This window comes from Anabrus simplex, chromosome 4, assembly GCF_040414725.1.
Source record: "Anabrus simplex isolate iqAnaSimp1 chromosome 4, ASM4041472v1, whole genome shotgun sequence".
Taxonomy (NCBI): Eukaryota; Metazoa; Arthropoda; class Insecta; order Orthoptera; family Tettigoniidae; genus Anabrus; species Anabrus simplex.
In genome coordinates this window covers 3,771,503-4,059,860 of record NC_090268.1, presented here as the reverse complement: position 1 = coordinate 4,059,860, position 288,358 = coordinate 3,771,503, and the positions used below count along the sequence as shown (strand labels likewise).

General features: G+C 40.2%; 1 protein-coding gene across 3 annotated transcripts; it reads right to left on the bottom strand.

The window, feature by feature from the left end:
* Positions 1-49,824: 49,824 nt before the first annotated feature.
* LOC136872333 (nucleoside hydrolase) lies at positions 49,825-218,724 on the bottom strand. 3 transcript variants are annotated; one of them, XM_067146143.2, is made up of 7 exons: positions 218,666-218,724; positions 185,847-185,902; positions 180,399-180,600; positions 131,872-132,067; positions 91,392-91,508; positions 66,996-67,132; positions 49,825-50,254 (listed from the first exon to the last, which is right to left on the bottom strand). In XM_067146143.2, the coding sequence occupies exons 2-7, from the start codon at positions 185,897-185,899 to the stop codon at positions 49,895-49,897; spliced, it is 1,065 nt and encodes a 354-aa protein (XP_067002244.2). In that variant the 5' UTR covers positions 185,900-185,902; positions 218,666-218,724; the 3' UTR covers positions 49,825-49,894. The 3 variants fall into 3 exon arrangements, with proteins under 3 accessions (XP_067002244.2, XP_067002246.2, XP_067002245.2); XM_067146145.2 differs by having other exon boundaries at positions 131,872-131,995; XM_067146144.2 differs by lacking the exon at positions 218,666-218,724 and adding an exon at positions 218,336-218,412.
* Between the last annotated feature and the right edge of the window lie 69,634 nt (positions 218,725-288,358).

Genomic DNA, 288,358 nt, shown 5'->3' with positions numbered 1-288,358 from the left:
CTGATTTCTCCCAACTCGTATTTCTGTCAGCATTCTTCATATTTTGGAGCCTGGTATTAAGTACTGGTTGTAATGATATGTGCAGGAAGGAAGTACAAAATTAATGAATGTATGGTATTTACATGACACAAAATATTTCTCACTTTCTTAACGGTATGTCTTGAGTGTGTGGAAGCGTTCAAAGCAAATGCCTGGATGGAGCCCTGGTTGCTTCTCACAGGTTTTACAGAAGTGGACTGTTTCTCGCCTCCCTCCAGTAACTTTCCTGTCACTGCAAACCTTGCAATTCTTAGTTTTTCCTTCCGGATGGGGGTACAGCAGGTGCAGCTTGTCATTCAGCCTCACTTCTTGATCTGTTGAGGAAGGTCTTCCCCTTTTCCTGTTCTGTATGTTCCACACATTTCCTACAAGTTGTCTTACCAAGTCTTTCCTGAACTTCAGATGGGTCATTCTATTGTTACCTTCTTTGAAGACTAGGAAGACATTCACTATTGTGATTTCCAGAAGCCAGAAGAACATTTTTCTCCACCACTTCACTGACTTACGTGTGAATGGGTATGAGCTAGCATAGTGGTCAGAAAGATCAATGCCTCCTTTGTATTGATTATAAGCACATATGACAGTAGGTCTCTCTACAATTTCCTCGGCACCTTGACGTCTTATTCTTTGCACAGGCTGAGTGGAATTGTCATAGAAGGTGGACAGCATAGCTTGTCCTTCCAAACCTAGCATGACATGTTACTTGTTTGGAGAGCAATAATGTCATGTTGTTTCATTCTCTTCGTCACGGTTTTCCTCACTTGTAATTTACCATTGCAGTGCCTGTAATGTGGCCTTTAGTTTCAGTTGCTCAGCTGCAACCTGTCCATAAAGACATGAAACCCAGTTTCGTTGGTAGCTTGCAAAACTTTTGTAACCAAATGAATAACTATCCTGCAAGTAAATCAGGCCTAACGAGTGATTTTGTGGTTATTGAACCGCACATATGTATTCAGTACTCGAGTCTGACAGTACATAAATACGGAGTCCCCACTTTATTGTTTTCTGCTTACTGTAACACTTGAACACGACACGACCCTTGAAGCCTACAGTGCTTTCATCAACACTCAGATTATTTCCTGGAATGAAGTGTTCCCTGAATTTCGTGTTCAGGTACGACACTACATTTCTGACCTTTGAACCTCTAGAGTGTGGGCCTGCCTTATCAGCATCAGGGGAAGAAAGATGGAGATTCCAGAATATTTGTAGAAATCTGTCTCTAGAGAACACATCTTTGTAGAACACCTGCTTATCTAATCAGTCTTCACTGAAATAATCCTGCATTTCTGCCTTACTGTTCATCCCCATGTTGAAAATTACACCAATAAATGCCTTCAGCTCTTCTAAAGTCACAGCTTTCCAAGAGAACCAGGTGATCTCTTCTGAAGTGGAGTATTTCGCTGCATTTTCATTTCGGCAAATTTGTTTGTTCCATGGACAATAGAGGTTAGCAACTGATCAGTAAGAAAATAGCTGCCAGTACTCTAGTTCTATTTTAGATCTATTGCCACAACTTATGAATCCACTGGCTAACCTGTTAGGACATTTGGATAATCCTGCATCACCCGTTCTCCACAATCTCCAAGGTATGTTTGCAGTCAGCACTGTATGGCTGGGACCGAGACGAGTCATAATATTATCGCCTCCTCCATTGTTTCTTGCGACGCTGATATCAATATTGTCACTTGTATTACTAACGGATATATCACTGTCATCGCCACATTCAAAATTCTCATGACTTTCATGGTCACTATCATCAAAATCAGCCGAAATAGATGTAAGAATCTCAGCTTCGGTCAGACTGTGCGCTGCCACGTTGCTTCCCCACGACTGCTTTCCATTCTCAAGGAAATGGAGCAGTTTTGCTGAGCAAAGAGGAACTAAAACACTCTTATTTGGTTTCTTTTGGTTTCTGGGAGGGACCAACACTTACCAAACGAAGTACGAAAGCTCTGGCATGCCAGCTAACTTAGCAATGAGCGGCAAAACATTGCGTTGACTGAGGGTCGACACACGAGCTGTAACGCTAGGCGACGGCTGACACACGAGTGGAAAGGATTAAACTGATAAAGTGTTTTTCATTTCTCAACAAGTCGAAGACTTGCGGGTCTGTTGTGTAAATTATTGAAACCGTATGCGGTCAGATTTACTATAATTATTGTAATATTATGGTAAGCTCAAATTAAAATTCACTCATAGTTATCAAAATAGTTCTGTTCAGAAAACTCTTTGTGCTTAATTGAATACACTTCATAATTCTGCATATAGTGCCATCATAAACAGATTACAAGAAGTTATATAGTGTCCTTTCTTACAGTATTGTTCAGTGAAAACGAGCCTGATGAGGAGGAAATGTCCAAACACAGTCAACAAGAACTACTATTCCCAGTTCAAATGCAGAACCTCAAAACGTCATTGACTGAGTGAAGTGTATTAAAGCACTAGGAGTTGCTAAATTCACATTACTACTCCTTGCCATCGTGCATTTCTAGTTCTTGAGGAACAATTCCTGCAGTGGTTTCTTTATTTTTGAAACCTTACAGAAACGGTTTGCAATTGTTTGCTCACATTCCAAAGTTGACAACTTCTGGGTGGGGGAAGGGGAAGATGTCCGTTGGCCAAGTGCCCGTAGACAAGGCCGTGCGGATCCTACATTCATTGACAGTTACAGAGATAATGCTTAAGTCTGTTAACACTTAACCATAACTAAGAAGCTACAATAAAAATAGAGAATTGTTGGTAATCATTTGAAGGCTTCAGTTCATGGAACCATTGCAAACGTAACTTGCTATAAAATCCTAATTTCGAATTATTCAAATTTAAGCTTTGAAAATTTGAATGTGTTTGCAGGTTAGATTGGAAATTGAAGAGGGAATAAAATTGTATTTGAATTGTCCAATATTGAAATAACCAGAGTCCATTGCATTTGTCTGGTGCATATACAAAGTAGGTACAGATACAGAACAGTCCTTCAAAATTTTTCCAAAGTAAAATTTCAATAAATACAGGTAAATATAATTCTATTCTTTAAGTTTTGAAATTAAGTATTGTTTTCTACTGAACCAAAAACATGGCAATAGGAATTGTAAAAGAAAGAATGTCTATTATTTCAGGCTGTATGTTGATATTGATTTTAGAGAAAATATGCTTGTAAACACTTATATTTATTTGGTAGGTGGAATAAGGAAGCTTAGTAGTGAGAAAAAACGTCATTATATTCCATATTTTGACCATTGATTCCTGTATCTGAAACCTTGTAGAAAAATTCAGTATTATTTATTTTCTTAACAAAGAGCACTTACTAAGAATAACGTAATGTTTAGTTTGGCTTTCCTGCTTGCAATGTGACAGTCCAAAAATATCTTTAAAAGTAGGTACTTTATGTAGAAGTGCTACATTTCCTAAATATAAAGCAAAGCAAGCTTTGCTTCAGTTTGTGTTTTGAAAGCTTTGCTAGTAGACTGTCGTAATTTTGTACAGGGCTTTACTGTAGATTTTCTATTCTGTATTGTTCCCACAAATCAGTGCTTTTTCCTCTAAATGATAGATGAATTTAATTTGAAGAATATTTTGTGTGATGTCATGTCTAGTATTTTCTTTTTCCCTAAATATTTCAGATGCATACTGAAGTTTTGATGTGATTAAGCTCTGTACTTATAAGGCATAATTTGGATGAAGTATTTATTATTCTGTATATAATTGTAAATAAATTATTTTAAGTACATTATTTTATTGTGTTTTCTTCAGTTGCAACACCCCCCTCCCCTTGCTCCTCTCCTTCAAGGCATAATATCCTGCAAATTTTAAATAACAGTTTGACTACATTTTTACTACATCCTGCAATATAACAAACTCTGTGTGCTCGAAGCACTTCTCCAGGTGTATCATCTGTAAATCAAACCTTGTCAGCTAGTGATGGGTCTCGGGATTTCTCGACCAGCGCAGGCATGATTTCTCGCGAGAAATTTAGAGAAATCTCGAGAGCGTTGCCCATCACCCCTGTTACACGTTCCACTCATGTGTAATGGGGGTTGCGTATGTAGCAGAGCACATCTTCCCCATTTTAGGTTCAAATAATGCACACCTCTAGTATCCAAGTAGGTGTACATCCTATCTACAGTTATTCACCTAAGATGTCCACCCCAAATAATTCGTGAACAGTTTAAGATACTGGCATTCTGTTTCCACTTTAATTAATGGTATTAAGGGGTTCATAGTTGAACATGCAGTACTTTTCCAGGCATTTGACAAAGTTTATTGGCTCACACGTTTTCATAAGAGAACGTTATTTCACGCAATAACTGCCAAGTTTACAGTCGTAGTTACTGGTACGTCGCACAGCTTGCGCTACAGGAAGATCGGTCTCGGGATTCTCGCGAGAGGCGAGAGCGTTGCCCGTCACTATTGCCAACTCAACAGTTTATCTGCATGTGTACAATTTTGATAAAAGGCATCCTAAAATGCCTACCTGTTAGCAGTTGAGGGTCATGTTAGTTGAGTGACATTCTCGCTGGCAACTCCACACTTAACTAAGGCAGATCTAGTTTGAAAGCTGGTCAGTATACCAGAAATTTATTATTGCATCCCTGTGGTTTGGATTCCACATAAAACTGGAGGATCATGACAACCACAGCCATGCCTTCTCCAGATGAATGAAACAAATACAACTGCCAAATCCTCTTGTAGCATTATTTGACACCTACCGAAAATGTGGTGCTCCTGATATCCCTTCCGTTGTCTGAAACCATACTTGTTTTCATTCGACTTACTCTTCACCGCTGAGTGCACGCTCCTTTCCAAAATTCTTGCGAACATTGATCTTGATAGTTGCAATCTTTTCTGTTCCCTTGCTTAGAAATGGGTTCAATTACTGCTTTCGTCCAACCAGAAGGTACCATACATTCCATGCTAACCTTATTAATCTATGTCATTTCATCCCTGCCTTCCCTCTAATTTCATCTATTCCTGCTGCTTTATTAGAGAGTAGTTTATTTGCCATTCTTTTCACTGGCATGGTTGTCCTCTCCATGAACTTAATTGTTCAAGACTTCAATTGAAAGATTTCCTTTTACATTGGGAAGATTTTGAAATATTCCTTTCATCCCTCCAGCAATTTTCCTAGGATCTACGAGTTCAACTGATTTACCCAAAACACTATATTTTCTTCTTTTTCTGATGTTCTTCGTTATAGTCGAGAAAAGTTTCCCTGTTGCTTGACCTAGCCTTTCTAGGTTGTTCACAAAATCTTCCCACGATTTACTTTTGAACATGACTTGTTTTGCTGTATTTCTTGTGTCTACATAATTTTTTTAAGTAATTTTTGATACACTCTTTCGACATTTAAGACAATTTAGGTATTAAATAACTTACGAAATTACAACTCACTTGAATAAGAATATCTTAGTGATAATAGCATAATGAATTACTGTATTTACTTGCGTATTAGACTCCCTTTTTTTTTACTTTTACAGTTAAAAAAAGTAAAAGGGGTCCAATATGCGATAACCTCAAATTTTGTGCAGTGAACGTACGACTTTTAGGCTGTAATGAACTATAAATTGTACATGTAAACATTCTTTAACAATCTTACGAATATAATTGTTATACTGCCTATTTTTGTTGGAAGGCGGTATTTCTAAATGTAAAAAGACAATAAATGGTGAACACGACCCTTAGGCCCGCATATACATAAAGTAAATATAGTCTGTTTTACTCATACGACATCATTCGTTTCATCTCATTGATTCCTCTGATGAGGTCCAGTAGGAGAGTAAAAGAAAACTGACTACTCAGATGATCTAAGGGTAAATCTTGACAAATCTTGGCTTAACGCTGGGTCACAGAAAAGGTACGGTGCTCCACAACTGTGATCTAACAATATGGACGTCTCCACCCACGTACCATAGGCTACGATGTGAAAGATTTAAAAAAAATGCAATTCACTTAAATCTATATCCTTAACCTACAATATATATCAATAACTAACCTCGTCACATGGTAAATTTTAACTAAATGGTTTATTAAATAACTAGAATATCTTGGAAAGAGAAAATTACTGTGACATAAATCATTTCATTATACTTGATGTTCAAATAAATCTCATGGGAAATATTATTTACAATATAGTATTATTTTATCTTCTAAGTATGACCATCCCCGAAGATCAGCTAACCAACTTTCAATATCTGTTTTGTAATGATTAGCCTTACTTCCTTTCCACTGATATGTAGATCAAACAAATATGTTCTCAACATGACTATTTATCAATTTCCTAATTTGATTTTGCATACTAGACCCCTAATTTGTCTTTCTAACCTCATAACTATTCCTCATGACTACCTTCGAAATGACGTGCTAAGTTCCACTTCTTCCTTTAACAGCAAAATCTTGCATCTACTAACCCCATCTTAATTTACTGGGATATTTCAATCATATCACAATCTCTAAAATGAAAATTTCTAACTGACTTCTATGTCTATCAATTCTTATTTGATTACAGCTTTTATTTTTAAATCATGTGCTCCAACATCAATGTAGTATAATACTCCATTGCTTGTATACAGCTCTTTAAATTCAATGAACAGCTTGACTACGGCTATCACACAACAACATTAAATTATTTCAACCCATTTCTCAATACATTATCTGTAACCGGCACTTTAGCGGCTGCACCAAACACAGTTAAAGGGAGGAAAGTAAGTGCAATTACAGGGTACCTAAAACACTACACACACAATAAAACATCAGATGAACTACGGGGAACTCCCCCGATAACAACACTGGTAAATATCAGGAAAGTGGTAAGGAAACTGGGAAACCTTACCAAATACAGTAGGGATAATACGCGACACTTACGGATTTCGCCGTGCTAAAATGGGAGACAATTCGACGGTGGCGCTCCTAGTGACTTCAAAATCAAAAAATAAAAATCTCTTTATTTGCAAATGAGGTGTTTACCTCGGTGGCAAATGGTACACTAAAATACATTATTGTCAAGCACTAAATATTAAATTAACAAGAGAAGAAAATTTTCCTATAATACAATATTATACAATTTACGCTAAAATGTTTTCTATTAAACACACAGCTCATCCTTAATAAATTTATATTGTTTACAAAATTCTACTTATAATATCTCCTGTACTACTTGCAAATATAGTCAACTGATATACAGTATGTGGAATTACTTCAAATGATACTATACAACTGGTATAAGATTATTATTTACATTGCATTTATTTATTTACTTTTTTTTACCCGTTCTGGATCCTAAGTAGCATAACGACCTGCTGCGTCTTAACCAGAGCCCCTGAACAAATCACGCTAAATTCAAATATCAATTTAAATGTATATACGGAAATGGATAAATAAATTACGTCTAGAAAGAAAGTGTTATTGAGATATTAACTTCGAAGTTGTTAAAGCAATTCTGGATAAATGAATGAAGAATTATTTAAAAGGTTATTATTCAAAGACTAAAATTAGACATATAAACAAGAAGTGAAATGGACTGGTGTGAAATGGCTTGATCTTTCATTTATGCATTACTTTTTTAGCTTTAGCATTCCTGCCTGAACTCTTACGGTTGGATTTGTCTTTTTTCTCATTTAAAAAAATTGTATCATCACATTAAGACACTTGTCAATAAAAATATCGGCACATATCTTACACATATGATGCAACAATTGACATTTAATAGCTGGACAATTTTCCTCCTCACATGAAACCTACTAACAGAAAGATATTCCTTATACATATGATGCAATGAATTAACATTTAATAATAATAATATTTTTGTTTTACGTCCCACTAATTACTCGTTCACGGTTTTCGGAGACGCCGAGGTGCCGGAATTTAGTCCCGCAGGAGTTCTTTAACGTGCCAATAAATCTACCGACACGAGGCTGACGTATTTGAGCACCTTCAAATACCACCGGACTGAGCCAGGATCGAACTTGCCAAGTTGGGATCAGAAGGCCAGCGCCTTAACCGTCTGAGCCACTCAGCCCGGCGAATTAACATTTAAAAGCTGTACAATTTTCCTCCTAACATGAAGCCTACTAACAGAAAGATAATTTATAAAATCCCGGCTTTAATCTGAGAAGAGGGATAAAGAAAGAACAGTATGAGAATGTTGTCGATAGTGATGCTTTAAGGAATATTTACGTACAATTAGAGCAAAAATGTAACATACCCTTGGCTGTATTGTCGAGGATTTCTAAAGTCGCTGGCCTGGAAATGATCTGAACAGATCTTATAATACTCTACTTCGTAATTACTGCAGCCACACACTACTATTTATTTATGTCAACTCACTGAAAACGCATAAATAACACCAAAAACTTCACACATAAGTACACGCGCTCTTATGAGGGAATCAGTACTGTTCAGGTCTATCCGCTAGAGTGAGCTACAATAGCTGTCCCTCGATATCTGGCTGAATGTCGCGTATTATCTCTACTGTATTTGACCTTACCAAGGGCCATGAAGGTGCGAAGGTTGCGGTTTTCCTAAAAGCCAACAGTGATCTCTTGTTTTCAAAATATTATTTACAAAATCGGCAATACAAATCAACTTCCGAAACAAATTCGCCAGTACACCAAATCCAGACACACACTACACATGACATACACGTTCTTTGACAAATATAGTTTTAGACGTTCCTACACAAGAGCTTTACCTTAAGTTCAAAGAGTTAAGCAAATACATTTCAGTACAAAACAAATTCCACAAATACAATATTGAAGGTATGAGGAAGCACAAAATACTATTACGTTTTAGAGTGATATCAAAACTTGTTTTTCACATCTGATCAACAGAGCGGCGATATGGGCAAACTCCCGTGATACACCAACTAAACCTAAATGGAACTTAAAACCGGACAGAAAGCAACAGCGCTAACCCCAAGGCAGCCCATGCTTGCACAGAGGAGACGTTCACGACGTCAAAAACTTCGGCAGGCTCGGGAGGCCAAGACCAAGACGGCTTAGAGACTTAAGACCTCTCATGAGCCCCTTTTAAAGGGAACTCTGGCCTTGGAGTAGCCAAGCAGAACACAGGAGCTTGCCCGGATTGACCAATCACAACTCTTTCAACGGTCGCGATCTTTGAACCATTTTCTCGAACACAAACGACCGCGGTCCTTCCATTTCTAGAATAGTAAGAACATATTTCTCGAATGCGTAACTAACAAAGGCCAACGCAGTCTGTTCAAAAATTCGTGTCACAATTTGTTACAAATACAATATGTTACAAAAATATTTACACTGTACAGGTTAGGTAGTTACATGGAATACAAATAAAATATTCTATCACAACACACCAGATCATACAATCAGTAATACTTCAAAAGGTTTACAAATAAAATCCACTACAAACACTTTCCACTTCGAATATATTCTACACCTGTGTCATCTTCCTCCCACGCTCAACCATTAACATAATATTACTGGGAGGAAAGGCAACCACTTCTGGAAACGTTCTCACAATAGTATAGATTAGTAAAGATACCTGACAGACACTTCACAAACAATTTCCAACAATAAACAAACTCACTACACCAAAGGTCCTTTCAGTAGCCTGGAGTTTACAGTTTACCTATAAATTTCAAAAATAATAAAGGTGTACATTGATCCACCTATTCAATAAATACCACATAAATCTCCACATGGATAGTCATACTACACTTCAAAATGCCTTTTACAATTGCTTCGACTGTTTCTACTCTGTCCACCAAAGGATGTACACTCATTCCTTCTGCCCATTGTTAGTAATCCAGAACCTTCTCGCTTTCCTGTAAGACAACGTTCAAAATCTCCTTAGCCAAGTTATGGACTAAGTAACTTGCACCACTTTTTCACACCAGTCACAGGATTGAGGTTGCCCAGCTAGGCCAAAGGTTCTCGCTGTGGATGTGGCTGCCGACACGGCCGTTTGCCGCCAGCCTCCATTCAATTTCAGTCCAAACCAGCTAGCTTCTTAAGTTGCAGTCCAGTGGTATCTTGCACCAAATAAGCGGATGGGTGAGCCACCGTCCAGTCAAACTGCCTCCATTAGGCCATTCGTCACATGATGGTGGTGCCGGATGGTAGCGCCCAAGGCACACTGTGTGCCTCCCAACTTGGCACTTTAGGTTGCCATCGGAAGAAACCAAACCGCAGCAGACAGGGGAATACTTGAGGCAAAATTATGCTACTGGGCTCAAAGATCTTGCGTAAAGTTATCCAATGGGTGGCTTAATGAGTATGCAGTAGGGGTCGCCCTCGCACACCAGGGATATTAGGGCACTTAGCCCCGGGGTAAGCACTATCTATAATCCATTCATTTGACAAGATTACGGTGGGGCTGAAAGGAAACTAGAGGAGTTTACCCTAAGCCTGAAAGTTAGGGGAATAAATTCCAAGCAGTGACCCTAAACTAAAGCCTACCTAACTTATAATACTAAATCCATTACACAAGAGGATACCTAAGTATTTACCTACACAATTATTTACAACTACCTTACAACAAAACTTATTACCTTACAACTAAAATCTTACAAATAGCTTAAAAGAAATCATTACCTTACAACTAAAATCTTACAAATAGCTTACAACTAAATCTACATGGTCACTAACAATGGTATTTACCCCTCCCTACACGACTTAAGGTAACTTCACCTGGGAGAGGTGTACACTGCTGATCCTTTTCCTTTCGGGATCGCTCATCAAAAATGTCACCGGGGTAAGGAACTTTAAGATGGTGCAGGGACCTCGAAATCTGGGGGCCAATTTACTGATAACATGGTCCGCAGCATTACTGACGGGTAGTGTTTTAACAAGCACCTGGTCAACCAGGGACAGATCGTGCGGCCTTCGCTCGTAGTTATAATTACGCTGGACCTTAGCGTAATAAACCTTTTAAGTTCTTTTGTGCATGGTGCCAGTTAGTTCGCATCTTTTCTGGCTTGGCATCGTCGGGCAGAAGACCATTAATTGACCACCAGTCCACCTAGAGCCACCGGCGAGTGCAGACGTACGGAGTGGAGGGTCCCTGGAGTGGGAGAAGGTAGTGTAAGTGCGGAGTGTTGGAAGTCAGCGAGGTGCTTACAGGCAATGATTGGTGTAGAACAGTACAGGGCGAGCATAGGTGGTTGGGAGGGAAGAAAGAAGAAAGAAGAAGTGAAGACAAGAGGATGTAGAATAGAACTGGATAAAATAGGATACTTTATGCTTTCTGCAGCGGTGATTTTGATATTGCTTTGGATCGGGGGAGTAGAACTCAACCCAGGTCCGACTTCCAGGGGAAATATGAGCTGGGAGGACATGGAAACAATCAGAAAAATCGTAAAAGAGGTGGTAGCAGAGGCATGTCCCTTCGAACAAATTAAAAACATGATCAAGGAACAAACGAGGGAGTTTGAAAAAATGAAAGGGTGGTTTCAAGAAAAGGTAGAAGACACAGCTTCACAGGTGAGAAGAAATGGTGCAGAAGTTTCAGCATTAAGAGAGGAGATAGGGAGATTGGAAGAGGAGATGTCGAAACTGAAAGCCGACGTAGTTGCTAACACCCGAAGTCGCAGAAACAAATGCTTATTTATATATGGAGTGCAAGAGGGGAAGAAGGAAGATAAGACGAGTATAATTTATAAAGTAGTGGACATAATTCAGGGTAAAATGAAAATAAATTTCAGTGAAGTGGACATTGATGATGTGACAAGAGTGGGAAGATTTAGAGGTAATAGGCCTATCAAAGTGCAATTATTTTCTACATTGATGGCTGACACAGTGGTGCGCAATGCAGGTAACGTGCAAAGGGAAAAAATATGGATAAGGAAGGACATGGGAACTGAAGCGTGGAGGAATGAAAGAACCCTTAAAAAACACATGATACGAGCTAGGCAGCAGGGGTTGAATGCAGTCATCAGAGGGCAGGAATTAGTGGTGACAGGCAACAACTGGAGGAGAATATGGTCGGTGAATAGACTGATGGATCTAGAACGGAGGATGAAACAAGATGAGGAGGCTTAGAGAAGTGTAGTGAATAATGGAGAAGACAAACGAGTGGAAGACAATAGGCAAGTGAAAGATAACGAGGGTAGAAGTGTAATTATCGGAAGTAGTACTGAAAAGTGTCAAGAGAGGCAGAGCGAGGTGCTAAGTGGAAGTATGAATAACGGCAAGGAAAGAGCAGTGGACGGACAGTGCAGTGGAGAGGCTGAAGAACAAATGGGTGAGTGGGGCAAGGAGAGGGAGCAACAAGAAGCTGAGAGAGCGGAGTGTAGTGGTGTAGTAAGGCAAGATCAGGGTAAGAAAGTAAGGTTAGAGTTAACCCGTGAGAGCTTCGAGCAGAATCAGAGTCGGAGCGGAGGGAGAAATAGAAACTATACAGACATGTGGAGAGCTATGAAAAGTAATGAGGGTATTGCAACAAGAAGCAAAAAACAATAATATAGCGAGTAAGTAAGTAATTAAGGGTGTGGAGGCTGAAATGTTGTGATGGAGAAGTGGTATATAAGTTATGATATATTATAGGGTTGAAATGTGGGTTGGAGAGGTGGTGGTATAAGATGGTGGATGGCAGATGGTTGATATTTGGAGTTGGAGGAGTGGTGGTAAATGTGGTGTTGGATAAGTGTTATATCGTTGGAATGTGGTGTGGGAGAAGTGGTGATATAAGTAGAGGTGGTATATAATATGGAGCTGGTGTTGTATTGTTGAAATGTGGTGTTGGAAGTATTGAAGGCTTAGTATTTAGGATTAGGTGATGTATGGTTTGGTATTGAGATGGTTTATTTACGGCTAATTTCGTGGGAGTTGGGAGGTGGTATTATTGTATTTGTGTCTGGTATGAGTATTTAATTTTTGAAGTTGGAGAGAGGTGAGTTTATTATCATTTTGTAAATTTTGGTTTGTTTGTATGGAGAGGAGGAAGAAATATGAGGTTGGAGAGGTGTTGGTATATGCGTGATTGGTATTTGTGTTGTTTGCAGTATTGATTAGGTGTAGGTCAGTAACAATAAAGTGACGAAAGAACAGAACGAAATAAGGACACTTGATGAGCATGCTTGAATATTGAGTAAGAGACAGCTACAGCAAATGACTGTCACGAATAATACTCCTATACATAGATTATTATTATTACTATTATTATTACTTTCATTATTATTATTGCTATGATTCTCTTTTTTAGTTTTACTCTATTGATTCTGGGGTGTTAATTCTACGGAATGAGGGGCATGGCACGAGGCTCTGAGGATGACTGCTGTGGTGGCTCTACTTTAGGGGTTTCACGTTTCCGGAGTGTTCAAACGAGCCTTATGACATGCCCAGGGGATACGATAATTTTCTGTCCTTTTTCTTTTTTTGGTGATCTGAGTGGTTTATTATTATTATTATTATTATTATTGTATTTATTTGTGGAGGCTGAAATGTTGTGATGGAGAAGTGGCATATAAGTTATGATATGTTATAGGGTTGAAATGTGGTGTTGGAGAAGTGGTGGTATAAGATGGTGGATGGCAGATTGTTGATATTTGGAGTTGGAGGAGTGGTGGTAAATGTGGTGTTGGATAAGTGTTATATCGGGTATGTATTTGTGTCTGGTATGAGTATTTAATTTTTGGAGCTGGAAAGAGGTGAGTTTACTATCAATTTGTAAATTTTGGTTTGTTTGTATGGAGAGGAGGAAGAAATATGAGGTTGGAGAGGTATTGGTATATGCGTGATTGGTATTTGTTATTCATTGCCGGAACTGTTGGGAGATGGAGAGGTAAATTTTATTATGGAGTGTTATGGCGGAATGAAATGAAAGGAAGCAATGTTAACGCGGATTGGTAAAAGCTGTGGTATGATGGATTGGAATGCAATGACGGAATATGGCTGGTTTGGAATGCAATCTGGTAATGCTGCTGTTGTAGCTTATTCTGGAGTAGGTCAGGAAACAATAGAGGTGATGAAAATGCTGAAGCAAGAAAGTTGCGTACGTGTGAGTGATAACAAGCAGGAAGTTGTAACACCAGCAGTAGAATGTAAACATTGACCAGGCTGTTGTGAATTGATGTAGATGGAGTTGGTTCTGGTATAAAACCGGGGCGTTATTGTTCATTTCATTTTATGTTATTTTGTATATGGTGGAGAGGGGTGACTCATGTTGGACTACGTCTATTAATCTTATTAGTTATTTATTATTATTATTGTGAACATGTATTCGGGGCTGAACGCCTGTTTTGTTCATTAATAAATACAAATTAATTGACCACAGATTAGATAGTGGAGAATTTGGAGTAAAAGCCAACATTAACGCAGCAGAGGTTTGCTTGTGGCTTTCATGGACAGCAGTGTTAAATGCAAACGACAACCAATTTAGTGATGTATCCCACTTGGAGTGGTCAGCGGAGTGATAAGCGATGAAGGCAGATCGCAGGTTACGATTCACTCTCCCAACATAATTTGGCTTCGGGTAATACGGGGTAGTGGTTACATGAGCAATGGATAGATCAAAACAGAAATTGCGGAACTGGACAGAAGTAAAGGCTCTTGCGTTACCACTTACCAAAAATTGACAGGGTCCAAATGAAGCGAATATCTGTTTCAAGCACGAGATGGTAGTGTTGCGTTAGCCATACGAGTGGGGAACAGCCACGTAAAACGCGAAAAAGCGTCAACACACACAAGTATGAAACGATGACCATTCCGAGATCTCGGGAAGGGACCGATGTAGTCTATGAACAATCTCTCCATAGGGCGAGAAGCTTGCTCGGAAGACAAGAGACCTAGACGAGTATTCGAGGCAGGCGTACTTGTGTTACAAATCTTACAGTATTTGACAAGGGTACGGATCTCATTATCCATGGATTTCCAAATGAAGTGCTTACGAATTTTCTCTCTCGATTTGAAAACGCCCAGATGACCGCCCACTGGGGATTTATGAAAATATTTGAAGAGAGCCGGGACAAGGTTAGTTGGGACTACAATTTTGGGGTCTTTGCGACCGCGAGCCGGACAACATAAGACACCATTCTTAAGGATGTGAGGCTTAACATGATCACCGGATTTCATCCCGTCGATAATAGATTTTAACTCAGCGTCATCCTCCTGATATTTGGTTATATCCTTGAAGAGGAAGGGAGAGTCAGTCAGAACTACATTGACAAAGGCTGATACATGTTCAGGAAAGGGGTCTGCCTGCTCCGGTTGAGGGTCAGAGCTGCCTGGATAGAACACCCTACTGAGGCCATCAGCCACCATGTTTTCGGTGCCACGAATGTGGCGAGCTTCAAATTGAAAGGCTTTGATACGCACTGCCCAACGCGCTAGGCGACCGGTCCATCGCGGCTTGGCCAGTGCCCAACTCAATGCCTGATTATCAGTTTCCAGATCGAAAGGAAGATGTTCCAGATACATTCTGAAGCGTTCTAAAGAGAAGACAACAGCTAAGGCTTCCAACTCATAAATGGAATAATTTCGTTCTGCAGGATTCAGGGCACGATAAGCATAAGAAATAGGACGACGCCCTTCTTGAAATTCCTGAAGAAGAAGAAAAAGACCGGATATGCTTGAGGAAGGGGCGTCAACTGAAGAATGAAGCGTTTAGAAAAGTCTGGCATAGCCAGTACAAGAGCGTTACATAAGGCGGCTTATAAGTCCATGAAGGCTTCACGTTGGGCATCATCGCACACAAATTTAGCATCCTTTCTTCTCAAGGCATTTAAAGGGGCTGCCCGTTCAGCAAAATTGGGAATGAATTTACGATAAATTAACCATGCCAATGAATCTGGCTACAGCCTTGACGTCCTTTTGTGTGGAAACATTCTGGATGGCGGCAGTACGAGACTGACCGATTGAGACACCACTCCCCGACACAATATGGCATAAGAAGGACATCTTGGGCTGTGCGGAGGAAGCCTTGGTGGCCTTGAGGTGGTGGTGGTGGTCATTATTGTTTTAAGAGGAAGTACAACTAGGCAACCATCCTCTACATAACACTAATCAGAGGGAAAAGTGGAAGGGATCCGACACTTCGAAAAATGAAGATATCGGTCAAAAAAAGACAAGGGCCACGAAGGGCGTGAAAATGAAAGACTCCCTAGCCCTCGCAAACCTAACAGCGTCGGGGTCGGAAAAGAACAAGAGTTGACCAAGGGAGGTCAGATAGGATAGACGAAATTGAGGAGCCTGACACAAGTAAGTGGAAGCAATGCCAGGACTCAGCTGAGGGCCCCGTGGTCGCCAACCCACTCTCCAAAGTTCAGAGCCCATGAGGCCCCTTTTAGTCGCCTCTTACGACAGGCAGGGGATACCGTGGGTGTTATTCTACCGCCCCCACCCACAGGGGGGCCTTGAGGGTTAGTCCTGCTTTACGCAGTCTTTCAAGCACTTCGTTGAGATGGACAAGGTGTTCCTCGAAGGTTTCGCTAAAGTTAACCAAATCGGCAAGGTAATTATAGACGAACTTGAACTTAATGTCAGATAAAACATAATCCAGTAACCGAGTAAGGACAGCAGCTCCAGTCGCCAGCACAAATGGGACCCGCTCAAATTCATATAGGTTCCAATCGGTCGCAAAGGCTGTGAGATGCTTGGATTCTTCGGCAAGATGTATCTGGTAATAGGCCTGATTTAAATGGAAGGTGGTAAGATATTTTCATTAGCAAACCAAGTAAAACAAGGGTGCAAATCAGGAAAGGGAACAGATTGGAGGACCACCTTACGGTTCAACATCCGATAGTCAACTACAGGACGATAACCACCTTGCGGTTTAGGGACCAGAAACATGGAAGAAAAATAGGCTGACTTAGAAGAACGTATCACTCCGTCAGCGAGCATTTGATCAATAATAGTCTTAAGGGTTGTCATTTTGGGTGATGACAGCCGATACTGGGGAGAACGGACAGGTATGTTATCCGTGACTTCAATTTTGTATTCTAAGACATTGATAATACCTAACCTGTCGGTAAAGACATCAGGGAACTTATCGCAGAGTTTCCTAAATTGATTGTCCTGCTCCTCGGGTAAATGATTAAAATAAAAGCTTTGGGTTCGTCAGAATCTTCAGGAATACCGTTAACGTGACAAGGCAGAATAGGTGAGCGATCACACAGCTACAAGGTTCTCACACAAAATTTAAAATGGAATTTGTTGAACTGTAGGTCCAAAATCATGGCTGTTTTTACAATAAAATTGGCCCCCAACATGAACTGACAGGATAAATCTCTTCCCACTAGTACTGCCATTTTCCATGTTAAATTACGGACTCTAATCTTGACCTCTAGTGATACTACCATTTTTAAAGAGTTCGAATTAGCAGTATGGCAGGATAAGGACACGGGTTCTAATGTAGGTAGCTTGCAAACAGTTTTCATAGAATCGTACCAGGTCTCACTCATCAAGTTGACACTACTCCCAGAGTTTAGTAACACACAGACAGGTTCATTATTTACCTCTATGCATAAATACGGTAGTTTACAAGAAGATATGGCTGAAATCCTACAATATTGCAAGAAATGAGCACCAGATTCAAACTGGGAGCAATCATTAGCCTCAGAATTATGAAAATCATCCAAGGTACAGTCATGATTGACAAAACAAGAAGCCATGCTTTGGAGTTTTCAATCAGAACTGGCGGTTAGTCATCTAGAAGTAATATTGCCCGGGGATTCAGAGCCTGAATGTTACGTGGGCACTTCCTAGAGAAATGACTCTTTGACCCACAGTTACGACAAGAAGTATTGGTGGAAGAGCCTCTACCCGGGGCAGGGTTTGCATTGCCTAAGGCCCCAGCCTTGGGAAAATCCCGCTTGAGACGAGCCGTGGAGCTACAACTGAAACATGAACGAGGATTACGCGAGTTGGAAGCAGGTGAAGGGATGGTTTTAGAATCCTGAGGAGAGGGCATGCTCATAGGAGGTGAGGCTATCGCAAGGCGCAACTGGTCGGTATATCGAACGCCTTCTGCAGAAACCGTAACGGCTTCCAACTGGGCGAACGTTGCCGGTCGATTAGAAAGAGCCAGATATGATCTGTAGTTCTGGGCGAGACCTTCAATAATGTTGGGAACCATCAGGGACTCTGAATTGAGGATCCGGAAAATCCTAACCTGGAGTTTAAATTCTTGAACATATTCAGATAATGACTCGTTGAGATGTACTCTGAAATAGTGCTTCTGCACTTAAGCAGACAAGGCACGAGTAGGGGTGAAAAATTCAAGCACATGTGCATGAAAATGATCTACAGTCCATCTTTCGGAAGTGGCACTGACGATATGCTGAGCAGGAGCTCCAGATACATACGGGTATAGAATTTGAAATACGCGCTCGTTACTGAGATTATACAGTATTGCCGGATCCTTGAACTCAGTTAGGAACGGAAAGAAGGAAATAACCTCGGAGTTAGCTGAAAATTTGGAGACTCACTTAAACACAATAGACAACGGGTGAGGCAGGTTAAAGGAAATCTGGGGAAAAACAAGTGCAGGGGGTGCCTGGGTAGACTTAGAATGGTCCAGAGTCCCTTGTGAAATGGTAGGATTATAGAAGGTCAGGTTAGGGCTACCGTTAACCTGCAACGTTACAGGCGCCGACAATCTCATTTGCGAAAACTCGCCAATCTTAGAGATCATAGGGATATTAACCGCTTGTGTAGGGGTTATGCAACCTTAAAGGGCACTCGTTAACGGTGGCGCTAAAACAGGGGATGGTTTTGCACCCTTGCATCACAACGGGGCTGAGTAATAATAGAGGGCAGGCACTGAGCCACAACAGAATTACCAGTTACCACAGGCAAATTGGTACAGGTACCAACATGCAAAGAAGATAGATCATTTGAATGACTTACAGGTGTCCTAGCTCCGGACAATGAAAAAGAAGATCCCAGGACAGCATTAGTCTCCTGAGACTCCTGAATATCACCAGCACTAGATGTCAGAGTGCACATTTGTGCAGCAACAGTTGCAGCACCAGAGTTAACACTTTCACACATTTCAGATGGGATAGACACTTGAACTTCAGAATGTGTGTTATTCAACTTATTCCCTTCAAGCAAACCACAATTATGTCTAAAATTCTCGAAAACTGTACTAGTAAGGCTTCACATTCCTGCCGCTCAACTTCCGGTAATTCGAGAGACAACAAATCCCTAATTCTGACCAGGTAATGTAGTAACTGCGCTTTAACCCGCACTAATTGGCCATGCGATGGCTCAGAAGCACAAAAGGACACAAGAATGGCGTTAAATTCAGCTAACCTATTAACCACGGCCAAAGTCTTACGCAACTCATCCGTAGTTAACTCGGGTATGGTTATCGGCAAATTAAGAGACCGTTTCAACAGGCTAGTGTCATCTCTGACGTTGCCTGTAGAATTCATTTTGATTATTTTAAACTCGTAAATCAGTCCTGCCTTTCTCAAATGGAAAGGATTAGGAACAGCACGAGTCATCCTGACGGGAAGAAACAAATCTTAACGCGATATACGAATCACAACTTTTACGGTGTTTTAGGTTAGGTATGATCACAGTTCACTTTTCTTCGTCCGCAACCTAGCACTTGTTTCTGGTTTGCTACCAATATGTAACCGGCACTTCAGCGGCCGCACCAAACACAGTTAAAGGGAGGAAAGTAAGTGCAATTACAGGGTACCTAAAACACTACACACACACAATAAAACATCTGATGAACTACGCGGAACTCCACCGATGACAACACTGGTAAATATCAGTAGGGGAACTTGATGATACTAAACCAGGAAAGTGGAAAGGAAACTGGAAAACCTTACCAAGGGCCATGGAGGTGCGAAGTTTGCGATTTTCCTAAAAGCCAACAGTGATCTCTTGTTTTCAAAATATTATTTACAAAATCGGCAATACAAATTAACTTCCGAAACAAATTCGCCAGTACACCAAATCCAGACACACACTACACATGACATACACGTTCTTTGACAAATATAGTTTTAGACGTTCATAGACTTAAGAAATACATCGCAGTACAAAACAAATTCCACAAATACAATATTGAAGGTAAGAGGAAGCACAAAAGTCTATTACGTTTTAGAGTGATATCAAAACTTGTTTTTCACATCTGATCAACAGAGTAGCGATATGGGCAAACTCCCATGATACACCACGTAAAACTAAATGGAACTTAAAACCGGACAGAAAGCAACAGCGCTAACCCCAAGGCAGCCCATGCTTGCACAGAGGAGACGTTCACGACGTCAAAAACTTCGGCAGGCTCGGGAGGCCAAGACCAAGACGAAAACTTTCTTTTCCTTAAATGGTTTTCACTCCCCGCCCGAAGGACGGGGCGGGCCCCCTAGTTCGTGTCGCGATCTCTCGGGCCGGGAGATGTGGAGAGAACAGTGAGATGAATTAAATGAATAAGAGGGAAATACGGTGTGAAAATTTGAATGAATGGCTACGGGGCAGAGGTTATGAGGGTGTGCGGAGGAGTGAAATATTTAGAGGAGGGTACCAGGCTGTAAATTGAAGGTGAGGAGGTGCAGGGTTGCCGTGGTGTTACAGAGGGAGGAAGTTAGGAATCGCATGATGTCGAGTGTTGGAGGTGATGGGGGGAAGAAACCGATTGGTGGGAAGGGAGAGTAAGCGGGTGGAAGGGGTCGATATGGAGGGGTTGGCCAGGTGTGACGACGAGCATTGTTGGAGGTATGTAGAACAGGTTGGGATAGGGAAAGAGATGGCTCGACTTTGTAGCGATGGCCAAAGATGTAGACTCAATTGGCGATGAGATGGTGAACATCGGCAGCAGTAGGCAGGTGGATGCGGACCATGTACGTCAGACTGGAGGTGTTCTTGATCCTGAAGACTCGACGGACGGGTACGCCTTCTGCTCGAAGTTGTTGGAGGATGGCTTGTTCTGAGTGAGCAGGATCCACTCCACGGATCACACAGATATTCATGGTGTGACGCGACGGTGTTCACTGCGATGAGGGTTGTGCTTCTTCGACGGCGTTGAAAGACGTCGAAGACGACGGTGCTGCAGATGTTGCGGGAGGCATGTATGAGGCATGACGTTCTTCAGGTGTTGAAGGATGAGGGAGGGAAGAAATCATTATGAACGCAGTATGACTGGTTGTTACCGTAGTGATGGGAATAGGGGAGGGGTTGAAGGTTGATGTAGTGGATATGGTAGTGGTAGTTATTGGCGATGTAGAAACGGCGTGTGATTTTGGCTGGCTTGACGGCGTAGATTCCACTTGTTGCGAAGGCAGCTGGTTGGAAGTCTCCTGTGGTGGCGCGACCGTTGCAGGTGGAGTAAAATGAGTGGCTATGAGCTGACCCATGAGGGACGCAGGAGTAACTTCCACACTATGGAAGATGCGATGAATATAGACGCCGTTGTTCAGGAGGCGGCAGACGTCGTCCTCTGTGTGGAGTTATGGAAGGACATCTGGTGACAGTCCGGAACAGTTTAGTAGTCTTGTGGCCCAATGAACTGGAACGCCTGCCTTGCGGATTTGTTGGACGATGTCGTCATCTGAGATAGCGAGGTTGACTTTACGGAGTAGGCAGGTATGCATGGCGGGGAGGCCGACTACCAACTAGGTATCAGCCAATATGCTCTTTAGAGTCGGCGAGGTAGCCCGACCAAAAAAAAATTAATGAGTAAGGAGTAGCTTTGATGTTCCACACGGAGATGTCGCTCCTAGCGAGAAGTGCTGCCCGCTCTCACGAAATGCTGCCTACCTCCTTTTAAAGGGAACTTTGGCCTTGGAGTAGCCAATCAGAACACAGGAGCTTGCCCGGATTGACCAATCACACCTCTTTCAGCAGTCGCGATCATTGAACCATTTTCTCGAACACAAACTATCGCGATCTTTCCATTTCCAGAATACTAAGTGTACATACATATTTCTCGAATGTGTAACTAACAAAAGCCAACACACCCTGTTCAAAAATTCGTGTCACAATTTGTTACAAATACAATATGTTACAAAAATATTTACACTGTACAGGTTAGGTAGTTACATAGAACACAAATAAAATATTCTATCACAACACACCAGATCATACAGTCAGTACTACTTAAAAAGGTTTACAAATAAAATCCATTACAAACACTTTCCACTTCCAATATCTTCTAGACCTTTCTCATTATCATATTAGACACATGTGAGATGTTCGATATAGGTATTCTCACAACATAAGGTAAATGTCAAGAGTGTTAGCACGACCAGGGATAAAACAAGCAAATTAAATTAAACAGAATACCAACGAATTATCCCAAGAAAAGGCCGTCGCTTATTGAGGAAGCTCTGGACACAAGAGGCCTAGCGAATCAACTTAAATTAAGCTTAATTTACTAATTGGCTGAAATAATAACTCAAATTAAGTTTGATGAAACAAAATTTTAATTAGGTAAATAATTTAAGAACTAGCTGCCTCTGTGGATCCGTGGTAGAGTGTCGGCCTCCGGATCCCAAGATAGCGAGTTCAAACCCGGCAGAGGTAGTCGGATTTTTTAAGGGCGGAAAAAAGTCCATTCGACACTCCATGTCGTACGATGTCGGCATGTAAAAGATCTCTTGTGATACATTTGTTATTTACCCGACAAAATTAATTAAATCTCAGCCATAGACGCCCAAGAGAGATCCGGTTTACTCTGTCTGCCATCTAGCGGACCTAGAGTAAAACGGAACGTCGAAATTGACGAGCAGACAGCCAGATGGCGTCAAATTGAAATGTCTACACACGGTAGCTGAGGCCATACGATTATTATTATTATTTAAGAACTTTCGACCTCAAAATTAATTTTTAGGAATCAATTACCACTAAACAATGAACGTGAAAACCATTCAGAATAATTAATCAAGGATATCAATTGAAAATATTTTTTCTTTTTTTTACTCTTATTGCCAGGAGGCAGAAATTCTTTTAGAACAATTAACAAACGTAGATCAATAGAAGATTAAAGCTGAAATTTCCCTAATGAACTTCTCGGTTACTCCGGGGCTGCATAAAAATTTAATCAAACCCATGAAAATGCATAACTTCAGTTAACACGAAGAAATTATTTGTAACATTGACATAAATCCACAAGTTGGATAAATAACCCAAATATTCTCCAAGGTAAGGTAGCTTAAACCAAATGAGTTAGTCAAACTCAGCAGTAAAACCTTCCACATGCACGAAGATCCTCACCAAAAATCCAGCTGAAATTCAAGTTACCAATAATAAGTTGATACTCATATGTCACCGGTGTGTAACAGATGACGACCACCGAAATCAAACAGGCACTTGAAGTACCGAGGAAGTCATTAGAAGCCCTACATTAAAACCTCGTTGTTTCTCTTTTAGTAGCCCGACATGGCTTGAAAATATTATAATAATAAATATAATTATTATGGTTTTTAGAAAACAAAGGAATGAAGACCATCATCTGGGCCATACAGATACTACGTACATGATTAACAATCAAGGAGCTCCTTAAACATAATTTGTTTTCGTGCACGAAACCTTAACTAACTGAAATCAAGAAAGTAAACAAATGCCATAATGACCATTTCAACTTGAAGCCCGAAAATATTACCATATTACAAGATTATTATGAGGACCTGTTTTAGGAAGTCTATTTCCTTTAAAACCACAAGCAGAATTTCACATTGTAGGTTTAAGATCTCCGCGTATTAACACTATTAATTAATCCATTCCTTGGTAGCTTAGTTCAGTACAGACGATGGATGCAGCTTACTTACGAGGTCGAAGGAAACAAAATATATAAAATATTTCAGAGGATAACCAAATCTTCAGGCCTTTCGCCTAGATGGACAATCCATCACCCAGGGTTCAATTTCAGGACCATCTCCTCTTCTTGCATTATAATTTTCTTCTGTTCTTAAGCACAATCAGCAGAGAATGGGTTCCAGCGTCTTCAGGTTAACAAGCAATAATCAGAACAACTGCTATCTGCATTGTCGACCCGACTACGGCTGAGAAAGCTTCACTTCTTGCGCCCAGATAGCAGCACTACTTAGCTACCTCGCCGCTTAAATTCCAAGTCGACCGCTAGATACCACACCATCACCAATTAGAGAAAGTCCATGGAATCCTGAAGTTTTAATACACGGTGGACCAGACAAGAAAATGGACGCATAAACAAGATGCATCGTACCATCGCGAAGAATAATTTTAAATCCATTACAGGTATCACCTAACATGTTAATCTTTATTGCATGAAAATGCCCGCAATATAAGTTGGACCAGGCTAGGTCAGATATGTCCTCATATAATTCCATGTTCTCTCGATGAAATTCCGTTATATCTCAATGTAGTCTGTACATGACCCAGTCTTAAACTACACACATCTCGTATCCCATCAATTTCTTCTGTGCATTGCTAATGCTAATTCTCTCCGACGATTATACACTTTATTTAGTACAACTCGCAGCTTATATATTTCAACTGTAATCTTCTCTGTATATATTCATTTCTTCTTATGACTCTGTGATGTGAAAATGGGAACTAATATTTACTGGACATAACTGAATTATAACATCAAAGCATCTAAGAGTATTTATTTATTTATCTGTCATGTCGACTTGTGTATCCAGCCGTTATCTATATTATCGGCCATTGTTGGAACTGTTACCTAACTGTGGAGGTTACCGGACCAATTTAATTCAAAGTTTCTTATCCATTATGGTCACGCATTTGACTGGACTATGTGATGCGCTGAATTATCATTTGTAACTTATGCGCACCTTCGCGGTGCACGCGTTGAATTGTGGGACTGGCTACTCGCCCAGCTCAGAGTGTGAGATCAGTAGTCTGCAGTAGTCTGCTCGCCGCTACACTCCAAGATGGCTGTGTTGTGTGAAGCTCCCAAGTGGACGGCTTGGCAAGAAAGGAAAGCGATTACAATGGAGCCCGACTCCGGGGGTTAAATTATGATGTTAGATCTAAGCCCTGTTATTCTTTTGAAAGTTATCCAGTGTGCTCCAACCTTAATATTTTCTTAATGTAACATGTAAACTTGGTGCTATGAGTTAACCGTTATCGGTATGAAAAGTTTTAAGTGTCTTGTAAGTTGGATATCTTAACTCCAAGTAAGTACTGAAAATTATAATTTATTGAAGGGATCCCGTTCGTTCAGACACTAGTGTGAGTAATTTCATCGTGGACATGACCAACATTATAAACGCAACATTCGGTATAGTGTAACCTTGTAAGCAAAATTTGATATATATTTGAACTGAATCCGTTGGAAAAAGAAAATTAATGTAATGTAGGGAGCTCGGGATCGCTAGTTATGCATCTATGAGGTGGTATTTTGTGTAAGTGATTTTATCTTACGGTTTTGTGGGTGTGCATTATTGCCTGCTGTTTTTCTTGATGTTCATAATGATTATTATTATTATTATTATTATTATTATTATTATTATTATTATTATTATTATTATTACTTTTTTCCTTTTGTAATTCATTTCGGTGCGTGTTTTCTCCCTTAATTTTTACCTGGTCGGTGGTATTTGCTGTCTGATTTTTGTCCTATCGCCTTCGTTGCTGATTATTTGTACGTGATTTTTGTTGCATTGTTACGCCCGTTAATTAATGACACCTCATATTCGCATCGTAGCGCAATCCAGGGCCCCCTCTGTTCTAAAGTATGTAAAGCGCAGGTGAATTGGTTAACTAAAGCTAATGTAAACTGGTATTATCACCTCTTGGAAAAATAATAATAATTATTATTATTATTTTTAATAACTTAACATCTTAAAATTGAAATTTGCTGGTCGAAATTAAGTTTAATATGGGGGTTTTCTTTCGTTGTCTTATTACGTTTCTCCCATTGTTTGTGTTCCTTGCTTTTGTCTTTATTGCGTCATGTCATCCCTTCTTATCTAATCTGATGATACGCTATTTTTTTGGGTGGCTTTGATGATTATTATGGGATCTTGGCTTCGCGTAGGTAACGGGTAGCTTTTGTTGGGTGCTTCAGTGTTCTTTAATTATTATTATGTGCGCACCGTTAATTGTAAATTTCCTTTAATATACTTCATTTTGTTGGAGTTGCTGTGCGCTATTATTTTATTGTGTTTTCATCTAGCGCGTTTCTTTGGTGTAATGTTAATTCGCGGTTGGAGCCACTAATTTTTTTCTTTTTCGTGTGTCCTTGTGTGCGTCTTGTAATTTAGCATTTTTGTAGTGTAGCAAATTTCAATTTTGAAGAGATTTTATATCGCGGGCCCGCATATCGGTTGCAACCAATTTTTCAATAATTTTAACTTCCGTATGTAAGGTAATGAGTTAGTAATGAATTTTCAAACCTTAATTCTGGCGGAAGCCTATGTTAATGTGAGCTTCATTTCATCTTAATTTCAACTTTATTTTAAAATACTGTTTCTCTCATTTAGTTTAATTGCATTTTAATTTTTTGGAAAAGGATATATCTATATATATGTATATATTTATTGTTCTTATTTTATACCATTTTCAAATTACATTTACTTAGTAAATTTTCTTCATTTTAAATTTATCTCGTGTGTCATTTAGTAGCTAGCAATATTTACCTGGCAACCTGTCAAGGTTATGTAAGACCCTGGCCTTTTAATTCTCGCTTTTGCCCTCCACGCTTCATATTTTATGCTACTGCCCTTCGGTAAGTATTGTACTTGTTTTCTTCTTGATGTTTGTGCTTTTCATTTGGATGTTTTGTTTACTAATTGGTAAGGTTGCAGACTCAACCCCTTGTCATACACACATCTGGATGCGCTGTAAGAAGTCTGACTTGAATGAGCTAATGGTAGTACAAAATAGAGCTGTTAGAAATATACTTAATCTTTCCTACTTAACACCAATAAAATATCTACCGGTATACCTAAGTGCTAAAATACCACCCCTAAGCATGAGTGCAGAATTCAATACAGCTGTACTCGTGTATAAAATAAAACATAAATTTATACAACACAACACTACATATACTCTGAATTGTGACAACCATCCATATAGTACTAGGCATGCAAATGACTTTGCCTTATACAATGTTTGCTCTTATAAATATGGTATAAACAGCTTGAAGTTGTCTGCGATCCAGTTATTTAATAACATCCCTGTGGAGATAAAAACAGAACCAACTTTGGCAAAATTCAAACAAAGAGTCAAGCAGTATTTTTGGGAAATGTACAGTGCTGTTTAAATCAAAATATCAGTTGTCATTTAAGACATTCTCCCAAACAATCTTGCAAACTGTCAGGAACTATTCTTGTACCTCTACAACTTTTATGTTATGTAAATGTAAATACTCTGTATTCTGTTCTTGTACCTCTGCAACTCTGTGTTATGTATATATACTGTAAATACTCTGTTATCAATTCCTGTACGTCTGCAACTTTTATGTTATGTAATTGTAAATAATCTGAAATCTATTCTTGTATTTCAGCAACTCTTATGTTATGTAAATGTAAATACTCCGTAATCCATTCTTGTACCTCTGCAACTTTCATGTTATGTTAATGTAAATACAGTCAGAAATAATTCTCTGTAATCCTCATATTGATGATGTACATATTTTATATATTGTATGTGTTTATATGTTCAACCGTTTACTAATTATCTTATATACACAAACTATATTTTGATGTGTAAGTGCCCGCCAGTAGGTAATGTCCTGTATAATTCCTATGTATGAGCCTGCAGGCTCGTTGGAATTAATTGAAATAAATAAATGAATGAAATCTCTCTCGATGAGGCATACGTATATATAGCTATTTAAACTACTCTGGGTCATATATTATTTCATTCCGACGACATCTGACTCCCGAGTTTACCATAACATTGCTTCTTACTTTTAATGACTACGAAAACATATATCTGCCTGCATATCCCTACTCAACCCTACATATGCTTTCTACAATAAACATTAGGTTGCTTTCTACATTAGAATATCTAGTTCTCAAAAACTGCTGTTCTCTGACGTGGTAAACATTACCTAATCATTATTATCAAGGCGAAATGTGCCCAACTACAGCATTATATTCACTTTATAGACATTGAAAACTGCTCCATTCTTATGTATCGACTCTGATTTAGGTTAATACGCTTGAGCTTATTTTAAAATTTACTTTGCATTTAATATATCCATACTACAACTGCATATTCTCTGTTGTAGGTTACAAACATTTTTATTTATTTATTTCAAGTAGAAATTGTAACTTATGGGAACTTAGCTCAATCACTCTCCGGTTTGGGACGACTCAGCTGCTATCCATCCTTGGTCTGTTACTCTCTCGGCCACTCGGAAAATCAACGACCCGCTGTCTTCACATTCTACATCAGATTGACCGATTCCGCAGTGTCGAACACATCTCTAGGGCTGCCCACTGCACATTTAGCTGGAATTCATGATGATCCTTCTTGCTTGAGTACATGTAAAAAAATATACAGATGAAATATGGGAATTCATATCGATATCCTTATGAAGTAGATATATATTGCTTTTTTGACCTTGCTATTCTATATAAGACTGCTCTGAATTGTAACATTGGGGATCTTGGTATTGCACCCAATCTACAGTATATGTTATTTCCAAGATGATCAGGTTTTAACAATCTGCTTGTTTTTCCATGATAACTTCTATTTTTTCTTGAATATAGCTTTGTTTCCATTTGGCAATCTCAGTATTTCGCTGACTACTGCTATCTCGGCTAACGTATAACAACTTGGTCTGGTTGTCAATCTCTTCTCTTCTTCTCTTGCAAGAAATACTTCTTCTACGAGTGGGTATATTTCTTTCTGAAGTGCTTTTCGTTTTTACCTTTAAAAATTACTTATTATCTGTCATTAGATAGGATTTAAAACTTGTTGTCCATTTGCTTTTCATTTAATACCAATATAAATCGTCCGTTGTTGGACATTATACATTTTCCAGCTAACTCATTCCTGGTTGCCAGCGTTTCGCCCCCGTGTACTAAGTTGGGCTCATCAGTTGTTACACTCCCACCAAGACGCATTGCTAGTGCATACTGTGGAGGCCACTGCGTAGGTTACTTGGAGCCACCGGCTGTGCCAATGCACTATGAAAGACTTTGTCTCAATCCCATAGGGAACATCTATATCATCTGATGGCCAAGCAGGCATCAATTTTTGGTAATGAGACAGTCTCTCATAGTACATTGGCACTGCCGTTTGACTCCAAGTAGACTACGCAGTGGCCTCCACGGTACGCACTAACCATGCGTTTCGGTGGGTGTTCTATGTACCAACTGATGAGCGTAACTTAGCACACGGGGGCAAAACGCTTGTAACCAGAAATGAGTTAGCTGGAAAATTCATAACGTCCAATAACGGACCATATATATTGGTATTATAAATTTGTTCATTCGGGTCAAGTATTTCAGGTACCCTATGGAAATCAACATCTATATCATTTGCTTTCCTTAGCGATGTTGTAGTAGTTTAATAATCCTCTTTTTAACAATCTAGCTTGCTATTCTTTGTCTTCTTCCTCACTGCCATATTGATTACGCTCTTCTTGTCTAAGTTAGGCCCGTATTGAGTTTAAATCATACTCTTGTTCGCCTTCGCTCTGCATAATTCCATTTCGCGTAACTTTATTCATACATTTAGGCGGCTTTCTTACATGACGCAAGATGCATTGGCAAATTTTCTTCCTCCAGGTGGACTAAATATATTGCTCACAGTATATTCGTCTATTTAGCTCATTTAACTCAAGTGTGTCTGCATTTTTCTGACTTGTTTCGTTTATACTGCGTTGTCGGTCTTGAGTATGCAGCGATTTGTCTTTACGTCCCCTTTATCTATGTTACTCTAATCTCGTGCGGCTTACATTCTGATGTTAGCTTCTTTATTCAATTTCTCCTTCTTTTCGACTACGAACTGACTGCGGATTGACATCAGGACAAGCCTTTTTCTTAGCTATTTCTAGCTCACAATTCATTCTTCCTCTTCGTATAACTTTAAGTTTGTTGCGTTATGTTCGTTGCGGTAGGTACTGGCTTTATATTCAACTTCGTAAGCATTATTCCCGTATGCCTTTTTAATTATGTGTGGTCCGTCATACAGATGCCCGAACTTCTCATATATTCTTGCTGATACGTTTGAAATTGGTGCCTTTCTGATTTACACTAAATCCTTCTGCTTCAACGGCGGTTGGAATCTTCTATTCTTTACTCTTTTGAACCTTTTCTGGGATTGCATTCTCTTACCATTTCATTGATTCTTTGGGCATTCGGTTTAGCTTCCATTGTTTGACGTGACGATATCACATGGATATATGTTGTTATGGACGACGTTTGGGATTGCCCTGTTGATTCATGGACTGTATTATTTACACTTTCCTCGATTATCCCGATCACGTCTATCCATCTCTAATGACATTCCCCACAATATATTCGGCAGAACATGGCTATTTCTCATATAGATCTTTCAACTGGATTCCAGACATAGCACATGTTTGATGTTCAATTCTTTCATTCGGTCACGAAACTGAGTAGACGTGAATTGCGTTCCTCTGTCTGTTAGTATCTTGTCCGGCTTTCCCATCTTTGGTAATACGTTGCTTATCAGGCATCGCAAGACTTGTATTGTATTAGCCCGGTGTCTTGGCTGTAACGATATGTATTTAGAAAATACATCCATTATGGCCACTATATACTTGCGTCCTTTCTTCGCAGTCGGAAGTCTTCCGCAGATATTCATTGCGTAAATCTGTCCAGGCTTCGCTGGTAATATCGCGATAGGCTGATGGCTAGTGAGACAGGTATTATATTTTGTTCTCTGACAGATATCACGTCTTAATTGTCTTCCTGATTACTTTTCTCAGTCCTTTCCATGTGAATTTCTCCTGGATAGTGTGTACTATCTTATCAACGCATGCATGACCAGTAATTTTGTGTATGCCACATCAGAGTTCTCTGTAGTTCTTTTGATAGTACGATTCACTTGTTCTCCTTGCCGTTATCAATGTACACTGACTGACAGTGACAATGCAACACCAAGGAGGAGTCGTTCGAAAGGGATGAAAGTTGGGGAAAAAACAGAGACGGCACGGATGAATAACTGATGTTTATTTCAAATCGATATGCAGGTTACACAATGCGCACGGCATCGACTCAGTAGGATGTAGGACCACCGCGAGCGACGATGCACGCAGAAACACGTCGAGGTACAGAGTCAATAAGAGTGCGGATGGTGTCCTGAGGGATGGTTCTCCATTCTCTGTCAACCATTTGCCACAGTTGGTCGTCCGTACGAGGCTGGGGCAGAGTTTGCAAACGGCGTCCAATGAGATCCCACACGTGTTCGATTGGTGAGAGATCCGGAGAGTACGCTGGCCACGGAAGCATCTGTACACCTCGTAGAGCCTGTTGGGAGATGCGAGCAGTGTGTGGGCGGGCATTATCCTGCTGAAACAGAGCATTGGGCAGCCCCTGAAGGTACGGGAGTGCCACCGGCCGCAGCACATGCTGCACGTAGCGGTGGGCATTTAACGTGCCTTGAATACGCACCAGAGGTGACGTGGAATCATACGCAATAGCGCCCCAAACCATGATGCCGCATTGTCTAGCGGTAGGGCGCTCCACAGTTACTGCCGGATTTGACCTTTCTCCACGCCGACGCCACACTCGTCTGCGGTGACTATCACTGACAGAACAGAAGCGTGACTCATCGGAGAACACGACGTTCCGCCATTCCCTCATCCAAGTCGCTCTAGCCCGGCACCATGCCAGGCGTGCACGTCTATGCTGTGGAGTCAATGGTAGTCTTCTGAGCGGACGCCGGGAGTGCAGGCCTCCTTCAACCAATCGACGGGAAATTGTTCTGGTCGATATTGGAACAGCCAGGGTGTCTTGCACATGCTGAAGAATGGCGGTTGACGTGGCGTGCGGGGCTGCCACCGCTTGGCGGCGGATGCGCCGATCCTTGCGTGCTGACGTCACTTGGGCTGCGCCTGGACCCCTCGCACGTGCCACATGTCCCTGCGCCAACCATCTTCGCCACAGGCGCTGCACCGTGGACACATCCCTATGGGTATCGGCTGCGATTTGACGAAGCGACCAACCTGCCCTTCTCAGCCCGATCACCATACCCCTCGTAAAGTCGTCTGTCTGCTGGAAATGCCTCCGTTGACAGCGGCCTGGCATTCTTAGCTATACACGTGTCCTGTGGCACACGACAACACGTTCTACAATGACTGTCGGCTGAGAAATCACGGTACGAAGTGGGCCATTCGCCAACGCCGTGTCCCATTTATCGTTCGCTACGTGCGCAGCACAGCGGCGCACTTCACATCATGAGCATACCTCAGTGACGTCAATCTACCCTGCAATTGGCATAAAGTTCTGACCGCTCCTTCTTGGTGTTGCATTTGCTCTGTCAGTCAGTGTATTTGGTCAGTAATCCATCCTTCATTTCGTATCTCTGCGTCATCTTGGTTTCTGGTGCGCCTTCTTCAAGTTTCCCAATTATATGGCTCAGATTCTCATCCGACATTTGTAGTGCACCTAAATTCCGTAGCTCTTTTAACAACTCCTCATCTCGCTGATAAGTTTCTATGTGAAAAATGCCTTCTTCGTGATCTGTTGGGTTTTGACTCAATGCATCTGCTAGTATGTTTTCTTTGCCTTTACAGTGCTCAATTGTCAACTGAAACTGTTGAGTGAATAATATCCACCTAGTTATTCTTTCGCTTATCATTACTGCTTTTAATCCAAATGTCAGGGCTTTATGATCAGTTCAAATAATAATAGGATATCCACATATCACTTTTCTCCATTGTTGTACGGCATGAACTATTGCACGCAACTCGAGTTCTGTGGTAGTATAGTGTTGCTCATGCTTTCTTAGCTTTCTGCTCGTAAAGGCTAAGTACGTCCGTTTCCTATCACCGTGATCTTCATCCTGGTGTAAACATGCTCGTATACCGATGATGTTCGACGCATTAGATTCAGTGATAACTCCCTTTCATAATGCGGGTGTCCTAGCTTTATGCTATCTCGCTCTAGTTCTTTCATTCGTAGGAATGCTTGCTCCACTTCTTCATTCCATTTCCACTTATTGTTCGTCTTTAACAGCCCTTGTAATGGTGCGGCTAGTCTTGCATACCCTTCACAATGACCGGAGAAGAATTGCGTATGCCAAGGAATTGCCTTATTTGTTTCACTTTTTTCAGGCGTGGAAAATTACAGATAGCTTTTATTTCTACTGGATTAGGTCTTATTCCATCTCCATCTATCACATGGCCTACAAATAGTATCTGCGCTTGACGAAATTTGAATTTAGCTAGGTTGATTTTAAATCCTGTATTCTGTAGATTTTCCAAAAGTTTTGTGAGCTTTTCGCGATGTTCCTGAAATGTCTGGATTCTGAACACCAAATCAGCTACATAATTGTTTACGTATTCTTTCATTTTTGCGGTCAGGTTCCTATCTAAGGCGCTTATCAGCACTGCACAGCTGTTTTGCAGGTCAAACAGGAGGCGGCAGTACGTGTACGTCAGGTTATTGAACATAAATCCTGTTAATAGCCTTGATATTTCTTCTAGCCCGATATGATGAAAAGACAATGTAAAGTCCATGCTGGTGAAGTATCGCATGTTTCTGAACTTCTTCACAATATCATTTATTTTAGGGACCTGATCATATTCTGGGATCAGTTTCTCATTCAGTTTTCTTGCATCAAGATGTATCCTCAGGCTGCCATTGTTTTTCTTCACGATGACCAACGGGTTTAAATAAGGAATGGTGGTTTTAGTGATTATTCCATCAGCTAACATGTCATTCACGATTTTCTTGACCTCTTGAAAATGTTTTTCTGGTACGTCGTATATTTTTGTAATTTGTATTTAAAGTTAGGGATCTGCCCTGGTTTATCCTTAAATATTTCCTCATGTTCCTTCAGGATTTTGTATAGCTTCCTAATCTCTGTTGATGAAATTTCTGTTTCTGCAATGCTTTTCCCAATTTCCGTGTTTTCTTCTTTCTCTTCTTCTTCTTTAATGGCGATGACCCTTTCAATTTTATCAATCGATTCAATTTCAAAATTTCTGACATGGCTCTGTATTTCATACGATTCTAGGTTTTCCTTCGGAACGTTTCCTACCTCTTTTCCTTCAATTCTCATGTGTTCATTAGTATCCATGTTTTTATTCAGTTGGATCCTCTCAGCTGACACCTTGGCGTCAACCTGTACTACTGGAAATCTGATCTCTTGCCTCTCCATGTCTATGGTTATTCTTGTTGCTATCATGAAATCTATGGCCAGGATTATGTTGTATTTTATTTTATTCATTATAATGAATGGATGTTCGTAGATCTGTCTTCCAATTTTAATATTGAGGTAGGTTTGTATCTTGCATTTTACTGTTCTGTTGGGAACGATTCCTCTTATCTTCACTCCTGGTACTGATATTGTGGGTAGCTGGCCTTTTCTCTTTATATCTTGGAATAATGCATTGGACATTACGCTGATGCTTGTGCCAGAATCAATCAAGCAGTATACTTTTGTTCCTGTTATTCTTGCTATGATTATCAGCAAACTATATTGTTGTTTCCTTGGACTTACTGTATTGTCTTCTATTAAATCATCTGGTTGTATATCCCATGAATTTATTTGCACTATTATCCAAATGTGAATTTTGAATATTTTCTTTTTCCTATTTCCCTCTATCTCCTCACTCAGTCTGATGTTGGTGGTTTTTTTTTCTCTCAGGCGCCTATGAGTTTATGCTAAAATTCGGGGCATTTGGATTTAGCTTACGCTCTTCCATATCCCTTTGCTTATATCTCTGCATTTCTAGGCCTTCAGCCCCTTCGATGTCCCCATTGACATCTTTGTCATGGATTGCATTATCCCATTTTTGTTTATTCTGAGTTGTTTCCTGCAGATCCTGAATGTGCCTACTCTTGGCATATTCCTTCTCCTCAACTTGTTGTCCTTGCCTAGGTTCATATCTTGGTTTTCTCAACTACAATCGTGCATTTGTTTCCAATAGATTTTAGCAGGACCAACGGTTCTATTCTAATTCCACAAACACATGACACATTTTTTGAAACCAATCCAAGAACTTTTAGATGCCAAGTGGTTTGTCTTTGTACATTTAATGTATATATGTTTCATCTAGTTTAATCAGTTGGAGGCAAGACTGTCAAGCCCAGAAACATACTTGAAATGCCAATTGTTTCATATTGTTGTAAGTGTCCCATTTCATAAAAATCTTCTCAACCAGTGCAAGGAATTCCAGTATTCCATGTCTATGAACACACGACAGTCCAGACCAGAGCCATGTCTTTGTACATTTGTTTCAAGGTGTGTGTATTTTATCCAGTTTTTTAAGATAGAAACAGAACTGTCAAGTACATGTTCCATGAACACAGGACAGTCTAGGCCAGAACTAGGAACATATTAAATTCCAGTGCTGCTTGCCATGTATGCGTTGCACTTCAAAGTAATGTTTTGCAACCAACTGATGTTTTTCCAGGCTGTCACCTTAAAATTTTCTCATTATGATGATTGTTATCAGATTCCCCCAGAATTAATTTTCAACAGGAACTGATGATGACTCCAAGGGAGTCAAAACCAGTCTTCTTATAATTTAATATGTTTTACAATATGTTGAATGGTGGAACACCCCTCAAACTCTGTCTTATTAACACGAGATAACTGGGGACTGGTCCTCAACGCTCAGCCAGGCAAACACGAGTTTTCTCTTCTGTGCATTGCTAATTCTCTCTGACAATTATACACTTCATTTAGTACAACTCGCAGCTTATATACTTCAACTGTAATCCTTTGTGTATATATTCATTTCTTGTTAATTGTCTCAACCCCTTATTTCATTCCGACGACATCTGACTCCGAGTTTACTATAACATTGCTTCTTGCTTTTCAATGACAACGAAATCACATATCCCTACTTGACCCTACATATGCTTTCTACAATAAACATTAGGTTGCTTTATACATTATAATATCTAGTTCTCAAAAACTGCTGTTCTCTGATGTAGTAAACTTTACCTATTCACTATTATCAAGGCGACATGTGCCCAACTACAGCATTGTATTCATTTTATAGACATTGAAAACTGATCCATTATTATGTATCAACTCTGATTTAGGTTAATCCGCTTGTGCTTAATTTAACCTGTCAAGCGGTACATTTCTTTCGAGGAGCTACTAACACAGTGGCATATTTTCCATAAGGTACTGGGAAGAAACATATACTGGTAGTGCAATACTCTTGTGTAATATAGTATTTTTATCAGGTTCAAAAGTACAGAACATGTATCAAGCTGTCAAAAATGATCATAGTACGAAGGCCAAGGCATCTGGCTCACTGAGGAAAGCAACGGGAACTTACGGTGAGATACTTTTAATAGGGATGTATCAGGAGAAACTTGTCCGCTAGGCAGCGTAATGGTAGTACCCGGTATGCGCTTTCCACTGCTCGATTGTTTTACGGCGATCATGGAAACAAAACTTTTGCTTTAAATGCATTAAAATGGAGTTACCATGTTTTCAACAAGACGGGAAATGCAGCAACTCCTGCTTTTAGCGTTTTTGTTAAGATTGAATTCTTAAAGTACAAATAGCATTTTGAAAACATTCCCAATAAGGTATTTTTTCTTTTCTTTGCCGGTTATAGGCATACATAAGGCACGACATTGGTGTGACAGCAGTGCCTGGGGCTACATCCAGTATGTCTGAACTTCATTTCTGTGTAGCGCACGAGTTTCAGGATTTTGTTTCGGACCATAAGACAAATGCCGGTATAAAAATTTCAAATTTGGAAGTAATGTTGAGGAAGTCTGAAATTGATGGTGCTCCAGTGCCAATTTATAGGTCACTGTGTGATTCAGGGTACCGTACCACACACGGTGTTATGGCTGTTTTTCTACTATATCTTCTTGCTCTCAGAGTTATTTCCAAGGTACCAGTGCCATACCAGGATAATATCGAAGGTACAGCGTTCTCGTTAAGTCTTCGTTTTTCGCCTAAAGTTATTGAAATAGGTCATATTAACTTTTCAGAATGTACTACCTTATTACAAAAAGGTTTCTTAATTTGTACTAATTAGCTTACTTACCAGTTTCAGTAATGACATAATCTTCAACTGTAAAATGTTTCGAGCAGACTTTGATATTAGGAGTCATATTTTTATTTCCTAGGTCCTGCCTACGAATCGCATGCAACCACTTTTTACGAAAAACATCTTGCTTAGGAAATTGATGGTATGAATACGCTCGACCTTGATTTTGGGACATTGGGACACAGCAATAGTCAGGCATCACAATTTTCTTGTCATCTTTGTTGTTGTAACGATATATTAAATCTTTAACTTCAGCATTTAACTAGGTAACTTCCATTAAAAACACATAGAAACAAACGACGATCGACAAGCGCATACCGGGTACTACACATGAGACATTTATCGGTAGTGTTTCAGTACATCCCTATTGGTCAGGTTTTAAAAAACAGTGTCACTTTCAAGTTTTTAGCATGATTGCAGTGCCAAGGGCAAGGAAAGAGAATCTGGCTCAGTGAGAAAAGCAACAGGAAACCTAAAATAACATACTCTTGTATACAGGCGTAATAAACAATTGAAAATATTCTAGCGGATTATTTACATCTTCAATTTGTATATTTAGTCCAGGTTGCCCCTTAAATTTAAATCTTGGCCGTTCAGATCCTATCTTTGTCCATAAATCGAGCAGAATATCACCGCTAGTGCTGTCGTCATGTTCACTTGAGTCGCTTTCACCACTGCACTCGCTATCGCCTGACATTTCAACATTAGTGTCACTATCAGATGACACATCACTCTTCGAATTGTCACAGTGTAATAAATCAAACAATTCTTCTCATAGATGTTTCTGAGCTCTGCTTGCACCTGCCATATTGCACTATTACCACTCTCAGCAGCCTGGCGGCCGGTACTGGCTGGCCGCCAGCTGTGTATAGAATGAAAGCATTTCGCCCAGTCATGTGGTTTTAAGAGAGTGCTGCTGCTGTAGACAAAGCTCGAAACTAACATACACGCATAAAGGAAAGCGATCTCTGATCATACAACGGCCCATCGCCGAAAGACATTTACAATGTGATGATGAAATATTCCATCATAGCCACTTAGGAAGCCATGCGGCTAAGACGATTTATTCCGTCATTACCACTTGAAAGTTTAAAATTTACTTTGCATTGAATATATATCCATACTACAACTACATATTCCCTGTTGTAGGTTACAAACATTTTTTATTTATTTATTTCGAGTAAGAATTGTAATTTATGGGAACTTAGCTCAATCAATCTCCGGTTTGGGATGACTTAGCTGCCATCCAACCTTGGTCTGTTACTCTCTCGGCCACTCGGAAAACCAACGACCCGCTGCCTTCACATTCTACATCAGGTTGACCGATTCTGCAGTGTCGAACACATCTCTAGGGCTGCCCACTGCACATTTAGCTGGAATTCATGATGATCCTTCTTGCTTGAGCACATGTCTTAAAAAAATATACAGATGAAATATGGGAATTCATATCGATATCCTTATGAAGTAGATATATATTGCTTTTCTGACTTTGCTACCCTATATAAGACTGCTCTGAATTGTAACATGGGGGTCTTGGTATTGCACCCAATCTACAGTATATGTTATTTCCAAGATGATCAGGTTTTAACAATCTGCTTGTTTTTCCGTGATTTCTATTTTCTCTTCTTTGTTCTTGAATATAGCTTGGATTTAACTTGGCAATTTCAGTATTTTGCTGACTACTGCTATCTCGGCTAACATATAACAACTTGGTCTGGTTGTCAATCTCTTTTCTTTTTTCTTGCAAGAAATACTTCTTCTATGAATGGGTATATTTCTTTCTGAAGTGGCTTTTGTTTTCTTCCCTTTAAAAACATTACTTATTATCTGCCATTAGACATGATTTGTTGTCCTTTTGCTTTTCTTGGCGATATTGTAGTTGTTTAATCCTTTTTTTTTTTAAAATCTAGCTCGCTTTTCTTTGTCGTCTTCTCCACTGCCATATCGATTACGCTCTTCTTCTCTAAGTTAGGCCCGTATTGACTTCTAAATCATACCCTTGTTTGCCTTCACTCTGCATAATTCCATTTTGCGTAACTTCATTCATACAATCAGGCAACATACAGTCGTAAAAACTTGCTACTAAGATTCGTCTCACTTCATACTCTACCCTGTAGAGAAAGGGGGTAAGACATTATATGATGCAGTATTGATACAAAATGACTTGTCCAACCCCTTGGCTAAATGGTCAGCGTTGATGCCTTCAGTTCAGCAGGTCTCGGGTTCGATTCCCGGCTGGGCAAGGATTTTAATCGCTTCTGATTAATTCTTCTGGCTCGGGGACTGGATATTTATGTTTGTCCCAACGCTTTCCTCTTCATATTCAGACAACACACTACACTACCACCCACCCCAGAAACATGAAATAGTGATTACATCCCTACATATAGGGTTGGTGTCAGGAAGGGCATCCGGCCGTAAAACAGGGCCATATCCAGATGTGCAGCACAGTTCGCACCCGCGACCCCACAGCTGTGGGAAAAGTAATAGAAGAAGAGGGAAGACTCTTTCTATGTTTATTAGCTTCATTACAGATGTCAATATTCCACCAAGTACAGTGAAAAAAAATGAGTGCAAGGAAATTGAGATTATGTAGAAAAGTGAAGAAATGTTTGTTGATTAACATGATGTTTATGGTTTTCAGCAATAACAAATCCTGGCTAGTTGCAGAACAAATTTTATACGGTACTGTATATATAGCTACCTTCCATTCATTTTTTTAGAAATTATGATTAAAAAATGAATTGATCTTCCAGAATTAACAGTTAGGTTGGAATTCTAATATGAAAGTAAAATTCCATATCTTAAATTTCTTTTAGAAGAGAGTGCATGTCCTCCAGGAAAAATAGTATCATACATAAAGCAATAAGCATAAACAGGAATATATCATTGGTGTGTCACTTCAAACCAGTCATAATGGCCTTAGTCCTTAACGTGATTTGGTATTTATTTTAAAATTCATATCTACTGTACAATTCAATTTTCGCTATTGTCATGCAACCAACCTGTCAATAGGGTCCTGAAACTTCTGTTGTTGTTTGAGTCATCAGTCCATAGACTGGTTTGATGCAACTCTCCATGCACCCTATCCTGTGCTAACCTTTTCATTTCTACGTAACTATTGCATCCTACATCTGCTCTAATCTGCTTGTCATATTCATACCTTGGTCTACCCCTACCGTTCTTACCACCTACACTTCCTTCAAAAACCAACTGCATAAGTTCTGGGTGTCTTAAGATGTGTCCTATCATTCTATCTCTTCTTCTCGTCAAATTTAGCCAAATCGAACTTCTCTTGCCAATTCGATTCAGTATCTCTTCATTTGTGATTAGATCTATCCATCTCACCTTCAGCATTCTTCTGTAACACCACATTTCAAAAGCTTCTATTCTCTTTCTTTCTGAGCTAGTTATCATCCACGTTTCACTTCCATACAATGCCACGCTCCACACGAAAGTCTCCAGAAACATCTTTCTAATTCCGATATCAATGTTTGAAGTGAGCAAACTTCTTTTCTTAAGAAAGCTCTTCCTTGCTTGTGCTAGTCTGCATTTTATGTCCTCCTTACTTCTGCCATCGTTAGTTACTTTACTACCCAAGTAACAATATTCATCTACTTCCTTTAAGACTTCCCTTCCTAATCTAATATTTCCTACATCACCTGCCTTCGTTCACCTGCACTCCATTACTTTTGTTTTGGACTTATTTATTTTCATCTTGTACTCCTTACCCAAGACTTCACCCATACTATTCAGCAACTTCTCGAGATCTTCTGCAGTCTCAGATAAAATAACAATATCATCAGCAAATCTCAATGTGTTGATTTCCTCCCCTTCCAAATTCCTCTTTGACTTCTTACACTGCCTGTTCTATGTAAAAATTGAAAAGGAGGGGGGAGAGACTGCAGCCTTGCCTCACTCCTTTCTGGTTTGCTGCTTCTTTTTCAAAGCCCTTGATTCTTATCACTGCAGACTGATTTTTATACAGATTGTAGATAATTCTTCGTTCTTGGTATCTGATCCCAATCACCTTCAGAATCTTAAAAAGATTTGTCCAACCAACATTATCAAATAACTTTTCTAGATCTACGAATGCCATGTACGTGGGCTTGTCCTTGATTCAATCCTCTAAGATCAGACGTAAAGTCAGGCTTGTGGATTACTGTAGTCACGTCCTAGTTCGTGAACCATGGGCAACGGCTGAGTGGCCTAGAAAGTGGTCCTGAGAGTGGGGATACCAGTTGCTATGGAATAGGAGTGGGCACCTCGGACATATTCTAAGTCGTGGCCCTCCTTGTGCTCAGGCGGCTAGGACTATACAATTCACCGGTGGTCCATAACCCGTTAGAGGAGAGATCCTCACTTGGACTATGTGCAAGTAGGGTAGCATCCTGCTTCATGAATTTACCGAGCTCAGAACATTTTAAGCAAGCCTCGGACCTATGGGAGTATCGGAGTCCCACTCCCATTTGACAGGCGAGGGACTCCTTGGATACAACTTGGCGAACGAAATGGAATTCGATGGAGAGCTATCAATATTAATGGGGCTTATGGAAGAAAGAAAGTAGAAGTGGCTGAGTCAGCAAAGAGGATGCATTTGGATGTGCTAGGAGTAAGTGATATTCGGGTAAGGGGAGATAATGAGGAAGAGATAGGAGATTATAAAGTGTACTTGACGGGTGTTAGAAAGGGAAGGGCAGAGTCTGGGGTAGGGCTCTTTATCAGGAATACCATTGCATGCAACATAGTTTCCATTAGGCATGTAAATGAGCAAATGATGTGGGTAGATCTGTCAGTGGGAGGAATTAGGACAAGAATTGCGTCCGTGTATTCACCATGTGAGGGTACAGATGAGGATGAAGTTGACAAGTTTTATGAAGCATTGAGTGACATCGTGGTCAGGGTCAACAGCAAGGATAGAATAGTGCTAATAGTGCAATTTCAGTGCGAGAGTTGGGAATAGAACTGAAGGATACAAAAAGGTGATTGGTAAATGTGGGGAAGATATGGAAGCTAATGGGAATGGGAAGCGTTTGCTGGACTTCTGTGCTAGTATGGGTTTAGCTGTTACGAATACATTCTTCAAGCATAAGGCTATTCACCGCTACACATGGGAGGCTAGGGGTACCAGATCAATAATAGACTGTATCTTAACAGGCTTCGAATTCAGGAAATCTGTTAGGAATGTACGAGTTTTTCGCGGATTTTTCGGTGATACAGACCACTATCTGATCTGTAGCGAACTAAGTATCTCTAGGCCTAGGTTGGAGAAAGTGAAATCTGTCTGCAAACGAATAAGGGTAGAAAATCTCCAGGACGAGGAAATTAGACAGAAGTACATGGATATGATTAGTGAGAAGTTTCAAACAGTAGACAGTAAGCAGGTTCATGATATGAAAAGAGAATGGGTGGCATACAGGGATGCTGTAGTAGAAACAGCAAGGGAATGCCTAGGAACAACTGTGTGTAAAGATGGGAAAAGGCGAACATCTTGGTGGAATGATGAAGTGACAGCAGCTTGTAAACGTAAAAAGAAGGCTTATCAGAAATGGCTCCAAACAAGGGCCGAGGCAGACAGGGATTTGTACGTAGATGCAAGAAACAGAGTGAATCAAATAGTTGTTGAATCCAAAAAGAAGTCATGTGAAGATTTTGGTAACAACCTGGAAAGGCTAGGTCAAGCAGCAGGGAAACCTTTCTGGACAGTAATAAAGAATCTTAGGAAGGGAAGGAAAAAGGAAATGAACAGTGTTTTGAGTAATTCAGGTGAACTCATAATAGATCCCAGGGAATCACTGGAGAGGTGGAGGGAATATTTTGAACATCTTCTCAATGTAAAAGGGAATCATCCTTGTGGTGTTGTGAACAGCCAAGCTCATGAGGAGGAGGAAAATGATGTTGGTGAAATTATGCTAGAGGAAGTGGAAAGGATGGTAAATAAACTCCATTGTCATAAAACAGCAGGAATAGATGAAATTAGACCTGAAATGGTGAAGTATAGTGGGAAGGCAGGAATGAAATGACTTCACAGAGTAGTAAAATTAGCATGGAGTGTTGGTAAGGTACCTTCAGATTGGGCAAAAGCAGTAATTGCACCTATCTATAAGCAAGGGAACAGGATTGCAACAACTATCGAGGTATCTCATTGATTAGTATACCAGGCAAAGTATTCACTGGCATCCTGGAAGGGAGGGTGCGATCAGTCGTTGAGAGGAAGCTGGATGAAAACCAGTGTGGTTTTCAGTATGCGCCAGGTAACTGAAAAATGCTACGAGAGGAATAGGCAGTTGTGTTTATGTTTCATAGATCTAGAGAAAGCATACGACAGGGTACCGAGGGAGAAGATGTTCGCTATACTGGGGGACTATGGAATTAAAGGCAGATTATTAAAAGCAATCAAAGGTATTTATGTTGACAATTGGGCTTCAGTGAGAATTGATGGTAGAATGAGTTCTTGGTTCAGGGTACTTACAGGAGTTAGACAAGGCTGCAATCTTTCACCTTTGCTGTTCGTAGTTTACATGGACATTCTGCTGAAAGGTATAAAATGGCAGGGAGGGATTCAGTTAGGTGGAAATGTAGTAAGCAGTTTGGCCTATGCTGACGAGTTGGTCTTAATGGCAGATTGTGCCGAAAGCCTGCAGTCTAATATCTTGGAACTTGAAAATAGGTGCAATGAGTATGGTATGAAAATTAGCCTCTCGAAGACTAAATTGATGTCAGTAGGTAAGAAATTCAACAGAATTGAATGTCAGATTGGTGATACAAAACCTAGAACAGGTCGATAATTTCAAGTATTTAGGCTATGTGTTCTCCCAGGATGGTAATATAGTAAGTGAGATTGAATCAAGGTGTAGTAAAGCTAATGCAGTGAGCTCGCAGTTGCGATCAACAGTATTCTGTAAGAAGGAAGTCAGCTCCCAGATGAAACTATCTTTACATCGGTCTGTTTTCAGACCAACTTTGCTTTACGGGAGCGAAAGCTGGGTGGACTCAGGCTATCTTATTCATAAGTTAGACGTAACAGACATGAAGGTAGCAAGAATGATTGCTGGTACAAACAGGTGGGAACAATGGCAGGATGGTACTCGGAATGAGGAGATAGATTCTAATTTAGGAATGAACTCGATGGATGAAGCTGTACGCATAAACCGGCTTCGGTGGTGGGGTCATGTGAGGCGAATGGAGGAGGATAGGTTACCTAGGAGAATAATGGACTATGCTATGGAGGGTAAGAGAAGTAGAGGTAGACCAAGACGACGATGGTTAGACTCGGTTTCTAACGATTTAAAGATAAGAGGTATAGAACTAAATGAGGCCACAACACTAGTTGCAAATCGAGGATTGTGGCGACGTTTAGTAAATTCACAGAGGCTTGCAGACTGAATGCTGAAAGGCATAACAGTCTATAATGATAATGTATGTATGTATGCAATATTATTCTCTTCATTACTATCTCACTTGTCATAAGTGTCAAAAACAAGAAGTGCCCCTCACCCCTGTTTTCAGCAAAATTCAGAATGCACACTGGAAAGATGTGTGCTTGGAAATGTTTCTGGCTCCTTTTAAATTATAAGGGTAGGACTGGGGTTACTCCGGCTCCTGTTGAACAGCTTGCTCGCTGAACTGCTTCCTCCTCTTTAATAGATGGAAGATGCACACGGGGCCTTTAAAACTAGTAATGGGCAACGCTCTCACTCAGGACTGATGTCATAGATCTCGAGACCGATTCTCCTGCGCTGCGATCTGTGCGACGTTCCAGTAACTATGACTGTAAGCTTGATGTATTCTGTAAAATAACGTTCTCATATGGAAATGTGTGTGCTGTGTCAAAAGCCTGGAAAAGTACTGCATGTTCAACTATGAACCCCTTAATACCATAACACAATGTCAGTATCTTAAGCTGTGGACATCTTAGTTGAAGAACCCTGCATAATTTGTGAATAACTGTAAATAGGATGTATATCTACCCGGATAATAGAGGCGTGCATTAATAAAACGTGAGACGGGGCAAGATGCAACCACCTATATGCAACAGTGGAATATATAGTCTAAAATGCCTGAGTTTGCTCCAAATCTTTCGACAGGGTGGTGGTAATGAAGACCGATTCTCCTGTGCTGCGATCTGTGCGATGTCCCAGTAACTTCATAGTATACCGTTAGTGTTCTCGTATGTGTGCCGATATATTTTTTACTGCATGTTCAACTATAAGCCCCTTAACGAAAGTGAAAACACAATGTCAGTAACTTAAAATGTTCAAGAGTTATTTGAGGTAGATATCTTAGCTGAATAACCCTGTATAATTTGTGAATAAGTGTAAATAGGATGTACATCTAGCTGCATACCTTGCATTTGATGTCGACAGAATAGCTTCTTGTTATTCAGGCCTGGTCGGAGGCATTCTCTGTGATGATTCCCCTTCAGTGTGTTTTTAACTGCCGCATTATCCTAGAAGTATTTCTGGTGATGTATTTTACTTCTTTTGAATAAACAACACAGGGGGCTATGCTATGTGACATCTCAATAACCTACATCCATGACTTATGTTTTGTTTCGGACATCATCTTAAAGTTGTCGCATACAATTAGATACAATTACTCATTTAGGCGTAGGGATGTGGCGACCCCATCGCCCAGTGGGAAACCACTGCAGTCAGCCACCCGAGTATTGGCGGGAAAACCATAGCTATTCGGGGGGTATGGAGGAAATGCCTACTCCCAGCCCTGACCAACTAGGGTGAACATTATCCTGGCAGAAGGTATAAAATGCCCTCTGGGGCTCATTACCTCAGTTGTAACAACGCTACCGATATTGCCGTAGCCCAGCTTAATACTTCGGCTTGTGAAGTAACCATGGAGCACATGATAATCACTACTTTACCCCAGGGGGTTAATCCCCCGTCGACCTCAGTCGACGCAAGCTGGTTGTCGGATTCTGGGGAACCTGTATCGTGTGCGGAGGGAGAGTCGGAGCTCCCCAATACCTCAACATCCTCAATACGCCGGTCACAAAAGATCAGACCCAAGAGAACTTTTAAATTGGGAACCATCAACATACAGACCATGATCAGAGTGGGGAAATTGAAACAAGTCCTAGATGCAATGAGAGAACATGGAATCGGCATACTGGCTCTACAGGAAACGAGATTCAGAGATGAAGATACGGTGGAATCAGAAGGATACGTAATTTTGAAGGGAAAACTGGGTATCAAGATGAAGCAACAGCCGTTTATGTTTGGTACGGTGTTTATAGTAGACCGAAGCTTCTTGAGTAGTGTCATTGACTGGAAGGGTGTGAATGAGAGACTGTCATACTTGATGATGAAAATTGGCAATAAAACTTATACACTTGTCAATGCACATGCCCCCACAAATGATAAGAACAAAACAGACAAGGCAGGGACAGAGAACTTCTGGAACACACTGGATAAGGTAGTAACGGAAGCAAACAAGAGAGGTGTCACGATCTTGCTGGGGGATTTCAATGCTCAGCTAGGCACTGAAAGGAGATTCAAAGGCCCTGTAGGGGAATACCCTGCACACAAGAGAACAAATAAGAATGGAGAAAGGCTTGTGAACTTGTGCAAAAGACACAAGATGAGAATCATGACCACACACTACAAAGCCAAGGCGAGTAAAAAAGACAACCTGGGTAAGTCCGGGCAATAGAATTGGTGAAAGGCAGATAGACCACGTAGCGATCCGAGACAAAAACAATCCAGAGATCATGAACACCAAAGTCAGGAAAAACAGCAGGATGGAGTCTGACCACTATCTTACTGAAATCAAATGTAGATGGATACCAAACAGAACTAAGAGAAACACGAACACAAACTCACACCAGATCGACAGAGAACTGCTGAACAACAACCAAGATCAGTACATGAAGAACCTGACAGTGGAGAGTAAATGGGAAAACTTAAAGGATAAGGTTAGAGAAGAATCCAAACGATTGGCCACTAATAACAAGAGAAGGAAGCATGAGTGGTGGACAGAAGAATGTGAAGAGGCGGTAGAGTACAGGAGGAAGATGTGGGTAAGGTGGCAGACTACCAAGAAGGAAGAGGACCTGTCAACTTTCGAGACAGCGAGAAAGATGGCTGCCAAGACGATCAGGAATGCCAGAAGGAAAAGTGGAACGAGAGGCTGGAAGAAGCTGATTATGCGTTTAAGAAAAACAAATCACGATCCTTCTTTAAGGAGATGAAGAGCAGGATAAAGGGTTATGAGGCGAGAGAACCTTTTGTGAAAGGACAAGATGGCGAGTTGAAAATAGGAGAAAAAGATGTATGTGAGGAAATGGCAAGATATTTCAAAGATCTACTGAACACAGAAGCACCCACAGGGAGTATTACTCTACAGTATAGCAGAGATATCAACCAAGGACGAGCACCCACCAAAACAGAAGTTGTGAAGGCAATCAAGGATCTCAAGAACAACAAAGCGGCAGGTAATGATGGTATATGCGCCGAGGAGATCAAATGGGGTGGTCCTGCAATGGAAGAAAGCATGTACAGAATAATAATGGACATCTGGATAAATAAGAAGATACCTAGCGACTGGAAAGAAGCCATAATTATACCAGTACATAAGAAAGGAGACAAAAGAATACTGGATAACTACAGAGGTATGTCACTGCTAAATATTGGGTACAAGATACTCTCGAGATTATTGCTGAACAGAGTGGAAGCACAGCTTGAATCGACCATAGGAGAATACCAGGGTGGTTTCCGGAAAGGGAGAAACTGCGTAGAACAGATCTTTGGACTCAAGAGAATCATAGAACACAGACACAGGAAAGGAAAAGACACAATAGTTACATTTGTAGACTTCGCAAAAGCCTACGATTCAATAGACAGGAACACACTACTGAACATCCTAAGCGACAGAGGATTGGATTCTACGACACATGGATTGGTGGGGGAAACATTGAAGGATACAACTGCTAGAGTAAGATACCGGAGTATGTTGTCAGACAGCTTTGAAATTAAGACAGGAGTCCGACAATATTATTTAACCTAGTTTTGGATGAAGTGGTGAAGCAGTGGAGACAGTTGAATAGAACCATGGGAATTGAAGGTGTACAGATTGGATATAAGATCAAAAACAATGTCATAGTGGATTGCCTTGCCTTCGCAGATGATATGGTGTTGTTACATGGGAAGGAAGAAGAAGCAAAGTTGGCACTAGTAAATCTAGCAGAAACTGCAGCAAAGGTTGGTCTGAAAATAGCCTACAACAAGACGAAGGTACTGAATACGAAGACCGATTGGAATGTAAAAGGCCAAGTGGTAGAGAGAGTCGACAGCTTCCGGTACCTAGGTGAGAACATCACGGGTAAAGTACAAAGCAACAAAAGTACCACAGACAGAGCTAAACTGCTGCTGAAACTACGATATGCAGCCATGATTACATATGGAAAGAAGAACCTCTCGAGGAACGCCAAACTGCGACACTACATGATAACCATCAGGAATGCTGCATTATATGCAACTGAAACGCTGACATTGGGCAAGAGAGCTTGCATACAATTGGAGAAGGAGGAAAGAAGAATCTTGAGACATATATGGGGCACCAAAAAACAAGGTGAAATTTGGGTACACAGATCAAGGCAGGAACTATATGCGAGTATAGAACCAATCTCGAGTGTGATAAGAAAGAGAAGGTTAGGATTTGTTGGACATCTCATGAGGATGGATGACAGTAGGCTGACGAAGAAGATATGGAATGCAACCTGCTTAACTGGAAATAAGTGGATGAAGGAAGTCAGAGAAGATTGGGAGACTATTGGCATAAAGGAAAAATATCCACTGATGACAGTAAAGGATAGGTCCAAATACAAAAAGCTCGTGAAAGGTCACAGTTGGACAGACACCAGGATCCAGATTCAGATCACGGAAGCCGAGAGAAAGAGGAGGAGTGAGAGAATGAAGAGGTATTGGGAAGAAAGAAGACGTACCGAACAAGTCACTCGTGATCCTCAGGGGTCGTAACGAACCGAATAATAAAAAAATAATAATAACAATTACTCATTGCACCGCCATATACCGAAGAACCTAATTATGACCCAAATACTCTACAACATCCTAAGGAATTATTTCCTTCATCACGAAGGTATTGGTAAACACAAATACTGGTCATCTGATATTGAATGTGGGATGTACACCTGCCTGTCGAAAGAAGTGGAGCATTTTAGACTACACGTTCCACTTATGTGTAATGGTGGTTGCACATTATCCAGGAGGGTACTTCGTGTACTTGCTGCTATCCTTTATAATTATGTTGTACTGCATGAAATTAGACCTCGGTAGAAATGAAAGAAATGAATGCGCTAGTCGCCTGTTGACACATACTTACGGAATGGAGAAGGCTATTCCCATATTCGGCACAAACAACATTCAGCTCCTGTAGGACTACGACACGCTGTTCGTCACACAATGCGGGGACAAAGCTCTCGAGATCTCTCTAAATTTCTCGTGAGAAAAATTGCCTGCGCTAGTCTCGAGAAATCTCAAGACTCCATTTCAGATTGCTCAGCACTATTTAAAACTTTTACAGTGGGACCTTTAGGGTTGTAGCTATTGCCCATTTCCTTCAACAAACCTAATATGCTTTACTTTGATTGGAACTTTTTGAGTACAGGTTGCACATAATTATAGCCTCTATCCTTCAATGGATATGAGATCTCCATGCCAAAGAAGGTACAAAAAATAAAAACATAAATTTTAGAGAAATTAACATTTATTGTTGTCATGGATGTGACTGTAAAGCTACATTTCTTGAGAAAGATGAATATTCTTGCCTTGAACAAATAGTTTCATTGTTTGTTTTCAAGCTTTAAATCACTGCTTCTTTCTATACCATGCTCTATAGACCAAAGAAGTTGCTTCTGTAGAAGAATGCAATTTACTTGTTCAATAAGAGTAACATTATTTTTATTATTCTTCAAGTGATCCACAACCACTTGACCTCTAGTGCGAAAGCCATGCAGTTCCACAGACACGTGACAGTCACGCTTCTTGATTATGATCTCCGGCCAGAGAAATATCGCTGCTACAACAGCGTCGCATGGGTACCATACAGACAACTGGGCTGCAGTGTAGACCTTTTCCTCTACAGCATTTAGCAACTTGACTGCTTCATTGTTCATTTTCCCTAAAACATTGAATCTCCAGTCCTGGTAAAGTGACAGAGAAAATTAGATAAGTATGATGTTATTTGCTTGTGAAGAAAGTTATGTTTCTAATTATCTTACAGAGTGACCGAGTGAGTGGCTATGCGGTTTGAGTTGTGTAGCTGCCAGATAGTGGGTTTGAACCCCACTGTTGGCAGCCCTGAAGGTGGTTCTCCATAGTTTCCCATTTTTGCACCAAGCAAATGCTGAGACTGTACCTTATAATACCAATACAGTTGGTCCGTTAATGGAAATTATAAATTTTCCAGCTAACTCGTTCCTGGTTGCCAGCGTTTCACCCCAGTGTGCTAAGCTAGGCTCACCAGTTGGTAAATGGCACACCATGGAGGCCACTCTGTAGGCTACTTGGAGCCACCAGCAGTGCCAATGCACTATGAGAGACTTTGTCTCATTACCAAAAAATTTATGATAGAGGGAACCAACATCTATAGAGACTGTATCTTAATTAAGACCATGATTGTTTCCTTCCCATTTTTTACTTTTACAGTTTTATGTGTAACAATAAGATCAGTGTAAACTGGTAAACTGGGGTGCGATTGGGACAAATTGACTGTTGAAGAAAAATGGTTTAATATTTAGCAAAAACAATTATTTCAGCTATGCTTTGGCTGAATATTATGTATTCAATTCTCTCACCTTAGAAGTATTTGTGATTTCTTTACTTGCATAATTTCCCCTCAAAACTGGAGTGAAACTATGGCAAGGCAGCTCACGAATGGGAAACAGCAGAAAATTAACAGTCATAATAACATCCCGTAGTTCTCGTGAGCATTTCTAAGTGACAATTTCTTGGATGTTACTAGATCAATAGCTTCAAACAGCGTAGCCACTGTATCATCATTTATATCAGAAGCAAATACATTATAATACCGATTAAATGATTAAAAAGAAAAAATGATTAACAAAATATAAGAAAAATGGTATCTGCCCAGAATTTGGCCAAATCACTGGCATCAAGTGTAGTATAAGGCACATCTGAGTACTTTTTCATGTACAAACTTTACAAAACTATTTTTAATCCAGATTACGTTACACATGAGACCATCTTTCAAACACAATATGAAATAAGTTCCCCCGGTGTAAATAAATTCAATGTTATCACACACCATTCTGAAATGGAACGTATTCTACTATAAACAGTAGCAGGAAAATCTAAGCTGTACAACAATTCTCTGTATTCATCATGACTAAATTTTTCAAGTGGAATTTTAATTGCAGGTTGCCACTTCGTTGTTTGATGATACACAAAGACACAACACTGAATAGATCTTAAGTTTATTACGACATAAGAACATTTTAAATATGCCTGTATAACTTTTGTTCATCGTAAGACTGAAGATGTTCCTTTCACTTTATTTTAAACAGTAAACATTTTAAGTACTGAAAGGAAGAACGTTTTCTTGATAAAACAAAGTTGACAAAACAGGCTAAATATGACTTATATTACATACATTATAATTATAGACTGTTATGCCTCTCAGCGTTCAGTCTGCAAGCCTCTGTGAAATTACTAAACGTTGCCACAATCCTCGATTTGCAACTAGTGTTGTGGCCTCATTTAGTTCTATACCTTTCATCTTTAAATCGTTAGAAACCGAGTCTAACCATCGTCGTCTTGGTCTACCTCTACTTCTCTTACCCTCCGTAGCATAGTCCATTATTCTCCTAGGTAACCTATCCTCCTCCATTCGCCTCACATGACCCCACCACCAAAGCCGGTTTATGCGTACAGCTTCATCCATCGAGTTCATTCCTAAATTAGCCTTTATCTCCTCATTCTGAGCACTCTCCTCCCATTGTTCCCACCTGTTTGTACCAGAAATCATTCTTGCTACTTTCAAGTCTGTTACTTCTAACTTATGAATAAGATATCCTGAGTCCACCCAGCTTTCGCTCCTGTACAGCAAAGTTGGTCTGAAAACAGACCGATGTAAAGATAGTTTCGTCTGGGACCTGACTTCCTTCTTACAGAATACTGCTGATCGCAACTGCGAGCTCACTGCATTAGCTTTACCACACGTTGATTCAATCTCACTTGCTATATTACCATCCTGGGAGAACAGACAACCTAAATACTTGAAATTATTGACCTGTTCTAGCTTTGTATCACCAATCTGACATTCAATTTCTTAGCTACTGACATCAATTTAGTCTTCGAGAGGCTAATTTCCATACCATACTCATTGCACCTGTTTTCAAGATACAAGATATTAGATTGCAGGCTTTCGGCACAATCTGCCATTAAGACCAAGTCGTCGGCATAGGCCAGACTGCTTACTACATTTCCACCTAACTGAATCCCTCCCTGCCATTTTATACCTTTCAGCAGATGATCCATGTAAACTACAAACAGCAAAAATGAAAGATTACAGCCTTGCCTAACCCCTGTGAACAAAAGAACTCATTCTACCATCAATTCTCACTGAAGCCCAATTGTCAACATAAATGCCTTTGATTGATTTTAATAATCTACCTTTAATTCCATAATCCCCCAGTATAGCTAACATCTTTTTCCTTGGTACCCTGTCATATGCTTTCTCTAGATCTACAAAACAAAATCACAACTGCCTATTCCTCTCGTAGTATTTTTCAATTACCTGATGCATACTGAAAATCTGATCCCGACAGCCCCTCTGTGGTCTGAAACCACACTGGTTTTCATCCAACTTCCTCTCAACTAATGATCGCACCCTCCCTTCCAAGATGCCAGTGAATACTTTGCCTGGTATACTAATCAATGAGATACCTCGATGGTTGTTGCAATCCTTCCTGTTCCCTTGCTTATAGACAGGTGTAATTACTGCTTTTGTTCAATCTGAAGGTACCTTCCCAACACTCCACGCTAATTTTACTACTCCATGAAGCCATTATCATCCCTGCCTTCCCAATATACTTCACCATTTCAGGTCTAATTTCATCTATTCCTGCTGCCTTATGACAATGGAGTTTATTTACTATCCTTTCCACTTCCTCAAGCATAATTTCACCAACATAATTTTCCTCCATGAGCTTGGCTGTTCGTAACACCTCCAGGATGATTTCCTTTTACATTGGGAAGATATTCAAAATATTCTCTCCACCTCTCCAGAGATTCCCTGGGATCTATTATGAGTTCACCTGAATTACTCAAAACACTGTTCATTTCCTTTTTCCCTCCCTTCCTAAGATTCTTTATTACTGTCCAGAAAGGTTTCCCTGCTGCTTGACCTAGCCTTTCCAGGTTATTACCAAAATTGTATTGTATTGTATTGTATTGTATTTTATTTCGTCCAACTGATCATACAGTGATATGGGACACGTCAATAATCATATTTACAGTAACAAAGGATAAAACAGTAATCTTCCCACGACTTCTTTTTGGATTCAACAACTATTTGTTTCGCTCTGCTTCTTTCATCTACGTACAAGTCCCTGTCTGCCTTGGCCCTTGTTTTGAGTCATTTCTGATAAGCCTTCTTTTTACGTTTACAAGCTGCTCTCACTTCATCATTCCACCAAGATGTTTGCCTTTTCCTATCTTTACACACAGTTGTTCCTAGGCATTCACTTGCTGTTTCTACTACAGCATCCCTGTATGCCACCCATTCACTTTCTATATCCTGAACCTGCTTACTGTCTACTGCTCGAAACTTCTCACTAATCATATCCATGTACTTCTGTCTAATTTCCTCGTCCTGGAGATTTTCTACCCTTATTCGTTTGCAGACAGATTTCACTTTCTCTACCCTAGGCCTAGAGATACTTAGTTCACTACAGATCAGATAGTGGTCTGTATCATCGAAAAATCCTTGGAAAACTCGTATATTCCTAACAGATTTCCATAACTCGACGTCGGTTAAGATATAGTCTATTATGAATCCGGTACCCCTAGCCTCCAATGTGTAGCGGTGAATAACCTTAAGCTTGAAGAATGTATTCGTAACTGCTAAACCCATACTAGCACAGAAGTCCAGTAAACGCTTCCCATTCCCATTAGCTTCCATATCTTCCCAACATTACCAATCACCCTTTCGTATCCTTCAGTTCTATTTCCAACTCTCGCATTGAAATCGCCCTTTAGCACTATTCTATCCTTGCTGTTGACCCTGACCACGATGTCACTCAATGCTTCATAAAACTTGTCAACTTCATCCTCATCTCCACCCTCACATGGTGAATACACTGAGACAATTCTTGTTCTAATTCCTCCCACTGACAGATCTAACCACATCATTCGCTCATTTATGTGCCTAACAGAAACTATGTTGCATGCAATAGTATTCCTGATAAAGAGCCCTACCCCAGACTCTGCCCTTCTCTTTCTAACACCCGTCAAGTACACTTTATAATCTCCTATCTCTTCCTCGCTATCTCCCCTTACCCGAATATCACTTATTCCTAGCACATCCAGATGAATCCTCTTTGCTGACTCAGCCAGTTCTACCTTCTTTCTTCCATAAGCCCCATTAATATCGATAGCTCTCAATCGAATTCCATTTCGTTCGCCAAGTTGTATCCAAGGAGTCCCTCGCCTGTCAAATGGGACTGGGACTCCGATACTCCCATAGGTCTGAGGCTTGCTCAAAATGTTCTGAGCTCGATAAAAACATGAAGCAGCATGCTACCCTACTTGCACATAGTCCAAGTGAGGATCTCTCCTCTAATGGGTTATGGACCACCGGTGAACTGTATAGTCCTAGCCACCTGAGCACAAGGAGGGCCACGACTCAGAGTATGTCCGAGATGCCCACTCCCATTCCATAGCAACTGGTATCCCGACTCTCAGGACTACTTAACTAGGCCACTCAGCCGTTGCCCATGGTTCACGAACTAGGACGTGACTACAGTAACCCACGCTCTATATTACATGTAATAACAAAATGTAAATATTGGTCTCAAACAGCCAGTCATAAGTCAGCATGTTTCATTTCATCTGGCACGGCTGGATCTGTTCAGAACAGGGTAACGATACTCTAAAGTTTGGTTAGCTAGAGACACTTTACGAATACCTTCTGTTTGGTGATGAGGGCCATCACAAAACTTTCAGTGAATGTGCCGACATCTCTGTACAGGCTAGGGAGTCCCACTAGGCACTACGTGGGATCTTTGCTCCCCAGAAATTAGCCTCGTACTCATATAGGCCAAACAACCTCGGGGCCATATGTCACTCCCTTCCCTTAACACCTTGAGGTCTTGGTCACATTCACACTATTTAATCCAATGGACTGGACATTACGAAATTAGGATTTTTATATTAAATAATAGTTCTGAAGTTAGATAATTTTTCATTTCACTATATCTGAGTTCATACTTACTACTTTACACCTGTAAAACTGAAATACAATTGATAGATCCCTCAGCATGGAAATAGTGGATTGAAATTAGTAGGTGTTCGTTGTTCAGAATTGTTTGTATAAGAGATATTATGTGTGATCTCTTAGGTCTGTTCAATTGGCACGAATCACTGTTGTTCATGTTAAAAATTAAATAACTGGAAAGGAGGTTCAACCTATTCAACACTCAAAGGAAAGAAACGTAGCAATCACATTTCTATTTAAATGGGACCAGTTTCGACCTTAGTCTAGGTCATCATCAGCCATAAAAACATATAAAATGTTTATGAATGTTGGAGGTCAGTTCCACACTCTGTTAGGCACAAAGACATGACACCACATTCTGTCCTGCATAAAGTCACAACACTACTAATCAACATACGAAGATCAAAAAGGCTTGAATTCGCAGACGAACAGATCTGTAGTAGAAAGCCGCCAGCTCCCGGTGACCAGCGCGGCACACTCAAGGTCACACGCTGCGGCCAAACACCAAAGTAGAGTGGAGAACGTTTCGAAGGTCCAGAACCTGTCACGGCTGCGGGAAGCCAATTACGTATATAAAAATATACGACGCCAATTAGTATAACTGAATGAGCACCCGTACTCCAGAAACATTCTCCACTCTACTTTGGTGTTTGGCCGCAGCGCGTGACCTTGAGTGTGCCGCGCTGGTCACCGGGAGCTGGCGGCTTTCTACTACAGATCTGTTCGTCTGCGAATTCAAGCCTTTTTGATCTTCGTATGTTGATTAGTAGTGTTGTGACTTTATGCAGGACAGAATGTGGTGTCGTGTTTTTGTGCCTAACAGAGTGTGGAACTGACCTCCAACATTCATAAACATTTTATATGTTTTTATGGCTGATGATGACCTAGACTAAGGTCGAAACCGGTCCCATTTAAATAGAAATGTGATTGCTACGTTTCTTTCCTTTGAGTATTGAATAGGTTGAACCTCCTTTCCAGTTATTTAATTTTTAACATCAATAATTTCAATACGGAACAATGAAATTTTTATCTTTAAATCACTGTTGTTCAGTTTAACTTCTCTCGCGGCTGCCACTATGTGCACACCACTGTTGAGTTGACACAGATATGAAACGATCTGAAAGAAGGAATATCACATTTAAAGCTGCAGTTTCAAGAGCTATACTTATACTGCAGTGCCGATCAATACACAAAGTACATTTGTTCCGTAGTAACGATGAAAACCAAAGAATGTATGCCGTGCGGTTCTCGATCTCTGCAATAAATGACACAGCCTGTACGGCGTATGGCCTTCGACCTCAATGTGTTAAAATTTTTCTACTTCCAGATGGGGAATCAAACCCAGACAAACGAGGTATGTCATTAAAACCTCAGCTAGGCAAAAGACTATTATTTAGAAACTGTCAAATTTACTTATTTTATAAATTAGTATTTTCCTCATTCCTTCTGTTGATGAAGTGAATCATCAGTTCCCAAGTGTATGTAGAGCGGGAGCAATTTTATGAGGGAGAGGAGCCCACTCTGCTGATCCTTTTCCTTTCGGGATCGCTCACCAATAATGACACCGGGGTAAGGAACTTTAAGATGGTGCAGGGACCTCAAAATCTGGGGGCCAACTTACTGATTACAAGGTCCGCAGCATTAATGACGGGGTGCGTTTTAATAAACACCTGGTCACCCACAGACAGATTGTGCGGCCTTCACCCGTGGTTGTAATTACGCTGGACCTTAGCGTAATAAACCTTTAAATTCTTTCGTGCACGGTGCCAATTAGCTCGGATCTTTTCTGGGCTGGCATTGTCGGGCAGAAGATCATTAATTGACCACAGATTAGATACTGGAGAATTTGGAGTAAAGGCCAACATTAACAAAGCAGGGGTTTGCTTGTGGCATTCATGGATGGCAGTGTTAAATGCAAACGATAACCAATTTAGTGATGAATCCCATTAGAGTGGTCCGCAGAGTGATAAGCGACGAGAACAGATCGCAGGTTATGATTCACTCTCTCAGCATAATTTGGCCTCGGGTAATACGGGCTAGTGGATACATGAGCAATGGATAGATCAAAACAGAAATTCCGGAATTGAACAGAAGTAAAAGCTCTTGCATTATCACTCATCAGAAATTGACAGGGTCCAAAAGAAGCAAATATCTGTTTCAAGCACGAGACGGTGGTGTTGATGTTAGCCATACAAGTTGGGAACAGCCACGTAAAACGCAAAAAGGTGTCAACACACACAAGTATGAAACGATGGCCTTTCCGTGATCTCGGGAAAGGACCGATGTAGTCAATGAACAATCTCTCCATTGAACGAGAAGCTTGCTCGGAAATCAAGAGACCTAGACGAGTATTCGGGGCAGGTTTACTGATGTTACAAGTCTTACAGTATTTGACAAGGGTACGGATCTCACTATCCATGAATTTCTAAATGAAATGCTTACGAATTTTCTCTCTCGTTTTGAAAACGCACAGATGAACCCCCACCTGGGGATTCATGAAAATACTTGAAGAGAGCTGGAACCAGGTTAGTTGGGACTACAATTTTGAGGTCTCTGCAACCACAAGCAGGACAACACAAGACACCATTCTTAAGGATGTAAGGCTTAACATGCGTACCGTATTTCATCCTGTCGATAATAGCTTTTAACTCAGCATCGTCCTCCTGATGTTTGGTTATATCTTTGAAAAGGAAGGGAGAGTCAGTGAGAAATACATTCACAAAGGCTGATCCTTGTTCAGGAGAGGGGTCTGCAGGCTCTGATTAAGGGTTAGAGCTGCCTGGATAGAACATCCTACTGAGGCCATTAGCCACAACGTTTTCCGTGCCACGAATTTGGCGAGCTTCAAATTGGAAGGTTGAGATGCGCACTGCCCAACGTGCAAGATGACCGGTCCTTCACAGCTTGGCCAGTACCCAATTCAATGCCTGATTATCAGTCTCAAGATTGAAAGGGAGATGTTCAAGTACATTCTGAAGCATTCTAAAAAGAAGACAACAGCTAAGGCTTCCAACTCATAAATGGAATAATTTCATTCAGCAGGATTAAGGGCACAAGAAGCATAAGAAACAGGATGACCACCTCTTGAAATTCCTGAAGGAGAACACCGGATATGCCTGAGGAAGAGGTGTCAGTCTGAAGGGTGAAGCATTTAGAAAAGTCTCGCATAGCCAGTACAAGAGCGCTACATAAGGCGGATATCAAGTCCCTGAAGGCTTCACATTGGGCATCACCCCACACAAAACTGGCATCCTTTCATCTGAAGGCATTTAATGGGACTGCCCGTTCAACAAAATTGGGAATGAATTTACGAAAAAAATTAACCATGCCAATGAATCTGGCTACAGCCTTGACGTCCTTTGGCGTGGAGAAAATTCTGGATGGCGGCAGTACTAGACTGATCAATTGAGACACCCTTCCCCGACACAATATGGCCTAAGAAGGACATCTGGTGTTGTGCGAAAGAAACCTTGGTGGCCTTGAGGGTTAGTCCTGCTTTACGCAGTCTTTCAAGCACTTTGTTGAGATGGACAAGCTGTTCCTCGAAGGTATCGCTAAAGTTCACCAAATTGTCAAGGTAATTATAAACGAACTTGAACTTAATGTCAGATAAAACATAATCCAGTAACAAAGTAAGGACAGCAGCTCCAGTCGCCAGCCCAAATGGCACCCGCTCAAATTCACATAGGTTCCAATCGGTCGCAAAAGCTGTGAGGTGCTTTGATTCTTCGGCAAGAGGTATCTGGTAATAGGCCTGATTTAAATCGAAGGTGGTAAAAATTTTTGCATTACCAAACCAACAAAAACAAGAGTGCAAATCAGGAAGGGGTACCGATTGGAGAAACACCTTACGGTTCAACATCCGATAGTCCACTACAGGATGATAACCACCTTGCGGTTTAGGAACCAGAAACACGGGAGAAGAATAGGCTGACTTACAAGGGTGTATCACTCCATCAGTGAGCATTTAAGCTATTATTGCCTTTAGGGCTTTCATTCTGGGAGGTGACAGCCGATACGGAAGAGAGCAAACAGGTATATTATCCGTGACTTCAATTTTGTATTCTAAGACATTGGTGACACCTAACTTGTCGGTAAAGACATCAGGGAACTTATCGCAGAGTTTCCTAAGTTGATTGGCCTGCTCTTCGGGTAAATTATTAAAATCAAAAGCTTTAGGTTCATCAGAATCTTATTTTCTTTTTTTGCTGGGGGATTAACGTCGCACCGACACAGATAGGTCTTACATAAAATCAGCTTCATGGTCCATATCGCACTTCAATAGATTCACAATTAAGTATTTATTATTTTCCACCCAGTCGATACAATTAAGTATTAAGTATTTATTGTTTTCCACCTAGTCGATACAATGATTGCTTAAGGCAATTTAATGGTTAAAAGTGGTACATGTTTCGTATATTATCAACATCTTCAGCCACATAACACTGTTTAGATGAATAATATATAAATTGACAAAGTACGTACTTAATTGTGAATCAACAGATAGGTCTTACGGAGACGATTGGATCGGATAGGCCTAGGAGTTGGAAGGAAGCAGCCTTGGCTTTAATTAAGGTATAGCCCCGCATTTGCCTGGTGAGAAAATGGGAAACTACGGAAAAACCATCTTCAGGGCTGCCAAGAGTGGGATTCGAACCCACTATCTCCCGGATGCAAGCTCACAGCCACGTGCCTCTAAGCGCATGGCCAATTTGCCCGGTGTCAGAAGCTTCAGTAACAGCATTAACGTGACAAGGGTGAATAGGGGAGCGATCACACAGTTCAAAGGATCTTGCACAAAATTTAAATTGGAATCTATTGAGCTGCAGGTCCAAAATCATGCCCATTTAGGCAATAAAATTGGCACCCAATATGAACTGATAGGATAAATATTTTGCCACTAGTACTGGCATTTCCATGTGAAATCATGGACTCTAATCTTGACATCTAGGGATCCTACAATGTTCAATGAGTTGGAATTAGCAGTATGGCAGGTTAAGGACATGGGTTCCAATGTCGGTAGCTTGCAAACAGTTTTCAGCAAATCGTATCAGGTCTCACTCATCAAGTTGATACTACTCCCAGAGTCTAGTAACGCACAGACAGGTTCATTATTCACCTCTATGCATAAGTACGATAGTTTACAAGAAGGTATGGCAGAAATCCCACAAGACTGCAAAGAATGAGCACCAGAGTCAGACTGGGACCAATCATTAGCCTCAGAATTAAGTAAATTGTCCTCCAAGTTTGAGTTTTGACAGATCAAACAAGAAGCCACGCTTTGGGGTTTGCCATCAGAATGGGCAGTTAGTCATCTAGAACTACTATTGCCGGGAGGTCCAGAGCCTGAAGTATTACGTGGGCACTGCCTAGAGAAGTGCCGAGTTGACCCACACTTTCGGCAAGCGGTATTGGGGGAAGAGCCTCTACCCATGGCAGGTTTTGCATTGCCTAAGGCCCCAACCTTATGACAGTCCCGCTTGAGATGAGCAGAGGACCCACAATTGAAGCATGAACGAGGATTACGCAAGTTGGAAGCAGGTGAAGGGGTGGTTTTAGAATTCTGAGGAGAGGGCATGCTCATAGGAGGTGGGGCTAATGCAAGGCGTAACTGGTCGGCATATCGAACATCTTCTGCAGAAACTGTAACGGCTTCCAACTGGGCGAAAGTTGCTGGTCGCGGTGAAAGAGCCAGATATGATCTGTACTTCGGGGCGAGATCTTCAATAATGTTGGCAAACATTTGTGACTCTGAATAGTGGAGCCGGAAAATCCTAGCCTGGAGCTTAATATCTTGAACATATTCAGATAATGACTCGTTGAGGTGTTGCACTCTGAAATAGTGCTTCTGCACTTAAGCAGACAAGGCACGAGAAGGGATGAAAAATTCAAGCACATGTGCATGAAATTGATCTACAGTCCATCTTTCGGAAATGGCACTGACAATATGCTCAGCAAGAGCTCCAGATACATCCGGGTATAGAATTTGAAATACGTGGTTGTTACAGAGATTGTACACTATTTCCTGATCCTTGAACTCAATTAAGAACCGAAGGAAGGAAATAACCTCATCAAACATCAACCTCATCAGTTACAATTCAAAGACACAGTTAAAAACTTAGGAATGATAATGGATAAAAACCTTAGTTGGAACGATCATGTAACAGGCATATGTCAGCGAGTGTTTTATTCCTTACATTCCCTTAAAAAACTCAGAGATTTACTCCCCCAAAATGTAAGAAAACTGCTTATCCAAAGTATGGCAATGCCAATATTCGAGTACTGTGACGTAGTATACAGTAACCTGAACGCCTCACTTTCCATCAAGCTCCAAAAGGCATGCGTTCGATTTACTTCAGATATACCAAGGTTTAGCCATATTTCTCCCGCATTTGGTAGGCTTTCATGGCTACACTTAAGAGAGCGACCAAATGTACACACTCTTTCCCTGTTACATCGTATACTGAACCTTCACACACCTGAATACCTTGCCACACAATTCCATTACCTAGCATCACCTTCTAGTATTCCTACCAGATCATCATTCACTGCAGTACTAAGCATTCCCATTCACCGCTCAACTGGCTACAGTAGATCATTTATAGCCGCCGCCAGCCAAATTTGGAATTCCCTACCTGCTGAAATTAGGAGCGTGTCAAACCACCTCCGCTTTAAGAAACTGTCAAACCTGGTTAATGAATAATAATAATTTCTTATAACATAGTAGGATTAGATCATAGCTGAGTTATTAGGTTAATTAAAACATTTAATTGATACCTTAAGATATTAAACTGTAGATAATTTAGTGTATATTTAACTCTTCATGTAAGTGTATGTATGGTCGGACAGAATAGCAGGCTTCATACCCTGAGTCCCGATAAATAAATAAATAAATAAATAAATAAATAAATAAATAAATAAATAAATAAATAAATAAATAAATAAATAAATAAATAAATAAATAAATAAATACGCAGTCAGCCGAAAATTAGAGATTTCTTTAAACACAGTAGTCAATGGGTGAGGTAAGTTTGAGATAATCTGGGGGAAAACAGGTGTAGGAGGTGCCCGGGAAGGCTTAGAGTGGTCCAGAGGGGTTACTGAGGCATCGTACCTTTGATTCGGGTGCTCTTGAGAAAAGGATGGAGTACAGAAGGCTAGGTTAGAACTAGCGTTAGCCTGCAACATTACGGGCGCAGATAATCTCATTTGTGAAAAGTTCTCGCTAATCTGAGAGACCATCGGAGCATTAACCTCTTGTGTAGGGGTTATGCAACCTAGAAGAGCACTAGATACCAGTGGCGCTAAGAGGGGGTGATGGTTCTGCACCATTGCCTCCGAACCGGGTTGTGTAACAATAGAGGGCAGACACTGAGCCACAACACAGGAAAATCAGTAGAGGTACCAACATGCAAAGAAGATACATAATTTGAGTCACTTACAGGTGTCCTAGCTCCAGACAATGAAACAGAAGATCCCAGGTGAGCATTAGTCACATCAGACTCCTGAATGACACCAGCACTAGATGTCAGAGTACACACTTGAACAGCAACAGATGCAGAACCAGAGTCAACACTTTCACACGTTTCAGATGGGATAGGCACTTGAACTTGGAATCTGTGTTATTCAACTTATTCCCTTCAAGCAAACCACTTATTTTGTCGAATATTCTCGAAAACTGTACTACTAAGGCTTCACATTCCTGCCGCTCAACTTCCGGTAATTTGAGAGACAACAAATCCCTAATTCTGTCCAGGTAATGTAGTAAATGCGCCTTAACCCACGCTAATTGGCCATGCGATGGCTCAGAAGCACAAAATGACACAAGAATGGCGTTGAATTCTAACTTATCTTTAACCACAGCCAAAGACTCACGCAACTCATCTGTAGTTAACTCGGGTATGGTTATAAGCAAATTAAGAGACTGTTTCAACAGGCTAGTGACATCTCCGACATTAACTGCCTCTGTGGATCAGTGGTAGAGTGTCGGCCTCCGGATCCCAAGATAGCCGGTTCAAACCCGGCAGAGGTAGTCGGAATTTTTGAAGGGTGGAAAAAATGTCCATTCGACACTCCATGTCGTACGATGCCGGCATGTAAAAGATCTCTGGTGGCACATTTGGTGTTTATCCGACAAAATTCATTAAATCTCAGCCATAGTATCCCAAGAGAGTTTTGGTTACTCGGTCTGCCATCTAGTGGGCCTAGAGTAAAACGAAACGTCGAAACTGACGAACAGACAGCCAGATGGCGTCAAATTAAAAATGTCTGCATGCAGTAGCTGAGGGCATATGATGATGATGATGATTATTATTATTATTATCTCTAACATTGCCTGTTGAATTAATTTTGTGGATACGAAGTTCATAAATGAGTTCTGACTTTCGTAAATGGAAAGGATTAGGAACAGCACAAGCCATCCTGACAGGTAGAAACAACATTTTGAAGTGATATACGAATCACAAACCTTACTGTGTTTTAGGTTAGGTACGATCACCATTCACTTTTCTTCGCCCACAACCACGCTCTGCTACCAATATGTAACCGGTACTTCAGCGGTCACACAAACACAGTTAAAAGGGAGGAAAGTAAATTAAATTACAAGGTACCTAAACGCTATACACACCATAATCATGTAATGAACTGCGGCAAAAACAGCACAAGTAAATATCAGTGAGGGTAACTTGACGATAACAAACAAGGAACGTGGAACGGTGCTGGGAACCTACCAAGGGCATGGAGTACCTTAGGTTGTGGTTGTCGGAAAAATCAACGGTGAACTTTGACTTTCAAAAATATTATATACCAAATGGACTTTACAAAATAATTACGAACAAGTTCAGCAATGCGGAAAATATCGATACACAGTTTGTGAAATACAAATTACATGTTCCTTGAGACAAACAAATTACATGTTCCTTGACAAGAGCTTCCTATAAGTTCAAAGAGTCAAGCAAATACCGTACATCTAATTACAAACCAAGTTGCACAATACAATCTTGAAGGTAAGAAGAAACACAGTATGCTATTACAATTTAGATTTAAGTTAAACGTACCTTTCCCAAACATCAGTTTAATAGAGTGGCGATTAGGGCAATCTCCTGTGTGATACTTTAACGAAAATTAGATGCAAATTAAAACGGGACTGAAAACAACCGTGCTTACTGTTAGGCCGCCCAGCCTGAAAGCGAGGAGTCGCCGACGATGTCAAAACTCCGGCAGATGGCAGACCAAAGACAGACAGGCTAAAGACAGACCGACTTAAGACAGGCCACGAAATGCTGCCTAGCTCCTTTTAAAAAGGGAACCCTGGCCTTGGAGTAGCCAATCACAACTCTTTCTTTGGTCGTTGACGTTTAAACCACTTTCTCGAATGCATACGATCGCGAATCTTCCATTTCCAGAATAGTAAGAACATATTTCTAGAATGCATATCTAATAAGGGCCAACACACCCTGTTCTAAAAATTCCGCATCACAAACTTTCTGGACTGTTCCAGTAAATATAGAAATGTAATATACTACTTACAACCGACATATGTTAGGAAAATATTTTTTTTACATTGTTCAAGTTAGATAGCTGAATGGAATATAAATAAAATGCTCCAGATCATACAGTAAGTACTACTTAAAAAGATTTACAAATAAAATCTTCTACAAACACTTTCCACCTCCAAGAGATTCTACACCTGTGGCAGTATGCTTTCATATGATTTCCATTAACTTCTTTAGTATCATAACCTTCAATGGTTCCTTTATCTTCGATCCGGAATCCATTGAAAGGTTATAGTATGTGTAAAACGATCACAGCTGCGAATAACACTATCTTACATTTGAATAGGAAATGTATATAAGGACTATAACACCACGGCTTGTGGTAGTTAAGGTGGCTAAATCGCGCATCACTGCTGTCTGGTAGTAGGTTGAATTCACAGGCTGGTACACTTTTTTTTTATTAACACCATTTACAGTGACTGTAATATGGCTACATATCATCCTGTTTTTATTTGGTTCTGAAACGGACCAATGTTACCTAGCATGGTTGGACTACGACATGATGGTCTGTAGGCACCCAGCATTTGAAATGTTGATCACCTTGATTTCAGCACAACGTTGTAATATGTCAGGTGTTCTTCATGTTCCTGTGCATACACTACCCGCAGGCCAGTGAATGGGTTATCCCCTTCCTATCCATTTACTTGGATATGAATCATGAAGATGGTTCCGGACGACTACCAATCCGTGAGGTGTAACAGCTTGGCATGCCTCAGTGATCAGTTGTCGAAGGCGACTAGGATCTTCAGGTTCCTGTTCATACACTATCGTGATGACTAATCCGTCCTGGTGAAATCATATTTGTGATCACTTGAGCAGTGGCACATTCTCTAGCAAATGTGGAAGTTCATTTTGAAGAAAATGAAGGTAGTGTGCTCCTATTAGATATCCATCAAAGAAATACAGAGCGATGAGATTGTCACCCAAGATCCCACACCAGACATTTACTCTCCACTGCACTTGAAATGGGCCCTGTCTTCCCCACATTCCAATACTACATATTGTGGCGATTCACAATGCCATTTTTGTGAAATCGCTATTTGTCCTAAAGCATGACTCTTGACAAAAAGGCTGCGTTATTGGTCACATTGCATAATGGCCATTGACAAAATCATGTCCGTGGAGCTGCTGGTGTAACAGCAGATGGTATGGGTGAAATTAATGATTATGCAGTATACGCATGACTGATGTTAATATGTTGTGCATGTACTAATATGACGGTTATTCTGGACAGTGTCCACAACAGTCTCTTCATTTGGACCAGATGTTATAGGAGCATCTATAAGGGAAGATACCCTTCCAGTTGACCGCAATCTTTGTTCAAGGTTTGGGAATGTATTGGTAGTCAGTAGTCTTCTGTTAGGAAAACGCTTGTGATAGAGATGCTGCGACTGGTCTGTTTTCTGCCTTGTTTCCTCATAAATGAGCAACATATCAATGTACTTGTGAGGGAATGAATTCGTCTTTTTATGATGTGACTTAGTAAGTGTCCATAAACACTGTGTCTGTTAAAATGGGGCATGATCTGTTGGTCAAAAAATAAAATGAAAGGTTAGAATTGAACCACTACTCAGACACCGTGTCACCGGTCCTTAACCGACTCAGCCAAAAAGACAGCATACAAAATGCTCACCAAAGGATTACTATTTAAGTATGGCCGTTCCACATTGAAAGTTAATATCCGTGTCAAAGTCTTCAATGTTGGTTTTAACTTGTTTGTATTACAGAGCACATGGCATTATGGGTACCTGGTGACACACAGGTCGCGAGGTGTTCATAAAACTAAATTATACGCATTATTTGTGTTGCCTATCTCCAAAGTTAGAGAGCTTTGAACGTTTTTGGTTAATTTCCGCTGTCAAAAGTACTTACCATAGATATTTCTGCATGCAGACTTGTTTCCCAAGGCAGCAACGTGATCGGGCAGACGGCACTAGAAAGCACTATATGTGCAGCTTCAGGATCATTATAAAAGTTAAACTCTGCAGCTGAAGTTACATTTCCAATTCCTAAAAGTAAAACTGAGTATAAATGCAACACATTTTATTTCCTGGCCAATTTCAGTTTGGGACATCCTTGAATACTCCTGCTTTGGCCCGTAGAGTTTCATTAATTTATGATAGGTGGCAGTACTATAACTAGCCTTCAAAATGGTGTCTGTAATGGAGGTGCGTACCAAACCAAGACCAGTTATTGAGTTTCTTTTGGCGAAAAACCACGGCATCCTGGATATTCATAGGCACTTGCAGAATGTCTACGGAGACCTGGCAGTGGACAAAAGCACAGTGAATCCTTGGGTAAGGTGCGTTTCATCGTCACAACAAGGTCGAGCAAACCTGCCTCATCTCCTGCGTGCCAGCTGGCTGCACACAGCTGTGACGGCTGCAAAGTTGGAACGTGCGGACATTCTTATTCGAGGTGAACGATTGATCACAGTCAAACACCTTGCCATATTGAAACAACGCAAACCAAATGACTTACCTCAAAGCTACAGACCTATTGCACTACTCAGCACAGTGTATACGCTACTGAAAAGACATCTGTACAACAGGATAAGCTCTATAATTCTTGAACAAGTACCTATGGAACAAGCTGGACTTCGACCAAATCACAGTTATGTCGATCAAGTACTATCAATGACCACCCACACTGAAGCCAGATTCCTGAAAAGACTTAAGACATCAGTTGCATTCATTGACCTGACATCTGCTTACGAGGCATGGCATGATCTATAAACTCCTACGCACAATACCTTGTAGAAGAACAGCTAGACTAGTAAATAACATGTTAACGAATCGCATATTCCAAGTAATTTTGGGAAACACCGTCAGTAATAAGAAGAAACTTGAAAATGCGCTGCCTCAAGGCTCTGTCTTGGCCCCACTTCCCTTCAGCCTCTATATCTCTGACATGCCTGCAACCATTTCAAGAAACTTTGGCTATGTAGATGACTGGGCAATTGCTATTCAGGACAAACAGATCGAAAATACAGAACATACCCTAACTACTGATTCTGGCTATGTAGATGACTGGGCAATTGCTATTCAGGACAAACAGATCGAAAATACAGAACATACCCTAACTACTGATTTATGCATTCTTGAAGAATACTTCCGAAAATGGAGGCTGAAGCCAAACCCAAACAAAACTACAGTGACATGTTTCCACCTAAGCGATAAGCTAGCTAATCGTGAACTAGAAGTGTACCTGGGTAAAACTTGCTTAACCCACACCAATGAATTGAACTATCTGGGGATCACATTAGATAGAAGACTCTCCTTCAAGAAACACTTGAAGGAAATAGCTGTAAAACTGAAGTCTAGAAACAACATACTTCAGAAACTGCGTGGCACTACATGGGGTTCGGCAGCCAACACTTTACGCACCACTGCCCTCAGTTTGGTCTACTCAGCAGCTGAGTACTGTTCTCCAGTGTGGCTCAGCAGAAGCTATATCAAACTTGCTGATGCCCAATTGAATCAGTCAATGAGAATTGTATCTGGCACAGTAAAATCAACACCTACATTCTGGTCACCAGCATTGAGTCACATTCCACCAGCGGAACTCAAACTCAAACATGCCTTACTCTGGGAGTATAAGAAGATAAATGCAAACGATCAGCTACCAATACATCAGGACATCATTGCTGCTGAAGCCAGACATTTACGTTCGGGGAACCCCTCCATCCGGACAGCAAGACACCTGGCAAACAACAATTTCAACCTCTTGCAAACCTGGAAGGAAGAACTGGTAAAAAACATTCAATGTCAGCTGCAAGACATCACAAGCACCACAGCACCAGCAAGTGGCTTCCACGTACTCCAGAAAACATGGTCAACGCTGAACAGGATAAGAACAAACCATGGCAGATGTGCAGATCTTCTCTACATATACCTTCACCAGAATGCAGTTGTGGTGCTCCCAGACAGACCATACGGCACATAGTGAATGACTGCCCAACGCATTCCTATAGTGGCAACTTCAGTGACTTTGTGGAAGCAGGTCCAGCTGTAATAGACTTTATTAACAACTTGAAAGTCAAACTGTAAATAATGTAAATACGTATTTCATTTTTGACTAACGTTGATATGTACAGCCAAATGCTAAATAAATAATAACCTCGCTGCTGAACTTGACGTCTCTGTTGGTAGTGCTGACACACTTATCCACCAATTGGAGTGTTCAAAGCTTTGTTCCCACTAAATGGAAGACCATAAAGAGCAAAGAAGAAACATCTGTGCAGAACTGCTTGCTCATTATGTGGCTGAAGGTGACAATGTCTTCTCAAATATTGTCACAGGTGAAACATGGATTCATCACTTCGAACTAGCAAGAAAACGGCAATCCATGGAGTGGAGCCACATCAACTCTCCCACAAAGAAAAAGTTCCAAACTGTACCCTCAGCCCTCATGGCTATGGTCTTCTGGGACTCTGAAGTGTATCGTGTTAGTCTAAGGAAATTGAAGAAACGACTTCAGCATGTTCGTAGCCACAAAAATGCAAATGAACTTCCCCTTCTGCACGACAATGCAAGACTTCACACAAGTCTGCACAACCGACACAAGCTGACAAAATTGAACCCACAGCCTGGATGCATTATATACTGAACTCCCTTCTTATACAGTAACACAATTTATTCCTAGAAATTCCTAGAAATGGAATATTCACTAGTAAATTTATTTTAGCTTTTTGTAGAAACTCTACTAAAAGAAGATTGTACATTAACTAAGTTTTTATAAAATAAAACTTGAAGGTTTACAGTATTTATTAGGAACATGTTTCAATGTATCGTAATGTTGAGTATTCAGCCCAAAGCCATCATAAGGAAAAAAGCAACACAATGACAAGAGGGACAGGACGAGGTTTGTTAGTATGTGTTACTATCTTTCATCTTAGTTTCCTATGTTTGATCATTTATACCAATTACTTAGATTACTAATATAAATAACAACTGTTGTTTCAGTTCAGCTGGATTACCACAGCAATCTCTAAATGTGTTAGGCATTTTTTTTAACTACACCTGTTTTATGAAAAGAGGTCAGGGTTTATCTCTTTGTTACAGATGATGTGTGAGAAGAGGCAAATCCTATTTAAACTATTATTGTTCCCTGTATGTGAAATTTCATGAAAAAATGAGGGTAAGAAAAGTTGGAAAATTCAAACCCAGCAGAGGTAGTCAGATTTCTGAAGGGCGACACTCTGTATTGTATGATGTTGGCGTGTAAAATGTTTCTGGTGATACATTTAGTGCTTGCCCAATAAAATTAATTAAACTCAGCCATAGATTGCTCAAGAGATACCATCTGGTAGAGTAAAACAGAAAGTCAAAATTGATGTGCATGCTGCCTAAATGGCATCGAATAACAGTGTCTGCACACAGTAGCTATGTTCATACAATTAGCATTTGTTTTCATTGCTGGTGTTCTCCTAATCCACAAATGCTGTTTTCAGTCTGCTAGAAGAAAGTTGCCAGGGACCATCCTACAGCAATGCTCGGTTCTTTTACAAGATGAATTAAATCAGTCATTCCTTTGTCTTTGTTCATCCCTCCCTGAATTTTGTTGACCATTCACTTCTTTGCACTCTTCAGAGCCTCTATGTAATATTATCTGCATCCACTCATCACTGGGAGATTTAAAATAAACTTTTATTGAAACCAGATCTTCTAACAACTGTCTGATATACATACAAGAGAAGAAACACGTTAGAGTCTTAATGAGAAATGGAATGAAGTGATGTCGGCCCTAAGAACACTAAAGGGTAACAACTTATAAATTCCATGACAGTAAGGTAAAAGTACGCTGGAAACAGTCGACAGTATGGAGCGCACCAGACTCCACCGAGTGAACATAGTGAGTCTCTCTCATCGGCAGGCGCGCCCACAACAAGGACAGCACTTCGCTCACTTTATTCGTGCATCACATGTGATAACAATTAAAATTAAGAAAATACGAATTAACAAAATTACTAATAAAGAGTTAAGAAAATAAGCTCGTACCTTATGACAGGAGATGTTCTCCTACTGGCATCGTCTTAGGAAATTCCGATCACACGCATAAGCTCATTTTCCGTAATTCAGGCTGTTTCTTTCTGGATATGTTCTTTCAGTTCGTCCAACGACTGAGGGTTTCTTGTATACAGTTTTTTTTAAGCTCCCCCGTACATACATAAAAGTAACAAACAGTTAAATGTGGGGACCGTGATGGTCATAAGTGTATACTAATAACATGGTCTTCAAAAATTTCCTCAATTAAGATACATGTGGCATTAGCTGTACACGCAGCAGCAGTCTTGCTGAAAATATCCACTTCGACAGTCAGTGTCAGTTTGTCAAAATATGGTTTGAGTATATTTATCTTTGTGCATTAATTGTGCCCTTAAGAAAAGATAGGTCCTATAATTCTGCATCCATTCACTGTGCACCATAATCTGATTCATTCACCATGTAAAGAAATTTTGTATATGCGATGGGGGTTTTCTGTACTCCAATATCTGTTATTCTGCGTGGAACCATACCCAGGTAAATGGAACCATACTTCATCAGAGAAAAATATTAAGCATGGATCAATTATTTCATCATGAACGTTTTGCAACATCCAATTACAAAAACGTACCCGCTTATCGTGATCATGTGGATGCAGTTACCTCGTATGGTGTCAAATTTAACATTTTCGTAGCTCGCCATTCTGAGCTGTTCAAAACCCCGCCTTCTTGTCCAAGTCGTCTTAGCTCTTCATTTACGTTTTCCTCGTTAAGTACAACTGTTAACACGTCGCTTCTTATTGAGTCAAGAACCAGTTCCTCTCAATTTGTTTACGAGTTTCTCTATGTGGAGGCGTACAACTGGAAATTGTGTTACAAATTACCCATGACTTCCCTTCAAGACTCTGTTTTCACATAATTATTGTACATAAATAACCTTTCCTCTATCATGTACACATGTGGAGGCATTATGAGAATTATACCCCGAAGTAACACTTCACAACTCGAGAATAGTTGGAGCAACTAAACACAGATCTAAACTGCAAAGTGCGATTCCCGTGTTGTTGCTGCGCTGAGTCAACGAGACTCAGATAAGCTGGGTGCGACTGCTGTACTCTTCACATACTGACGATTCTCATGACATGTTTGATTTCTACAAGGAAGTTGGGTCATTGCAATATAAGGGCACAGTTAAGCAAAAAGTCAAAAGCAAAATGCAAAGTGGTTCATGTTTGTGGGTTACTGTAGTCACGTCCTAGTTCGTGAACCATGGGCAACGGCTGAGTGGCCTAGTAAGTGGTCCTGAGAGTCGGGATACCAGTTGCTATGGAATGGGAGTGGGCATCTCGGCCCTCCTTGTGCTCAGGCGGCTAGGACTATACAATTCACCGGTGGTCCATAACCCGTTAGAGGAGACATCCTCACTTGGACTATGTGCAAGTAGGGTAGCATCCTGCTTCATGAATTTACCGAGCTCAGAACACTTTAAGCAAGCCTCAGACCTATGGGAGTAATGGAGTCCCACTCCCATTTGACAGGCGAGGGACTCCTTGGAAACAACTTGGCAAACAAAATGGAATTCGATGGAGAGCTATCAATATTAATGGGGCTTATGGAAGAAAGAAGGCAGAACTAGCTGAGTCAGCAAAGAGGATGCATCTGGATGTGCTAGGAGTAAGTGATATTCGGGTAAGGGGAGATAATGAGGAAGAGATAGGAGATTATAAAGGGTACTTGACGGGTGTTAGAAAGGGAAGGGCAGAGTCTGGGGTATGGCTCTTTATAAGGAATACCATTGCACGCAACATAGTTTCTGTTAGGCACGTAAATGAGCGAATGATGTGGGTAGATCTGTCAGTGGGAGGAATTAGAACAAGAATTGTGTCCGTGTATTCACCATGTGAGGGTGCAGATGAGGATGAAGTGGACAACTTTTATGAAGCATTGAGTGACATCGTGGTCAGGGTCAACAGCAAGGATAGAATAGTGCTAATGGGCGATTTGAATGCGAGAGTTTGGAATAGAACTGAAGGGTACGAAAGGGTGATTGGTAAATGTGGGGAAGATATGGAAGCTAATGGGAATGGGAAGCGTTTGCTGGACTTCTGTGCTAGTATGGGTTTAGCTGTTACGAATACATTCTTCAAGCATAAGGCTATTCACCACTACACATGGGAGGCTAGGGGTACCAGATCCATAATGGACTATATCTTAACAGACTTTGAATTCAGGAAATCTGTTAGGAATGTACGAGTTTTTCGTGGATTTTTCGATGATACAGACCACTATCTGATCTGTAGTGAACTAAGTATCTCTAGGCCTAGGGTAGAGAAAGTGAAATCTGTCTGCAAACGAATAGGGATAGAAAATCTCCAGGACGAGGAAATTAGACAGAAGTACATGGATATGATTAGTGAGAAGTTTCGGACAGTAGACAGTAAGCAGGTTCAGGATATAGAAAGTGAATGGGTGGCATACAGGGATGCTGTAGTAGAAACATCAAGGGAATGCCTAGGAACAACTGTGTGTAAAGATGAGAAAAAGGCAAACATCTTGGTGGAATGATGAAGTGAGAGCAGCCTGTAAACATAAAAAGAAGGCTTATCAGAAATGGCTCCAAACAAGGGCCAAGGCAGACAGGGATTGGTACGTAGATGAAAGAAACAGAGCGAAACAAATAGTTGTTGAATCCAAAAAGAAGTCATGGGAAGATTTTGGTAATAACCTGGAAAGGCTAGGTCATGCAGCAGGGAAACCTTTCTGGACAGCAATAAAGAATCTTAGGAAGGGAGGGAAAAAGGAAATGAACAGTGTTTTGAGTAATTCAGGTGAACTCATAATGGATCCCAGGGAATCACTGGAGAGGTGGAGGGAATATTTTGAACATCTTCTCAAAGTAAAAGGAAATCATAATGGTGGTGTTACAAACAGCCAAGCTCATGGGGAAGAGGAAAATGATGTTGGTGAAATTATGCTTGAGGAAGTGGAAAGGATGGTAAATAAACTCCATTGTCATAAAACAGCAGGAATAGATGAAATTAGACCTGAAATGGTGAAGTATAGTGGGAAGGCAGGGATGAAATGGCTTCACAGAGTAGTAAAATTAGCATGGAGTGTTGGTAAGGTACCTTCAGATTGGGCAAAAGCAGTAATTGCACCTATCTATAAGCAAGGGGACAGGAAGGATTGCAACAACTATTGAGGTATCACACTGATTAGTATACCAGGCAAAGTATTCACTGGCATCTTGGAAGGGAGGGTGCGATCAGTCGTTGAGAGGAAGTTGGATGAAAACCAGTGTGGTTTCAGACCACAGTGAGGCTGTCAGGATCAGATTTTCAGTATGCACCAGATAATTGAAAAATGCTACGAGAGGAATAGGCAGTTGTGTTTATGTTTTGTAGATCTAGAGAAAGCATATGACAGGGTACCAAGGGAAAAGATGTTCGCCATACTGGGGGACTATGGAATTAAAGGTAGATTATTAAAATCAATCAAAGGCATTTATGTTGACAATTGGGCTTCAGTGAGAATTGATGGTAGAATGAGTTCTTGGTTCAGGGTACTTACAGGAGTTAGACAAGGCTGTAATCTTTCACCTTTGCTGTTCGTAGTTTACATGGATCATCTACTGAAAGGTATAAAATGGCAGGGAGGGATTCAGTTAGGTGGAAATGTAGTAAGCAGTTTGGCCTATGCTGACGACTTGGTCCTAATGGCAGACTGTGCCGAAAGCCTGCAGTCTAATATCTTGGAACTTGAAAATAGGTGCAATGAGTATGGTATGAAAATTAGCCTCTCGAAGACTAAATTGATGTCAGTAGGTAAGAAATTCAACATTATTGAATGTCAGATTGGTGATACAAAGCTAGAACAGGTCAATAATTTCAAGTATTTAGGTTGTGTGTTCTCCCAGGATGGGAATATAGTGAGATTGAATCAAGGTGTCGTAAAGCTAATGCAGTGAGCTCGCAGTTGCGATCAGCAGTATTCTGTAAGGAGGAAGTCAGCTCCCAGACGAAACTGTCTTTACATCGGTCTGTTTTCAGACCAACTTTGCTTTACGGGAGCGAAAGCTGGGTGGACTCAGGATATCTTATTCATAAGTTAGAAGTAACAGACATGAAAGTAGCAAGAATGATTGCTGGTACAAACAGGTGGGAACAGTGACAGGAGGGTACTCGGAATGAGGAGATAAAGGCTAATTTAGGAATGAACTCGATGGATGAAGCTGTATGCATAAACCGGCTTCGGTGGTGGGGTCATGTGAGGCGAATGGAGGAGGATAGGTTACCTAGGAGAATAATGGACTCTGTTATGGAGGGTAAGAGAAGCAGAGGGAGACCAAGACGACGATGGTTAGACTCGGTTTCTAACGATTTAAAGATAAGAGGTATAGAACTAAATGAGGCCACAACACTAGTTGCAAATCGAGGATTGTGGCAACGTTTAGTAAATTCTCAGAGGCTTGCAGACTGAACGCTGAAAGGCATAACAGTCTATAATGATAATGTATGTATGTATGAATCCTTGAAAGTTACTGAAATGCAAACAGTTGAACTAATAAAACACATTTCCCAAATAAGGATCAACTGGAGAAGAGAACTCAAATGACAAGTTTTCATTATTGACAAAGCTGATGGTTATGGGTCCTAAAGAGATAGCGAAAAGTGGGGAAATGACTATCCTCGGGACTTCGGTGATTCAACTGTGGAAGAACGGATTCACTTTTGTGGTTTGTTGACGAGTCCCCCTGAGCCTGCCAGAACAATTTTAGATATCAGTGATCTCATACATGAATAAATAGTGCAGGGTCGTACATCCTAACGTGGAGCGAGAATTCAACCAAGAAACAGTTACCCATCGAGTCGGAGATCTTCGCTAATCAATATTAACTGAAACATATGTTCAAGAATACGCACTTTGTCAATATTGCTAGCCCTTCAAAAGTACTAAATTACCTACACAATTCGTCCATTAAGCAGCCTTCAAACAGATATAAAAAGAAAACATATTAATTCCAAGAATTAAATATATTAATCTTAAATGAATAAATGCACAATATACACAATATGACAGTTATGAAGGGAAAAGTAATGTACAGTTTTTTTTTACACTAGTTGGAAGTGAATAGGCTTACATCCTTAACAAGCATTTTCAGAGCTAAAAATACTGTCATTAAGCTGCAAATAAAAACAAGTACGTGACTGTTGATATTGTGGAGAATGCCACAGAGTGTCCAGTTTTATGTGGAATTGAAACCCTAGCCTGTAAATAATTAGAGGATTTTAAAATATGTATACTGAAGGAACCGTCTGATATTTTAATGTTCTTCTTAAATTTGGAATTTTGTAAAAGATTTTTGGACTCTATGTATTCCATTGTTATCATATTTACCAAAATACATTGTTTATATCAATTTTTAATTTGGAACCTTCAATTGATGAGGTATTCAGTCAATTATTGAGAAACTTAACATTATTATAGTGTTGTAGAGAGAGCCTTGGGTACTCAAAATCCTGTAAATATTTAACAATTGTAGTGATTTATAAAATGTGTTATATGGGAACTTATCTTTCAAACATTCCAAAAAGATATATTAACATAACTGACCAATGAAAAGCTTACCACTGACTAATAAAGGAAAGCTTAGACTTGAGATTTCTTGCACTGTCAAATCTGGAAATCTGAAATGGCAATGCACTGTAGAGGAGGTGTTAAAGGTCTACCTCATTCTGTTTTAATGAAAGAACACATTATTTTCTTCTCTTGACCTTAAACAATATAAGAAAACTGTACACCACTGGTGCAGAAGAAAGGCAAAACACCACAAATGCTTATGAATTGCAGGAAAGGGATCACAAGCAACGCAATCATATGACAAAATATGTTCGGTCTCTCCCCTCGATATAACAGCAAAGTCCACAACATCTTAAGAAAAATCGAGAGGACTTCAAGCTCAATATCACAGTATGCAAAAATAAATTCAAAGATGATATTGATAATACCACTTTCTCAGACTTAGTATATAATTTTCGTAGATAATTGGCGAACCCAATACATTTCTTCCCCCTGAGCAAAGCATCCTGGCAGGAGATTCTACGAGCTAAGAAAAAAGAAAAAGAACTTTAATATCCAGCGAAAGTTCTCACAGTCTACAAATTCTGAACGGCATACAAAAAGGAAAGCAAATTATCAACTTCCTCAGTTATTTTACTATAACCAAAGGAGGAAAGCAAGTCACATTGTCTTAAGTAACAACCAACTGTAATGTAAAATTCCAATCCGAGACCTTGAAGAATATTTTTCTTACCAATACTCAACCAGTAATGAGTGCATATAACATCAGTATCCTACCATAATTACCGATCCCAAAAGAATTGCCCTAGATGACTCTTATCCAAGCAATGAAAGTTCAGCAATCAAAAAGATTGCAGTTGATATCCCCCGGTCCTGACCACATCTTAATGAGAGAGGGGACTCAGTCGCTGACATCCTAGCTTTAATTGCTACGAGAATATTGAAAGCATCCTTCGATCCCCGATGTCTCAAGAAAGCACGTACTGTCCTCATACACAAATCAGGAGATGAGAGGGCACCTCAAAACTGGTGACCTATCACCATTTGTTCAGTCATTAGAAGGATTATCGAACTAGTCCTTGATCGGAAATTGCGTGAATTTATCTCTTTCCAGGAACTTCTTACAAAAATGTACAAAAAACTGTTTTAAATCTCCTAGTCAATACTATATATTTTTTACGTCCAATTACGACGAAAGTTCACACATAAATAGACATGTTCCAACTTGGCATTGGGTCATCCTCAGTAAGACACGTATGATGTATTAAAAATATAGGAGACACACAAAATGAAATGTTATTTAAAAAAACATGATGATAGTTAAAAAATTGTGAAATGTCGATTATTACAGTCAGTCTTGAGCTGGAAGGTTCACGGCATTATTACGATCTATTTTAAAGAAAGCCAAACACACCAAGTCCGATGTACGTAGAGCAATCAAATTCAATTCCCAACCTCATTCGATATCACAAACATGTATCCAGATATAGTAACTTATGTAGGAGGATTCATCGACATATTAACATTTGTTTTAAACAACAATGATTTCACTTTTAACAATAAAATTTATCATCAAATGAGTTTAGCAATGAGAGACAATTTGAAATATAACAAAATAAAGACAAATGTATGTCGACGACACATTCGTTATAATAGACAATAAACAAAACAATAGAGAGAAAATTCTGGATTTTAAAACAACCTTGACCATAAGATACAATTTACAAAAGAGGAAGAAAATAATAACTCAATAAATTTTCTTGACGTCAGTGTAACACGCACAGGTAACAAATTTGATTTTCAAATCTACAGAAAACCATCATATGCTTCAGTAACAATAAAAACTGATTCACTCCAACCAAAATCTCACAAGTAAGCAGCCTTTTTCAGTTTGGTTTATAGACCGTTTAAAAATCCTCTTTCCTCTGGCAATCTAAGATCTAGCATTAATCAATGGTTATTTAAAAAAATGGTCAATCTTATCCTCAATAAAGTGAAACTTATGTTAGCAACAAATCTTACCCAGGATAAACCCAAAAACCTAAATACGCAACTTTTACCTTTACTACTCCTGCCATTCATCAAATCGCAAATCCCCTGAAAAAAAACAAGATATCAATATAGCTTTCAAAACTCATAACACCAATCAAAATATATATTTTAAATCACAACATCATAAACTCAAACAACAATCGCTATCTAGGATCCAGAATCTACAGACTTACATGTACACAATGTAATTTTTCATATGTTGGCCAAACTGGTCTTAGTTTTCCCACTATATATCTAGAACATGTCTGCAATGACTTTTCACATGAAACTGGCCACCAGTTCATTACAATAGACGGAGATTTAAAAATCATCAGATGGGTTGGAAAAGATAAATTAATGACAGTCAGCTTTCGTGGGGGTCTGGCACCGAATTGAGTAAGCGCTAGACATAACTCCTCGGAAGACACTCGGGTGGGAGCCTCAACCCCGAAACGGCGCATCCCATATGCCTGATAGGGGATGTTCCTGTAGATATGCAGGACAGGTGTGAATAAGGCCAAGCCAAATAAGCACCCGCGGATCAACTGAGGCAAAAAGGACTGCAGTCAACGGTCTCGACGGCAGAAGAGGATTTTTCCCAACAGCTGAGAGAGCAGAAGAACTGGCTCTTTGGCTTACAACCAAAGTTCTAACCATGGACTCCTAATTAATCGTAAATGATAATTTAGCCGGAAGACACCAAGAGGCACCTCTCGATCTTAACCATCGAGTTGTAACCTTGTGATTATACCAGTATGATCACCCCCTGAATTGGCATGATGGATAACACGTTATCACAGCAACTACCCCAGGCTCTGGACACACCTAGTCCGGTTTCTCCCGATCATCGGATTCTGGGGGATCAGGAGCATCATGCAGAGAAGAGTCAGAGCTTCTCAAAATCTCTTCGTCCCAAGAAAAAGACCTTCTTAGGTACAATTAATGTCAACACCCTACTGAAAACAGGCAAGCTTAAACAGCTAACGGACACCCTGGATAAGTTCGATATTCAAATCATAGCACTCCAGGAAACGCGCTACCAGGATGAAGACCATTTTGACTCTGAAGAGTACAGGATATTTAAGGGTAAACCTGCCATAAGAATCCATGGGAACACAACTTGGAACAGCTTTTGTGGTACGAAAAACTATCATCAGTTCTGTACTTGACTTTACATCCCCATCTGAAAGAATCTCAGTACTTACTGTGAAATCTGGCAATAAAGCTTACTCCTTGGTCAATGCCCACGCTCTCACAAACACTGACAATAAGAAAAACCCAGAGAAAGTAGAATCCTTCTGGGAACTCCTAGAAGAAACCACTAGCAAGATTCCAAAACATCACGTGAAAATCTTAGTAGGTGATTTTAACGCACAGGTTGGCAGAGAGAGGAAACACAAATGGATTGCTGGTCATCACTCGGCACATTGGAGAACGAATAAGAACGGAGAACGTCTTATAGACTTCTGTAAAACCTTTGTCTTAAAACTCATGTCTACGCACTTTGCGAGACCCCCACATAAGAAGAAAATATGGAAATCACCAAACCCGTTATTGGGCGAATTCCAGATTGATCACGTTGCAATCTCCAGAAAGAATATGTGTGAGATCCAAAATGTTACAGTACGGAAGGGAGTTGTCGACTCGGACCACTACCTAACACAAATCAAAGTGAGATTCCGACCCAACAGATGCAGACCTAAACACAAAAGATCTCTAAGAGTTGATCCAGAATGTCTTCGACAGAACGCCACGACCTTTCTACAAGACATACGAGAGCAGGACCCCAAGGACTGGCCAGGCCTTCATAAAACACTTCAGACATCAGCCATGAAATTAGGACAGCCTCCAAGGAAACGCAAACATAGGTGGTGGAATACGACCTGTGATAAAGCCATTGATGAACGGACGAAAGCATGGAATCAGTGGAATGGACATCAAACAACTAAGAGATGGGAGACCTTCCTAAAAGTTCAGAAAATCTCCTCAAAAATAATCCGCAGGGAGAAACGAGCCTATGACAAAAATAGACTCAGAGAAATCAAACAATATTTCCTTAGAAACAACTCCAGGAATTTCTACAAGACCTTCAGTGAGAATTTATCTAGTTATCAACCACCATCTTTATGTTTCCGTCGAGCAAATGGAACATTAGAAATGAACACCAAAGAGAACTGCACCATTCTAGCTGACTACTTCTGAGATCTCCTCAATTGTGATCCTCCAAAGGAAAGACTGAACTTTGAAAAGCCCATGCCCAACCCCGATTCACAGCCACCGACAATACAGGAAACAGCAGAGATCATACGATCGCTTAAAAATAATAAAGCTCCTGGAGAGGACGGCATCATTGCGGAGATGTGTAAACCTGGAGATGATCTTGTAAGCAAAATTCATGCAATCCTAGTAGAAATATGGGAAACGGAAATGATTCCACAGGATTGGAAGTGTGCATTAATACACCCATTGCACAAGAAAGGTGACAAGGCAGATCCAAACAACTATAGAGGCATATCTCTACTGCCAATCGCATACAGAATTCTTTCCAAAGCTCTCTTGAACCGGTTAGAAAAACAGACAGATCACCTGATTGGCAAGTACCAAGCGGGTTTCAGGAAAGGTCGATCATGTGCAGAACAAATATGGAACTTGAAGACGATATTAAGGATTCACCAAAGTGCCAGCACGATTGTCACCTTTGTGGATTTTAAGAAGGCGTATGACTCTGTGGACAGACAGACAGACATATTTGATACTCTAGAAGAACTCAGAGTGGACAAGAAGACCAGAGCACTTATCCAGCAGACCCTCACAAATACGACCTCTAAAATGAAATTCCTTGGAGAAATCTCTGAGCCTTTAGAAATATGTGCAGACGTTCATCAAGGTGACGGCATCTCCGCTATTCTGTTTAACTTAGTTCTAGACAATGTTATTTAGAGAGTGGGAAAAGGATATCAAGGGTGTGAACATTGGAAATTTGAGAAGCAAGGTCAATGTGAAATGTTTAGCTTTTGCTGATGATCTCGCAATCATTACTAAGACCAAGGATGAAACAAGGTATGCCATACAGAGACTACACAATATAGCATATCAAAGGCAGGCCTCCAGATATCCTACGAGAAAACCAAGTACAAGGAAAATCTACGTCAAAATAGCAAAAGAACTCCGCTAGAGATGGAAAATGGCACAATTTCACAGGTGCCCTCCTTCAAATACCTTGGAGAAATTATACTACCATCAGGATTAGAAATGTAGAAAGAAACACCAAACTACATAAGGCATACAGACTGACGTGGAATTACTACAACAAAAGAGTCATATCGCGTAATGCAAAATTATGACACTACAAGACAGTTGTATTGCCTGAAGCTTTATATGCCTCAGAAACCATATGCTTAGGTGGTCACTCTAAAATTACAGAAATTGAAAAGCAGGAGCGGAAAATTCTCAGGAAAATTTATGGTCCTATGAGAGAAAATGGAATGTGGATTAAGAGGAGAACAACGGACCTCTACTCCTTCACCGACAGGTTTACTGGTGCCGTACGGAAAAGGTGCCTTAATTTCTATGGCCATATCTACAGAATGAACAGCGACAGACTAACTAAAAGATTATTCAAAGTAATCAACTCAAAGAAGGTCAAAATGAAATGGCTAGAAGAAACTAAGGCAGACCTCCAAGAAATAAATATCACAGACGACATCATGGAAAATCGTGGAGCTTTTAGAACAAAAGTAGCCAATCATAAATTTGGTGAGAAACCCAAAAAGACAATTGGTAGGAAGCGGTCGACAAAATGCAAGATGCAACACAGTGCATTCATGAAGAGATTTTAGGAGAATAAGAAGGCACAAACCATCAAACCAACTAACAAGTTCAAACGCGCTCTATGAATGGGCATAACAAAGAAAGAAGAAGAATGACAGAATTTGAAAATACAGTAGAAGTCCGCTATAGCGAGTACGGTATATAACGAGAACCCAGTTATAACGACGACATTTTTCTTTCCCTTCAAAATTCCTATATTAAACTGTGTATCCTCCTTCGGTTACAGCGAGAACCCTATCACTGGCGCATCCGTTACTACGAGCGTTTACGCGCGCGTGATATTTTCCGTTACCGATATTTATGCACCCCAGCTATGATATTGCATGCGATCGATTACCTTCGGCATCGTTTCCTCGCTATGTGAACTAGCGATTTCTCTCGTCAACATTCGAAGGCGATGTCGGAGTCGATTAGTAATATCCGTCGACAGCTGTTCCATAAAGAAAATTCGAAATGAAAGAGAACATATTTTCGTAATAAATGCGTAAATAACGTGTCCGATAACGGTTGTTAACTCGTTAAAAATTAAGGCTGACTAAACGACCGCTTAATTTTGAAGCTAAATACTGCAATTTAGTAAGTAAACTCGTATCCTCATCCCGAGGTGATGCAGCTCTTTTCAGGCACACCCCCATTGGAGGTGAGCTGCATATGTCATTTCAACCACATACCAGCCCTTCTGCCATTCTTAAGTTTCTGGCAGTACCGTGAATCGAACCCGGGCCCCCGAGGACGGCAGCTAATCACACTAACCATTACTCTACAAAGGCGGACTGCAATTAAGTAAGAATGGGATATACCTCGAGATATGGCAGAGTGCTTAATTGATTTCATAGGTTAGTTTGTATTTTGTCGCGTCCGGTTAAATTACGGAAAGGCTATTATGAAAATTTATAGGGAGAAAGGTATAGTTTCTCTACCGGCGCTTGCAGTGTGTTTTTATCATACGTATAGTACGGTTAAGTTAGGATACGTGACGGTGTTTGAATAAGAAAACTGAAACGTTTGCAACAAAATGCGATCGATCATCTTCGGTACGGTATAGTTTTCTCACTTTGTGCATGTGCGAGCTCTCTCGTTGACATTCAAAGGCAATGTTGGAGTTGATTAGTATTACCCATCGACTGCTGTTCTCTAAAGAAAATTCGAAATGAAAGAGTATAACACGTTTTCGTAATAAATGCCTAAATAACGTGGCCGATAGCAGTTGTTAACTCGTAAAAATAAAGACTGAATAAACGATATCACTGTGGGTGTTCATCAAGGTTCTGCCCTTTCACCATTGCTATTCATCCTCTGCATGGATACGGCAACAGCTGACATACAGACTTCACATCCCTGGACCCTTCTTTATGCCGATGATGTGGTACTTGCACAAGAAACCCGTCCTGAACTCCAGCATCAGGTTCAAACGTGGAAGGACAGACTGGCTGAAAATGGACTGCACCTCAATATCCAGAAGACAGAATACCTGGAATGTGGCCCCCAAACCAGTACCATAAGTATCAGTGAAGAAGACCATGCAATTTAAGTACTTGGGATCCGTCGTCACCTCAAACTGTGACACCATTCCTGATACTCGGATGAGGGTAAATGCAGCTTGGCTCAAGTGGAGACAGGTCACTGGAGTCCTCTGTGATAAAAAGATGCCTCAATATCTAAAGGCAAAAGTTTATAAGAGTGTGGTACGGCCAGCAGCGATCTATGGGACTGAATGTCGCCCCATGACGAAACAACAGGAGCAAATGTTGACAACCATGGAGATGAAGATGCTTCTATGGTCCATGGGGCTGACCCGATGTGACCACATAAGGAACACGGACGTCCGGCAAAGGTTTGGTGTCGCGCCCATCATAGACAAAGTGAGGGAAGCCCGTCTCCGCTGGTACGGCCACGTCATGAGAAAACAGGACGACTCAGTTGCCAAAACAGCGCTCCACATCAACCCAGAGGGAACAAGACCACGAGGAAGACCGGCAAAGAGATGGACTGACAACATCAGGGCAGACATGCACAGTGTTGGCTTAACACCAGAAGATGTCAACGACAGACAGAAATGGAGGAGATGTAGCAAAGCAGCAGACCCTGCAAGTCGGGATTAATGCTAAGAAAGAGAGAGATACGGAAATTGCGTAAGAATGTCATACATCTCAGAGTACATCACTGATTTCAGAGGACATATCTTCTCGCGTCTAGTTACGGCTATTTACATGTACATTTTTCGCAAGGAGGTTATTTCTCTACGTGGGTTTCAAATATGTTTTCATGATAGGCTACTTATACGGTTAGGTTAGGTGACGCTGTTTGAAGAAGAAAGCTGAGGTGTTTGCCACAGAAATCTCTGGAATGATACCGTATTTCTCCGAATCCAAGACTTTTTTTTCTCAGAATTTCATGCGAAAACTCAAGGGTTGTTGCATTCGCGGCCTAACAGTAAGTTAATGGATACCACTGGCAACTACCGCGGTAACCATGCTGCTTCTTTTCACACGCGCACAGAACTCGTTGACAATAAACGACCGCCTCTTTACTACACATCGCTACCGGTTGTACAGTGCCTGTGTGTTTCTCAAATCTGCAGATTGGCATCAAAACATGCGACCCTTCGAATTCTTAGAAAAGCCATGGCTACTCAGTGACAGAGTCATAACGCGTCTATTGTACTTGACGCTTAGTAACATTAAGGTTTATAGACAGCAGGAATATTTTCGTAATGGATAGTCGTATTGTAAAGATACGTGGAAAAGGTATTACCGGCAAATTTTCAACGGGTTATAGTCAATATTATGATGCCAATTTGAAGTTAATGTTTATTAAACACTCCGAAATGTAGAATAATTGTGCAGCCGCAAGAAAATACGGCATACGCCTAACTAAAGCCAATATTTGGCGTTAGCGTGAAGACAAAGAGGTAAAAAATGCGTACTGTACAAAAAATGCATTCAGTGGTCCGCAACAAGGACGCTTTAAAGAAGTCGATGATGAACTTGTGAGGTATGTGCATGAAAAACGCAAGGGCGGTTGGCCATACCGTGGCGCAATAAACTCGTCCTTGACTTTCAACGTTCGCGATTAGGCCAATACATCGCTAGCCGTTGAATTTGGCTGCACCCGACAAGCGAGACGTGCGTGTAGCGGTAGCCAGTTATACCTGACGCTGCGTAAAAGTAACAGTTTTATAGACAGCAAGAATAATTTACTGATGGATCGTTGTATTGTAGAGACGCATGGAATAGGTATTGCCGGAACATTTTCAACGAGTTCTCTTCGATATTATGATGCCAATGTTCAGTTAATGGTCCTTAAACCCGCGTAAATAAAGAATAATTGTGCAGTCGCAAAGAAAAATGAAATACGGCGTGACGAAAGTCAATGTTCGGCGTCTAAAAATAGTCTAAAAATTCGTAGGCCTATATGATTTTACAAACTTCTTTTTGAGCCTGATTTAAATTTTTTAAAGGAAAAAGTGGGGTTCATCTTGGATTCGGAGAAATACGGAACTATAATTTTTTCAGAATGAAATTAAATATACACTTTCCTGTAGTATCAAATTACGAAAAATACCAAACAAGTAAGCCGTAGTGTGGATATCATCTGCGGAAACGCAAGTTTTGAACAAACTGATTGCCGTTTCATACAGTTTTTAAAGTGCATGAAGGGTTTTCCGACTTTTATAAAAAATCGGATATAACGACAATCCGTTATAGCGAGTAAATTTTATGAATTCTCGCTATAACGGACTTCTACTGTATCTATATCCATTTAGATCAACACTTTAATAAAGGTAAGAACTTAAATGATGCGATTAAGATAAAAAGTCCTTTAAGTGAACAAATACTGAAACTATTACAACTGTGCGGTTAGAGGCGCATGACTGTGAGCTTGCATCCGGGAGATAGTGGGTTCACACCCCACTGTCGGCAGCCCTGAAGATGGTTTTCCATGGTTTCCCATTTTCACACCATGCAAATGCTGGGACTGTACCTTAATTAAGGCCATGGCTGCTTCCTTCCAACTCCTAGGCCTTTCCTCTCGCATCGTCGCCATAAGACCTATCTGTGTTGGTGCGACGTAAAGCCACTAGCAAAAACTATTACAAACGCTCAAATTAGAAAAAAGTAATTTTTTAAATATTTTCAATCCCACATCTATTAATACTCCCACTACACAAAGAGGCACCACTTCTCCCGCTGCTACCTCTAAATATTCCCCTCCACATGCTATGCCAGTTATCAAAGCTCCGCCCTCCCTGGCTCACCCCCCGCTACAACTTCCTCACTCCTACAATACAAGAAGTAGAAGTGCAGCAGCAAGCAGTAAACACCACCAGACAACCTAGCAGTAGTCAAAGGGGTAAGTGAACGAACCATTAACACGACCAATTAAAAACAAGGTCCAACACAAGATAATTTTCACGTAAGTTTTCTCTTGTTACAGACATATCAATTAACTCAACATCTAAGGTTGATTGTCCCTTTCGACCGACGCTCTTGTAAAAACTACAAACTCTACAACGTGAACATCATCAGTACGACATAGTTGATTATGTCAATAATTAATTTATTGGAAACAAAGTACAAATTCTTGTGATGACGGCTACAAATAATTAAATAAGTAGTATGTAATGTGAAAATGAAGGCCCATAAAACTTTTAAGAATTTTACAAGTTCATGAAATGCTTGAAGCTTTTAGCCAATTATTTGCCCTAAATTTTAAAGTGTTTTATAACATTTCAAGTCACTATTGAGATTTAAAAGAATTCAACAATTCCATTATAATTCACAGCCAGGCTGTTATTTTATATACTGTGTAATCTTCAATTACAATATAATAGTTAATAATAATAATAATAATAATAATAATAATAATAATAATAATAATAATAATAATAATCGTATGGCCTCAGCTACCGTGTGCAGACATTTCAATTTGATGCCATCTGGCTGTCTGCTCGTCAATTTCGACGTTCCGTTTTACTCTAGGCCCCCACTAGATGGCAGACCGAGTAAACCGAAACTCTCTTGGGCGTCTATGGCTGAGATTTAATGAATTTTGTCGGGTAAACACCAAATGTGTCACCAGAGATCTTTTACATGCCGACATCGTACGACATGGAGTGTCGAATGGACTTTTTTCCGCCCTTCAAAAACCCGACTACCTCTGCCGGGTTTGAACCCGCTATCTTGGGATCCGGAGGCCGACACTCTACCGCTGATCCACAGAGGCAGCTAATATAATAGTTTAAAGACCATAATTAAGTACAAATAACTTATCAAGATTAAAGTCAGGATCCTGAACTAACTTTGAGACATTATTATGGCTGATGAAGCCTAGTAGATGGGCGAAACATGTACCAAATATAGAATTTATAACAAGGATGAAGTCCTAATTATAAATGTATTTTATGTATTGGATAGGTGAACTTACAAATAAACACTTGTATTTTAACATTTATATTGAATTTCAATACGGGCTCAAATATGAGGATATTTACTTGTAATATGTAAAGCCTTTGACAACATTGGCCACGAACATCTTCAGAAAACTTCAGAAAACTCCACAGTCCCTTCCAAATTAACTGCCCTAATCTTATCATTACAAGAAGGAAATGAGACACAAATCGAGGTTAATCATTCTGCAATGAAGCCCATTAAAGTACTGAAAGGCGTAATGCAAGGTTCTATGTAATTTAGCTACAGACCACATTCTCAACGAGCTTTCCAAAGAAACTATAGCAACCAAATACGGCTTTTCACTAGCAGCTGGTCTGAAACTGCTGAGAGTCCTCGCTTTTGTTGATTACACAATAATTATCGGAAAGGCCAAGGATTCTGCGATGGAACTGACAAGAACGGCCTTACAAGGATTTAATGAGATTGGACTTGAAATCAATACATTAAAATCTGGATGTATAAACATTGTTAACAGACAGCTCATTGAAGACAATCTGTCAACTTACCAAGGTGACATCAAAAGCATATCTTCCAAGGAATCCATAAAATATCTCGGAGTTTACTTTTACTTTTACTCCACCAAGCACAATGCAGAAATTGCAGAGTAAGACTGAATTACTCACTTCTTCCCCTCTGTTGCATGCTGATCAGAAATTTCGCATTATCAATCCAATCGAATCCTCCGCGAGTCAACCTGATGATGTTGATTGTGAGAAGAAGAAAATATATGAGCCCACAGTTTCTTTTTATAAGGAATAATACAAAAATGATCAAAGTCATGGGCTTGGTAATTGGGAGTAGGGGCACGATACCTAAAAAATTCGTTGAGTTTTGCAAGGCAAAATCCTTCAGTATTGATTTTGGACTTTCTGGCTTGAAATGATCAATAAGTATTTTAAGAAACCACAACATTCTCTGTTACACAATATCAGTTGGTATTAAGTGAGGAAGTGTGGGAGGAGTTCGACTTCATCAAGCAGTTTGCTTGTCATAGTAGAGACAGGATGCTAACATAGAACAAAGATTCCTCTAAATATACATTCTCAATGGTGCAAACTTGCCTTTGAGATACAACCTGTGACAATAAAGTTCAGTGAATGAAGTCAGAACGGTCGATCTGCGTAGCAGCAGGTTTCGACCACCTGCTCCCAACGTTGTTCAGTTGAGCATCGTGTAAGACCTGTTTGACACAGTGCGTGTTTAGTGCGTTGGTTCTGAACTGCGAACAGGAACGTGAAGGACCAAGAGATCAATGTACAGTTTTGTTTTAACCCTTTGAGCCCCATGAAAAGAAGTTAAAGTTGAAAATTGATTTTATTCACAAGATGACTATACAATAGGTACACAGAATCATAAAGCACGCTCAGTTTGTTCGTCACAAATATAGGGTGTCCATACCAGGTGTGGTTTCATCAGGAAACCACTGGGAAGATAGTGCACTTTTGCACTTCTTGTGATACTCGCCAAAACAGTTTCTTTCATTGTTCAGGCACAAACCTACGTCGCATACAAGACATGCCCATTTGGTTCGGTGGGGATTTGATATAGTACTGCAATGAGAACAGCGTCGTGATTTACATTTAGTTGGCATGTGGTTAGCTTTGTCAAATCGCATTTCTGTTGCCACTTACTTCTTGAATTTGTTCTCCATGCGTGGGGTTTTCTTGCCTCTAGTTGGAGTTGATTCGGTCCCAATCATTCCCGCAACCACTGACATTCGGAAATTTTTCACAGTTAGTGTGGCACCACCTTCACTTCTCTCCATGAATAGGATGTAAGCATTCACAATACATACATCAATGAAGTGCCAGAATATGCCCAACCACCATCTCTTACCTTTACGGATTACTTCATACACCGACTTCAGCATGTCAGCCTTGTCCACAAACCCCATGTTCGAGTTATAATCTGAAACCATTACCGGACAATTGACAGTAACTGTTGTTCCATCTTTCGTTTTTCGTGAAACGGTAGTTTGCTGCGACGGGTCATGGAAGTTTGAAAGAAAAAGGATTCCTTTCTTGTCCTTCCAAATAAGTGTCACAATGCCACTACTAGTATATCTAAAATCAGAAGCACCACGTTCCAGTTGTTTTTCATTTACTAAATCTTTTGGCATTTGCACTCTCCCCTTCCTCACCGTACCACAAACATAAACCTTTCTCCTTGCAGAGTTTGCATTAGTGCTACAGAGCAGAAATAATTGTCAAAGTAGACCTGGTGGTTACGTCCCTCGAGCTTGGCAGTGACCCACTGGTTTCAGGTTGAAACCACGTATATTCACATAGAAATAGAAAATATTTCTATAATTATAAACTGAAATACCCACAAACTTGTTAATTAGGATTTTAGTACAATTTCCTCCCATGATGTACAGGGCCTGTAGATTATCAGCAAAGTCTGAGTAAGTCCTCATCGCAAGTGCAATATTGGTTAGTGGTCCAAGGCATATCAAGGACACTTTCCCTTTAACAAAGATATTAGCACATAAAATTAAACCATACAACAAAACATGTAAAAACAAAAGAAACATGCTGACAGATATACCTAATGAACAAATACTTACGGTTCACTAGCACATAAGTTGTTATTTATAATCGTAATGAAGAGCAAGTAGGCAAGACGCCATTACATGAATACCTCCATGAACTAAACACTGTGCGCCAACTGCAAACAACTTCAGCTCCCTTAGATACATGAAATAGCCAGCAGATGGCTCCAGTTAACAGAGAGGCAACCCGGTTTCTTATGAAAACCAGCAGGAAGCCGGGCAAGTGAGCTTCTAAACATGGTTTCACTGCGAAACCACTAGTACAGAAAGGGTTAAGCTCGGCAAGACACCGAAAGAAACGCATGCGATGCTGGAATGTGTTTACGAAGATGAAGCACTGTCTTTGAAGTGCTTGTACGAGTGGTTTACCCGTTTTCAAGGAGGCCGGGAAAGTGTTTCTGACAAACCCCATAGCGGAAGACCACCGTCAGTGACAAAAACATTGAGAAGGTGAGGACATTAATCACGAACGATTGGCGATTAACTGTGCGCATGATAGCGGATGAGCTTTGAAAGGAAAGAGATTTGACGATATTCCCGACATCCAATGAAACGTGACGAGGCTTTTCAACACCATCCCAAAGGAAGCCTTCCTGCAAAGTTTCCAAGACATGTATTGCCGATCTAAGTAGTGCATAGTTATGGGAGGAGATTATTTCGAAGGACAGTAAGGTCACTGTCGTGCATTGTTCATCTATGTTGATAGTACAGGACTATTCACCAAACTTTACTCTCACAGGTTGTATTAAATCAAATTCTTTGTTAAGCATGAAGATGTAAAAGTAGTTTCTATCATTACTGTCTGATTTAACCATACTTATAATAGGTTTTGAATGAACCTGTACAATTTCCTCCCATGATGTACAGGGCCTGTAGATTATCAGCAAAGTCTGAGTAAGTCCTCATCGCAAGTGCAATATTGGTTAGTGGTCCAAGGCATATCAAGGACACTTTCCCTTTAACAAAGATATTAGCACATAAAATTAAACCATACAACAAAACATGTAAAAACAAAAAAACAAAAAAAACATGCTGACAGATATACCTAATGAATTATGAACGTTTCACTCGTAACATAACATAACATAACATAACATAACATAACATAACATAACATAACATAACATAACATAACATAACATAACATAACATAACATAACATACATCAGGAATGATAAAAATGTTGATTCCCATTGGGAACCTGAAACATTTGTTCCGAATGAGTAAATTTATAATACCAATATAGTTGGTCCGTTATTTTCCAGCTAACTCATTCCTGGTTGCCAGTGTAGTACACTCAGCCTACACCAGGTTAATTCCTGAAAGGCGTGGAGCTAACATGGGCGTTCATGGCCTGTTGCTTTGTTTTCCTAGTCTTTTACCATCTCCACTTTTCTTACACTTCCAACATGAAGTAGCCTGCCCTCCTGATGAAGGTGGGAACCAGAAACGAGCTCTTTGGAAGCCGACAAGAACTGGGATTGATGAACAGAGAGACGGTAGTGTGTCCTTTCTTTCTACCCTGAGCTATCAGCGTGTTCCTATCCTTCTACAATGACTTCTTCTTCTTTTCCTGCCACTTTTCCCACACCTGTGGGGTCGCAGGTGTGAACTGCGTTGCACTTGTAGATTTAGTCCCGTTTTACGTCCGGATGCCTTTTTGACGCCAACCCTATATGGAGGGATGTAATCGCTATTGCGTGTTTCTGTGGTGGTTGGTATTGTGGTATGTTGTCTGAATACGAAGAGGAGAGTGTTGGGACGGACAGAAATACTCAGTCCCCGAGCTGAAGAATTAATCAGAAGCAATTAAAATCCCCGTCCCGGCCGGGAATCGAACCCGGGACCCTCTGAACCGAAGGCCAGTATGCTGACCATTCAGCCAACGAGTCGGACCCATCTACAATGACTATGTTTGGACAAAAAGGAAAATGTCTGAAAAACAAGTGTCTTAAGAATTTTTAATATCATTGTTAGAATGAATAACATTTCCCCTGGTGACTCGGAATGATATCTTGTCCAGTTGCAGCAGCTTCAGGTGACGTGGAAAGCAGTTTTAAAAATTGAAGAACATAATGCTACCTATGCAATGTCGCTGGCTTCAGGATGATACTGAATGGCATTGGTCTTTGAAATACCGGTACCACTTCAGTTGAAACAATATTTTACTTAATAAACATTTTTCATCAATTGGGTACTTTCAGACCTTCTCTGTGAACATTGTTTCTTCTGTCCAGGGTAGTAAGTATTTGCCATTTACAGATGACTCAGGTTTCACCTGCAACTTCACATGTGTGGAATCTGGTTTTGTGCCCATTCATAGAATTATTGACGAACACTGGAAATTACATAAAAACGTGTGTGGTAGTAGATCTTGCAGTGAGGGAGACTTTAAATTGTTACAATCAGAGTTGAAAAGTAATTAAGTAAAGGTAATCAGATGACTTGTAACAATTACATTCTTATTTGCAATCATTAGTTTTTACTTGTAATTTACTTCTTGAAATAAAATTGCAATCGTTACTTTCCATTATTTGATGTACATGACAGAGAAGCAGAATTTGGTGACTTTTTCAGTTCTATTACAGCAGAGCCAGTTCTTACTAATCCAGTACTTCCAAACACATGTTTATCCTAATGATGTTTCTAAAACTAGGGCACTAAATGCAAAGATGTACCTTCCCCCAAAGAGGTGGGGGCTTAGCAATGACAATTTTAAGAATCAACTACTTTATTTTTAAAGTAAATGGAAAATTATTTGAAATGCTTAAGTCAACTACAATAAATAAGATTCATGAAAGTTCCAAGCTATCATGTTTAGTCTCTTGTATTGTTACACCATCATGTGAAAAAGAAATGTTAGCGATTTCCTTATGACTAGCGTTCTGTAAAGTAATTCTAATTTTACTGATTACTTATTGAAAAAGTAATTTGTAATTGAACAAAATGTTTTTCAGGTAACTGTAATTACTCTCTTCTGGACTTGCTTGTATACCTCATACCTCCTTACTCTATTATTTTCACAAACATGTGTCCTGAAGTTTTAAATTCACTGCACGACTTCGTAGGACGTCTCCCGGGAACTGTACGTGCTGCTGAGATGTTGCTCAACATTTGAAAGCTGATAGCCCTCTCCTGTGTACCTCTTAACATGACCAACAACTGATAACTGCTAGGTTCTTCAATCTGCTGAGAGTCACATGTCTTGTTCATACTCAAATTTTTAGATATCTATAAACATTTCTGTTTAAATCCTTAAAAATTTAAAATGTGGAACTTATTTGTAAGTCAAGACCCATTAGGAGAGGGGTGCGTGTGTGTGGTACCGTACAGTACCTTACTTCAGATTTTCTCACACTTATCCTTAATCACACCATAAATCAGCAACTCCGCTTTACATTGTCAAGGAGATATTCCCTGCAATGCCTGAAATCAACAGAGTCAGTGTTTGTTTGCCTGGAATTTGAGATTATGTCGACAGGAATAAAAATGACTGCCCATCTAAGGTATGTTGCTTTATTTTGTTTAATAATTTTGACAATACAACTTTGTATCACGTGGCTTATTTTCTTGAAATATCTATCCATGACTTGAATTAGCAAGCAATTGGTCGGCATTTCTGTGTTAGCTGTTATGACACCTCTCTGTTCCTTTTCTCCTCTTTACTCTAAGGGTGATTCATACTGTCTTGCAAATAATGATTTATATGTCTCATTCAATTCTATAATTGCAGGTTATACTAAAAAATCCACATCATAACACACGTCGAGCGTGTGATGTATCTGATATAATGGGAACAAAATAGTGGGGTCCACCTATTCAGTACAGCACAAAGTTATAAGATGAATTATAACATTTTATTAATAATGAGAACGGTTTCGATGCGTGTATGCATCATCTTCAGCCATAAACTTGACAACTTTTTTTTTTTTTTGCTAGGGGCTTTACGTCGCGCCGACACAGATAGGTCTTACGGCGACGATGGGATAGGAAAGGCCTAGGAGATGGAAGGAAGCGGCCGTGGCCTTAATTAAGGTACAACCCCAGCATTTGCCTGGTGTGAAAATGGGAAACCACGGAAAACCATTTTCAGGGCTGCCGATAGTGGGATTCGAACCTACTATCTCCCGGATGCAAGCTCACAGCCGCGCGCCTCTACACGCACGGCCAACTCGCCCGGTAAACTTGAAAACAGACAATAACTTAAGGTTATAGAAACAATGCATAATAAATATGTACACTAATCTTATGGATAATTGGTAGAAATTGACATGATTTAAAACATGAGCCGGGAACAATAACTTATAACACAGGCTTAAAAGTTCTTTTTCTGAAAATATAGCACCATTTCCTTTTTGAATGACTAAGGTCTTGATGACCTCTTGATGAAAGTTCACAGAGTTTTGAAATGTAGGATAAAAATGTTAGGAGCTTCAGTCAAAAAAACATTTTCAAAGCACTGATTGAAATACTGGCCATTAAAATTGAATGTGTTCTTTCTTAAAATAGCTTAACATATTTTAAAATGGTGTAACAAGCTTTAAATCTGGAAAGAACGTGAAAATTCTTCAGGCTCTGTATTTCATGGTAAAATGCACGTCTTCTTTAACTAAAAATAACCCTTAACAAAGCTATGGCTGGAGTTGGTCTGCTGTGGATTTGTAATTTTTATAATTTTTTTTTTTTTTAATGTGAAAATAGGCAGACACTGTATTTGCCCCAGGGTGCTAGAAAGTGTTCTTAGTTCAAGGTGGAAACTGAAGCAGATAGAGAAAAGAGGAAATTTAGAAAAACTTTTGAAAAAGAATGAGGTCCTATCCTCAAATTTTGAGTAAATATGAGACTCACTTCTGCCGGCATGTGTGGTGTGTGTAATCGGGAGTTAGAGAAGACACAGAGTCATCTGACACCGAGACTAGTACATACTTGTGTTGGGAGGTGAAGGGGAAGAAGTTAATCAGGGGAGGTGACTGGAGGGAGTAGGAGGACAGGTAGGGACAGGGAAAGAAGGAGATGGGGGGAGTTTGAATTAGAGACGGGGTGGGAGGGAGGGAAGAAAGAGGGGAATTAGGTAGGGTGATGTGGTGAGAGAGCACGATGTGAAAATATATTACGTATGCTTTGAAAAACTGATTTGCTATTGGAAATTTTTCTATGTCTGAAAAATGCGATCAGAAAGTTGAACAATACTTTTGGTTTCTCAGAGATGTCCTTGAGATTTAAACCTGAATTGAAGTATTGATCTAGGTGAATGTAACAACTCTCAGTGATGTCAAGCAAAGGACCTTTATAGTACTGTGAGATCATGTTAGTAAAATTATGTTGAAAATCCTTCATATGCTGACCTATTGCTGAGAACTTATTGTATCTGACGGCGTTGACGTGTTCTGCGTATCTGATCCTGAAATTTCTTCCTGTTTGTCCCAGATACGAACTGCTGCAATCGTGACAGCATAATCTGTACACTCCAGAACTATGAAAAACATTATTTTTGTTTATTGAGGTGGACTTGTGTGGAATGTCAATGCTTCTATTATTAGTTCTATAAGAAATCTTAGTATCATATTTTATAAAGACGTTAGTGATAGAGTGAATTTTACTGGTAAAAGTGAAGGTTGAAAAAATACACTGACTGACAGTGACAATGCAACACCAAGGAGGAGTGGTTCGAAAGGGATGAAAGTTGGGGAAAAAACAGAGACGGCACGGATGAATAATTGATGTTTATTTCAAACCGATATGCAGGTTACACAATGCGCACGGCATCGACTCAGTAGGATGTAGGACCACCGCGAGCGGCGATGCACGCAGAAACACGTCGAGGTACAGAGTCAATAAGAGTGCGGATGGTGTCCTGAGGGATGGTTCTCCATTCTCTGTCAACCATTTGCCACAGTTGGTCGTCCGTACGAGGCTGGGGCAGAGTTTGCAAACGGCGTCCAATGAGATCCCACACATGTTTGATTGGTGAGAGATCCGGAGAGTACGCTGGCCACGGAAGCATCTGTACACCTTGTAGAGCCTGTTGGGAGATGCGAGCAGTGTGTGGGTGGGCATTATCTTGCTGAAACAGAGCATTGGGCAGCCCCTGAAGGTACGGGAGTGCCACCGGCCGCAGCACATGCTGCACGTAGCGGTGGGCATTTAACGTGCCTTGAATACGCACTAGAGGTGACGTGGAATCATACGCAATAGCACCCCAAACCATGATGCCGCGTTGTCTAGCGGTAGGGCGCTCCACAGTTACTGCCGGATTTGACCTTTCTCCACGCCGACGCCACACTCGTCTGCGGTGACTATCACTGACAGAACAGAAGCGTGACTCATCGGAGAACACGACGTTCCGCCATTCCCTCATCCAAGTCGCTCTAGCCCGGCACCATGCTTGTAATGAACGACGTATTTATGTTTTGCAGTGACAGACACAACACATTTCAATTTCAGCGATGGTTATCGAATATAAATCAATTTAATGCATAGACAACTTTGATATGCGTATGACATGGAATGTAGTAAAGTTTGACGTAATAAGAAAAGCCTTGAAAAATAAAAAAGATGTGCATTTATATATGCAAAGTGTAGCACCGGTTCTGTCCGACAGCTAAGTAGACGGGGAGCGCGGGAGAAGAGAAACGTGCGGTGGCGAGCCAGAGGAGGGCAGAGGGGAGGAGGTGCAGAGGTGTGGCATAAGGCAGACAGTGTGCCGGCTAAACATTGGCCAGCAGGTATTCAGCGATGTTCGCGCGGAACTTGAAATGTCACAAATTTTAGGCACCTTAGTTAATGTCCTAATGAATGTCGGCACATAAAATTGATGCTGACATCTTTTTTACGTGTACTTCAATGTGTTTTCCAAGTTTCATAGCGATCGGCGAATTAACCATTTCAACAACAATAACAATAAAGGTTCCCTTGTGAGAGTTGTTACATTCACCTAGATCAATACTTCAATTCAGGTTTAAATCTCGACATCTCTGAGAAACCGAAAATATTGTTCGACGTTCTGATTGCATTTTTCAGACTTAGAAAAATTTCCAAGAGCAAATCAGTTTTTCAAAGCATACATAATACGTTTTCACGTCGTGCTCTCTCACCACATCACCCTACCTAATTCCCCTCTTTCTTCCTCCCCCTCCCGCCCTGTCTCTAACTCAAACCCCCCCCCCATCTCGTTCTTTCCCCGTCCCTACCTATCCTCCTACTCCCTCCCATCACCTCCCCTGATTAACTTCTTCCCCTTCCACACACCCCCCGCCCCCAACAGAAGTACGTACTGGTCTCGGTGTCAGATGACTCTGTGTCCTCTCTAACTCCCAACTACACACGTCACACACACCGCCAGAAGTGAGTCTCATGTTTACCCAAAATTTTAACTCTGTTACTTCTGGTGTGAGAGAATCAGCCATCTAGGAAGAGTCCTAGTCTGTTGCCCAGGAGACACCCGGATGTATAACAATATCGCATGCAAATACACCCTACTGGGAGGTTTCTCTCGTGTCTCTCTTACTTTGTACTTCTGACACGATAAATAAATAAATACCCAAAATTTTTAGGACAGGACCTCTTTCTGTTTCAGAAGTTTTTCTAAATTTCCACTTTTCTCTATCTGCTTCAGGTCGCACCTTGAACTAAGAACACTTTCTAGCACCCCGGGGCAAATATGGTGTCCACCTCATTTTCACATTTTTAAAAAAATTATAAAAATTACAAATCCACAGCAGACCAACTCCAGCCATAGCTTTGTTAAGGGTTACTTTTAGTTAAAGAAGACGTGCATTTTACCATGAAAAACAGAGCTTGAAGAATTTTCACGTTCTTTCCAGATTTAAAGCCTGTTACACCATTTTAAAATATGTTAAGCTATTTTAAGAAAGAACACCACATTCAATTTTAATGGCCAGTATTTCAATCAGTGCTTTGAAAATGGTTTTTTGACTGAAGCTTCTAAAATTTTTATCCTGTACTTCAAAACTCGGTGAACTTTCATCAAGAGGACTTTCACTTCGTATAAAACCTTAGTCATTCAGAAGGAAATGGTGCTATATTTTCAGAAAAAGAACTTTTAAGCCTGTGTTATAAGTTATTGTTCCCGGCTCATGTTTTAAATCATGTCAATTTCTACCAATTATCCATAAGATTAGTGTACATTGTTTCTATAACCTTAAGTTATTGTCTGTTTTCAAGTTTATGGCTGAAGATGATGCATACACGCATCAAAACCGGTCTCATTATTAATAAAATGTTATAATTCATCTTATAACTTTGTGTTGTATTGAATAGGTGGACCCCACTATTTTGTTCCCATTATATTCTCGGTTGAATACGAATTTAATATGAAGTTCTTCAACTTGAATGATGTACGTGTTTACTTCATTTGAGTGGCTTGACACTTGAGGAGGTTCTACATCTTATTGGAGAAGCCATAAACACGGAACGACTGGAATCTAATATATTTTCTGATGAAGATTCGGCTGAGGAAAATGAAGGGCGTCCCGCAGATAACCTTACCGGAGGTCAACTCCGAGCAACAGCTGAAAAAGAAACACGTATGAATGCCAGGAAAATCTAATCCTCCCACAAATACCGGACTGCACAGGAGTAGAGCATCCATGGCCCGCGAAAAGAGCAACATCATCACCTCGTCCACTTGGATGACGGATGACCTAGTTCCCACAACAATCCACTTCCCTACTTTTAGAAATATGATGCTGACTGAAATATTTCAATTCTTTTTTGATAATGAAATTGTGTATTTCTTGTGTTCTGAAGCCAGCACTTTTTAAAAACGAAAACTAACCCTGAAGATATTAAAATATTTGTTGCCATTTTACTTCTACGTGGGTATGTGCAAGTGCCACCATCAGAAAAGGGTAGTGCATCGTCCATGTGTCCAGGGCGGGTCGCAAAGAAATCCAAACTAGCTCATTTAAAAAAATTAAATTCCAATTTCCGTTTCATCCTGAGGTCGTGGATTCACAGAGATCATTAGATAGCTGTATTTGCTGGCTGATTTCCTTTCAATAGAGCCTATTTTTAAGTAGTATAATTCATAATCCTTAACCTAAAGTTGAATATTACTGTCTGCTTATCTTAGTATAACATAAAAATGCCATTAACTTTCGATTATTCTCATTTATTCTAATAGAAAAATCTAGGAAAGGAAAGAAAAATGAAGTATCTTTGGGAAGAAATATCTATCTTCATTAAAAAATTAGTTAATTGTTGAATTGATTCATCAAAGATCTTCGATTAAAATATATTTACAATTATACCTTTGCTGGCAGGACCTAGTGTTTACAGTGCACTATGTCTTCTGGTATAGGCTAGAGCAATTTTGTTACTTTCATAGATCTGTCTCTGTCTTATCCTTGGCTTTGACAATATGAAAGTGACTGAGGTATGAGCGATGCTAGTAATACCATTCCTTATGCAGCCAGTCCCTGCTATGAATGGTGTGAAAACGTTGCTCATAGGGTCGGTTGGTGCATGCATTTCAGTGGGCTTGGCAAACTGATATGTAATAGCAACTTCTGGCTCGGTGAGGAAAGGAACGGGAAACTACCTCACTCCTCATTTCCCTAGTACGCCTCTTCAGTAATGCCTAGGCCATCTATGACAGCTGATGGCAGAGCTGTTGAGGATCCAACCAGCCTTAGGGCTGAAGACTGAACATACATACCTATATTTACAATTATGTATATTGAAAAGTAGAAAATAAGTATGAGATTATTTCATGAATTCTGTACCAATAAATTAAAATTACATCTCCGATTCATTTATTTTTGTGACTGAATGAGATTACAATCCCTACATTATTTCTTATTGCAAAATTTACAGATCTATCTGGAAAAATTTATTGAACATCAATCCATTGCCTTGAATTGAATATCCTAATCTTAAATATTCATATCTTCACATTTTCATTCTATCACTAATTTTCTGGGGTTATCTGAAGAACGTGGAAGTGAAAGAAGGTTATATTTCTTTTCAGATCTTAAATTTCAACAAATAACAAGCTTTCAGGTACATAGGTAGTTGGTACAAAAACAGAAAAACCAAGGACTGGTAATTGCGCTTCAAGCTCCTAATTTACGAGGTTCCAACATTGCTAATGTTGCGTTTAGTTAGGTAGATAAGGAGAGAAATCTCCCAAAACACAATTTTCAAGAGCACTTTGCTTCAACAGTTACAAGTTATGGCCTTCCAAAGGCACCACACAAATATCTATTACATTACCAGCGCTCCTGAACTCTTACGGCCTACTCAAGGCAACCATTAACTATTACAAGACAGAAAAAAGTACCCATTCTACTGGGCCTTCGTGAAAAAGAACAGGTTAAATTACTGGCCCCAACTCAAAAATGTATGGAGGCATACACTTGCGCTCCTAGAAAACCAAGGTTAAAACCCTACTTGGGCTTGCAGCCCGATGATGCAGAGGCTAATCCCAAACTACCAAGGAGACTAGAAGGACAAGTTAATTTACGATTTACAAGAGAAAAGCAGTTACAAAATCGTAGTCACCTCAAGATTAATTGAAGGGGAATTCGAGAGGGTAACACTCTTTCTATCCCCGATTTACAGTTTAAGTCCTTAGGACTTTTTTTTTTGCTAGGGGCTTTACGTCGCACCGACACAGATAGGTCTTATGGCGACGATGGGATAGGAAAGGCCTAGGAGTTGGAAGGAAGCGGCCGTGGCCTTAATTAAGGTACAGCCCCAGCATTTGCCTGGTGTGAAAATGGGAAACCACGGAAAACCATCTTCAGGGCTGCCGATAGTGGGATTCGAACATACTATCTCCCGTATGCAAGCTCACAGCTGCGCGCCTCTACGCGCACGGCCAACTCGCCCGGTAGTCCTTAGGACTTACATGAAATTTTACACGAGAAGGAACAAGGTTTACATTTAGGAAATTGACTGTTACATAGTTAAAGCATAGCATATAGAAGAGGAAGTGTGACATCTTCATGAGTTTCCATGGATTGCCACACAGATGGCACTGCCATCCACAGAGATGACCAAGCGCGAGGATAACAGAAGCATTATTTGGACTATTACTTCAAAATCTACTAAGAAACTCAAGCATGCAAGTTACGTTTGAAAATGATTTCATCTTCTGGACACTTTGGAATATTTCCTGGATGATTTCGCTGTCTTCGAAGTAACCAGCTCCCTTCTTATCTCCTTTGTGCGGAAGAAGAATCGCCATTTCAAGTAATGAAATACGAGTTTTGGTAGCAAACACAGCACATGATCTTCACAGCTCCCCAAGTGCGATGACATCTAACTTATGCAAACACTCAAAGAAAGTATCACCCCATAAACTATCCATACACGATAGCTTTTCCGCAACAACATTTTTCACTCGCAAAAACACATTATAAACACTTTACGCATACGTGAGATATGTGGTGCTTTGCATTGAGCCGTAATCTTTAATTAGTGTTAGGGAAGCAGACACATTATCAATCGGTTTGCCAAAAAGGAAAGGACGACATAAATCACACTGAATCACTTTTGAAATATTCCGCACTATGTATCCGGCTAAATGATACACTAAGTACTCTTTGCTACAATTCTGCCCACTTAACTCAGGTAAGCTGTTTTCCCAGTCTGGTATTTGAATGTCATTTTCGATCTTTACAATTTTTACCCTGATTTCATCTACAGCTTGTGTCTTCACGATTTTTACTTTCAATTTCTCTTGCAAGAATACGCATTTGATTAACAAGAGATGTCAATAGAGATTCAGCTCTGTACTCACAGTTTCCGCCAGACGATAAGGCAGTAACTAGTAGATAAGGTAAATTACACTTCATCACCAACAATCCACAACTCAAAGGATGAAAACAATACCACAAGTACATTACCAAGTCACAAGACAAGGGATGCAACCACAATGCTTGCAGAAATGCATAGACCAAATACCCACAGATAAGAAATAGGGAGACAGATTTTTTTTTTTATAATTTCAGACGATACCAAATCGAAAGGTTAGGAGGATAAATCCCACACCAAAACAGTTACAGGCAAAATAAGATAATTGATGGTACACACATAGAATACCACATTAAAAACAGCTGCGAAGAGTACCCAAAAGAGGAGTGTTAGATCACCTGATCATAGATGAACATAAAACATCAGTAGTCAGAAAATGAAACACCTTTAAGACCTACCATCCATGCACAAGGCAAGCAGGGAACCTTTCCGACACCAACCAATCGTAATACACCATAACCAGTAATCGCACAATACTGAAATGGCACAGGTTGCACTAAGCTCCTTACACACACACAATGAAGGGATGATAACATGGTAAACATTCAGGTACCAAACTCACTATAGCCCAGTAATGAGCAAGTCACTCGACGACAAAGGGATCCAGCATAAGGAATTCCATGCGGAGCCACGAAAGAAATAAGTCCATAACTTTACATTTTAAAAACCTTGAGTAAACGGGAGATCAGTACAGAATCACAATTTAAAGTTAGATGAAATTAGATTACCTCCATGGTAATTCAGTAGCGCACCACACAAGCATAAGGGTCAATAACACGAATATACCATTCCCAGATATTAATACCACCGTCACAAGACAGGTAAGGTAAACAGTTTTCAAACTACCAGCAACCAAACAAAGTAACAGTAGTACACAAGGAGCACCAAATTAGTCACCAACCCAAAGCACAATAAGGACCAAATTGACTCGCTCGCCAACCCACAGCATGTGTGCTAGGCCCAACTAACAGTACAGGTCAGTTACCAAAGGTGCATCCAACCAGCAGAGGATGCAGTACAATTTTGCCTGTTTAACCAGGTTTAATTTGTGAAACATGAACACGCCCAATCCGTTTTGCTACAGGATCACTTACCAAAATTGAAACCGGAGACAAGAACTCCAACACAGTACACGGCTCTTGGTATCTAGGGCAAGCTTTGCCGAAAACTTATTCATGGCCTTATTTATGGGGTAACATTTAACATATACCAGATCCCCAACATTTAATTTTGACGGCTTTCTACCTTTGTCGTACTTCCTTTTGACCTTCTCATATGACACAGATAGATTCTTTTTGGCTTCGTTCCAGATCTTTTGAACGTCATTAGGCCTTGATAGGTCTGGCAGAGGATCTTCAATACATAGAACATCAGACATAGGGGAGTACGGGGTATAGCAGAACATTAGAGACATAGGCATCTTACCATGAGACTCATGAGTAGCGGAATTAAAAGCATGGGCTAACCAATGCAGACAGGAGTCCCATTTGGACTGATTGTCATGATGATACGCTATCAACGCGGACTTTAGGTTCCGATTCAACCTCTTGGCATAAGAAGGATTTGGGTAGTATGGGGTAGTGGTGACATGGGAGATGTACAGCTCAAACAGATACCTTTTGAAGGAGTTACTGGTGAAGGAACTAGCATTGTCAGATACTAAGAACTTGGGTGGGCCAAAGGATGCGAAGATAGAATTTAGACAGGAGATAGAGGTACGCGAATTAGTGGACCTGGTGGGGAAGATCCAACAAAACCAGGAGAAGGCATCTATGCAGACAAAGATGTGGGTGTTTCCCAGGGAAGATTGGGGGAGGGGACCTACAAAATCAATGAACAGCCGCTGCATTGGGCGTGAAGCTTGTGATGATGACAGTAATCCCACCCGATTATTCAAATTAGGTTTGCTGATGGCGCAAGATTTACAGGATTTGATCATGTTCCGGCTGTCACTATCCATTTTCTTCCACACGAAGAATTGCCTAATTTTCTGACGAGTTTTGAAGTTACCTAGATGACCACCAAGGGGAGAGCAATGGTAATATTTAAAGATGACAGGTACCGAAACCTTTGGAACGACAATTTTGAAATTATGGTCCTTACGACCCTTACAACAGAGAACGCCCTTAGATAAGGAGTAAGGTTTTACTTCGGTCCCACTACTGATTGTGTCAATGATATTTATCATATTCGGATCAGTTTTTTGATGATCCCTAAATTCTTGGTACAACAAAGGAAGATCGGTAAGGATGGCACTAACACCTACGCTATTGACAGCAAGCTCATCGACACTCGGGTTCACTCCAGTACAAGGATTACCTTCAAACATCCTGCTCAAACCATCGGCAATGACATTCTCGGAACCGTGTATATGTCGGACATTGAAATTAAAAGATGAGATTCGTAATGCCCATCTGGTTATCCTACCAGTCCTTTTAAGTCGATTTAACACCCAAGAAAGAGCCTGGTTATCAGTCTCTAGATCAAAGTTCACATGTTCAATAAAGGATCTAAACTTTTCTAGTGCAAACAGTACAGCCAGAGACTCCAATTCATAAATGGAGTACTTAGACTCCAGATCGTTGAGGACCCTGGATACAAAAGCCACTGGCCTACGTCCATCTTCATGTTCTTGTAATAAGACAACCGCAATGGCACACCCGAAGGCATCAGTTTGAATGCTTCTCAAAATCAGGGGAGTTAGTCAATGCAACTTTCAATGAATTGGATGCTTCCTGCTGGGCACTATCCCAAGTGAATTTAACATTCTTCCTCCTAAGGTAGTTCAACGGGGCAGCTATCTCGGCAAAGTTGGGGATAAATTTTCTGAAAAAGTTCACCATACCGATGAGTTGGGCGACACCTTTAACATCCTTGGGAGGTGGGAAATCCCTGATGGCCTGAGTCCTACAATGATCAATTGAAACACCTTCAGAAGAAACCACATGTTCTAAGGAGGACATACTGGGCCTGGCAAATGCAACCTTTGATAACTTCACTGTCAGTCCGGCCTTCTTTAGCCGTTGCAAGACTTCCCTGACGTGTACCATATGTTCCTCAAAGGTATTCGAATAGATTACCAGGTCATCCAAGTAATTAAAGACGAACTGGAATTTAATGTCCGAAAGAATGGAGTTTAACAGTCTCGACAACACAGCCGCTCCACAACTTAAGCCGAACGGAAGCCTCAGGAACTCATACAGGTTCCAGTCGGTTATAAAAGCAGTAAGGGGAATGGATCTCTTGGATAAAGGCACTTGGTAGTATGCTTGGTTCAAATCTAGGACCGTGAAAAATTTCGCTCCCGAGAACCATCCAAAACAAGTATGAAGGTCGGGCAATGGGATAGATTGGAGCACAATCTTGCTGTTTAGAGCCCTATAGTCAATAACTGCATGAAAACCACCAGAAGGCTTGGGTACCAAGAACACAGGGGACGCGTACGGAGAAGTGGAAGGCCTAATTACTCCATCTCTCTCTATTTGCTCAACAATTTTCTTCAGTTCCAATATACGGGGTGGGGAAAGACGGTAAGGAGGAGATCGAACAGGCTGATGGTCAGACAACTCGATATCATACTCAAGAACGTCGGTCAAGCCTAACTTACTAGTGAACACATTTGGAAATTCCTTACAAAGATCACGGACTTGACAGGTTTCGACATCCCCTAAGTGATTCAGGTCAAGGCGATCAATGTCGCTAGGCTCATCGGACTGAGGGTAACCCACACAAGAAACCACGGGCATTTTCAAAGGAACGTTAATCAAGTCAAACTTAAAATCGGGAGAAATTTTGAAAAAGAATTTTTGACATTGCAAATCCAAAACAAGTCCTGTCCTGGATAGAAAATAGGTCCCAAGAATAACGTTATATGATAGATTGGATGTTACCAAGCACTTAATTTTCCAAGTGAAATTAGCAATTCTCAACTTGACCTTCACTGAACCCAAGATATTAAAAAACTGACAATTGGCAGAAACACATTTCAAGTTAGTGGGTTCCAATTCAGGTAATTTACATGAGGTTTTCATTTGACAGTACCAAGCATAATTCATTAAACATACTACACTACCAGTATCGAGGAGAGCATCCGCTGGTTCATTATTGACCTCCACAAACGTGCATGTACCAGAGGAGGGGACATGAGCGGAGATTCTATTGCACATGGGGGGACAAACAGGCTTTCCAAAAGATTCAGAATCTACAATTTTAGGATGGGCAGGCCCTGCCCTCTTGCTCAGTAGTCATTGAGTACCCTTACGACCTACTAAGGGGCAATTTTTCTTAACGTGTTGTCTAGAACCACAGGAATAACATCCACTAGAATCTCTTCTGACATCAGGACAAGAACTCTTTAAATGATTTCGGGACCCACAATTATAGCATTTACGAGCTTTCACCTCATTAGATGTTGATGAAACAACAGGATAATTAGGAGTAGTTGGAGGAGGAAAATTCACAGGCCTAGAGGCATCCCCGTGTTTGACATCTTCGGCAAAAGAACAGGCCTCTTCTAATTCTTGAAAATTAGTTGGGCATCGGACCAAGGAAAGGTAGGAACGATATACAGGAGATATTCCTTTTAAAATTCTAGCTACCATCTCTCCTTCTGGGACCGAAATTCTAAATACCTTACAAAAGAATCGTAGATCTAGAACATAAGTCAGTAGGTTCTCATGCAGAAACTGGGTTCGGAAACAGTACTGCGGCACTAGATTTTGAAGAGCAAGGGAGGGAATGAATTTAGAAAGGGCAAGCTCATGAAACGCGTTAATAGATAAATTTCTAAAAATTGCTTCAGAAATATCCCTTTTCAGGATCCCTTCACCGTGAGGGAAGAGGGCGTGGAAAATCCCCAGATCATCGACCGAGTAAACATTTCTAGTGTCTGTTAACTCTACAAGGAAACGTAGAAACCTAATACTCTCTTCAATAGAATTCACAGAAAAACTCTTTACTCCATGGAAAACTTCCCTCAGGCAGTTGGGAGAGGAAAGAGAATTTAATTTAGACACTAAATTTTCCAGGAAAGGAGCTGTCACACAGCATGACCCTTGATTCTGAGAAGCAGACACAAATTGGTTAGTAGGAACATTAGAGGTAGGCACAACAGGATTATGAACAGCTGAAATAGAGCAATTATCCATATCTCTACTGACTAATAGCAAATCCAAATCAGCAGTAATACCCGAAACCACCGTTAACAACCTAGCGCATTCGGAAATGAATTCCGGATCAGGCTTAATGGACAATAGGTCCTGAATTTGGCCCGAGTAGTGGCTCGCTCTGGCCCTCAGCCGGTTTACTTGGGCTTTAGATGGAGGCAGCTCAATAAATTCCTCCCTGATTATATTTATCTCATTAAGGCTCTCACAAATTGAATTCAGGTACTCACCAACTCGGCTCCTGTCAATTACCGGTAATTTTATGGGGACCTGGGAGTTGGCCGATAGCAAGGCAGCACATTCACCAACAGTATGGGCAGGTTCGATATCTCTAATCGCAAGTTCGTACTCCAACTCAGCACTACGTAGAAAGGAGGGGTGCATAACAGCACGCGCCATGGTGGTAGACATGTAACAAAATTAATTACACGAGATCCTTGCACTTCCTTTCACAAGAATTATTTACAGTAACTGTTACTTTCTTTGTTTTAATTTTCATTCACCAACGATCAACACAGCACTGCACTGTACCAAACGAGGGAAAAATGGGGAGGGGAAATTACGCTGCACACAGCAGAAACAACCAAATCAGAATCAGAACAACAGTGGAACAACAACCACTCAAACCAACACCATCCTCTAGATCCCCGGAACAACCTATGGATGACGGGTTCATAACCTTACCCACCAGGGAGGGAGAAAAAGAGAGATAGAGAGAGAGAGAGAGAGAGAGAAAGAAAAGAGGGAGGAGAGAGACAGAGAGAGAGAAACAGAGAGAGAGAGAGAGAGAGAGAGAGAGAGAGAGAGAGAGAGAGAGAGAGAGAGAGAGAGAGAGAGAACCCTGGTGAGAAGGTTGTTGGCGTGTTCGCCCCGAAAAGGAAGTTAAAGCGAACGCATAGCAGGGCAAGGAGAACAAGGAAAACAACAATGCACATTACAACAACAAACCAAAGGTAAAAAAAACACAAACCAACAACATGATACCTTAAAAATTACGAAAAGGGAGAAATTAACACACTTACCGGAAGCAGAGAAGTGAAGCGGCTTAAGGCCGTGGTTACAAATACCAAAAGAAACAGTGACAGTGCTCCACAACACCTTAGTGGCAAAAAATATCTTTAATTGAAACTAAATGAGATGAAACAATTTAAATGACGTTAATTTGAGAAAACCTAGGTTTATTGTTAGAAAGGGAAAAGCTATAATCAGAAAATAAATTCAACATAATGTTTGGAAAAGGTTAAATGTAAATAACAAAATTAACAATAACTAAATTAATCAGAAAATATTTGATATCGGTTTGCTGATAATTAACAAAGATTAGGAATCATTAAATAAGAAAAATGTTGGTATTCTATTAACAAACAATAAATGACTAGTTGAAAAACAATGAAATGGAAAAAGAAAAAGTTGATCTCCATACCTTTGTACCAGTAATAACTAATAGGTAATATAAAATGTGATCGATCACGTGAAAAATTAACCAAGTAAATTACTATTTTCAGTAAACAAGGTAATAGTTCAGTTAAATACTAAGCAGGACGCTTCTCTTCGTTCTCTCGAGTAATTAGTTAAATTTCCACCAACGGGCTGTTTCCAAAGTAAATTAAATTTTAACGTAGAAGTTTACACATCCGCACCGGACAAGGAAAAAGGCAAATCATACGTTAAAAGGTTGGCAAAAATTAATTAACGAACATGAAAAATAGTCAACAAGATACACACAACCAAAAATATTATCAGAGAACCACACAGGAGCCGTGTATCAGACTACATAATCCAAATCCCAACAACAATGCCAACAACATTGGTTACCACAGTAACAGGAAAAACAAACGTAAAGCCTGCATCTGAGGATAGGAGGAAAATAAACAGAGCAAGAAAAAAAATAAACAAAAAACCCCAGCAAAAAGAATGCATACGAAACACGGCGGAAAGTTACACAGAATTACGAACAGGGAACACCAAGGGAAAAAGCTAAGCTCAAAACCTTGGAAACGGTTGGTTCACACCGAAAAAGTTACAATACTGCCAAAGAATGAAAGTTATTAATTAAAAAAAATGAATTTTCTAATTCAGTCCACCGTGCATTTTCCACACTTAGGAGAACAATTTGTTAGAAGAATCAATCTTCCGAAATGCATTAGCACACACGATGCCCAGTCCAAATTTGGAGAAAGAAGAAGTTTTTATCATTATTATTATTCTTCCACACTTGAAAACACATATATTTTTTTCTTCACTGTGAATGAGGGAAATCTAACACAGGTACATACCTTTCAGACACTACCTTTTTGAAAATCCAAAGCTGGTCATTGTTGTTGAAGTAGGTTACCACGAGGCCAGAGAACTTGGTCTTGTTACGAAGAATCCAGAAGAAGCTTTCACCCAAAATGATATTTCAAAGGTAACGGTAGAAGGTCAACAGAAAGTCCAGCAGGGATACATCCCCATTAAAGGGGAAATCACGGGGGCATCAGAATAAACCACCACGCCATTGCGTAGCACATGTTCTCACTGCCACCCGTCATGGCTTCTCGCCGCGAACTGGCTCCCGCTATTGCTGGTGAGGCCAGGGCTAGTTACGCCAGGCGGCTGCCGGCGCATGCACAGTTAGATGGAGACATTGACCAACCCAGTATGGGAACGAACTCCACATTACGTAAACTTAAAAAAGGTATATTGGCGTAAAGCCGATTGACACTGTTTTCATTGGTGCTAACACCAGTCTAAAAAGGTTATAGGAGAGGCTCAATCTTGTTAATACTGTCACAAAATGTAGAAAGTCAATAGCGGACGGATGATCATCACAACTTAGCGATCGCAGGATACCGAAATGACATTCCGATGGATCTTGATTAAATTTTCCTGTCAAAAAGTAGCTATAATTGTGTTCCCACATATATTCAGACACTTCTAAGGTATTTGCCATGGTAACTCATAAAGACTCCAGTGACCTTTGTGAAGCGAATGAATTTTGAGTATCTCAGAGAACATTAACCAATTTAATTAAAGTTTCATGTGCCTGTGATCCTTTATACCTTGCTTGAGTGAGAATAGCCAAATTTAATGGACCAATTAGACAGTTTAAATCGCTTTTGAAAATTTCCGTTTGTTTACTGTCTTCTAAACCCTGTGTTTTAATACCCCAATAGAATGCTGTACCATTAGCGACTGATCTACTGAATAGTTGAAATGCCAGTCTTACATTCATTCGCTGAAACGAATTAGGATCCAAGTGGGCAGAGGTCATTTTGTAACAAACTTTCAGAAGGAGACATGACTAGAGTGGAGTGGGCTTTTACCCCACGCCAGTAACGCTCACCAGATGTTGAGACACGACCGCCTACGGCTGAGAAGGCACTGAAACAATAATTAACTCGGCGACAGAAATTGTTTGATGGAGTGGTGAGTACTAGTTTTGCGGGTAGCGATTAGGCGGGTGGCATTGAGGAGGAGGGTGTGTTTTTAGGCCGGGATTTGGTGACAGAACAACAAGTAGTTCTCAAGAGGCTTAGACAATTATGCAGCAGAAAGAAAAATATACCAACAAGCCCAATTTGGAACATACGAGAACCATTCAAATTCTACCTTACATTTGAAAGTTTTTATTCACCAACAAGTTTGTTCATAAACAATACTCTCGTACTGACAACATAAGATTAATGCCAATACATTTGGTACAAATGTTACTCCAGTAACATCGAGAACAAGTTAAATGTTCATAACATAGGCAATTATCAACTGTAGAAAATTGTTAATATAGTTAACGAAGTTTTAACGACAACCATACAACATTGCATCAACACAATTAGCCAGATTTCAAAGCGAAGCAAAGCACATACATGAATGACTGAAGGAACAAATGAACAAACAAACAAATACATACATGAATGACTGAAGGAATGAACAAACAAATAAATAAATAAATAAATAAATAAATAAATAAATAAATAAATAAATAAATAAATAAATAAATAAATAAATAAATAAATAAATAAATAAATAAATTTTGTAAAGTGAAAACCATCAATACAGAATGATTTTAATATCTTGTAAAAGTGAACAGTTAAAGGGTACATCACAGCAGTGCTATACTGCAAGTAGTTGTCATCATCATCATCATCATGAATTCCTTCCAGCGAGCTGGGTAGGATGTTTAGGAATGATGTGCCTCCATTTATTATGGTCTTGGTATGCTTCTTTCCTCTCTAGGGCATCCCACGTTTCTCCTCTGTTCTCTTATCTGATCTAACCACCTTTATCTAGGGCGTCCAATTGGTCTTCATATTGGAACGATCTTTTCAAGATCCTTCCTTGGTGTTCGAGTCTCCTGCATCCGCTTAGCATGTCCTAGCCACTTCAGCCTTTCTTCCATGGTCAGGTTGACCTGCAGATCTCTTCATATCTCATCATTCCTAATTCTGTCTTTCCTTGTTTTCTGTACAGCTGATCTTTTATGTATGACACAACTCTCCAGACTACACGTCATGATGGGCAGGAGATAAGTCTGTTCCCTCTGAGCAACTCAATTGTCCCATATTATGTTCCGTACTTGATGGAATAAGTTGGATACTTTTTGCACCCTGTTCAAAACTGAATTCTTGGCACTTCCATCATCTGATATTGTACTCCTCACATTCAATCTTCTCTCCCTCGAGGATGAGGTTACAAGTTATATTTGTCCTACTAACTATTACTGCAAGTAATATTCATATAAAAAATAGTGCAATGGCAACCATAACATTGAAATTCCGTCAGAAAGGAATGCAAGGAAGTGGTAAATGACATCCAAGATGGGTCAGGGGAATACTCTCAACTGTGTGGACTCCTGGCTCCAGTGAAGCGTCCAGCAAGTAGGTACAAGATGTAATTATGTAAATGAACAACATAGTTAAAAAAATTATTTTTTAAAATTACTAACAGATTTCGAATAAGTTCACAGTAAAATGACTGTGTGGTGCATAAGAAAAACTGTTTGCACAATTCAAGGACGCTAGAGACAAGTTAAACGATGTGCATGATAGGACCTACTTTGTTATGGTCATCAGGACATAAATTACAGTGACTTCAAGGGGTGTACTGGATGGCTGCACAACTACAAATGAAGCTACAGCATTGGACAACAAAAAATAACGAGATTCCAAACAAAGCAGCAACTTGACAATGCAGAGCAAACTGCAGAATCAGCGAGCATATGTAGATGAGGTAAACAACATCATCCCATCGACCAATGAGGATTTAAGAAACAATGTTAGGTTTTGACCTAGCAAGGTCAGTAGGGAATATTTACATCACACCAAGCAAGAGGGGGTGAAATGGGCTTACCAGAACTACAGCTATGGCATGAATACTGCTTTCAGCCCATAGCTGGTGAAAAAAACTTCCTCTTGCTTGACTCCAGGTCTGCCTATAAAACTCATACCGCATTGTGTTAGAGAAAACCATCCCTCCTGAAAAGTGGGTGACATTGCAATTCATACCATCTGGTACCACGGGACAAAATTCAACCTCTGGATGTCTGTTTTCTTCATGTCTACAAAACATACGATCACACCATCTGCAGCTACGCCATAAAGGATAGCCAGTGACAGACTGGTTCACATTCTCGTCACCACGTTATATCTATGCATTCTGTAAGAGTGGATACCTAGCTGATCATCCTGAACGATTTATAAATACCAAGGCTTTCGCCTCTGATCTTTCTGGCGCTAACTTTTGTGATCACTGTGCCATGTCAGTGCTCATAGTGCAAGTTAAAGGTTTGTTTTGAACATTTTGAGAGCGTCAATGAAGTCCATTTTCTGGAGTGTAACACATACGTTTCATCTGGACACTCATTTGCTGTTGCCTTCCTATGCACATGGTGCATCATTAGCACTGTCTCTGTTGTTACTACAGCACTTTCAAATGCCCCTTACCAAACACTGCACCTGAGAGTTTGCACTCGTGAGGAAGAATAACACGAGCCTCGGGTGTAGGAATTCAAGATAACAACATCACTTTGGTGCAAATGACGCCTTACAGCCTGATGTTATTCCAGTTACCGGAGACACATGAAGATAAAGTATCAGAAAGGGAACATTAAATATCCTGACATTGAAAAGAATTAAAGTATGGAAGTTGAAGGAGAAAAGCATACAAGAAGAATTTCAAAGGGAAATAACACCCTTGGTATCCAGGATGGAGGTGGGGAATGTTGAAGATGAATGGAAAAGATTTAAGGAAGCACTGGTTGGATGTGCAGAAAAGGTATGTGGTAGAACATCAGGAAATGTGAAAGACAAAGAGACACACTGGTGGAATGATAGGGTAAAGATTAAAGTGAAGGAAAAGAAAATGGTGTGGAAAGCATGGAAAACATCTAGGACTGAAGAAAGTAGAAGAAAATATGTGGAGGCAAAGAATTTGGCCAAGAAAGTAGTGGAGGAAGAAAAGAGGAAACGCTGGGCATTATTCACACAGAAATTGAGAGATGATACTCAGGGCAGCAAGAAATTACTGTATGGTATCTTAAGAAACAAAAAGAGAGATCAAGTAAACACCAGATTTGTGAAAGATGAAGGCAGCATAATATTAACAAAGACAGAAGATAAAAGAAATAGATGGAGAGAGTATTTTCAGAAGTTGCTGAACATAAGAACTGATGACAGTCATTCAATGGACGACCAGGAAAGGCAATTAGTTAATGAAGAAATGGATAAAGAAATTATAATGAATGAAATTGAAATGGCAGTAAGAAAGATGAAGAATGGAAAAACTGGAATAGATGAAATTTCAGTGGAGATGATAAAGGCAGCTGGAGCTGTAGGCCTGCAGTGGACATATCGGGTTCTCAGGAATGTCTGAGAGAATAAGGAGGTCCCTGAGGATTTGCAAAAAGGAATAATCATCCCAATTTTCAAGAAAGGCAATAAGAAAGTTTTGAAGAACTACAGGGTAATTACTCTAATATCCCATGTTGCTAAGATAATGGAAAGGATACTGGAAAATAGAATAAGGTTGAGGGTTGAGAAGCAGATACAGGAAAATCAGTTTGGTTTCAGAAGTGGAAGGTCAACAATAGAGCCCATTTTCATTATGAGACAACTAATGGAAAACATTGGGAGTACGGGAATGATATGGTGATGACATTCATTGATATTGAAAAGGCATATGACAGTGTCCCCAGGACTAGAGTTTGGGACAGTCTGGTGCAAAAAGGAATTGGACAGGGATTAATGAAAATGATCATGGCAATGTACAAGGAATGTTGTAGTTGCATGCAAACACAAGCTGGCAGGACAAGTTGGTTCAAAATCACTAGTGGGCTGAGACAGTGAAGTGTTCTATCACCAATCCTGATTACAATAGTAATGGATGACATCATGAGAACAGCAAAAGCAGCATATGGAGGAAGAGAAGTGAACATGTTGTTATTTGCAGATGATATTGTGATTTGGAGAGAAGACGACAGGAAGGTTCAAGAACAGTTGGATGTGATGAATGGGAAGATCGAAGAATGTGGATTGAAAATAAGTACAGAAAAGAGTAAAACTCTTGTTATGACTAGAGGGGAGAAAGAAGGGAAAGGTCAGATTAGACTTGCAGACAAGCCCCTCGAAGTAGTGGAAACGTTTAAATACCTGGGGAGTGAATTAATGGAGAATGCTCGACTAGATGCTGAGATTAGTAAAAGGATTCAAGCTTGAAGTTGTTTCTATCATAGCGTAAGAAACATGTTATGGGACAAAGATGTGCCAATGGAATCAAAGAAAACTATGTTCAAGATGTATTACGTACCCATAACAACTTACGGAGCAGAAACTTGGACAATGACAAAGAAGGATGAGAGTCGAATACAGGCAGCCGAAATGTTCTTGAGGAGTATGATACAGAAGAGTAGAAGAGACAAAATAAGGAATGAGAAAATCCGGGAAGAAATTGGAGTGGAAAAAATGAATGATAGAATAGAGAAGAGCCGACTAAGATGGTTTGGGCACATAAAGCGAATGAGCGACGAAAGAATGCCAAAAAAGGTGATGGAAATGCAAATGCAAGGAAAGAGAGGCGACCATGATTGAGATGGAAGGATACCATCCAATGCAGCATTATAGAAAGAAACCTGGACTGGGACAGAGTGTTGGAGGAGGAGTGGTGGAAGGACCGAAGAAAGTGGAGAGGAACCATATTTGCCCCTACCTGGCTACAGCTGGATAAAGGGAAATGATGATGATGATGATGATTGACACACAAAACTGAAGAGCTGGTCGACTTCATGGAAAGGAGGAAACTTCTGATCATGGGGTTGATTGAAACAAAGTCAAGTCAAGTTTGTTAGTGAAAGGATAATTACTGTAAGTTGTCTATGAATTTAGGAGGGAAAAAAATACAATGTGATCCAAGTCTATGCCCCAAAGGTAGGTTGCTCAAAAGAGGAAAAGACTAACTTCCTTAATAACTTGGAAGAAAACACCAAATACGAAAATCTAATTGTAATGTGTGATTTTAATTTGTAAGTTGGCTTGCAATGAACAGGATCCACACCGGGCCATCATGGAACGGACTGAAGAAGAAGAGTATATGCTAGATCTGTGCGTGTGAAACAACCTAGTGAGTAGGCCTAACACTTGGTTCAAGAAAAAGGACACCCATAAAATCACTAGATAAAGCTGGTGTGATAAAAAAGAATACATTAACAGATTTTAATCTGATAGATCAAAATGTATGGAAGAATGTGAATGATATCAAGGACATTTCAAGTGAAGATCTTGGCAGTTGGTTGCAATTATTGCAGAGAAAAGACCTCCCAGAGTATGTAGCAAAGGAGTCCCAAAAATAAAACTTGGTGACTTACTGAGCCAAGTGTAAAGGAAGAATTCAGGGAAGGTGTCTGCAAATTGGCACTGACACAGAGAGGACTTTATGACGATGAAGGAACAGAAAAGAACTAGGAATGGGAAGGAAGTGGCCTGGCCTTAATTAAGGTAAAGGTAATTAAGGTAACTGAGATAACTAAAGGTAAACCACAGAAAACCATCTTCAGGGCTACCGACAGTGGGGTTCAAACCCAGTATCTCCCAAATGCAAGGTCACAGCTGCGTACCCCTAACCACATGGCCAACTCGCTCGGTGCTGAGAGAAGAACTGATTGGTGGATGAGGAATGGGACACTCTAAAGAAGATTGTGGTAGATACAACTCAAAAACTATGTGGACGACAAAAGCCAAATATGATAAACTTAACAATAAAAGGTATTTGCTTTGACTTGTTTGAATCTATTAAAGAAACTATTATAGTTTTAATGTTGCCATTGATGCTTTCACGGCCTGTACTTATAGATATCATTCTGTTTAGGCTTATGCCGTGTCAAGAAAATAAGGTGAAATTCTTTATGTTTCGCAGAGAACTGTGCTCTGCGTCATCAGAAGAAATCTCGACTGTCCACGAGAAAAGCTTCTTAAACAATGACTCTTTAAATTCAAACGTTATAATAGAAGTGGAAATGGTACGTTCATTCGCCACCAGGTGGCTCCCCAGATGTGGCACATCGCTAGCATTCGAAGCGTAAGCTGACCGAACCGTCAGAATCAGTCTAAGAGGTTCACATAACATGTGTACGAAACATATGACATTGACACAAGCCTGGAATGAAGCCTCTGGCGATGAGGAATGTACGAATTTGGAAAACACCTGTTCAGAACAGGGACACTGGCTATCAATTAAGTAATACCTGGTTGCCAGCCATTAAGAATTTACATAGGTAGTTCCCTTCCCTGTCCCTTCACTATTGTTATTTCATCTCACTGTTTTCCAAATTCGTACGTTCCTCATCGCCAGATGTTTCATTCCAGGCTTGTGTCTATGTCATATGTTACGTACACATGTTATCTGAACCTCTTAATTCTGATGGTTCGGTCACCTTCTGCTTCGAACGCTAGCACTGTGCCACATCCAGGGAGTCATCTGGTGGCAAATGTATGTACCATTTCCACTCCTATTATAAGGTCTAAATTTAAAGAGTCATTGTTTAAGAAGCCTTTCTCATGGACAGTCGAGATTTCTTCTGGTGACGCAGAGCACAGTTCTCTGGGAAACGTAAAGAATTTCACCTTATTTCCTTGACACGGCATAAACCTATTATAGTTTTATATCATTTTAAAAGGTGTATTGACAAGGTGGAAGCAAAATAAAACTATAATAGATTTAAAGCCTAAAGAAACGGCCTGGTGGAATGATGACATTAAAAACTGTGCAAGAAGATCTTTATATCAAGCAAGACCATGGGTGGAGACCCAGTCAGAGAGAAACTTACAGGTCAAACGGTTGTAGCTGAAATGCAAGGAAGATCTGGTTACCAGAAATACACACGATGGGAATAACGAACTGTTATACAGAATCGTTGAGAATAGAAGAACTGAAAATGAACCTATCCAATCTGTAGAACTTCCTAATGGTGAGGTGACTAGAGACAAGACCAAAATATTACAGGAATTCAAAAGGCACTTTGAAAGTTTACTGAGCTGTGATGGAAAAGTCACTCCCTTGGACGATGAACACCAATAGTTTGACATGGTTGGAAGTGGAGACAGCAGTATCTAAACTGAAAATATCCCCTCCCCTTGCCTTCAATACTGTATAACCTCAGAAATCTCATCAATCCAGCTGCTTTTCTAGTTTTTTAACTTTTGTATCTTATTGTAAATGTCTTTGCTATCGTAGGTATATTTCAATACCTCCTCTACCCAATGTCCAACAACTAACCAAGAAGAAGCAGAATGAAAAAACCAACCAACCAACCAACCAACCAACCAACCTCCCTCCCTCCCTCCCTCCCTCCCTCCCTCCCTCCCTCCCTCCCTCACTCACTCACTCACTCACTCACTCACTCACTCACTCACTCACTCACTCACTCACTCACTCACTCACTCACTCACTCACTCACTCACTCACTCACTCACTCACTCACTCACTCACTCACTCACTCACTCACTCACTCACTCACTCACTCACTCACTCACTCACTCACTCACTCACTCACTCACTCACTCACTCACTCACTCACTCACTCACTCACTCACTCACTCACTCACTCACTCACTCACTCACTCACTCACTCACTCACTCACTCACTCACTCACTCACTCACTCACTCACTCACTCACTCACTCACTCACTCACTCACTCACTCACTCACTCACTCACTCACTCACTCACTCACTCACTCACTCACTCACTCACTCACTCACTCACTCACTCACTCACTCACTCACTCACTCACTCACTCACTCACTCACTCACTCACTCACTCACTCACTCACTCACTCACTCACTCACTCACTCACTCACTCACTCACTCACTCACTCACTCACTCACTCACTCACTCACTCACTCACTCACTCACTCACTCACTCACTCACTCACTCACTCACTCACTCACTCACTCACTCACTCACTCACTCACTCACTCACTCACTCACTCACTCACTCACTCACTCACTCACTCACTCACTCACTCACTCACTCACTCACTCACTCACTCACTCACTCACTCACTCACTCACTCACTCACTCACTCACTCACTCACTCACTCACTCACTCACTCACTCACTCACTCACTCACTCACTCACTCACTCACTCACTCACTCACTCACTCACTCACTCACTCACTCACTCACTCACTCACTCACTCACTCACTCACTCACTCACTCACTCACTCACTCACTCACTCACTCACTCACTCACTCACTCACTCACTCACTCACTCACTCACTCACTCACTCACTCACTCACTCACTCACTCACTCACTCACTCACTCACTCACTCACTCACTCACTCACTCACTCACTCACTCACTCACTCACTCACTCACTCACTCACTCACTCACTCACTCACTCACTCACTCACTCACTCACTCACTCACTCACTCACTCACTCACTCACTCACTCACTCACTCACTCACTCACTCACTCACTCACTCACTCACTCACTCACTCACTCACTCACTCACTCACTCACTCACTCACTCACTCACTCACTCACTCACTCACTCACTCACTCACTCACTCACTCACTCACTCACTCACTCACTCACTCACTCACTCACTCACTCACTCACTCACTCACTCACTCACTCACTCACTCACTCACTCACTCACTCACTCACTCACTCACTCACTCACTCACTCACTCACTCACTCACTCACTCACTCACTCACTCACTCACTCACTCACTCACTCACTCACTCACTCACTCACTCACTCACTCACTCACTCACTCACTCACTCACTCACTCACTCACTCACTCACTCACTCACTCACTCACTCACTCACTCACTCACTCACTCACTCACTCACTCACTCACTCACTCACTCACTCACTCACTCACTCACTCACTCACTCACTCACTCACTCACTCACTCACTCACTCACTCACTCACTCACTCACTCACTCACTCACTCACTCACTCACTCACTCACTCACTCACTCACTCACTCACTCACTCACTCACTCACTCACTCACTCACTCACTCACTCACTCACTCACTCACTCACTCACTCACTCACTCACTCACTCACTCACTCACTCACTCACTCACTCACTCACTCACTCACTCACTCACTCACTCACTCACTCACTCACTCACTCACTCACTCACTCACTCACTCACTCACTCACTCACTCACTCACTCACTCACTCACTCACTCACTCACTCACTCACTCACTCACTCACTCACTCACTCACTCACTCACTCACTCACTCACTCACTCACTCACTCACTCACTCACTCACTCACTCACTCACTCACTCACTCACTCACTCACTCACTCACTCACTCACTCACTCACTCACTCACTCACTCACTCACTCACTCACTCACTCACTCACTCACTCACTCACTCACTCACTCACTCACTCACTCACTCACTCACTCACTCACTCACTCACTCACTCACTCACTCACTCACTCACTCACTCACTCACTCACTCACTCACTCACTCACTCACTCACTCACTCACTCACTCACTCACTCACTCACTCACTCACTCACTCACTCACTCACTCACTCACTCACTCACTCACTCACTCACTCACTCACTCACTCACTCACTCACTCACTCACTCACTCACTCACTCACTCACTCACTCACTCACTCACTCACTCACTCACTCACTCACTCACTCACTCACTCACTCACTCACTCACTCACTCACTCACTCACTCACTCACTCACTCACTCACTCACTCACTCACTCACTCACTCACTCACTCACTCACTCACTCACTCACTCACTCACTCACTCACTCACTCACTCACTCACTCACTCACTCACTCACTCACTCACTCACTCACTCACTCACTCACTCACTCACTCACTCACTCACTCACTCACCCACCCACCCACCCACCCACCCACCCACCCACCCACCCACCTTGTTCCCTGGAATGTCCTTCTTGGAACCTGTTTCTGCCGAAGGTACCTATACATACCCTTTCATTTTTCACTAAAATTTGTATGGCTGCCAATTATGCTTGCCATCATGTTATCATTAGCTGACATCTTCGCTAGATTCCATTTCCTAGTAAGATCCTTCAATTCCTTCTTACTTCTTCAACCATTTCTAACTATGTTTCTCCTTTACCTTCTTCTTAGTCTCTTCTTTACTTCTCTGTTATAATATAGCACGTCTTTCTTTAGCATCTCTTACCACTTCAAAGGTACAAACCTGTTTTCACATTCCTCAACAACTGCTTTATACCCATCCCACAGTCTATTTACATTTTTATTTACGTTTTCCACCGATCATAGTTACTTTTCTTAAACTCTCTCAAGCCTGTCTTATCAGCCATATGGTACTATCTAATAATTCTACTTGTATGACCCTCCTTTCTATCACATTTATTAACTACGACAAAAACTGCTTGTGATCTCTCATATCATCCGTTACTTCAGTTTCTCTATAGAGCTCATCTGGTTTTATGTCCGGCTCCATGGCTAAATGGCCTTTGTTCACAGGGGCCCCGGGTTCAATTCCCGGCAGGGTCGGGAATTTTAACCATCATTGGTTAATTTTGCTGACAAGGGACCTGGGTGTACGTGTTGTCTTCATCATAATTTCATCCTCATAACGACGCGCAGGTCGCCTATGGGCGTCAAATAGAAAGACCTGCTCCTGTCCTCGAACACTCTCGGCACTAAAAGCCATACACCATTTCATTTTTTCATATGGTTTTATCAGCACCATGTCCAGAATATTCTTCCCTCTAGTTGGCTCCATCACTTTCTGATTCAGCTGTCCTCCCCAGATTAACTTATTTGCCATTTGATGGTCATGCTACCTGTCATTCGCACTATCTTCCCAAATGACATTTAGTAAATTGAGATCACCCACAATCACATAGCTGAGTATCTTGTCAAATAATTCTGAATCAGCCTCTGTGCCACGCTTTCTAGGTCTATACACTCCTAAAACATCAAGTTGCCTATTATCTTTAGAGATGAGCTTTACACCTAGAATTTCATGTTTGTCATTTTAACTTTTTCGTAGATTACAAATTCTTCTTTCACTGGAATGAATATTCCCCCTTCTACCATTCCTACCCTATCTCTGTGATGAACACTTCAGTGGGAATATTTGTGCATTTCTCAGGCATGATGCAGCTACTATTACAATATCTATTAAATTAATTACTTCTATTCCTTTCTTTGCAATACTTCTAGAGTTCAACTCTTAACATCTTTATGTCATCCCTATTTGACTTCCAGATCCCTGTATCCTACTTCCTACTCCACCCTGTTTCCCTGAATGTAAGTCCATATAACCCTTCAAAGCAAACTTCTCAACTTACAGTATATCTACATAACATGGCAATTCAAGTGAGTGCAGATCCCTATCTATTATCCACCCATAAGGATCTTTTACAACCTTAGGTCTTAAAATCAGCAAAACCAAAACAGTTGGCTTGATAATGAATACAAACTCTCCAACTGGTCACCTAAGAATTGGAGATGAGGAGATGCATATTGTAGACAACTTCCAGTACTTAGGTAGTGTTCTTTCCTCAGACAATACCATACATCAAGAGATTAGCAACAGAATTCAGAAAGCTTCCAAATTCTACCACGCTGTATGTCAAATACTTCGGGATTAAACATTTGTGTTACTTTCAAGATCAGCTGGTACAAAATATATCTGGTACCTATATTGACAATCAGCAACATTTACAGGATCAACAAAGAGTAGTCGTCAGGCAACAGAAATGAAGTTCCTCCATTCTTGTCTACAAGAAACAAAATGGATAAAATAGGGAGCGTGGAAAGAAACCCGCTCGAGGCCCTAGAACTGAAGAGACTGCAGTGGCTCCCCACAAGACTCGTTGAGCAGTGTTCCTCGGAAGAGACCTTGTGATGTTTGGGAGAAGCAGATTTTCAAGGACCTTGAAATTAGAGATGTAAACCGTGCCCACAAATGATGGTGGTGATGCAGTATCATGTGAGCCCCAGCCTCTGGCTTGAGGACTCCATGTTTCAACACACAAGCGCGCCCACAAATGATGGTGGTGATGAAGTATCGTGTGAGCCCCAGCCTCTGGCTTGAGGACTCCATGTTTCAACACACAACCGTGCCCACAAATGATGGTGGTGATGAAGTATCGTGTGAGTCCCAGCCTCTGGCTTGATGTTTGTATTTGTTTGAACACACAAATGATGGTGGTGATGAAGTATCCTGTGAGTCCCAGCCTCTGGCTTGAGGACTTGCTGTTTGTATTTGTTTGAACACACAAATGATGGTGGTGATGAAGTATCGTGTGAGTCCCAGCCTCTGGCTTGATGTTTGTATTTGTTTGAACACACAAATGATGGTGGTGATGAAGTATCCTGTGAGTCCCAGCCTCTGGCTTGAGGACTTGATGTTTGTATTTGTTTGAACACACAAATGATGGTGGTGATGAAGTATCCTGTGAGTCCCAGCCTCTGGCTTGATGTTTGTATTTGTTTGAACACACAAATGATGGTGGTGATGAAGTATCCTGTGAGTCCCAGCCTCTGGCTTGAGGACTTGATGTTTGTATTTGTTTGAACACACAAATGATGGTGGTGATGAAGTATCGTGTGAGTCCCAGCCTCTGGCTTGATGTTTGTGTTTGTTTGAACACACAAATGATGGTGGTGATGAAGTATCGTGTGAGTCCCAGCCTCTGGCTTGAGGACTTGATGTTTGTATTTGTTTGAACACACAACACACTTCACTTACAAGCACCACAGAAATATGAAACAGTGAATAAATTCCTCCATGTAGAGTTGGTATCCATCTATAAAACAGCACGAAGTTCATATGTGAGACACAGTTCACAACCTTAACCCCATTGGGAGAAAAGTGGCTGAAGAAAAAAGAAAACTGTAATAATTTATTTGCCAAAATGTTGTGCTTATGGCATCTATTCATGAGTAGAGCCAACATACAAATTATTCGTACTTTAGATAGTTTATATCGATGGTATAATAAAAATAAAACAAGAATTACTCCAAAGAAGGCTTCTGAATTCAATGAGACATCTCAAAACACACCATAAATATCAAATCAAATCAAAACTCTTTATTTGAAAATGAGGTGTCTACCTCGGTGGGGTTGTCAAGCACTGAATAAATAATATTAAATTAACAAGAGAAGAAGAGTTTCCTATAATACAATATTATACAATTTACGCTAACAATCTTTTTTTATTACACATGCAGCTCATCCTTAATAAATTTATATTGTTTACAAAATTCTACTTATAATATCTCCTGTACTACTTACAAACATAGTCATCTGATATACAGTATGTGGAATTACTTCAAATGATACTAGACAACTGATATAAGATTAAAATTTACATTGCATTTATTTAATTTTTTTTTTTTTTTACCCATTCTGGTACCTAAGTAGCATAATGACCTGCTGCGTCTTAACCAGAGCCCCTTTTGCCACCACTTTTCAGAGTTCCTGATGGGCCTTCACAGCTACCGTAGCGGTCCCAGGGCCCTCGAAGTCCCCACTGCACTCCACCCCTACAGGCAGTTACTTTGGCTGTCCAAACTCCTTAGACCAGGGGATGGAATTAATTTATTCACACACATTTTTTTTATTTACAATAACCTGCCCTGGTCGAATGCCCTCTAACACTTCATTTATTTTCTCTGTTGCTCTTTATTCTCTTCTTGAATATCTGTACAGATTTTGGAAAAGGATCAAATACTACCCCTGGTAAACTGTTCCACTCCTTCACACCCTTCCCAATGAATGAAAATTTACCCCAATTGCTTCTGCTAAAATTCCTTCTAATTTTATATTTGTGGTCAGTCCTGCCGATATAATTATTTTCGAACTGAAGCCTCTCACGGATTTCTCCCCATGCTTCTTCTCTTGTATAGGCTCTATATAATCCTATAAGTCTAGTTTTCTCCCTTCTCTTACTTAAAGTTTTCCACCCAAGTTCCTTTAACATTTCTGTTACACTACTCTTTCTTCTGAAATCCCCTGTTACAAATCTTGCTGCTTTCCTCTGCACACCATCTAGTTCTTTTATTAGGTATTCTTGGTGAGGATCCCAAACACTGTTTGCATATTCCAATAATGGACGAACCATACTTAAGTAACTTTTTTCTTTTAATTCTTTGTTGAATCCTTTAAGTAGCCTCATTATGACATGTAACGATCTGTATGCTTTCCCAACAATGTCATCAACATGACCCTTCCAGTGCAAATTACTTTCAAATCTGACACCTAAGTATTTGCACGTGCCATCTTTTGGGATAACTACCTCGTCCAAAGTATATTCAAATTCAGTTTTAAAGCTCCTGTTTGTAAATGTTGTAACAGTTGATTTGCCTCCATTAACCTTCATATTATTTTCTTCAACCCATTGTTGGATACTTTCAAGGTCCCTTTGTAATTCTGAACAATCCTCAATGTTATTTATTTCCCTATAAACAATTATGTCATCTGCATACAATCTTATTTTCGATGTTATATTGTTCCCTAAATCATTTGCGTATATTAAGAAAAGTAATGTAGCTTCTGTATAAATATGCTACATTATAATTAAACAATAAAATTAACATTAAACTACATAAATAACACTATGAAACAAATTTTAAGGTCACAAAAACTTTATTCGAAAATGTAGGTGTTCTTTATTTATTTTGAGCTCCTGAATTCAAACATCATACTGAAAACATCGTACCACCCACAGTTTTTGCACAAATCACATAAATTTGTAATTAATGGTAATGAAATTTAATGGTATTATAATAATATTCTGATTGATATTCTGAGCTTCATATGGGGTTTTAATGTTTATTATAATAGACATAAAATGAAATTAAATATCGTATGGCTTTTAGTGCCGGGATATCCCAGAACGGGTTCGGCTCGCCAGGTGCAGGTCTTTCTATTTGACACCCGTAGGTGACCTGCACGTCGTGATGAGAGTGAAATGATGATGAAGACAACACATACACCCAGCCCTCGTGCCAGTGGAATTAACCAATTAAGGTTAATCCCCAACCCGGCCGGGAATCGAACCCGGGATCCTCTGAACCGAAGGCCAGTACGCTGACCGTTCAGCCAACGAGTCGGACATAATAGACATGGAAACACCATATGAAGCTCAGAAGCGGTACATCGCTTTCAACTGTTCAACACTAGTGGCACGTAGCGAATTGTCATGTTGCAAATGACGCTGCCTTTCCGTCACTGTGTTGTGTTTGTGGAAGGAAGTACGTGTTAGTCTTAGTGTGGAATGTCTATCCGAGGTTGTGTAAACTCTCCTAACAGTTTTTGTTATATATGTGATGAACTTGTGGTGAAAAAGGACCGAAGAAACATTACTACTTTCGTGAAAAAGATCTACCATGCCTATTTCAGAGTGAAACTCGGCGACATCGTTAAACCGTGGGCTCCACAAGTCGTGTGCATTGTGTGTGTAGAAGATTTATGACGGTGGGTGGCAGGAAAGAAGAAGTCATTACGATTTGGCATTCCTATGGTCTGGCGAGAGCAACAGGATCATACCGACGACTGCTACTTCTGCTATTGTAAGGTAACTGGTTTCAACAAGAAAATCAAGAAGACTATTGGGTATCCGTACAACATTTGCTCAGCTATTCGTTCTATTCCACATGGCCCAGATTTACCTACACCACAGCCTCTGCAGACATTAGATACGGATGACAGTGATGACATGGATGCCGTGCAGGAGACGGATGATACTGACTTTGAAGTAGGCACAGATGAGGCCCCTCTTCTGTTCACTCAGCCAGATCTAAATGATTTAGTCCGTGATCTGGGACTGTCAAAGGATAAAGCAGAGCTCCTAGGGTCAACACTGCGTCAAAGACATTTCTTAGCACCCGGAACGTCCGTTACATTTTATAGAAAGAGAGACTTGATATTCATGCAATATGTTTCTCAAAATGACGTGTACTGCAGTGACGTAGAAGGTTTGATGGGTCAGTTCAAGATTCCGTATGCACCCGGTGACTGGTGACTGTTAATTGATAAAGAAGCCTGAAGGCAGTTCTGCTGCACAATGGTAACATGCATGCCTCAATACCTGTCGGCCATTCTGTGCACCTGAAGGAAACATACAACATGAAGGTGCTTCTTACTACCATTCATTATGAGAATCACAACTGGATGGTGTGTGGCAATTTGAAAGTGTTTGGTATGCTTCTAGGACAACAGACCGGATATACCAGGTTTCCTTGTTTCATCTGTGAATGGGACAGTCGTGCTCGTGACAAACATTGGGAGCAAAAACAGTGGCCCTGAAGGTTGGAATTAGTTCCAGAGAACAAAAATATCAAGTGTGACGCTCTAGTGGAAAGACACAGAATACTCTTGCCACCTTTGCACCTCAAACTGGGCATAATGAAGCAGTTTGTCAAGCATTACCTAGGTGTGGCAACAGTTTCAAATATCAATATCTATGTAACAAGTTCCCCAACCTGTCAGATGCTATGCTGAAGGAGGGTGTGTTCAATGATCTCAATATTCGGAAAGTAATGCTAGATGAAGATTTCCTTAATTCAGTGAATGCCGTGGAGCGAGAAGCCTGGACTGCCTTTAAGTGTGTGGTTCAAAACTTCCTGGGAAACAATCGCAGCCCAGAGTATGTCGACATAGTGGAGAACATGTTGTCGAAGTTGAAAATGCTGGGATGCTCAATGAGTTTGAAGTTACATTTTTTACATTCTCACCTTGACTTTCTTTCCTCGAAACCTGGGTGCTGTAAGTGAGGAACAGGGTGAAAGGTTCCATCAGGATATAAAAGATATGGAACGACGATACTAGGGAACTTGGGATGTTCAGATGATGGACGACTACTGCTGGATGCTTCACCGTGAGCACACAGAAATGCCCCATAAGAGGAAAAGCAGGGGCCACGCGGAGATTGTTATTAGTGGAATACTGTGTAGGAGGGATACTGACTGGAGGGTGATTGGGGATTTAAATGAGACTATGGAGTGGGTATGTGGGAAACTGGGAGTGAAATTTCTAGATCCTAATGGGTGGGTAGGAGATAATGATCTGCGCTCGGATGGCCTTCATTTAAACCGCAATGGTACGTATAAGTTAGGAAATTTGTTTGGAAGGGTAATAGGGAGGTACATACAGGGAAACAGGATGGCCTAGGGAGCAGTGATAAGGGAACAGGGAACTGGAAATCAAGTAGTGATGACATAAAATTGTTAGTGTTGAACTGTAGAAGTATTGTAAAGAAAGGAATAGAATTAAGTAATTTAATAGATATATATTTACCAGATATTGTAATAGGAGTTGAATCATGGCTGAGAAGTGATATAATGGATACAGAAATTTTCTCATGGCACTGGAGTGTGTATCGTAGAGATAGGATAGGAATGGTGGGAGGGGGAGTTTTCATTCTGGTGAAAGAAGAATTTGTAAGCTACGAAAAAGTTAAAGATGAGACACATGAAATTCTAGGTGTAAGACTTATTTCTAAAGATAATAGGCAACTTGATATATATGGATTGTACAGATCGGGAAAGGGTAGCACTGACGTGGATTCGGAATTATTTGATAGGATAGTCAGCTATGTGGCAAACGACATGGAAAGAAATGTGATTGTAGCGGGAGATCTGAATTTGCCAGATGTCAATTGGGAAGGAAATGTGAATGACAGGAAGCATGACCAACAAATGGCAAATAAGTTAATATGGGAAGGACAGCTGATTCAGAAAGTGATGGAACCAACCACAGGGAAAAATATCCTGGATGTCGTGCTGATAAAACCAGATGAGCTCTATAGGGAAACTGAAGTAATAGATGGTATTAGTGATCATGAAGCTGTTTTTGTCGTAGTCAAAAATAAATGTGATAGAAAGGAAGGTCTTAAAAGTAGGACTGTTAGGCAGTACCATATGGCTGATAAAGCAGACATGAGGCAGTTTCTAAAAAGTAGCTATGATCGGTGGAAAACGGTAAATAAAAATGTAAACAGACTCTGGGATGGGTTTAAAGAAATTGTTGAGGAATGCAAAAACAGGTTTGTACCTTTAAGGGTGGTAAGGAATGGTAAAGACCCACCTTATTATAATAGAGAAATAAAGAGACGAAGAAGGAGGTGCAGACTGGAAAGAAATAGAGTTAGAATTGGCTGTGGAAGTAAGGAGAAATTGAAGGAACTTACTAGAAAATTGAATCTAGCAAAGAAGACAGCTAAGGATAACATGATGGCAAGCATAATTGGCAGTCACACAAATTTTAGTGAAAAATGGAAGGGTATGTATAGGTATTTTAAGGCAGAAACAGGTTCCAACAAGGAACATTCCATGAATAATTAATGAACAAGGGGAGTGTGTATGTCAGGATCTTCAAAAGGCAGAAGTATTCAGTCAGCAGTATGTAAAGATTGTTGGTTACAAGGATAATATCAAGATAGAGGAGGAGACTAAGGCCAAAGAAGTATTAAAATTTACATATGATAACAATGACATCTGGAGCCTCCGTGGCTCAGATGGCAGCGCGTCGGCCTCTCACCGCTGGATACCGTGGTTCAAATCCCGATCACTCCATGTGAGATTTGTGCTGGACAAAGCGGAGGCGGGACAGGTTTTTCTCCGGGTACTCCGGTTTTCCCTGTCATCTTTCATTCCAGCAACACTCTCCATTCTCATTTCATTGCATCTATCATTCATTAATAAATCACTTTGGGAGTGGCGACTCCATCGTACTAACAGCCTATATATGCTTCATTCATTACATCCCTGACCCGGTCAATGACTGGAAAACAGGTTGTAGGTTTTCATTTTTTCAACAATGACATTTACAATAAGTTACAAAAGTTGAAAACTAGAAAAGCGGCTGGAATTGATAAGATTTCTGGGGATATAGTACCATATCTGAAGTACTTATTTGATTATTGTTTGGTCGGAGGAGCTATACCAGATGAATGGAGAGTTGCTATTGTAGCCCCTGTGTATACAGGAAAGGGTGATAAACATAAAGCTGAAAATTACAGGCCAGTAAGTTTGACATGCATTGTATGTAAGCTTTGGGAAGGCATTCTTTCTGATTATATTAGCCAAGTTTGTGAAATTAATAACTGGTTCCATAGAAGGCAATTCGATTTTAGGAAAGGTTATTCCACTGAAGCTCAACTTGTAGGATTCCAGCAAGATATAGCAGATATCATGGATTGTGGAGGTCAAATGGACTGTATCGCGATTGACCTGTCTAAAGCATTTGATAGGGTGGATGGGAGACTACTGGCAAAAATGAGTGCAATTGGACTAGCCAAAGAGTGACTGAATGGGTTGCTATATTTCTAGAAAATAGATCTCAGAGAATTAGAGTAGGTGAAGCTTTATCTGACCCTGTAATAATTAAGAGGGGAATTCCTCAAGGCTGTATTATCAGACCTTTGTTTTCTTATATATATAAATGATATGAGTAAAGGAGTGGAATCGGAGGTAAGGAGGTAAGGCTTTTTGCGGATGATGTTATTCTCTATAGAGTGATAAATAAGTTACAAGATTGTGAGCAATTGCAACGTGACCTCGAAAATGTTGTGAGATGGACAGCAGGCAATGGTATGTTGATAAACGGGGTTAAAAGTCAGGTTGTGAGTTTCACAAATAGGAAAAGTCCTCTCAGTTTTAATTACTGCGTTGATGGGGTGAAAGTTCCTTTTGGGGATCATTGTAAGTATCTAGGTGTTAATATAAGGAAAGATATTCATTGGGGTAATCACATAAATGGGATTGTAAATAAAGGGTACAGATCTCTGCACATGGTTATGAGGGTGTTTAGGGGTTGTAGTAAGGATGTAAAGGAGAGTGCATATAAGTCTCGGGTAAGACCCCAACTAGAGTATGGTTCCAGTGTATGTGACCCTCACCAGGATTACCTCATTCAAGAACTGGAAAAACTCCAAAGAAAAGCAGCTCGATTTGTTCTGGGTGATTTCCGACTAAAGAGTAGCATTACAAAAATGTTGCAAAGTTTGGGTTGGGAAGAATTGAGAGAAAGAAGAAGAGCTGCTCAACTAAGTGGTATGTGATATAGATGTTGATTCCCATAGGGAATCTGAAATATTTGTTCTGAATGAGTAAATTTATTATAAGTGGTATGTTCCGAGCTGTCAGCGGAGAGATGGCGTGGTATGACATTAGTAGACGAATAAGTTTGAATGGTGTTTATAAAAGTAGGAAAGATCACAATATGAAGATAAAGTTGGAATTCAAGAGGACAAATTGGGGCAAATATTCATTTATAGGAAGGGGAGTTAGGGATTGGAATAACTTACCAAGGGAGACGTTCAATAAATTTCCAATTTCTTTGAATTAATTTAGGAAAAGGCTAGGAAAGCAACAGATAGGGAATCTGCCACCTGGGCGACTGCCCTAAATGCAGATCAGTATTGATTGATTGATTGATTGATTGATTGATTGATTGATGACAACTAAGAAAGCACGGAATGAATTATGTTAGTGCATGTTTTTACCACATTCTCTGTAAGAGAATGAGTCTGTATGCACTGTGTGCATATTTCAATATGTTGTTGGTTTAAACTTGTATTCTAGTTCAGCATGATTCATGTGCCATGCTACTTCAGTATGTGAACAAAGTATACGTTTTGTGCCAAAACTGTGGGTGATATGATATTTTCAGCGTCATTTTTGAATTCAGGAGGCAGAAATAATTAGAGTACACCTACTTTTGTAAAAAAAGCTTTTTCCCTGTTGCAATCAGAACAAATGGATATTATAAAATAAGTCATCTAAGAACTGAATGGAAATATTGAAAAACAAAATACAAAAGAGAAACTTGCAGGCATATAAATCAAATGCCTGTAATTTTCTCTTACCTTTGTTCCTGGATGTGCCTGTCAGACGACTGAGTGCTTCAACTGCATTTTCTTGTTGCACGACTTTTCCACGGTCTGGTGCCTCGGGTAAGTTAAGATCACCAAAACCATCACTGCCAAAGAACTGATAAGAAACTGATGCCAGAGGAAAATCAATAGGTATCAGTGGCTTTTCTGCACCTAGGAACACTGGAATCTATCGCCACAGACGATTAATAACAACATTTTGTACATTCTGGCCAGGACAGAAACACTCTCTCACCCTCTTGCACCAAAAGGACAAATACTTAACACATGAAGTTGTATTAAATGCAATAGTCTAACATTGATTTCTAACAACGGTGCAATTTTGAATTTATGGTTGATAGACAATGCTATATTTGATGGGAATAGCACAGGAATGCCGTTCCAGTAAAACAAAACAAAAAATTATTATGATCAATATCACATTCCAGTAACAAATTGTGTTGTGTTTAAAAGAGGAGGAAAATTGTTTAAAATTCTAGCATTAATTTGAAGATCACCAGAGACCATGTGTAAAGAGAAAACAGTTCTATGCTCTTTGACCAAAGAACATCACATCCGCGAACACATTTTTTCTTTTTCTGGATTGGTAATTCAGAATAATTGTTCGTAAATAACAGGCTGAGGAGCTCAGATGGTAGAGCGTAAGTTGGCAGGCTCAGTCCAGTGGAATTCTCTACCCTTTGATACGGACCATAATGAAATTCATAACTTATGATTTCATAATGACAGCCTCGTGTCGGTAGATTTACTGGCACATAAAAGAACTCCTGCAGGACAAACTTCTGGAACGTTAGCATCTCCAAAAACCATAAGATGTAGTTGGTGGAACGTAAAACAAATAATAATAATAATAATAACAATAATAATAATAATAATAATAATAATAATATTTTTCGAAGGAGTGTGGAAAATCTTTCAAAAGACGCTTGTGAGGGTCCACACTCAACAAGTGTGTGGAGATTCTTACCCACTAAAAAACACACTCCCTTTTCCCACGACGTTGATCTCTGCCCCGGAAACCACTCTCGCATTACTTCAGGACGGATGTCGTGCTTAATGCATCTTGTGCTTCATCTTCCTTCTTCTGCTTTACTGCCTGTCATAATCGCCCAGGTCCTTCTTCTTCTGACGCAGAATATTTTCTATGTAAACTGCCACCTGGTCCCAAGATTCTTGACTTCGTACCACTACTGACACGATCCCTTCTGGCGTCAATTCTTCCTGCATAACTTCTAAGCATCTTCTTTGTGGCAGCCAATGAACGCACACAAAGAAAGTATGTAATACGTCATCGATATCACCGCAGTATATGCACACCGGACTAGTTGCTAGCCCTAGCCTATGAAGAAATTTTCAGAAGTATCCATGACCTGTCAAGAACTGTGTGAGATAGTAGTTCACTTCACCATGATTTCGGGCAACCCATACGCCCAGAGAAGGTATCAGTCTTTTCGTCCATTTCCCTCTAGAATCATCTTCCCATTTGTTTGCCATCGTTGCATTCTGAGACTAAGAGCCAAAGCCTTTGCCCTTTTCCTTCCTAGCTCTTCTTGTGTGAGCCAAATTTCTTGTCTTTTGAAGGCCAACAAGTCAATACGTGCTACTGCTGCTACTACTAGAATTGCAGGTTCTGATACTGTGCGATATGCGCAAGCAATTCGTAAAGCTGCTCTCCGTTGTACAGCCGCAATTGCTGTCCGATATTTCACAATTTTTAACGATTCAGCCCACATTTCCGAACCGTATAGCAGTATAGATTGAACAGTCGTCATGAGAAGCCACCTTTTACTAGATTTCGGCCCCTTGATATTTCCCATGAGTCTACTCAGTGCAGTCATGGTTTTTGCTGCCTTATCTGTTACCCGTTGGATGTGGTCCCAATATGTAAGCTTAGTATCAAGCGTTACACCAAGATAGTTTGTGCTCCTAGTTGTTTCGATGGCTATCTGTCCGATCTGCATCGGTACAACAGTATTAATCCTTTTCCTCGTCAGGAGGACAATTTCCGTTTTATGATCTGCGAGTTCTAACTTGTGATTTATAATCCATTCTTTGACACGTCGCATCACCTGATTCAATTTAAATTGAGCCAGCTCTAGGTTACGGGTTACTATCACAGCAGCCACATCATCAGCATAACCCACAAGTTTTACATCTTCTGGTATCTCCAGCCGTAACAAACCATCATACATGATATTCTAAAGGTGTGGTCTGAGAATTGAGCCTTGTGCTGCACCAGCTGTGAGCCGTTTTCTTCTCTGACCATCTTCCGTGTCGTATAACAATGTACGGTCTTTCAAATAGTCTCGCAGTATATACATGAGATATTCTGGTAGCTTGAAAGTTTCTTGTAGAGCTTTCAAAATATCACTCCATCTTGCTGAGTTGAAAGCATTTTTAACATCTAGCATTACAAGAAGCGTCAGCTTTCTAGAGTAATGATTACCCATTTGAGCTCGTTCTGCTGTCTTCACCACTTCCTTCACAGCATCTAGCGTTGAGCGATCTCTGCAAAATCCATGTTGTTTGTCAGATAGGTCGCCAGCTAATCAAACTGCTGCTAGTATTCTTGGTTGTAGTAGCTTCTCTAAACCTTTCCCGGCAGTGTCCAGTTTTCCCTTTACTGATCAGAACCAATCTAGCTATCTTCCAACGAAAGCTAAAAATTCCCGCTTTCAAACAATGATTATACATTCTCAACAGCAGTTGAGGACATAATTCGACTGCCACCTTTAGTAATTCTGCTGGAATACCATCTGGTCCAGGGGCTTTCTTATTTCTAAGGGAATTTTTTTTTTTTTCTGCTAGGGGCTTTACATCGCGCCGACACAGATAGGTCTTATGGCGACGATGGGATAGGAAAGGCCTAGGAGTTGGAAGGAAGCGGCCGTGGCCGTAATTAAGGTACAGCCCCAGCATTTGCCTGGTGTGAAAATGGGAAACCACGGAAAACCATTTTCAGGGCTGCCGATAGTGGGATTCGAACTTACTATCTCCCGGATGCTCTAAGGGAATTAATTGCTGTTATCCCAATTCTTCAGTTGTAAAAGGTGGTACAATATCTAGTTCTTTCTCGGCCTCATCATCAATTCTCTCTGCATGATCAGGGAATAGTGTGTGTACTATTTCTTCCTTGGTACGTGGATCCATGATAGGGCTTGGTAGCATCCCGAATTTCTTCATAACAATTTTATACCCTACCCATGGATTTTCATCCATTTCCTTAGACATTTCCCACCACTTGTCGGCTTTACTCTTTTTAATTGTATTTCGCAGTCTTTTCTTCATAGTCTTATACTCTACTGAGAGAGCTTCATCGTTATGTCGGGCTCTTTGTGTCCTTCGTCTGAGTCGCAGGCATTGTTTCCTCAGCTCAGCAATTTCTTCATTCCACCAATATGCTGGACGTTTGCCTCTCCGTTGTTTGATGATGATGATGATGATTATGATAATAATAATAATAATAATAATAATAATAATAATAATAATAATAATAATAATAATAATAATAATAATAATAATAGTGGGGATTTACCAGTTACCTCCATCAGGCGCGTCCCATTGGAATTGGGGAAGCTCACTGGATCTGCCGCCAGCAGAGTCAGAGGGCAGTAGGGAAATAAAATACCACCATTAAAAAAAACTGGTCCCTTCCCAGGGTTACAGCGAAGACTGGTAAATGATCAGAAGCCAGAAAACATCTTGAGGGAACCTCTAGGGCTAGCAACCCTAGTTGTAAGAGGATGGGTACCCGTCCAAAGCAAAGTCAAGTCAAAAAGCATGATGGCACAACATTTCAAGAAACATACCCCAGGGGGTAAATCTTCGGATAAATCCCTCATCGTGAATGCCACAGCGCACGAGTCTCGTTCGGATTCTGGGGGAGACTCGACATCATGCAAGAGACGAGTCGGAGAGTCTCGGCGTACCCCGAAGAGTCAAAAACTCAGCCAAAATCCAAAACCTTTCTAGCAACTTTCAACATAAATTTACTTACACAAACTGGCAAGCTGAAAACCCTCACCAAAGCTCTTCACGAAAATCAGATATCCATAATGGCCCTCCAAGAAATAAGGTACCCAGATGAAGAGATTTTTGAATCCGAAGGCTACTGATTTTTCAAGAGCAAAGCGCAAAGAGGAATCCTCAATGGAGCTGTGATGCTTGGAACCGCGTTTGCTGTCAGAACCAAGATCCTTAAATCGGTTGCAAATTTCGAACCTGTGAATGACAGATTGTCTATACTCACAATTAAATGCGGGAACAAAACCTACGCCTTAGTTAACGCACATGCTCCTACAAACGATAAGAACAAGTCTGATCCAGACGAAGTTGATAATTTCTGGGACCTACTAGATGAAAAATTAAACAAAATCCCCAAACACTATGTCAAGCTTCTTTTGGGTGACTTCAATGCCTAACTAGGTCGTGAACAGAAGTACAGGAAAGTTATAGGAAATTACCCTGCTCACAAAAGAACCAATCCCAATAGCAAATGACTGGTGTCCATTTGCGAAAATCACAACCTGCAGGTCATGTCGACCCACTTTCGCCATCTACCCAGAAAGCAAATGACTTGGCATTCTCCCGTCCAAACTCTTGGAGAGTTCCAAATAGATCATGTTGCAATCTCCAGGAGAAACAGCCCTGAGATTATGAATGTCAAGGTAAAGAAAGGCATCAATGTGGCCTCAGATCACTATATGTCTCTTATCAAATTCAAACCAATTCCCGCAAACACAAGGAAGACAACCAAACAGATCACACGCTTTGACAATGATAAACTTCGGCAAAGGGTTGAGGAGTTCCAGGAGAAGGCTAGACCAAATGACTGTGACTTTAACAACACCAAATGAATAAAATGTGACATTTCATTGTATATCACATTTGAATTTGTATTGAACAGGTGGAAAATCATATACTTTCATCTCTTAATTGTAAAAGTCTCCTTGTTGAGGCCGCCAAAGACGTTGCAGAAATCAAGAGAAGCAAAAAGCATGCCTGGTGGAATGGTACCTGCGAATCAGTCCTCAAAGAAAGACTCAATGCGTGGAAACAGTACTACTCTACAAAATCAGAAAATGATTGGGAAACCTACAAAACCCAACGTGCCCAAGCAGCTAGGGTGTTCAGAACTGAGAAACGTAAATACGAAAAATCTCTCATCGAAAAGATAGAACAAAACTCTAGGAAGAATGAAAGCAGAGAGTACTACAGAGCCTTCAAACGTACATTCACTGGCTATAAATCACCATCTCTATGCTTTGAGCGAAAGGACGGCACACTGGCGACGTCAAATGAAGAAAATTGCAGCATTCTGGCAGACTACTTCAAGAATTTACTTAATTGCTCTAAACCGCAAAGCCCCATTGAGACCAAGGAACCCTTACTCAGGTACCCAGATTCCAGACCACCCGACAGAGATGAAATCAAGCGCCACATTGCCTGTCTCAAAAATAACAAAGCACCGGGAGAAGACTCAATAGTAGAGATGGGAGTTACATATCATAATGTGATACTATATCCTAATCCATAACAGTAAGCTGTTCCAGAAATATTATGTTCCTCCGGAGACCCTGATACAAAAGTAACTGTCTCAGCAAAACCAAGGGAAGGGTAGGGAGTTTCTGATTGGCTAACAGGTATTAGGAAGCATAGTAGCTTGCTTTAAGCGTGCACTACTGCGCAGGCGCGAGCGATACTTTTGTAACAGTTTAGTGGCAGTACTGATATGCCTATCCTGTTACTGCTGGTCGGTTACAGATATTCTTTAGTTATTCGAAGTGCTTTGTATTAGGCCTACTGGCGGTAATTCATACAGTAGCGTAGTTTCTCGGAACAGTTACGCGTGGTCTTCCCACATTGCATCTCGAATTTTACTCTGTGTTCTGGACAATGAGTGAATGAATGTATTACATCCGATACGATTTATGTGGACAAAAACTCAATTACAGGAAAATGGTTCTTAGAAACGCGTTGATGAAATAAGGTACCCAATAATAATAATAATAATAATAATAATAATAATAATAATAATAATAATAATAATAATTTTAAAAATTAAAAGTTCTTCCGGTTAATTTAGTTCTGACAATGTACATGGTACTCAAATATCGGGTCCTGAAAAGCTATCGCAAGTCCCATCACGTGAATCTGTGCGTCCTGAAATTTCGTCATCGACTGCAACCTGTGAGGCAGTGCAGCAAAAGCTGCCAGCATAATTTTTACTAGTACAAAAGAGAAGGAGTGATATAGGCCTACAGAGGAAAAAAAAGAGGATGCTGGCCACTGTTGTTTACCACATATCCGCAACCTTCTGTAAATGATTTGGAGCATTTTATACTGGATTTATGGAGCGAGTTGGCTACACGGTGTGTGTTACGTAGTTGTTTTCTTGTATTCGGGAGGTAGTGGATTCGAACCCCACTGCTGGCAGTCCCCAAGATGGTTTTCGGTGGTTTCCCATTTTCACATCAAGCAAATGCTGGACTGTTTCTCAGTTAAGGCTACGGTTGACTCTATCCTAGTCCTGTCCTATCCTATCCCATCATCACCATAAGATCGGTCTGTGTCAGTGCAACTTAACAAAACAAATAAAAAACTACTGGATTAAACTCTGCTTACGTCTTGCCTGGTAGGCCTATTTTCTCATGACCCATTCAGACGGCATCTGACGTGTTTATGCCACTCGTTCATCAACATGTTTTATAAAGTCTGGTCCTAATGTCTGTTTAACTACAGATCCTTCGACATCTACAAATGCGCATTGCAGCCACGGCACTTTTTATACATGAAGGTTTCGAAGTATTGGTTCTCGGAATGTAAATGGGTAATTGCAAACATTTTTCTAGGAATAGTTAAGAATGCAAGTGACGAGCTAGCAAAAGGGACATTGGGAGAGAACAAAGCAAGATGAAGATATAATATTGCTATTTATAAGTACTTACTAAGGTGCGGTTAGGGGCTGCAAGAGACAGCAGGTCTAAGGAATGTTCCTTCCAAAAGTTGACCTGCAACTTGTATTATGTTACTTTTATATCCTAATACTCCAACCTAATACTACAGTGTAACGGATACACAGGAACATGATACTGGAAAGTAACCACTTGTCCCATCCCTATTCAGTAGTAGCAGAGCTATGGAAATATGCCCCAGATGAATCGCTTGATATCTTGCAAAAGCAAATAGAAGAAATTTGGAACAAGGAGACCCTACCCAAAGATTGGAAAATAGCTTTGATTCATCCATTACACAAAAAAGGCAGCATGAAGAACATCAACAACTACAGAGGAATATCTCTGCTACCAATGACTTACAAAATTCTATCACTTGCCATCCTGGAGCGTTTGGTAGCACAAGTCAAACATCAAATAGGTGAATACCAAGGAGGGTTCAGAAAAGGTCGCTCAACAGCTGAACAGATCCAAAATCTCAAAACAATCATCAGATATTGTACACTAAGGTCCAAGCAGTATGTGTCTGTCTTTGTGGACTTCAAGAAAGCGTACGACTCCATTGACCGGAAAGTCCTGCTAAACATCTTAAATGAATTTGGAGTTGATATGAAACTGCTGGCATTAATTAGAGCCACCCTGACTGACACAAAATCCACGGTGAACTTCCACGGATGTCTCTCGCATTCCTTTGACATCAAAACAGGAGTCTGACAAGGTGATGGGTTATCCCCGATACTCTTCAACTGTGTTCTTGAAAAGATCATCAGAACCTGGCGGGTGAGATTACAGGAAACCAACTACAGTCCATTAAGAATGGGAACCAAATCCAAGGGGATCGCAACAGACTGCTTAGCATTTGCTGATGATATTGCTGTTCTCTCAAATAACATAGAAACTGCTAGATCTCAAGTTGAAATTTTAAAGGAAATTGCTGAACAAACTGGTCTGCAGATATCGTTTGAGAAAACAGAAGTAATGACTAACATCAAAGAGGCTCAACCAAAACTCCATACAAAATATGGGGACATCACCCAAGTAGACAAATTCAAATACCTGGCTGAGATCATCATGAAAAATGGACTGGACAAAGAAGCACTTCAGGAGCGAGTACGCAAACTGGAAATAGCCTACCAAACATCCCGCGCAATCTACAACAAAATATGCCTTTCCCAAAACACCAAGATACGTCACTATGAAACAGTTCTGAAGCCAGTAGTTCTATATGCAGCCGAAACCCTGTCTCTAAATGCCAACAAAGGACTCCTTGAAGAACTGGAGAAAAAAGAATGCAAAATTGTGAGAGGAATCTTGGGATCAAAGTACAGAAATGGAACCCATCAAAAGAGATCCAACGAAGAAGTCTACAGCAAAATAGAGAAAATTACCGACACAATCAGAAAAAGACGGGCACGATTTTACGGTCATCTGAAAATAATAATAATAATAACAACAACAACAACAACAACAACAACAACAACAACAATAATAATAATAATAATAATAATAATAATAATAATAATAATAATAATAATAATAATAATAATAATAATAATAATAATAATAATAATTGTTACCGTGTTTTGGTGGATCAGCCAGATGGTGAAAGAAGGTGCGGGCTGGAATGGGTCTAACTACAAGTCCGAAAGATGAATTTAAAATTTAAATAAACGTTATATTTTCAATAGATAACAAGATTTAACAATTTTCACTAAGTGAAATAACAAAGAAAAATCAGGTACAATGCAACTTTACAAATCAAAGCACAAGTTAAGGGGTCTTTACAAATTCTGGGCTACAAGCCCCAAAGTTTAACAATTTCCAAGCTCTCAGCTCACAACCACAAATTACCAAAGGGCAGAAACCCCTAATTACATGGAGCACTTGCTCGCACCTCATAATGTCAAGCCTCTAGAGGCACCTTTCACAATACCAGAAAGAGCTGACCCGCTCTCAATTGTCCAAGCCTATTAAAGGCAATAACAAATTATTACACTTAACTGCCATCAAGGCGCAACTTATAATGGAACAGGGGTACCTCGTACCCAATCTACTGGGCCTTCGCAGGAATGAAAACAAAACGGGTTAAGTTAATGGCCCAAAATACAAAGCTGAATGGAGGCGAGTACTTGCACTCCTACATGAAAGCTTGTTAAAAACTAAGTGGCGCTAGGCCGATTACACAAGGGCTATTCCCACACTAGGGAAGTGACTCGTAGGAGAAAAATAATTTAACACATTAATGAAGACAAGAAAATCAGTTATGAAAACGTAGTCACCTCAAATCCAAATTGAAGGGGAGCTCGAGAGGGTAAGGCACTCTCTATCCCCGATTTACAGTTAAAGTAATAAGACAATGTTTACATAAGCCGGCACTAAGTTACATTTTTAAACAGGTAGGAGACTTTGAAAAGGTTTTGAACCTTCCCCGGGGATTATACTGCTAAGCCAGAAAGAAATAAAGATGTTAAAAGGCCATTACCTTTGCTGAAGAGCTGCTGCTCGAAGGAAGAGGCGCAACCCGCCCCCTGCTATACTTCCATACACTAAGCTAGATGTTGTTGAAGTGGCGAAGAGCCGAAAAAATCAGCAGTTTTTAAACCCTCGTGGAAGATTCGAGACCTTTCATGAATAATAAAGACACACCCACTCAACTTTATTGGGTAGCTAAGAGTTACACATGGAAATTCGAAGAAGAAACCTCTGATAGGTGGAAAATTAATTACAGAAATTACTGATTGCTAAATTCAAAACAGGCGGAAAGAAAGGATTAATATTGCCAACCCACCAACGAAAGAACGAAATTTAGTAAAGACAATAACTTATGAATACAAAATATCTTCAAGAAAAGTTCCTTCTCTTCGCACCAGGGTGCATGATCATAGTTTTTGGTAGAGACATCTGTGAGAGAAAAAATTCCACACTTCTTGATAATTAGTAAACAAAAACAACTCGAAATTAACACAATGACATCTTCTGAGAAACGGTTGAATTAATTCAGTTTCAAAGTGCAAGGTTTCAGCTTTAGAGGAGTAATTTAAGGCGGAAAATTCAAATGTGCGGCATATAGGTGTACCAAGCGGTACAATAATAATAATAATAATAATAATAATAATAATAATAATAATAATAATAATAATAATAATAATAATAGTTATCAATAAAGAAGAGGGAGGGTAATGCCGACGTTCAAGTAAAACATGAGCGTACTGAGGTAAAGAAGAGTGTACGATGTTCCCACATGAGGTGCTTGTGAGTTCAATGGATTCCCTGACGACAACAATATGTGTCAGAAGGTTCTCTTCAGTCACCCCTGGGTGTCTGACAAAACTACAGATATGTCTCACAGCTAAATCTTTTATGTATACGATAAAGCTCTAAGAGAAGACTTTGTTGGGTTCATTGATCTTTACAACACAAATTATTCTGACGCTGAAGTTGAACCTGTGATTAACTGAAGTTCTACCGTTAAATATGAACAACTGTGTTGTGATGGATGTTCTGCAACGTGGAGTAATAGAGATACAAAAGGTGCCAAACAGAAATCACCCGCTGAATGTGAAATGTAACGAAATGTTGTAGGCACTGCGGAAGAAATCACAACTCTTTGAGAAATAAAAATATTATTTTAAAAATGTGTTGGGCCATCAAATGTGGGCATACTGTGGTGATGAAATATCAGAGGTAATAAAACAAAGAGGGAAAATATTATGCCTTTATGTTTGATGATGATGATAATTCTTGTTAATTAAGGGGACCTGGCATCTAGGTTACGGCATGAATCAATCTTGGAATTTAGAGAAGATTTACCGAAGATAGCGGAAGCACTCCAACATTTGTCAAAATGGAGGAATAGTTGTACAGCAAGTAAGGCAAAGAAATAACTTATATTCCATTCCCACTTGTGATTTTATAATTACTAAGCTTCTGTTGTTCTCAGCAAATATCTTCAAGCTCAATCTCTAGACTTGTGCTCGGCCAAAGAGAAAAGTAGTTCGCAACAAAAGGGAAAGGTCTCATCAATTCTTTTCAATGCATTTTGACACTGCTGAAAATACTAAGGAGACAATGGATGTAGAAATTTGCATTCAAAGACTAGGAAAGAAGCAAGCAAACATTTAGTGATAATTGGGACTCTAAAGCAATGGGAAAGATCTATTTACATTCCAATGGTAGACAATATTATTGCATATATGAATGATATAATTTCAGATAATTCTGTAGTGTTACAAACAGAACATAATAATACCAACAAACTTGGATAAAATATCAGATATGATAATGAAACTTCTTAAAGAACATTTCCAACTAAAGCACCTTTAAAACAATGAAAGGCTTAGGTGCACTACCAGTTTCTTAGCATCACTACCTTCAACTCAGCATGTAGCCTCTCTTATTTTTTTTATTTTCATTTTTTATAAATGTTACCGTGTTTTTGTGGTAGTTATGCGTGAAAGAAGGTGCGGGTGTGAACGGGTCTCAAGCTACGAAATTATAGTGCATTTAAAATTAACAAGGTTATATTTTCTTTTCCACATAAAGAAATAACAATCATGGCAGGTACAGAGTAGCAAGGCAATAAAAATACAATTACAATATTTACAGGATTTGGGCTTCGAGCCCCAGCCTCACACTTCTTGAGCAATTAGCCCAGTTTTACCCCAAACACAAGTTTCAACAGAGGGGCAGAAAACCCCATTCATGCCTAGGAGCACTTGCTCCAAAATACACAGTAAGGCCTCCTTGAGGCACGCAGAAAACAAAATTTTCGGGAAAAGAGCAACTTGCTCTCAAAATTCAGGCCTGTCAAAGGCCACAGCTAATTCCACCTTCAAGCTGTCCTCCAAGGACATATACACAGGGGTAAAATACCCAACCTACTGAGGTCTATTAAATGAGAAGAAGGATAATTACATGACCTCTAAAATAACAATTAGAGAGGAGGCGATCTGCACTCCTAATGCATTTGTTTTTAAAACCTAATCTGGCTCTAGGCCACTAATGCAAGGGCTAATCCCATACTACAGAGGTGACTTTAGAAAAGAACAATTTGCTTTACGTTAACGAAGAATAGGTTGAGAAAAATAAGTTCACCTCAAAACAATATGATTGGGAGCTCGAGAGGGTTAAGCACTCTCTATCCCGATATGCAGTTTAAAGATAGAATAGATACATTTTAAGGAAGGTTACATTATGGAAAAACTTCGGACCCGCCCCGAGAGTTAAACTGCTGAGCTAGCAAAGGAAGAAGTTATTAATCGGCCATTACCTTGTTGTTGACCGCTGCCGAAGAAAGAGGCGCTTCCCGCCCCCTGCTATGTACTTTACACACAGAAAGATGGAACAGAAGTGGCGCAGAGACCCTCAAATCAGCAGTTTATATACTCTCGCGGAAAGTTCGAGGCGTTTCAGGAAGGAAAACACCCGCCCACAATCTTTTTATTGGTGGATAACGAAAACCCCTACACAAGATGAAGAAGAAACACATTATTGGTGGAAAATTAATTTAAGAAATTCGGGATTGGCTAAATTCAAAACAAGGGGAAAGAAAGGGTTAATATTGCCAACTTAAACAATGACTGAAAGAAATTTAGCAAAGAACAAACTTTTGAAATTAAATTTTCTCCAAAAAAACAGTTCTTTCACTCCGCACTAGGGTGCACTATTGTTGATCTTCAGTAGTGTCCTCTAGAAGAGAAAGTTAACACTTCTTACTACAAGCAAAACAAAAATACGTCGAAAATGACACAGTTCAAAAACTCCAAAATTTCCAGGTAGTGACATCTTCTGAGAAAGTAGAAAATTAATACCGTAGATAAAGTTCAGACTTCCTCCAGCAGAGGAGTTTCAACTGGCGCACATTTTAAATTAGCGGCGTGGAGGTGTACCGCCCGGTACAGACCTCCCCCCCCCAAAAGTTCCTCCAGGGGTGACACATGCAATTTGTTTGGAAACAAGGTCCAAGTTTTGATGTTGATATGGAGATTAATTGCAGAAGTATTTATAAGATTTTCTTAATGTGGTTTGATTCAGTTTCAAAATTTTTGTTGTGGCTGGCGAAGTAAAGTCTTTATGTTTGTAAAAGTTGAATTCGGAAGGAAAACTTTAGTTTTAAAGTTGAGGAAAAATTTTCTAAGTCCACCAGATATTGTTGTTGAATTCTCAGGTATAGTAATTGCTGATAGTAACTGTCCATGTAGTTGATGTTGATTAAGTTGGATGGCCAGACCGGCCGTTGCGGCTTGCGTCCAAAGGCGGCCGCTCGGACCCCACAAGTACCCTGAGATACCGCTCGCCCGCACTATGAGGGGAGCAGTGGTGTTGAAGCACGCCGCGCCCGCGGTGAACATATACAGGCTGCGGGCAAGTAGTAGGTCGTGCGCCGCACATCAGCCTTGGCCGGGAGGAGAGCTCCGGCTCGCCGTGCACATGTCGTCCTCGCTGGGGTCGAGGGGGCCCTTCCTCTATCCCAGTCGCGGCACGGCGCCGCGCGGCTGCGGGGGCACTGAAACATTAAAACTAGGCGGCAGAATTTGTTGGACCATCATCTTTTTTGAGGGCACAGGCTTGTGGAGAGGTTGAGGGGCCAGCGGCGTGCAGATATCCATGGCATTAATTAAGCCACTGTGTAGAGTGGAGCAGGAGACGGGAGCGTGGTAATGGCCGTGGCAAGGACAGGATGGCAGTTTAACGGTTCGGGGCAGGTTTCACAAAAATGCTTACATATAAAACAAAATACTATAGAAGGGGCAGAAAGCCTTAAAAGTGAAACTCAAAAAAAAAATATAACCTTCATATTCCTTTCAAGATAATATGAGGCAAGTTAGCACAGAAATTATACAGGTTTCACCTGCGACAAGTGAACCCTAAATATCCTCTCGGTGGCTGGATTGCTTAATAACAACGTAACCGGCGTAAGGAAATCGAGAATGACACACGGCCCATGGAATCTGGGGGCAAGCTTGCCCGCGGGAACAAAATTCTTGACCATTACTTGGTCACCTACCTTCAAAGGGGTGGGCCTCCGTCCACGATCATACCTTTCCCTAACCTTTTCATGAGACACTGTAAGATTGGCTTTAGCCTTCTTCCAAAGATCTTTAATGTTGTCCGGATCTATTGTCTCGGGTAGAATGTCACTCAGAGACCAGAGGTTAGAGAGCGGCGTGTTGGGAACAAACTTGAACATCAAAGAGGCTGGAGTAAATTTATGTGATTCATGAACCGCCGAATTCAAAGCAAAAGCTAACCAATGCAGGGACGTGTCCCACCTGGAATGATCTTCATGATGATAGGCAATAAGCGCGGACCTGAGATTACGGTTAACCCGTTCAGCCAGAGATGGTTGAGGGTAATAAGCAGAAGTAGTTACATGAGAGATGGACAAGTCAAAACAGAATTTACGAAAAAGATTTGATGTGAACGCCTTAGCATTATCAGACACAATATATTGGCACGGACCAAAAGAGGCAAAAATAGAATTTAAGCAAGTAATGGTGGACTGAGCGGTAGCCAGCTTAGTCTGAAATAACCAGGAAAATCTTGTGAAACCATCTACGCATACAAAGATGAACTTGTTGGCATTTCCCTTTGACTGGGGGAAGGGTCCTACATAATCAATATACAGGCGTTCCATGGGGCGCGACGCTTGATGCGAAGACAGAAGGCCTACCTTGGTGGACATGGTTGGTTAACTGAGCAAACAAGATTTACAAGCTTTTACTAGTTCACGGATTTCACCGTCCATACCCTTCCAGATGAACCTTTCACGAATCTTTTCACGAGTTTTAAAGATACCAGGATGCCCTCCTAATGGGGTCTCATGATAATACTTGAAGATCATAGGTACAAGAACAGCTGGAACGACAACTTTCATCATCTTATCATGCCTCTATGGGCAACATAAAACACCATTCCTCAGAACATAAGGGACAACATGTTCCCCAGAAGAAAGGGTTTCCATTATCGGAGCCAGCCTCGGATCTTCACGTTGGTATTTCTCGATATCCCTAAAGAGCATGGGAGCATCTGTTAAGATGGCATTAACATCAGATAGCATGGACTCGGGAGGAGATGAACTATCGACCGGTTCATGGTTCTCAACGTCGTTGGAAAACATACGGCTGAGTCCATCAGCAACAACATTTTCGGTACCTCTGATATGCCGGACATCGAATTGGAAGGCAGAAATACGGATGGCCCAACGGGCTATACGACCAGTACGACGCGGCCTACCTAAGACCCAGCTTAAGGCTTGATTATCTGTCTCCAGGTCGAATTTGACATGTTCCAGATAGAGACGGAACTTCTCTAAGGCAAATAAGACTGCCAACCCTTCGAGCTCATAGATAGAATACTTGGCTTCTTGAGCCGATAGAGTCCTAGATGCATAGGCGATGGGTCGCCTCCCTAGTTCAGTCTCTTGAAGAAGGACTGCAGCTACTGTTGACGACGACGCGTCGGTTTGGACGATGAATTTCTTCGAGAAATCAATCAGGCATAGCAAGTACAGGGGCATTACAGAGAGCTAATTTAAGATCTTCAAAAGCGGCTTGTTGAGAAGGTCCCCACTCGAATTTGATGCCTTTCCTACGAAGAAGGTTTAAGGGCGCCGCTCTATTAGCGAAGTTAGGAATAAACTTCCTGAAGAAATTGACCATACCAATGAATCTGGCGATACCTTTAACGTCCTTGGGAGGTTTAAAATCACGGATGGCCTGTGTTCTGGAATGATCGACGGCAACACCATCACGTGACACAATATGCCCTAGGAATGACATAGAGGGCTTAGCAAAGGCCACCTTGGACAACTTGACAGTTAACCCAGCCTTACGAAGGCGATTGAGAACTTCTCGCAGATGATCTAGATGTTCTTCAAACGTCTCCGAAAATACGACGACATCATCCAAGTAGTGATACAAGTACTCAAATTTGATGTCGGAGAAGACCCTATCTAGCAGCCTAGTGAGTACAGCTGCTCCCGTGGGGAGCCCGAAAGGCACGCGGTTGTATTCGTATAAGTTCCAGTCCGTGGCAAACGCTGTAAGATGTTTAGACTCTTCGGCAAGGGGAATTTGATTATAGGCCTGATTCAAGTCCAAGATAGTAAAGAACTTGGCCTTACGAAACCATGAAAAACAAGAATGAAGGTCAGGAAGGGGCACGGATTGCAACACCACCTTTCGATTGAGAGCCCTATAATCAATGACAGGCCTGAAGCCTCCTTGGGGTTTCGGGACTAGAAAAATAGGCGAAGAATACGCCGACTTAGAGGGCCTAATAATACCATCCTTCAACATTTGATCGATGATTTCTTTCAATGCCTTCATTTTAGGTGGAGATAGCCTATATGGTGGAAAACGGACAGGAATCGAATCCGTGACCTCAATTTTGTATTCAATAAGGTCAGTAACACCAAGAGTATCAGAGAACACCTCTGGAAATGACTGACATAATTTACGAATACTATCAGCCTGCTCCTCAGGTAGATGTCTAAGGTCTAACAACATCTCATCCTGGGTAGGCGAAATAGATGAACATGATACAGAATTACACTTTAACAAGGGAATTTTACAATTGGACGCAAATTTGAATGTGCACGACCTACTCTGGAGATCGAGCACAAGACCAGTGTAAGAAATGAAGTCAGCTCCCAATATAATGGGGCAAGACAAGTGCTTAGCCACAAACAATTTGATTTTCCATGTAAATTTAAAAATACGAATTTTGACATTTACAGAACCTAGGATTTCCAATGGAGATGAATTAGCCGAAACATATTGAACAGGAGATGAAACATAGTCAGGTAGTTTACAAACAGATTTCAATTTTGAATACCATTGGTCCGAAATAATTGAACAAACACTGCCTGAATCTAATAGAGCTGTTATAGGCTCGTTATTTAACTCAATCTTAAGAAAAGGAACAGGTGCGGGGGGATCCGCCGCAATCCTAAGACATTCTTTGGGGCATTCGAAAGATGAATTTGAAGATAGAACATTCCCTGAATTTTCGACCTGTTTACCAGGGGCTGAGCCTCGGGAAGAGGGATTAGTCGACTCAGCCGAAGCCACTAGTCATTTTTTTATTATTGGCATAGGTGGAGTTCGCACCAGAAGTTGAGCAGGAGGGGGTGCTATTTGAATTTGGGCAATTTTTGGCGATATGTGAGAAAGCCCCACATTTAAAACAGCCTTGTGATGAACCAGCCCCATTCCTTGTCCCACTCGACTTGATCAGTGGACACTTATTACGCAGATGGTCGGGCGACCCGCAAGCATAACATTTACGGGGTGTGACTGGTCGGCGAGGTGGAGGCCGAAGATTACTAAAAGAGGGAGGGGGTTCTTTCGCGACACGCAAGGAGTCGGCGTATCTAACTCCTTCCGCTGAGACGGCCAATGCTTCAAGTTCAGAGAAGGTTTGCGGGCACGCCGCGAAACACAAATATGACCTATAGGATGGTGAAATTCCTTCCACAATAGCTTGTACAATCTGATCCTCAGGGAAGTGAAGAGCAAACACCCTAGTATAGAACTTAATATCTTGGATGAAATCTGCCAAGTTTTCATCCAAGCGCTGTACCCGATAATAGTACTTCTGAATAAGGGAGGACCTTGCCCTGGCCGGGATGAAGTTAGCTAGCAAGTGGGCATGGAAGTCTTCAATCGATGATTGCTCAGCAATGGCTCTAACTATTTTGTCTGAGAGAATACCTATTGCATAGGGATAGATAATTTGCAAAATTTGACATGGAGAAAGAGAAAACACAAGAGCATGATCCTGAAATTCAACTAAAAATCTTAAAAATGAAATTACGTCACTGGTGGTATTAACGGAAAACTTAGAGATACCTCTGAGCAACATTGCCAATGGATGAGGCAAGCTGCTAAACCCGGGTGATATAGTAGGTAAAGGTTTCAATGGCAAGGAAGTTAATTCAGAACGTATATTACTCAACGGCGTTCAGACTCGTTGTCCAATGGGGCAGAGATAGTTTGAGCGGCAACGGTTATCCTATTGGCTTCTCCCTTAGGAGGCTCTTCCTCGCTACCTACATTCATCGTGGTGGGTTGATCAATTTTGGGAGGAACTTCCCCAGTTAACAATTGAGTGACCTTGCTAGATAATTCAGAAATACTTTCAAGCAACGTAATAGCTTCCTTCCTCTGAACGTCATTCAACTTCAGAGACAACAGATCGTTAACTCTATTTGAAAAATGATATAGCCTGGCTTGCACACACTTAATTTGATTAGGAAAAGGATCATTTTCGTCAAAAAAACTAACTACCGATGCTAGCCCAGTAGTATTCTCGGTGATCGTGGAAAGAGAGTCGTCAATTTCTTTCTCTCCCAAATTGGGGATGGAAATGGGCAAATCAAGGGACTCTCTAAGCTTGTTGGTGTCTATCGCAACCGTGCCTCCAGATTGCACATTTCTGATAGTTAACTCATAGATCAACTCCTCCTTGCGCAAATAGTTAAGATGGAGAACATCGCGAGGGCCGGGCATGATGACAGAACAATTAAAAAAAAAAAAATCAGAAAATTCCAGCAACTGAGAAAATTGTTAGAGTTTGAATCAAAGCAATGTTTAGCCGTCAAAAGGGGCTAAATTGAGACCCATTCAACCACGCTCTGCTACCACTTGTTACCGTGTTTTTGTGGTAGTTATGCGTGAAAGAAGGTGCGGGTGTGAACGGGTCTCAAGCTACGAAATTATAGTGCATTTAAAATTAACAAGGTTATATTTTCTTTTCCACATAAAGAAATAACAATCATGGCAGGTACAGAGTAGCAAGGCAATAAAAATACAATTACAATATTTACAGGATTTGGGCTTCGAGCCCCAGCCTCACACTTCTTGAGCAATTAGCCCAGTTTTACCCCAAACACAAGTTTCAACAGAGGGGCAGAAAACCCCATTCATGCCTAGGAGCACTTGCTCCAAAATACACAGTAAGGCCTCCTTGAGGCACGCAGAAAACAAAATTTTCGGGAAAAGAGCAACTTGCTCTCAAAATTCAGGCCTGTCAAAGGCCACAGCTAATTCCACCTTCAAGCTGTCCTCCAAGGACATATACACAGGGGTAAAATACCCAACCTACTGAGGTCTATTAAATGAGAAGAAGGATAATTACATGACCTCTAAAATAACAATTAGAGAGGAGGCGATCTGCACTCCTAATGCATTTGTTTTTAAAACCTAATCTGGCTCTAGGCCACTAATGCAAGGGCTAATCCCATACTACAGAGGTGACTTTAGAAAAGAACAATTTGCTTTACGTTAACGAAGAATAGGTTGAGAAAAATAAGTTCACCTCAAAACAATATGATTGGGAGCTCGAGAGGGTTAAGCACTCTCTATCCCGATATGCAGTTTAAAGATAGAATAGATACATTTTAAGGAAGGTTACATTATGGAAAAACTTCGGACCCGCCCCGAGAGTTAAACTGCTGAGCTAGCAAAGGAAGAAGTTATTAATCGGCCATTACCTTGTTGTTGACCGCTGCCGAAGAAAGAGACGCTTCCCGCCCCCTGCTATGTACTTTACACACTGAAAGATGGAACAGAAGTGGCGCAGAGACCCTCAAATCAGCAGTTTATATACTCTCGCGGAAAGTTCGAGGCATTTCAGGAAGGAAAACACCCGCCCACAATCTTTTTATTGGTGGATAACGAAAACCCCTACACAAGATGAAGAAGAAACACATTATTGGTGGAAAATTAATTTAAGAAATTCAGGATTGGCTAAATTCAAAACAAGGGGAAAGAAAGGGTTAATATTGCCAACTTAAACAATGACTGAAAGAAATTTAGCAAAGAACAAACTTTTGAAATTAAATTTTCTCCAAAAAAACAGTTCTTTCACTCCGCACTAGGGTGCACTATTGTTGATCTTCAGTAGTGTCCTCTAGAAGAGAAAGTTCACACTTCTTACTACAAGCAAAACAAAAATACGTCGAAAATGACACAGTTCAAAAACTCCAAAATTTCCAAGTAGTGACATCTTCTGAGAAAGTAGAAAATTAATACCGTAGATAAAGTTCAGACTTCCTCCAGCAGAGGAGTTTCAACTGGCGCACATTTTAAATTAGCGGCATGGAGGTGTACCGCCCGGTACAATAAATATCAAATTATTCACTTACTAATTATCTCACTTTTCATTAATATACTATTAAACATCACTTTGTAAAATTTAACTTTCCATCGCTATATATAATAAAATCATTTATTTTTGTTATTGTTTCAGTTTGAAACATCAGTTCATAGGCTGGTTTGATGCAGCTGTCCATGTCACCCTATACTGTGCTAACTTTTATCATAACTATTACATCTTCTCTAATCGGTTTGTCATACTCATATCTTGGACTACAAATGCCAACTGTACAAGTCCTGTCTCTTCTCCTCTCACCTTCATTTGTGATTTGTTCTACCCAACTCACATTCTGTATTCTTCTGTAACACCACATTTCAAAAGCTCCAATTCTCTTTCTTTCTGAGCGACTTATCGTCTATGTTTCACTTCCATACAATGCCAGAAGAAAGTCTTCAAAAACATCTTTCTAATTCGCATATCATTGTTCGAAGTGAGCTAATTTCTTTCTTTAACAAAGGCCTTCCTAGCCTGCATTTTATGTACTCCTTACTTCTGCCATCATTAGTTATTTTACTACCCAAGTAACAATATTCATCTACTTCCTTTAAGACTTCATTTCCTAATCTAATATTACTTCCATCACCTGCCTTCGTTCAACTGCACTCCATTACTTTTGTTATTTATTTTCATGTTGTACTCCTTAGCCAAGACTCCGTCCATACCATTCACCAATTTCTCCAGATCTTCTGCAGTCTCAGATAAAATAACAATATAATCTGCAAATCTCAAAGTTTTGATTTCCTCTCCTTGGACTGTGATCCCTTTTCCAAATTCCTCTTTGATTTCCTTTATTGCCTATTGTATGTAAACATTGAAGAGGAGAGGGGAAAAATTGCAGCTTTGCCTCATTCTTTTCTGGATTGCTGCTTCTTTTTTCATACCCTTCGATTCTTATCACTGCAGACGATTTTTTTTTTACAGATTATAGATAATTCTTCATTCTCAGTATCTGATCCCGATCACCTTCAGAATCTCAAATAGATTGGTCCAATCAACATTATTGAATGCCTTTTCTAGATCTATGAACACCAGGTACATAGGCTTGTCTTTCTTAATTCGATCCTTTAAGATCAGATGTAAAATCTGCATTCATGTGTTCCGACATTTCTTCTCAAGCCAAACTGATCTTCTCCCAACACAGCTTCAATTCGTCTTTCCATTCTTTAGTAAATACTACAAGTTGGAATATTGCAAGCGTGAGACACTGTCAGCACCTTACTCACTAAAATGCTCTTATTTTTAGTTTATTCTACAAAACATCTGAGAAAAAGCACCCACACAATTGTGCATGTCAGGACTTAATTCACTACTTACAAAAAAGAAAAATATATATATGTTCATGATCAGATGCTCTATTTTACAGTGTGGAACAATTAAAATCTTTGTTCAAACACAAGTATACATTATATTTTCTACACTGAGGATGAGTTTTGCTTTTACCGCCGTTTTGGCGTCAGCACCTTTTCGTCAGACCTGAAATAAAACTCGAGGTGTGAATTTATGTTTGTATGTCACAAATTTACACGGGTTTGCAGTTTATTTTACAAAATAAGAACTATCATCTAAAAAACAGCACCCACACAATTGTGCGCATTAGGACTTAATTCACTACTTACAAAAAAAAAAAAATAATAATTAAAAAATTCAGCTCAGCACATGTGAATATACACATGTACATGATCAGATGTTCTATTTTTCAGTGTGGAGCAATTTAAAACAATTAAAATCTTATACATTACATTTCTGTAATACGAATTCTGCTTTCACAGTGCTTTTCTGGCAGCACCCAGCACTCCCACATGCATTTCCTGTAGGAAAACCTAGCCCAAACAATTGTGCATATCAACATTGAAAACCCCATGATATTACGTACGATGTTATAAGTTCACAATTTTATGTTTGCTAAACAATTTACGTATTTCATAGATTACATTCGTATATTCAGTGAAGCTTCTAGATTAATATGAATGCAATAAATAAATATTTACTTTAGGCTTTACTGCTTCCCGCCACCTTGCCAATGAACTGCATTTTTTAACTCTTCTTCCTGCCGCCTGGTGGTCAAACGCTAAATGAAAACAACTGAAGTACATGCTACGTGTCCCGTACAAGCACTGCAGTCCGGTCTAGCGCCAAGATAACGTTAAATAAGCTCAGACATAAAAAAATACGAACCCCCACAATTGTGCGTTCATGGTCTAAAAGGGATAATAACATTCTGGCTAAAATCGGATGGCACCTTACACACTAAATGGAATAACCTCCCCATGCTGTTTTCTCCTAAGGCATTCAGTAATTCTGAGGGTATGTCATCAATTCCAGGTACTTTGTTCTTATTTATGTCCCTCAAAGCTCTGTGTCGAATTCTGACCCCCAAAACTGAGTCTCCCATTTCATGAGCATCAACAGCTTCTTCTTGTTTCAGAACCTTATCAACTACTTCTTTCCCTTGATACAACTGTTGGATATGTTCTTGTCACCGTTCTGCCCTTCCTTCTTTCCCTAAAAGTGGTTTTCCATCGGAGCTCTTAACCGCTCAAGCTGAGAATAAAATTCTCTCGCCAGAGCCTACTGGCAGTAATTTAAATGACCAAGCAGCAGCTTTGTTACAGTACTTCAAATAAACATTTATATCTCGACAACGTTTGTGCATAAATATCCCAAATTTGTAGGAGATACACATCACAATAGACACTTTGTTACAAAAAAGTACAAAAAAAATTTTAACTCACCTAAAAGTTGGCTTCAGTGTGATAAACATCCATCTACACAGAGCCCTTGCACCAGAATGGTGTTTCCTTCCGTTTTCAATTTTTTTTGCATACACACCACACACCTTTTGTAAGCCTTTGAATGAAACGTCCAGCAGTAAGGAGGAGGTGTTTTGGAAGGTCTGCACTAACTGTAATCAAGATGACTGATGCACTGTAGAGGTAGGGCTGCCACTTCCTTGGTCTGTTTCTCTGAGGTTTTCATTGTGAAATGTGGAAATGAAAGAAACCTGTTTCTTGTCAAGCCATTTCAGAACCATGACACGCTACATGTTCACCTTTCTTTAATTTGTGTTCTTTTATTTCCTTTGGAACATCTTTCCTGTTGAGCCTACATTGACACTATTCCTCTTCAATATAAGACACAAATCTGGAGAATTATAGCAATTGTCCATCCAGAGAGTGTGTCCAATACCAAAGAGAGGTTCTAGCATTTTTACTACTAGTTTTGTTGTCTTCTGTGTTTCAGTGGACACTAAATCAGTTTGTATATCTGTCGTGACACCTGTGTATATAATGAATTGCCACAAGTACCCCGTGGATGATTCACAGACTTCATAGCACTTTATACCAAATTTGACAGCCTTTAGAGGGATGTATGTTTTCATCCCAAGTCCGCCCTGCACTAAATCAGTGATTCATCTAAGCAAATATTTTCATTCATGTTACAGAGTGAAGAGTATTTTTCGTTTAGGTGTGTAATGATAGGAGTTACCTTAAACAACTTTTTGTTGCCTTCACAGTTTTCAAGTTGTGAATTAACAACAAAATGTAAAAATCTAGTTATCAGATCAAACCTGTCCTGTGTCATTACATTGTAGAATATAGGCATGTCCAGAATAGGATTTTTACTAAAACATGATTTTATAGAAGGCTTCTGAATAATTCCCAAGAGCATCTGTAATCCAAAATAAACATACAGTTCATCAATATCCACGTTTTTCCAGTCATGAGCTCTGGACCGCAGTGTCAGGTCATCATTCTTTGAAGTCAAAAAGTCATTGGCATAGCGATTTCTCTCGTCCGTAATTGTACGCAATATATCATAATCGAAAAATAGTTTAAATGCTTGTGAAACGCACTGTACCTGGTTTACAACTCCACATGTTCCAGTAAATGGAATTTTTTGTGGGCTGTATGAATCATCCACTTTGTCCCATTTCCAGCCTTCTTGTGTACGCTGATGCTTCACTGGCAAGACACTTTCATTTTCAACATCACTATCGTCATCACTGTGTATACTTACGTCATTTTCACGGCTTTTTTCTGGCAAAAAATCTTCATCGCTTTCATCACTGTCAAACTCACTACCACTATCAAAAACTATAATATCACTATCACCCGGTTCATCTAAACATTCTACAATTTGTTCAGACGTAAGATTATACGACGCACTCGGACCTGCCATGCTTTCATTTGAAACAACAGCAGCTGGCAATGTGAAACCAAGATGTATTTTATCACAGAGTTACAGTTCTAGGCCAAAGAAAACACATGAGGGGGGAGAACCGAGTCTCAAGGTTTCATATGTCGCATAGTACAGAGAAATGTTAAGTGATGGCAAAGCTACACTGTTTTGGAACAAGTCTTGCATCCGCCGATAGATACGACTACCGCGTGCTCCCGGCTTGAGAGGTTAATATTCATACACCTAGTTTTCTTTTCTCCAAAGGTTTGTTTGATTTTCCTGTATGCAGCATCTACCTTTCCTATAACCAAACAAACTTCAACTTCCTTGCACTTCTCTTTCAGCCATTCCTCCTTAGCTGACCTACACTTTCTATCTATTTCATTCTTTAATCACCTGTATTCCATTCTGCCCTCCTCATTTTTTGCATTCTTGTATTATTGCAGTTCATCAACCAGGTCTAATATCTCCAAAGTTATCCACTGATTCTTACTTGCTCTTACCTTTCTTCCTAACTTTTCTTCAGCAGCCCTACTGACCCCATTCTTCACGACTGTCCACCCTTCATCTATTGTGTTTCGTTCAGCCTTTTCATTTAATCTCTGTGCAACATGTTCCTTGAAACTATTCCTGACATTCTTTTCTTTCAATTTATCTAGGTCCCATCTTCTTGCATTCCTTCCTTTCTTCAATTTCTTCAACTTCAGAAGACTTTTCATGACCACCAAGTTTTGGTCAGAGTCCTTGTCTGCTCCTGGGAACGTCTTGCAATCAAACACCTGATTTCTGAATTTCTGCCTAATCATAATGAAATCTATTTGATACCTTTCTGTCCACGTGAACAGCCATTGTTTGTGGTGTTGTTTAGCAAGGACTAAATTATGATCAGTGCAGAATTCAACCAGCCGACTTCCTCTTTTGTCTCAGTCTGAATTTTCCTACGGCATTACCTTCTCTTCCTTGGCTGCATTCCAGTGTCCCATCACAATTAGATTCTCGTCAGCTTTTACATATTGTATTAAATCTTCCATCTCTTCATACATTCTTTTGATTTTTCATCATCTGCTGAACTATAGACCTGCACTATTGTGGTGGCATTGGTTGCTGTCCATCTTGACTACAATCATTCGTTCACTGTGCTGATCATAATTAACAGCAGTTTTTATTATTGAATAATTAACAGCAGTTTTTACCTTACTGTCGTGTGATCTTTGTGTACTATCCTAGACAATATTTTTTTCCTATAATTTTTTTTTTTTTTTTTGCATATAATCTGTAAGAAGGATGCCAGCTTCCGGACAAAACTATCTTTACATCAGTCTCTTTTCAGACCAACTTTGCTTTACAGGAACAAAATCTGGGTGGACTCAGGATATCTTATTCATAAATTAGATGTAACAGACATGAAAGTAGTGAGAATGATTGCTGGTACAAACAGGTGGGAACAATGACAGGAGGGTACTCGGAATGATGAGATAAAGGCTTCGGTGGTGGGATCATGTGAGGCGAATGGAGGAAGATAGGTTACCTAGGAGAATAATGGATTCTGTTTGGGGAGTAAGAGAAGTAGAGGGAGACCAGGACGATGATGGTTAGACTCAGTTTCTAACGATTTAAAGATAAGATTTAAGGGATATAAACTTCATGGTAATTGGTCCATATTGAACTGTGATTACATTAATAGTTAATAGTTAAATGAATTTTATCAGTTCCACCTTTTCAATATAACATAATGCAATGTGTTTACATCACAAGATTTTTGAATAGTGCAGTGTACTGATACAAATTTAAAACTGAAAATAAAGGATGGTCACAGTGATATTAAACAATTAAAAATTGTGTACACGATACATTGAAATAAGGCAAATCAATGCTGCTAAGGAATGGTTTCTAGTTATTTGATCTTGATGCTGAAGATTCTTAAAAATGTGTTGCATTCCATTACAAAGTCAGATGACGTGGTGTGGTAGCGATGACAATAAGTTGTGCACATAATATGATTAATGTTAAAACAAAGCGCACTGATGCCATTAAAAGACTTTCAGCTGATGTTCTTAACGCTGAGCATGAAGGTCTGATTACTTCTAAGAAGCAGGTGGTAAAAATTCGCAGTTCAATGCGGAACGAGAAGTTTGACCTAATAAATAATCAGTACGAGGACTGCTGAAGAAAAGGGCCGCGATGTGTAGAACGTGGTTAGTTGTGCATGACTGATACGGAGGGAAGGTATGTATAAGGATAGTCGGGGGGATTGGAGGGAAAGTGCGGGAAGGAAGGGAGGGGCTGTTTTAAAGTGGGGTCGTTGCTGTACCATGAATGGAATGAAATTCTGATTTGTTGACTTAATGTTTCTAAAAATATGAATAAGAAGGTCAAATAAAATATTGGGCTTCTCTGAAATGTCATTAAGGTTGTAGTTTGAATTGAAATACTGATCCAAATGTATAAAGTAGTTTTCTGTTATATTAAGGAGGGATCCTTTATTTATCATCTTGAGGATTTTCATATCTTGCTCGATGTCAGTAAAACTATGATTATAATCATGCACATGTTGTCTGAATGCTGAGAATTTGTTTTATTTTAGGGCATTAATGTGCTCTAAATATCTTATGTTGAAACTCCTCCCAGTCTGTCCAACGTAAGAAAAATTGCAACTATTACATTTGATCCTGTATACTCCTGATTTTGAGAAGCTGTTAGTCTTGTTAACTGATGTAGAATTATGTAAGATTTCTGCACTTTTATTGTTAGTTTTAAAGGCTGAGAAGACTGTTTTCTCATCCATAATTACTAAGGTATCGTCTACATATCTTGCCCAAAATATATGTTAGTGACTTTATAGATCTCATTATTAAATGTGAAGGCAGAAATTGCAGGAACATTGGATTTTTCTTTCTTTAACATGGTCAAAGGACGATGTTTGTATCTGTTGATTATTCTTTTGATGAAAAAACTATCATAACCATTAGATTTTGCAATCATGTGATTGGTGTTCAATTCATTTTTTAGGTCTTTTTTAGACACAGGCACATTAAAGGCTTGGTGAACCATGCTATTGTAAGTTGCTCGTTTATGAATCAGAGGATGAGAAGAGTCTTGGCGGATTGTAGAACCTGTTTGAGTGTCTGACGATGGTTAAGTCTAAAAAATTTATTTTTTTATTATTTTTGGATTCAAGTCTGAATTTGATGTGTGAATCAAAGCATCTACAGTTTTTTCATCCATAATTACTAAGGTATCGTCTATATATCTTGCCCAAAATGGAATATTATCGAAGTTATTATTGTTATCAATATTAGTATGTTCTAGAAAATCCATGTAAATTTCAGCTAAGATACCCAAGGCCGGCGAACCCATTGCCAGATCTTCCTGTTGATATATGTCGTTTTCAAAAGTGAAGTAATTTTAAAATAGACATGAAATCCTGAATTTCCAATTTACTTAAATGACTGTATTTATTTAAATTATTTTTTATAATAAGGTGTAATTTAGAAATTTGTATGCTAGGACACATGTTCACAATTCAAAAGAGTGAAGAGAGTGATTACGTCGAATATTGAACTTTTTAGATTATCTATTAATTCTGTGGTGTTTTTAAGAGATTTTTTGGACAAAAATTGGTAATTCTTAAGTAGTATAATACAGGGATTCAGCCGCCGCCTCCGCCTCTGGGCTCCCAGGGGACCTTCCGTCTCACGGGTGGCCCTCCCAGAGGCCTCCTCCGCCTCACAGGACACCCTCCCAGAGGCCTCCTCCGCCTCCGGAGGGGCCTTCCCAAAGGCCTCCTCCGCCTCCCGCGGGAAATTTGAATTTGTAAACAAATCCACGTGTTTTTTGACAGCCACGTGCTTTTTGACAGACAACAACGCATCGCTAACCTCAGTACTGCCATCTTGACGGGCCTAAACCTCAGTGCTACCAACTTAACCTCACTAGCGCGAGATAAACAAATCCACGTGCTTTTTGACAGCCACGTGCTTTTTGACAGACAACAACGCATCGCTAACCTCACTGCTGCCATCTTGACGGGCCTAAACCTCAGTAGTACCAACTTAACTTCACTAGCGCGAGATAAACAAATCCACGTGTTTTTTGACAGCCACGTGCTTTTTTGACAGCTGTCATCCGCCATCTTTAAACTACAGAGAACCGTGCTGCCCTCTTTATCGCAGTAGCTGCACATTCGTCACCTGTCATCGGCAGTGCTGCTATCTTGGCAGGCCTAAACCTTAGTGCTACCAACTTAACCTCGCTAGCGCGAGATAAACAAATCCACGTGCTTTTTTGACAGCTGTCATCCGCCATCTTCAATCTATAGAGCACAGTGCTGCCCTCTTTAGCTACTTAAGTAGTATAATTGGATTGTACGGCGGCCGCGTCCTCCTCCGGGCTCCCAGGGGCCCCTCCGCCTCCGCCTCATGGGAGGCCCTCCCAGAGGCCCCCTCCGCCTCCGCCTCACGGGGGGCCCTCCCAGAGGCCTCCTACGCCTCCGCCTCCCGAGGGGCTTTCCCAGAGGCCTCCTCCGCCTCCCGCGGGAAATTTGAATTTGTAAACAAAGCCACGTGCTTTTTGACAGCTGTCATCGACAACAACGCATCGCTAACCTCAGTACTGCCATCTTGACGGGCCTAAACCTCAGTGGTACCAACTTAACCTAACTAGCACGAGGTAAACAAATCCACGTGTTTTTTGACAGCCACGTGCTTTTTGACAGACAACAACGCATCGCTAACCTCAGTACTGCCATCTTGACGGGCCTAAACCTCAGTAGTACCAATTTAACCTAACTAGCACGAGATTTGAATAGGTAAACAAATCCACATGCTTTTTTGACAGCTGTCATCCGCCATCTTTAAACCACAGAGCACTGTGCTGCCCTCTTTATCGCAGTAGTTGCAAATTCGTCACCTGCCATCCGCAGTGCTGCCATCTTAACGGGCCTAAATCTTAGTGCTACCAACTTAACCTCACTAGCGCGAGATTTGAATCGGTAAACAAATCCACGTGCTTTTTTTGACAGCTGTCATCCGCCATCTTTAATCTATAGAGCACAGTGCTGCCCTCTTTAGCTACTTACCTTTGAAATGTGATGGCGGATAAATTGAAAAATGCTTTTTGACAGCAGCCATCTTTGAGCACCGTGCTGCCCTCTTTAGCTAGATACCTTTGAAATGTGGTGGCAGGCAATTCCACATGACAGCAGCCATCTTTAATCAAGAGAGCACCGTGCTGCCCTCTATGTGGTGGCGGAAAATTCTACATGCTTTACAAACTCGCGCGCTTTTTTGACAGCCGTCATCCGCCATCTTGAATCAACAGAGCACAGTGCTGCCCTCTTTAGCTAGATACCTTTGAAATGTGGTGGCGGCAAATTCCACGTGCTCTTGTTTGGAAACAAAGACATGTGCTTTTTTGACAGCTGTCATCCGCCATCTTTAATCAACAGAGGACCGTGCTGCTATCATGCGGGCAATTTCGTCAGCTGTCATCCGCCATCTTTAATCCACAGAACACTGTGCTGCCCTCTTTATGGCTACTACCTTAAGCACGTAGTAGCGGGCAATTTGAAAAGTTCTGTTAGCTATCATCCGCCATCTTTAATCAAGAGAGCACCGTGCTGCCATCTTTAGCTAGATACCTTTGAAATGTGGTGGCGGCCAATTGAAAAATTCCACGTGCTCTTGTTTGGAAACAAACTCACGTGCTTTTTCGACAGCTACCATCCGCCATCTTTAATCAACAGAGCATAGTGCTGCCCTCTTTAGTTAGACACCTTTGAAATGTGGTGGCGGCAAATTCCACGTGCTCTTGTTTGGAAACAAAGCCATGTGCTTTTTTTTGACAGGTGTCATCTGCCATCTTTAATCAACAGAGCACCGTGCTTCTATCATGCAGGTAATTTCGTCAGCTGTCATACGCCATCTTTAATCTACAGAGCACCGTGCTGCCCTCTGTAGTAGTGGGCAATTTGAAAAGTTCTGTTAGCTGTCATCCGCCATCTTTAATCAAGAGAGCACCGTGCTGCCATCTTTAGCTAGATACCTTTGAAATGTGGTGGTGGATAATTTAAAAAGAAAAATTCTACAGCAGCCATCTCTCGAGGCTAACTGCATAAGATGGTGGCTATACATGACTCCTTAAGGGTGCTTACGCAAGATGGCTGCTATACATAGGTTCTTATGAGACGCCCTTGGGATGCTTGCACAAGATGGCAGTTATACATGACTCCTTATGAGATGCCCTAGGGATGCTTGCGCAAGATGGCGGTTGCTCTTATAGGACGGCTTAAGGGTCCTTGCACAAGATGGCTTGAGACGCCCTAAGGATGCTTACGCAAGATGGCGGACACAAGATGGCGGCTATACACAACTCCTTATGAGACGCTTTAAGGGTGCTTGCGCAAGATGGCTGCCACTCTTAGCTTAGAGGCTAACGTGTCGTGCTAGTTCGATTCATTAAATTTAGGGCTTAAATGCAAAATGTTAAATATCTCGAAAACGGTGCACCGTAGAGCAAAACGGACAAAATTTTCCCGCCTAATACCGAGGTTCACAGTATGAGGAACAAGAAAACCATAGTCTAATGATGGGATCAACGGTTCGGTTCCTACTTAGCCCCTTTGGCATTTGCTCTGTTTTAGCTTGTATTGAAGCGAATCTTCGTAACATGATCAGGTCTAGCTATGGTAGAGAGTATAACGTACCGTGCTGGTTCGATTAATTAAATTTGGAGGCTTAAATGCAAAATGTTAAATATCTCGAAAACGGTGCATCGTAGAGCAAAACGGACAAAATTTTTCCGCCTATTACGTAGGTTCGTAGTATCAGGAACAAGGAAAAACATAGTCTAATGATGAGATCAACGGTTTGATTCCTACTTAAGCCCTTTGGCATTGGCAGCTATCTATTTCTACAAGATGGTGGCTGCTCTTATGAGACACAAGATGGCTTGAGACGTCCTGGGATGCTTACGCAAGATGGCGGACACAAAATGGTGACTATACATAGCTCCTTATGAGACAGCCTAGGGGTGCTCGCACAAGATGGCGGCTACTCTTATGAAGAAAGCTAGCTTAGAGGCTACTGCGCAAGATAACAGCTGCTGTTATGCATGCGGTGGAGGGCAATTTGAAATTCTATGTGCTTAATCAACAGAGCACCCTGCTACCCTCTTTAGCTGAAATGTGGTGGTGGATAATTTGAAAAATTCTTTTGACAGCTGTCATCTTTAAACAATGGCGGCTATACATAGGCTGTTAAGGCCTTATCATTCTCCTCCTCCTCCTTCTCTACCTCCTCCTCCTCTGCCTCTTATGTCAAGGCATAGCTTTATATCGAACAAGTTTAAACCTGCATCGCGAAGGCAAGCGTGTGCAGCGATAACATTATTGTGCATGTTTAGACTTTCGAAACATAATAAGAGTAGAATCAAACGCTGTACTCGATACAACATGGGATCAGAACATTGATTGATGTGTTCAGAAAACAAAATAAGTGATCAAGACTAGAATCGAACACTGTACTCAATACATCATGTGTTTAGAATATGTCAGGGGATACCCTTGTTCTAAGAAGATCAGATTGAAACATAACAAGACTAGAATAGAACACTGCAATCGATGTTGTTAACTTCAACATGTGATCAGAACATTGATTGATGTGTTCAGAACACAAAATAAGTGATCATGACTAGAATTGAACACTGTACTCGATACAACATGTGATCAGAACATTGATCGATGTGTTCAGAACACAACATAAGTGATCAAGACTAGAATTGAACACTGTACTCAATACAACATGTGTTTAGAACATGTTAGGGGGTACCCTTGTTGTAAGAAGATCAGAATGAAACATAACAAGACTAGAATCGAACACTGTAATCGATGTTGTTAACTTCAACATATGATCAGAACATTGTTTGATGTGTTCAGAGCAAAAGTACAATTTTGATGATTTGCTTAGTGTAAAATCAAAAACTATGGAAACACACTGTGCACATATCGCGTAGCTAACTCGCTCAGTAAACAATATTGCAAAACTACAACTTCAATGATTTGCCTAGTGTAAAAATAAAAAACACACTGTACCCATACTGCGCAGCTAACTCGCTCGGTAAACGATATAGCAAAAGTATAACTTCAAATTATTTACCTTCCATCGTTCGTCTTGTGTGAAAATCAGTCGAACAAGTTATCGCATAAACATGTAACATGAAATATCAGTCAATCTGTTGGCATGGGTTACAAGCATGTAGCTTGTGCGGGAAGTAAAATTAAACAGAACGCTAGTGCTATAAGAAATACTCTGCTTACATTTAAGTCCCTAGCTGTTGAACAAGTTATTACATAAATATGTAACATGAAATATCGGTTCGGAAACATATTGTTTAAATCTGTTGACATGGATTACAAGCATGTAGCTTGTGCAGGCGAGGGCTACTATGTAAAATGCTAAGCCGAAAAAAAAATCGTGATAGGGTATGGAACCCATGGGTTACATCTTATCAGAAGGGCAAAAAGGATGAAAGGACTCTTCCTCCTCCTTACCGCGCATTCCTTGTAGGGCTAATTGGCTAAAGGGCTAATGCGCAAAAGGGCTAATGGGCTAAAGGGCTAATGGGCAAAAGGGCTAATGGGCTAAAGGGCTAAAGGAGCAACAACCTCATCGATCGCTATCAGCAAGAACGCTTGTACTTTGTTAAGTGTAGAAAATTAATCTTTATTGGTAAATGGTTTTATGTTCAGAACAAGGAATGGAACCTAGGGGTTACGTCTTACCTAATAAAATCCCCGAGGTGCGATGAGTTACGTTTTTCTAACTAGTGTTTGGAACACTGAACTTTTCAAGATGATAGCATAGAGGTTAGCAATGTTCTGTTGTTGGATTTTAAATTCTACGCTATAACATGCATAAGGTGACAGCCTTGAGGTTTACCGCCGTAAAGATGGCAAGAGTGAGGTTAGCAATGTTCTGTTGTTGGATTTTAAATTCCACGCTATAACATGCATAAGGTGGTAGCCTTGAGGTTTACCACCGTAAAGATGGCAGCAGTGAGGTTAGCGACACTCTATTGTCCTCCAATGTGAGGTTAGGGTTCGTCAAGGAGACAGCTGTCAAAAAAGCACGTGGCTATGTTTACCAAACAAGAGAAGTTAGGGATTGGAATAACTTACCAAGGGAGATGTTCAATAAATTTCCAATTTCTTTCAAATTATTTAAGAAAAGGCTAGGAATACAACAGATTGATTGCTTACCCACTGCTCTATTTTCTTACTCATTATTAAGCTAACTCCTGTAATTCCAATGTCTGATTTTGTATTGATAACTCTGTAGTTGCGTGACCAAAAATCTTCTCTTCCTGCCAACTACATCTTATTTTAGTCTATCCATCTCCCTTTTGTGGCCTACCACAACAATTCAAATTTCTAATATTCCACGTCTGACTCGCAAAATGTTAGTATTCATCTTCCTGATGATTGCCCCCTCCTGTGTTAGTTCCTACCCGGAGATCCAAATAGGGGACTATTTTATCTCCAGAATATTTTACCTGGGAGGAACCCATCATGAGTACACCATTCGTTCATACAGAGAGAGCTGCATGTCCTCGGCAGTTAGTTACAGCTGTAGTTTCCTGTTGTTTTCAGCCATGTAGCAGTATCAACTCAGCTAAGCCATGTTAAATATAACACAAGGCCACACCAGTCAATCATCGTCCTTGCAATCTGAGACAGGTACCCCTCTAATACAGTTCAGCTATCTGCTTCATTGGGACCCACAAGCCTCCCCACCATGGCAAGGTCACATGCTTCACAGGGGTGGGATTTTGGTGTAACTTACACTAAAATATTATTAAATGCTTATTTCTTTTATATCATGTTCATTACAAATGTACTCTATTTTCAACAGACATTTTCAAGTGATTGAAGAGTTAGAATGGCTGAAGATCACTGCACACACAGATCTTACCAACATGACATAAATAGATATGGTCAGCAAAAATTCAGAAAAATGGACCATATCTTTAAGTAAAATTGTACATAGAAATGAAGTGAGTTTCTTTGTATAGGTGTTGTAAGTTTTGTTTGTTGACTTGTACATTGTTTGATTATTTCTCAATTATTTTAGTATATTTTTACTACTGTAATGTTTTTTGTTTAGAGGTTCAAAATATAATAAATATTATTAGCTACCAGAAATAATATTATTTATTTTGCACCATTTTAGGGAAAGATCTTATAGATTTTTTATACCTCAAAGTATAAAAGTTGTATGAAAACTTTAAAACGTTTCCAGGAGAGGACTGTACGCCTCTTTTATCTGTGAGGTATTCAATAACCCAAACCATCCGGTGCCACCCCCACCCCCACCCCCAACTCACAGTAATCCTGGATCCACCCTTGAGGCTCGTTTGTGCAACAAAGTTGCCTGAAGCTCCTAGATGTTCTGTAGAGGTACCAGAAGTTCCATATTACACTTTCAGAGTAATACTTGATAAAATTAAAGTTGGATTAATATAACAACCAATCCAAATTCTTCAATTCCAAAGGAACTGTGCATCCTAAAAAGCCTGGCATACTATAGGAGAAAGACACTTGATCTGTTACCAGTGGCAGATCGCTATTAACGACCAGTATAACCGAGCTCATACCTGCCAACCTTTCCGATTTACCCGGAAACTTTCCGGTTTTTAACTCGTCTTTCGATTTTCCGATTTATATTTACTTCTTCCAATTTTTGACTAATATAACCTCTAGTATGGCCAATACTCTTCTTGTACGGTGCGTGCTAGTGCAATTTACGAAACCTCATTTTCAAGTGTATTTATTTGATACTTTATTTCGTGAGTGTTTCGTCCGTCGCCTTCGTGTATCGTGTTTCCCCGCTCACCACAGCAGCATGTGCGCTTGATACAGCTAGGGATTCGGGGCAGCGATCGTCCTGTAAGCAAGAGGCTAGCACGCGCTAACGACTCAGTTAATCGGGAAGAAAAAATGAGTGTTATTGTGTTGTTCGCGCGTTGTTAACATAGTTTCTGTGCGTAGTTTCGTCAGAGTCATAGGCCACGCATTTTTTGTTGCATTTCTATGCTTTCCCCCTCTGTCAAAGTCGTACTGGTATGCTAATAATGTATGGGACACATTGAATTGTTTTGTATGTGGTAGTTTCGCGTATTTAAGTACATGATTTTAATGAGTTGAATGTTTTTATGGGGATTTGTGTCGGTGACAGCTTCTGGCATTTTCTTTTCTCGTTATGGCCAAAAAATGTAAGAAAAGTTATCTCCAAGTGTTCAGAGAAACCTATAAATTTCCGTTCATTTTACCGTCTGATAAAGGAAACGACCGTATTTTCTCGCGTAAATTAATGCCCTTGCATAATTTACGCATCCCAATAATTTTGGGTCCAAAGTGGAGAAAAAGAAATGTTCACGTATTTGATGCACCCACAACTTCGAACATCCATCACTCAGCTCCGGATGCGTTTCGAAATAAAGATGTCAACTACTCGAGTAGCAGGCTTCCTATTGCGAAGCGGACATTCCAAACGCAGGGCAACGTGCTGTTCGTTGCCTACGTTATAATACAAGGCCTGGAAATGGAGCCTGTAAAACGCTATCGAAGTGGTCACACTAAAGTTCAGTGCCGGGCCGCTAGGGTCGCTTTCTTGCCCCCGTCTACCAGGTTCGCTCCTTCAAACGTGTTTATTAACTGAGTTGGTTGTGAATGTATTATGCATTCGTCTGTTGTTAAGCATTCGCAGTTCCAGTCATGGTTTATTCACGAGAAATTAAAGGTAGTGGAATTTCATTTCACAAGTCTCCATTGCATGTTCAATGTTCGAAACATTAGACAGAGGAAGTATTACGCATGAGATACGACTTCCACCTGATGAAATTAGGTTCCTAAGTTTTGATCCGAGTTACGTCATAAGAATCAGGCGATCCCAAAATTTGTCACTGGACTTTTTTGTAAACATTACTACCGTGACCGGCGATCATTTGAGAGGCCTCTTCAAACTCAGATTTTTAAAATTAGGAAACCAACCACAAAAATAATTTGCCCTTCAAATTTGGAGAAAATGAATGTAGCAAGAGTTAAAAATATTGTATTTTCCCCAGAAACAATCTCTGGTTTGAAAAGTATGGAGGTGGTTTGTCCCGAGAGCGTTAAATACAGTTTAAAATATACCATTTGTTTTATGGAGCATTTTACGAAATTGTTCGATGCGCATGACGTCTGCAACACTTCACATGGGACATATTCCAGGAATGAGAACAAACGAGCATCTTTTTGTACTGAAGATGAACGCCTCAGCTGGTTAATTGATTTCCTGCCATATATTAAGGAGCCGGCCCCGTGGTGTAGAGGTAATGTGCCTGCCTCTTACCCGGAGGACCCGGGTTTGATTCCCAGCCAGGTCAGGGATTTTTACTTGGACCTGAGGGCTGATTCGAGGTCCACTCATCCTACGTGATATGAATTGAGGAGCTATCTGACCGTGAGGTGGCGGCCCCCGTCTAGAAAGCCGAGAATAACGGCAGAGAGGATGCGTCGTGTTGACCACGCGACACCTCGTAATCTGCAGGCTTTCGGGCTGAGCAGCGATCGCTTGGTAGGCCAAGGCCCTTCAAGGACTGTAGTGCCATGGGGTTTGGTTTTTGGTTTGTCATTATATTAAGAAAATTCAAATGCATTCAGAGAAAGTAAAAAAGATTCATGAGGGAAATGTATCAGGCATAGATCTTGACTACCCAATCCACTGTGGCCTGCATAAAATAACTGACTGTAAAGGCTGTTTAGAACATATCTCTTCTCCAGCTATTCAAAGTCCAACATTGTGTATTCGTTTTCAAGATCGAGGAGCCCTCAGATACCGTCATCATCTGTGGCACTTCTGCAGTGAACGACGGAATCTGTCACCTCCGCTATGCAGTACTTGCCCCGAAGAGAGTTACTAAAAAGTGTACTTTTTTTTTTGAAAGACATTTTCAACAGTGAAATTAAGTGTAGAAAGTGTAAACATGACAAACCAGCTGTTTTTCTACAATGAAAATTTCTGAGACCTCTATTAGACAACATTGCTTCGAGCCACTCAAGTAGAAGAGGGAAAGTTTTGAAACTTGATAAGAAGCCCCTCAAAAGGAAAGTTTTGAAACTTCACTGACATATCCAAGCCAATGCAGCACCGGTCTATAAATAAAGTACTGTCAATACTCGCAAAAACATTCAGCTCTTTTTATTTAGGATATAATTTATTTATTGACATATACGGCCATGCGAATACAAGGGGGCAAGAATGCGATCCTGGCGGCTGAATGGTGAACTAGGATGCTACCCGTTTCCATGATTGCATTTCAAGGCCTTGTATTATAGCGTAGGCAACGGTGCTGTTATTAGCCGTCAGGAAATCCCACTGCACTAGTTTTACAAGTGTTTCGGGTACAGGACATTCTGTGATCTCAATATTGTTTGTCAGTCCACGGTATTGGAGTAATACTGCATCATACAAACTCGCGGTGATCAGTTACGTCAAAACATACGGGAACAGAGCAGCGGGCAGCAAGTGAAACGTGCGCTACCGCGGTAACACCGGCCAACAAGTCACGCAAAGCATTTCGCGGACAAAAAAGTGGCAAGTTTTCGTAGGCAGAGAATTATCTGCTTAAATTTATGATTTTGTTACGCAATGTTGGATGAGACGTTTCTCACGAAATGCTGTATTTTAAAGAATGAGAAATAGCCGCGGCACATGGAATCAGTGTCTTAGATTTGATGGTTAGCCGAGGCTTGATTAATTTTATGAAGAGGAATGGACTTTCTCTTCAACGAAGAACAACATTATGTCAAAAAATGACGAATGATTTCAACCATTTTCATCGCTTTGTGATTGAGAAGCGTGAAGTGAAGGAATATTTGATCTCCCTTATAGGAACCGCAGGTCAGACGCCAATCAGTTTCCATATGCCACAAAGGCGATAAGAAAGGAACATACAGTTTACAATGGCGAAAAATGAAAGTATCCTCCTATTCAATACATCATATATTCCGTAATTAGACGGAGTAAACAAGTTCAGACATGTTTCGGCTCGTTTGAGCCATCTTCAGTGAAAAAATTAGGGGGGTTGGAATAATTTACATAATATGAGTTGAAAAAATGCTAAAAAACATAATGAAAGCGCAAATGAAAAAACAAACAAAAGAGAACCTAGACGGAAACAAAATTAGCACAAATATACAATATTTACATCAATATGCAGAGCAAAAAACAACTTATTGCGACAAAATTCAGTGAAACAGGTGTTAATTTGAAATAGTAATTGATACTAAAAACTGCGTTAACCTAAGAAACAAGGGAATGAGAAAACAAATGATGCAGATGGAAATGAATAATAGTAGCACATGGTGAGGTTGTCGACCTCATAGTTTACAAATTATTGGTTTATAAAAATGACAAAACAGTTTGAAATTGCTGTCAAAATCATCCTATAAACCAATAATTTGTAAACTATGAGGTCCACAACCTCACCATGTGCTACTATTATTCAATTCCATCTGCATCATTTGTTTTCTCATTCCCTTGTTTCTTAGGTTAACGCAGTTTTTAGTATCAATTACTATTTCAAATTAACACCTGTTTCACTGAATTTTGTCGCAATAAGTTGTTTTTTGCTCTGCATATTGATGTAAATATTGTATATTTGTGCTAATTTTGTTTCCGTCTAGGTTATCTTTTGTTTGTTTTTTTATTTGCGCTTTCATTATGTTTTTTAGCATTTTTTCAACTCATATTATGTAAATTATTCCAACCCCCCCTAATTTTTTCACTGAAGATGGCTCAAACGAGCCGAAACATGTCTGAACTTGTTTACTCCGTCTAATGACGGAATATATGATGTATTGAATAGGAGGATACTTTCATTTTTCGCCATTGTAAAGTGAAAACCGTTAATACGGAATGATTCTAATATCTTGTAAAGGAACATACAGTGTTATCGTATGCGCTATCGGAAGCAAAAAACAACGATGTACCGGTACTGCAATGCTTGCTGTAACACCTGATGGCAGAAAGCTTGCACCTTATATTGTTCTAAAATGAAAAACAATGCCCAAAGCAAAATTTTTGCGAGTGATCCACATTCGTATTCAAGAGAAAGGGTGGATGGACACTTCACTCGTACAAGATTAGATACGGTTTGGGGTAATGTAGCAGGGTCCCTCCTTCAATGCTCGGCCCTTCCCGGGTGGGATAGTTTTCTTTTTCTGCTGGTATGTCATTCAGGTCATATTTTCAGCTCTTAATAAGAGGAATACTTTTCTAGTGTCGCTACTTCAAACCCACGTGTCTAACTTGATGTACCCTATTTTGACTTTTCAGAAAAAATCTCACGCCGGAATTTTACGCTATATGATGATAACCGCAAATGAGTTGAACCAATTGTGTTTATATTATATTTGATGTATCTTTAAAATGTAAATGAATTGTAAATTATTTGTAAAGATCTGAATTCCTTGAATAATTTACGCATCCGAAGTTTTCGCCTGTATTTTTTGTCAAAAAAAGTGCGTTAATTACGCATAATACGGTATTATGCATTTTGTTGTGTGTGTGTCGGTATGACAAATATTATTTGTATGTAAGTGTCATAAATGAGAGTGATTAGGTACATTTTCGTGTAACCATTTTTATGTTTTCTTAGTTTAAGATTTTAAATTTAATGGTCAATTCGCATTTTAACTGTAGATATGTATGCCTTTTATCCTGACCTATTTTCACGTAGACTGTGGTGAAATATATGTGATGAAATACAATAATTAAAAAAATCTTCCTATATTTGGTTTCTAAAAGTTGGCAGGTATGCGAGCTCATAATCATTACTTCCAAAGTGACACTGCCTAGTTGTGAGTTTGTTCTCTCACTATATGGTTTTAGTAGCCATTGCATCGATCCAATAAACCTTGTTGAGGCCCTCTTTGTACATCTCTCCGAAGTTCTTCTGTCCTTGCACAGCCGAGGTATCTAAGGAATTTCATCAGTACTTGAGGCCATGATACAGGTCGTTGGTATTACAAACAGTTGATTCTGCACCAATGCAGTCTGTTGTAAAACCCTGCTGCACGCACGAGAGATTTTAAAATGAGAAAAGTGATTATTGAATAATACTCCCTTCCATTCATAAAAAGTTAGAAGAAACACTTAAAATTAAACCATTAAGTGCACATCAACCAAATTACAGTACTTTATATGAACGCAACTAGATGGCAAGAAAAATAGAACACTCTGCAACATGTGACTGTCAGTGAAGAAAAACAAAGTCTACTTTGTTTTTATGGTTTGTTATTCGTTGTGAAAGACTATGGATGATAGTGGGTTAAAGGAATTAACATAAGAAAAGTGCACACACTTAGAAAGAGCCTGTAAATTTAAATTATTTTGGAACATTGCTGTGCAGATTGACAATGGACATAAAATGTCAATCCAGAAACACATTGAACAGGTCAAATACACAGAGACACATACTAAACAGTGATAGAAGTTGAAAATTCTGTGTCACTCATGACCTATAATTGAAGGGGTACACTGAAACACAAGAATCAGCAAACTGTGCCAGCTTCTTAGACTTATATTTTCTCGATTATCTTGATTGTTAGATAACCACTTGAATAGTACTTCAGATTTTAAATATACCTCACACACGATACAGACCGAGGTGTTAAAGAGTAGTGTAGTATGCATCAGGTTTACATTGAGGAACTGATCAGTCAAATTAATAGCACTGCCAATTATGTTTCTCTGCAGGCTAAAGAAACAACAGACATAACCTGCTGCAGTACATTTAGGGGCATAAACCCATTGAAAGGTTTCTTTCCTTTGAAAAGGTTCAATACTGAACAGCTAATAATATCAGCGAGGTTCTGAAAAATGACTAAAATCTTTCAAGGTTGAAACAAACTTCACAGTGTGCCATGATAATGAGTGGTGACCAAGGGGATGTAATTTGCCTAAGAACATAAAATCTGTTTGCTTGTTTTGTGCCAATAACATTTTGTCTCTCCTTTACTTAAGCATGATGAGTGACCTATTATCAATAAGCAGATTTCAACTGTTCCTAAAATCAAATAAAATCAAAATCTCTTTATCTGCAAATGAGGTGTCTACCTCGGTGGTAAATGGTACACTAAAATACATCATTGTCAAGCACTAAATATTAAATTAACAAGAGAAGAAAATTTTCCTATAATACTATATTATACAATTTACGCTAACAATGTTTTCTATTAAACACACAGCTCATCCTTAATAAATTTATATTGTTTACAAAATTATACTTATAATATCTCCTGTACTACTTACAAACATAGTCAACTCATATACAGAATGTGGAATTACTTCAAATGATACTAGACAACTGATATAAGATTAATATTTACATTGCATTTATTTAGCTTTTTTTTTTTTTTATTTTTTTTTTTACCCATTTTTGAAACCTAAGTAGCATAACGACCTGCTGCGTCTTAACTAGAGCCCCCTTTTGCCACCACTTTTCAGAGTTCCTGAAGGGCCTTCACAGCTACCGTAGCGGTCCCAGGGCCCTCGAAGTCCCCACTGTACTCCACCCCTACACGCAGTCCCCTACATTGGCTGTCCAAACTCCTTAGACCAGGGGATGGAATTAATTTTTTTTAACACACATTTTTTATTTACAATAGCCTGCACTGGTCGAATGCCCTCTAACATTTCATTTATTTTCCCTGTTGCTCTTTATTCTCTTCTTGAATATCTGTACAGATTTAGGAAAAGGATCAAACACTACCCCTGGTAAACTGTTCCACTCCTTCACGCCCTTCCCAATGAATGAAAATTTACCCCAATCGCTTCTGCTAAAATTCCTTCTAATTTTATAATTGTGGTCAGTTCTGCCAATATAATTATTTTCCAACTGAAGCCTCTCACGGATATCTCCCCATGCTTCTTCTCCTGTATAGGCTCTATATAATCCTATAAGTCTTGTTTTCTCCCTTCTCTTACTTAAAGTTTCCCACCCAAGTACCTTTAACATTTCTGATACACTACTGTTTCTCCTGAAATCCCCTGTTACAAATCTTGCTGCTTTCCTCTGCACACTATCTATTTCTTTTATTAGGTGTCCTTGGTGAGGATCCCAAACACTGTTTGCATATTCCAATAATGGACGAACCATACTTAAGTAGCTTTTTTCTTTTAATTCTTTGTTGCATCCTTTAAGTAGCCTCATTATGACATGTAACGATCTGTATGCTTTCCCAACATCATCAATATGACCCTTCCAGTGCAAATTACTTTCAAATCTCACACCTAAGTATTTGCACTTGCCATCTTTTGGGATAACTACCTCATCCAAAGTATATTCAAATTCAGTTTTAAAGCTCCTCTTTGTAAAAGTTGTAACATTTGATTTGCCTCCATTAACGTTCATATTATTTTCTTCAACCCATTGTCGGATACTTTCAAGGTCCCTTTGTAATTCTGAACAATCCTCAATGTTGTTTATTTCCCTATAAACAATTATGTCATCTGCATACAATCTTATTTTTGATGTTATATTGTTCCCTAAATCATTTGCGTATATTAAGAAAAGTAACGGACCGATTATACTACCCTGTGCAATTCCCTTCCAAACTTTCTCTTCCTGAGATACATTATTCCCTACTTTGACTTTCTGAACCCTTGAATTTAGAAATGTTTTTATCCAACGTGTAACCCTTACGTCCAATCCTATTGCCTCCAATTTCTTTAATAATATTCCATGTTCCACTTTATCAAAGGCTTTGGAAAGATCTATGGCTATGCAATCTAACTGGCCTCCTGAATCCAATTGATCTGATATGTCCTGCTGAAATCCCACCAGTTGTGCCTCACAAGAAAATTTCTTTCTAAATTCATATTGGCTCCTCATGAACCAATTTTTATCATCACATATCCCTCTGATGTACTTTGATATTAAACTCTCCAGTATTTTACAAACTATACTGGTCAGGCTGATTGGTCTGTAGTTCTCTGGTTTCCTTTTATCACCCTTTCCTTTATAAATTGGTATTATTATAGATTCCTTCCATTCTTTTGGTATTACACTATTATTTATGACATAGTCAAAGAGAAATTTTAAATAAGGCACTATGTACCACCCCATTGTCTTTAATACCTCCCCAGTAATTTGATCACTTCCTGCTGCTTTTCCTTGCCGAAGCAGTTGGATTTCTCTGAAAATATCTTCATTTGTGAATGAGAAGCTTCTTGTTTCCCTATGTGTCTCTCCCTCTCTATCTTCTGTTACTGTTTCCAACTCCTGACAATCATCTACTGAATCTCTGAATTCCCTACTAAATAGATTTGCTTTCTCAGTATCTGTTAAATAGTGTTCACCCCCTTCTCCCACCATTGTAGGAATTTGGATTCCTTTTCCTTTTTGATTCCTGATATATGAATACAGCTTTTTCCATTTCCCTTTGTGGTCATTACCCTCTTGAAGTATGCCATTCATATATTTCTCTTTTTCTTCCTTTTTCACTCTATTCAGTTTTCTAGTTTCTCTATTCTCCCTACCCTCTTTGATTTTCCTGTTTACTATTCTACATTTTCTTTTTAAATTCCTTATTTCCCTTATATAATAAACAGGGTCTGAGGTCATTTTACCCTTCTTAACAGGTACAAATCGCTTCTCTCCTTCCCAAATGATTCCTTTAAATTTAGCCCAAAGTGTATCCACATTACTCCCTTCACTTATCCAACAACTGAATTTGATTTAAGGTAAGTCCCAAATTCATCAACTTTAGTTTTTCTGTATAATTTCTTGTCTTGTGTGACCCTCTTATTAAGCATTTTTGGTACAAGTCCTACATCCATTATTACAGCCTTATGGTCAACTATTCCTTCAATTACCTCAGTTTTATCAACAATTTCCCATGGTTTAACCAAGAATACATCTAGCAAGTTGATGAGACGAGTCGGTTCTTGTACTACTTGTGTAAATCCTCCCTCCCAAATTAACTTATTTGCTAGTTTCTGTTCATGGGCTTCACTTGCAGCTCCATTCCATTCAACTTCAGGCAAATTTAGATCTCCCCCAATTGTTACCATATCATTATTATTGTTTTTATGAGTATAATCTATTATTTTCTCAAATATTTCCATGTCTCTTTCCTCTCTTCCAGGCCTGTCTGTTCCTATAATTCCCTTCTTCTTCATATTATCACAAACTAATTTTATCCCTAATATTTCATCCCTTTCATCGGTAAACCATTCATGTGAACAGTAAGTTTCCTTCACCAGAATAAACACCCCCCCCCCTCCCTTTTTATCTCCTCGGTCTCTACGATAGACTGTGTACCCTTCTGGAAATAATTCTCTATTAACCACCCCTTCTCTCAACCACGATTCCACTCCTATCACCACATCAGTCTCATAAGATTCCATCAATGTACTGAATTTTATTTGTTTATTTACTACACTCTGACAGTTTACCAAGAGCAATCTCAGACCCCCTTCCTCCCTAAAACTTGACTGTTGTAATTGGGTAACATTTGACTCATGAGTTGAGATCGTCCCTGGAACCCAGATCTTTGTACATAGATCTTGATTCAAGGATCTGGGTTTTCTGGCAAGTTTCCCTGCATATGCCAATTTAGTGGTATGGGTTTTCTTAAGTGCATATTAGTTTGCAAATCTCTGTTGATAATTGTAGCAATTTGTCTACAGAGATTTGCTTTTCCATTACATTCAGATGTAACCCATGCCTCGTGAACATTTGCTTGCCAAGACCTAAAGTATCTACTACATATACCTTTCTAAAACTCTTACTTTTTTTTTTTTTTGCTAGTTGCTTTACGTCGCACCGACACAGATAGGTCTTACGGCGACGATGGGACAGGGAAGGGCTAGGAGTGGGAAGGAAGCAGCCGTGGCCTTAATTAAGGTACAGCCCCAGCATTTGCCTGGTGTGAAAATGGGAAACCACGGAAAACCATTTTCAGGGCTGCCGACAGTTGGGTTCGAACCTACTATCTCCCGAATACTGGACACTGGCCGCACTTAAGCGACTGCAGCTATCGAGCTCGGTAAACTCTTACTTAATCTCTTGATTTTTATGTTTACATCATGTACAGCTTTGTTCACACACGAGTCTTCTATAAAGTCATACCTGGGTGGCACATTAACTACAATTACTTTTGAGTGAGGTAGTTTCGAAATCTTACCTCTGAGGGTCGTAATTAGTCCCTCACCTTCACTTGCAGCAATGTCATTTGTACCACTCACAATCACCACGTAGTTGTCCTTCTCTAAGACAGGATCACAACTTGAAAGGACGTCTTCAGTTTTGGCACGTGGTTTTATTAGTCCTAAAACCTCAGTTTCTGGATTATGCAGCTCATCCTTGATGCCTTCTGCCATACCCCGCCCTTGACTGTCTGCGTAGAGATGAATTTTTGGCAATCTTGACATCCGGTTGGTTTTCTTCTTCTGTAGGTTACCTCCACTGGATTTAAAATTATTCGGAAAACTTGATGTGTCTTCTTCTGGAACTTGTTGCAATGACTGAAATCTATTTTGGAACTGCAAAGAGTTTTTTCCCGGTTTTAAGTTGTACGTAGTTTCTCCCATATGTTTAACATTAGGCCTAAAATGGCTACGTGTCACTTCCGTCCATGGCGATCTTTCTTCTCCACTGTCTTCTTTATCTTCCAGTTTCTTTATTCTGTCCTTTAAGCTTTCATTTTCAAGTTTCAGAGCACATAAGTCTTCTTGTAGCACTCCTAAAATCTTAAGCATAGATTCGTAAGTCTCTCTTTTTTGTTGTTCTACCTCACTATCAGTTTGTTTACACTCGGGACACAGCCACACACTTTCTTCAATATCAGACCTATTTACAATATTTGCACAACGAAAATGGTACCATTCATCACACTTACGACACAGAATCCTATTTTTAACTACTCTTCTGCATTTGCCACGTTTTTCACTGCATCTTACACCATTATCCATCACGGATATCACAGACTCGCACACAGTAGTCGCCATCTTGAACTGACAAGTCAACTCATCGATATGGTCATGAAGTGGACGGCTTGCAATGGCAACAGCAAGAAAAAACTGAAAGAATTCCTATAAAAAGGTGAAGGAGGAATGATAGGAGACTTGAACTGTCCAAGTTAGGATGGAAAAACAAGGAAGGAATTTCTATGATCTTCTGGAGTAGAAAGACAAATCAGGTGACCAGCTGATTGACTTTTGTGAAAGGAATGGATTAATTATCAGCAATACATAAAGCAGGCCTAGTGGAGTGGGAAATAAAGGCTTTGAACCACGTCCTTCTGGGTGAACTGCCTCAGCTAAGCAACCCCTCATTGGCAATTCATTGTTAAGAAAAAGGAATTCACAAATCATAAATAAGGCATGGTTAGGGACAGAGAAAGAATGAAGATAATTATTTACTGGTGGACAGACAAACCCACAATACCTGGAAAATGAGGTGATGGCTGAGATGAAGAAACCTGTGTCATAAGAAATGAATTACGTTGTGAAGAATTAAATAGGAGAATGAAAGAAACATATTAAAAATAGATTTTATAAAACAATAAAATAATGAACCAAAAAGAAGAACATCACCCAGTTGAGGTTACGTGACTCAATTTCAGACTGACAAGCAGCCAGAACATATTTATATTATGTCAGGTAGAAGAAATGAGCAAGAAACTACCTGAAGGAATGTGGTGAAGTAATATAAAATTACTCACTCACTCACTCATCATATGGCTGGAAGTACCCGAGGACATGTTTGGCTCGCCTCATGCAGGTTTATTATTTGACACCCATGGGCGACCTGGATGCAGGAGGATGATGAGGTAATACGTAGCCTACTCCTGTCTGCTATTCCTCCCTCCATACGAACACGGCACGCAATCCCACCACTTCTCCTACTCTGATGGTGAAATTGTTTTTGACCTACGGGACTCAAAGCGGTGTCAGACTTGACCATCATGGCCAACAGGTGGGGACTAGAGTACATTATGAAGAGCTGAAACACTAAATGAAGAGAAAGAGTTTAGGAAAGGATGTTAAACGGGGTGCAAAATGCTGGGGGGAGAAGGATCATAGCCCTAGTCTTTATTCCAGGTAGTACCCAGTGGGAAAGGGAGTATATAATTCCCCTCCTCCCGAAAAATGTAAATTTTAAATTCTGTTGTTAGAACAAGAACAAGTTATTTCTTGTAGGCAATTGTATTTTTTCTGTTAGTCAGTATATTAGTAACAAGTAGGCATTTCAAAATACGCACAGTAAAACTTAATGTGCTCTACATTGTCCTCATGAAAGACCACTCCCCCTCCCTGGGCAATTTTAGTGGGGAGGAACTTTTGAGATAAAATTGTGGGGGAACCCTCTCCCCCCCTCCCCCTCTGTGATTTTGCACCCTGATATTAAATACAAGAAGTTCCTGCATATTGTGGTTAAAAATAGAAGGAAAGAAAATGGGGATAATGTTTTAAAAAGATGAGAAGAATCTTCATTAAAAACCATGTCATTAAGGGTGGTAAAATTCTTAAACATCAAAGAAATCGAGTGGATTGATGGAGAAGAAAGAAAACCGAGGAAAACAAACATCACAGAATATTATATTACGTATTTGAATACTGAAATGCATTCAAGGATATGAGACGAGCGAGAGCACTGGTAAAAAATAAACTCGTATCCTCATCCCGAGGTGCGTGTACCACTTTAACCACATACCAGCCCTCCTGCCATTCTTAAATTTCTGGTAGTACCAGGAATCAAACTTGGGCCCGTGAGGATGGCAGCTAATAACACTAACTGTTACACTACTAGGAATAGATGATGACGCTTGGTGTTTAAAGGGGCCTAACATCTAGGTCATTGGCTTGGAAATAGATGAAATATTATGGATCATGCAGAGGAAAGGATCTTAAGATCAGTACGGAAAGAGAAGAACTGATACAGAACTAAAGGCTGTTGCCCAAATGGCAGATTCCCTATCAAGTCCTAACATAGACTCTTTCTTTTTCATGTTTTCAAAGAACCAGTGATTGCCAGATACAAAGCACTCACAATCTGATTAAGATAATTTGGAATATGAGATATAATATTAATAAACAGATTCAAGTATACATTAAGACAGCAAAGAAATACTGATATAGAATTTCTTGAGATACTTACATCATAACATTCAACAGCTTCTAATATTCGTAAGACATTTTGGCAAACATTTTTCACAGGTGAGTTACCATGGACACAAGTAATACCCAGAATATCAATATTTCCTTGTCTCTGGGCTGCAATGAGCAGCAGTAGAGCCATCGCATCATCTCCACCAGCATCAACATCAACAATAATTTGGGGTACTGGTCTGGAGTCAAACCTGGAATAGACAGTAAATAATAATGAGCATATCGTATCCTTCCCTTATTTTAAGGTTTCTCTCTAGTTTTCTGATAACATGGTAAGTACAGGATTACGGTAGGTTAAGGAACCTACCCAGATCAGGAAAGCGTAATGATATTGATATACAGTGCACTCCCGATAACTCGCTCTACAGTTAATTCATGAGTCTTGAAAAGTGTTTCTTTTATAGTAACTAATCATCACATGTAATAAAATAATATCTATGAATCATTTAAAGGAATTTTATGGTGAAACGATGCACGGAGACAAGTTTTCCTTCAGTGTTACATACTGTAAACTTGGAAACATGTTGTCACGAGTGTTACATAGCACAAATTTCCTAGTCTTTAAAGCCGAGATAATATGAGAGCAATGCACGTTCATTTGGAGCCTAGAAAATTCTGCTACTACGCTCGAAAGGTCATAGAAATCAATTCTAGGTGAAGAACAAGCATATGCCAACCTCAGTGACAGCGATATGGTGAGTTAGACTGGCTACATTAGCAAAACCTGGATGAATGTCAAGATGCAGAAGAAAGTGACATAATCGAGTGGTTAAACGTCAATAAAGACAATGATAATTTCAGACGCGAAAGAGAGGAGAATATCATAAGGAATTTCACTATTGGTGAGGAAGACGAGGATCTGGATAATATTGAGTGTGGGAGTGATGCAACGGAAGTCTCGAAAGTTTCCCGCTGTCAAGCTAGTGTTTCTATAGACAGACTTATCTCTTATATGGAAAACCAGATGAATTTTCATTCTCAGATATTGTTTTCTTGAGAAATGTGTGATCCAAATGAATGAGCATATAAGAAACAAATATGACGACAGACATTTTGTAAAGCTCATGTATTTTTTGTTGTATATTCATATTGTGTCTTGCAATATAACATAATATGTAGTCATTACTTTTTCGTTTGTTCATATATTTCAATATTTTAACCACTGACTTTGATTTAATTGGCTAGCCTTAAAATAAAATCTGCAGATAATTTGCAGTTTTCCATAATTCGCAGAAGTTTGTACATTAATTACTGTGAATTATCGAGAGTCCACAGTAACTGAAGGTGACACACAAAATCTAATACAATACAATATGAATGTGTCTTTTACAGGCCAAATGCTGGTTATGTGTTTATAGAGAAATCCCAAAAATAAGGAGTGAAATAGTTTGCCATTGTTTTTCTCACTGGTCCAGCCCTATAAGTAGAACAAATTATTCAGCACCACTCACACACAGCAGCTTCCATAGAGACTGAGACCAGTGGAAGCTACTGTATCTATCAAGAAACAGCAACAGGCAGATATAAGGATACACAGTAGTGGGACTGTCACCAAGCACTTGTTCCAACAGTACACCAAGGCATGCCACGATGGTCGTATCAGGTGCTCTTTCAATGGTCTGAAGAGGAGGAAATCACTGAGCTTGTATGAAAGACTAATTGTCAAGTTATTCTACAGGAGTACTTCTGTATGTACATACAAATGCTATGTAACTACCTGATCAAAGTTACATTGTCCACAGGCCCAGTTTGATGGTGAGTGTACGCCTCCTGTGTTCGTCCCCGGATGGGGACTGGTTCTGAATTGAGTAGGAGCCAGTCAGTACTCTTCAGGGAACCACGACGCGTCCCAATGGCTGATAGGGGACGTTCCTGTAGATATGCAGGGCAGGTGCGAATAACGTTATACCAAATAAGCACCTGCGGATCAACTGGGGCAATCCACTGCCTTGTGGATAGCGTTTTGACCCAAAGGCTACGGGAATAAACCCAGAAAGAATATCAAGCAAGGGCAGAGGCCCCCTCACTGTCCTAGTAGCTCCATCCCAGGGTTAATTACTTGTATGGAGTGAATCTCAAAACAATTAAGAGACATATTAGATTTGAAGTCGGATGGATGACGAATTGGCGAGAATCGGACCCTGGAATATTACCTCTCTGACAGGCAAGGAAGTGGAGGTAGTGGAAGAAGTACAAACTCGAAATTCTCGGGATCAGCGAAGTGAAGATAAAGGGAACTGCACCAAGCATATGTTCTGAGATATTCAGGAGTAGAGCTAAAGAAGGAGTCGGAATTATCACTAGTGAGGTGGATTGGAAGGCAGTAAGCCCAAGGATAATGAAATAATGGAAAATAACCGAAAAGTTGCTCTCATACAAATATATGCTCCTACTGAAGATAGTGATGAGATACTCTGCCCTCCAGAGGACATTGGACAAAGCTAGAGATACCCTAGCATCGGTGATAATAATGGGGGACTGGAATGCTAGGGATGGAAATAAGATTAGTTCTGGTCATGGAAGCTTGGGAAGGTAGGGGGCAGAGAGAAGTCTGAACGGCAATGGGAAGAGAATGCTTGAGTTCTGCATAGATAATGAAATGCGAATAGGGAATTCTTTCCTCCCTCATAAACAGATCCACCAAATTACCTTCGAGGCAATAAGCAGAAATGTATGAAGTACAATAGACTACTATGTGTACACAAAGAATACCCACTACGATGTAATGGATGTGAGGGTATTCCGCAGTGCGAAACTCAACACTGAACATCATTTATTGGTAATGGAAACCCGGTTCAGATATATACGAGAATCAACAAAAATGAATTATGTCGCAGTGAAAGTATCTGCCTCCAAGCGACACGAGTATGAGAATAAGTTGAGCGAAAAACTCATACAGAAGGAGCAAAATCACAGAGGTATGTGGAACGTGGAAAACAAATGGAAGGTGTGCGGGATCAGCTGAGTCAAAGGAAATAGGAGACAGACAAGATGGTGGAGCGAAACAGTAAAGGAAGCGGTTGCAGCCAAGAAGAAAGCATGGAAAAGATATATGTAATCCAAAAGTGAAAAAGACAAAGGAACATAAGAAATGCAGCAGGGAGAGCAGTCAAGGAAGCTAAAAAGGTATCCTGGGAACAGTTCAGAAGGGAAATAGAAGAAAGTTATAAGGAAAATCAAAGAAAGTTCTGGCAAGTGGTGAAAAGTTTGAAGGGAAAAAGGGGAAAGATAATCAGAAACATTAAGGATAAAAATAACAGGCTGGAAACCAACATAAATTACATCCTGGAAGTGTGGAGCGAATATTACTCAGAAACCTTCAAGGAAAGCAATAGAGTGGCAGGCATGACACCAATGGAAGAGGATAACAGTGGAGAGAAGGAAAAGGAAGAAGATATTAGTCTCAAGGAAGTGCATGAGGCAATTAAGGCAATCAAAACTGGTAAAGCAGCAGGCTGGGATAATATTCACCCGGAGTTTGTGAAATTTGGAGGAAGAGAACTAGAGAAATGGATCTGGGATCTCTTCAAGTTAGTTTGGGACTCTGAGAAAATACCAGAAGATTGGGAGCAGAACATCATAGTTCCCATTCACAAGAAGGGAAGCTCAACTGACTGTCGTAAGTACAGAGCGATATGCTTAGCATCAGTTCTCCAGAAGTTATATTCAACTATAATAGAGAAGAGACTTAGAGAGCAAGTGGAGGAACACCTGGAAGAAGAACAGGCTGGATTTAGACCCCATCGGCAAACAAGACTGGATCCCCTGTTTGAGAAATGCAGCAGAAAAATCCTAAATCGGGAAGGAGAACTATTTGCAGCATTTATTAATTTGAAGTCGGCATTTGACAGAGTTGCAAGTGATAAATATCATTATGGTTCCGTATTGAAGATTATGATACTTGTAGGATGCTAATTAAGTTATTATTTAACCACCGAGAGAAGAGCTATGGATGGCTTTACATAAGGCACATATTACTCCCAAACTGACTAGGGTGATTAAAAGTTTATACAGGAGGTTTATAGGTATAGTGAGGATAAGTGGTCAAACCTCAAAGGAATTTACTATTGTATATGGAAAGAGGTGTCAAACAAGGTGACAGGCTTAGTCCTCTACTTTTTATGATATTCATGGATCAAGTTATTAAACAATGTACGAGGCGAACAGGTAAATGCAAAGTTGGAAATTTCAAGATGAGACCAGTGTTGATACAGGCACTAGTATATGCAGATGATATTGCACTTTTGGCAACAGATAGAGATAAATTACAGAGGGCAGTGATGGAATGGGGGTTCACACTCCAAGACAGGGGGATGGAAGTTAATGTTAGTAAAAGTAAAGTTATGCATCTTACTAGGAAAGAACAAAAAGACCTTAAGATCAAGTGGCAGAATGAGATTTTAGAAAAGGTTCAGCAGTTTGAATATTTAGGCAGTATCAGAACAGCAGATGGGAAAGTGGATTCTGAAATAAATCACAGAATCCATAAAGCTAACAATCTATGTTCTAATATTAATAATACCATTATAGGAAGGAGAGAAGTTACCAGGAAAACAAAAATGAGAATATAAAATCAGTATATCTTCCAGCGCTGACGTACGGATCTGAAAGCTGGACACTGCAGAGTAATTTAGAGAGCAGACTCACTGCCACAGAAATGAAGTATTTGTGTAAAAGAGTTGGAAGGATAAGGAGAGATATGGTTAGAAATACTAGGACAAGGAAAGAGCGCCTTAAACAAGAACCACTGATCAGTTTAATTGATAAGAAGGAACCTGGTGAGGATGGAAGAGGAAAGGAAGTCTAAACAAATATTCCAAGCAAGACTAGAGGGAAAGAGGGAGGGACGACCAAGGCTGGAGCAGGACACCCATGTCTTTGACCTGGCAGAATTGGTACTGGACCGGGAAGTGGTTGTGAGGGCATAAAGACCGGCGCACACTGAGGATCAATGTAGCCACTCTGGTGGCGATCACAGCCTGAGTACGATACGTCCAGGTGATTTCACGATCAAGAGAGGTGGTTGGACAAGATGCCAACGATACATATGTTATTTAGGAAAGAGAGCTGACGACACTAACTGTTGCCCACAGAGTGAGTTGCCTATGCAGTATGGGTCATGTAGTTGGAAGCCTACATTTACAAAATGTTGAGTTTTAACTCCAGTAAAGATGGCTTTCTGTGGTTTCTCATTTCCACGCATCTCCAAAAACTGTAAAAGTAGTTAGTGGGGTGCAAAGCCAATAACATTAGGCAAATGTCAGGACAGATGTTACTGTGTAATGTATAAAGTTGTAGCCAGTGGAACACTGCGTTACATACCTGTAGTTTGTGGGACAAGGTTTAAAGAATCTCTTTATAGGTTGTTCATTTCTACTTTTTTCAACATAACCATTAATTAAGTGGCAACAATATTTAGATTAATGCATTAAAATACCTTTGAGAAGTATCTGCTTGACTGATAGAGGCAGCATCACCAAATGGCTCCATATCCTGTTCAAATGGACAAAGCATAACTTCACTTCAAAATTTTAGAACATCTGAAGAATAAAAACACTTCATCATGATAAAAAGAGATCAAACTCTGTTTTAGATTAATAAGACAATAAACTGACTCCTGATTAATAAAAAAATCAATTTAGGAAGCCATACTTTTCAGTGTCAACTTAGTTATGTAGTGCACAAAACTGCAGTGTCCTTCACAACGAGCATAATCTTCAGTCCATAGAATACTTCCTCTTTTGACAAGAGTGGAAATCTTTGGTTTAAAGCACACACCATATTTGTCCAGTGCTTTGACAAATTGCTTAATGATCCCAAGTTTGATATGCAAAGGGGAAAGTAGAATTATTTTAGGATCAACCAGACTAGCATGTTGGAACACTCTTTCATTGTCCAATGTTTGTGTAACCTGCTTGTTCAACAATGATAAAGGTGTTTTAATTTATTCCACCTATTCAATACTTATATTTTCACGTATAGTTGTTACATAATTAAATTCTTAGTTACATGGGACATGTTTCACCCTCAATTAAGGGCATCTTCAGCCTAAATACAATAATCAAAAATACAACTAAATTAAAAGTGGAAGTTAAATACAATCATCAAAAATACAACTAAAATAAAAAGTGGAAGTTAAAAGTTTAGTCTGTTATTAAAATTAGGAACAATAAAATTGTGAAAAATGATAAAATAAAAAGATGCTAATGGAAAACTGTCTTATGATTAAACTATAATCTTGTCGGAGACTAAAACTTCTATTAAAATTCTAATTAAAACAGTTCATATAAAATATTGGAAAATCAAAGTGGTAGTAATAAAAAGCCAACGACATGAGGGCGTGTACACAAGCATAAACTTGATTGTCATGAATACAATCTTTTCAAGGCCGCTGATGAAATTCGTAGTAAGTAAGGCAGAAGCGTCTATTGAAAAATTGTAAGAGGCCGTTAGCACCGGTAGGTAATAAAATGGCTGAATCCTTGCCAGAAAATGTCAACAGATGCAGAAATAAGTTTTATGTAAGTCACCAGACTTAGAGCCAACAGACGGGCAGCAACCAACTCAACAGTAGTTAACAAATAACAACTTCCACTTACATAAAACTTATTTCTGCATCTGTTGACATTTTCTGGCAAGGATTCAGCCATTTTATTACCTACCGGTGCTAACGGCCTCTTACAATTTTTCAATAGACGCTTCTGCCTTACTTACTACGAATTTCATCAGCGGCCTTGAAAAGATTGTATTCATGACAATCAAGTTTACGCTTGTGTACACGCCCTCATGTCGTTGGCTTTTTATTACTACCACTTTGATTTTCCAATATTTTATATGAACTGTTTTAATTAGAATTTTAATAGAAGTTTTAGTCTCCGACAAGATTATAGTTTAATCATAAGACAGTTTTCCATTAGCATCTTTTTATTTTATCATTTTTCACAATTTTATTGTTCCTAATTTTAATAACAGACTAAACTTTTAACTTCCACTTTTTATTTTAGTTGTATTTTTGATGATTGTATTTAACTTCCACTTTTAATTTAGTTGTATTTTTGATTATTGTATTTAGGCTGAAGATGCCCTTAATTGAGGGTGAAACATGTCCCATGTAACTAAGAATTTAATTATGTAACAACTATACGTGAAAATATAAGTATTGAATAGGTGGAATAAATTAAAACACCTTTATCATTGTTGAACTGTTAAATTTTCAATACGGACCTAAAATGAGGTTTATAACATGTAACCTGCTTGTTGTCTTAGGTCTCCACACTGATGTTCCTGGTAGTTAATTTTTTCAAGAATCAACTGAAAATTTTCGTATGTTTCTTTGAGAAAAACAGAGTACCCAATGGGAACTGAAGGAAATTTGCTTCTATTATACAGGGTGTTTCAAAAAGGACTTTACAACTTTGACAGCTCATAGTTATTTATTCATTTTACTTACAGAAATTGTTTTGGTGTCATCTTCACTGACAATAGATCAAGTTTTACCTCAACAGGTTGAATGTGACCTCCATCGGTCATGGGGCACACACCCCATCTGAAGTCCATTTCTTGCCAAACTCGCTGCAGTATGTCAGGCGTGACTTGTTCAATTGCGATGCAGATTCTACGTCTGAGTTCTCGTAGAGAAGCCGGTAAGGGTGGAACAAACACTGTATCCTTGACGAATCTCCACAAGAAAAAGTCAAGTGGTGCCACGTCTGGTGAGCGTGGGGGCCATGCAATTGGTGCACCTCGTCCAATCCACTTACCCAATCCACTTCCCAACACACGCCAAATAGTCATATGTGTGACGCCCAACTCTCGAGAACCACGCCGTGTCGATTTTCGAGGACTGTGACCAAAGCGTTGTCTCACTTGCTCTATGACATCGTCAGATGTACGTGGACGACCTGAGGATTTCTTATGGCTTACCGAACATCCAGTTTCAATAAAGCACTTATGCCACTCATAAATAGTAGGCCTACTGGGAGTATCTTTACCATACTTTGTACGAAAATGACGTTGCACAGTTGTCGCCGACTTCGACTCTTCAAACCAAAACACACAGCGAGCGCACTCGGGACAGGTGAAGGCAGCCATCTTTGCTGCAACTGCCGCTAGCGCTTGCAGTGGCGCGATTCTGTACTAGCGTACCACGCGAGTCTAAACTTGATCTACTGTCAGTCAAGATGACACCAAAACCATGCCTGTAACTGAAATGAATAAATAACTATGAGCTGTCAAAGTTGTAAAGTCCTTTTTGAAACAACCTGTATAGTACCACTGTTTTCAGGCTTCTCTTCAATGTGGGAACTGACATCACTGATGAAGGGAATGGATGATTTTCCCGAAACATGTATGGTAAATAGTTTTCTATCATTATAAGGTGTATTGACAAGGCGGACTCAAGTAAAACTCCACCTCTTGTGTGCTTTTACAATTGTAGGGAGATAACCTTGGTTACCCTCTTCAATTGAAAATCCTATGCGTGGTGAGGGGGACTAGTAGCTCCTTTCTTGAGATACCAAATGGAGCCCTGTTGGGTAACCATTTGGTATACAAGGAGGAGGAAGCTAAAGCTAAGGTGTAATTGAAAGTTAGAAACATTTTGTTGAACTGGGATTACAGTAAAATGAAAATGTTAAAGATCCACCATGAATGTTTATTGATGAGAATATATATCATTCTTCTTTAAACGTTATGTGATATATATTCACATCAATAAACATTCATGGTATTGAAAAGGTGGACCTTTAACAATTTCATTTTACTGTAACCTAACGTGTAACGCGAACCGTGCCGATGGGAATCTTCAGAGATTCCCCCGGATAGCACTACATCAACCTTAAGAGAGCTCACTCTAGAGGTGGGCAATCTTAAAGTTCAGAAGAAGAAGAAGAAACAACGCTCCAGTGCTGAGAAGAGAAGGTATAAGTTGGCTTTAAAGGCCTGGGATCAGGCCAAAGAGGGCTTAGTTCCTGGAGCTGAGAGGTCTTCTATCTCCAAGGCAATGAAGACTGAGAAGGGATCCAATGGCATACCTGCCAACTTTACAAAACCAAAAATCAGGAGATTTTGATATGAAAATCAGGACAAATCAGGATAAATCAGGAGATACAATTTGTCAAAACTGCTTACTGTACATGTCTTGCGCAATACAGTATTATGATATATTTATACACTTATTGTCTCAAAGCCCGATTGTAGCTATACGAGGCTACAAAGCTAAAAATTACACATCTCTATTCCCTCACAGGAAGTATGTGAGTGAGATGATCGGTCTCCGATAAGCTTTCCGAAAATAGTATGAATTCATGCTCCACACGTGTGAATCAGTCATTCCATTACTTAGCAAATGCATAGATTAATATATTGCACCAAGCGCCCGTGCGATTATGCAAAGCGCAATGCTATTTGTATCAAATAACTAGCTGGTGTACCCGTGCTTCGCTACGGAATTCTCAGAAAGACTGTCCTTATAGTTTTCCCAACTGAAGTCAACAGCTGAAATAGGTCATTACGACGACGTCAGTATGAATGTCGTGATTAAAGCAATGCTGTCGTTTGAAATATTCAATAAAATGAAAAACAGCACATTTTCTCACTTTTAACGAAAAGTACTAAGGAATCGATCTAAGAGTTCGAAGTTCCAGAGCTAGAATGACCAGGCCACAAACAATCGCGAACACTCCTGTATAATTTAAGTGTGCACACTGCTCATTCCAATCATTGCCTCAGAGTAGGGATCGAATAGCTGGAATACTATGATGATCCAGTGTGTTACGTACCAGTAGTATCAGAGAATTCATGAACCAGAGGAATGGAATGCTAAAGAAGAGAGATCTCTAACTCCCCAGCTACATCCCGCTAATATTCAGGCAAGCTGTTATACTCTATATGCACTTACGCAGCAGTAATCCCAACTATCGGAGATAAATGGCAGCAGAATACACAAAGCACATCACAACAAACAATGGTCAATGTAATGTTATTGTTAATCAATTTTATGAGCGTGCAAGCCTTCGCATTTAGTTTTCTTCTGACTTTGTGATATTAGAGCATCTAATGTATCTAATGTAAAGTGAGTCGTCCTTTCTTTCATGACTTCCTCTTGTATTATTATTCAAGCGATCGTTCCTTCATGACCTTTTTTTTTTTCTCATTCTTCACAATTTAATCACCATCACCACCAATATTATTATAGTCGGTACAGTAAAACTGAATAAGATATAAATAATCGGAAATTATATTCTCTCTAACTTTTGTTATGTAGTACTTTTTGATATGACCAATAAGACAGGTAATAATTAAATTTTTGACACCTTCCCCGAAACTACAATCAATCAATCAATCAATCAATCAATCAATCAATCAATCAATCAATCAATCAATCAATCAATCAATCAATCAATCAATCAATCAATCAATCAATCAATCAATCAATACTGATCTGCATTTAGGGCAGTCGCCCAGGTGGCAGATTCCGTATCTGTTGCTTTCCTAGCCTTTTTCTAAATGATTTCAAAGAAATTGAAAATTTATTGAACATCTCCCTTGGTAAGTTATTCCAATCCCTAACTCCCCTTCCTATAAATGAATATTTGCCCCAGTTTATCCTCTTGAAATCCAACTTTATCTTCATATTGTGATCTTTCCTACTTTTATAAATGCCATTCAAACTTATTCACCGAGCTCAATAGCTGCACAATTAAAAATAGGAGAGGATTTCCACCAATCAATACTTATTTATTGTATATATTAAATTACAGGACCGGTTTCGACCTCATATTCAAGGTCATCTTCAGCTGAACCATACATACATATTTATATAATGAAGCTTTGATTAAGATTGTGGTGTTGAAGGAATGCCATATGATGATGATGTACATTTAGTTACATACAAATGGGGCACGTCTTAGCGTGAACTGGCGTATATGTCATTCTGTACAATATTGCAACTGTATGTCTAAAATGTTGAAGGTCTTAAAAGACCTAAAAGACGCATACCTCAAATACAATTAAAATAGATTCCGTTCACCCCAACATACACAAAAGAGCAGCCTACTATAGCATGATACACAGAGCATTCAATATACCGTTAACAAAAGAAGATCTAAACAAAGAATTACAATTAATTCATAACATAGCTAAAAACAATGGATTCAAGAAAGACATGGTTAACAAAATCATTCATAAAATAAAATCCCAACCCAAAACCAAACTAACAAAAGCAAACGAACCCAAGAAAGACTATGCACTATTCACTTTCAATAATGTACACATATACCCCATAACTAATATTTTTAAAAAACATAACCTAAGAATAGCATTCAGAACTACACACAATAGTACCAACATCATACACAATGTCAGGACAATCAACAGCAACAACAAATACAACCACTCAGGGGTATACCGCATCAAATGTAATAACTGCGAGACCAGCTATATCGGACGTACCGGTAGAAACTTCCTAACCCGATATAACGAACACATAAACGCAGTGAAACACAATCATTTTTCCTCAATAGGACAACATGTCGCAGACTATAAACACAGTTTCACAAACATCGATAACGATATGCAAATCCTAAACATAAACCCCAAAGGCCCCCTGCTCAACATAACAGAAGAATTTTACATCACTTTAGATCAGTATACCAATCCAAATTACAACATAAATGAAATCACAGAAAAAACTAACATCATCTTCAATACAGTTATCCCCGCCCTAAAAAACCCTTACCTTAAGTTAATCGATAAACAGAACGCAACAAGCAACAGAAAAACACCAAACAACACACCCAGCTCCATCCCTACCCCCACAACAACAACTCTCCCTACCCCTCCTTCCCTTCCCCTCACAGCAGCTAGTATAAGCCCAAGAAGAACACGAAGTAGTACATTACAAGCTCGCACGTCAAACACAACTCAGCTACACCAACAACAGTAAGTACATATTCCAATTCACACACATAACCCTTAGACATTCCTCCACACAATATCACTTATAACTTAATCTTATCTTCCACAGATAAACATAACATCATTGCACAGCTACAAATGGGAAAGGAGCCACTACTTTGAAACCAATGTCATCCAAATTTACGGACGCCAAAAAGACAACATGAATTGGTTCTAATAAAAGGGCAACACACACAGCAGAGCTGAACATATTTTACTTGAATTTCATCCATACATTTGGCACCTATTTTAAATTGAAAGTGTTTTATCTCACATACGCACAGGAAGACAAAACTTTTATCCATGCAATTTTACAAACTCTAAGAATAGCAGCTGAAATGCACAACTGTGAATAAGACTTAAATACGGAAGTTAGTCGATGTATTGACCACCAAGCAAGAACGAATGTTCATATGCATGAAGTGTTTTTATACATTGTTTTTATCTTGTACGTATATATAAGTTAGTTTAGGAAAAGACGTGTTTTATACACTAGTTTTAAGACCTTCAACATTTTAGACATACAGTTGCAATATTGTACAGAATGACATATACGCCAGTTCACGCTAAGACGTGCCCCATTTGTATGTAACTAAATGTACATCATCATCATATGGCATTCCTTCAACACCACAATCTTAATCAAAGCTTCATTATATAAATATGTATGTATGGTTCAGCTGAAGATGACCTTGAATATGAGGTCGAAACCGGTCCTGTAATTTAATATATACAATAAATAAGTATTGATTGGTGGAAATCCTCTCCTATTTTTAATTGTGCAATTGTCAATACGGAAATGAAAATTATAAAATTATAGATTACGAACTCAATAGCTGCAGTCGCTTAAGTGCGGTCAGTATCCAGTAATCGGAAGATAGTGGGTTCGAGTCCCACTGTCGGCAGCCCCGAAGATGGTTTTCCATGGTTTCCCATTTTCACACCAGGCAAATGCCGGGGCTGTACCTTAATTAAGGCCATGGCCGCTTCCTTCCTATTCCTAGGCCTTTCCTATCCCATCGTCGCCATAAAACCTATCTGTGTCGGTGCGATGTAAAGCAAATGGCAAACTTATTCGTCTACTAATGTCATTCCACGCCATCTCTCCGTTGACAGCTCGGGACATACCACTTATGTCTCAAATATTATTACAATATTATAAGTCCACCTGTTCAATAAAATACAATATGATCCACTATTTCATATGGTCAAAATTTTATACATAATACATTAAAGTCAATGGTACATGTTTCACCCTCCTTACGGGCATCATCAGCCTATATCAATCTTAAAAATAATACATATGGAGTCATTCTAATCTTATAAATTATAGGTTAAAATGTTCAAAAATGATTTCGGAAAACATTATACAATAACATCTAAAACAACGATAATGGTAAAATCACTGTCAGTGACCAGATTAAAATGTGGTTAAACACTGGTCACTGACAGTGATTTTACCATCTTGGATTCAAACTATGGGAATTGAAGAAACATCCCCCTTTGATGATTGTGTTTACATTCAAGGCCATCACAGTCTTAATGATGATATAAAAAAAGGATCCATTTTAGTTTTAAACTCTCAAAATTCATGTTTAACCACGTTTTAATCTTCAAAAACAGTTAATTTACTCTTTTTTTAACATACTTTGGTGCATTATCGTGAAGAGAACGGTGAAGAGAATCTCAACGAAAACAACGAGCATAAAAACATCTTATATGAGAATATTAGCAAATACTTAGAATGGGTAGACATGAAACAGACTAGACGAACAAGAGATATAATCAAACATGACATCGCAGAAGCACAGCCCAATCTCCCTCCTCCCTCACATGTTATTTTAGATGACGATAAAACTCTACTTCCCTTCTCTCCAGAGCTTTCCATGAATTGTCAAACTGTATCACATCGTTACTTCACCAGGTCGCGCTCAAAGACAGACCCTCTAGACAGCGCAGAATAAACATCTTTTCCAAACAAGAACGAGAGGCAAGATGACCTATTCTGATGACCTCCATTTTTATCAAAGGAGTCTCCAAAGAACTTTTATTTGTGCTTATTGTCAATGTTTTTCTTTTCATTTCTTTATTTATACAGCTGAAGAGGACCACTAAGTGGTCGAAACATGTCCTGTAGGTTTAATTTTATTCAATTTTGCCTGAGGCATTAATAAAGTATCGATTAGGTGGTTATTTATACTTACTTCTTGACATACCACTTAGTCGAGCAGCTCTTCTTCTTTCTCTCAATTCTTCCCAACCCAAACATTGCAACATTTTTATAACGCTACTCTTTTGTCGGAAATCACCCAGAACAAATTGAGCTGCTTTTCTTTGAATTTTTTCCAGTTCTTGAATCAAGTATTCCTGGTGAGGGTCCCATACACCGGAACCATACTCTAGTTGGGGTCTTACCAGAGACTTATATGCACTCTCCTTTACATCCTTACTACAACCCCTAAACACCCTCATAACAATGTGCAGAGATCTGTACCCTTTATTTACAATCCCATTTATGTGATTACCCCAATGAAGATCTTTCCTTATATTAACACCTAGATACTTACAATGATCCCCAAAAGGAACTTTCACCCCATCAATGCAGTAATAAAAATTGAGAAGACTTTTCCTATTTGTGAAACTCACAACCTGAATTTTGACCCCGTTTATCAACATACCATTGCCTGCTGTCCATTTCACAACATTTTCAAGGTCACGTTGCAGTTGCTCACAATCTTGTAACTTATTTATCACTCTATAGAGAATAATATCATCCGCAGAAAGCCTTACCTCTGATTCCACTCCTTTACTCATATCATTTATATATAAGAAAACATAAAGGTCCGATAATTCTCCCTCGAGGAATTCCCCTCTTAATTATTACAGGGTCAGATAAAGCTGCACCTACTCTAATTCTCTGAGATCTATTTTCTAGAAATATAGCAACCCATTCAGTCACTCTTTTGTCTAGTCCAAATGCACTCATTTTTGCCAGTAGTCTTCCATGATGCACCCTATCAAATGCTTTAGACAGGTCAATCACAATATAGTCCATTTGACCTCCTGAATCCAAGATATCTGCTATATCTTGCTGGAATCCTACAAGTTGAGCTTCAGTGGAATAACCTTTCCTAAAACCGAATTGCCTTCTATCGAACCAGTTATTAATTTCACAAACATGTCTAATATAATCAGAAAGTATGCCTTCCCAAAGCTTACATACAATGCATGTCAAACTTACTGGCCTGTAATTTTCAGCTTTATGTCTATCACCCTTTCCTTTATACACAGGGGCTACAATAGCAACTCTCCATTCATCTGGTACAGCTCCTCCGACCAAACAATAATCAAATAAGTACTTTAGATGTGGTACTATATCCCAACCCATTGTCTTTAGTATATCCCCAGAAATCTGATCTATTCCAGCTGCTTTTCTAGTTTTCAACTTTTGTATCTTATTGTAAATGTCATTGTTATCATATGTAAATTTTATTACTTCTTTGGCCTTAGTCTCCTCCTCTATCTGGACATTATCCTTGTAACCAACAATCTTTACATACTGCTGACTGAATACTTCTGCCTTTTGAAGATCCTCACATACACACTCCCCTTGTTCATTAATTATTTCGAACAGGGTGAATAAAATTCCTTATTCCCCGACTTTACATACCAATTTTCATTAAATTCTGTTCACCCATTTTCTCGTACCTCGGTGGTGGCAACAAAAATCCAAATTTTTTTTTTCCTTACAATTTGCTTTACGTTGCACCGACAGAGATAGGTTTTATGGCGACGATGAGGCAGGAAAAGTGTAGGAGTGAAAAGAAAGGGGCCGTGGCCTTAATTAAGTTTCAGCCCCAGCATTTGTCTGGTGTGAAAATGGTAAACCACGGAAAACCATCTTCAGGGCTGCCGACAGTGGGGTTCGAACCCACTATCTCCCGAATACTGTATACTGTCCGCACTTAAGCGACTGCAGCTATCAAGCTCTGTTAAAAATACAAATTCACGAATATGTCTGTTATCATAGCCGGTACGGTAAAAATGCAGAAGACATAAATGATAAGAAATTTAATAATATATAACTTTAGTTATGAAGTATTTATTGATAGGGTCAATTCTTCTTTTGCTACCGCTTTTTCCCCACACCTGTGGGGTCACGAGTGCCAACTGCGTAGCACATGCGGATTTGATCCTGTTTTACGGCCGGATGCCCTTCCTGACGCCAACCCTATACAGAGGGTAGAGTGGTATGATGAGGTGTGTGTTGGGACGGACAAATATACCCAGTCCCCGAGCCAGAATAATTAATCAGAAGTGATTACAATCTACAACCGGCCGGGAATCGAACCCGGGACCCTCTGAACCGAAGGCCAGTACGCTGACCATTCAGCCAACGAGTTGGACTTATCGATAGGGGCAATAATAACAAATATTTGAGAATTAAATTTTAGGTCTTTCCCTAAACTACCATTTCACTCAGCGTCAATAAAATTATTTATGGCCTAGATGTAGCAACTCATTCCCCAACTTCATATACCCATTGTCATTAATTTCTCTGCAGCCGTTTTCTCGTGATGAGCGTACATACATACAGACAGAAATTCCGGAAAATTAAAACGTGCATTTCCCCTTGTTACTGTGATCACGACCGGTAAAGAAATATCATTCTTTTTAAATTCTGAACAATGTACAGACAAAACTTTTATTTATATTGAGATGAAATAAAATTAATCAGAATTGTCTCCAAATGGTTCCTAAAATCTCCAGAAAAGCTACTAGTCGTTATCATTGAAATGTCACTAAATTATAAAAAAAGACTCCATATCTAGCGACTAGTCTCTAGAATAGAGTAGACTGATGTGAACTGTGAACGAACACGAGCATAGCACACGAGAACAAGATCTTGACAATTGATATTCGCGTCGCGATATACAGGTTTCAATAAACATCGCACATTCGCGCACATTTCACGCATCAATAAACGTCGATATTTCGTTTGAAAACAGCCAATGAGCGAAGGACTTCCGGCCACTATCATAAAAAAAAATAAAAAAAGTTGAAATGGCGGGATTTGAAAACAAATGTTTGAATTTCACCAAAAAGTAAGCTAAAATCGGGAGAAATCATTGAATAATCGGGAGGCGGGAAAAACTGTCCACAATCAGGAGTCTCCCACCTAAATCGGGAAAGTTGGCAGGTATGCAATGGGCACAATAGGCGGGACTCTAAAGCGGGTTCTGCTTCCAGGGCACAGGAGACTCCTCCCACCAAGACGTCAACGGAAAAAGGACTCCTGTCGGAGGCAACAACAGAAGATCAGCAAGTCCACAAAAGACCTAAGGTGGAGTATGCCAGAATAGCCCAAGCTGGGATCAGCAGGGCCATAGTGCCTGAAGGATATCCTGATTAGCAGCTAACGAAAAACAGATGGAGTCAGCAGAGGAGGCTACCACCAATCTAACAGCTGGACTTCCAGAACACGGGCCCATTAAGCCACAGTTCCTGGATTGCTATCTGTCGAAAGGTGCTGCCATTTTAATCTCAGAAAATGATGAGGCTGTAGCATGGCTCTACAGTCTTGTTACAAATATGCAGACGTGGGAACGAGCGAGGCTAACAATTGTGGGCATGGATAAATTCCTTTCCTACAAGAGGGTCACGGTCTGGATACCAGGACAACCGAAGGGCAATGATATCCTTCTGGGAAGAATGGCACGCCGGAACCATGGATTAAATCCCAGTAGAAGGAGAATCTACAACCACAAGGAGGAGAGAGGTGTTCGCCTTGTGGTCAGCATGGACGCCAGGGATGTGGCGAAAGTGATGGGGCGCATGTTGCCACCTTCACCTTGGTGGAGGGCAAGCACGACAAGCAGAGGACTAACCCCAATACAGACATCAGGGGCAAAGGGAAGGAGGCGGGGCCAGCCAAGCCTCAAGATCCATCGTGGGAGCTGGAGCCGCAGGTTCTGGAGACTGCGTAAGGTAAAGTATTGTATGGAGATAAAATTATTACTTTCATACAAGCAAATATACAACATTGACGGCAGATGTATTTTTACCATTATCGTCTTAGGTAGGGTCCATCCTCCAGACACACAGTGTTGTAGATGTAGTCTGCTCTATTGCTGAATCAGGAAAGATGTGTTTGTACCATAATCAACATAAGAATTAGTCTTAGATAGGGCTCATCCTCCATACACACAGTGTTGTAGATGGACTCCGGCTCTATTGCTGACTCAGGAGAGATGTGTTTGTACCATAATCAACATAACATTTAGTCATAGGTAAGGCATATCCTCCAGACACACACTGTTGTAGATGTAGTCTGCTCTATTGCTGACTCAGGAGAGGTGTGTTTGTACCATAATCAACATAAGAATTAGTCTTAGGTAGGGCCCATCCTCCAGACACACAGTGTTGTAGATGTAGTCTGCTCTATTACTGACTCAGGAGAGGTGTGTTTGTACCATAATCAACATAAGAATTAGTCTTAGGTAGGGCCCATCCTCCATACACACAGTGTTGTAGATGTAGTCTGGCTTTATTGCTGAGTCAGGAGAGATGTGTTGGTACCATAATCAACGTAAGAATTAGTCTTAGGTAGGGCCCATCCTCCAGACACACAGTGTTGTAGATGTAATCCTCCTGTATTGCTAAATGGCTGACTCAGGAGAGATGTGTTTGTACCATAATCAACATAAGAATTTGTCTTAGGTAAGGCCCATCCTCCAGACACACAGTGTTGTAGATATTGTCTGCTCTACTGCTAAATGGCTGACTCAGGAGAGATGTGTTTGTACCATAATCAACATAAGAATTAGTCTTAGGTAAGGCCCATCCTCCAGACACACAGTGTTGTAGATGTTGTCTGCTCTATTGCTGACTCAGGAGAGATGTGTTTGTACCATAATCAACATAAGAATTATTCTTATGTAGGGCTCATCCTCGAGCACTGCTTAAAGTTAAAGCATGGTTAGATAATAATGAATTATTTCTAAATATTAAAAAGACAAAATTTATGAATTTTTCTGTAACAGATACATGAAACGATTTTAATGAATTAATTGTACACAACATCAACTGCAAATTTAATTGTAAATGCTACAAAATTTATAAAGTAAGTAATATTGGGACTATTAATTGATTCAAACATGAAATGGAAAAGTCACATTACCGATTTAAGAAAGAAAATCAGAAGAACTGTTTATATATTTCATAATTTAAAATACATATCCAGTATGAAATTGTTAAGAGAGGTTTATTACGCTTTAGTTCAGTCTATTCTTAGCTATAGAATACTGGCATGGGGAGGAGCCTACAAAAATGTAATCAATAAAATACAGGTTGTTCAAAACCTTATATTACGAATAATGTACCAGAAAGGAAGATTATACCCAAGTAGTCAATTATACGCTGAAACAAATATATTTAATGTAAAACAGCTCTATGCCCTTGAAATATATTAACAAAAACAAAAATATAATTGAGAACATAAACATGAATATTCAACACGCAGAAAGATGTACCACCGTTGTATGTTATACAAACCCAAACTTAGCATAACAAAGCGCAATTTCTTGAACTTCATTCCAAAATTCTTTAATGTCCTTTCCGGTTCTTTACAAACTACTTCATTAAGTCAGAAAATGAGTCTGAAGTGTCTTAAATCCTTTGTCAGGGATAATAAAACTGTTATGGAAGAAATAACTAAATGAGAATATCACGTCACCATATCCAATTTCTATTCTATGCTCCACCATGTGCTGTTGATCATATCCGTCATTCACTCATACCCATACTCGTACTTCAGGCATCATTTTAAAATATATTTCTCTCTATGTAATTAATATTCTAAATTACCACACACAAGGTTTCACCTTATGTGGTATTTTACTGATATCTACTTGACTCTGTTGAGGTTGGTGTGATAATAATATTAATAATAATAATAATAATAATAATAATAATAATAATAATAATAATAATAAGAACAACAACAACAATAATAATAATAATAATAATAATAATAATAATAATAATAATAATAATTTATTTAATGTGTGCAAGAGATAGTTACAAGTTCAATTTATTTTAAGTATTAATATGTTAATAATAATAATAATACTTCTGTAACAGAGTCTTGTAAATATGTAAACAACATGATGAATGAATAAATACTACTACTATTACTACTACTACTACTACTACTACTACTACTACTACTACTACTACTACTACTACTACTACTACTACTACTTACAACATCAACGGTTCCGTCTTGAAGGAAGTCAAACAAAAGATGGATTTAGGTATTCAGTTCAATATAGATTTGAAATTTGGAAGTCATATTGAATATATAGTTAATAAAACCTACAGAAATATGGGTTTCATATTTCAAAATTCCTTAAATTTTCAAAGTACAACGTTATTTATTTTATACAACTCATTAATAAGACCGAAACAAGAATATGGTTCTATTATCTGGAGTACTTCAGACACTAAGTACATCAAATTAATTGATAAAGTACAAAAGCAATTCTTAAAGTATGTGTACTGGAAACAGTCACACGAGTACCCGACATTTCAGTCCTACTCCACAATGTTATCACACTTTGGTGTTAAAACTTTGGAACAAAGACGTAAAAAGTCCATGATGTTATTTTTGTATAAAATATTGAATAGTAAAATTGATGATGAAGAGTTACTTCGAAGGATACCATTTTACGTTCCTCGGAAGTCTGGCAGGTTCAAGAATTTGTTTTACGTTAAGAAATGCCGCACACAAGCCCATAAGAATTCTCCTCTTAATAAAATTCTGAAACTTTATAATACATTAAATACATATAATTTGGATATCTTTTTCATGAATCGAATCAACTTTGAATTGGCGTGTGATACTTTCCTATAATGCACATACTGTTGAATATTATCTCTGTTTTCTGTATATGCTTTATTTCATTCTTCTAGTTGTTCTTTTATTTCTCTTCTATTTTAATTCACAGTTATCAAATGACCTATAAATTAAACACTTTATTTCTCTTTTTAGAATACACTGACTGACAGTGACAATGCAACACCAAGGAGTGGTTCGAAAGGGATGAAAGTTGGGGAAAAAACAGAGACGGCACGGATGAATAATTGATGTTTATTTCAAACCGATATGCAGGTTACACAATGCGCACAGCATCGACTCAGTAGGATGTAGGACCACCGCGAGCGGCGATGCACGCAGAAACACGTCGAGGTACAGAGTCAATAAGAGTGCGGATGGTGTCCTGAGGGATGGTTCTCCATTCTCTGTCAACCATTTGCCACAGTTGGTCGTCCGTACGAGGCTGGGGCAGAGTTTGCAAACGGCGTCCAATGAGATCCCACACGTGTTCGATTGGTGAGAGATCCGGAGAGTACGCTGGCCACGGAAGCATCTGTACACCTCGTAGAGCCTGTTGGGAGATGCGAGCAGTGTGTGGGCGGGCATTATCCTGCTGAAACAGAGCATTGGGCAGCCCCTGAAGGTACGGGAGTGCCACCGGCCGCAGCACATGCTGCACGTAGCGGTGGGCATTTAACGTGCCTTGAATACGCACTAGAGGTGACGTGGAATCATACGCAATAGCGCCCCAAACCATGATGCCGCGTTGTCTAGCGGTAGGGCGCTCCACAGTTACTGCCGGATTTGACCTTTCTCCACGCCGACGCCACACTCGTCTGCGGTGACTATCACTGACAGAACAGAAGCGTGACTCATCGGAGAACACGACGTTCCGCCATTCCCTCATCCAAGTCGCTCTAGCCCGGCACCATGCCAGGCGTGCACGTCTATGCTGTGGAGTCAACGGTAGTCTTCTGAGCGGACGCCGGGAGTGCAGGCCTCCTTCAACCAATCGACGGGAAATTGTTCTGGTCGATATTGGAACAGCCAGGGTGTCTTGCACATGCTGAAGAATGGCGGTTGACGTGGCGTGTGGGGCTGCCACCGCTTGGCGGCGGATGCGCCGATCCTCGCGTGCTGACGTCACTCGGGCTGCGCCTGGACCCCTCGCACGTGCCACATGTCCCTGCGCCAACCATCTTCGCCACAGGCGCTGCACCGTGGACACATCCCTATGGGTATCGGCTGCGATTTGACGAAGCGACCAACCTGCCCTTCTCAGCCCGATCACCTTACCCCTCGTTAAGTCGTCTGTCTGCTGGAAATGCCTCCGTTGACGGCGGCCTGGCATTCTTAGCTATACACGTGTCCTGTGGCACACGACAACACGTTCTACAATGACTGTCGGCTGAGAAATCACGGTACGAAGTGGGCCATTCGCCAACGCCGTGTCCCATTTATTGTTCGCTACGTGCGCAGCACAGCGGCGCATTTCACATCATGAGCATACCTCAGTGACGTCAGTCTACCCTGCAATTGGCATAAAGTTCTGACCACTCCTTCTTGGTGTTGCATTTGCTCTGTCAGTCAGTGTATTATTTTGCATAATGTGTCATGTGTCATATTTAAGACTAAGACTGTATAATTTAACTGTATAACTGAATGTGTTACTTTGTGTTAGGCACCACTGTAAAATAATTATTAATGTAGTAACTGTATATTTTTATTGTATTACCAACTTTGTATTGTTTGGGTAATTCATTGTATTCTTTGTATTGTCTTTTTTTTTCATTTAATGTTTAGTAGTGTAACTATTAATTGTACTGTATATTGTGAACATTGTAATTGGGCAAAAAGCTTATTATGTTCATCACTGAATAAATAAATAAATAAATAAATAAATAAATAAATAAATAAATAAATAAATAAATAATCAACATAAGAATTAGTCATAGGTAGGGCCCATCCTCCAGACACACAGTGTTGTAGATGTAGTCTGCTCTATTGCTGACTCAGGAGAGATGTGTTTGTAGCATAATCAACATAAGAATTAGTCTTAGGTAGGGCCCATCCTCCAGACACACAGTGTTGTAGATTAGTCTGCTCTATAGCTAAATGGCTGACTCAGAGGAGATGTACCATAATCGTCTAAGATTACCTTGGAAGGGTGTCAAATCCTGAACCACAGTTTACAATGGCCTCAAGGGCCTCTAATTTACATCAGATTTGTGGAAATGACATTACATCAAACACCTGAAGTTTCAAGCAGAGTACACCTTCTGCTGATAGAAAGCTTTTTCCACTCACTACCCTTCCATCATAGGGGAGCCACATTTGAAAGATGAATCGAAAGCGAAAACTTTACAGGAGCCGAAGCCCACGCTATACTGCCAAGAAAGAAAAGTATAGATGTTGATTCCCATAGGGAACATAAAATATTTGTCTTGAATGAGTAAAATTTACTCATCTATATCATCTGATGGCCAGGCAGCCATCAATTTTTGGAAGTGAGACATAGTCTCTCATAGTGCATTGGCACTGCTGGTGGCTTCAAGTAGCCTATGCAGTGGCCTCCACGGTATGCCTTGCGTCTTGGTAGGTGTGCTAAGGACGGCTGATGAGCCCACCAGCACGAGGGCGAAACGCAGGCAACCAAGAATGAGTTAGATGGAAATTTATAATGTCCAATAACGGGCCATTATATTGGTATTAAGAAAGGAAAGGACGAGAACAATACTTAACAGGCATAGGGCCCAATGAGCCATATTATTGAGTGAGAATGTAAGGCCAAATGTAGGGTAGAAAAGTGTAGAAAGTAAAAGTTAATCATCAGAAAACAAAGATAAAAAGGGAAACGAGGGTATACCACACTCGTGTGTCCTTATCACCTTTTCCGTTTCCAGCTTCCTGGGTCGGGTTGTGAATCAAGGACCTCAATCGCTGCACTCTTCTCCTTTTTTAAGTACATCTTGTGATTTTCCTCCCCTCTTCTGTATGTACTCCCACACTGAATCTGTCTTCCTCGTGGTCTCTTTCCTGTTATCTTCTCTAAAAACTCTCTCTTCTCGCATTCTCATCATATGCCCATACCACTTTAGCTTTGTAGTTTCTATCCTGTCTTGAAGTTTCAAGATTCCTGTCAATTTCCTTACCTCTTCATTTCTAATTCTATCCTTTCTGGTCTTGCCTTCAATACCTCTTTGCTTGTATTCTACTCTCCTCTCATTTTGTTGTAGCCATGATCCAGCTGCATAGGTTAGTATGGGTTCATAATAGGTTAATACTTTCTTACATTTCTTTGGGACATTTTGGTTCCACAAAATACCCTTACACTCTGGTAGAATATGTTTGCTTGTTGTATTCTTTTCCCAATTTCCTCAGTTATATTTCCATTTTCTATGGTCGCACTTCCCAAGTACTTGAAACTTTTAACTACTTCCAGAATTTTAGTATTCAGTTTTATCTTTCCTCTTCCTGTCTTCCCCTTGTCATCACTATTGTTTTACTTTTCTCTGTGCTTACTTCCATCCCAAATTTTTCTCTCTCTTGATTCCATACATCTACTTGTTTTTGCACTTCCGTTTCATCCTCACCCCATATCACTACATCATCTGCAAACAACATGGCTTTTGTTGCCTGTCTTCCCAATCTCTGTTTAATGTTTTTATGAATTTCATCCATGACTATGATGAATATTATGGGGGACAGTATACTTCCCTGTCGGAGACCAGTTTCAACTTTAAACCATTTTGTTTTTCCTATACTTCTCTTCACACTACTAACATAATTTTTGTACATAGCTTTTATTGTTTGCACTTCCACTCTTTAACTTGTTTTTTCCTTTATGTGTCCCATACCAACTGTCTGGGCACACTGTCATAAGCTTTCTCAATGTCAATAAATGTCATCACTATGTCTTTTCCGAACTCCCATCTTTTCTCCATCGTATGTCTTAATGTAAAGATCAGGTCAAACGTTGATCTGTCTTTCCTAAAACCATACTGTTCTTCCATTTCTCCTTCTAGCTTCCTTCCAATACTCTCTCAAATACCTCAGCTACATGGGCAATAAGGGTGATCCCACTGTAGTTATTACACTCCTTTTAGTCATCTTTTTTAAATATCGGGATAATTAAACCCTTTGCCCACTCTTCTGGGATCTCTTTCTTCCTCCAGATTATTCTAAATAATCTATACAGCCACTGCTGGTCCTGCTGCTTTTATCATTTCTGTATCTATAATCACAAAGAATGGGTACCGTCCACCTAATAATAATTGATTAGGTGGACGGTACCCATTCTTTGTGATTATAGATACCAAGTATCAATACGGACATGAAACTGATAGATTACAATCATTTCTGTAGTTACCTCATTCACTCCTGCTGCTTTACTGCTCTTAATCTTTTGTATGGCTTCCTCTATCTCTAATATCGATATCTCCTTTTCTTGTTCTTCTTCTTTCCCCATTGTTTCTTCTTGCTCCTTCTCATCTACCAGTTCACTGTATTTAATATTTAGCAATTCTAAGAAGTATTTTTCCCATCTTTTTACTATGTTATCTCTTTGCGTCAATATCTACCCTGTTTCAGTTTTTACAAATTTTGTATCTTCCTTATTTTGTAAATTATTCTTCACCAAACCATACAAAACCTTTTTATTTCTCTTTATATCCTCCCGTAAAGTTTCTGTGAAACTTTCCCAGCTCTTCCGTTTCTCTTCTTGTACTACTTTCTTACATACCTTTTTGGCTTCTTTATATTTCTGCCACTTCTCTGTACTATTGCTGCCTATCCACTTCCTCCAAGCCATCTGTTTCTCTTTAACTGCTTCCTTCACCCTGCTGTTCCACCAACGAGTCTCCTTTTCCTTTTTCCTCCCTGATAGTCTTCCACAGGTGTTTACTGCACACTTTACAAAACCATTTCTGAAATGTCCAATTCTCTTCCACACTGTTCACGTCATTTCTGGGAATTTCTTTCTTCAGATCCTCTTGAAACTTTTCCCGTATTTCTTTCTAACTTCCGTCCCTTTATTTTTCTTTCCCTTTTTTCTATTAACTTTGTCATTTTACCAAGTCTTAATTTGGCTGCCCCCACATTATGGTCTCCTTCGAAATCTGCTCTTGGCATTGCTGTCACATGTTCCAGTTGTCTACATTTCTCCTTCTCCACCAGAATCAGAGCAATCGTTGTCTTTGTCTTTCTATCTCCCCAACCATATCTAGTTCTTTTTTGAGAATACTTTCTTCTAAACCATGTAGGCTATTGCCAACAATAATCCATTCTGTCTACAAAAATCTATTACCAAATCTCCTTCTTCATCTTGGTTTCCATAACTATAGGGGCCAATTATGTCTTCTTTTCCCTGCCTGTCTGTTCCAACATGTGCATTCATGTCTCCCATTATTATAACCTCTTTGTCTTCAATACAATTTTCCAGTTCTTCTAGAAACTCTTCTAAACATTCATCTGCATTCCGCGACTGGGTTGCATAAACCTGTATAAAATCCTTGATTCCACTCGCAAATCCAAGTGTAACTTTAATTATCCTGTCTCTGATCTGGTCAATTTTGTCCACATGTTGCGCTAGGTCTTCTCTCAATATAACATCCAAACCATTTGTTGCCATATTTCCTCCACTCCAGTATAATCTACACCCTTTCTTCAATTGTTTTTGACCTTTCCCCTTCCATTTTGTCTCACTCATTCCCATCATTGCTATGTCTTTCTTCTCCATATATTCTTATGAGTTCTTCTACCTTGCCATTCAAAGTCATGACATTGATGATGCCGATTCTTGTGATGTCTGGTAGCCCACTTCTCACAGTTCCCCAGAGCACTGGGAATTGCGTGTCACTTCAGGGTGAAGCCCTAGCATTTTCCGAGGCCTCAATTCACTCGTACTCATTTTAAGGCTGTTTGTACAATGGATCGCCACTCCCAAAGGCATTTTGTTACCTTCTGCCAGGTTGAAATTAGGCCGCTCCTAACATGGAGTGAGACGCCTTTTGTAGCTGCTCCTCTGGAGTACAAATGCTACAGGTTTGCCCGTTCCACCATCTCCACGGTACCGAAGTCTATCTTCTCGGCCATAGATGCCGTTAAGGTCTTCACCCATAACCCAGGGCAAGGGCCCTTCATATTTATGACCCCTGAGAGAGGGTGCCCCAGTATTTTAAAGCCCCCAGGAATTGGGCTACCTGTTGGTTCGCGGGTTGTATTGCGTATTTCAACCAGCCCTACGTACTGTAGGGACCCCCTATCTCCCACCTGGGGACGCGCTCTGTAGGGGTCAGGTTCCTCTGGTTACTTATCAGAAGGTAACCATACCCACAAAGGCTGAGGTTATTTGCAGAGACTCGTGTGTCCTTACATTTTACCACATCCCAAGAAGGGGTATTAACACAAAGTTTGCAGACTGCCTAGAACACTTACAGTTTAAACTTAAATCAAAGGAAAACCCTACGTTAAATCTAACGTGAATGCAGGTCGACCTAACTGTTATGTGCTAAAGGGGAAACTTCACACGGCTAGATTAAACTTCTGCTTTTACCGTATGGTAAGGAACCCTTGTATCACAACAGGGACATAAAGAGATTAAGAAGTGGTGCAGTTTAGACAGAAATGGTTACAGGAGTAAGGAGAGATTTAAGGAACTTAGTAAGAGAAAAAGTCAGTTGAGTATAACATGATGGCAAGCAAGATTGGCAGCCATAACACAGAAACAGGTTCCAACGACATTCCAGGGATCAATAATGAACAAAGCGAGTGTATAAGTGAGGATTTATAGAAGGCGGAAGTATTAGTCAGCAGTATGTATAGGTACTTAGGTATAAGCATGATGTTCAGGTAAAGGAGGCAACTAATACTGGTGAATTGCTGAAATTTACCCTTGATAATAAGACATTTTAAAAAAATACACAAGTTGGAAGCTGGGATAGGTGCGGATACAGTAAAGGCATATAGTGCCAATTCTGAAATACTTATTTGATTACTGGTTGCATGAATGAGCTATACCAAATAACAGTGTACTAGAGGAAAGAGTAATGAACATACAGGCAAGTCAGCTTTGTAAGCTCTGGGAGAGCATTCTTTCTGTTTATATTAGACACGTTTGTGGTTTGATAGAAGGCAGTTTGGGTTTAGGAAAGGTTATTCCAGTGAGGCCGAACTCGTAGGATTCCAGCAAGATATAGCAGATATTTTAGATTCAGGAGCTCAAATGGACTGTATCGCTATTGATCTATCCACACCAGGATTACTTGATATGAGAACTGGAAAGGATCCAAAGGAAAGCAGCACAGTTTGTTCTGGGTGATTTCTATCAAAAGAGTACAGTAGTTAAAAAATGCTACAAACTTTGGGCTGGGAAGACTGCTCCACTAAGCAGTAAGTATGTTTCGAGCTGTCAGCAGAGAGATGACATGGAATGACATTAGTAAACGGGTGTGGGGCTTTTAAAACACAAAGCGAGTGCAGCCCCGGCATCTGCCCGCTGTGAAAATGGGAAAATGGGAAACCAATGGCTGCCAATGGTGAGATTCAAACTCACCATCTCCCGAAAGGTCACAGGTATACGACCAAAACCGCATAGCTAACTTCTTCAATGGACCATTGTTTTCTTATATGAATATGAATATGAGTAAAGAATTGGAATCACAGATATGGCTACTTGCAGATGATACAGAGCAGATTGTGAGCTGGACACCAGAGAACGGTATGATTATTGATTATTATTGGGATGAAAAGTTATGTTGTAAGGTTCACCAAGAGGGAAAATTCCTCTCAATTTTAATTGACGTATTGATGGGGTGATTGTACCTCATAAGGTGTAAATACAAGGAAAGATCTTCATCTCACTAATGAGGCTGTACAGATATCTTCACATGGTTATGAAGAGTATTTAAGGGTAAGACCCCAATTAGAGTATGGGACACACACAACGAGAACTGGAAGAGATCCAAAGAAAAGCAACATGATTTGTTCTTAGTGATTTCAAACAAAAGAGCTGTGTTACGAAAATGTTGCAAACTTTGGCCAGGGAAGACATGAAAGTGTCTCTCGTAAGTCCAACTCCTTGTCCATGCCGTGGGAGATGGGCAATGTCATAAAGTAAGGGACAGTCTGCTGGTGTGATGGAACTGCATGTGTCCCGTGACCACTTCGGTAACTGTGAAGGCCCAGCAGGAACCCAAAAATTTACTGGCTAACAGGGCTCTGGTGAACATGCTGCTGCCTTGTAGTATGTGGAGTTGCCTCCCCAAAGGCTAAGGGAAGAAAACCCTGACTAAAGATTACCCGTCCTCTAGAAGATGTGGAATGGAGGGCTGACACCCCACTTTGTAAAATATTCAAGCTGCAAAACTTCAATAAAAGAAAGCCGGACTGATTAATGGAGACAAGCATGGCATGGAAAAGGACAATGATAATGGACAAACAATCAATAAAAGAAAGAAACGCAATATAAAGCGTAAGTCAGATTTATATATCGGAACCTGGAATGTGAGATCCCTGTACCACCCAGAAGCCCTGAAAGTGCTGTTTACCGAGCTCGATAGCTGCAGTCACTTAACTGCGGCCAATATCCAGTCTTCGGGAGATAGTGGGTTCGGATCTCACTGTCGGCAGCCCTGAAGATGGTTTTCCGTGGTTTCCCATTTTCACACCAGGTCCTGGATAAAATATGTGCCCTATAAAATCGTAGGAGCACCATGCGGTACCTTAATTAAGGCCATGACTGCTTCCTTCCCTCTCCTAGCCCCTTTCTGTCTCATCATCACCATAAGACCTATCTGTGTCGGTGCAACATTAAGCAACTTGTAAAATAAAACTGCTGTTGAACCAAACAGTGAAACTGAAGCGGAGTATCATACCAGAAGTAGAATTCTAGAAAAGTGAGAAGCTAATATATTCTGTTCAGCTCAGGATTTGTCGTACACCACCAGCTAAAACACAGTGTAATTAGGTTTACACCAATTAGTCCAAGACTATCAATCGTTGTATCGTAATCTGTTTCCCCTCCAGGGTCGGTTTTCCCCTCGGACTCAGCGAGGGATCCCACCTCTACCGCCTCAAGGGCAGTGTCCTGGAGCTTCAGACTCTGGGTCGGGGCATACAACTGGGGAGGATGACCAGTACCTCGCCCAGGCAGCCTTACCTGCTATGCTGAACAGGGGCCTTGCCAAGACTATCAATACTCGGAAAAAATGGGAAATTCTTTAATTACTCTATAATCAATGCCCATGCACCAACAGAGGAATGTGAGGAAGAAGAGAAAGAATCATTCTATGAACTTATGGAAAGAGCATTATGATGGCTGCCCAGGCCATGACATTAAAATAGTTGCTGGTGACCTAAATGCTCAGGTGGGAAGGGAACAGATATGTAAACGAACAATTGGACCCCACAGCAAAATACCGTAAGCGATAATAATGGAATGAGACTCATATTATTTGTAGCATCTAAAAATATGGTTGTCAACTCCTCATTGTTCCCACACAGACATATATCAAGGAACATGGACGTCACCAGATGGAAACATAGTTAACCAGATTGATTTTATGTTGACAGATGCAAGGCAAAAGTCAGATCTCTGGCATGTGAGGAGCCTCAGATGCCCAATTATAGACTCAGACCACTTCTTGGTACGGGTACAAGTTAGGGCTAGGATCTCCGACCCATCATACCTAAATACAAATAACAGCGCTAGAATCATCTGAAATTAAAAATCAGTACCAGGAGAAGATAACACAGATTCTTGAAAATGCTGAAGAGTGCAATGCCATCGAATATCAGTGGGAAATGATTAAAAATGCAGTGCAGATGTCAGCAAATGAAACACTGGGTATTGAAGCAGGAGTGAAAGAGTGACAGAAGAGGAAGAACAAGGCATACAGAAGGATGTTACAATCAAATTGTACAAAAAGAATGATGGAAGTCTATAAAGGAAAATGGAGGATTGAAAAGGAGATCCATCAAAGAAGAAAAAGAGAGTGGATGAAGGCAAATATCAAAGAAATGGAGCTTCTGAGAAATCAGAATAAGGCGAGGAAATTCTAGAGAGAGGTAAATGCTGCTAGGAAACCCTTCTGTGGCAAAACTAGCCTGATAAAGGATGAAATAGGGAAAATCGTTAGTAAGGGGAAAGAGATATGTGAAAGATGGTGGCGACATTTTGATAAACTCGGGAATCGGAGGTAAGGCTTTTTGCGGATGATGTTATTCTCTATAGAGTGATAAATAAGTTACAAGATTGTGAGCAACTGCAACGTGACCTCGAAAATATTGTGAGATGGACAGCAGGCAATGGTATGTTGATAAATGGGGCTAAAAGTCAGGTTGTGAGTTTCACAAATAGGAAAAGTCCTCTCAGTTTTAATTACTGCGTTGATAGGGTGAAAGTTCCTTTTGGGGATCATTGTATGTATCTAGGTGTTAATATAAGGAAAGATCTTCACTGGGGTAATCACATAAATGGGATTGTAAATAAAGGGTACCGATCTCTGCACATGGTTATGAGGGTGTTTAGGGGTTGTAGTAAGGATGTAAAGGAGAGTGCATATAAGTCTCTGGTAAGACCCCAACTAGAGTATGGTTCCAGTGTATGGGACCCTCACCAGGATTACCTGATTCAAGAACTGGAAAAAATCCAAAGAAAAGCAGCTCGATTTGTTCTGGGTGATTTCCGACAAAAGAGTAGCGTTACAAAAATGTTGCAATGTTTGGGTTGGGAAGAATTGAGAGAAAGAAGAAGAGCTGCTCGACTAAGTGGTATGTTCCGAGCTATCAGTGGAGAGATGGCGTGGAATGACATTAATAGACGAATAGGTTTGAATGGCGTCTATAAAAGTAGGAAAGATCACAATATGAAGATAAAGTTGGAATTCAAGAGGACAAACTGGGGCAAATATTCATTTATAGGAAGGGGAGTTAGGGATTGGAATAACTTACCAAGGGAGATGTTCAATAAATTTCCAATTTCTTTGAAATCATTTGGGAAAAGGCTAGGAAAGCAACAGATAGGGAATCTGCCACCTGGGCGACTGCCCTAAATGCAGATCAGTATTGATTGATTGATTCAGAATGATACCAAGCAATGCAATAGATTTGCAAGGAGAAAATGACCCTGATGAAAATATAGAACCACCAACACTAGAAGAAATGAGAACAGCCATGAAGAAACAGAAGAACAACAAAGCAACAGCAACAAATTATATTCCAGCGGAACTGCTCAAACAAGGTGGCAGAGAACTGGAATGGACTTTCCTAAAAGTAGTTAGTTCAGTATGGGATGAGGAAAAAATACCCCAGCATCGGGAAGAAGGAATTATATGTCCTATATATAAGAAAGGAGATCAGCTTGAGCGTGACAGCTATAGAGGAATTACATTACCTAACTTGGAATACAAAGTTTCCTCCAACGTACTATTTGACTGTCTTCCCCTAATTGTTTAGAGAGAGACTGGGTCATATCAATGCGAATCTATCCCAGGAAAATCAACTACAGATCATATTTTCACCTTATGCTAAATGTTAGAGAGACAATCAAATTTGGGATTAGCACACATCACCTCTTCATTGATTACGAAGCAGCATATGAGAGCAATTGTATCATGCTATGACTGACCTGGGAATTCCTGGAAAATTGGTAAGGCTGGTGAGAATGACGAGTGAGACACAAAGCAGTAAAAGAATGGGAGGAATGATGTCTGAAACATTAGATATTCAAAATGGGGTACGGCAGGGAGACGTGCTGATGTGCCTCCTTTTTTAATGTTGCCCTGGAGAAGGTCATGAGCAATTTTCTATACATCAGTGTCCGAGTCGTTGGCTGAACGGTCAATACACTGGCCTTCGGTTGAGAGGGTCCCGGGTTCGATTCCTGGCTGGGTCGGGAATTTTAACCTTAATTAGTTCATTCCTACGGCACGGGGACTGGGTGTACGTGTTGTCTTTCATCCTCATCACAACACGTAGGTCGCCTACGGGCGTCAAATAGAAAGACCTGCACCTGGCGAGCTGAGGGGATATCCTGACGCTAAAAGCCATATGACATTTCATTTATAGATCAGTGCAGATATTTGCTTACGTTGATGGGCAATGGAAGTGACATTCATCGCCAGTAGGAAAATGGGACTGAAAATCAACCAGCATGGCATGTGGGCAATTGGACCTTTGAGCAGTCACGTACTCAAATTATACATCCTACAAAATTAAAGAGATATTAGCAGCTAACAGAGCCTATTTTGCTCTAACACGACTTCTCTCCTCAAGACTCTTGACTCGTACCACCAAATTAACCATTACTCAGACCTGTGTTTACATATGCCTCAGAAACTTCGCCATTAACAGCAAAATATACCGGAATTCTGGATGCCAATCCCAAAGTTTATACAAGGAGTAATTTTAATACCACCTATTCAATACAATTTATTCCACTATAGTGTGGTTAAATACACATGGAAATTACCAGAAATTTGAAGGGTACATGTTTCGACCACTATGGGCATCATCAGCCTCAATCAATCTTAAAACACACATGGTCTAAGGAGTCATCATAACTTACGTAAGACGTATTGATGAATATTTACAAGTGTTAATATTGTGGGTGCAAAATGTTTACAGTACAAAAATATTGAATAAAACAGAACTTATACTAAAATCACTTTGAAAAATAGAAATGTTCGTCTAAAAGTAATTGTCACACATTGCTTTAAAAAGTAATCCATGCCTGACACTGAAACACTTGTAAATATTCATCAATACGTCTTACATAAGTTATTATGACTCCTTAGACCATGTGTGTTTTAAGATTGATTGAGGCTGATGATGCCCAATAAATAGTGGGCGAAACATGTACTCTTCAAATTTCTGGTAATTTCCATATGTATTTAATCACACTATAGTGGAATAAATTGTATTGAATAGGTGGTATTAAAATTACTCCTTGTATAAACTTTGTGATTAGCTATTTTTCAATACGGAATAATGACGAGAATAATGGTTTGTAATGCTGGATGCCTTCAAAAGGAAGATACTTTGAAGAAAGGGGAACATGGAGGAATCGTGAATTGTACACCATTTATAAAGATCCACCTATTAGAAGAATAGTGAGTGATGTGGAAGTATCTAAAAAGATATTAAATGGAAATCCTGAGGGACAGAGAGGATGAGAACCACATTGAAGATCTTCGGGAAAGCTTAGTGTTGAAGCGGTCAATGTTTACAATGAAGACGAGATGCTCGACTGAGCAGTATGTTACAACTCTCATTATTGTTCCGTACTGAAGATGACTCTAGGTATAAATATCTCATGGATAATTTAATAAAACCACCTATTCAATACATTGTATTGAATAGGTGAATGCTCTCAGCTGTTTCAGTGGAGAGAGAGTGGAGCTTTTAAAAGTAGGAAGGATCATAATGTGAAGATTTGGAATTCAACACGACAAACTGGGACAAATATTCATTTATAAGACAAGGAATAAGGGATTGGAATATTTTATCAAGGGAAATATTCAATAAATTTCCAAGTTCTTTGAAAGAAAAGTCTAGGTAAACAACTGCCATCTGGGTGACTGTCATGCTTGTGAAGTGCGGATTAACAAACATTGCAAAGCTTCTTATAACTCTCCATTGTCCCACTGGATCAAGGACCTTTCCTCTTATGAAGTTAAAATGCTTCCTGAATTGCCTTCTTACATGCTTTGACTTCAGATCTGATATCCATTTACAATTCCGGTATGGTGAATGTCTGAGACACTGTTTCAACCTTTGGATCTTCCAGGGACTCTATATCAATCCTCTCATTCTGGTATTTTGTTATCTGAAGTTTCAGTCATAATCTCTGAAACAACTGGATTATGGTCTGAATTAATATCAGTTTCTGGATAATGTTTTTAAGCATTTTGGACAATAACACATTATCGTTGAAGCAACGATACTGAACATCCGACAATCCACTTCCTATCCATAATTTTCCTTAAGACTGATCACACCTCCCAGCTGCATCACAACCTTTTTTTTTTTTTTTTTTTTGATGTGTTCATTTTCCTGACAAGCAAACATACATTCCTACAGTACAATGCAATAAGGTTCATTTTCCTTGACAAATAAGCATAGGAAAATGAACACACCTAAAAAAGTTCTGATGACTGCATATCCATGTGTGACCAGTCTTAAGGAAAATAATGCATAGGAAGAGCATTGTCAGATACACAGTAGTGTTTGTTCAGCGATATGATTTTATCTCATCAAAATAATAAACCTTTTCCAGAATAAAATATATGGATGGGAAAAGGTGTAGGACTGTCACGTTGGGTTTCCATAACGTTGCATGATGTAAGTCAGACTTTGGGTGAAATGAAAGACATGTTATAAATGAGATTTATTTACAAGTGGTCAATGATAACTACAGTAAGAGAAAAATGGCATTGTAGTGAGCAAGGTGTAAAGTCGATGGTAGTCTTGCCAGTGTCTTCGGGAGAGGTAATAGTATGATTCGGACTGAATGTATAGGCCTTGGTGTTTTCTGGTTTGGTGCTACAGTAAAACCTGCCTTTAGCGGAAACTTTATGAACCAGAAAACTGTCCATATCGGAAAATTTTCCCGGTCCTGTGAATTATGGTTTAATATTCATGTAAGTTTATCGGTATTTAATGAAAACTATCTGACACGGAAATGGAAGGAAATCTTATTACTATAATGGAAAAAATGTGAAAATTTCCTTCAAAAAACCTTTTCCGTACATGTGTATTCCGAATGGATCTAAGATGGCCGAGATAGCATTCAGCCAGGAAACGTCTGTCCCTGTGCTCGATGCTGTAATTTGGATCACATGAGCATACTTTCACAGATAGTCAGTGGTCAATGATAGTCAGTCGAAGGAACCATAATACTGATGTGCTACAACAAACGCCATTAATCTACAAGTTGAGACAGACTTGGCACCCATCGCCTCCAAGAAAAGAAAACACAAATGGATGGTGGTGATGACGAGAATGAAGACGATGAAGATGGTTTATGAAATGTGAAGTCCTACCAACATGCACTATCAGCCGTAAAGGACATTCCGTCTCTTTCGCTAATGAAAAATGACGTGAAACTGTTCGACACTATTTGCCATGCCCGCATTTTAAATGAGAACTATGCTTGAGATTGGGCCAGGTAGTGTGCGAGTGAGAGACTTCCCCTTCTTGCTTGGTGTTGTCGTTATAACGGACATGTAACGCTCCACAGATTATCTTGACACAAAACATTTTCAGTCATTGGAATTTCCTTCCGGCTCTAAATTAGAGATATTAATACCCTCTATACGATCACAGGTAGACCTAATGTACACCAATCACCACAGTTACAACACAACGAGAAATTAGAAAGCAGCACACACGTCTAGACAGCTGAATATAAATTTATGCACACATCTGTCCGTGTAGCAGCAGCTCTGGTAGGAGGGACTACTACGCTGGATAGTTCTAAGTGTGCATACGCAGCCAGACGTCTTCCTAGCTGGCCCGATCTCTACTAGGGATAACTTAGTTGTGTCCAGCGTACAATTCTGGATTACTTGAAGAAGTAAATGACAGTACTGTATAGTACCACTATCGGTGTTATTTCTACAAAACATGCCATGTGTATGTACTGTAATACTGTGCAGTGTGAGGAAGCCCTAAGCAAGAACAGGTTTTTCAGGATACTGAAGTCACCGGAGATCAAGATAGGCATCTCGGTGTTAGGCTTCATATCCGGTATTAATTTCTGTATATCTTCGCTGCTGGGTTCCATAGACAGAGGTGTTTTGTTGTTGATGTTATTTACGGCAAATTAACTTATCTAGCTAGTCACCTAACAACATGGATGGCAAATTATATAGCTTGAGCATGTGCGAACCATACCACTTCATATCATTCCATTCCAGCAGTGTGTGCACTTATGTAAATAGAATGATCCTGTGCGGTTATAATTTGTGAATCTGAAATCTGAGAATAATTATGATGGCATTTATCAAAGGATGGTAATAATGATTATGTTTCAAAACATGTGATTATTTTCAAAATTTCTACACCATGTAACTGCTGCCCTAATTCTCCTACTACAATGGTACCATTATGTACCATTATGTCTGATGCATGATTCTTTATTCAGAAACACATCATCAGGGGTCAAAGTTTACATTCAGAAGTCAAGACAGAGAAATTTAAGAAAATTCTTATAATTTCAACCCCACCCCATAACTTTGTCCCAAAAGTATTGCTGGCCAAATGTTCTTATATGGCCATTGGCTGCAATAAAATTCTTCTTATTATAAATGTTGTGGTACCACAATCGCAGTCAGATTCAAAGACAGATTTCTAATGATATCCTACATGATAGATCAGACTTTAAAAAAAGTAACACTGCAAATTTTAAAACTCCGCCCTGCATATTCTGATAAGATCTACCGAGTGTCGTGTTTCCTTTCATGTCGCATATTTCTAATCAAACAGTACGTACATCAACCATTCTGATCTTATCTTTAGTTCCGGAGCTGTAAGTCCGCATGAGAGAACATGATTTTGTTACAATAAGATTCAAATGTACCGTACGTATCCTGATTTTATAGACATCGTCACTTCAAAAGTAACTTATTACATATGAGATAATGGTCAGCATCTTCTAAAGCGAATGTTTGATATTGTTTTAAAAGTTGTACGGATTAAATATCCTCCTTCATTATTTGATTTTTTAACATGACGTAGAGGGAAATTTATCTTCATGTACCGGTATGGTTGGTCTAGTACAAATGCCACCCGTGTGGTGTAGGCGGTGTTGCGATCTGGGAATGGCTCGTGCCTCTTACGAAAATAATCACAGGGTCAGTGGTGCTGCAATAACACTTTCTAGCTGAATAGTAAAAGGGATGACGAACAAACTCAGCACTTCCTTCGCCTAGTCTGCCTGATTATAGCAATGCCTTCGGATTTTGGCATTTCTCTGTCCTCACTTAAACTATATACTGTGGTATTCTTCAAAGATCTAACCAATCTCCAGGGTGATGACTTTATAATGCAAGAATTATCAAGAAAGAAACTATAATGTAATCAAGTGAACTTACCCCTTCCTGCAATGACACAGTTCCGCTTTAAAAGAAAAACAAATACACATGGTCACTACTCACGGACATTGGCCGTTCTTTTTTTAAACGGAGCGTAATCACTGTGAAAATAAACAAGTTAAAAAACAGTTCGTTAACCTAAAATTTAGTAAAATGGGACTGCTGCAGTGTTTTACATTCGTTATGTCTTAAAAATGAATGAAACATACAAATAAACGATAATGATTATGATTTTTAGAAACTGGTCGTTTTCACGATGTTGAAATACAGTTTCTTGTAATTTTGAGGAATGTTATAATATGTAAGAACGCTCCTACAATGTGAAATTACATGTTTGATCCATCATCCATGGTATGATCAAAACCATCAAAACCTTCTTGTCTTGTCTTGTAGAGATGGCTGAAAAATAACGTAGCAGTTATTTTGTCTAAGTTACGTGCCTATCATTGTTACAAATGTAACGAGAACTAAAAATAACAGGTTACCGAGAATAACGTACTAGTGAAAACAGTAACTCCGTGGTGTAGGGGTAGCGTGCCTGACTCTCACCCGGAGGCCCCGAGTTCGATTCCCGGCCAGGTCAGGGAGTTTTACCTGGATCTGGGGGCTGGTTCGAGGTCCACTCAGCCTACGTGATTAGAATTGAGGAGCTATCTGACGGCGAGATAGCGGCCCCGGTCTAGAAAGCCAAGAATAACGGCCGAGAGGATGACCACACGACACCTCGTAATCTGCCTTCGGGCTGTAGTGCCATGGGGTTTGGAAAACAGTAACTGGGAAGTGATAACTGTCTCTAGAAGCAGCTTACAGACACAGAATGTTACTTTCAGAGTACAGATAATACGGTACGCATATCGTCCAAGCAAGATCAACTCCAATACTCAGACCTCAAGGCAGGTTTCTATTTGGCGGAATATCAATGATCCTGAATATCAGTTTAAAGTAATCGTTGTGACTAAGTATTTCGGGTCTGCTTTTGTGACTGCTTCTAATAGCTTTCAATAGTAACAAAGAAGTATAGGAGTCGCCCGATTCTTTTTCTTTCTGGAGGTTTAGTATACTAACTATAGGCTATCTTCTGTTTACACGTGGTAACGTATAGGTTATGTGTTTGTTTACCTTTGTGTTCGCGAGTTATTGTTAATATTATTGGTGTCATTTCAGAATGTAGTGTACATATTTTAGATTAGTATGGGTCGATAGTTTTGTGTACCTCTCTGTAAGTCTAATTATGGCAATTCCTAAGGAATAAGTCTTACGAGAGAAATGAGTTCGTTGCAATCATCGTGAAATTTTCACTGTAAATAGTAAGACTGTTGTCTGCATCAAACATTTTGAACCTAAGTTTATTGTGTGTGAAAATGTTTTTCCCGTTGAGAATGGTGAACCGATTCACATCCCCAGGAAGAATCCTAAATTGCACCTGATGCCTATCCAACCATTTTTGACAATCAGCCTTCGTATAATACCATAAGATTGCCTCGAGAAAGAAAGGACCCTGAAAACCATAAACAGCAATTGCTACAGAGAGACGAAGACGCATTTAAACGTTGGTGTGAACTTGTGAAGAGGACAAGATAGATAATTTTCAGGTTTTCACGACAGAAGTGAAGAAGAGAAATGTGAGCCCATTCAATGTGATTGTAAAAGATTATAGTGTTTTATTCTTAAAACTATAAGACCAAGATATTCCATCTATAGTGGTGAGTTTCAAAGTGATGAGTGACGTAGAAGTGAAAGTGCATTTTATAAACCTTTTATCTGCAGAAAAATAATGGTTTATAATAGGATGTGAAGGACAGGATGTCCTGAAGTGTGACAGATGGAGCAAATTCGAAACCCTGGTAAGTCATCTTGGTAATTATGAAGAAAGTAGTATTGAACTGAGTGATAGAGAACTTATTTTGGAAACTTTCTGAAAAAATCTTTGTTTTAGATTATTGTGAAAAAGAAAAACTGAAACACAATAAAACTAAGTGTTTAGTAGAACAGTTGGAACTTAGTTTACTGAAGCATGTGAGATATACTTCTTAGTTGCTAATATGGGCAGCAATGTTTTACTATTCTTTCCCTAGGGCGTATCGCATGTTGAGGAATATACATGTGATGAGTTTACCACATCCTGTCTATTTAGGACACTTTTTGACAAAAATAGGTCCAAATAGCTCTGTTATTGGACCTTCTCAAAAAAGCATTTTAAATGAGAAGGCTAAACTTCTCCAACACAATAATAAAGTTGTGACATTGATGTTGGATGAAGTCTTTGTCATTTCTAAACTGACATAAAGCTGAGAAGATTTTAGGAGTGGCAGAAAATAGTTCTGAGCTGGATCCAGCTAATACCATTCAATTTTCGATGTCGTCTTCAATACTTTCTGACGACAAAAATGTTATTGGACTCTTCCCGGTAACAAAACTAAATGCAGAAACACTTTTGAAACTTACAATGGTGGTTCTAAAACTTATGAATGAATGGTGTAGAAACGTTCTTTAAAATTGTTTGTTGGATATCGATATGCTTCGATTTTGTTCGACTGCAATATTTTGGTGAATAATGAGCTAATGGGTATGTTGTGTTAGTGTCATTAAGTTATGGGGGGAAAACTGATATTTTTGTGCTTGGTGTTATGTTGCTTAGTCTGTAGGCCTAATTTGTTTGTTGGATGTGAGCACTACTAGTTTTGTTCCACTGCAGTATTTTGATGAATGGTGAATAATGAGCTAATGGGTATGTTGTGTTAGTGTTAATAAGTTAGGAGGAAAACTGATTTTTTCTTTGCTTGGTGATATGTTGCTTAGTCTGTAGGCCTAATTTGTATGTTGGATGTGTGTACTACTAGTTTTATTCGACTACAATATTTTGGTGGAAGGTGAATAACGAGCTAATGGGTATGTTGTGTTAGTGTTAAGTTAGGAGGAAAACTGTTTTTTTGTGTGCTTGGTCTTATGTTGCTTCGTCTGTAATTAGTTTGTTGGATGTGTGCACTACTAGTTTTATTCGACTGCAATATTTTGGTGAAGGGTGAATAACGAGCTAATGGGTATGTTGTGTTGTGTTAATAAGTTAGTAGGAAAACTGATTTTTTTCTTTGCTTGATGTTATGTTGCTTAGTCTGTAGGCCTAATTTGTATGTTTGATGTGTGCACTACTAGTTTTGTTCGACTGCAATATTTTGGTGAAGGGTGAATAATGAGCTAATAGGTATGTTGTGCAAGTGTTAAGAGAAGGACAAGTGGTTTTTTGTGGGTGTTATGTTACTTAGTCTGTAACTTACTTGAATATGTGTTTACATTTAAATGAAGTCGTTCTTATAACTTGCTGTTTGTCGTAAAGCTTTCAAAGTCCGCTCAATGTGACATACTCTCATAGATAAAGCGTAATTAAAATTAGCACTGTTATTTTATATTTCAAATATTGCGTGTTTGATAACCATTGGTAAACATTTTCGTACTACAAATTTCTTACGACTATTATTAGGTTATTCGTCGCCATATCAGCTTTGGCCCGATACGGCAGCCATGTTTTTTCTGCATTGTGGTCTGAGTATTGGAGTTGGTCTTGGTCCAAGTGAGAGCACTTTTGTAGGAGATTGCTTTAAAATTAAATACACTGTAATATACTCTATAGTGTATTTGTTTAAGTTGCTGCTGCCATGTGGTAGCTAAAGTGTAAACTCTTATGACATATTCAACTGCTCAGGGGTAATCGTTGACTCAGACATCGCGCAGGGCTACCTACATTATAATATTATTATGAGTTTCACCCGTTTAATTTTTCTTGTACCATAAATAAATTAGTATGCTAACTTTCCATATTGATATTATAGATACCATAATATTACTTCATTTTACTTAATCGATCCTCTTGTACCGGTTTTTGTCGAGGTTTGACAGACAGATCATCATGTTTTCTTAAATTCTATCCTCGTTCGGGGCATTATCAAACTCACTCATCTAGATTTCAGATTTCTTCTCATTTCATCCGTTGCCTCTCATTAACTTTATAGCAAATAGGAATGCGTGTTTTGCTGCATCGACTTTCAACAGTGTAGTTAGTGATGCGTGCACGTATGTGCGAGTGAATGAATGGAACTTCGCAACACAGCTGTAAGGAGACAAGCCTTGAAGCCGTGACAAGGCTGTGACCAATAAAATGTGAGTAACGTTGGACGTTGTGTTAACTGTTACTTTTCACAGTTACTTTATTGTGGCAGTGACAGATGTAGCAGTTACACAAAAATAACCAATTGTCACACCTGTCTTGTCTTGTCTTGTCTTGTCTTGTCTTGATAATTTGATGGGCTTCGCGTGATAGCGGTGTACCCAGTCACAGACCCTCAAGCGATTAAAAAAAGGAAGAATCGGACGGAAACTGTTCAAGTACAGTTCGCCCAAGTAACATAACCAAGGATGCATCCTGGGGAACAGATGCATCTGATTTTCATTGTTCAGACTTCATGTTTTCTTGTTCAATAAATGAAAACGACGTAAATACACAAGCATGTATTCCACTTAATTTCGGTCTGGGAGGGGATATTACGAAACATTATAAAATGTGTGGAACGGAAGAAATCAAGGATCCAGGTTCCATAAGGAACAATCGTACTGTCCTATTCTGTTTTGAGAGTGCTATTCGGTGTTCACAGGACAACAATTCCACGTATTTTTACGACTGTGCTTATGCAAATGGCACTGCGTACGAAACATTTCATATTCTGGCCTAGTAAGGAAAGTATTCAAGAAACAATGCCTCAAGCATTTAAGAGAAATTACGCTAATTGTCGAGTCATTATTGATTGCACGGAATTTAGGATTGAACAGCCTCCCGAAGTAGATCAGAGAGGGTATTTCTATTCTCAATACAAGGGTTGCTACACTGCAAAAGTTTTAATTGCAATCACGCCTAGTGCTATGATCTAAATGTTACAGTGGAAGAACTAGCGTCTCATTCATAAAAACCGACAGTGTTTTATTAACTTTCCGTCATCCTGGCGATGAGGTCATGGCTGATAAAGTATTTCCTGGCATCAAAACTAACTTATCTGGCCGCGGTGTCGTAATCGTGACACCACCGTTCTTACATGACGGGAGATTAACAGCCTAGGAAGTTGAGAGTACTTACAATATTGCGAGTGTTAGAATTCACGTAGAAAGAGGTATTCAAAGTATCAAAATATACAATATATTACAGAAATTGCCAACAGAACTTTTCCACACGTGGATGACATCGTGCACATGTGTTGCGTATTAACGAATTTGCAACCTCCAATAATTAAAGATTAGTTTGAGAATTGTTTTACCATCAGTTGGTTTTATATATTCTTTGTTTACATTTTTGTCTGATCAACATTTAACAAGCAAGAATTGACAAATAAGTACTTAATAATAATAATAATAATTGTTAGGAATACCGCTAATTTTTGGCAGTAATTATTGAAATAGAACTTTGTCATTTTGTTGAGGCATTCATTCATTTCAATGAATTCCAACGAGCCTGCAGGCTCGTACATAGGAATTGTACAGGACATTACATACTGGCGGGCACTTACATATCAAAATATAGTTTGTGGATATAAGATTATTAGTAAATGGTTGAGCATATAAACACATACCATATATAAAATATGTACATCATCAATATGAGGATTACAAAAAATATTTCTGGCTGTATTTACATTTACATAACATGAAAGTTGCAAAGGTACGAGAATAGATTACAGAGTATTTTCATTTACGTAACATACGAGTTGCAGAAATACAAGAATAGATTTCAGGTTATTTACAATTACATAACAAAAAATGTTGCAGACGTACAAGCATTGATTACAGAGTATTTACAGTACATATATATAACACAGAGTTGCAGAGGTACAAGAACAGATTACAGAGTATTTATATTTACATAACATAAAAGTTGCAGAGGTACAACAATAGTTTCCAAGATTGTTTGGGAGATTGACCTAAATGGTAACTGACATTTTGATTTAAACAGCACTGTACCTTTCCCAAAAATAATACTTGACTCTTTATTTGAATTTTGCCAATGTTGGTGCTGCTTTTACCTCCACAGGGATATTATTAAATAATTGGTTCGCAGAGAACTTCAAGCTGTTCATACCATATTTATAAGAACGAACACTGTATAAGGCAAAGTCATTTGCGTGCCTAGTACTATATGGATGTTTGTCAGAATTCAGAGTATATGTAGTGTTATGGTGTATAAATTTATGTTTTATTTTATACATGAGTACAGCTGTATTTAATTCTGTACTCATGCTTAGGGGAGGTATTTTAGCACTTAGGTATAGATACTTTATTGGCGTTAAGTAGGGAAGATTAAGTATATTTCTGTTTTTGATTTTGAAGTAAAGGAACTTGGTGCCTTCTATACTTTATTGTATGTCTTAATGATGCGATATCACAACTTGATGACGAGCGTGACTGTTCCATGCGTAACCATTTTTAACAATACAAAATCAACTGACCAATCGGTAATAGGCTTGGAAAGTGCCAACTTCAATTAATGAAATACATTTGCAAAAATTAAAAGTCTCTTCATAACATCTTGTTCCCTTGAAAGGAGTTCTTTCAACTAACTATTGCAATCTTATACCTATTGTAAAAATACTTATTCTTAACATATACATTAATACAAAACTCTACACATACATACATACATATTTTTATCATTAAAAGAAAATAATATTGAAATTATATCTTTGATGAAAACACAAAGTTAAAGATATCGCAGGAAATCTTGAATTCAGTTCTCCTTGTCATCCCCTTCAATGGGAAGAGGGCATATTTTCTTGTTGCTTCGGATGAAAGTTCCACCAGCCGTCCGAACGGTGACAACCCTCACCTCACCATCTCGTCCAGGGTGAACTTGAACTATCCTACCTCTGAGTCACTCTAGAGGAGGGATGTTGTCCTCAGTTAATAGCACCAAAGAATCAACATCAATACGTCGATTGGTATCATGCCACTTGACGCGTTTTTGCAATTCCTGCAAGTATTCTCGCTGCCATCTCTGCCACAACCGCTGCCGAATATTCTGCAAGTGCTGCCAACGTGACAAGCGGTTATCGGGTTCTCTCAGCAAATCCCTATGCACGGGTTGCACGATCGAGTCACTGGTGTTAAGACTTCTAAATCATTTGGATCATTTGGCAAGGGAGTAAGGGGACGTGAATTTAATACAGCCTCGATATCGCAAAGAATAGTGCAGGTTTCTTCGAAAGCACGCGTTCCTGTGTTTCAGTCAGCAAATGTCTTTTCATGATCTTTACAGCTGCTTCCGACAATCCCCCAAAATGAGGTGACCGGCACATTTTCTTCTAAGTGACTCGATCGTGCAACCCGTGCATAGGGATTTGTTGAGAGAAACTCCACTGTATCTGCTGCTGAGCGAGTGAAGAGGTAATAGTCGTTGACCCCTTTTCCAAAAAGGACTGGATATCTTGTAGTGCGTTGGCTGCTCCAATGAAATTCTTCCCATTATCAGAGAAAAGCTGCTTGCACAAACCTCTTCTTGCCGTAAAGCGTTGCAGTACAGCTAAGAAAGCTTCGGTCGTTAGCTCCGACACCAACTCCAAATGCACTGCCTTGGTACCGAAGCATGTAAATACAGCTACGTAACCCTTGTAAGTATGAATGCGGCCTCTTTTGTGGCTTTCTCTTACAGATATTGGACCTGCATAGTCCACTCCTGTGGTAACAAAGGGTCGAACAACTAACGTAACCCTTTCTTTTGGTAAATCTGCCATGCGTACCTCTGGAACTGTAGGATGGTAACAAAAGCACTTCAGACACTTCTTGACAATTCTTTTCGCTTCTCTTCTGCCGCTTATAAGCCAATATCGTTGTCGAGTTGCATGTAGCAGTTGCTCTGGAGGATAATGCTTCAGACACCTCTTGACAATCCTTTTCGCTTCTCTTCTGCCACTGATAGGCCAATATCGTTGTCGAGTTGCATGTAGCAGTTGCTCTGGAGGACAACGCTTCAGACAACTCTTGACAATCCTTTTCGCTTCTCTTCTGCCGCTGATAGGCCAATATCGTTGTCGAGTTGCATGTGGCAGTTGCTCTGGAGGACAACGCTTCAGACACCTCTTGACAATCCTATTCGCTTCTCTTCTGCCGCTGATAGGCCAATATCGTTGTCGAGCTGCATGTAGCAGTTGCTCTGGGGGACAATGCTTCAGACACCTCTTGACAATCCTTTTCGCTTCTCTTCTGCCGCTGATAGGCCAATATCGTTGTCGAGCTGCATGTAGCAGTTGCTCTGGGGGACAATGCTTCAGACACCTCTTGACAATCCTTTTCGCTTCTCTTCTGCCGCTGATAGGCCAATATCGTTGTCGAGTTGCACGGAGCAGTTGCTCTGGGGGACAATGCTTCAGACACCTCTTGACAATCCTTTTCGCTTCTCTTCTGCCGCTGATAGGCCAATATCGTTGTCGAGCTGTATGTAGCAGTTGCTCTGGGGGACAATGCTTCAGACACCTCTTGACAATCCTTTTCGCTTCTCTTCTGCCGCTGATAGGCCAATATCGTTGTCGAGCTGCATGTAGCAGTTACTCTGGGGGACAATGCTTCAGACACCTCTTGACAATCCTTTTCACTTCTCTTCTGCCGCTGATAGGCCAATATCGTTGTCGAGTTGCACGGAGCAGTTACTCTGGGGGACAATGCTTCAGACACCTCTTGACAATCCTTTTCGCTTCTCTTCTGCCGCTGATAGGCCAATATCGTTGTCGATGTGCACGGAACAGTTGCTCTGGGGGACAATGCTTCAGACGACGATGTTCATTCTGGTGATGTGATGATTTGCTGGTAGAAGCACAGGATGTCTCTGTTCTGATGTTAGCTCCGAAAAACGAAGCCTTCCTCCAACCTTAATCAATCCGTCACTATCCAGAAACGGACTGAGTGTCTTTAGAGAACTCTTCTTTGGGATTTCTTGATTATTAATTAAGCAATGTAGTACTTGAGGGATTGCTTCTAAGTTTCTTGTATTTCTAGTGAACTTTTTCCTTTCCGGCGGTTTGAGTTTGCAATTATAAATGAATCTTTAACAATATGCTACGATACGACATAATTTCGGAAATGACGAGAATTTATTCGGTAGAATGCTGGTTGATGTTGCTATCAACGTAACTGCTGTGACCTTCAGCTCTGGTAGTTCTGTTTCAAATTCTTCTGAATAGTCTGGTTGTTGACGTTGTGTGCGAAGCCAAGAAGGTCCACTCCACCACAGCTTTTTATCTTCGAGTTCTGCTGAAGTAATTCCTCTTGAGAGAAGGTCAGCTGGATTTTCAGTCGATGGAACATGCTTCCAGGTGGTTGCATTAGTGGCTTCTTGAATCTTGGCAATCCTGTTTGCCACAAATGTCTTCAGTAGTCTTGGCTCAGTGTTGATCCATCCCAAAACAATTGTACTCTCACTCCATAATCTGATCTGACCAATTTTTTCTTTCAAAGCACTCACCGTTGTTTTGACAAGTTGTGCAAGAAGAAGGGCTGCCTCCAATTCGAGTCTTGGCAACGAAATGGTTTTTAAAGGAGCTACTTCCGTCTTCGCACAAAATAAATTGGAAATGTAGAGACTACTTTGCGTTTGTCAAACTGCATAAATGCATGCTCCAAAAGCCTTCTCTGAAGTATCACTAAATCCAAACAAATCAAAAGAGCCAGAACAATTCCCAGGATTTATGTTTCTCATAATTCTGACGTTGTTCAGTCTTTCTAATGATGTATAGTACTCGTTCCAAATCTGAACAATGGCTGATCCCATTCAAATCCATCTACCCATAAGTGTTGCATCAACAACTTCCCTTTGATCCTTACCAGACCCACGAGTCCTAGTGGATCAAAAATCTGTGCGATTTTGGAGGCGACTTCTCTTTTGGATCTTGGTGATTACTTTGCCAGCTCAACTCGAAACTGAAGGCAATCTTGTGCTGAGTCCCAGAGGAGTCAAAGAGTCTTACTAGCTTCACCTTTGTCTAAAACCAGTAAAGTCCCTTCGTCGCTTTTGCTCTCCAAATCCTGCAAGATCTCTTTGCTGTTGGACCTCCATTTCCTCAAATGCATTCCACCACTCTAGAGTATATTTTGTATTTGGCGCCGTAGCCCGATCATGTCTTCTAGAATGTCTCCTCCACTTAAGCGGTCATCCATATAAAAATAATAGCGAATAGCCTTTGCTGCTGCTGGAAATTCATTTTCATGAAGAGTAGCCAATTCATTTAGGCATCTCTTGGCATGGTAAGGTGCTGTTCCATATGTTTCTGTATTCAACTGATAGATTATCACAGGGGCTGAAGATTCCTCTTTCCACAAAATGTGCTGGAATGCTCGATCTTCAGGATGGATGAGGATTTGCCGAAACATCTTTTCCACATCTGTCGTCATGACGTACTTATGGCTGCGAAATCTAAGTCCAATGTGAAAAAGGTCTCGCTGTAAATTAGGTCCTGTCATGAGTTTGTCATTGAGTGATGTCCTGAGTGATGTTTTTGCCGAGGCATTAAATACCACTCTGACCTTTGTGGTGTCACTATCGGGACGTACCACTGGTTGATGGGGTATGAAATATGAATTTGGTACATCTTGATTTTGGTTTGTTTCAATCAAGCTCATATGCCGTAGTTTTTCGTATTCATTCATGAAATCTGCATAAGCAGTCTTGAGTTCAGAGTGTCTGCTTAATCTCTTGACTAATGATTCTAGTCTGTTTAGTGCGTGTATTCTTGATTCTCCGAGGATGACATCTGGATTAATAGGGAGCCTTACGATGAATCTACCTGTTGTATCTCTCGAAACGGTGTCCGTGAACTGTCTTTCACATATTCTTTCTTCTGATATGTAATGTCGAATCTCCGGATTGCTTCTTGTTTTCAAAATTTCTCCATCTGATCTGATAATTGTTGATTGCTAATTTTCATGCATGTTGTTGTTGTTCCTTGTTTGTTCTCAAAAACTTCACCGCCTATAATCCAGCCTAATCGGGTGTTTTGCAGAGCTGGTTGTCCTTCAGCTTCATTCTTGGGTGGACCTATGACTATTTTCCAATAAAGTCCTGCACCAATTAACATGTCTATGTCTCCAGGCCTGTTGAATGTGGGATCTGCCAAGCGAATGTCCTTTGGAATAATAATCTTGTCGTTCTTGATCTCCAACTGTAGCAATCGTCCTGTTATAGTTGGCAAAACTAGAAATTCTGCTTCCACCTCAAATCCGTCATTCCTTGAAGGGAGGTCTACTCTCGTGATCCTTTTTGTTTCCACTTTGGAACAATCTACTCCAATGATCTGTGTGGTTGTCTTGACATTCGGTAAACCAAGTTTCTTATACAGACATTCTTTTATTATATTCGACTGAGATCCCGGATCTAATAAGGCTCGACATGTCATTCTTCTTCCGTGAACATCTTTCTCATCAATTAAAGCTGTTGACAAAAGTATTTCTGATGTTATTCCTTTCGCCAAGCTCACATTGAGTGAAGCAGGTGAATGCTGAGATTCGATACACAGGTTTATGGGCACTTGATTTTCTTTAACATTTTGTTTCCGTTTGTCATCTTCCTCAGCATGTAAAAGTGTGTTGTGAAGAAGTCCACATTTCTTGCATTTTGATCCTCTGCAATTTTTTGCAATATGTCCTGGTTTCAAACAGTTATGACACTGTCCTTTTTCTCGGAGCAGTTTTCTTCTGTCTTCAACAGATCGCTTAATTAATTCTTCACATGTAAAAATGGGGTGACTTCTACCACACAGATTACAGCTTGCCTGAGTCGTCGTCGTAACAACTTTCTTGCTAGGTAGTTTGTCCTTCGGATTTGCCTTCGTGTTCAATGCCTTGGTTTTGTTATGATTTAAAAGCATATATGATTGGGAACGCTCAGTTAAAAATTTCAAGAAATCATCCAATGTTGCCATCTTTTTTGGAGTGCTGCCTTTCACCCTTTCCTGCCAGTCTCTTTGCTTAATGAAATCCAGCTGCTTCTTTGCTAGATGAATAACCAATGTGTCCCAATATTGTACCGGTTGCTTCATTCCTTTATTGAAGCCATGTGAGTTTGAATATGAAATTGTAATTGCATGAGTGATTCAGATTTGTTCTCTTTAAAAACTGTAGGAAACTTGAAAAGTTCATCTAGATGTGTCTCGATTATCATAATTTGATTATCATATGTATCTACAAGCAAGTTCCAAGCACTTGTGTAGTTTTCTTCTGAAATGGTAAAACCTTGAATGAATTTGCGTGCCTCGCCCTGCAGAAGACCGATCAGGACTGATATGTTTGGATGTTTATTCGTTGAGTATCATTATGAATGGTTGACTCAAAACTGTTCTTAAAAAGCAACCATTTTGTGAATTCGCCGTTAAATTCCGGTAATTTAATTTCTGGTAATTTCTGTATTCTTCTATTATGATTTTGTGGAACTCCCTGTTGATCAACGGCGTTGTTTACTGCCGTGTTCATTTGAGCTAGTAAATTGTTTTGAACATCCTCTGCTTCATCTATGTAACGTGCTCCCCTACGTCATGATGTCTACCTTTTCAACTGCTCTACTTCTGCTCTTACCTCTGCGTGTGTTCCGTTCGCTCACTCAGCCCGCTGTGCTTCACAACTGCTCGCCCTCCGTCCCCTCCCCTCTGCCGCTGCTTGTCTACGTCACCTTGCGCTCTGGTACTTTCTGGACTCTACTTTTACGATATAAAAGGCTCGCTCTGGCCTCGAATGGGCAGTCGGACGTTTTGCAACGAAGTGTGTGGAGGGAGGAGTCCATCATTCGCATATACGACTGGTCCGTATCCGATGTTTTACTTTGTCTGCAACTCAAGATCTGAACCTACGATCGCTGGCTGGGTGAGTGATATTAATCTCTTTGTGCTTTCTACTTCTCAATTCTGGAAAACTATTTGCTCTCGCTAAAATGCCCTTCCGGCCGAAGATGTAACACTACTCTTGTTGTGGCTACAAGACAACATTATAGACCTGTATGTTCATTCTCAAGTCTATATTTGAATTTTCCAAATTTTATTCTCTATCTAAAAATTGGTAACTAACTTGGTGAACAGACGCAAGAACTGTCAGTCGTTTCTCTGCCTTTCTTCGGACTCTCTTCTACGCCTGGTTTTTTGGGAGTGAGCTTACTACTTTTCTAAATTTATTCGCAGGCTGTATCTTTTTCTTTCCCTTCGCCAGCCCTTGGACATAATTTTCTCCTCCTTTATTCTTCCTTTTATCCTGTTCTGGGGGTTTTGCATATTGTACAGTGGCCTTTCTAAATATTAGAATTCCTTTTCGATATAGTGTGGTGTACATTGATAGGGAACTTGATATTTGATTCTAGTCAATCTTTTTTTTTGTATCAGATCCCCACGTATATTGTGGCGTACCAGCCTACTATTGTTAATTTTCTTTCTTCTGCTGCCTAGTCTTATGGCCTTACAATTCCTATTTCGATTGCATACAACTGAATATAGTCGCCTATTCAATTAATAATTGTAACCTTGTTCTTGTGATCATTTTTGTTTTTTCTGTAATACATGTGCATTATGAAAATTTAACTGATTGTATCTTCCTGAGTACTGTCCCTCCCTGATTCTAAATTCCTTGTCAACTTGTACTCACCACGTATACTTCTGGAATGATCCCAGCGTAACGCTTCTATGCAAACTCTGCTTATTCACTACGAATTCATTCTGAATACTTATTTTAATGGAGAGGTGGTTAAAAGCTGGCCACGTATTTTGTGAAGGTGTGCATCGTTTTCACTGAATACCTTACTTCGCTTCGCCCATGTTTGCTTGCGCTACCACACTGGTCAGACTAGTGTCTTAATTTAGTGTCGACTTTTCTGTGCTACGTGTTTTTTGATACTTTGCTTATTTTCACTATTCTATTCTATCTACGATAATTAACGTTACTTTCATTCGTCACGTCCATCCTTTTACTACAACCTTCCACTATCTACCACACCACAAAATATTTAAAAGTATTTGCCGCACCGTCACAAATGGTAGCAAAGCGTGGTTCCGATCCACGGACCTCTGAGTTATGGGCCCAGCACGCTTCCACTGCGCCACTCTGCTTATTCACTACGATTTCATTCTGAATACTTATTTTAATGGAGAGGTGGATAAAGCTGGCCGCGCATTTTGTGAAGGCGTGCATCGTTTTCACTGAATACCTTACCTCGCTTCGCCCATGTTTGCTTGCGCTATCACACTGGTCAGACTAGTGTCTCAATTTACTGTCGACTTTTCTGTGCCACGTGTTTTTTGATACTTGCTTATTATCACTATTCTATTTTATCTGTGATAATTAACATTACTTTGATTCGTCACGTCCATCTTTTTACTACCACCTTCCACTACCTACCACACCACAAAATATTTAAAAGTATTTGCCGCAACGGCACATCTATTATCGTTTGCAGTTGTATAACTGCGCGGAAATAAATAGATTCAAATAGCTCTCGCTCTCCCTCACATTCCTCTTCAAACTGTAATGCAGCTGTTTCATCAGTGATCTCAGTTTCCTCTATTTTAATTTGTACTTCTTCAAAATAATTCCATAGCTCTTCACACTTTTTTATTCTAACCTTCGCTTCTGATTTTGACATGTCAGCTGTAATCGATTTTATTATTCTTGTTAACGTGCCTTTTACTGGATCACGCGATTGTTTCAATTTCGTTACTTGCGACATATTGAAATTAAGGTTATGCTGTGAAAGTTCGAATGGATTGCGTGAAGGTTACGTATAAATTCAAAGGAATCGTGTTGCTAAATTGAGGTTATATGATAAAGGAAACTGGATCTGTTATATTTATGACAACAGGAGGATCGATGGACTTCAATTATTATTTTCTTATTATTATTATGTTTATCAGTGCATGTTTATGTTACACTAAGAGAAAGAGACTAGAATCTAAGAGTACCGTATGTATAGCAAGGATGGTGTATATGTCAAAGAGACTCGCGGTCTCACGGAGATTCTTGCACTGAGCGGTGAGAAGAATGTAAAACTTGAAATCTTGTATTTTCTTCTTTGTATGTACGTACGTAACCTCGAATCGTACTTGCCTGAGTGCTGATTTACGTTGCACTCCGTTGAAGTTGTTGACCTCAGCGGTCTGATTTTTGTTATGAACGAGAATGCAATATCCGTGAATGATTCCACGAATTTGAGATGTGTTGTATTTTTACTCCGATGCTTAACCTCATTTGCGACGCATTGTTTTCACTTTTCATGATCTTGCTCGTATTGAACATTTCAGGTTATTGAGAGCCGTGCTGCTGGGCGCCAATGATTGTTTTTGATTTTGAAGTAAAGGAACATGGTGCCTTCTTTACTTTATTGCATTTGATATGTCTTAATGATGCGATATCACAACTTGATGACGAACATGACTGTTGCATGCGTAACCATTTTTAACAATACAAACTGACCAATCAGTAATAGGCTTGAAAATTGCCAACTTCAATTAATGAAATACATTTGCAAAAATTCAAAGTCTCTTCATAACAATTTCTAACAGCTCTATTTTGTACTACCATTAGCTCATACAAGTCAGACTTCTTACAGCGCATCCAGATTACGTTCAAATATTGTAGGTGACTATGAACTAAAGCGTAGTAGATCTGTTTTAGAAGATGTTGTGGATTAAGATAACTAAGTTTCTTTAAAATTCCTGCAACAGGTGTGATCTTTTTAGTAATGTATTCAACATGGTCTGTCCAGTTCAAGTTCCTATCAATTAGGTACCAACCCAAGATATTTGACAGTACTAACTAGTTTTATTTCAGTATTCTGCATATATATTTTACTGCGTGGGATTTCATTCTGACCTTGTTTTGTCATTATCATATAATTAGTCTTTTGCACATTGATTGTTAATTTATTTGCTTGAAACCAAAAGCACAGAGTATTAAGGTCTTCCTGCATATCTTTAACAATGGAGTCTCTATTGCAACCAGTATGGAACATGTTTGTGTCGTCGGCATATAGTGTGATACCTCCTTCCAAACGGCAAGTTGCAATGTCGTTGATGTAGACTAGAAAGAGTGTCAGCCCTAATACCGACCCTTGTGGAACGCCATAGGTTACCCTAATTGCTGAGCTCCTACAGTTATTCAGTACTGTCTTCTATCAGACAGATAATTATCAAACCACTTCAAAGCAACACCACGAACTCCTGCTCTCTCTAATTTAAGGGGAGACCCTACTGAGTTTTTCAGGCAAAAATGGTCCAGAAACCGAAAATGAGAATTTTCCATCAGATGATATTTCATTCCTTGCCGCGCATTGTGATATAATTTTTTTGCTTGTACGGCCATTTTTAAATGCTCTGCGGGGGGCGTTAAAATGACACGTGCACTTCAGTTTGAATGGACACGCCCACTTCCCTGCAGATAAAGTGGCATAACTCAAAGATTCTTTTGTGTTTCAACTTGATTCTTGTGCATGATGTTTAGGAAGGGCCCAGTGCTGCCATCTGTTATCTTATTTTTGATGATTTGTTGAAGAGGTGTATTAGGGAAAAACTCAAAATCTAAATGAGAGTTTACACTCTGTTATTTGGCATAAATGCCCTAAACAGACCTTTGTTTCCAAAGCAAGGGTGGACATGGCTGTTGTAAATGCTGTGGGGGAGTTCAATATGGGTTCCGTAGCCTGCCAAAAAGTCAAAATGGCAGTTGATGGCATACAATTGAGTGAAACCACTTACAAAGTGGGTCATGAACGTGACAGAGACAGGAAGCAGAAAAGTGCCATGAATAGTAAAGAAGACAAAAAAACTGTTAGCAAGAAGCAGAAGCAGTCAAAAGCAGTTGCTGAAGAGAGAAAAAGGACTAAGGAAGGAGAAACATAGGTGCTGGGAAGTTCTGATGAAGGTATTATTACTTGACAGATGTTTATTTATAAAACTATGTTTTTCTCAGAACTAACAATTTCAGATGTTTAAAACATTCCTTGCACAACAGTTTTTGCACGATTACCTTCAAACTGTGTCCTCACACTCTACATTATAAGGTTCATGAAACTTAGTATCCGTTTTAAAATGTAATTATAATTTTCAGAGATATTGGGTGTGAAATCCAAAATTTTCATAGGTTTTAATATGGTTATGAGGTGTAGCGAGAAAAATGGAAATAATTGGATAACCAATGGATTGTTTTTGAAATGAATACCAATTATTATTAAAATATGTGTTGTGACTATTGTAAGAAAGTTTCAAGAAAATATTTTCAAAAATATTGTGCATGGGACATTTTGAAAATGATGTACTTTTACAAAAATTTTTATAAATTGAAAAATATCCATTCAAATTCATTCAAATGTTATAATTAGCTTAAACGTACTTATCTCAATGTACTACCAAAATTTGGTGAAAATCAGATAAGAATTGTAGAAAAATTAAAACTCAGTAGGGTCTCCCCTTAACTAACAGTCTTTCATGGTCCACTGTATCAAAGGCCTTCCTTAGATCTATAAACAACCCACCAGCAATATTATTAAAATATATTGACTCTTGCAGCAGATTTATGAGATCTACGCTTGCTATTTCAGTGTTAGAATTCTCACGAAAGCCATATTGTGCATTGTAAAAGAAATTATTTTTGTTTAAAAAGTGAGAAGTCTCTTTTTAACAATATTTTCTAATATTTTGGAGATTATGGAGAGAATACAGATAGGCCTATAGTTACTAGGATTCCTCCCATCACCACCCTTAAAGACAGGAACTACTTTAGCTACTTTTAGCTTACTAGGTAATGTACCAGACGCCAAGGATTCGTTAATGATCTCCGTTAGCATCCCCTTTAAAGAATCCTTGAATTCTTTTAGAAAGTTGGCCGTTATACCATCCTGCCCACAGCTACTCTTGTTTTTTAGATTTGATATTATAGGTCTTACTTCTGTTTCATCAGTTGGATATCGTTAAAATGAGTTCGAATAACTAGGAAGCCCAAGTGTTTCAGTGCTCTGGGGAGGATTGCTGAAGCCAGGGTTTCAGCAATATTTGAAAAATATAAATTTAATGTTTCACATATTTCCTGACTGCCTGTAATTATCTTGTTATCTATTTCTAGAGATGTACAATTATCGCCTTTTGTTGTTTTTCTCTTACCGGTATGTATTATTTCATTGATTATTTTCCACGTTTCCTTTGGGTTCTTGTTATAAATTCTAAATGTTTCAGAGTAATATTTGTTTTTAAGCTCCTTTTTAAATTTGTTACATTATTTCTACACTTGCGATATTCCTGATTGAGATTGATTTCATTCTTTTGGGTGGGATTTTTAAGTTTCACATATAAAATGTAACGTCGCTTAATAAGGCTGAGAAGTTCAGAAGATATCCCTGGCGAGCTACCGGTTCTTTGTGTTCGATGACTTAGTGCTTTCTGTCTCTGTGTACTAAGCGGTAGTTGGTCAATAAAGGAATTATATATTATGTCAATCCTACTAGTAGTGTTGTTTATTACTTCCGTGTTATGTTCAGTGATATTACTACTTTCAGGTCTACCATCTTTTCGTTCTACATTAGTTGCTTTCAGCCTTTTCAGTTCAAATGATTGTGATGGAGATTTAGAATTTGGCAAAAGAGTATCAAATATTAATATATTATGGTCACTTATACAGCTACCAACATTTGATAAATAATAATATATTCCAGAATTATTTATAGACACATGATCTATTAAAGTGCTTGTGGTATCACATATTCGTGTTGGATATACATTATTGCATTGCTTGAAATCATAGCAAGAAAGCAGGTTCATGTATTTTATTTTTAGTTGGTCACTAGTTAAGATATCAATATTCGTGTCACCGAAAAATAGGCATAAATTGTTAGTTGATTTACTTAGAAAATTTTCGAGGGATGCTAGAAATGGTGTGGCATTATTCCTATTTGGGTTATATCCTGCAATTAAATCAATACTTTTATATTTATTACTACTAAATTTATCCTTATAAATTTCAACCCATATCAAGCTATGATCAAGTTCACAATTCATTTGGAATTTACTTTCCAACAGTGCGAAATGTAAATACCTAAGCCACTTCCAGCTTTGCTGTGTGAAAAGATGCTTCCATAATTTGGTATATTATAGTATTTCGCCTCCTCACTTTTTACCCAGGTTTCTGGCCTATAATGTGCAACAGAATTTCTATTTCCTCAAGTTTGTTTCGGATACTCCTGCTGTTTAGGTACAAGCACCTAACCGCACTGTAAGATTTAGACGGAGTAGAGCTGTTTCCGTCCAGGTGAGAAGCAACTTATATGAACTGATGTTCTGTAAAACAAAATTATTTATGCAATCGTATTGAATTTCATAACAGCACAATGGAAAAATGGAATATTTGTTGTAACACTTAGGTACTGCCATTAACGAGTGTTGGTATATCTTGGGTGTGCCGTTACACTTGTGTCTTCGCTCTGCAACTTTCCACTATCATAAATGACCGGGCGAGTTGGCCGTGCGCGTAGAGGCGCGCGGCTGTGAGCTTGCATCCGGGAGATAGTAGGTTCGAATCCCACTATCGGCAGCCTGAAAATGGTTTTCCGTGGTTTCCCATTTACACACCAGGCAAATGCTGGGGCTGTACCTTAATTAAGGCCACGGCCGCTTCCTTCCAACTCCTAAGCCTTTCCTATCCCATCATCGCCATAAGACCTATCTGTGTCGGTGCGACGAAAAGCCCCTAGCAAAAAAATATCATAAATGCTCCTAATTCGCACTGACCGATGGTTTTCAGTCCTTCTTACGTAGATTTTGCAGTCCCTTGTCCAAATATATTTATATCCATGTTGCCGTAGATCCCTGGCCATCTTGTGAAGATATTTATTCCCCGATGTCAGATGTTCATTGATATATGCAGCTCGGTTAGCTGCTTGGATACCTAACTCTTTTGAGCTTAGTGTTGATTTATTCTTCCTTGCTGCGAGCAGTTGATACTTTCTAATCGGCTACATAATTTTACAAGGAGAGGAGGAGGGAGTTCCTGCTTCTTTTGGGGTAGGCGATAACACGCATCAATATCACCGTCAGTCACTTCGACACCGAGTGCATTGCCAAGTGCTTTCACAATTGCGACTGTATTCTCGTCACCAAGCTGAGGCAATCCATGAATTTCTAAATTGTTCCTCCGGACGTACTGTTGCAGGTCTTGATTTTCCTCTCTAAGCTTAGAGACTTCTTCATCTGCTCTTGTCTTTTCCCTTTCGAGGACAGCAACCTTAGACTTCAATGCCGCTACTTCTGCCATCGCGTTTTTAAAGTCATCAGTTATTTCGTGCAGCTGACGCTTAATATCGTCGAAGTTCTCAGCACAGAAGGTTACCGACTTTCTAATTTCCGCTTGTTCAGCTTCGATTTCTTCTAGTTTACATAGCCTTTTGTGGATGTCCCTAACTACAGATTCCATATCCCCCAGCTTATGGTCACTCGGCACTGTGGTCAGATCGCCATTCACACTATCACACTTGCCGCAGTACCACTTCTTTGATTCGTCCTCAATTAGTGTCTTGAATTCACGTTTATTTAATTTAACACAAGCTCTGTGATGTCACCGTCACAGATGATGTAGTCGTCCTCGGCAATGCACGAACCACACACAGCTAGTTGCTTATTGCCCGCCATCCTCCTCGATATACTTATTGTCCTGATAAATAGGAATTGTCAACTGTTGTGCTTTGCTATATACATATAGATCACATTTTCCCAACCCAGTACGTACATCAGTATTTGTATTTGTGTGTAATACATATGACTTGTCTTTAACTGTATGCTATTTTGCTCGTCAAAGTAAATATAACGTACTCGCACATTTCCTGACTCATCTACTATTGGTTTATCTTTACAGGATGATGGACACTTAACTTCTAACACTCTATGCCATCTGGAGATCCACAAATCCAAGGTTGTTTCTTGTGGATTATTAACCCACATCGAATAACACGAACACCAAATGAACTTCCATAGCATTCTATTGCTTCACATTCCATTTCACTTCCCTAAGAAAAATTGTTCAAAGCTGCTCCCCCAATTGGAGATTCAGTTATAAATGCGAGAGCTTAAGTATCAAAGTTATGTCACCTAGTTTTGATCCGATGTGCTTTCGTGCTAGCAGATATTCTTATCTTTCTTTCTTGAAACTATCGAGGGCTTCCTGATTGAGATAGAGTGCCCAGGGAGATTTTAATTATATGATCTGTATCAACCTGCACTTTGCTGGTAAAAAATTTCGTCGCTCACAGTGCCAAATGTGTATTTGTCTGTCAAGCGCACGTCGTTAGAGACTTGTAAATGTAGTAGCTGTGTTACAATTTCCTCACATTCTTCTCTCTCCACATCATTCACTACCCTGTCTATCAATGAGGTGACTACGGCCTTGCACGAATGTTCGATTTCAGTACTTGCTTCTGCTCGAAGCATTGTACGAAGACTGCAAGAGATGTGTTTTAAAATATCCTCAGTTAATTCGAAGGGGGGAAGAGATGTGTCCAAAGTCTTTTTACCGAATAGTTCTTCTACGCGTTTGCCTTGTTTATATTTTTCTGTTGACATTGTTTTCGGGCTCGGTTTTCCCCATTGTTGCGGACGGTCTGTTTTGTAAGCAACACTTTCATTATTTATATAATACACTACCGCAGCTACGTGTTTGCAAGTTCCTCTGGCGCCGACAGGACAGGAATATTCGCTGGTAGAGACATTACGATTCTGGTCAACCTGAACACAAAATAAAAATGTGTACAACTTGGCAAACATACATTAAGTAATCCTTACTAAATAAACTTTATAAATTGTTACCTAATTACACCTTCACCTTGCCTACCTCACGTTTCACGATATAAAGCGGCAAAGTGACAGACGTTTTTTCGGGTGACTTTTCCTGTGAAGTATCCGAAACCATTCGAAATGAACTCTTCAATGCCGTTCACGTGACCACTGACAACAAGGTTTCTTCCTTTATTGCATGATGATTCACTTAGATCCCCGAATTGAATCGCCTTAAACCCGCAACTTGTTCGAATGTCACACATGTTGTACTGAGACTCTCGCACTACGCCTCACCTCTTGTTTCAGAACGGGCCACTATGTAGCACTAGTAGTAGCATTTCGATTTACCTGCGCGGTGCCTATAATAAAACTCAAAGTATGGAGGAGGCTAAAAGGACCTTCTTCTTCTCCTTCTTTTTATGAATTTCTTGGGCGCTGCTGAAAAGACGTTACCCAGTCACGTCACTTGTTGTCGCATATCTTCAAGAGAAACCTGCATCCAATGACAATGCAGGACGTGAAGAAATTGTGAACATGGATCTGAATTCGTCAAATAGCCTCAAGAATTACTCTGTGTTAAATAATACAACACCTAGCAACTCTAATGCGTCACCTTCTAAAACAACTAACTCTAAGTGTGAATCGTATAACTACCCAACTAACCACCCAGGTCAATATATAGTATTTGTCTCAGCTAAAAGCCCTAATAACATTGGTAACTTGCACCCAATGGCCCTAGGTAGACTCATGTATGGAAGCAACTTTCATGTCCAATCTATTCGACCAAAGGTAGAAAGAGAATACAGATCACTTTTCAATCTGCTATGCATGCCAATTCATTTTTGCAGAGCACTTTACTTGCATCACACAAACTCCAGACGTTCAGGCATCTTTTGTATTGGTATAATTAGAGGTGTTGATAAAGATCTTGCTGAAGCTGACATAAAGGTACATTCCGTAGAGACTAACTCGAATGACTCTACAAGATGTGCCTACCGGATCAGAGGTGTTGATAAAGATCTTGCTGAAGCTGACATAAAGGTACATTCCGTAGAGAGACTAACTCGAATGACTCTACAAGATGTGCCTATCGGATCAGAGGTGTTGATAAAGATCTTGCTGAAGCTGACATAAAGGTACATTCCGTAGAGAGACTAACTCGAATGACTCTACAAGATGTGCCTACCGGATCAGAGGAAATTGTTTTTTGTGCAAAACACCTCCCAAAATATGTCTCTATTTTTCAAGTGATATTCATTTTTTATCCGATTATTTGTGCTAAATGCCAAAGATATGGCCACACTCCACGCAATTGCCAGTCTTCCACATTTATATGCCAGAACTGTGCATTGAACCACGCCACAGCTGACTGTATGCCTATTGTACTACAATGTTTGCATTGCAACAAAAATCATGTAACGGGTTCTGCAGAGTGCGAAGTACATAAGCGACAAGTAGACATTAAGAAACTAATGTGTCTCGAGAATATCTCATTTTCTGAGGCTCCTTCTCGTCTATATCCCAAACAAATTGCTCCAAATGATACCCTTCAAAATCTCCCCCCTCCCTACATATGCATCTCCAACTACTGTTGAAGCTCCGCGTAGTTAGAATTTAGTGTGCTTATTTTATTATTGTAAAATATTTGTGTAGTACTGGTGTGGTAGAAACTCTTACTAAAATATTGTTGAAATTAGGATAGGCTTAATTGCAGTTTGGAATTGTGTAGTTCTTGTGTATTACTTTCGATATTCAGTAATTAACAGCGGCTTTTATCCTGTTAGGGGTTGTAGGATAAAAAAAATAAAAATAAAAAAATAATAGAGCACGACTAAGTAGTATTGTAGTGTAGTCGTATATTAATTACGTTATTGTTGTGTACTATCCCAGACAATATATCCCTCCGTTCATTTATTTTTTGCAAATAAATTATTTTATTTTTTAATTTAAAATTTCCCCCCCGTAAAGAATGGCTAAGGAGCGCGAGTGTACTTATTGTGGGTGTGGTGAGGCATTGAGGGGTATGAGGGAGGAGTTGGAAAGTTTGAGGGAGATAATTACGATTCTCACAGAAGACGGGAAGGAAGATAGGACTCCCTCAAACAATGTACAGTTTACAGTAGGTGTACAAGAGAGAGGGGAAGGTAAGGGAGGAGTTGTAGAAGACAGGTGGTCTAATGTTCTAAGGGGAAGGAGATTGCAGGCCAAGGGCTCTATTCAGGATCAGAATTCAGGACAGGTGTCTGTGCGAAATCGGTACGAGTCACTCCAGGTAGAACAACAGAGGGAAGATGAGGGACAGGGAACTGTTGCTGAGATGCGTGGAAGTAAGAGGAAGGAAAAAGGTAGGAAAGGGAAATGTAGAGTAGAGGATAGGAAAAGACAGGTGGAACAGGGTCATGGGAAGGAGAAAAGGGAGGGGAAAGTAGCTTCTGCAGCTATCAGGAAAGATAGGGCTGACCAGGAGGGGAGGGGATCAAATGAGGTGGGTAGGGTTGAGGCTCTGGTCATGGGGGATTCCATAGTTAGACACGTGGGGATAGTGTGTGGAGGAAAGGGAACCAGGGTAGAATGTTATCCAGGAATTAGGTTGAGGCAGATGTTGAAGAAAGTAGAAGAGAGGCAGGAGGGGAAGGAGAAGGTGGTAGTGTTTCACGTTGGTACCAACAACGTAAGGCAAGCTGATATAAGTACCAACATAGTTGGAGATGTGTGGGATCTGGTAAATGCAGCACGGGTGAAGTTTAAGAAAGCGGAGATTGTTATTAGTGGAATACTGTGTAGGAGGGATACTGACTGGAGGGTGATTGGGGATTTAAATGAGACTATGGAGTGGGTATGTGGGAAACTGGGAGTGAAATTTCTAGATCCTAATGGGAGGGTAGGAGAAAGGGATCTGCGCTCGGATGGCCTTCATTTAAACCGCAGTGGTACGTATAAGTTAGTAAATTTGTTTGGAAGGGTAATAGGGAGGTACATTCAGGGAAACGGGATGGCCTAGGGAGCGGTGATAAGGGAACAGGGAACTGGAAATCAAGTAGGGATGACATAAAATTGTTAGTGTTGAACTGTAGAAGTATTGTAAAGAAAGGAATAGAATTAAGTAATTTAATAGATATATATTTACCAGATATTGTAATAGGAGTTGAATTATGGCCGAGAAATGATATAATGGATGCAGAAATTTCCTCACGGCACTGGAGTGTGTATCGTAGAGATAGGATAGGAAAGGTGGGAGGGGGAGTTTTCATTCTGGTGAAAGAAGAATTTGTAAGCTACGAAAAAGTTAAAGATGAGACACATGAAATTCTAGGTGTAAGGCTCATTTCTAAAGATAATAGGCAACTTGATATATTTGGAGTGTACAGATCGGGAAAGGGTAGCACTGATGCGGATTCCGAATTATTTGATAGGATAGTCAGCTATGTGGGAAACGACATGGAAAGAAATGTGATTGTAGCGGGAGATCTGAATTTGCCAGATGTCAATTGGGAAGGAAATGCGAACGACAGGAAGCATGACCAACAAATGGCAAATAAGTTAATATGGGAAGGACAGCTGATTCAGAAAGTGATGGAACCAACCAGAGGGAAAAATATTTTGGATGTGGTGCTGATAAAACCAGATGAGCTCTATAGGGAAACTGAAGTAATAGATGGTATTAGTGATCATGAAGCTGTTTTTGTGGTAGTTAAAAATAAATGTGATAGAAAGGAAGGTCTTAAAAGTAGGACTGTTAGGCAGTACCATATGGCTGATAAAGCAGGTATGAGGCAGTTTCTAAAAAGTAACTATGATCGGTGGAAAACGGTAAATAAAAATGTAAACAGACTCTGGGATGGGTTTAAAGAAATTGTTGAGGAATGCGAAAACAGGTTTGTACCTTTAAGGGTGGTAAGGAATGGTAAAGACCCACCTTATTATAATAGAGAAATAAAGAGACTAAGAAGGAGGTGCAGACTGGAAAGAAATAGAGTTAGAAATGGCTGTGGAAGTAAGGAGAAATTGAAGGAACTTACTAGAAAATTGAATCTAGCAAAGAAGGCAGCTAAGGATAACATGATGGCAAGCATAATTGGCAGTCATACAAATTTTAGTGAAAAATGGAAGGGTATGTATAGGTATTTTAAGGCAGAAACAGGTTCCAAGAAGGGCATTCCAGGAATAATTAATGAACAAGGGGAGTGTGTATGTGAGGATCTTCAAAAGGCAGAAGTATTCAGTCAGCAGTATGTAAAGATTGTTGGTTACAAGGATAATGTCGGGATAGAGGAAGAGACTAAGGCCAAAGAAGTAATAAAATTTACATATGAAAACAATGACATTTACAATAAGATACAAAAGTTGAAAACTAGAAAAGCGGCTGGAATTGATCAGATTTCTGGGGATATACTGAAGACAATGGGTTGGGATATAGTACCATATCAGAAGTACTTATTTGATTATTGTTTGGCCGAAGGAGCTATACCAGATGAATGGAGAGTTGCTATAGTAGCCCCTGTGTATAAAGGAAAGGGTGATAGACATAAAGCTGAAAATTACAGGCCAGTAAGTTTGACATGCATTGTATGTAAGCTTTGGGAAGGCATTCTTTCTGATTATATTAGACATGTTTGTGAAATTAATAACTGGTTCGATAGAAGGCAATTCGGTTTTAGGAAAGGTTATTCCACTGAAGCTCAACTTGTAGGATTCCAGCAAGATATAGCAGATATCTTGGATTCTGGGGGTCAAATGGACTGTATCGCGATTGACATGTCTAAAGCATTTGATAGGGTGGATCATGGGAGACTACTGGCAAAAATGAGTGCAATTAGACTAGACAAAAGAGTGACTGAATGGGTTGCTATATTTCTAGAAAATAGATCTCAGAGAGTTAGAGTAGGTGAAGCTTTGTCTGACCCTGTAATAGTTGAGAGGGGAGTTGCTCAGGGCAGTGTTATCGGACCTTTATGTTTTCTTAAATATATAAATGACATGAGTAAAGGAGTGGAATCAGATGTAAGGCTTTTTGCGGATGATGTTATTCTCTATAGAGTGATAAATAAGTTACAAGATTGTGAGCAACTGCAACGTGACCTCGAAAATATTGTGAGATGGACAGCAGGCAATGGTATGTTGATAAACGGGGCTAAAAGTCAGGTTGTGAGTTTCACAAATAGGAAAAGTCCTCTCAGTTTTAATTACTGCGTTGATAGGGTGAAAGTTCCTTTTGGGGATCATTGTAAGTATCTAGGTGTTAATATAAGGAAAGATCTTCATTGGGGTAATCACATAAATGGGATTGTAAATAAAGGGTACCGATCTCTACACATGGTTATGAGGGTGATTAGGGGTTGTAGTAAGGATGTAAAGGAGAGTGCATATAAGTCTCTGGTGAGACCCCAACTAGAGTATGGTTCCAGTGTATGGGACCGTCACCAGGATTACCTGATTCAAGAACTGGAAAAAATCCAAAGAAAAGCAGCTCGATTTGTTCTGGGTGATTTCCGACAAAAGAGTAGCGTTACAAAAATGTTGCAATGTTTGGGTTGGGAAGAATTGAGAGAAAGAAGAAGAGCTGCTCGACTAAGTGGTATGTTCCGAGCTGTCAGCGGAGAGATGGCGTGGAATGACATTAGTAGACGAATAGGTTTGAATGGCGTTTATAAAAGTAGGAAAGATCACGATATGAAGATAAAGTTGGAATTCAAGAGGACAAACTGGGGCAAATATTCATTTATAGGAAGGGGAGTTAGTGATTGGAATAACTTACCAAGGGAGATGTTCAATAAATTTCCAATTTCTTTGAAATTATTTCGGAAAAGGCTAGGAAAGCAACAGATAGGGAATCTGCCACCTGGGCGACTGCCCTAAATGTAGATCAGTATTGATTGATTGATTGATTGATCCTATCAGCTCTTTCATGTACAATATTAAATACCACATACATATGTCCTAATTATCATATCCCACAATATATATGTAATAAATATATACTGAAGAAACTGGAAATTGCAACACCCAAAAGGAGTGGTGCTACATTGCTGTAATTGAACTTGCAGGACAAGTGTTCAGTTGTGATTCGATGATTACACTTTCAGGTCCCTCTAACCGCAAGTTTGGACAACAATCAATACATGATTTGCCCACCACGAGCTGCAATTCATTGATGAATTCGTCGAGGCATGGAGACAATAAGGCCCTGGATCGCTTCCTGAGGAATTGTGGCCCATGTTTGCTACACTGCACGGGTCAGTTGTTCCAGAGTTTTGGGTGGCTGAGGACGGTTGGCCAGTTGTCGACCCATCATGTCCCACACATGCTCAATAGGACTGAGGCCTGGGGATCTGCCGGGCCATTCTAAGGTTGTGATGTCGTGGAGAGCTTCTCTGGAGATGCATGCAGTGTGAACCCGGGCATTGTCCTGCCCATTAGCAATGTTCGCCAACACAGGGAGCCGTATCCTGACGGCCCATAGGAGACACTCAGATTATTATTTGATATAATATATAATTTTTATTGAAATAAATTTCAGTCATGTATGGTAGAAGTACTGAATCGCAGGATAGCTGAGACCGGAAGTCCATGGAGACATCAAGTCGCTGGATATTGCGTGATACTTCCTCGGGACCGTGAGAAAAGCTTAGCGTCACCAGGAGTTGGCACATCTCGGCACGTCTAGAAGATGTTGGCCCAGAGAAATATCCAGCCAATGAGAACGCGTGGGGTGGCAACTATGGAGTCTGGATCGCGCGAAGTCATAATCCCAGGTTAACCAACATGGACAATTTCTTGAAATCAGTTCTGTTATTTGACGGATCTCCACAGGTCTACAAGTGAAATATAATCAGGAGTACGCTATAGAAGTAATCTGAAGAGATTTGATGTTATTTGGAGTGTGTTTTATGGTATGTTATAATTAAGATTAAGTCATTATGAATGGCAAGCACGCTGATTGGTGGTTTTTCTAAACATGCGGGAATCCCACGGCTACAACGGCGTTAGCCACGCTTCCTTAGCGTATCAAGCTCTGGAGAGCGTCACTCTGATCGTGGAAGCCGACGTGATGAGAACGGTGTTCGGAATTGCTCCAATACTTGTATGTGAAAGTTGCCACGTGGATATAAATAAATAACAGTGTATGGTTTAAGACCGATAAACAGTGTTTTCAGTCGTGCAGTTGACTGTATTAACTGGTGCAGTGTTAAAGTGCAGATTATATTATGGCGCAAAGTTCACTGCAGATAAATAGACGGTAATAATTAGCCGCAGACTGGAAAGTGAAGAAGAGACGCTCAGTTGTTTCACATTTTCGTGTCAGTCGCGTTTCGCGAAGAACTTACGATCCGTACCGGGAGCCGCTCTCAATAACTGTATATAGAAACCCTAATGTGTTAAATTTCAAGTGTATTTGTTTGTCAGTGTGTTGGCTGAGTTTACAGCTAACAAGGGTTGGTTCGGCACGTGCAGAATTGAGCGGTGAAGAGACATTCATCTAAAGCCTTCTGTGTTGCAGTGTACAGAAACTTTCAGCAAGAAGATGGCACCGCCCATGGAAGAAGGAAGATTGTTTCTATGTGTTAAAGCAGTGATCAACATGGAGTAACCACATACCACGGCAAGGATGTGAGTCGTTGCCAGTGTCCTGAGAGTCGTCCAAGATAAGACGCATGTTTTAATTATGGAATGTTATATGGGTTATGTTAAAATACTAGTGCAGTTTAGTGTAGGGATTTTCTTTAACGTAAATTAAGCCTGACGGTATGCGTTTATTTCACCTTTGTAATGTTGTATATACGTGTAAGAGAGGAATGTATGATCTCTACATTTTTATTTTTATTTACGATTAGTTAGATGGGATAACGAGGGAGTTGTTAGGATTATTTTGTTGATTATATTATGCATGATAATTAGCTTAGTATTATTCCGATTTTTCCTTGTATGTTAGTGATAGGAGGATTAGATTGACAAGATCATCCAACTTGCTACGTTGAAAGTAAATTCAATTTTGGTCATTTAGAAAGTTAGTAACAGTTAGATTGCATGACGCATGGTATTTCAGAAGCTGACACGTGTGGAGCTGCATCGCAACGTTGAATGAATAGGATCTTCAAATGTAGGTTGAAAACTGTTTCGCCCAATGATTTGTACGGGAATCGAACCGGGATTATAATGGAAAAGGCTGATGAGAATTGTAAGAAATATAACAGGTTTTAATGCATACTCATTTATGAAGTTGATTATGCAGGCCGATTGCATGCCTGATGAAGTGAAAGGAATGATGTGCAGTGAATATGTCCCTGCTATCGTCTTCTGAGAGAATATAAATTATCAGAATTGACGAAAAATGATGCCAGACCAATGAGTCTGATGTGTGTAATAAATTATCGAAGCATGCCAGTAAGAAGTACGATTGTACGTGAGTTTCCGTGTAGTCGAAGAAAGATGATATCGCCTCACAGGCTTACTTATTGGCCGTGTTTACATAGACAGCGTGAATGAGATGGTATTTCCGTTATACAATCTTGGCGAACAGAAACCAAACCTCAGTACAGTGTTGAGTTCCAACATTTCCTTTCAGCCCACGGCACAGAAGGAAATATGTGACGGATGATCGCGCTTTTGAGTGCGCAAATGCAGCAGAAGAAGGCAATGTTACCCATTGCTTTCCACATGTTTAATAGGGATAATAATATGTTTCTCTTACAGGATGATGTTTTGTGATATTTCATGATATTTGGATATGTTGTCTTGTTGTTTAATGGGGAACAGCCCGAGTGCTGAGTAATATTGATGGTCGATCTAGTTCTCACTAGATCTTTTGGTGAACCGCGTTTTACGTCGAGTCAGTGTAGTATGTAAGTTCTCCTTTCTTTATCCGATGTAGATACGTGTGTTACTTTGCTTATTTTGTGTTCATTGTAAATATAGCGTAGGGAAATGCCACTAGTATTTTTCATAATTCATATCATGTTCCATTGGGTCTTAATTTTCCTTTTATCGTAATTTTATTTTATCTTAATTTTCTTCTTTAATGTTTAATCTTGCGACGACTCGATAAAATTAAAAACCCGTATCAATGTGATACTTTAAAGTGTGTTACTCCATCCGAAATGAATACGCATCAATATACGCGTACGTAATATAAAATGAACAATGGGCAATCAGATGAAGAATATTTCTAAAAGTTCACAAGTATTCATTGTTGTGCTTGAAATTTCATTTCACATTTAATTCTTTGATTAATTAACGTTTTTAATGTCCAGTTCTTTCTTCAATTTTTGAAATTATGTCAATGTCATCTTTATTATTTGATTTACTTGGTTTTCTATTAGTATGATTCGGGGTTATTTTGTGAATAAACTCACCCTACGCCATATTATTGTTTCTCATTCGAGTTATACTTCCATTTTTCTGTCATTTACTTATAATGAAGTGAGAAACTTCAACTTTTAGCCTGGCCCATCGACAACCAACCCACATCTCTGCCCAACCATGAGTTAGTCGGATGTTTATACTGGAATGGAGGCATCGTCCTAGTGGGTTACTACCCCTGGGTACGGTACAATAGGAACAACCACTGGATTGATTACCCTATCAACGTACTGTCGAGCAGTCATAGTGCCCTCAACAAGCACTAATTGTTATTTCACATTAAAGCCAATAGCTCCCCAGACAATAATGCTTGGTATTGGCCGTGTGTGCCTCTCGACAATTAGATCTGGGCGGCCCCTCTCCCCGGTACGTCGGCGCACACGATTCCGGCGATCTCTGCGCGCAAGACAGAAGCGCGATTCATCACTAAAGGCGACCCTATTCTATTCGTCGACCCACGTCGATCTTTCTCGACACCAGGCCAGCCTTACACGTCGCTGTTGTGGGGTCAATGGAACACCTTCTGCAGGGACACGGGCTCGTAAGCCAGCTGCACGCAGGCGATTACCAACTGTTTGTTGTGTAACTTGGGGTGCCACAGCTGCTCGAATTTGCGCTACTGTTGCATGGGGTTCCATCCGGGCCATCCTAATGATGCGGCGATCCTCTTTCACAGTTGTCCGTCGCGCTGGGCCTGTGCCAGTTCTAGGAGTGTGGGTACCTTAATTTGACCACTGCTGCCATACACGTTGTATCGTAGATGGCTGTCGGCCAACACGTTCAGCGACAGTCCTTAGCGATAATCCAGCCTCACACAGCCCAATTATCCGAGCCCTCTCAAACGGCGACATTTGTTGATAGCCTGCTCTTCTCTGTCGTCGAGGCATGCTTGACGGGGAACACTTCACTGCACAGACTGCAAGTCAACTACGCTACACCAGAGTCCGTATACTGGAGTTGATTCCTCCGCGACCAATCACGTGGGGAGACCTGTAGGAATAATCCAATGGGTCTGAAACTTTGATCGTTTACATACCTACATGGCATCGTTCCATATCTTGAAAATCAACACAAACGACCAATGCCTTCATGGTGTTGCAAGTTCCATTTTCTTGAGGGTATATTGCCCACCAGATCACTATATCCCTTAAATGTAATGGTATCAATTTTTTCAACAATTCCACAAAACTAGTCAGCTTTTTATTCTAGGAGACATGAATATTTACCATACCCAATAGGGTTCCAGGGTTGATACACCTAGGGGAACTCACTTCCTGAACGCCCTTCATCAACGCAAATACAGTATAGACAATACGCGACACTCAGCGAGATATTGAGGGACAGCTATTCGAGGTCTCTCTAGCGGATTGTCCTGAGAACTACTGATTCTGATATAAAAGCACGTGTATTTGTGTGTGAAGTTTTTGGTGTGATTTATGCGTTTTCAGTGAGTTGACATAATTAAATAGTAGCGTGTGTCATTCCTTGATATCTCCTCTCAACACGAGAGGAAAGGTATGTGCTGTGTTTGGGTGCAGTAACTATGAAGTAGAGAAGAATGCGCGGTCTTTCTCCGGTTTCCCTCGTGACAAGAAAATGTATAGTAAGTAATATTGTGTTTGCATATATATTCTTCCAGTGACAAAGATATTTTTATAGTACTTCATAATCTTTTGACCTGCTCAACCCATATTTTAACGGGCTTAAAATATAATACGCATATTTTATTGTATAGTGCAGCAGTTAACCTTCAATACCGATGTGTTGTTGTAGGTGTGATCTGTGGGTTTGATTTAATTCAGGAAAATACATATGCATATGAGTGTGGCATTTGGAATGCCGTAATGAGTTGTAAGCACTGAAGAAACTATGGGTGATTTAAGAAATGTACATAGCCTATTTTGTTGAAACAATATGATGATGAAAATTTGCTTAACCCCAATGTAATGGCATTTTGGGAAGTATTGCTTATAGGGAAAGTTTGAATGTTTTTGAGGCTAAATTTATAGATTTTATTTCTTTTAGTAGGCTTCAAGTTAAAAGGAAAATTGTCCAGCTCTTAAATGTAAATTCATTTAATCATTTGTGTAAGGGATGTGCCGATATTTTTGTTGACAAGTGTTTTAATGTGATGATACAATGCTTTTAAATGAGAAAAAAGTAAAATCTAGTCGTGAACGTTCAGGCAGGAATTCTAAAGCTAAAAAAGTAATGCATAAATGAAAGATAAAGCCCTTTCACAGCAGTACATTTCGCATCTTGATTATATGTTTAATTTCAGTCTTTAGATAATAACCTGTTAAATAATTCTTCATTCATTTATCCAGAAATGCTTTAGCAACGTTGAAGTTAATATCTTAGTAACACTTTCTTCTAGACGTAATTTATATATCCATTTCCGGATATACATTTCCATTGATATTTTATTTAGCGCGAATTTTCAGGTCAAGCCACTTGCGACTTGTCTCCCATTTAACAAGGCTAAATCCGGAGGTGTCGCGTATTGTCTCTACTGTACCTCCAAGTGCACTTGATATCCCACTCTGCAGTTATACTATCGCCTCCACAAGTGCATGGCGTACTTTAAGTGACACTATAACAGTGATTATTTTCCAATATTCATCACATATGGTTCCGGATCAATGTTGCAACCTCCTCTGACCAATAAAGTACGCTCCTTGATCCCGCGGTGTTCAAGCTCCAACAATCCTACCGACAATACGATGATGTCATCACCATCTAACACAACGCCTCAGATGGTGTGATGCTGAATGTCACCAATTAATCCTTAAAAGGAAGAGACTTTTTCAAATCTATTGAAAAACATTAACTGTTTCGATTTACACTGACTGACAGAGCAAATGCAACACCAAGAAGGAGTGGTCAGAACTTTATGCCAATTGCAGGGTAGACTGACGTCACTGAGGTATGCTCATGATGTGAAATGCGCCGCTGTGCTGCACACGTAGCGAACGATAAATGGGACACGGCGTTGGCGAATGGCCCACTTCGTACCGTGATTTCTCAGCCGACAGTCATTGTAGAACGTGTTGTCGTGTGCCACAGGACACGTGTATAGCTAAGAATGCCAGGCCGCCGTCAACGGAGGCATTTCCAGCAGACAGACGACTTTACGAGGGGTATGGTGATCGGGCTGAGAAGGGCAGGTTGGTCGCTTCGTCAAATCGCAGCCGATACCCATAGGGATTTGTCCACGGTGCAGCGCCTGTGGCGAAGATGGTTGACGCAGGGACATGTGGCACGTGCGAGGGGTCCAGGCGCAGCCCGAGTGACGTCAGCACGCGAGGATCGGCGCATCCGCCGCCAAGCGGTGGCAGCCCCGCACGCCACGTCAACCGCCATTCTTCAGCTTGTTCAAGACACCCTGGCTGTTCCAATATCGACCAGAACAATTTCCCGTCGATTGGTTGAAGGAGGCCTGCACTCCCGGCGTCCGCTCGGAAGACTACCATTGACTCCACAGCATAGACGTGCACGCCTGGCATGGTGCCGGGCTAGAGCGTCTTGGATGAGGGAATGGCGGAACGTCGTGTTCTCCGATGAGTCACGCTTCTGTTCTGTCAGTGATAGTCACCGCAGACGAGTGTGGCGTCGGCGTGGAGAAAGGTCAAATCCGGCAGTAACTGTGGAGCGCCCTACCGCTAGACAACGCGGCATCATGGTTTGGGGCGCTATTGCGTATGATTCCATGTCACCTCTAGTGCGTATTCAAGGCACGTTAAATGCCCACCGCTACGTGCAGCATGTGCTGCGGCCGGTGGCACTCCCGTACCTTCAGGGGCTGCCCAATGCTCTATTTCAGCAGGATAATGCCCGCCCACACACTGCTTGCATCTCCCAACAGACTCTACGAGGTGTACAGATGCTTCCGTGGCCAGCGTACTCTCCGGATCTCTCACCAATCGAACACGTGTGGGATCTCATTGGACGCCGTTTGCAAACTCTGCCCCAGCCTCGTACGGACGACCAACTGTGGCAAATGGTTGACAGAGAATGGAGAACCATCCCTCAGGACACCATCCGCACTCTTATTGACTCTGTACCTCGACGTGTTTCTGCGTGCATCGCCGCTCGCCGTGGTCCTACATCCTATTGAGTCGATGCCGTGCGCATTGTGTAACCTGCATATCGGTTTGAAATAAACATCAATTATTCATCCGTGCCGTCTCTGTTTTTTCCCCAACTTTCATCCCTTTCGAACCACTCCTTCTTGGTGTTGCATTTGCTCTGTCAGTCAGTGTATATCAGTCTGAAACATCATACTGTTGAACTACGTCGCATATTTCGCCATAAACGCCGTCAAGCCTGGCAAATATTCATCAATTCATTTAATAAACACCTATCCGTATCACGTTTGTGGAACGCGGTCAGAGTTCTGACGCGCGTCTCCACAACAATCCCTCATCCTTTCATTGAGCCCGACATATTAGAAAAATTCCTTAGCTCATGAACTCCGAATACAGTGGTTCCACCGTTTATACCGCAATGCAACTCTTCTGCACGCTCATCTATGGCCTTACTACAGCCCATCACCCTGAGTCAACTCACAACTACCTTACAAAAATGTACGACGTCCACACCGGGTCCAGACTACATTAATTACAACATGCTCAAAGCCCTATCACATGAGGCCTTACAAGAAGTTTTTAATCTCTACAACCATGTACTACAAACTTCCACCCCTCCAGGCGACTGGAATATCTTTTACTTAGTAGCTGTTCCCAAACCTCGTTTACCGTTGAACGATGCCAAGAATATTCGAGGAATAGTATTAGCATCTTGTATTCGCAAAACATTTTTAAAAATAATGCTTCAACGTTTCGTCTGGTACCTACTTAGAATATTATGCATTAGTTCCCAACCATCAATATTCATATTTTAAAGGTTGCAGTTCGCACAATCCCGTTAATATCCTTATAACCGACATATTACTTGCTAAAACACGCGAATACCATACTGTTGCCATTTTCCTTTATATACGTGGGGCGTTTGATTCAGTCCCGTTACATATGTTATGGGCCTCCTTATAACGAAAAGGCATTTCAGCTTCCTGCGCAAGCTCCTTACATATCACTCATAATCAAACACCATGTTCTACCCTTCTTTCACGTCAGGCTACTGATGTACTCCCACAGGGTGACGTTTTTAGTGGGATACTACTGATGTGCAGGTGTGTTGTCTGCGCACCACACGCCCCCTGTGCCAGCGGCAGTTGTATAGGAGACCTTGTGAGCAATGGCTGTGCATGTGACTGGTGTAACATGGAACGTCGTCGTGAACTGACACCGTTCGAACGGTATATGGTAGTCGGTGCCCGACGCATGGGAAGTGCGATTTCGGAAGTGGTGCGGGAAATCGGCTTCACACGATCAACCGTGTCCAGGGTGTATCGTGAATGGTTGAATGCGGGTGTCACCGTCCACAACAGACGAACGACCGGCCGTCAAGCACCCTCGATGACTGTGACCGGCGATATCTCAGACGGATTGTCAATAGTGACAGACGGGCAACCGTGCAACAAATCACGGCTCAATTCAACACAGGCCGTGCTAGACACGTCTCCCAGTGGACAATCCGTAGGAAAATGGGTTCTATGGGGGTATGGGAGCCGGCGCCGCACACGGGTGCCACTGTTAACCCAACGTCATCGGGCACAACGATGCGCATTTGTCGCCAGTCACCAGGGATGGACACTGGAACAATGGCGTAACGTGATATGGCCAGACGAATCACGATTTCAACTGCACCATGCCGATGGGAGGCACCGTGTATGGCGCACACCACACGAAGCGATGTATCCCGCCTGTCTCGAAGGTGTGGCCCAGGACGCTGGTGACTCTGTTATGGTCTGGGGTGCATTTCCCTGGTATGGAATGGGCCTCCTAGTTGTTCTGGAAGAGACTTTGAATGGTACGCGGTATGTTGAGCTGCTCGGAGACCATCGCCCAGGAATGGTTCCAGGAACATGCAGCGGAGATCCAACGACTGCCATGGCCACCCAGGAGCCCCGATATTAACCCTATCGAGCATATTTGGGATGTCCTGGAACGCAGGCTCTGTGCCATGGATCCTGCACCTACGAACAGACCAGTATTGGCAGCCGCTCTGCAAACGATTTTGTGTCAGCTGCGTCCAGAGGACTACCAGGGACTTGCCGACTCACTTTCACGGCGTCTCGCAGCAGTTCGCAGGGCCAGAGGAGGCCCCACACGCTATTAGGTGACTATCCCATGACATTTGCTAAGTCAGTCTCTCAGACCTCGATCAACTAGTAGTACAACATGCACGTATCCTTCTCTATACTGATGGTATAGTCATTTAGTGCCCGTAGTTCCATTACTAAAATAATGATCAAAGTGCAGAATTGGCTGTGTGCCCATGGCTTATCCATCTAAATGTTCTGCACTCATTTTTACTCATAAACGTGTCTACGACTCAGAACCTCTAACATGAAAGACTGTTCAATGAAAATGAAAACCTACAACCTGTTTTCCAGTCTTTGACCGGGTCAGGTATGGAATGAATGAAACATATATTGGCTGTTATCGCCACTCCCAAGGTGATTTATTAATGCTATGAAATGATGATGGAGAGTGTTGCTGGAATGAAAGATGACAGGGAAAACCGGAGTACCCGGAGAAAAATCTGTCCCGCCTGCGCTTTGTCCAGCACAATCCTCACATGGAGTCGCCGGGATTTGAACCACGGTATCCAGCGGTGAGAGGTTGACGTGCTGCCGTCTGAGGCACGGAGGCTTCAAATACAGATAAATACACAACACAAATATATTGGTATCATCCTAGATAACAAATTAAATTTCTCTCGGCATCTGAATAATCTCAGAAATACGGCTGTTACGTTACGTTCATGGGGGGCAGATCCTACCACGCTCAAGTCAGTGTACTGCGCTACAATACGTGCGCTCCTAGATTATTGCGCCCATATCATTGATCTTGGTAATCCCTCAGCACTTAACACACTAAACAATATTCAACATCAAGCTCTACGTATTTGTTTTGGTGCATTACCATCTACCCCGACGAATGCTTTGCAAGCTGAAACGGGGGAGCCACCCCTCCGCATTCGCCGACAAAATATTGCTTCAAAGTACCTACTCCGACGGTTTATAAAAGTATATAATTCTATTGTCCCGAAACTTCAACTACTGTTTGAACGTTACAGCTCTTCTAACTTGCGAGATAAACGAACCCCTGCTCTAATAGGTGCATTTCGGCACATACCAGCACTACAAATATATTTCATAAGGAGTGCAGTCCAGTAGTACAATACAGCCCAACAACTATAAAAGCTACTTCTGGTAGTTTTGATATGCTCCCGTATAGGATATCTCCTTTTTCAACAACCTCTAAAAAATTTCGTATATGCTTTTCCAATATTGGCCATAATGTTTATACCGATGGGGCAGGTGCTGCATTTTATTATGAACGAACTCAGCACATTTCTCTATCTTCTCAGCGGAACTCATTGCCATAAGACAAACACTGCTGTATTACTTCACAGATTCCCCTATCAGCGTTACAATCAATAACGTCCTCTTAATTGGTTTGTTTATAATGTTAAGCAGCTACTGTATGAACTACACACATCTGGCTCATTAAAACATTTCGGGTTGCGAAACAGCGGATAAATCCGCCAAAGAAGCGTCAATGCTCACCATCCCTCCCATTTATAGTTCTGGTAAATGATTTAATTTCGGTGCTCAAGAGAAATCAAACATCATCATGGCAACAGTTCTGGAATGAATCCGCCTGTATAAAAGGGAAATTTATCACAGACTCCAACCTTCTCTTCCTACCACACACTGGTATCAACAAACAACATACACAAGGCGTCATATAATTAATATCATTCGTCTACGTCACACCTCTCTATAAATATCACTTCAGCATTGTCAACCAGCCTGTATGTCAATATGGTTCAACTGATGCGGACTCAAATAATCTAATTTTACAATGCCCGTTATATAACCACGCTCGAACACGGTTGTTTACAAGCCTAATAAATTTAAAACTCACTCTCCCAACAAGTGTTGACTGTATTGTTTGCAACCCTACCCCGGAGATACCACACATATTAAACATATTCCTGGATGAAACTAAAATTATGCTATAAGTAATTCCAACATGTTATCTTTTTCACTAATAGGCTTTTCTTTGAAAACTTCCCACTTCTCACCAATTCTAGTTTCGTTTCGGTTCCTTTATTTTCTCCATCGCTACTGCAGCTACTGCGACTCTCGTTGGCAACGTTACTGCATTCCTACTACTCGTGTTTCGGTGAGTTATTATTTTGTCTGCCAGACCAAACATTATTCGTTACGGGTTTAGGGTATCAAGTCGATCTTAATAACACACCCCTCCGGTTTTTTTCACATATTCCTTGATCACTACATAAATGTCAACCCACCGATTACTGTTTCTCCCTCCCCAAAATGAACTCCTTTACTGTCGGTGGTTCATATCCTATTGTTATTCTCAATTGTAGATCCGGTCATGTTCGTGTGGTAATAAGACGCCAAGCTGGATCACTTCGGCGTGAAGTTTAGAACCTTGTGTCCACGTGCTTTCTTCTATGTTTATTTACCCTTATGCCTTTGTTGATTCTCACTACTACTAGAGATTATAGGGTCAGAGTACTTTCTGCATTAATCCTACATCCTATGCAGCCTTTACGAAGACGTTCACAGTTTTTGTCAAATACGGAAATTGTGGTACAGTGTTTTATTAACTATCATAAATTGTGGTTAATAGTGTTGTGAAGTGTTTAATTCTTATAAGTATTGGATCTGGGTGTCAAATGCCAAGCCCATTCAAATATTCAGAATAATAATAATAATAATAATAATAATAATAATAATAATAATAATAATAATAATAATAATAATAATAATAATAATAATAATAGGGTCCTAGGAGTCAACCTAGGAGGGGTCTTTACGGCTCTGGCAAATGGGAGTGAAATGCGTCGTTGCGACCATCTGCAACAATAAACTATTGGATTCAGCAAGAGAATCCAACTAGCCTCTTTCACTCCAACTCCAGCACGTAACCTACAAGAGGTGCCCCTGTTAAGCCGAGCAACCCAGTGGAAGGTTGGGTAACCAATCCCAGCGGGAAACTGGGTCGGTGAACCGATCAGTGCTGGGGACTCCAAGGCTTACAACCTTGGTAGTACCTTGGTCGGTGCGAAATATCGCCGACCCCATTCTACAGTTTTTCAACTGTGAAAAACGCATGGAGGAAATTTCAGCTAAAGCTACTACCCCAGGTGGTAACCAATCCATCGTCGTCTTGTACAACGTTAGAGGGCCTTCGGATTCTGGGGAGCCTGCACCGTCATGCTTGGAGGTATCGGAGACTCCACGAAAGACCAAACATAGAGCCAAGAATTTCTTTGCTACCTTTAATGCCAATTCTCTCCGGAAGGTAGGAAAACTGAAACAGCTCACAGATATTCTATCGCAACAGCAAATTTTGATATCATCAATTCAGGAAACGAGATTTACAGATGAGCAGGCCTTTGAATCTGAAGGTTACAGAATCTTCAAGGGTAAACCTGTTAAACGTGTCGTACAAACTGTCCCCCACTTTGGCACAGCATTTGTAGTCAACAAAATGATTCTGGACTCAATAACAAATTTCACCTCTGTGAATAACAGAGTCTCGACTCTGTCCTTTCGAAGCACAAACAAAATGTATACCATTGTGAACGTTCATGCGCCGATCAACCAAGCGAACAAGAGAGACCCAGAGGGAACTGATAGATTCTGGGAAGAACTTGAGGAGATTTTATCTAAGATTCCAGACAAACATACCATAATCATGCTTGGAGATTTCAATGCCCAGGTAGGCAAAGAGAGAAAGTTCCGAAACATCGTTGGAAACTATCCTGCTCACCGGAGAACAAATCGTAATGGAGAAAGGCTAATAGAGCTGTGTAAGGCATTTAACCTCGTAATGAAGTCTACTGCTTTTAAACACCTGCCCAAGAAACAGAAGATCTGGAAATCCCCAAATCACCACCTTGGTGAATTCCAGATTGATCATGTCGCGATCGCGCGGAAGGCTCAAAGAGAAATTCAGAACGTTAAAGTTCTAAGACAAGCAAAACTGGACTCATTTCACTATCTATCCAAGATAAAATCAAACTGCTCCCGAGAAACACAAGGAGAATTCGAGCCAAAAGGATTGAAATATTTGATAGAGAAAAACTAGGATCTAACCATGAATTCACTCAGAAACTACAATCGGTGGATGCAGAGAACTGGGAACAACTGCGCGAGGCCCTGGTCAAAACAGCTAAAGAGACGGTTCAGCTTACTAAGCCCAGGAAGCATGCTTGGTGGAACAGTGAATGCGATGCAGCGATAAGGCAAAGACAGTTCGCCTGGCAGAAATGGAACTCGCTAAAGAACCAAGTCAACTGGACAAACTTCGTGAATGAGAGAAAGTGTGATAGGAAAACTTAAAACGGTCCACCTTTTCAATACAAAATGTTATAGTTTATTTATAACATGTATTTGTACTTGGAACTAGTTTCAACGCTGATTTGCGTCATCATCAGCCAAAATGTGGGAATAGGCAAGCATTTAGGCATTTATATTACACAAGGCGTTACATTAAACAATACACATCTTACAAGGAGATAAAAACAGGGACGAGTATAGAAACAAATGAATCGTTGAGAAAAACAAAAGTTATACATATTAAAAGTAACCTTAACCACACATCTTGCAGTGCGAAAGTGTTCTTCTTGAATGGTTCCTGAATATAAAACACACGTGCACACATTTCTGAAGAGCCAGCAGGCAGGACAAAGTAAAGTGATACCTTAAGAGTTCTCATTTTTCTATGTTCTGACTAACTAATGAAGTCTCCCTTGAGTTCCTGATAAACATACAAAACAGGAAATTCTCCTTCACTCTCAACAATAGCTATAAAGACCAACGGTAAAATTTTCATTTTAAATATTGTGCAGAGACGTGAAAGCATGATTTTGAACATGATATAACTCCTTCATATAACCCAGTTTTTTACACAAGGTGTTACATTAAATAATACACGTCTTACGAGGAGATAAAAACAGGGACGAATGTAGAAACACATGCATCGTTGAGAAGGTAAAGTTATACATATTAAAAATATGTTTAACCACACAACTTGCAGTGCGAAAATATTTGCCTTGAATGATTCCTGAATACAAAACGCACGCGCACACACTTCTAAAGAGCCAGCAGGCGGGGAAAAAATAAGGTGAAACCTTAAGAGTTCTTCTGAGAAGAGTTCATCATTCTTTCTATGATCTGAATAACTAATGAAGTCTCCCTTGAGTTCCTGATAAACATACACAACAGGAAATTAAATAATACACATCTTACAAGGAGATGAAAACAGGGAAAGTTATACATATTAAAAATAACCTTAACCACACATCTTGTAGTGCGAAAATATTCGTCTTGAATGATTCCTGAATACAAAACACACGCGCACACATTTCTGAAGAGCCAGCAGGCAGGAAAAAGTAAAGTGAAACCTTAAGAGTTCTTCTGAGAAGAGATCATCATTTTTTCTATGTTTCGAAAAACTAATGAAGTCTCCCTTGAGTTCCTGATAAACATACACAACAGGAAATTCTCCTTCACTCTCAACAATAGCTATAAAGACCAGCGGTAAATTTCATTTTAAATATTGTGCAGAGACGTGAAAGCATGATCTTGAATATAATGTAACTCCTTCATTTAACCCGATTTTTTTACACAAGGTGTTAAATTAAACAATACACATCTTACAAGGAGATAAAAACAGGGACGAATGTAGAAACAAATGTATCGTTGAGAAAGCAAAAATTATACATATTAAAAACAAGCTTAACCACACAACTTGCAGTGCGAAAATATTTGCCTTGAGTGATTCCTGAATACAAGACGCGCGCGCACACATTTCTAAAGAGCCAGCAGGCAGGAAAAAGTAAGGTGAAACCTTAAGAGTTCTTCTGAGAAGAGTTCATCATTCTTTCTATGTTCCGACTAACTAGTGAAGTCTCCTTTGAGTTCCTGATAAACGTACACAACAGGAAATTCTTCTTAACTCTCAACAATAGCTATAAAAGACCAACGGTAAATTGTATTTTAAATACTGTGCAGAGATGTGAAAGCATGATCTTGAACATGATATAACTTCTTCATTTAATCACCTTTGAAAGTCTCTCTCTATATTACATAGCTTCATTAACACACCATTCTGTAGATGCACAAAATAATGTTGTAATCTTCAAAGGTCCGGTATTCAGCTCGACAAGAATATAAAATAGGTATTAAGGAATACGTTGTTGAGAGTTTGAAGGATGACTGTGCCAGTATTTGTGGTGTATTGTTGCAGCGTTACGTCTAGGGTGGGGGCAGGTTTCTATGATGTTTATTGCGGGACATGAGCCATAGCCCTTTTGCCCATTAGCCCTTTAGCCTATTAGCCCTACAAGGAATGTGCGGTAATCTAATCTTCTTAGAACAAAGGTATCCCCTGACATGTTCTAAACACATGTTGTATCGAGTACAGTGTTCTATTTTAGTCTTGATCACTTATTTAGTGTTCTAAACACTTCAATCAATGTTCCGATCACATGATAAAGTTAACGGTATAGAGTGCATTGTTCGATTCTAGTCTTGTTATGTTTCTTTAGTGATTTGCAAGTCTAAACATGCATAATGACGTCATCACTGCAGCACGTGCTTACTCTAGCTATCCCGATGCAGGTTTAAACTTGTTCGATAGAGCTATGCCTTGACATAAGAGGAGGCCTTAACAGCTTATGTATAGCCGCTATTGTTTAAAGATAGCTGCTGTTAAGAAAAAGCACGTTGAATTTTTCAAATTACCCGCCACCAAATTTTAAAGGTATGAGGTTTAGTGCTGTAAAGATACCTGCACGATGCAAAGCTAGCTTTCTTCATAAGAGCAGCCACCATCTTGTGTGAGCACCTCTAGGCCGTATCATAAGGTGCTGTGTACAGTCGCCGTCTTGTCGCTGCTACCTTGCGCAAGCACCCTTAGGGCGTCTCATAAGAGCAGCAGCCATCTTGTGCAAGCGCTCTTAAGCTGCCTCATAAGAAGCTATGTATAGCCGCCATCTTGTAGAATTAGATAGCTGCCAATGCCAAAGGGCCTAAGTAGGGATCGAACCGTCGATCTCATCATTAGACTGTGTTTTTCTTATGCTATCATGTTCCTGATACTGCAAACCTAGGTATCAGGTGGAAAAATTTTATCCGTTTTGCTCTACGATGCACCGTTTTCGAGATATTTATCATTTTGCATTTAAGCCCCAAATTTAATGAATCGAACCTGCACGGCACGTTATACTCTCTACCATAGCTAGACCTGATCATGTTACGAAGACTTGCTTCAATACAAACTAAAACAGAGCAAATGCCAAAGGGCCTAAGTAGGAACCGAACCGGTGATCTCATCATTAGACTATGTTTTTCTTGTTCCTAGTACTGCGAACCGAGAAATTGGGCGGAAAATTTTTGTCCGTTTTGCTCTACGATGCACCGTTTTCGAGATATTTAACATTTTGCATTTAAGCCCCCAAATTTAATGAATCGAACTAGCATGACACGTTAGCCTCTAAGCTAGCTTTCTTCATAAGAGCAGCAGTCATCTTGCGCAGGCACCCTTAAGGCGTCTCATAAGGAGTCGTGTATAGCCGCCATCTTGCGTCCGACATCTTGCGCAAGCATCCTTAGGACGTGTCTAGTCATCTTGTGTAAGGACCCTTAAGCCACCTCATAAGAGCAACCACCATCTTGCGCAACCATCCCAAGGGCGTCTCATAAGAACCTATGTATAGCGACCATCTTGCGTAAGCTCCCTTAAGGAGTCATTTTATAGCCACCATCTTGTGCAATTAGCTTCGAGAGATGGCTGCCGTAGAATTTTTCTTTTTAAATTCTCCGCCACCTTATTTCAAAGGTATGTACCTAAAGAGTGTAGCACTGAGGTTTGCGATGTAAGATGGCCGATGACAGCTGACACAAAGCGCGTGAGTTTGTTTACTAAACAAGAGCACGTGGAATTTTTGAATTTGCCGCCACCACATTTCAAAGGTATCTAGCTAAAGATGGCAGCACGGTGCTCTCTTGATTAAAGATGGCGAATGACAGCTAACAGAACTTTTCAAATTGCCCGCTGCTACATGTCATAAAGAGGGCAGCACGGTGCTCTGTAGTTTAAAGATGGCGGATGACAGCTGACGAAATTGCCCGCATGATAGCAGCACTGTGCTCTATTGATTAAAGATGGCGGATGACAACTGTCCAAAAAGCACGTGGCTTTGTTTCCAAACAAGAGCACATAGAATTTTTCAAATTGCCGCCACCACATTTCAAAGGTATCTAGCTAATGAGTGCAGCACTGAGGTTTGTGACGCAAGATGGCGGATGACAGCTCTCAGAAAAAAGCACGAGAGTTTGTTTCCAAACAAGAGCACGTGGAATTTCCCGCCACCACGAAGAGGGCAGCACTGTGCTCAAAGATGGCTGCTGTCACGTAGAATTGTCTGCCACCACAGGCATCTAGCTAAAGAGGGCAGCACGGTGCTCAAAGATGGCTGCTGTCAAAAAGCATTTTTCAAATTATCTACCACCACATTTCAAAGGTAAGTAGCTAAAGAGGGCAGCACTGTGCTCAAAGATGGCGGATGACAGCTGTCAACAAAGCACGTGGATTTGTTTATCTCGCGCTAGTGAGGTTAAGTTGATAGCACTAAGGTTTAGGTCCGCCAAGATGGCAGCACTGCGGATGACAGGTGGCGAATTTACAGCTACTGCGATAAAGGGGGCAGCACGGTGCTCTGTAGAAAGATGGCGGATGACAGCTGTCAAAAAAGCACGTGGATTTGTTTACAAATTCGACAGCTGTCAAAAAGCACGTGGATTTGTTTATCTCGCGCTAGTGAGGTTAAGTTGGTAGCACTAACGTTTAGGCCCTCCAAGATGGCAGCACTGCCGATGACAGGTGACGAATTTGCAGCTACTGCAAAAAAGAGGGCAGCACGGTGCTCTGTAGTTTAAAGATGGCGGATGACAGCTGTCAAAAAAGCACGTGGCTGTCAAAAAGCACGTGGCTTTGTTTACCTCGCGCTAGTTAGGTTAAGTTGGTACCACTGAGGTTTAAGCCCGTCAAGATGGCAGTACTGAGGTTAGCGATGCGTTGTTGTCTGTCAAAAAGCACGTGGCTGTCAAAAAACACGTGGCTCCGTTTATCTCGCGCTAGTTAGGTTAAGTTGTTACCACTGAGGTTTAGGCCCGTCAAGATGGCAGTACTGAGGTTAGCGATGCGTTGTTGTCTGTCAAAAAGCAGGTGGCTGTCAAAAAACACGTGGCTTTGTTTACCTCGCGCTAGTTAGGTTAAGTTGGTACCACTGAGGTTTAGGCCCGTCAAGATGGCAGCAGTGAGGTTTGTGATGCGTTGTTGTCGATGACAGCTGTCAAAAAGCACGTGGCTTTGTTTACAAATTCAAATCTCCCGCCAAAATTCACATTTCCCGCCAAAAATTCAAATTTCCCGCCAGAAATCAAATTTCCCGCGGGAGGAGGCCGCAGAATCCCTGCATTATACTACTGCGATGCAAAGCTAGCTTTCTTCATCAGAGCAGCTACCATCTTGTGTGAGCACCTCTAGGCCGTATCATAAGCAGCTGTGTATAGTCACCGTCTTGTCGCTGCTACCTTGCGCAAGCACCCCTAGGGAGTCTCATAAGGGCAGCAGCCATCTTGTGCAAGCGCTCTTAAGCTTCTCAGAAGAAGCTATGCATAGCCGCCATCTTGTAGAAATAGATAGCTGCCAATGCCAAAGGGCCTAAGTAGGAATCGAACCGTCGATCTCATCATTAGACTATGTTTTTCTTGTTTCTGATACTGCAAACCTAGGTATTAGGTAGAAAAATTTTGTCCGTTTTCGAGATATTTAACATTTTGCATTTAAGCCCCAAATTTAATGAATCGAACCTGCACGGCACGTTATACTCTCTACCATAGGTAGACTTGATCATGTTGCGAAGACTTGCTTCAATACAAGCTAAAACAGAGGGAATGCCAAAGGACCTAAGTAGGAACCGAACCGCTGATCTCATCAATAGACTATGTTTTACTTGTTCCCCCATACTGCGAACCGAGGTGTTGGGTAGAAAAATTTTGTCCGTTTTGCTCTACGATGCACCGTTTTCGAGATATTTAACATTTTGCATTTAAGCCCCAAATTTAATGAATCGAACTAGCACGACACGTTAGCCTCTAAGGTAGCTTTCTTCATAAGAGCAGCAGCCATCTTGCGCAAGCACCCTTAATGCGTCTCATAAGGAGTCGTGTATAGCCGCCATCTTGCGTCCGCCATCTTGCGCAAGCATCCTTAGGACGTCTCATAAGGAGCCTTGTATAACCGCTATCTTGCCCAAGCATCCCAAGGGAGTGTCGTAAGTACCTATGTATAGTAGCCATCTTGCATAAGCACCTTTAAGGAGTTACGTATAGCTACCATCTTGTGCAATTAGCGTCGAGAGATGGCTGCTGTAGAATTTTTTCTTTTTAAATTATCGGCCACCATATTTCAAAGGTATGTACCTAAAGAGTGTAGCACTGAGGTTTGCGATGTAAGATGGCGGATGACAGCTGACAAAGAGCGCGTGAGTTTGTTTACTAAACAAGAGCAGGTGGAATTTTTCAATTTGCCGCCACCACATTTCAAAGGTATCTAGCTAAAGATAGCAGCACGGTGCTCTCTTGATTAAAGATGGTGGATGACAGGTAACAGAACTTTTCAAATTGCCCGCTACTACAGAGGGCAGCACCGTGCTCTGTGGATTAAATATGGCGGATGACAGCTGACGAAATTGCCCGCATGATAGCAGCACAGTGCTCTATTGATTAAACATGGTGGATGACAGCTGTCAAAAAGCACGTGGCTTTGTTTCCAAACAAGAGCACATAGATTTTTTCAAATTGCCACCACCACATTTGAAAGGTATCTAGCTAAAGATGGCAGCACGGTACTCTCTTGATTAAAGATGGCGGATGACAGCTAACAGAACTTTTCAAATTGCCCGCTACTACATGTCATACAGAGGACAGCACGGTGCTCTGTGGATTAAAGATGGCGGATGACAACTTACGAAATTACCCGCATGATAGCAGCACAGTGCTCTGTTGATTAAAGATGGCGGATGACGGCTGTCAAAAAAGCGCGTGAGTTTGTTTCCAAACAAGAGCATGTAGAATTTTTCAAATTGCCGCCACCACATAGAGGGCAGCACGGTGCTCTCTTGATTAAAGATGGCTGCTGTCATGTGGAATTGCCTGCCACTACATTTCAAAGGTATCTAGCTAAAGAGGGCAGCACGGTGCTCAAAGATGGCTGCTGTCAAAAAGCATGTTTCAAATTATCCGCCACCACATTTCAAAGGTAAGTATCTAAAGAGGGCAGCGCTGTGCTCTATGGATTAAAGATGGCGGACGGTAGCTGACAAATAAGTATGTAGCATTGTTTCCAAACAAGAGCACGTGGAATTTTTCAAATTGCCGCCACCACATTTCAACTAAAGAGTGCGGCACGGTGCTCCCTTGATTAAAGATGCGGATGTAGCTGTCAAAAAAGCACGTGGTTTTTTTCCAAACAGGGGCACTTAGAAGTTTTCAAATTGCAGCTACCACATAGAGTGCAGCACGGTGCTCTCTTGATTAAAGATGGCTGCTATCAAAAAGCATTTTTCAAATTATCCGCCACCACATTTCAAAGGTAAGTAGCTAAAGAGGGCAGCACTGTGCTCTATAGATTAAAGATGGCGGATGACAGCTGCACGTGGCTTTGTTTATCTCACGCTAGTGAGGTTAAGTTGGTAGCACTAAGGTTTAGGCCCGCCAAGATGGCAGCACTGCCTATGACAGGTGACGAATTTGCGGCTACTGCGATAAAGAGTGCAGCACGGTGCTCTGTAGTTTAAAGATGGCGGATGACAGCTGTCAAAAAAGCACGTGGCTTTGTTTACTACGCGCTAGTGAGGTTAAGTTGGTACTACTGAGGTTTAGGCCTGTCAAGATGGCAGTACTGAGGTTAGCGATGCGTTGTCTGTCAAAAAGCACGTGGCTGTCAAAAAACACGTGGCTTTGTTTACCTCGCGCTAGTTAGGTTAAGTTGGCACTACTGAGGTTTAGGCCCGTCAAGATGGCAGTACTGAGGTTAGCGATGCGTTGTTGTCGATGATAGCTGTCAAAAAGCACGTGGCTTTGTTTACCAATTCAAATTTCCCGCGGGTGGTGGAGGAGACCTCTGGGTGGCCTCTGGCTGCGGTGGTAGTGGAGGAGTCACCTGGGAGGCCTCTGGCTGTGGTGGCGGTGGAGGTGACCTCTGGGAGGCCTCTGGCTGCGGTGGCGGTGGAGGTGACCTCTGGGAGGCCTCTGGCTGTGGTGGCGGTGGAGGTGACCTCTGGGAGGCCTCTGGCTGCGGTGGCGGTGGAGGGAGCCCTGGGAGCCCGGAGGAGGTGGTGGCGGCCGAACCATCTAATTATACTACTAAAATCCCCAAACACCATGTTAAGCTTCTTTTGGGCGACTTCAATGCCCAACTAGGTCGTGAGGAGAAGTACAAGAAAGTTATAGGAAATTACCCTGCTCACAAAGAACCAATCCCAACGGCAAAAGACTGGTGACCATTTGCGAAAATCACAACCTGCAGGTCATGTCGACCCACTTTCGCGATCTACCCGAAAAGCAAATGACTTGGCGTTCTCCCGTCCAAGCTCTCGGAGAGTTCCAAATTTATCATGTTGCGATCTCCACGAGAAACAGCCCTGAGATTATGAATGTCAAGGTAAAGAAAGGCATCAATGTGGCCTCAGATCATTATATGTCTCTTACCAAATTCAAACCAATTCCCGCAAACACAAGGAAGACAACCAAACAGATCACACGCTTCGACAATGATAAACTTCGGCAAAGGGTCGAGGAGTTCCAGGAGAAGGCTAGACCAAATGAGTGTGACTTTAACAACGCCAAAAGTCTCCTTTTTGAGGCCGCCAAAGACGTTGCAGAAATCAAGAGAAGCAAAAAGCATGCCTGGTGTTATAGTACCTGCGAATCAGTCCTCCAAGAAAGACTCAGTGCGTGGAAACAGTACAACTCTACGAAATCAGAAAATAATTGGGAAACCTACAAAACCCAACGTGCCCAAGCAGCTAGGGTGTTCAGAACTGAGAAACGTAAATACGAAAAATCTCTCATTGAAAATATAGAACAAAACTTTAGGAAGAATGAAAGCAGAGAGTACTACAGAGCCTTCAAACGCAAACTCACTGGCTATAAACCACCATCTCTATGCTTTGAGCGAACGGAGGGCACACTGGCGACGTCAAATGAAGAAAATTGCAGCATTCTGGCAGATTACTTCAAGAATTTACTTAATTGCTCTAAACCGCAAAGCGCCATTGAGACCAAGGAACCCTTACTCAGGTACCCAGATTCCAGGTCACCCGACAGAGATGAAATCAAGCGCTACATTGCCCGTCTCAAAAATAACAAAGCGCCGGGGGAAGACTCAGTAGTAGCAGAACTATGGAAATATGCCCCACAACAATCACTTGATATCTTGCAAAAGCAAATAGAAGAAATTTGGAACAAGGAGACCCTACCTGAAGATTGGAAAATAGCTTTGATCCATCCATTACACAAAAAAGGCAGCATGAAGAACATCAACAACTACAGAGGAATATCTTTGCTACCCGTGACTTACAAAATTCTATCACTTGCCATCCTGGAGCGTTTGGAAGCACAAGTCGAACATCAAATAGGTGAATACCAAGGAGGGTTCAGAAAAGGTCGCTCAACAGCTGAACAGATCCAAAATCTCAAAACGATCATCAGATATTGTACACTAAGGTCCAAGCAGTATGTGTCTGTCTGTGTGGACTTTAAGAAAGCGTACGACTCCATTGACCGGGAAGTCCTGCTAAACATCTTAAATGAATTTGGAGTTGATTTGAAACTGCTTGCATTAATTAGAGCCACCCTGACCGATACAAAATCCAAGGTGAAGTTCCACGGATGTCTCTCGCATTCCTTTGACATCAAAACAGGAGTCTGACAAGGTGATGGGTTATCCCCGATACTCTTCAACTGTGTTCTTGAAAAGATTATCAGAACCTGGCGGGTGAGATTACAGGAAACCAACTACAGTCCATTGAGAATAGGAACCAAATCCAAGGGGATCGTAACAGACTGCTTAGCATTTGCCGATGATATTGCTGTTCTCTCAACCGACATAGAAACCGCTAGAGCTCAAGTTGAAATTTTAAAGGAAATTGCCGAACAAACTGGTTTGCAGATATCGTTTGAGAAAACAGAAGTAATGACTAACATCAAAGAGGCTCCACCAAAAGTCCATACAAAATACGGGGACATCACCCGAGTAGACAAATTCAAATACCTGGGTGAGATCATCATGAAAAATGGACTGGACAAAGAAGCACTTCAGGAGCGAGTACACAAACTGGAAATAGCCTACCAAACATCCCGCACAATCTACAACAAAAAATGCCTTTCCCAAAACACAAAGATACGTCACTATGAAACAGTTCTGAAGCCAGTAGTTCTATATGCAGCCGAAACCCTGTCTCTAAATGTCAACAAAGGACTCCTTGAAGAACTGGAGAAAAGAGAACGCAAAATTGTGAGAGGAATCTTGGGATCAAAGTACAGAAATGGAATCCATCAAAAGAGATCCAACAAGGAAGTCTACAGCAAAATAGAGAAAATTACCGATACAATCAGAAAAAGACTTGCACGATTTTACGGTCATCTGAAAAGAATGGACAGAAGAAAGTTAACTAAAGAAATCTTTCACTTTTTTGATTCAAACCCCAAAACCACAATTCCCTGGTTTAGAAACACCAAAGAAGACCTGCAAATGCTACATATCTCAGCTGAAGACGCCTTTAACAGAGATCTCTTCCGCAAGAAAATATTGACGAACGGGCTAAGCCGAGACGAACAACCGAAGAGAAGACACGGTGCCCCTTGGACAGAGAAGCGTAAGCAGGCCCACTCACAAAGAATGAGGGAAATTTGGGCTGTAAAGGAGGCCAAGTCCGAGGATGACTACCGTGGTGACCTTCATTTGGGGCGTCACGTTTCCGGAGTATCCTGGGGGATTCATGCCATATCCAAGAAGTATCATTATTTTACTAAATTGTTCTATTCATTTTCTGTTCAGTCCGTACATTATTTTCTTTTCTCTTTCTGTACAGCACATAGAGTGTGAAATGTATTATTTTCTTTTTTTCTGTACAGTACATAGAATGTGAATTTTGGCTTAGGCTGGACATTGTTATTTTTCTCTTTAACGGATCAAATAGGTAGATCTGAAGAAAAATAATAAATCAATAAATCAAAAGAAGGCCAAGTTCAGTGTCAAATGCAACAAGACTTAACGTGGTCCTTGATGGCCCCAGCGAATTATATAATAATAATAATAATAATAATAATAATAATAATAATAATAATAATAATAATAATAATAATAATAATAATAATAATAATACGAAGGAGAATAAGAAGACTAGGGTTACTGGACGAGAACGTGACGACGTCATAGGTTACAGTTATGTAGAGGAGGATGCGAGTTAAGAAGCTCATAAGACTCACTAGTCGAACGAAGTTAGATTTTAATGTGACAGTTATTCAAGAATTCTTGAATAGCGAGAACAATTGAAGGTGTAGGTTGTTGAACTACTGTAGTGGGTACTTGGAATTCGATTATCCCTTTATCCATATTAAAGTTATATCATGGAGTTCAAATAATATGCGTTTAATGTTGCAGATGTACCAATTTTTATAGGACTTGTAGCTTTGAGGCACACTTAAGGGATCTCTAAAAATGATCGCTTTGGTGATGTGGTGATGTTTTAGGTATAGCAGAGCTTGTCGGATAGCGAAAGCTTCAGCAGTAAATATTGAGGCATGGTTTGGAAGAATATATTGCTCACTGACGTTGAACTGCCGAATGTAATATTGGGCCCCCGTACCTACATTTTGTTTGGATCCATCTGTATATATTATGAAATTAGGGTTAAGGTAACAAAATTGCTCTAGCCTATACCAGAAGACATAGTGCACTGTAAACACTAGGTCTTGCCAGCAAAGGCACTGATCTGTCTCTGTCGTATACTTGGCTTTGACAATATGAAAGTGACTGAGGTATGAGCGATGCTAGTAATGCCATTCCTTATGCAGCCAGTCCCTGCTATGAATGGTGTGAAACTATTGCTCATAGGGTCGATTGGTGCATGCATTTCAGTGGGCTTGGCAGACTGATATGTAATAGCAACTTCTGGCTCAGTGAGGAAAGCAACGGGAAACTACCTCACTCCTCATATCCCTAGTACGCCTCTCCAGTGATGCCTAGGCCATCTATGACAGCTGATGGCGGAGCTGTTGAGGATCCAACCAGCCTTCGGGCTGATGACTAAACATACACATACACAGGGTTAAGGTTATTTATCGCCACTTTAAGTGTTCGATTAGGTATATCGGAAATTTGCATTGTGCTGTTATTAAAGGAAAGTTGCTGAGACGCTACAATATTAGGTTTGTAGTGCACAATATTATATGGCATTGTATTGTGTGGAAGCGATATATTTTGTTGAATGCTAGTGTGATATTGTTACGTCAAGTGGAAAGGGTCTAACAAAGCAAGAGTGCGTGATTGCTGGTGAGAACGTTGCCGATATTTCGCCAGTAATATTGTAGTTTGGGCAGGATAGAATGTCTAGTTAGCGCTCTTTGCAGTAAATATTTAGAAGCTAATTACAAACGGCGACAGTGGAGCGGCATGTCTCATGTTTCAACAAGAAACGCATTAGTTGGGGAAGAGGGTAAAGCGCCTAGACATAATCGGAGTGCTCGATGTTGAATTACGTTGAGCTTGTGAATAAGAGTGGAGGAAACAAGGCTCCATAATTCAAAACCGAGCGTATTGTAAAGCCGTTACGGGATTGGCACCCAGTTCAGTCGTACTGTCATTTTCAATAAATTAAGCAAATTTTTCAGGCTTATTCGAAAGGTATTCAAAATGGGGTCTCCAGGAAGGTTAATTACCTAAATAAATACTTAAATATGTGTACATCCTTACGATCGGAAGTGTAATATTTCCGATTATAAAAAAGAGTCTGTATTATAGTTGCGTTTATGCGTAAAAACCAGGGGCGATTTCTCCGAGCATGCTACGCTTGCTGCGCAAGCGCAATATTTTTCTAAAGCAGGCGAGTTAAAAAAATACAATATGTACCGTATCTGCAATAGATCTGTATTATACAAATCGCATGTTGCATATATCTTGGCGAGTCCAGCGAGGTTTGCTCGTGTCTTAAGAGCTCCAGGGGAGCTGATGACACAGCGAGAAATGTATGCGCGCGCAGGTTTCTTCTCCCCAAGGCCGGTTGCAAGCTGTCACGTTTATAATGTGTAGTTGGAGGCTCTGGTCTGAGAGTTACAGAGCTAGTGTGTTGTGTCAGTGAGTGGTGTACTGTAAGTTCCTGATCATCTATTCTGAATTATATGACGCGCTGCAATGGGTTCCGAACCGTGCATTATTGACAGCTTGTTATCAAATCCATTTTCTCGGAGGGCTATCCAAGAGAAAACAGACATTATTAAGAATGGCAGGCCCTGTCCAGCGCTGCCAGATTTAAAGACACAGCACAGGGAGAAAAATATAGTATATGTACGTTCGTTCTCTGTATCTGTATCTGTATCTGTATCTGTTGGCATTGTTGGATGCACTTGAGAACGGTTGGCTGTTGAGAGAGCTCTTGCATTATTGTAGTGATAAAGTAGTGAAAACCTATTGAAATAGCTTAATTTTGTGTATATCTGATTAGTAGTATAATTGGACAGTTCTGCGGCCTCCGCCGCCTCCTCCGCCGCCGCCTCCTCCGCCGCCGCCCGCGGGAAATTTGAATTTTGGCGGGAGATTTGAATTTGTAAACAAAGCCACGTGCTTTTTGACAGCTGTCATCGACAACAACGCATCGCTAACCTCACTGCTGCCATCTTGACGGGCCTAAACCTCACTAGTGCCAACTTAACCTAACTAGCGTGAGGTAAACAAAGCCACGTGTTTTTTGACAGCCACGTGCTTTTTGACAGACAACAACGCATCGCTAACCTCAGTACTGCCATCTTGACGGGCCTAAACCTCAGTAGTGCCAACTTAACCTCACTAGCGCGAGGTAAACAAAGCCACGTGCTTTTTGACAGCCACGTGCTTTTTGACAGATTTGTAAACAAAGCCACGTGCTTTTTGACAGACAACAACGCATCGCTAACCTCAGTACTGCCATCTTGACGGGCCTAAACCTCAGTAGTGCCAACTTAACCTCACTAGCGCGAGGTAAACAAAGCCACGTGCTTTTTGACAGCCACATGCTTTTTGACAGATTTGTAAACAAAGCCACGTGCTTTCTGACAGACAACAACGCATCGCTAACCTCAGTACTGCCATCTTGACGGGCCTAAACCTCAGTAGTACCAACTTAACCTAACTAGCGCGAGATAAACAAAGCCACGTGCTTTTTGACAGCCACGTGCTTTTTTGACAGCTATCATCCGCCATCTTTAAACTACAGAGCACCGTGCTGCCCTCTTTCGTCACCTGTCATCGGCAGTGCTGCCATCTTGACGGGCCTAAACCTTAGTGCTACCAACTTAACCTCACTAGCTCGAGATAAACAAATCCACGTGCTTTTTGACAGCCACGTGCTTTTTTGATAGCTGTCATCCGCCATCTTTAATCTATAGAGCACAGTGCTGCCCTCTTTAGCTACTTACCTTTGAAATGTGGTGGCGGATAATTTGAAAAATGCTTTTCGACAAGCAGCCATCTTTAATCCAGAGAGAACAGTGCTGCCCTCTATGTGGTGGCGGAAAATTCCACGTGCTCTTGTTTGAAAACAAACTCACGTGCTTTTTTGACAGCTGTCATCTGCCATCTTTAATCTATAGAGCACAGTGCTGCCCTCTTTAGTTTGAAATGTGGTGGTGGCAAATTCCACGTGCTCTTGTTTGGTAAACATAGCCACGTGCTTTTTTGACAGCTGTCATCCGCCATCTTTAATCAACAGAGCACCGTGCTGCTATCATGCGGGCAATTTCATCACCTGTCATCCGCCATCTTTAATCCACAGAACACCGTGCTGCCCTCTTTATGACATGTAGTAGCGGGCAATTTGAAAAGTTCTGCTAGCTATCATCCACCATCTTTAATCAAGAGAGCACCGTGCTGCCATCTTTAGCTAGATACCTTTGAAATGTGGTGGCGGTAAATTGAAAAATTCCACGTGCTCTTGTTTGGAAACAAACTCACGTGCTTTTTCGACAGCTACCATCCGCCATCTTTAATCAACAGAGCATAGTGCTGCCCTCTTTAGTTTGAAATGTGATGGCGGCAAATTCCACGTGCTCTTGTTTGGTAAACATAGCCATGTGCTTTTTTGTCAGCTGTCATCCACCATCTTTAATACAGAGAGCACCGTGCTGCCCTCTTTATCGTAGTAGATGTAAATTCGTCACCTGTCATCCGCAGTGCTGCCATCTTTAGCTAGATACCTTTGAAAAGTGGTGGCGGATAATTTAAAAAGAAAAATTCTACAGCAGCCCTCTCTCGACGCTAATTGCATAAGATGGCGGCTATACATGACTCCTTAAGGGTGCTTACGCAAGATGGCTGCTATACACAGGTTCTTATGAGACGCCCTTGGGATGCTTGCGCAAGATGGCAGTTATACATGGCTCCTTATGAGATACCATAGGGATGCTTGCGCAAGATAGCGGCTGCTCTTATGGGACGGCTTAAGGGTCCTTGCACAAGATGGCTTGAGACGCCCTAAGGATGCTTGCGCAAGATGGCGGACACAAGATGGCGGCTATACACAACTCCTTATGAGACGCTTTAAGGATGCTTGCGCAAGATGGTTGCTACTCTTAGCTTAGAGGCTAACGTGTCGTGATAGTTCGATTCATTAAATTTAGGGCTTAAATGTAAAATGTTAAATATATCGAAAACGGTGCACCGTAGAGCAAAACGGACAAAATTTTTCTGCCTAATACCTAGGTTCGCAGTATGAGGAACAAGAAAATCATAGTCTAATGATGGGATCAACGGTTCGGTTCCTACTTAGGCCCTTTGGCATTTGCTCTGTTTTAGCTTGTATTGAAGCGAGTCTTCGTAACATGATCAGGTCTAGCTATGGTAGAGAGTATAACGTACCGTGCAGGTTCGATTCATTAAATTTGGAGGCTTAAATGCAAAATGTTAAATATCTCGAAAACGATGCATCGTAGAGCAAAACGGACAAAATTTTTCCGCCTAATACGTAGGTTCGTAGTATCAGGAACAAGAAAAAACATAGTCTAATGATGAGATCAACGGTTCGATTCCTACTTAAGCCCTTTGGCATTCGCAGCTATCTATTTCTACAAGATGGTGGCTGCTCTTATGAGAAACAAGATGGCTTGAGACGTCCTAGGGATGCTTACGCAAGATGGCAGACACAAAATGGTGACTATACATAGCTCCTTATGAGACGGCCTAGGGGTGCTCGCACAAGATGGCGGCTACTCTTATGAAGAAAGCTAGCTTAGAGGCTACTGCGCAAGATAACAGCTGCTGTTATGCATGCGGTGGAGGGTAATTTGAAATTCTATGTGCTTAATCAACAGAGCACCCTGCTGCCCTCTTTAGCTGAAATGTGGTGGTGGATAATTTGAAAAATTCTTTTGACAGCTATCATCTTTAAAAACAATGGCGACTATACATAGGCTGTTAAGGCCTTATCATTCTCCTACTCCTCCTCCTCCTTCTCTACCTCGTCCTCCGCCTCTTATGTCAAGGCATAGCTTTATATCGAACATGTTTAAACCTGCATCGCGAAGGCAAGCGTGTGCAGCGATAACATTATTGTGCATCTTTAGAGTTTCGAAACATAAGAAGAGTAGAATCAAACGCTGTACTCCATACGACATGTGATCAGAACATTGATTGATGCGTTCAGAAAACAAAATAAGTGATCAAGACTAGAATCGAACAATGTACTCAATACATCATGTGTTTAGAATATGTCAGGGGATATGCTTGTTCTAATAAGATCAGATTGAAACATAACAAGACTAGAATAGAACACTGTAATCGATGTTGTTAACTTCAACATGTGATCAGAACATTGATTGATGTGTTCAGAACACAAAATAAGTGATCATGACTAGAATCGAACACTGTACTCGATACAACATGTGATCAGAACATTGATCGATGTGTTCAGAACACGAAATAAGTGATCAAGACTAGAATCGAACACTGTACTCAATACAACATGTGTTTAGAACATGTTAGGGGGTACCCTTGTTCTAAGAAGATCAGAATGAAACATAACAAGACTAGAATCGAACACTGTAATCGATGTTGTTAACCTCAACATATGATCAGAACATTGTTGATGTGTTCAGAGCAAAAGTACAATTTTGATGATTTGCTTAGTGTAAAATCAAAAACTATGGAAACACACTGTGCACATATCGCGTAGCTAACTCGCTCAGTAAGCAATATTGCAAAACTACAACTTCAATGATTTGCATAGTGTAAAAATCAAAAACACACTGTACCCATACTGCGCAGCTAACTCGCTCGGTAAACGATATAGCCAAAGTATAACTTCAAATTATTTACCTTCCATCATTCGTCTTGTGTGTAAAAATCAGTCGAACAAGTTATCGCATAAACATGGCTGAAAAAAAAATCGTGATAGGGTATGGAACCCAGGGTTTACATCTTATCAGAAGGGCAAAAAGGATGAAAGGACTCTTCCTCCTCCTTACCGCACATTCCTTGTAGGGCTAATTGGCTGAAGGGCTAATGGGCAAAAGGGCTAATGGGCTAAAGGGCTAATGGGCTAATGGGCTAAAGGGCTAAAGGAGCAACAACCTCGTCGATCGCTATCAGCAAGAACGTTTGTACTTTGTTAAGTGTAGAAAATTAATCTTTATTTGTAAATGGTTTCATGTTCAGAACAAGGAATGGAACCTAGGGGTTACGTCTTACGTAATAAAATCCCCGAGGTGCGATGAGTTACGTTTTTCGAACTAGTGTTTGGAACACTGAACTTTTCAAGATGATAGCAGAGAGTTTAGCAATGTTCTGTTGTTGGATTTTAAATTCCGCGCTACAACATGCATAAGGTGGTAGCCTTGAGGTTTACCGCCGTAAAGATGGCAGCAGTGATGTTAGCGACGCTCTATTGTCCTTCAAAGTGAGGTTAGGGTTCGTCAAGAAGACAGCTGTCAAAAAAGCACGTGGCTATGTTTACCAAACAAGAGCACGTGGTCGTGACGTCACGGTCACGTAATCAATCCTTAGCTCGACGTCGTTAAGAGCAGTATTAGGGTTAGCTATGCTTAAAAGTCTTGGGAACAGAGCAGCAGTATGAATTGCTATGTTTCAAAGCGTGTACACATGACCTATCGATTTTACATGCATCGACTATCGAACTAAACTTCACCCACTAGATCGTGCTGCTATCTTAGCATGACTTTAAAGTACAATGAATAGCCATGTTTCAAAGCGTGTACACATCACCTATCGATTTTGCACACATCGACTCTCGTACTAAACTTCTTCCGCTAGATTGTGCTGCTATCTTAGCATAACCTATACGCGTGACCTTAAGGTACAAAGAATAGCCATGTTTCAAAGCGTGTACACATTACCTATCGACTTTGCATGCAACAAATATCGTACTAAACTTCTTCCGCTAGGTTGTGCTGCTATCTTAGCATAACTTATACACATGAACTTAAAGTACAAAGAATAGTCATGTTTCAAAGCGTGTACACATTACTTATTGATTTTGCATGCATCAAATCTCGTACTAAATTTCTTCCGCTAGATTGTGCTGCTATCTTAGCATAACCTATACCCATGAACTTAAAGTACAATGAATAGTCTTATGGGCTTATGCATGTTGTAGCGCGGAATTTAAAATCCAACAACAGAACATTGCTAAACTCTCTGCTATCATCTTGAAAAGTTCAGTGTTCCAAACACTAGTTCGAAAAACGTAACTCATCGCACCTCGGGGATTTTATTACGTAAGACGTAACCCCTAGGTTCCATTCCTTGTTCTGAACATGAAACCATTTACAAATAAAGATTAATTTTCTACACTTAACAAAGTACAAGCGTTCTTGCTGATAGCGATCGACGAGGTTGTTGCTCCTTTAGCCCTTTAGCCCATTAGCCCTTTAGCCCATTAGCCCTTTTGCCCATTAGCCCTTCAGCCAATTAGCCCTACAAGGAATGTGCGGTAAGGAGGAGGAAGAGTCCTTTCATCCTTTTTGCCCTTCTGATAAGATGTAAACCCTGGGTTCCATACCCTATCACGATTTTTTTTTTCAGCCATGTTTATGCGATAACTTGTTCGACTGATTTTTACACACAAGACGAATGATGGAAGGTAAATAATTTGAAGTTATACTTTGGCTATATCGTTTACCGAGCGAGTTAGCTGCGCAGTATGGGTACAGTGTGTTTTTGATTTTTACACTATGCAAATCATTGAAGTTGTAGTTTTGCAATATTGCTTACTGAGCGAGTTAGCTACGCGATATGTGCACAGTGTGTTTCCATAGTTTGTTATTTTACACTAAGCAAATCATCAAAATTGTACTTTTGCTCTGAACACATCAAACAATGTTCTGATCATATGTTGAGGTTAACAACATCGATTACAGTGTTCGATTCTAGTCTTGTTATGTTTCATTCTGATCTTCTTAGAACAAGGGTACCCCCTAACATGTTCTAAACACATGTTGTATTGAGTACAGTGTTCGATTCTAGTCTTGATCACTTATTTCGTGTTCTGAACACATCGATCAATGTTCTGATCACATGTTGTATCGAGTACAGTGTTCGATTCTAGTCATGATCACTTATTTTGTGTTCTGAACACATCAATCAATGTTCTGATCACATGTTGAAGTTAACAACATCGATTACAGTGTTCTATTCTAGTCTTGTTATGTTTCAATCTGATCTTATTAGAACAAGCATATCCCCTGACATATTCTAAACACATGATGTATTGAGTACATTGTTCGATTCTAGTCTTGATCACTTATTTTGTTTTCTGAACGCATCAATCAATGTTCTGATCACATGTCGTATGGAGTACAGCGTTTGATTCTACTTTTCTTATGTTTCGAAACTCTAAAGATGCACAATAATGTTATCGCTGCACACGCTTGCCTTCGCGATGCAGGTTTAAACATGTTCGATATAAAGCTATGCCTTGACATAAGAGGCGGAGGACGAGGTAGAGAAGGAGGAGGAGGAGTAGGAGAATGATAAGGCCTTAACAGCCTATGTATAGTCGCCATTGTTTTTAAAGATGATAGCTGTCAAAAGAATTTTTCAAATTATCCACCACCACATTTCAGCTAAAGAGGGCAGCAGGGTGCTCTGTTGATTAAGCACATAGAATTTCAAATTACCCTCCACCGCATGCATAACAGCAGCTGTTATCTTGCGCAGTAGCCTCTAAGCTAGCTTTCTTCATAAGAGTAGCCGCCATCTTGTGCGAGCACCCCTAGGCCGTCTCATAAGGAGCTATGTATAGTCACCATTTTGTGTCTGCCATCTTGCGTAAGCATCCCTAGGACGTCTCAAGCCATCTTGTTTCTCATAAGAGCAGCCACCATCTTGTAGAAATAGATAGCTGCGAATGCCAAAGGGCTTAAGTAGGAATCGAACCGTTGATCTCATCATTAGACTATGTTTTTTCTTGTTCCTGATACTACGAACCTACGTATTAGGCGGAAAAATTTTGTCCGTTTTGCTCTACGATGCATCGTTTTCGAGATATTTAACATTTTGCATTTAAGCCTCCAAATTTAATGAATCGAACCTGCACGGTACGTTATACTCTCTACCATAGCTAGACCTGATCATGTTACGAAGACTCGCTTCAATACAAGCTAAAACAGAGCAAATGCCAAAGGGCCTAAGTAGGAACCGAACCGTTGATCCCATCATTAGACTATGATTTTCTTGTTCCTCATACTGCGAACCTAAGTATTAGGCAGAAAGTTTTGTCCGTTTTGCTCTACGGTGCACCGTTTTCGATATATTTAACATTTTACATTTAAGCCCTAAATTTAATGAATCGAACTATCACGACACGTTAGCCTCTAAGCTAAGAGTAGCAACCATCTTGCGCAAGCATCCTTAAAGCGTCTCATAAGGAGTTGTGTATAGCCGCCATCTTGTGTCCGCCATCTTGCGCAAGCATCCTTAGGGCGTCTCAAGCCATCTTGTGCAAGGACCCTTAAGCCGTCCCATAAGAGCAGCCGCTATCTTGCGCAAGCATCCCTATGGTATCTCATAAGGAGCCATGTATAACTGCCATCTTGCGCAAGCATCCCAAGGGCGTCTCATAAGAACCTGTGTATAGCAGCCATCTTGCGTAAGCACCCTTAAGGAGTCATGTATAGCCGCCATCTTATGCAATTAGCGTCGAGAGAGGGCTGCTGTAGAATTTTTCTTTTTAAATTATCCGCCACCACTTTTCAAAGGTATCTAGCTAAAGATGGCAGCACTGCGGATGACAGGTGACGAATTTACATCTACTACGATAAAGAGGGCAGCACGGTGCTCTCTGTATTAAAGATGGTGGATGACAGCTGACAAAAAAGCACATGGCTATGTTTACCAAACAAGAGCACGTGGAATTTGCCGCCATCACATTTCAAACTAAAGAGGGCAGCACTATGCTCTGTTGATTAAAGATGGCGGATGGTAGCTGTCGAAAAAGCACGTGAGTTTGTTTCCAAACAAGAGCACGTGGAATTTTTCAATTTACCGCCACCACATTTCAAAGGTATCTAGCTAAAGATGGCAGCACGGTGCTCTCTTGATTAAAGATGGTGGATGATAGCTAGCAGAACTTTTCAAATTGCCCGCTACTACATGTCATAAAGAGGGCAGCACGGTGTTCTGTGGATTAAAGATGGCGGATGACAGGTGATGAAATTGCCCGCATGATAGCAGCACGGTGCTCTGTTGATTAAAGATGGCGGATGACAGCTGTCAAAAAAGCACGTGGCTATGTTTACCAAACAAGAGCACGTGGAATTTGCCACCACCACATTTCAAACTAAAGAGGGCAGCACTGTGCTCTATAGATTAAAGATGGCAGATGACAGCTGTCAAAAAAGCACGTGAGTTTGTTTTCAAACAAGAGCACGTGGAATTTTCCGCCACCACATAGAGGGCAGCACTGTTCTCTCTGGATTAAAGATGGCTGCTTGTCGAAAAGCATTTTTCAAATTATCCGCCACCACATTTCAAAGGTAAGTAGCTAAAGAGGGCAGCACTGTGCTCTATAGATTAAAGATGGCGGATGACAGCTATCAAAAAAGCACGTGGCTGTCAAAAAGCACGTGGATTTGTTTATCTCGAGCTAGTGAGGTTAAGTTGGTAGCACTAAGGTTTAGGCCCGTCAAGATGGCAGCACTGCCGATGACAGGTGACGAAAGAGGGCAGCACGGTGCTCTGTAGTTTAAAGATGGCGGATGATAGCTGTCAAAAAAGCACGTGGCTGTCAAAAAGCACGTGGCTTTGTTTATCTCGCGCTAGTTAGGTTAAGTTGGTACTACTGAGGTTTAGGCCCGTCAAGATGGCAGTACTGAGGTTAGCGATGCGTTGTTGTCTGTCAGAAAGCACGTGGCTTTGTTTACAAATCTGTCAAAAAGCATGTGGCTGTCAAAAAGCACGTGGCTTTGTTTACCTCGCGCTAGTGAGGTTAAGTTGGCACTACTGAGGTTTAGGCCCGTCAAGATGGCAGTACTGAGGTTAGCGATGCGTTGTTGTCTGTCAAAAAGCACGTGGCTTTGTTTACAAATCTGTCAAAAAGCACGTGGCTGTCAAAAAGCACGTGGCTTTGTTTACCTCGCGCTAGTGAGGTTAAGTTGGCACTACTGAGGTTTAGGCCCGTCAAGATGGCAGTACTGAGGTTAGCGATGCGTTGTTGTCTGTCAAAAAGCACGTGGCTGTCAAAAAACACGTGGCTTTGTTTACCTCACGCTAGTTTGGTTAAGTTGGCACTAGTGAGGTTTAGGCCCGTCAAGATGGCAGCAGTGAGGTTAGCGATGCGTTGTTGTCGATGACAGCTGTCAAAAAGTACGTGGCTTTGTTTACAAATTCAAATCTACCGCCAAAATTCAAATTTCCCGCGGGCGGCGGCGGCGGCGGCGGAGGAGGCGGCGGAGGAGGCGGCGGAGGAGGCGGCGGAGGAGGCGGCGGAGGAGGCGGCGGAGGATGTGGCGGAGGCCGCAGAACTGTCCAATTATACTACTCTGATTCATTTAGTGCTGTTTATATAGTGGTGTTTAGTGCTTGTTGGTAGAAATTGGGAGTAGTAAAAAATTATTTAAATTTTGTAACAAGTAAATTCAGTTGGTCTTCAGTAAATTACGTTTTCTAGGTTAAGTAGGCTAGCTAGGTGCACCTTGTTTCGAATTTAGGTTTAGGTAATACTTTAGGTAACAATATGAACTTTAAAAATATTTGTAAATACCGGTATCTGTAGGTTCGTTGGTTGTACTTACAAAGGCAGATTATCATAAGGAATAGTACCGTAACTTCTGCAGCAACTTCTCCGGTATTTCGTATAGATATACGTTCAAACTATCGCGAAGGTAATAAATTTGCTACATTGGAAAGCACGATACGCCTGTAAACTTTCATTTAAAAAGAGATTACACGGTAATAGTTAACAGTCGTATTGTTATTGATTATTGTCGCTCCTCATATTCAAATATTGCATTGTTGGCTACAGTCGTGAACAAAGGGTGTAGTGTAGTCAAGTAAATATAAATAAAAATCAGCTGACCTTGTATTCCATCCATTTGTACTTCTGAGTAGGTAGTTAGTATCCGTAATTTATATTTCGCTCCCTCGATCTTTCAGTATTTATGGGCGGTTAGCTAATAATAATAAAGTTCATATATCCCAGTAATTGCAGTTCAAGTCCCTGGAGTAATAGTAGTAGTAGTTTTGACAGAAATATTTGAGAAATTATTGTAGACAACCTCGTATTTTTCAGTAGGCCTAATTAAGGACACTTTTTTTTCTCCGTCCCGTGGAGTAGGGAAAATAATAGTAATCCACCAGCTGTAATAATCACATAACCACATTTCAGTAGAATTGTAGTGAAGATAAGGTATAATATATTAGATAGTATCTTGCCAGTTATATTCGTGTTTTTCTTCGTGTACGGCAATCCTTTTGATACTTAAGCATTTAACCAAACGCAGTATAGTGTAGTGTAGATACATTGTAGTATAGATACAGTACGGTACATTTAGATAGTGCCGTATCTTGCCTGCTATATTCGTGTGTTATCTTTCGTGTGTATCTATTAGACCCTAATACTAATAATAATTTGTCTAAGCATTTAGCTTCGTTGGTAATCTTTGAGTACAGTAGTCCTTGCAAATTTCATTTCTGTTGTGCTTAGTAGTGACATACGGTACGGTGCCGGTATCGTAATTAGGATACGTCTGAAAGTAGTTTAAAAATTACTGTAGTGTACTGTACAGTAGTATACGAGTAATATCCTATTAGAATTTAGTGTGCTTATTTTATTATTGTAAAATATTTGTGTAGTACTGGTGTAGTAGAAGTATCCGTAGAAACTCTTACTAAAATATTGTTGAAATTAGGATAGGCTTAATTGCAGTTTGGAATTGTGTAGTTCTTGTGTATTACTTTCGATATTCAGTAATTAACAGCAGCTTTTATCCTGTTAGGGGTTGTAGGATAAAAAAAATAGAGTACGACTAAGTAGTATTGTAGTGTAGTCGTATATTAATTACCTTATTGTTGTGTACTATCCCAGACAATATATCCCTCCGTTCATTTTTTTTTTGCAAATAAGTTATTTTATTTTTTTAATTTATAATTTTCCCCCCGTAAAGAATGGCTAAGGAGCGCGAGTGTACTTATTGTGGGTGTGGTGAGGCATTGAGGGGTATGAGGGAGATAATTAGGATTCTCACAGAAGACAGGAAGGAAGATAGGACTCCCTCAAACAATGTACAGGTTACAGTAGGTGTACAGGAGGGAGGAGAAGGAAAAGGAGGAGTTGTAGAAGACAGGTGGTCTAATGTTCTAAGGGGAAGGAGATTGCAGGCCAAGGGCTCTATTCAGGATCAGAATTCAGGACAGGTGTCTGTGCGAAATCGGTACGAGTCACTCCAGGTAGAACAACAGAGGGAAGATGAGGGACAGGGAACTGTTGCTGAGATGCATGGAAGTAGGAGGAAGGGAAAAGGTAGGAAAGGGAAATGTAGAGTAGAGTATAGGAAAAGACAGGTGGAACAGGGTCATGGGAAGGAGAAAAGGGAGGAGGAAGTAGCTTCTGCAGCTTTCAGGAAAGATAGTGCTGACCAGGTGGGGAGGGTTGAGGCTCTGGTCATGGGGGATTCCATCGTTAGACACATGGGGAAAGTGTGTGGAGGAAAGGGAACCAGGGTAGAATGTTATCCAGGAATTAGGTTGAGGCAGATGTTGAAGAAAGTAGAAGAGAGGGAGGAGGGGAAGGAGAAGGTGGTAGTGTTTCACGTTGGTATCAACAACGTAAGGCAAGCTGATATAAGTACCAACATAGTTGGAGATGTGTGGGATCTGGTAAATGCAGCACGGGTGAAGTTTAAGAAAGCGGAGATTGTTATTAGTGGAATACTGTGTAGGAGGGATACTGACTGGAGGGTGATTGGGGATTTAAATGAGACTATGGAGTGGGTATGTGGGAAACTGGGAGTGAAATTTCTAGATCCTAATGGGTGGGTAGGAGAAAGGGATCTGCGCTCGGATGGCCTTCATTTAAACCGCAGTGGTACGTATAAGTTAGTAAATTTGTTTGGAAGGGTAATAGGGAGGTACATTCAGGGAAACGGGATGGCCTAGGGAGCGGTGATAAGGGAACAGGGAACTGGAAATCAAGTAGGGATGACATAAAATTGTTAGTGTTGAACTGTAGAAGTATTGTAAAGAAAGGAATAGAATTAAGTAATTTAATAGATATATATTTACCAGATATTGTAATAGGAGTTGAATCATGGCCGAGAAATGATATAATGGATGCAGAAATTTCCTCACGGCACTGGAGTGTGTATCGTAGAGATAGGATAGGAAAGGTGGGAGGGGGAGTTTTCATTCTGGTGAAAGAAGAATTTGTAAGCTACGAAAAAATTAAAGATGAGACACATGAAATTCTAGGTGTAAGGCTCATTTCTAAAGATAATAGGCAACTTGATATATTTGGAGTGTACAGATCGGGAAAGGGTAGCACTGATGCGGATTCCGAATTATTTGATAGGATAGTCAGCTATGTGGGAAACGACATGGAAAGAAATGTGATTGTAGCGGGAGATCTGAATTTGCCAGATGTCAATTGGGAAGGAAATGCGAACGACAGGAAGCATGACCAACAAATGGCAAATAAGTTAATATGGGAAGGACAGCTGATTCAGAAAGTGATGGAACCAACCAGAGGGAAAAATATTTTGGATGTGGTGCTGATAAAACCAGATGAGCTCTATAGGGAAACTGAAGTAATAGATGGTATTAGTGATCATGAAGCTGTTTTTGTGGTAGTTAAAAATAAATGCGATAGAAAGGAGGGTCTTAAAAGTAGGACTGTTAGGCAGTACCATATGGCTGATAAAGCAGGTATGAGGCAGTTTCTAAAAAGTAACTATGATCAGTGGAAAACGGTAAATAAAAATGTAAACAGACTCTGGGATGGGTTTAAAGAAATTGTTGAGGAATGCGAAAACAGGTTTGTACCTTTAAGGGTGGTAAGGAATGGTAAAGACCCACCTTATTATAATAGAGAAATAAAGAGACTAAGAAGGAGGTGCAGACTGGAAAGAAATAGAGTTAGAAATGGCTGTGGAAGTAAGGAGAAATTGAAGGAACTTACTAGAAAATTGAATCTAGCAAAGAAGGCAGCTAAGGATAACATGATGGCAAGCATAATTGGCAGTCATACAAATTTTAGTGAAAAATGGAAGGGTATGTATAGGTATTTTAAGGCAGAAACAGGTTCCAAGAAGGACATTCCAGGAATAATTAATGAACAAGGGGAGTGTGTATGTGAGGATCTTCAAAAGGCAGAAGTATTCAGTCAGCAGTATGTAAAGATTGTTGGTTACAGGGATAATGTCGAGATAGAGGAAGAGACTAAGGCCAAAGAAGTAATAAAATTTACATATGAAAACAATGACATTTACAATAAGATACAAAAGTTGAAAACTAGAAAAGCGGCTGGAATTGATCAGATTTCTGGGGATATACTAAAGACAATGGGTTGGAATATAGTACCATATCTGAAGTACTTATTTGATTATTGTTTGGTCGAAGGAGCTATACCAGATGAATGGAGAGTTGCTATAGTAGCCCCTGTGTATAAAGGAAAGGGTGATAGACATAAAGCTGAAAATTACAGGCCAGTAAGTTTGACATGCATTGTATATAAGCTTTGGGAAGGCATTCTTTCTGATTATATTAGACATGTTTGTGAAATTAATAACTGGTTCGATAGAAGGCAATTCTGTTTTAGGAAAGGTTATTCCACTGAAGCACAACTTGTAGGATTCCAGCAAGATATAGCAGATATCTTGGATTCTGGAGGTCAAATGGACTGTATCGCGATTGACATGTCTAAAGCATTTGATAGGGTGGATCATGGGAGACTACTGGCAAAAATGAGTGCAATTGGACTAGACAAAAGAGTGACTGAATGGGTTGCTATATTTCTAGAAAATAGATCTCAGAGAGTTAGAGTAGGTGAAGCTTTGTCTGACACTGTAATAGTTGAGAGGGGAGTTCCTCAGGGCAGTGTTCTCGGACCTTTATGTTTTCTTATATATATAAATGATATGAGTAAAGGAGTGGAATCGGAGGTAAGGCTTTTTGCGGATGATGTTATTCTCTATAGAGTGATAAATAAGTTACAAGATTGTGAGCAACTGCAACGTGACCTCGAAAATATTGTGAGATGGACAGCAGGCAATGGTATGTTGATAAACGGGGCTAAAAGTCAGGTTGTGAGTTTCACAAATAGGAAAAGTCCTCTCAGTTTTAATTACTGCGTTGATGGGTTGAAAGTTCCTTTTGGGGATCATTGTAAGTATCTAGGTGTTAATATAAGGAAAGATCTTCACTGGGGTAATCACATAAATGGGATTGTAAATAAAGGGTACCGATCTCTACACATGGTTATGAGGGTGATTAGGTGTTGTAGTAAGGATGTAAAGGAGAGTGCATATAAGTCTCTGGTGAGACCCCAACTAGAGTATGGTTCCAGTGTATGGGACCCTCACCAGGATTACCTGATTCAAGAACTGGAAAAAATCCAAAGAAAAGCAGCTCGATTTGTTCTGGGTGATTTCCGACAAAAGAGTAGCGTTACAAAAATGTTGCAATGTTTGGGTTGGGAAGAATTGAGAGAAAGAAGAAGAGCTGCTCGACTAAGTGGTATGTTCCGAGCTGTCAGCGGAGAGATGGCGTGGAATGACATTAGTAGACGAATAGGTTTGAATAGCGTTTATAAAAGTAGGAAAGATCACGATATGAAGATAAAGTTGGAATTCAAGAGGACAAACTGGGGCAAATATTCATTTATAGGAAGGGGAGTTAGTGATTGGAATAACTTACCAAGGGAG

What these genes read in the sequence shown, in the direction of transcription:
- LOC136872333 (XM_067146143.2), bottom strand. Translation starts at nt 185,899, where the DNA reads ATGGAGCCATTTGGTGATGCTGCCTCTATCAGTCAAGCAGATACTTCT. An exon ending in CAAGCAGATACTTCTCAAAG is followed by an intron (nt 180,601 to 185,846) that starts GTATTTTAATGC and finishes TGTCTATTCCAG; the next exon opens with GTTTGACTCCAGACCAGTAC. An exon ending in AGGCACATCCAGGAACAAAG is followed by an intron (nt 91,509 to 131,871) that starts GTAAGAGAAAAT and finishes TCTTTGTTAAAG; the next exon opens with GGAAAGTGTCCTTGATATGC.